The sequence below is a fragment of the Danio aesculapii genome, chromosome 8 (assembly GCF_903798145.1).
Source record: "Danio aesculapii chromosome 8, fDanAes4.1, whole genome shotgun sequence".
NCBI classification, from domain to species: Eukaryota; Metazoa; Chordata; class Actinopteri; order Cypriniformes; family Danionidae; genus Danio; species Danio aesculapii.
In genome coordinates this window covers 27766236-28032612 of record NC_079442.1, presented here as the reverse complement: position 1 = coordinate 28032612, position 266377 = coordinate 27766236, and the positions used below count along the sequence as shown (strand labels likewise).

Here is a 266377-nt window from a genome sequence, read left to right as displayed (position 1 = left end):
GCAAAGGTTAATATATCATACAATTTCTTATTAGCTGATGAAAAAATGTGTCCATTAAGTGAATCAATGAAACTGGGTCAAAATCCAGCTGCATGTTAAAGATCTTTTCCATTTCCCCCAGCACCAAAGACCAAAATCTTTGCAGTCTGTTACATGACCACATACAATGCGTTAAAGTACCTACATCGGTTTTACATTTTAAACACATAGGTGAATTAGAAGGGTTAAAAAGTTGTCTGCGGTTAGGAGAGATATTGAGTCTATGTTTTATTTTATTTTGTATTTCTCTTGTACGTGTACAAACAGATATTTTCTAAGCATTAGACCAAATATCATCCCATGTTTCCTCTTCAATATCAGTATCTAACTCTTCCTCCCATTCGGTTTTAATTCTCTTTATATCAGGAGATTGAATTGAACATACAGATCCATAAAACTCACAGATATATTTCAAACTGCGTATTTAAAATGAGTTGACACAACACAATTCTTACGTTTTTTTGGGGGGACAACTTAATTGTTTTATGTTCAGTCCTCTTAAGTTTGTAAAAGCTATTAAGTTCATCGATTTGTGTTCTGACATGAAGGAATTGTGTTGAACCCAGCATTTTTACAGTGTAAAGAAGCATTCTGGCTTCTGGAATACCCATCCATAGCATGTTAATGTTCATCATTGTGTGTTTATGTAAGGAATTGGGGTTTATAAAGATGTGTTACAGTTTTGAAGGCTGTTTAGATTGTAGTCACCATTGTGGTGATCAGTGTTCCCTGAGATTTATTCAGTGTCATTTTTTTATGTGAACTTTAATACATCAACAAATCTTTTGGTCGAGTCAAGCTAAGTTTATTTCTATAGCTCTACAGCAGGCATGTCCAAGCTCGGTCCTGGAGGGCCGGTGTCCTGCAAAGTTTAGTTCCAACCCCAATCAGACACACCTGGGCTAGCTAATCAAGCACTTACTAGGCTTTCTAGAAACATCCATGCAGGTGTGTTGAGGCAAGTTGGAGCTAAAATCTGCAGGACACCGGCCCTCCAAGACCGAGTTTGGACACCCCTGCTCTACAGTATATACTATACAATGTTTCTCAACCCTGTTCTTGAAGGCACACCAACAGTACACATTTTCAACCTCTTCCTATTCAAACACACCTGAATCAACTCATCAGAACATTAGAAGAGACTCTAAAACCTGAAATGAGTGGTTCAGATAAGGGAGACATCCAAAACATGTACTGTCAGTGTGCCTCCAGGAACAGGATTGGGAAACACTGCTGTACAATGTAGACTGTACAGTGCAAGGTGAACAATTTTTTGTGGAACATGTCGATGTATAATTTTGTGTGGGAGGTGTTGACAGGTCTGAGGTAATAAATAAAAATATTTTTCCAATTTTACATCATGACCTAACTTCGATTCAGCTTATGTTAAAGGAAAGATCTGCTTTGACTGTTAGTACTATGCATTTACAAAGTTAGAAAATTGCAAAATGTACAAAACCTGACTAAAGTCTTGTCGTTGATCCATGTTGTAAGAGCAACAAATAATAACTTGACTTCAAGGAAAAGTGGAAGAAGGTAGATTTTTCCGATGAATCATCTGTTGAACTGCATCCCAATCATCACAAATACTGCAGAAGACCTACTGGAACCCACATGGACCCAAGATTCTCACAGAAATCAGTCAAGTTTGGTAAAGGAAAAATCCTGATTTGGAGTTACATTCAATATGTGGGCGTGTGAGAGATCTGCAGAGTGGATGGCAACATCAACAGCCTGAGGTATCAAGACATTTGTGCTGCCCATTACAATACACACCACAGGAGAGGTGTTCTTCAGCAGGATGGCGCTCTTTCTCATACTTCAGCCTCCACATTTCACAAGTTCCAGACATGAACCAGACATTAACATTATTGAGCATGTCTGGGGTAAGATGAAGGATGGAGGCATTAAAGAATCCAAAGAATCTTGATGAACTCTGAGAGTCCCGCATGAACGCTTTCTTTGCCATTCCAGATTACTTTAAACATAATCTAGAGACTTTTGCCTTTCATATAAGCCCCTTCATAACATAACAAATGATCAACTAGAAATCAAGTTATTATTTGCTGTTCCTAAAACTTGGGATAGGCGGCAAGACTTTTGTCAGGTAGTTTATTAGAGCTATTTTCAAAATTTTGCCTGCTCAATGTTAAAGGCGATTTGACATAATGTTGTTAACTAATATGTAACCGACTCCGTATCACACATTGTACCATGGCGTCCGGTTAAGATATGTCAAACATAACTCTGTATCTCTCCCCAGGACTGTCAAGTGGGCTTAAACTTTGCAGATGTAAAAGAGGCTGAAAATTTCTTTGCTGTAGTGGAGGACAAGATCATGCAGAGAAATAATCGCTTTGGTATTTAAAAATTATAATCTACAATATTACATTTAAACTTCCTCATCATTTCAAACTACTTCAAAAACTAAAGGAAGATGATCTAATACGGTGTATCTGTAATTTCATCTTCAGCGGAGAAACAGCAGAGAAAAGGATCAGAAACAAGAGGTAAGACACTGTCAGTTCCTATAGTCACTTCAATAATAGTTATGTTTAAGAAAGCGCATTTTTAAAAGAGCGTTTATATTTATAGATCGTGGAGCATTGCCACCACTTCCTCCACCAAATGGTGAGACTTTTTTCCACTATTACTATGCTCGTCTAGTGAAATACTGAAAGTGTCTGTACTTTAAAGGTTGTGCAGACATTAACTTTGTCTTTAAAACCCAGGCACTCCAGTATGTTTCTGTTGTTTAAATTGTATTAATGTATGTGTATATATGGTTAATATTTTAAAAATTGCTAAATAAATAAACAACATCATGTCCAATAACATTCCACCATATCTGATGTTCAGTGATATAAAAGTGCAAGTATTAGCTGTCTCTCTTACCTCTTCTTCCATGCTTTTAGCGGTACCAAGTAATGTCCAGAACCAAATCATCCCAACCAAATCGAAGAAAGAAAAGAAAGAAAAAGAAAAGAAAAGTAAAAACAAAAAAGGATCCAAACTGTTAAAGGGGGATATTGGAGCACCAAGTGGGTTTACGTAAGTGGATCTGCTTTAACCAAGATAAAGTAAACGTATTCTTTAGAGGAAACTTTGGCAACTCTGGTACTGGAGGTCCACTGATCTTCAGAGTTTAGCTCCATCTCCAATCAAACATTTATTTATTTTTCATCAGCTTAGTCTCTATTTCAGAGGTCACCACAGCGGAATGAACCACCAAGTTATCCAGCATATGTTTTTATGTAGCAGATCCCTTTCCAGCCGCAACCCAGTACTGGGAAATACACTCATTCACACACACTCAAACACTCATACACTATGGACAATTGAGTTTATTCAGTTTACCTATAGCGGATGTTTTGGACCGTGGGGGAAACTGGAGCACCCAAAGGAAACCCACGCCAACAAGAGAACATTCAAACTCCACACAGAAATGCAAATTGGTCCAGCTGGGGCTTAAACCAGTGACCTTCTTGCTGTGAGGCCACAGTGCTAACTACTGAGCCACCGTGCCATCCCAATCAAACATACCTGCCTGAAATTCTGAAGACAAATTTTCAGGTGTGACTGATTAGGGATAAAGCTAAACTCTGCAGGACTGTGGCCATCAAGGACTGGAGTTTCCTCATTGCTGTTAAAGAGTTTTAATTAAGGAACTTACATTTCATTGTGTTATGACTTTAGGCATGTCAGTCATCTTGGCATGGCTGGCAACAGCTTAGACCCAGATGTGAAGAAACTTCTGTCCTGCGCTGGGATCAGTGAAGCAGCTATGGAAGATTCAGAAACCTCTCAACTCATCTATGACGTCATCGAGCGTTCAGGTGGAATGGAGGCTCTTAAAAAGGAAATGAGCCAGCAGGGTAAGTCACTGTAACCTGCAGTCATCTGACAAACTAACTTAAAATGTTATTTACCCAAGGTACCCAGTTCTGGTCCAGGAGACTGCACATTTTTATGAGTCATCGTGATATCGACTTAAAGTTATTTTTATTAGCAACACAACAGTTATCAACCTAAAACTCATTGCAGAATACAAAGACCATTGATGAGGTATCCAGGTCAACAGGCAGGTGTTGATAGACTCTGTCTCTGATCCTTCATTCTTTTGAACATTTTGAAACTCTTACGGATGAAGAAGTCAGTGAGAAATCTTTTAATACATATGTGTAACCTACCAGTCCTACTGCACCCAGTCCGATCTAAGCTGAGATCGAACTGGTGATTCTTTGCATGGCAGTCGGTTGCTCTAACAAGTAGTCTAAAAACCATGGCCTCTAGAGTCCGTCACTAGAGCACCTTTCAAGGTCAGACGAGTGAGGTTTATCCGCATAGTACTTCACTAGCTGGCCTCTGATACACTCATCCCCCTAAACCTCACTCTCCATCCTGTACGAGACCCCGCATGTAACCCACCAGTCCTACTGCACTCAACCTGGTCTGAGCTAGGATCGAATGGGTCATTCTTTGCATTGGAATCGGTTGCTCTAACAAGGAGTCTAAAGACCATGGCCTCTAGAGTCTGCCGCTAGAACACCTTTAAAGGTCAGAGGAGTGAGGTTTACCTGCATAGCACTTCACTAGCTGGCATCTGTTACATATGTGTTTTTGTTTGAAAGCTATATATTCATAGCAGAAAATATTATGAGGGCCATCAAATTTAGAAGAAATCATCAAAAATGCTGACGGTGACGAGAAGGGACATAAAAATGTCAGCGTATCTTATATCTGCAGAAATATAATATTGTGCAGTCTTAGCTTAACCCTGTAGTAGGATTGACACTATACTCTTCCAGAAGTTAGAACCCCAAGAACATGATTGGGTACCGATTGTCTGACTGTATTCTTTGATATCTGTCTAGAGGCTTCTCGCCCTCCTGTTCCAAGTGGACATCGAGGCTCCCTTCCTCAAGTGCCATCCGGGTCAGCACCACCACCTCTGCCACAAGGTAGAATGGGGCCTCTACCACCTGTCCCGGGTCAAGGCTCTGCTCCACCTTCCCATCGAGGCTCCCTTCCACCCACACCTCCAAGAGCAGTGGGATCAGCACCACCCCCTGGTGGACCTCTGCCAGCCCGCTCCGCATCATTAGGGCCCCTACCAAATGTTCCTCCCGGAGGACGTACTGGGCCTTTGCCTCAACCTCCAGGACCCCGAAGTGGACCCTTACCACCTCCACCTACGAATCGGAGTGGAGGTTTGCCACCACCACTCCCAGGAGAACGTAGGGAGTCTTTAACCCCGCTTCCAGGAAAGAGACCTGGGGCACAAGGGTCCGAAAGGCGAGGTAATTCCCTGCCGCCACAACCTGCTCAGACTCGACCACCACTACTTCCAGTAGCAAGGAGTTCCCCCTTACCTCCACCTCAGAGAGACAATAGTGAATTCTTACCACCTCCACCGGAATCTGAAATGCCTCCTCCACCTTCTGATTTCTTCCCTCCTCCACCCTGTGATTCATTTCTCCCACCTCCTCCTGATGACTTTATTAATTCTGTGCCTCCACCTCGTCCCTCTGAATCCAACTTTCCTTCCCCAAACATTTCCTCCGGCTACGCACCTCCACCCCCTCCAGTCTCTTCCAAACCTTGCGGGGGCGGTCCACCTGCACCACCTCCTCCTCCCGCAGCTCCTCCTCCACCGCCGGCTGCTCCTCCTCCAATGAACTTTGGAAGCAGTCCCTCTCCAGCAGCCGCTCCTCCAGCATCCAGCGGTGGGGAAGGAGGAAGAGGAGCATTACTAGCCCAGATCCAAACAGGGATGAAGCTCAAAAAGGTAATATACACACTGACATTTAAAAGATTGGGGGGGTCAGTTGGATGCTTATAAGAAGACATATATATTTATATGCATTCATCTAAATCTTGCAGGATGCTTTAAATTGATGAAATAGTATTGTAAAGACATTTTAAGTTTAATTTTTAACTTTTTATTCTACAGATATATCAGTGATGTTTGTTTTTTTCTTATACACCAAATCACCATATTAGAATATTTTCTAAAGGATCATGTGACTGAAGTAATGACTGATTAAATGTCAGTTTTACCACCACAGGAATAAGTGAAGTACTGTACTGTCTCTTTCCCAGGTTACTGCCAACCAAGAACCGCCTTCACCTGCTCAGGATTCAGGAGAGGGAATAGTAGGAGCGCTCATGATGGTGATGCAGAAAAGGAGTAAAGTGATCCATTCATCCGGTAACCTCACTTACTCAAGTTTTTTTTTTTTTTTTTTTGAGTATGAAAATGATTAAAGAAAATAATATATTATTATTTACACAATAAGTTTGATTTATTTTTTATTACTTTTTACTGTCTTTTAGAAGAGGACGATGAATTTGATGATGAAGACGATGATGACGAAGAGTGGGATTAATCGTGATGTAATTGAATTTTTCTATTATGCATGTCAGTAGGCTTGTTTTGGAAATAAACAACACTGATTCAATGCATTTTCTCTAGGGATAAAAATGGTAATTCAATGCATTTTTCTCTAGGCACGTTCACCGATATTTAACTTTAGGTTGATAAAGTACACACAAATTATACTATTATTTAAATAATAATATATAAACAAAAAGCAAACAAACAAACAAAAAGTGTTAGGGTCAGCTTGAAATGATTGTGATTTTAGCATATCACACCATTTTTCATTTGTATGAAAAAAGGGTTTTCATTTTAAAATTTGATAAACATTGCAATTTGTGGGAGCATATGATGACAGCAAAGAAATTCAAATATAATCTAAGATTAAAAACTAGAAAAATAGCCATCAAAATTACGTCTCCAATATTGGAAATATTGAAAATAATAATAATAATACACGTGCTGCCAAAATATAAAATGATGCTAACCTAGCATACTGTATAGAGCAGTGGTAGCCAACCCGTTGATTATGATCGACTGGATGATCTTTAACACTCCCCTGGTAGATCCTGAAAATGACAGAAAAATAAGTAGAAGAAATGCATCTCGGGTGATGCATCTGTCTTTATTTTGTTTGAGCCAACTCTTTATTTTCATTATGGTTAACTGCTGCAAACGTTGATATACAGCTCTTCATATAACATCCCAAACCCCGCAAGGTGTAAGGCCCTATATAATAAGGGGGCATTCACTTTTGTGTGCTCAAGTTCATTATTTCAAATGAAGATGTGGGGCTTGTATGCGTAAATATGGAGCAAAGAGCAAGCAGTGCAACACGCTTGCATTTTATATGTGCCTCTACAGCACAGTGAGTTAAAAACATCTCAACTTAAAAAAAAAACATCTCAACTGTGAAAACGCAAGGCAGATAAGCAGCACACAAAACTTTTACTGCTAATAAACAACTTAAAACGGCTCCTCTCACTTCAAACAACATGTTCGCATGTTAGCCTTTTTTATAACATTGTGAATTAATGCTGCAAAATATTGTACAAAACCGCAGTTACAATTGCTGAATTAAATTATAATGTTTCAGTGTATTTATTATTTTTGTAATAGTTGTTATTATTTCTTTTATGATTATTATTTGTAGAATTATATTACTCCTAAAATGCTACTGTAGTACCTGTAGAAAATCATTTTAGCAATCTTTTTTGTTGTAGTGGTTTTGTTTTTATGGCACTCAATGTAATCTGATTACTGCTAATATCACAATGCGTTGTCACCCATATTTCCACCCTTCCAAATGTCATCCAGGCTTTATCACAGGCTGTCTTGGTTGCATCAATTTAAAGTAATGTAAAGTAGGTTAAACTAGGGCTTTTTACATAGTTCAAAAATGCTACATTAAGAGTCTCAAGCTGTAAATGCAAACAAAAAAATGTAGCTTTATTTTTCTGTCAGTTTTTTGATGGGTAGATCTTCCTTTCAGCAAGGCTGAGGTTAGAGATCTAGGGTTGGTGACCACTGATTTAGAGTGATGACAAGGTATCAAAGTCTGTGAGTGAATTTATTGTGTTCTATACCAGTGGTTCCCAATTCCGGTCCTTGGGACCCCCAGCCCTGCACATTTTGTATGCCTCGCTTATTTGACTCACGGGAAGCAGTTCACGGATCTCTCTGTTAACAAGCTGATGATCAGAATCAGGTGTTTGAAGTAAGAAAGAAATACAGAATGTGCATGGTGGGGGGTCCCAATGACTGAAATGGACCCTTTTCCCATGATGTCATGCAGTGCTCGGTTTGACTCTATGCAGTGTATCTATACTTCCATGAACACAGAACTACCCATAAAAAATTCACCCAGTCACCTGTATATTTACTACAGATACATTTAGATGTTGTTTCCTGTTGTCAAGGCCAGACATCTGACATCTCAAACAAACTTACCGATCAGCCAGATTTCGGCTTGAACCGAGAAAATGGGACTTTAAACAGAGAGTTGTGTTGCTTTGTTTTGCTGTGTTTACCGTGTGATGCAAGTCGGTATGTACTTGTCAGCATTTGTCAAATAAAGATTTCAGAAGTTTACACAGGTGCTGCACATTTTTCAAAGTCAAATTTATGGATTTGAGAGCTTTTTGTCCTAAAGAGTAAGTAGATAATAAATAAAACGGTGGGGATGTCCAATATCAGTGTTTCCCTCTGGTTGTTAACAGAGGACAGCTGATTAAAAAACACATTCATGTTATTCACATTCTATTCACTTCTCAGTTCTCTAGCATCTATCTATCTAGACTAAGATAGAATAATAATATTGTGTGTGATTCTTACTAATCAAACCAAATCATTCAGTATTAAATTATTTAGAATCATTTAGTTTTGAATCATTCAGAATTGAATCATTCAGAATCGTTTAGTATTAAACCATTCAGAATCGTTCAGTATTGAACCATTCAGAATCGTTCAGTATTGAACCATTCAGAATCGTTCAGTATTAAATCAGTCAGAATCGTTCAGTATTGAATCATTCAGAATCATTCAGTATTGAATCATTTAGTATGTAATCATTCAGAATCGTTCAGTATTGAATCATTCAGAATCGTTCAGTATTGAACCATTCAGAACCATTCAGTATTGAATCATTTAGTATGTAATCATTCAAAATCATTCAGTATTGAACCATTCAGAATCGTTCAGTATTGAACCATTCAGAATCGTTCAGTATTAAATCAGTCAGAATCGTTCAGTATTGAATCATTCAGAACCGTTCAGTATTGAATCATTTAGTATGTAATCATTCAAAATCATTCAGTATTGAACCATTCAGAATCGTTCAGTATTGAACCATTCAGAATCGTTCAGTATTGAACCATTCAGAATCGTTCAGTATTGAACCATTGAGAATCGTTCAGTATTGAATTATTCAGAATCGTTCAGTACAGAAAGAGAGACAACTGGACACAAGCCCAATAATCTAGTGTCAACATGCAATGTTAGTATTTTCCATTAGTTGTGAATTTTCCTGAGAAGTATCTCATTCATTTAAAGGTAAAACGGAATTACCAATACAGTGAAAAGCAGAAGTGAAGTGAGTCATTGTGAAAAGGGTCTATTGGGAACCACTGTTCTATACAACAGGCTCATAAAACAATACAGAAAACTGCTGCAGTCAATGTGAAATGAAATGTTGATGGCTTTTTGAAGTGTGACCATGCAAAGTTTATGTTATGTAGGATGTTTTATGTGTTTTGTAGCATTTGATTCGGTTTTTTTTTTTTCAATAGTTAAATGTGAATCAGCACTGAATGTACTCACCATGTGTACTGTAAATACACTCAAATGTGAACTGAAAAGTGACTCTACGGCTCACAAATTATTGCCAGTTTATTTGAATGTTTTTTTCCTTACAAGACGACATCTAAGATCAAGACAGAACATTGTCATTTACATCCAGACTATTCTACCGTGACATGGACACACATATTGTGAAATCTCTCCAGTGTGAAATATGATATGACGATATGAACGATTCTTGCTAAACCAGACACCAAGCTGGAAACTAAATGCACAGCATACAAGTGTTACTTCCTAAACATTGAAATAAATATACAACTTATCTAATTTGTCAATCATGCAAAAAAAAAAAAAAACAATGCCCTCCACCCTTAGTCGGTAGATCATCCAATAAAAAAATATACAACTTCAAATAAATATATCTTACAAGTGGTGAGAAAACAGCCACAGACATGAAGACAAGCGTTCTTGATGTTTGGTAATGCCATTAATAACCCAGCTATTAGAGTCCATACATATATTACTATTAAACACACACACACATATAGTACTTTTACAATTTCATAATCCATGTGGAACGTTAGAAATTGCACAGACCCAATGATCGAAGATTTTTTAGGCAACTTTGATTTCAGACATCAAAATAGTGGAACGTTTTTAAAGCTGAGGTAAAACCCTCTTTAAAGGTGCGTCGTGGTTTATTAGTTGATTTTTATTTTGAATTAAAGCCAGTATGTATTGACTGTATCCTCAAGGTTATCCACAGCTATATACTGAATATAATACTGAATATGCTGTCAAATTCCTGTGGCAAATGGAAATGTTCGATCCTAAATCAACGGCAGCTACAATCTAAGTACAACAGACGAACAGCTACATACTTAAATGTTGGAACAGTGAATCAATGCATGATGAATGAAGGAATACAAACAGTGTCCTACAAAATTCATTTGGACTTTTCTGTGAATGTTATTTCAGTATAAATATTAGAACAGAATTTTTTTCTGTGCAATTGTTAATTATTTATTCATTCATTCATTTTCTTTTCGACTTAGTCCCTTTATCAATCAGGGGTCGCCACAGCGGAATGAATCGCCAACTTATCCAGCACGTTTTACGCAGCGGATGCCCTTTCAGCCACAACCCAACACTGGGAAACACCCATACACTCTTGCATTCACACACACATACACTACGGACAATTTAGCTAACCCAATTAACCTATAGCGCATGTCTTTGGACTGTGGGGGAAACCGGAGCACCCGGAGGAAACCCACGCAAATGCAGGGAGAACTTGCAAAGTCCACGCAGAAATGCCAACTGACCCAGCTGGGGCTTGAACCAGTGACCTTCTTGCTGTGAGGCGATCGTGCTACCCACTGCACCACCGTGATGCTCTGCAATTGTTAATTAGTTAATTAAATTAAAATATTTGAATCATTTTAAGCACTGTAAAATTGTTATAAAACTTCATTCTAAATTAATTCAAAATAAAAAAAATGGATCAATTTTCATAAATCAATCGATTTTGTTAACTTTACTGCAACCATTTATTTTTAAGTGTCCAAAAGTTTTTAAACATTTCTAAATATTTAGAACCACTATTTATATTCATTATTGCAGTTAGTTTGAATATTTTTTTATTTAATAAAATTTATTTTTAAGTGTTTTTTTTTATTTGTATTGTAAAAATGTATTGATTTTGAACAATATAAAACTGTATTAGTTTCTATGGGTCCAAACAATTAATTATGAACATTGTCAGGGGCGGATTTAACCAATAAGCAAGGTAAGTGGCCACTTAGGGCCTCAGGAAATCTGAGGGCCCGCAAATAAATACCTAGAAGTATAAATGATACTATAAATAATATATAATAGGGCTGGGCGATTTGGCCTAAAATCAAAATCTCGATTAATTTAACTCGATTACGATTAATGAACGATTATTTTATCTGCTTATGTATTTTTTTTTGTGCCCTCATAGTTCACTGAAAGGTTTTGTACAGTAAATATGCTCACATATTACAAGTGAGAGATTTCTGAATGAAGGATGCATTACTTGACTTTAAAATAATTAATAAATAATAATAAACTGATGACTGAAATTAATTGACGTAAACACACACTACCTATTATCTATGATATTTTATTGAACATCAACGCTGAACAACTGAAATGAAAACACACATTGAATAAAACGGTTCTCCGCACCGCCCACCTTTGTCACCGGAACCAAACCGACCAATCACAAAACTTGCGCTACGCATTGTTGTGATGTGTAGTTAAATTTTTTGAGAGATGCGTGGGCATGCAAAGGCTGCGCCAGACTGTATGTGTACGCCTGGGAGAAGTATAATATCAGAATAATAAAATAAGTATAAAACATAATACAATAAGTATAAATCAGCCAAAACAGAGTGGGTCACGTGACTCCACACACAGTAGGGAAAGTACTTGAAAAAATTTATCTGAATGTCGATTTCGATTTCTTTTCGAAAAATCACCCATCCCTAATATATAACATTGTTTTCTATCATATTTTGTTATTTTGATATTATTACACCAGCACAGATGTGTCTGTGGGCTTCAATCAGTCCAGCAGTCCAATCAGTATTTAGTTTTACAAACAAAATGGTTAATTTTTTATGTTTAGTTGTGAATTGATCTTAAGAAAGCTTAAGTAATCATTTAAAAAGTTTTACAAGGTGCTTTACATGTTGTTATTATTATTTTGCATTAAGATAAAATGTAGAAAAGGAGATCAAATGATATAAGAAAAAATTGGAATTGCTTAGGGCCCCAAAATCACTAAATCTGCCCCCGAACCATGCCAATCATTTTAATTGTTCAGAATCATCCAATTATGCATTTTTATTCAATTGGCTGATTTTGATCAGTGTAAAAATGATCCATTCATAAGTTACTAAGTATTTCATTTTGCATATTGTAAATATCAAATCATTTTTAATGGTCAGAAAATGTCCAAATAGTTTGTGGGGCCAATGTCAAATATTCCATCAAGTTATTCTGTATTTTCATTTTAAGTGTCCTAAATGCATTTGTAATCAGTTTGAATGCTACAAAAAGGGTCCAAATGGTCCAAAAGTGTCCAAATACTCTTTGATGTCACTGCACATGAACTAACCTATGACAGTCCAGGAGAGTCTGATGAACAGGAGACTCACTCCTCACTCTCCGCTGGCCTTCAGAGCGTCAGTGTGTCTGCGGTTTGTGCGTTTGGGCAGCTCAGCATGAGGGTTTCCTCCAGCCGTCAGCTGCTCCCAGTAGGACTGGCAGTATTGCTGGATCAGACGCATTTCTGGCTCCAGCAGGAGTGCAGGTGTTGGAGGAACAGGCTGGTGCTGGTGGCCTTTGTGACTGCTCCTCAACACCTCCTCCTCGTCTTCGTCAGGGGTGGTGAGGGCCACAGCGATGTCCCGGTCTAGGATGCGCAAGGAGACACGAGCCAGCGTGTGCTTGAAGTTATTCTCTGTGGCCAGGCAGTGGTACTGACCTGCGTCTGCTTTAGTGAGAGCTTTCAGAAGAACCCCTTGAGGAGTCCTGAGCACCTCCCCGTCCCGATTCAGCTGCCAACACAACCAGCAGATGAGCATGTGATATAAATATACAGTTCTGTTCAAAAGTTTAGCTATTTAAAAGCTATTTGCATAGCAACCATTTACAATACCTTAGCAACCACCCGAACACCTTAGCAATAACCATATCTGTCAACCCTGTCATTTTTCCCGGTATTCTACCGTATTTTACAATTCTATACCAATATCATCCCATAAATGTATTTTCCCATATTTCTCCTGTATTTATAATCTTTCTAGGAAGGCTGGCAATAAACAGTAAAGAGCCGATCCTCCCTATACGCAACTCATACTCCTGAACCACCAGGGGCCGCCCCTTGCTTTTATATGTGAATATTTTGGTGCCATCTTGGCTTTACCACTGGCTAACCTGTGTTATTGCACCTACTGTGTGGACCTTGTCATCCCCTTGTCTGTCTACTTGTGCTTAATTCCGTCAATAAACACCTTTGCATTGTTCATTGCTGCAACTGGGTCTGCTTTCTTACAACCAACCGTGACACACACACAGTAACCACCCAAGTACCACAGCAACCACCCAGAACTATCAACCGCATAGCAAAAACTCACAGTACATAAGTAACTGTTCAGTAACAAACCAAAACACCATTGCAAGCACCCAAGGGTCAGTTCTTTGTACGTGGATTACTCAGTTACCTGGATTTGGTTATGGATGACTTGACACAATCAAGGATCGTTTCGTTCTTCAAAACACATCTGAAAGTTGTCATAGCCATTGTTCTGGTAGCTTAAACCTGCTCAGGAGCAGCAGCTTATTTCATATAAACAGGATTAGATCAGGTCTTTTCAAGCAAAGGTAATACTGAAAGTAGCTTATTTACCGAATGCTGCTATTTTCTTACAGTAGTAGTTATATACACTTGGAAAAATAGTAAATAGTTTAAAAATATATATAAATATTAACAAAACATATGTAATCTGCACTCTGAAATAAAAGTACGAGGACTGTCACCGGGTGGTTCTCCTTAAGGGGATTAAAGAGAACATTTATTATATGTATAGACTTTTTGGACACAAACACGTACTAGTTTAACCTACCAGCTTTAGAACAATTTGTGTAATAAACTTGCACAATATTCAACAGTTTTTTTAAGGTATAATAAATTATGCAGTCATGCGCATGTTTTGACAGCTAATATGACGGTGATTTGATGCTTCGCAAAAGGTCAGTTTTTACCAATATCAAAATGGTTTCAGTTCTAGCCAGTTATTTCTTACGCCTATTAAGTAACGTGAATAGGCCTAGGTTACTATAATAAAGAACATCTTCTCTAAAAGTAAACTAAATAAATTGCTAAATACTCTTGACACATGAAAGTGTAACACCTGCAGCCCACAACAAAGGTGGAAATTTTGCTCACATGGATAATTGAATATTAATCAGATGATGTCATTACGCTGGTGTGACGTCAGCCAATCGTTGCATTGCTGATCATGATTTCGTGGATCAATAGCTCAGTCCTTCACAACACACAGCGATTCAGATCAGTTCATCCAGACATTTTAATCTGATTCGCATTCTTGTTTGAAGAACCAAATTAGCCAGAGATCAATTATCAAGTTTAAAAGATCCAGGATCTGTCAAATCATCTTAGATCATTTACAGGTATGAAGAAAGGACCCCTGAACACACTTTCAACCACATACAGTAGCAACACCCTACTAATGACATAACACAACTAACAACCGCCTCATCTAGTGAGAAAATAGAAATCTATAGTAAAAGTGTTTAACTCTCACCTTTAATCAATCTAACTCCTTACTAAGAACAAAAGATAAACAAAAATCTAAATCTTCTTCAATCCAAACTTTTGAGCAACACTCTGTATTTTAAAGGGATAGTTCACCCAAAATTTTACATTTCCTCACACTACAGTAGTTTTACTCCTTTATGAATGTCTTGAACAAGATATTTTATTCTACACACTACAGGAGTTAATGGCTGCTTTCCCCTGAATTCATCAGTATATCAATTGCATTCAACAAGAGATAGAAAATCAGGTTTAACACAAGTGAAGGATGTGTAGTATATGTGACAGTATGTTCATTTTGGTGTGAACTATCCCTTCAGCTGATAAAATGAAAATGTTCTTATATATTATTGAATTTGTCTGGTTGGTGATTTGACATTAGCATGTACTGTATATCATACCACTTTCCGTCGTCCCTCTTTCTGGTAGAGCCATTTGATGGTGGCCTGAGGAGATCTTGGCACACACTCCAGAAACGTGCTGCTGCCCTCCACACCAAACTGAACCTTCTCCTTCAGTCTCCTCTCCACTATCACACACAGCATAGGTTACAGTCATGCACACACCCACACATCACACTATTCACAGACAAACTCTGTGTTTTTGCTACCTTTGGCATTGTAGCCTCGGCATTGACGCAAAGGGTCGCCGTGTTTCACATCCTGCCTTCTGCTTCGCCTGAAAGAAGCAATGCAGCAACAAGCATATTAAAAAACTCCATGGCATTTAACTCAGTGGTTCCCAAAGTTGGGGTCACAAGACATTGCTAGAGAGGGGGTGGGGGGGGGGGGGGGGGGGGGGGGGGGGGGGGGGGGGGGGGTTGGTGAATTCCAAAAATATTATAAACAGTTGAAGTCAGAATTATTAGCCCCCCTTTGATTTTTTCTTCTTTTTTAAATATTTCCCAAATGATGTTTAACAGAGCAAGGACATTTTTACAGTATGTCTGATAATATTTTTTCTTCTGGAGAAAGACTTATTTGTTTTATTTTGGCTAGAATAATTTGGGGTCAAAATTATTAAGCCCCTTTAAACGACATTTTTATTTACAATAACTTGCCTAATTACTCTAACCTGCCTAGTTAACCTGATTAAGCCTTTAAATGTCACTTTAAGCTGTATAGAAGTGTCTTAAAAAATACCTAGTAAAATATTATTTACTGTCATCATGGCAAAAAGAAAATAACTCAGTTATTAGAAATGAGTTATTAAAACTATTGTTTAGAAATGTGTTAAAATATCTCTCCATTAAACAGAAATTGGGGAAAAAATAAACAGGAGGGCTAATAATTCTGACTTCAACTGTATGTTATTAAACTACTAGAATTACCATATTTATCCATAACCTACAGATGATAAAAAATACTATTTAATACAGGGATGCCCAAACTTTTTCTTAAGAAGGGCCAAAAACCAAACTTGACAAAGGCTAGTGGGGCCAAGGTAAATATAGTTGCCATTGATAATTTCCTTATTTATTTAATAATATTTTAAAATAACTAGAAACATTGCTTTACATTAACTAATAAAGTATTTTTTACATTACATTTTATAATGAAATTTATAACTTCTTTATAAGTTGAGGTCTTCTTCATAGTCCTCTATCCATCGAGTGACAGTATTTACATTTGAAAAACTCAGATTAATTCACAACATTTAATTTCAGTTTACTTTTTTGTAGCTCAGCAATAAAACAAACAAACAAAAAAAGGTTATGTCAAATTACAAATGACGATCTCTGTTATAGGCATTCTCCCCAACTCTCTCCATCATTCTCACTCTCTTCTCAGATGGGATGGTGGGCCAAATCAAAGGTTACAATGGGGCAACTTTGGCCCGCGGGCCCCACTTTGGGCATCTCTGATTTAATAGTTACATAAAATAACAACATCCAAATAAAAAGCCATCAGCCTTTCAATTCTTTTTCCATTGGATTGTGACCTCTGAGGTTATTATGATAAATGAATGATACAGCAATAGTGTTAGTTGCAGTAGATTGATTTTATGGCACAATGTTAAACTTTGAAACCTATACAGCACTCAAGTACATTAAGAGAGGACCTCCAAGTGGCAGACTCCAAAATAAACTAAGAATAGTCTTGTGCTGTAAACATTGTGCTCACAATTCTCATTAAGTGAGGTTAATAATAAATTAAACAAATTAATAATGACTATAAAAACTGTTGCAATTTTTTGTGTTGTCAGTAAGCTCATATATATAGTTCCTATTGATGTGTGTGTGCACTGTGGTGTGCAATGTTTGTATGTTTATAACCACCTCCAAGGATAGTGGGGGTCACGAGTGACTGGAATTATTATTTTGGGGGTTGCAAGATAAAAAATTTGGGAACCCCTGAACCGACTTGTGAGAAATGGGACTCAAATAAAATATTAAAATTTAATAAAAAGTGATAGGTGGAGATGGGAGATTAGTTCCTTTTTCGAGTCTTCTATCAGGTTTGAGTCATTCATTCATCACGAGAAAGACAGAAGCCAATCACATGCAGTCAGAGCCGGAAAAAGATTTGATCCGTTCATCTCTCGAGTCCTTGGTTTGAGTCGTTCGTTCATCACGTCAAAGACAGAAGCCAATCACATGGAGTCAGAGCTGTAAAAAGATTTGATTCGTTCATCTCTCGAGTCCTCGGTTTGAGTCATTTGTTCATCACGTGAAAGACAGAAGCCAATCACATGCATTTAGAGCTGGAAAAAGATTTGATCCATTTATCTCTCGAGTCCTCGGTTTGAGTCGTTTGTTCATCACGTGAAAGACAAAAGCCAATCACATGTAATCAAAGCCGGAAAAAGATTTGATCCCTTCATCTCTTGAGTCCTCGGCTTGAGTCATGTGTTCATCACTTGAAAGACAGAAGCCAACCACATGCAGTCAAAGCCGGAAAAAGATTTGATCCGTTCATCTCTTAAGTTCTTGGCTTGAGTCATGTGTTCATCACTTGAAAGACAGAAGCCAATCACATGCATTTAGAACCGAAAAAACGATTTGATCCGTTTATCTCTCGAGTCCTCGGTTTGAGTCGTTTGTTCATCACGTTAAAGACAAAAGCCAATCATATGCATTTAGAGCCGGAAAAAGATTTCATCCATTCATCTCTCTAGTCCTCTCGATGACATAATCATAGTAAAAAAAAACAGGTAAACAATAAATGATTATTTTCTCTTTCTTATAGCATTCTAGTTATGACTTGTTTGTAATGTGTTCAATGTTTGGGCTAGTTGTAGATGAGTTTGGAAGCAATTTTAATAATATTTTAGCAAATTGAACGAAATGACTTGAAAAAAGATTCGTTCATCTCAATGAACAAGGTTCAAAGGTCAGAGTCAGTAAAATGATCCGAACTTCCCATCACTAGTAATAATCTGCTCATCTCATATCAGCTATGAGGAAAAGGTTAAGTAAGGGCAATTTAAAAAAAATTCAGGCAGTCTGACCTTTTGGTGGCTTGTGTGAAGGCTGAGCAGTTGTCTCCATCCCAGGCGCAGTATGGGTCTCTGGCCAAACAACAGTCTGAACAAGCCTTTCCATACACACCGCATCGGTGCAAAGACATCTGGGTAAGACCCACCTCTGAAGATGCATACAGCTGTTGCTAAAAGGGGGAAAAGAAAAAAGTTATATGTAAATGTCCTTTGCAGTAATACGTTTTTAAAAATGACAGCGTTTTTTTGTCCTTCTTACCCTTTTGGCTGATATGTGCATTGTTTTGACAGGAGCAGGTGTCTGTAAAGAACAGACTAGCCTACATCAATATACATTACACACCAAATGAAAATTACAAAATTGACTTTAAAGAGATAGTTAGTTCAACCAAAAACGAAACTTTCATGTTCATTTACTCACCCACAGGTCATCCAGGATGTAGGTGACTTTTTTCTTCCGTAAAAGATTAAAGATTTTTAGCTGAATCTGTGGTTTTTGGTGATTTATATAATGGCAGCGAATGGTGATAGTTTTTAGATTAAAAATAAACACATACAAATGAGTCCAAATCAATAGCCATGGCTCCTGATGACACACTGAGGTCTTGTAAAGCAAAACAATCAGCCCATGTAAGAAATTGAACATTATTTACAATATTATAATCTTTAATCCACAGAGTGGTCAAAACCTTCTTGGTGAATGTGCAACTGTAGTCCTATTATAAAGCTCATAATGTTGTAAGAATGTTCAATTACTGGTACAAACTGGTACTGGTACGTTTTGCTTCACGAGACTTCAGTGTGTCTTCAGGAGCCATGGATATTGATTTGGATGCTCTACTGAAGAAAAAAAAAGTCACCCACATCTTGGATGATCTGTGGGTGAGTAAATTAAAAGGAAATTTTCATTTTTTTGTGTGATCTATCCCTTTTAATACTGAGGGTAAAACATTAACATATTCAAAATGTTTCAGTAATATAATTTACCCTGAAAACTTCTACTTCCTCCAAAGTGAGCTCTTCCATTGTTGTGGGATCCTTAGGTAGAACTATTACTTTCTGAACTGTGCCACGATCTGTAGGATGACAGAAAAGACAAACAGTTGAAATCTACACTGCATTTGTCCAGACGCCAGATGTTCAAGTGCACTTGAATGTCACAAACTGCAAGAACATTTCACTTGGACAATGACAAGGAAAAGAAAATGACTTTGTGGAATGAAAGTCATACATAAGTGATAAAACAATCAGTTGTTTTCACTTGAAGATCTAGTTTTGACATTCTGCTGGGTTCAGACTACACAGTCTTTGGTCTGTTATTATAGTCACCGAGTCACATTGTGTGATGTTGCACCGTGGACAAAAAAAGCCTTACTACACATTGCTTCCCAGCCAACTTGTTATCTTTAGCTTAAACGTGCACCACGTAATAAAGAAAGTGGAACTAGTGCCTGACTTGCGGAAATAAGCATGTAAACAAATAATGACTACAGAAGCAGACATTTCTGTACTGGCTGTCTTGTCATCAGAAAAGCCCAAAAATAAAAGGCATTGCATAATTCCACCATTACATCATCTCTTTTTCATTTGGTCACTTCTGAAAGATGAATATAGAAGAGTTTCTGTGCTTCTACTTGTCAACATCATGTATGCTAGAATAAAAAACACTCAAACATGCTAATCTTTCTGTCAGCACACATTATGATGAATCCAATTATGACACACTACATGAAATAAAATGACTGATTCTTGCATCTTGACACTAATTATTTGTCAATTGTCTACTATAGAAAATTTACAGCAAGCCTACACCACTCAGAACTGAACAGATACTTTAGAAATTAAAGTCTCACCTGTTCCCAGGAAAAGAACCTCATATCGTCCATCCACAGCATCCACCTGGTCCACCGCTATAGTAGTAAAGCGGTAGTCCACACCGGATCTGACCACCAGAGGGCGCTTGTGAATGGGATACACAGGGTGGAACATGAGAGGATGAGCACGGATGAAGTTCACCGCTTCATCTGAGAATTCTTTAGTGGACTGAAGACCTGGGGTGAATGTGCCTCCTGGACACTAATGTGAAAAACAGAGTCGTCATTGGTCAGATAAATGTACATGCTGTCTGGGTTTTAGAACTTACTGGAATATATTTACAGTATATATCATTGACAAAGACAAGCATAATAATTTTAATATTTCTAATAACTAAATTCTTTTGTATTTGCCGTGATAGAAAGTAATATTTTACTAGTTATATTGCAAGATATTAGTATTCAGCTTAAAGCACAATATAAAAAGTTTGTAATTATGTTAATTAGGTTAACTAGACAAGTTTGATTAATTAGGCAAGGCTTTTAACAACAGGGGTTTCGTCTGTAGTTAATAAAAAAACATCTATATATTTTTAAGGGGGCTAATAATATTGATCTATGCAATTGTTAAATTTTCACATGTTCAATTGTATTTTTTATTCCAGCCAAACTAAAAGAAACAAGACTTTCACCAGAAGGAAAATATATAAATAATGGGAAATAAAATATAGGAAATACTTTGAGAAATTTAAATATAATATATAAAAAATATTTAAATATAATATAAAGATAAAAAAATTAATAAAAATAAATAAATAAATAAATAAATATATATATATATATATATATATATATATATATATATATATATATATATATATATATATATATATATATATATATATATATATATATATATAAATAAATAATTTTAAAAAGTATTAAAATTTACAAGTTACATAAAATTATACATAAAATAATATATAAAATGTATGTATGTAAAATTACAGTTAATATAGCCGAACACGTATCTACATATATATAATTGAAAGTTGTAACTAATCAATACTGGATATTAATATATACAAATTAATATTGAAATATATATACAGTTAAAACCAGAAGTTTACATACACTCTAAAAAAAGGAACATAACCTTTTTTTTTTTAAATGTCTGATGGTAAATCATACTAAATGTTTACTATTTTAGGTCCATTAGGATTACCTAAATCATTTACATTTGCTAAATGCCAGAATAATGACAGAATTTTTTTTTGAGAATTGTTTTATTATTTTCTAGACAGTCAAAAGTTTACATACATTTCCTTGGTATTTTTTTAGCTTTTTAGGATGTAAACTTTTAGGATGTAAACTTGACTTTCAAGAAAAGTTATAACAATTTCTCAAAAAATATCTCTCTCATTATTCTGCTATTAAGCACAACAGAAACAAATTTGATAATAATAACTTACCTAAAAGAGAAAAAGTTTAGTCACATTAACATCTGACTTTTTTTAAAATGGTTATGTGCCTTTTTATACAGTGTATGTAAACTTCTGGGTTCAACTGTATGACATATTTGCTTAATATTTGTGAAATCCAATCATGAACATGTACATTTACATTTACATTTAGTCATTTAGCAGACGCTTTTATCCAAAGCGACTTACAAATGAGGACAAGGAAGCAATTCACACAACTATAAGAGCAGCAGTGAACAAGTGCTATAGACAAGTTTCAGGTGTGTAAAGTCTAAGAAGCAAAACATTAGTAAAAATTTTTTTTTTTTTTTTTTTTTTGAGAGAGAGAGAGAGAGAGAGAGAGGGCACAGTTAGTGGTATAGCCAGAGAGGCAGTTGCAGATTAGGAAGGAAAGTGGAGACTAAACAGTTGCGTTTTTAGTCGTTTCTTGAAGACAGCAAGTGACTCGGCTGTTCTGATGTAGTTAGGGAGTTCATTCCACCAACTGGGCAGATTGAATGTGAGAGTTCGGGAAAGTGATTTCTTCCCTCTTTGGGATGGAACAACGAGGCGACGTTCATTCACAGAACGCAAGTTTCTGGAGGGCACATATATCTGCAGAAGTGAGAGCAGATATGAAGGAGCCAAGCTAGAGGTCACTTTGTAAGCAAACATCAGAGCTTTGAATTTGATGCGGGCAGCAACTGGCAGCCAGTGCAAACGGGTGAGTAGCGGAGTGACATGTGCTCTTTTGGGTTCATCAAAGACCACTCGTGCTGCTGCGTTCTGAAGCAGCTGAAGAGGTTTCATGTATGTTAAATATGTGATTTGCATATAACCCATTTATCAGATGTCTATTTGGAAAGCACAAAAGCATATTTAGTAACAATAACAATCTCACCGTTCCAGGACGAGGATAGGGAATCTTTCCAGTGTATGTAGTCCACTGGTAGTTGTGTCCGTGTTTATGGGCAAAAGGGCCATTGAAGACATTCCGGATGTCAGCCATTGAGTAGACACACACGGCTGAGCCTTTAAACACAGAGCTGAGACAAAAACAAGAAAACATCACTGATCCAGAAACAATAATCAACAGGGATGTACTGTACCTATATTCACGCAGAATTGTTTCAACATGTAGCTGTTGGTTTTATACGCATATGTACTGACCAAATGCATTGGCTTTAACCAATGCATGTGCACAATGTACTTTGAAATATCATCTTAACTAATCAATATTAAATACTTCAGTCTTTAATCTAAGAGTTCACTGGATATTATATAACAAACCTCTAGTCCAATAATCACCAGTACCTTCTGTGTCTTATTACATTTGACAAGAAGTAAAGTTTAGCTTAGTTGTTCAGCAAATTGAAAATACAAAAGCTGTTCTGACACCCTTTGATTGAGTGCAAGATAACACGATCAAGAGCATTTCTCGAAATATTTACATCACAGTAGCCTTTTTATGCATTATTTGTTCCTCAAACTGTTAATAATGTTAATTATTTACTTTGAGAGTATATTCAAATAAATGTTATAATGTTTATTACAATATGACAACAAACATTTATTACACACTTTATTAATAATGTAAAAGTTGCCTTATTTGTAATGTACATGCTTAAATAAAAATGTATTGTATGGTTTGTTGTTAATTGTAACTGAAATTGTTTAGGTAGCAGGGCTCCTACAGTTTACAATTTTTTAAAGATACAACTACAAATTGTTCAGTAAACCACTGCTTAAAAAAGAAGGAAATTTAAGTTTAGATTTACACTATGCAATACTGAAAACATACCTTTAAATCTGAGGTATGTAACAAACCTTTATTTTAGAGTCCCATTACATCTAAATCCCAAACAGAAGTTACAGAAGAATATGAAGAACCACAAATGACTAAAATTTCACATCGTGTTGATTTTAAAAAAAAATGTATAAAGGAAAGTGTACCCAGAAGTTGAGAAGACGCCATATACAATAGGGTTTCGTTCATCCTGGCTGGGCTGGATAAACACATCCCCTAGAACAGAGGAGAAAAGCAATTCAGAATTGTGTCTGAACTGCAATACTAAAAATACCCTTGTTTTTTTTTACTTCCCTCTTACAATTTTCTCTCTTCTCTGATGATATATTTACTGACACAGTCGCAAACCAAAACCATTTTACAATGCAATAAATTCCCGAAGGGTAAATATATGGTTCTGCTCTAAACATTTTTACTGGCCTCAAGTATATGTTATAGAAAACAAAAAATGCATTTACTTTAAAGGTATAGTTCATCTAAAAAATGAAATTTCTGTCATCATTTGCTCATCCTTCACTTTTTTCTAAACCGGTTTGGCTTAAACACAAAAGAAGATATTTTGAAGAAAGCTGGAAACCTGTAACCAGTAACCATGGCTGCGTCCGAAACCGCATACTTCCATACTATACAGTACGCTAAAAATCAGAATGCGAGCCGAGTAGTATGTCCGAATTCATAGAATTCAAAAATCAGTATGCGAGAAGTATGTGAGATGACTTACTACTTCCGGCGAGATTCTGAAGTGCACGTCCCATGCATGCTGTGCTATCCCATGATGCCTTGCGAGCGAATTCATGAATGGGAGTGAAGTGACGCAACTGACGCAGGTAGGTCATGTGACCGTGACAAAATGGCGGATGTAGTACGTCCGAATTCCATTCATACTTTTCACATTCATACTGTATAGAACGTACTTTTCTAACTACCGAGTAGTACGTTTAAATTCAAATGCAGTACCTACTGAGTAGTAGGCGGTTTCGGATGCAGCCCAGGACTTCCATAGTATTTTCTTTTCTTACTATGGAAGTCAATGGTTACACTTTTCAGCTTTCTTCAAAATGTCTCTATTAGTGTTCAGCAGAAGAAAGAAACTCCAAAGGTTTGGAACCTCTTGGGGGTGAGTAAACAATGAGTAAATTATCATTTTTGAGTGAACTATCCCTTCAACATTCTCTAAACAACGAACAGTTTATGTAGTGTTGAATAGCAGTTGTGCCATCTAGTGGTGTTAATTTGTCATACTCTAAAGAATTCAGGGTTATTTCAGGCAAAATTTGGGCAAAATATGAATAATAACTGTTGTGTTAAAGTTTGGTAAAAAAGTTTCATTTAAAAATGTAACCCAGAGGTTGGCATTTTCTATGTTTTTCCTAAATATTATACCTATAATAATTTAGAGTATGACATAACACCACTAGATGGCACAATAATTTCACGACTGCTATGCAACGCTACATAAATTGAGAAGGAAAACAACCCTCACTCAGTTCATCAAAGAAGGTTTCCACCCCGTCATCTCCCATCACCGAGCACACCAGCCTGGCCTTCAGAAAAGTTGTCCACTTGTTCACAAGAGACTTCTGTCCGCCCTCATCATTCTGCCATAAAATACAAACAACAGTTTATTGACTGACTGAGCTGTGAACTGTTTCCTGTGCACCTGTGGTTTCTGGTTACATGAAGCCGGATGTTGCTCACCAGACACACTCGACCCACTCTGGCCAACACACTCGGGCTCGCTCCACCACCCGAATCCAGACTCTTTTCACGGAAGAAAAAATAAAGCTTGTCATCGTTCTTCTCCGAGCTGTCAGAGATCTGTTTCATTTGAACAAATACAGGTTCTAGGAAATAAACAAGAGTGTGCGTTCAAATGTTTGATGAAAATTAAAACGGCTGAACAAATATTTATTGTCAGTCTCATTAAAATTACATCTGGCAATCCAAATATGAACAACTGAGTTGTTTACCATTCAGCCATTTGGAGTCATACTGCTCTGATCTCACAGCGGGACGGCTTCCCATGGTCCTGAAGATGCCTGGATCAGTGCTCATAAAGTCCACCGCCACCCCAGCATACAGGTTTCCATCTGCAGGAAGATATGAATGAGTTCAAGAGCACAAACAGGTCAAAGCTAGATGAACTGCAGCAGACACATTAGATTAGGATACTGGCCCTTTAAAAAGCTTACTTAGTTACTGGTGATTCTTCATGCTTTTTTCAATACCAGACAGATCATTTTCAGTGACAATCAGCATTATGCTTTAAATATCTTCACTGTAAGGTTGAAATTAAGCATTACATTTTTTATTTATTGTTTTCAATTGTTTGATTATTTGCATTTGCACTGGCTAGATTCAATTTCAACAGGTCAATTTTGCATCAACACAATTAAAATGGAAAAATTCAAAAGCTTTTATCAGACTTATAAAAGTTATGACATAAATAATGTTAAAGAGACAATTTACGTGTCTTGACTAATAATATAATTTTGTTAGGATTGTTTTGTGGTGTTATTATTACGTTATGATTCAGTTAAATGTTGTTATTTTATGTTATGCTATGTTATGTTACGATTATGATTTGCATATTATGACAACTCGTTTAAGTGTTTAAATGTTATGTTATGTTATGTTATGTTATATGTTCATTCATTCATTTTCTTTTTGGCTTAATCCCTTTATTAATCTGGGGTCGCCACAGCGGAATGAATCGCAAATTTATCCAGAATATGTTTTACGCAGCGGATGCCCTTCCAGCTGCAACCCATCACTGGGAAACATCCATACACACTCATTCACACACATACACTACGGACAGTTTTAGCTTACCCAATTCACCTATACCACGTCTTTGTACTGGTGGGGGAAACCAGAGTACCTGGTGGAAATCCAGGTTAACACGGGGAGAACATGCAAACTCCATACAAAAATGCCAACTGACTCAGCCGAGGCTCAAACCAGCGACCTTCTTGCTGCGAGGCAATCGCGCTATCCATTGCGCCACCGTGATTTTATGTTATGTTACGTTATGTTACGTACCCTTTCAACCGTTCACTCTTATAAATTATGATCAGAGGCCTGAGAGAAACACGTTTTATAGCAATGTTTCATGACTAAATTAAATTCTGTAATAAATTCTGCAATTAAATTAAAACTCTTTGATGAATAGAAAGTTTAAAAATGTTCGCAACATAATAAATGTCTTTAATGACACATTTGTTTTGTCCATTCATTTTTGCTGATTAAAAGTATTGATTTCATTACATACTGATCCTGACAACAAACTTCTGAACAATAGTGCTTTACTTCTCACTGTAATGCTGGGTTCCCCAAAATCAATTTGTATAGGGACAACATGAAGGAATTAAAGTTAACTTACTAGTTTTTACAAATTTAAGTGGATTGACAAAAAACTATTACGTTGTCCCTCCAAAAAACTGAACAATTGTGTTGTTTCAGCTCATTTTAAATAAGTAGTTGGAATAAACAGTACACATCACTTTTTGAGTGCACCGTACAAATGCTGAGTTCCACACAATTGCTTTATGTTGTCCCAACACAAATCGATTAAGTTTAATTGTGATATGTGTTACAATTGTGTTAACTTATGATTCTGTTATGTTTTGTATTATTTGAAATGAAATTGGTGTTAGGAAACAGCTACTATAGTAAGATTGACTACTTCTGTGATAAGCAAAAAATGAATAACATAAAATATAAAACTAACATAAGCCTCCTCAATAATTGTTTCTTACTAATCAGGGATGCAACGTTCTCCTGGTTTGGATCGTAAGAGCATTTTCCCTTTCCAGAGTCCACATAACCAGGAACCAGTCTGAAGAGATAGTCCTGTGGACACCAGAACATAGACAGCATTCAGATGGGTTACTGCAAGCTATATGTATATTAGAATACAAAGTATATTCATTTATTTGTGTGTGTCTAGTAGTTATAACACTGTAGGGACCTGAGACACCTGAGGAAGGCACAACAACACCTCTTCTTCCTCAGGCATCTCAGGAGGTTTGGAATGAGCCCCCAAATCCTCCGCTCGTTCTACACCTGCACTGTGGAGAGCATCCTGACTGGCTGTATCACCACCTGGTATAGAAACAGCACCAGCAGCAATCGCAAAGGCCTACATAGGATCGTGAAAACTGCTGGATGCGTAGTAGGAGGTAAGCTTCCCTCCCTCCAGGACATCTACACCAGGCGGTGCATGAGGAAAGCCAAGAGAATCATCAGCAACTCCAGCCATGCTAACCATAGACTTTTCTCTCTGCTACCCTCAGGCAGACGGTTCCGCAGCATCCAGTCACGCACCAGCCGACGGAAAGTTACTGCACACCATCAATATGTAGCATGCACTACACTTTAACCAATTCATACTTAAAACAATACTGCCTACAACTACGTGTACACCTATTCCTTGTACATATCGCTGTCAACATTGTCAATTTTACATTGTCCTGGTTTTTTTTTGGGAGTATGTTGTTGCATGTTGTAGTATTTTGCACTGTCTGTATTTTGCACTGTCTGGAGCCAGCACCTAAGCTTTTCACTCATCATAGCACGCATGCTGCTGATGATGTGACAATAAAAGTGATTTGATTTGATTTGAAATATCACCACATATATGGTGGTTATACTAGTAATTTTAGACCTTCTGGGGACATTTTGTGGTCCCCATGAGGAAAACGGCCCATAAATCAGAGTCAGAACATCAGATCACAATCAGCGCAGTTGAAAAATCAATATGTCAGTGGGAACTGGGAAGTACCCATAAAACATGAAACCCCAACAAATTAGTGTGTGTGTGTACCTCAGCTCTCCAGCCTCTGTTAATGAAGGTGCAGATGGGTTTATAAGCTCCAGTGCCGCAGGTGTACAAATGAGTCCTGTTCCACGGCTCAATCAGGCGCACAAAGTTAGCACACTCTCCCTGAAAACACACACACACACACACGCACACAAACAAACAATCCACTGTTGAACTGAGACTGTTCAGATCAAGAGTCTGGCATTCTTTACTGATTCAGTAAGTACTAATTACAGTAAGCAACTGATGTAAACTCACATGCCTGCCTTTCCCAGTCAGCTGACACTCTCCTTTTCTCTGAGCCGGAGCCGGCCAGTGGATCTACAGACAGAAAACACCCACGGCATCATGAGAGCAATTCACTATCTGACACTTCAGTTGTTCTGGAGTGAATGCTTGGGTGGAAATTGCATGATTTAGTCAGGTGAATTGAATATACACTGTAAAAAGTGATAAGTTTCTTTGCTTAAAAAAAACTGAGTAAACCCATTGCTTTTAAAGTGACTAGTTGACTTTACTTAAAAAAGTGAGTAAACCAATTGCTTTAAAATTATTGAGTAAATGAATTATGCGCATAATTATAAGAATTAAGTGAACTTCATTGTTCTAAGTTGCAATGGATTTACTCACTTTTTTAAGTAAATTTAACTTTTTGCTTTTAAAGGGCACCTAGGTTACAACTTTTTCCAGATTTAATATAAGTATTTGGTGTCTCCAGAATTTGTCTGTAAAGTTTCAGCTCAAAACACCCATTAGATTCTTTACTATACCTTTTATAAGTTTCTATTTTATACCTCTGAGCAACAGGTAGCGTTTTTTTTGTACTGCGCCTTTAAGGTTAGTCCTTCACGCCCACCGTTCCTACGTGCCTGTCAGCATGGCTTAATCTCCTCCCTCGGCTGCTTTAGACAACCGACAGACATGATGGAAGAAGATCTCACGTTATGTTTGTGAGAAATACTACAGTAAGTACTTTACCAATGAGTATTTGATGCATTTGTTGTGGAGTTGCAACGATGAGTCACACAATGTCGTTTCAAAGTTCACGCACACACACAGATACACACACACACACAGTGCGGACTTTGCTTTGCACTCTTTTTGCACGCAAATGTGACAGGAGACAGGTTAATCTCCACTGCTGTATGGATATCTGTTATGTTAATGTAAAAAACAAACCTGATTTAACATCCACAAACCAGGATTGAAGCGTCTTCTTTTATAGTTATTCTGACACACGGCTGTGCTGATGAAGTAAAGCTAAAGTAAATCGCTGTACTTCATTACACACATGCACTGTTTTAAAACATTTTCAACTTGTAAAACTCACTCTTGATCACGTTTGATGATGATTGATGATCCTAGCAAACTGAACAGATCTTTGATTCCCGGTTGCTTTGCGCACGTCCTGTCTTGTTGATATGATTATTCGCGTTACTACGGAGACATGTTACTACGCAGCTGTCAATCAATTCGGTGGGTGGAGTAACCGCACTCCTACGTCAAGTTGCGGTCAGTTTGAAAACTGCTCCAATTAGTCCACTGTTTTTATGTTGTTAAATTGAAAAAAAGGACTGGGTGTGTTTCTATCACCCCAATATGACGGTCTAGACACTATACCTACACATATCTCTGATTTTTCACCATAGGTGCCATTTAAGGCAACAGGTTTACTGAATAGTAACTAGTCAGTAAAGTAACTAATCCATTTTACAGCGTGGTAAATTGGCTGTAGTGTATTGGTGTCTCCCATCACTGGGGGTACACGAGTCAGTGCTCTCTAAGAGCCTAGTTGTGACAGGAAGGGCATCCACCGGTAAAACATAAGCCAGAATAATTGCAGGTTAAGCCAAAGGAAAGTGAGTGAGTGAGTGAGTGAGTGAGTGAGTGAGTGAGTGAGTGAGTGAGTGAGTGAGTGAGTGAGTGAGTGAGTGAGTGAATATTCTCTTACAATGAGAGGCTCTTTGTTGATGTTCTGCATGTCCAGTGAGACGAGATATTCACGGCTGCCCAGGTACAACCGGCCTTGGTCTGGATCAACATGCAGGATCCGGTAGTCACTGGTGTTGAAGGAGAAACTGAACGGCCTCGCTGTCCGAGTGTCCATGAGCTCTGATGACAGACAAAATAGAAAATTATCATGACACACACACACACAAATTCCGGCCTTTTCTTTTGTTATTGTTTCTAAAAACATAGCTTTTGTATTTTATATTTAAAATTAATGTAATTAGTAGTTGACAGAGTTTAAAAAGAAAGAAAGAAAATGTTAATAACTGTTCCTAACCTTAATTAATTTCATTTTTTTATCACATGGTTCATTAGTTATTTTAGTTAATATAAGAAGTAATTAAAGTTGGTATAATTTAGAAGCTAGAATTCAGAAGTTAACAAGTAAACATATAAATATAAAAAAATTATTAAACATTTTTAAAATTTTTAAAATAATAAAAATTATTAACTATTACATAGTTTTCAGGGTGGCATGGTGGCACAGTGGGTAGCACTGTCGCCTCACAGCAAGAAGGTCACTGGTTCGAGCCTCGGCTGGGTCAGTTGACGTTTCTGTGTGGAGTTTGCATGTTCTCCCATGTTCGCGTGAGTTTCCTCCGGGTGCTCCAGTTTCCCCCACTAGTCCAAAAACATGCGGTACAGGTGAATTGGGTAGGCTAAATTGTCCGTAGTGTATGTATGTGAATGAGTGTGTATGGATGTTTCCCAGTGATGGGTTGCAGCTGGAAGGGCATCCGCTGCGCAAAACATATGCTGGATAAATGAATGAATGAATGAAACCCTCAACATGAGACAGAAAATATGGTAAACGTTTGTCCTATAGGGGGTGCTCTAAACTCTCTCTTGACACGTCTGCTCTCTGACTTAACCCACACACTCTCTGTAATGGGTTAAACAGGTCTGTGGGCATTTCCTATTCCAGATGAAATGGTTAAAATGAAAGTCTTGTAGTAGTGGTGTTCTGGGTTGCCTCTTCTCAGCAACCTCTTCTTCAAGGTGGAAGGAAGAGCTGAAAAGCATACGTTTGTGGCTCTTGGGAGCAGCCTGCACTTAACACATGTTTCAGGCACATTTCCTGAGTGCCGTCAAACTTCAACATTTTGGCCAATTCAGTCTCAAAGGCAAAGGTTAAAATGAAGTAATTGAGCAGAGTTAAAAATGGACCATTTATTCAGACATTTATGCAGGCTGTCACAGGACTTCAAAAGAGCGCCCGGCCCTGACGCAAGAATTGCAGTTATTATTGCTTGAATGTTTAAACGTGTAGACTTATGTCAGTTATGAATTATGATCAGAGGCCCAAGAGAAAGACAATTTAAAGGAATGTTTCACGACTAAATGAAATTCTGTAATAAATTTTGCAATTGGGATTCTTTGATGAACAAAGTTTGAAATTGTTCATAACATAATAAATTTCATTAATGTCACATTTCAGTCACCTTTGCTGAATAAATGTATTAAAGGGCACCTATGATGAAAATCAACTAATGTAAGCTGCTTGGACAGAACTCTGTGTAGGTCACAGTCCACAGTCATATGGGAGTGAAATAAACACAACACGTCTTTTTTTTTAAATTTTCTGATGTTAAAATAGGATCCAATTGCCAGTGATTTTGAGGCCCACCCCAACATGATGTAGGAGTGCGGTTTTCCCTGCCCACTGAATTGACTGACAGGTGCCATGTTTTTATTATAACATGTATACACATGTCCACAGAACTTTTTTGCAAAGAAACTGGGATTAAAATATTTGTTCCAACTCTCTGTGAGTTTTATAAGTTTTATAAGTTTAAAACTTTTTTACAGAGCCTGTTTGTAACAAAGACAGTAAAACTGCTATGTAAATCTTAACCTCTATAATCACCACAGCCGCATGTTTGTCAGTAAACATGCATGCATATATATATATATATATATATATATATATATATATATATATATATATATATATATATATATATATATATATATATATATATATATATATATATATATATATTTGTGTGTGTGTGTGTGTGTACTGCAAATGACATTTCTGTGAGACTCATCATCTCAGAAAGGCTTGAATAACTCCACCACAAATACATCTAATAAACTTACTTGGTATTTTTGACTAATGAGCTGTATTTCGCTTCATCCGAGTCTGTCTCCACCACTGTTTATCTGCTGTCACGCAGTAAAAGCAGACATGCAAGTGGGAACGGTGGGTGGGGAGAAGCAGTTTATTTGCATTTAAAGCCACAGGCTACAACAACATCTACACTGTACCAAATGGACAGATTCTGATGGCTATAATAAATAATATGATGGGTATATTAAGCTGAAACTTCACAGGCACATTCTGGAGACACCAAAGTCTTATCTTACATCTTGTAAAAGGGGTAAAATAGGTGCCCTTTAATTTATTTACTGATACTGACCACAAACTTTTGAACAATAGTGCTTTTCTCTCACTGTAAAAACATTGCTCGATTTCACACAATTTGTGTTGGAACAACATAAAGGATTAAGTTAATTTATTAGTTTTAAGAAGTTTAAGTGAATTGAACATAAAATTATTACGTTATCTTCCCTCAAAAACTCAAAAATTGTGTTGTTTCAGCTCATTTTTAAATAAGTAGTTTAAACAAACTGCAAACATAATTTGAGTGCACTGTAAATAATGCTAGGTTCCACACAATTGCTTCATGTTGTCCCAACACAAATCGATTAAGTTAACCTAATTGTTATGTAAATTTAAGTTGACTGAACATACAACACTTTGGTTCTTCAAAAGTAAAACAATAATTGTGTTTATTCAGTTTATTTTAAATATGTAGTTTTAACAAGTAGCAAAAATACATTTGAGTGTGCTGATACATGATGTTTTTGACTACAATATTATCTTTGTTTGGATGAAGATTACACCTTTGGGAACTTTACAGATTATGAAACTTATTGCCTAAAAAAACCACGACATGTGCATAAACATCCAGATTAATATCTTTGATTTAATAGTAAAATATTGATTCAAATAATTATTGATTTTTAATTCACAAGTTCAATATTTTAGTCAGTTTTTCAGCTGAAGCACTAATAAATCAAGAAATTTGTTTTATTGCTTTTGACAGGGACAAAATGAGCGCCTTAAATGGACTGTAAATCTATTCACAAAGCCTCTGCCGAATACATGAATGTCACTGTGCAATTTGCGAATTGAATATAGGAAAAATGGTGGATAATGGAGTGTGTACAAAAGTAAATAATATCACTTCCCTTCTTTTTAATTCATGGGTGGTAGAAGTAACAATAGCCACACCAGCATGAGAAGAGTGTTAAAGGAAGTCTTGCGTCTCGGTGCATTTTAGTCCTGTCAGAAAGCAGGCTTTGATCTCTTTCACTCTCCAACACATTTACAACAAACTCTTCTTTTGTATTCTTGCCCTGTGCAGGATCGGTATTACACAATGCCATGCTCTGCTTTGATGATGAAGTCCTGTTGCTCTTTCATAAGCTTCATTATAGATGACTAATTATACTCTGATCTGCCCTCTGTAAATGATTCTGACTGATTCATCCACATTATGTCCAGCAATGTCCTGAACTTCCGCTTATACTCAACTTTTAAGCAATAGACTAAGTATTAACTGTTCAACTCAAGAGATTTATTTATTTCCTTGTTTAATTAATTAATATTTTTTAAAGAAATTAATTTGAACTTTGTTAAGTAAAAATATAGATTTACTCAAAAGCGATATTAAAAAAAGATGGTTAAACATATTTCAGTTTAAATATTAATTTTCCATTTAACTAATACTGAAAAAATGCTTTCATTCTTAAAAACATTAAGCAGCACAACTGTTGATAATAATATTAATAAATGTTTCTCAAGCAGCAAACGATAAAATGTATTTCTTAAACATTTCAACTGTATTTTGATCAAATAAATGCAGCCTTGGTGAGAAACAAATACTAGCAAAACATTACAACATATATATATTTTATTCATTTTAATATTTTATTTTATACTCTTGTTAATAGACTGCCACTGTTCTACCAAGTTCAATAAGATTTAAAGTGAGTTATCAAGATTTATTTATTTATTATACTTTCAACATTCTGTATTAAATTAATGTTATGAATTAAATTACAAATATGCAGTTACAAAAACTTTTAGTTTCAAGTAAATCAACTATTTAAATATGGTTCAATAAAAATATTAAGCAGCACAACTGTTTGAAAACATCATATCAACACTAATAAATTTGCCTCGAACAGCAAATTATTAAATGTATTAGAATGATTTCTTGTGACATTAGGACTTAAGTAATGATGCTAAAAACTTATATTTTCATCCTAGGAATAAATTACATGTTTTCTGTCATGATAATCCTCTGAGACATTTATTATGGTAATAAATATGGATATGGCATGTTGATGTGTTTGGTCTTGGCGGCATATTCACTATGCTGCTGCTGCTTTGATTATTATGGAAGAGCAGGTACAGAGCCTTCCAGTATGTTCACAGGAATCTGAAAATATACCACACTGCTGCTGCAAACATAATATACATGTTGCATATACACAGCTGGGGCGAAGGAGAGTCTCTGAAAATGCGGTGCAACTTCAGTGTTCAGCTGTTACCTGTAGCGTAAAACAACACTGAGCCATTTAAAAAGTTGAAAAGCAAGTTCATTCGCTGCTAAGGCGGCAGCAACCAATCACTTACGCTGTATATTTGATGATGTAAGAAGAGATTAATCATGACCTATCAGCCAGCCAGAGTCACGACAGGACATTTTATAAAATATATATATATTAAAAAAAAAATGAATTTAACCATAAATAATTTTTTACATTATTATATGCTGTTTTTTTATATTTCATATAAATGCAGCATTAAATGCACTACAAGATCTTACAGAAAGATTAAAAAAGAAATGCATGTTATCATAGACCTTTACTCTTCTGAAGTTAAAACATTATTATTGTTTTTAAAAACATTGCAACATTTTCATTTATAAATTTGAAACCAGTATATGACAGAATAAAAAAGGAAACAATACTCAAACACATAAATATAAATTGTAAAGACAGAGAATATATATTAAATTGTAATCTAATCTTTCAGAGCACTTATAAAAGCAACATTCAGGCATTACTGTCTTTGTGTATTAGCAAACTCAAATGCAAGAGTGGGTAAAAAGCCACTAGTCATTTTCAGTGTGTCTGATGAGCTCTTAAGCATTGAATATTTCAAGCGTTGACCTACTGGATGCCTCTCTCAATGTTCTGCGCATTTAAATGAAGCTTAAAACAAACTCGCTGTAGCCTTTTACACTGGAAAAAAATGCCTGCTTTATGCCAAAACTGACCAAAACCTGAAATTACAACAGGAAGATTAATATTTGTAAATGTGCTTTGTCATCTTTCCCTACTAGATGATCCGTACACATGTTTACACACTGATGGAAATGTTTGGGTCCAGGAAATGTGGGCAAATTTTGATGCTGACTTTAATGTTCTGGCAGTATATTTATGTGTGTGTGTGTGTGTGTGTGTGTGTGTGTGTGTGTGTGTGTGTGTGTGTGTGTGTGTGTGTGTGTGTGTGTGTGTGTGTGTGTGTGTGTGTGTGTGTGTACAGGATGCTCTGAAGAGGGTGCTAAAATAACCGCTAATGATCGGATATCTGTTGGACACGGAACTGGGTGGGCAACAGGGAAAGGGTTTGTGTACAATCCTGTTCCTCCTCTCTTCCCTTTACCGTCAGGAAAGAACAGCGGACGCACCACCTTTGCCAAACCTGCGCTTGACCAAAGTGGATACAACACAGAGTTCACTACAATCACGGGTCAAAGGCGCTGGTACAAAGGTGAAGCACGTAATTCTGGTGATACAACATCCTGCAGGAAGTCTTTGTTGAGACGGAAATTCAACAGGCACTCAACATTCACACACACAAACACACAGCCTTGCGCACTTTCAAATAGACAATCTGTCTGCAAATAAAGCAAAAACAAAACAAGCCTTTAAATGAAATAGAAACAGCGGTTTAATTGTTTGCATTTTATGTAAAGAACATGAAAGCATACTTTTTACAATGATAAAAAATTTTCAAATGTATATTTAAAGGGTTATTTTAACATTAAAAATAAACGTCTGTCACTGATTAATTCCTTGTTGTTCCAAACTCATATGAAATTTCTTTTTTTGAGCGTACAAATAAAAATAGTGTTCATTAATTCTTTTTAATGATTAATTTAAGAGATTTTTGTGCTTCCATTGAAGGTTTGTTCTCTCAGAACTTGCATGTTTAAAAACAATTAATCCAGAATTGTACAATGTAATCAAAGGTGTTCTGAATGGCCATGATCCATCACGTTATATAATGAGCAGATGTCATTCAGGCTTTTACTCACATATAAACATTGATTATTCTTAAACATTGTCATAACTCTTTTAACAATTAACATCTATAACTCATTCATTCATTTTCTTTTTGGCTTAGTCCATTTATTAATCAGGGGTCGCCACAGCGTAATGAACCACCAACTTATCCAGCATGTGCTTCCAGCCACAACCCAGTACTGGGAAACACCCATACAATCACACCCACACATACACTATTCCGCATGTCTTTGGACTGTGGGGGAAACTGGAGCACCCGGAGAAAACGCGAACAAGGGGAGAACATGCAAACTCCACACAGAAAACTGATCCCCCACCCACTGCACCACCGTGTCACCCCCACATCTATAACTTAGTATAAATATTTTAAAAATATGTTTTTAATCATGACATTTTTAAAATGAATAGAATTTTGCCATTATTTCAACAAAACACACTTACTTGTACAGCGACCTTTATTTCTAGACTTGTGGGGACATTCTACATTGTCCCCACAGCATAAGGAATACAAGGCACATACAGTACCCACACACAAATATCACAGAATTGATCCAAAAAATTTAATTATGCTATAAAATACTTGTTTGCAGTCAGAAATGACTACATTAAAAACAGTTCAACACAATCTCATGCCAATTCTTAATTCTTAAGTGTCTAATTCATATTAATTTGTATGGTGTCATTTGTACATTTTAGAACAATTTGCTCATCCCCTGATGAAAGTTAGGTTTAGGGGCATGCCTTCTTTTTATAAAATTGTAAGTTTTTCAAGAGTTCACACTTAGCTGTTGATTGATAATAAAGCTTGTTTGGCATGCTGTCCTGGGAGAGAGCCCTGAATTTATGAGATCCTCGAGCCCTGGGCTCCCTCCCATTTGCAGGGAAAGAGGGGAGTTTGAGTTCCTCTGACTTATTTCTGGCCAATGACAGATATAGGATGGCTAAGGAGAGAAGTACACTTGCTAAGAGCTAGGCTATGGTATCAGTTTGGTATTTTCAATTTTCTTAGGTTGTGCGTTTTGGACTGTGGGAGGAAACCGAAGAACCCGGGGAAAACCCATGCGAGCACAGGGAGAACGAGCAAACTCCACACAGAAATGGCAACTGGTTCAGTAGGGACTTTCACCAGAGACATTCTTGCTGCGAGGCAGCAGTGCTAACCACTGGGCCACCATGTCGCCTATTTGGAAAGGAGGAAGAGTAGGGGTGGATTCGTCAAAACGAAGATACTGAGATAAGAAAACTCTGGTTATTTATAGTTAGTTAGGAATCATCTGATTGGTGAATCAATTGTGAGCACATGATTCTCTCGAAATTAGTTTCTAAATAAACTTCAATCATTCAAATCAAATCATTTGAATTCTTAAAAATTAGTCACTTTTCTAACAACACATTAAATATTTACATTTCCTCGTTAGATTGGGTTAAACATTTTTATATAATAGCACAATTATTTTGAATGTATAATAATTTTGAATTTCTAATTTCCAAGAACACTACTGCAACACAGGCTCCTTGGGAAAATGTTCTCTGGTGTACATTTTTGAGAACCGAGAAATATGTTCTCGCGGGTACATATGAATGGACGGATGGATGGCTTTTCCATTGTGAATGGTTTGCTTGGTAGGTCACCGAGAATGGCTCTAGGCTTGGGAGGTGGAGTGGACCAGGGTTTGAGTACGGCGAAGGACAGTTCCAGAAACCAGGTAAGACGAAGAGGTTGTAATAGAAGCACACAGCCACAGTGGCTTTTCTTTTCTAGTATGCTTTTGACTATTGGTTGGCTTTGGGGAAGGGGGTGGGTGGGTCAGTTGATATTAAGCCAGTATATATCAGTATATATTTTGCATGACGACAAGCAGAAAGGCTTCTCTCACGGACACGCATGAGAAGGACGTTAATATTCGCAGAAACCTACACAATGGCCTGTGGTGGATTTACCAGAAATAGCACGTATGAGAAAACCCCAGGAACATATTTGAGATTGTCAAAAATGTACACGGCACTCTCTGGTGGATTTGTGAAAAAATAAACTGCAAAAAGATGTAGTTCAGGGTAAATATTTGTCGGTTCTCAAAAATGTAGTCCTGGGCATTCATTTCCAGTGAGCCTGGGTTGCACAATTATTCAATCAGCATATCAAAATCAGAATAAATTATTAAACTGATTGGCAGCTATAGTCAAATGCATAATCACAACAGGCTAAGGTTACACATTGAATGCTCTCAGTCCATTGTAGAATATCACATTCCTCTTTCGCTCTTTCTGCCAATTTCTCATTCTGTTCTCCTAGTCTCTAGTTGGGTCCACTTTCTAGAGTTACACAAAGACCTTCCCTCATCTGTAGGCGCCTCCGAAACAAAGAGCATCCCGGTGGCAAACAATGAACAATCCATCTCAGATAACAGCAGAAAACAGACAGGCCAACGAGACAAGTGCATTTATCCGCTCAGCTATTCCTGAACTGAAGGAGAAGAAGGTGGGATTGAGGGTGAGAGGAGGGTTAATAGTAGATCTTTGGTGGAAGAAAAAAAAACAACATTGCAATTGAGGAAAATGGGAGAGCAGAAACAGCCTGGATCACAGCCAAAGAGGAATTACAGAGCCGGCTGATGAAAGACAAGACAAAGCTAACAATAACTAGTTGCATCCAAATTACTGAGGACGTATAATTTGGCCCAGTCATCTCTTCAATTAGGTTTTATCAGGGCACAAGCAGGAGGAATATGAGCCCGGGGCGATGGTAAATATGAAACATGAGGTGATTGATATTGGAAACAAAGCTTTCTCTGGCATGAATCCTGCTAACGTCATTATGAGTTTCCTTCGAGGCACATTTAACCCACATCTTGATTGGATTGTTTGTGACGAACAGGAGGGTCAATTCAATTTTGTGATCGTCATAAGGGTCACTGAGGATTGAGGCATTAAACACAGTTCACTGTGAAATTGATGTTTTATTATTATCTGTCATAAATAACTGTTGTCGGATCATTTCACAGCTCTCACCCTTAGTGATTCTTTCAACAAGCTGCTTTTATGGTGAAAAAGGAAGCAAAATGCTGGGTTGTTTTAACCAAATACTGGTAAAATATGGGACAAACCAATGGTTGAGTAAAATTTTTACTTCTAATTTTAAACCTAACCATTGGGTATTCCATATTTGACCAAAAACGCTTAAAACAGCCCAGCATACAGTTTCATTTAGTTTTAAAATAAAATTTAAAACTAAAACAAATCTAAAATTTCTGTGTGGATATTGCATGTTCTCCCTGTCTTCGTGCGGGTTTCCTTCGGGTGCTCCTTTGGGTGTGTGTGAATGTGGGAGTGTATGGGTGTTTCCCAGTAATGGGTTGTGGTTGAAAGGGCATCCGATGCATAAAACATATGCCCGAACAGTTGCCGGTTTATTCCTCTGTGGCGAACCCTGATAAATAAGGGACTAAGTCGAAGGAAAATGAATGAATGCATAATATAACATAATATATCATAAAAAGTATATAAACTTCTTCTAAAAAAGTTTTATCCCTGGTTGTTCCAGAGCATAGAGATCTGTAGTGTCTGCATGTGAGCAGCTCATGGCCTAGGTTAAAGGTATTTTGAATGATGTTACCTGCCTGTTTTCTCATTCTAGAGATGTAAAAGTCCTGACAGTTGGGCAGGTGCACACAAATAATCCTCTCAGGTGTCCTAACTGTACATTGCAGCCTACTTATGTCAGATTTGCTGTCTGACCCAAAGCAGACAATAACAGAGGAACACAGAACTGACTCAATAACAGCAGAGTAAAACTGTGTCAGAAGCTCCTGTGGCAGGTTGAATTTCCTCAGCTGACGAAGGAAGTATAACCTCTGCTGGGCCTTTTCACGTTGGAGACAATGGTTGTTTCTCAATACGTGTTCCTCAGCATTCTTGCGTCCTCTTGTAACGTCATCATCAGCTGTCACAGTTCAGTTCCATAACTAAAGACAGCAAGAACGGAGGACGCATGAAATTTACCAGATGTGTACTTGATATTGAGGATGCACCGATGCAGACTTGTGAGGAAAACTCCCTCTAGAAGTCCCAGAAGTCATTGCGGCTGAATAAATGAGGTGCAAGCATAGCATATTATATAGACTTATTAAAGTTCGGAGATATAACTTGTCTCAGGAGACAAATAAAAAAATCTTAATTGAGACATAAACACATTAAGGGCGTTCATTTACTGAAATTCGTATTAACATTAGATTTATTTATATTGTGCAGAGTGTATTTGTAAGGTTTTTATGCATAGTACATATTGTGAAAAGTGGAAAAACAATAAATCGTTGTATGAATGCGGTAATGTTTAATTAATTTTCCATTAAAATGTGTCAAGGTCATGTGACTATCAGGAAGAACCAGGGACGAGCGCAGCATCTCATTTCTCAGAGGACACGTTCTGTGTTCTTGCGGTCTCCCGAGTTCGTTCTTCTGAGGTTACTAGGCAAGACCGGTCTCCACAACAACGCAAGTCCGTTCTCTGCTTTCTTGGAATTGAGAAAGAGTCAACGTGAGTGTCCCACTTAAGGTCCTGAGAAATGATCGTACCCAGGAACCTGAATGACTCTACTGCTGCCACAGAACTGTCCATGATACTGAGTGGGGGGAAAGCAGTGGGTTTCTCCTGAAGTCTACAACCATCTCTACTATTTTCAGCTTGTTCAGCACCAGGTTGTTGTGACTGCATCAGACAGACAATCAATTTCCTGTCTATATGCAGACTCGTCACCGTCCTGAACGAGGTATATGACTGTGATGTTGTCTGCAAACTTCTGGAGATAGACAGAGGGACATTCAGACAGAGATGCCCTCTGTCAAGCTCCTGAAGTTTGCAGAATAAACTTCAGGAACATTGGTACAAATAACATTGGTACACCAATAATAACTTAAGTTGTGGCTGATAACCAACAAATAATTGACGTAATTTACTATACTTTAATTTACTAAATACTGATACACTAGGGAAGGGGATGAGGGCCAACCCATGTTTTTTGGTTAAGTGGATAGTTAGTGTAGTTTATGTAAGATGTCTTTGGACATTAAAGATTTATTTTTCATATTTTTTGTTTATTAGACTATAGAGAGGATTTGATATTAGTACGACTTTGCTTTAGCGCCACCCATAGCCAGTCTTTCTAATTTATGTTTTGTTTTGGATGTTGATTGTAAATATTGTACATAGCTCATTCATTGCTTCACTAATCACCACCTGTAATAAAATCACATTGTTTGTACTGCAATTCTTGTTTGTGGTTTTTAATTTGAGTTACTCAATTCTCTTTGAGTGTTTGTTTGAACCAGATCCTTGGTTAAGTGTGCAACTCCTCTCCCCTAGATTGCCCAGGGGTTGTAACACCAGGGTATATACAGAACTGTTGAATTGAATACTTTTTACTACCTTTTTAAATACCTTCAAAAAGAATTGAATACCAGCACGACTTAGAGCTGGAAGTGTAGTGGCGTAAATAAAATATCTTTCCAAATAGAATAACATATTGGAGATAACATATACATTTAAGTAAAGCAGAGGGATTAATCAAGATGTCACAATGGGCCTTTGTCCATAGTTTTTAATCAGTGTCATGATTGTCATCAATGTCAATCGTTGCTCTTCTAAGAACAGTTCGGTGCAGTTACAGTTGTTTCTACACTGAGCCTGGAACGGCGCAGCACGTTTACAAACCGTTCTCGGACCGGAATTCTCAGTGCTAACAGATTCTGTGTTGACGTTGTGGCTCTGTTGCCAAGCTATTGCCAGAAATAGCGGACTTTTTCCAGCCCAAAAGTTGTCCAAAACCCACCCAAACACACAAAAATGCCCAAAATATTAGATTAATATTTTATTTATATTTAATTGATTTAAATCCTACCTAGTAAATCCTACCTAACCTAGTTAATTTAACTGTCATAATTGTTAACCATACAGCAACCAACACCAGCAGTCACAGAAACATAACATAACTGAATCACATTGAAACACTGCCCCCCCCTCTCACCAACACACTGTACTACCTATTAGAGTATATTTTACTTTCGAAATGGGGTATGAATTCATCCCATTTGGCATTTTAAATTCTTTTGAACATAATTAGGTGCTGTTTGTCTATCAGACAACACTTCAATGTTTGTTCTTGCTGTCAATTGTGGGAAAAAACGATCGATAAAAATGTCATAATAAACCGCAGTGAGTTTAACTGCAGGCGCTGCGTGATGCGAGTGCAAGCGAGGTTATATTAATCGTCTTCTTGCAGAAGTGGCAATAAGCCTCGCGGCTGTTGCCAACTACAGGCCTAAGCCAGTCTTTAATCTCAAGTCCTCCAGCCAGAGTTTTGAAACCTTGCATTTGCCCATGTTTTAATTTAATAAACGAAAGCGAGCTCACCTATATGGTTGGCAGCAAGCCAGTGGGTACCCAGTTTGTTTCAGCTCGTGTGCAAACGAACACTACCTCACATGATATCGCTCAGGTCCTACTCTCAACATATCAATAAATCCACACACATTTTAGAATAAAGGCCTGCATTTAACATAAATTGAAAATTTATCTAAAAATATTGGGCTTAAAAATGTAATAACTCATCAGATGACGTTTATTACTTTTTAATGTCTTTAATTTTGGCTAATTTATTTTACTATCTTTTACAACCCCGCGGACACCCTGAACACATGTTATGAAATAAAATTATTTATGCTTTTTAAAATAAACAAAGTTAAGCTAAATATAACATTCTACTACATTTCATTTTTTTCCCCTACGGCTTAGTCCCAGATTTATCAGGGGTCGCCACAGCGGAATAAACCAACTACTCAGGTATATGTTTTACACAGTGGATGCCAACCACAACCCAGCACCATGCTGGGAAACAATTTAAAATGCCATTTATAATTTTCTATAGACTTTTTTATTTCTTTAAATGTATATATAATTATATAATTATGATATATAATGGTTCGGGATCTATAGAGCTGCGCATCGTTGGATTTGCTCTTCAGTGTTTGGACTCTCAGTAGTGATTATTAAACCACACTGAACTGAGCTAAACTGAACTGAACTTAAACACTACAAACTGAACTACACTGTTCCAATTTACTATGACCTTTTATGTGAAGCTGCATTGAAACAATCTACATTGTATAAGCGCTATACAAATAAAGGTGAATTGAATTGAATTGAATATAATTTAAAATATAATTACATAATCCTTACAATTGTGAATTGAGAAGTTTGAAAAAATTAGTTTGCAATTCCACAAGTTTCACAAGATTTTTCACAAGATTTTCTAATTTTATGTATCTTTAAACAGGTCTTGACACACTGCTCTTGTTCTTTATGTTTACATACAGAACGTTTTCCGAGGAAATTCATTCCTGCGACATCCTTTTCCAAACTGCCAAATGACCTAAAAATAACTTCTAAATATACTAAAATAACAAATGTGCCTGAATATCCAAAGAAAGTCCAACAATGGCAGCTTTGAGTGCTAACTCGAGTCAAGTCAAGTCAGCTTTTTTATGTAGGTCATAGTTATTGTAGCATAGCAAAGAATGAGGCCCTGCAGAAATAGCAAAGTAAAACACAGTGACTTGGGAGAAAATGCAGCTATTGGGAAGAAAAAAAAAGTTGTTTATAGTCCGGCTGGTGCAACACAAGCAAATCCAAAATGATGTTTACATGCTGGTGGGTTGTTGCATTTTGATGTTGACCGCTGTTTTTAATCTTTCCAAACAATATTGTGCAGGGTTATAATCCACATACATTAGAAAGAAGCCGGTGTGTTATCTTTGGCATAATTATGTGTCACAGTGATATTCAGATCTCCACCTTCAGATGAAACCTTATATGACAGGATTCCTCTTAAGTGATTCACACATTTAATTCCTGCTTACATCGAGTATGAGTTGAGGGGTGCATATTTCAACCTGCTTTAAAATTGTAATTAGAGGGGCTGTGCAACGAGTGTACACATGTGTATGTATTAGTTGCAATAACATGTGTGTATGCTGTGACTGTGTGGATGTGGATGTGTGGGTGACGGTTTGCTCGACAGCTGACAATGACTATAATTGTTCAAAATGACTTCATACATGCTTTGAAGATGCACAATTATCAGAGGAGGACTCTGGGAAAGAGTATGTGGGAATATCCCTAAACGTCTTCACAACAAGAGTTGGATTCCCCTTAAAGAACAAAAGAAACAGAAAAAAAGAGGAAGACAAACTCATGCTGAAGGAAAATAAGGAACTTTTTTTTCTCTATATAAATTAAGATTTAAATTTAAAACCTACAATTCTAAAACCATGCCCTTAAACCAGGGGTATCAAACTTAGTTCCTGGAGAACCTCAGCTCTGCACACTTCAGTTTCAATCCTGCTTCAATATATTTACCTAGAGGTTTAAAACAAGCCTGAAGGACTCAATTAAATTGATGAGGTGTGTTTAATTAGGGTTAAAGCTAAAGCAGACTATGGCTGCTTCTGAAATTCCTCCTACTCAGTAGGTACTGCATTTGAATTTAAACATACTACTCGGCCGTTAGAAAAGTACGTTCTACACAGTATGAATGCGAGTAGTACAAAACTCAAACGTACTACATCCGCCATTTTGTCATCCTCACTTGACCAACCATCGCTTCACTCCTATTCATGAGTTCTCTGACGGTGCATCATGGGATAGTGTAGCGTCCATCCATTATTCCAGGGCATCTAGGTACTTTTCATATACTTTTTTTTAAATTCTATAAATTCGGACATACTACTCGGCTGGCATCCTGATTTTAGCATACTATATAGTATGAAAGTATGTGATTTTGGATGCAGCTTGTAACTCAATAATTAAAGTGCTTTAAATTTATAATAAACTTCAAATTGAAATTTATATGTCATACACATGAAACTGAAACAAAGTTAAAACAAAAAACTAATTAATGTACTTTTATGTTTCAATATTTGCAGCTGTGCCACTACTTTAACCAATGCATTGATTTTTTTTCTGAAAGGTTTATAAAAATGATTAAATGACAAAAATAAAAACAAGTATTGCCATAATTATCTGACTGTGTTGACACTTAAATAAACTGAATCAAAAATTTGTGTGAAACCACTGCAGTCCCAAATTATGGTAGATTTAAAATACTCTCTCTAATTAATATTTGAATCCATATTACACATTATTTATGTATCTGCATAAATTATTTCAAATAATATTAAAGCAAATATTTTGGTTGAAATTGGGAGAAACCGAAGGTCGCACTAAGACTGAGTGGCTTTGAACATGCTGAACTTCTTAAGCCACTATTCTTGGTGCTTAAATTTTTAAGCGTGTTGTTCCTATTAGGATTTTCAAAGATCAACATTCTGTATTTATCATGATTAGGCAGAACAAACTGTAAATCACAAAGATTTTAAACACTGAGGGGTGGTAGTACCCACAAGACTGGTACAGCAAGAAAAAACTTAAAATGCCATTCATAATTCTAAACGACAAACTAGTGTCTTATTGGAATCTTTGGCTCAAGATATAAATGTGATTGCTCCAGTTGAAGAATTGTCAGATATTTAGATTTATTTGTGAAAAATACTTTTGCAAAACAGTCCTAGGTTTTTCACCAAACTGAAAGCAAACAACTGAAATATTAAAAGTTGTTGAAAGTTGTTTAACATGATCGGGTCATAGGTGGCTCTATAACTATTTTAAAAATTTAATACTAAATTTCTAAGGGAAATTATATGATATTGCTGATATTGTACACCATTGACTAACGTGGTTAAAGCTTGCTAAACAATACACAAGTGAAGTTTCACAAAATGATTTCGAGAGAGGCATATGACTTGATTGATCGAGGCTGGTCTCTTATCTGTAATCATTAGTAAACCAATCGGATTATTTCAAACTTATAAATAGCCCGTCTTGCCTTCTCCCTTATCTTTGTTTTTTAAAATTAATTGTGCCAAACCTGCTATTAATATCAAGCTATATCTAAGTGTGAACTCTTATAATATAAAAGCGTTAAAGCACTTGAACACTGCTAATTGGTGATTGCAACATTAGTTATATATATTTTAACTATACTTATTTTTTGTCTGCATGACTTGTAATCCCATTTGTTGTTGTGGCACAAAATTGCAGAAAGTTTCAATCTATTCAGAATTAGCAGAACCTCAATGTCACCATGTTCCTCAATCTGAAATCCAGGAAATTATTAATATTACTACGATCTCTCGTGTTTGAACAATAAACAATATACAGGATTCCGCAGTTCTCTAGAATACACTCCACTGAGGACACCCACCCTGATCCAGCACATGTACTCCACCTCAACCGTACTCACAACATCCACCATTTGTTTTCAGCCAAGAACTGCTTGGCACTGAAAAGGAAACTATGCAAGAGCACGCTCAAGTGTGTGTGTGTGTGTGTGTGTGTGTGTGTACACATAAGCTATAGTTGGTATACTATGATCTCAATGAGCTAAATCTGATATTGATATTACCTATATACAGTTGTGCAAAAACTGCTTTCTTTCGCACGCTCTGTGGTATTTTATAGTACATATATGGTAAATATTATGTTCATAATAAAAAACAACCAAGTTGTTGAGTGTGACACTTCGTACCCTTGAAGCAAGCTAAAAACAGTGTAGGCCTGCCTGCACTTGTAATTATCAACATCCACTTGATAAAACTGCATCTTAAAGCAGCACTATGTAACATTTCCGGTTGATGAGCACAATTATCTACAACCAGTGTTATGAATACTGTCACTCTATAAGCTTCCATGTGGGCAGCACAATTCATGTGAATTTGTTGACAACAAACTGATGGAATCGGCTAATACGTTAACTTTGTTCGAAAAACCATGTCCACAGACCACGTAAAGTGGTCTGTATAACACATAATGTCCTAATAGCCTATACATTTGTGCATTGTCCTAAAGCTGCTGTGATCTATCCATATAATAGACTGAGTCAATGCTGATAATAAGTCAGCATCAATATATTTAATTGACGTATCATTTTATAATATTTCATTTTCAAGCTTTGACTAAAAAAACAACCATTTTATCTACGCCACTAGCATGAGCACTGTGCATTGCATCATTGAATATTGCCTCTCTTTCGTCAGTGTGTTTTTAAGATTTCAAATATCAGACCACAAAATTGCATTTGATCTCTCACAAAGTCTCTCTCCATGTCCGACACGCTTCCAGTATCAGCCATGGCACTCCCCTATCTATTTGTGCACTCCCAGTGGAAACAGTGAATCATCTCTGGAAAAATTACATTCTGATTTCAGACAGAAGCAGACTTAAATGTCTGCAATATTATATATATATATATATATATATATATATATATATATATATATATATATATATATATATATATATATATATATATATATATATATATATATATATATATATATATATATATAATAAAAACTTTTTATTATTTAATAAAATTAAATAATAAAATATAATAATAATTTTTTATAATTTTTTTTATTATGAATAATTTGTTATGTGCTTTTATCAAGCTGAAAGTGCTATAAACAAAAATACAAAAAACAATTGGATACCAAAATGCAACAAATTGTTCAAAATGTCAGAAATAACTTAAATAAATTAAAAGCAATACTAAAAAGGTGAGTCTAAGGCAGTTTCTTAAAACAGTCCAAGGATCTGGCATTCCTGATTGTTGTAGGTAAAACATTCCATAATTTAGGCGTGCGGTGAGAGAATGTCCTACTTCCCATAGTGTTGAGTCTGCAACAAGGCTGAAACAGAGTGACCCCTGATGCAGAAGGTAAACAGCGAGATGAAGATGATACCGACACCAAATCGCAAATACAACCAGAAGCAAATCCATGAACCACTTTGTATGTTAAAATCTGAGTTTTAAAATCAACACATGACTTGACAGCTAGCCAGTGTTGCTGAAGTAATAGGGTAATGTGATAACATGGCGATGTGTATGTCAACAAGTGAGTGTGAATGTAACTACAAAAACACTCTACAAAGTATCTCAAGGCTGTGTGGTCTAAGTTAGCTCATCTCATCTGTCATCTTCTGAGCCCTCAGGTACTGTAGTTCACTGGTTACCCTGTTATATTAAAAGTATATTAAAGTTATGTGGGTTGTGCTGGTCCAATGACAGAAGAGACTAGTTCATCAGTCTCAGGTCCTTGCATTTCGAGTCTTTGTTCAGCAAGTTACTGCACCATTGATTGACAGTTGATGGTGAGGCCGTCTACACAAATGTATCCATTCCATACATTTCTCTACGTTTCGGGAAAGGATGGAATTGTATATTGCCCAGGCTTTCTGTGTACCAACAAATCCCATACAAGCTCATTTTCACAATTTTTCATGTTAATCACCAATGTTAGACTACTACAATACCTGTTGGACAAAATGTCGGACAGTTACCAACCCACAGAATATCGTCATTATAACTGGCTGGATAAGCAGTCACCGGCCGATTACCTTCACATGTTTCGGTCATAAACAATTGGTCTCCTCAAATGGAAACACGTGTCCCCTCCATCATCAGAACACTGGATTAAAGAGGCTCTACATTGCATCTATCTTAAGAAACTGAGACATTGTTTTAAAGGATCACTGAACTCCTTCAACAAAGAGCCCCATACTGTCTGTCTTAGAGAACCATAACATTTTAGGACCTGCTGACTAGAACTTCAAAAGGAAGAAAGAGAGACTTTTAGTGTTTACGTTACATTTTCTTCTTCTATTTCTACCCATATATTTATTATATTTTTATTAATTAATTAATTTATTAATCTATTTATAAATTTGTAAATTTGTTAATTAATTAATTCATTTATTATTTTTTCAGTTGGTTTATTATTTTTTTATCTGTGTCTTGATTCATCTTTGCGTACTTATTGGGGGCCTCAGAAAATAGGGAGGGGTGGGAGATGGGAGGGATGGTGCATAAAAGGGGGTAGAAAAGTGTAATTGATTTAAGAGTTTTAGGCTACAAATGGTTACTCAGGTAGCAGCGACAGTAAAATTTACACAGTTAAGAGTTGTTCTACCGTTGAAAAACTTTGGAGACGTAAATACCAAATGTAAACAGAGCATAGATGTCGTATCTTAGACAAAGGAGTGCATAATGCATAGTTTAAAGACATATTATACGGTACACCGTGTCATTTGGGTCATAAGTAAAATATTGCCTTCTAGCAGCAGGGTGTGGGTTATGGTTAGTCCATAGCATAATGTATACAGCTTGCTTTATATAACAACAATAGAAGTCTGGTATGTCCTCATTAAGGCATGTGGGTGTTTGTAAAAGAGAAAGAGAGAGGCTGAGTATGCAGAGATGTTTGCGCTCACCTTTAAAAGCCAGGTGCACTCTGGGAGCGGAGCGATGTGTGCAGGCCACTTCAAACACAAACAAAGCCCACAGCAACAGGAGGAGTCGCGTTTCCATAACTCTCATACTTCCAGCCATTCGCAGGCAACCTATACAAACCCACAGAAAAGAAAGAAAAATAAAACAAGGTAGACTTAAAAAGAATAGCACAGGCCATGCTAAAATTATCACTCCTTTTGACAATAGAAGAGGCTGAAATGACACAGGAAGAGCAGACGAAGGATGAGAGGTGGAAAAAATAGCTGGGAAACAAACAGATGAAGAGGAGGAAGAGAGATGGAGACAGTTCGATTTAGACAGACTGAACAGAAAGCAAACGTGACTACTGTACTTTACTACACGGTTGTATATTTAGCTTGGAGTATTAACAGCCAGACAAATCCCAGCCTGTCACACCTTCCCTGATTCAACTCCATGCAAAGACAGAGGTTTCAGGCCTGCATTAGAGGGTCAGCGTTTATGCTACATGGTGTCAGTTTTATTTTAGGGAAAACAGGTGGCGTTAATCATCTTTATCCACCCGGTGCAACTGCACAGACTGATTTGAGAGTTAGCAGATTATGAGCTGTGGTTTGTGACTGGTGTTCGAGGAGTGGGAGCAGGATTACAGTCACAGATAAAAAATCTTTTGAAAATGTTTTGACGTTTTCTTGTACATACAGCCTTGTCATATGGTTTTGACAGAATGCATTATATGCAGTGGTGGAAAGAGAAAGAGAAAAGTCAGACTTAAGTAAAAGTACCATTACTTGCCAAAATGTAGTGTGAGTAAAAGTATCTGTTGAAAAATATTACTCCAAGTATAAAGTAGTATAAAGAGTAAAAAGTAGACCTTTTAAAAGTACTTAAGAGTAGTGAGTAGTGAGCATCTAAGGACAAGGTTATTTTGATGTCCAATAATGACATTGATATTTGGTTGATTTTAGGTTGTGTTAGAAAGTGACCAAAGTTCAACATTGAGCCAACGTCTTAAACCAATGTCATATTGACATCAAATACTGACATTTATTCATCAGGTATGGCAACCAAAACCAACATTTAATAGACGTCATAGTGGTAACGTCCACACAACGTCAAGCTGTAACATCATTAGACGTTGATTTTAGGTTGGACACTGCCGCCATCACGATTTTCATTTCCAAACGAAATGCAACATACCCACAAAGTTGGGGTTTTAAATGTTGTACCTAGTTTTGGGCACAGCATTGGTTTCAAAGTCACAAATCTCTCTTTTCCAGTGACAGCACGAAATGACACATATTCATATTAACATAACACACAATAAAGCAAACAATTAACTAGCATTGAACTACTGGTTCGAGCCCCGGCTGGGTCAGTTGGCATTTCTGTGTGGAGTTTGCATGTTCTCCCCGTGTTGGCGTTGACAGTCTAAAAGCATGTGGTATAGGTGAATTGGGTAGGCTAAATTGTCCGTAGTGTATGTGTGTGAATAAGTGTGTATGAATGTTTCCCAGTGATGGGTTGCAGCTGGAAGGGCATCTGCTGCGTAAAAAATATGCTAGATAAGTTAGTGGTTCATTCCGCTGTGGCGACCCCAGATTAATAAAGGGACTAAGCCGAAAATAAAATGAATAAATGAATGAATGAATGAATATTTATCAGGTTCTTAAATCTGATTGGCTAATAGCCATGTGATATTCTGCAATAACAGCACTCCTTCAGCCTTTTTACCCTTGTTTATTACTCCGCCCACATAGAGTAACAGCAAATCAATAAACTCACTACAGTTTGACAAATATTGCAGCTGTTGGACAACATAATGTACTTTTGAGGCTTTTTTAGACGAGAAAGTAGTTATTTAGATTGCAACTGTGCAGCTTATTTATAATGATAGTGTCTATTTTAAATATTTATAATGTTGGAGATTCAGCTCGTCTGCGTGTCATACTGAGGAGAGCATACTGCCTTTCATACTGAGCAGAGCAAAGAATGTTGATGTTCCGCCACAAGATGGTGACAGAGACCGCATAATAAGTCCTTAGGGTAGAAAAACAGTGTCAATTTCAAACTACAGCTGATTAAATCATTATAAAACAGGTGACAGTCTAAGTCATTCTCTCTCTTTTGTATCTTGTAGTGCTGTATTTATACCATAGTAATCTGGTAGTGTTTGCTGTGCTTTGGCTTTTTGGGGTTAATTATTGTGATATCTCGATTGGAACAGAGAAATACTAGGAAGTCTCTGTATAGACTGATGACATTTCATGCTGTTTAGCCTTATAATCTAAATGTGAGCAAAATCACCCGTTTCGTCATCACTTCAGACATTACACTAGAGAATCATTCAAATACTAGCTCTAAAGTGACGTTGGTAAATTAGCAACGATTTTTGCTGTTCTGACCATCAGCAGCAGATGTGAATGAATGGTGGAAGATGTTTCTCATACAGAAGGATTTTTGAGACTCTGTGTTTGATTTTCTTATTTATATACACTATCATGTCGTTGAACTGTTATATAAACGCAATGTCACACTCGTAGCAGTGCAACATGGCACTGTATATCGTCACTGGTTGTAGGCTAAGGCACTCAGTTTGCTCATATATATACAGGGCTGCGCAATATATAATATCAGCATTGATATCGCATTGTGATCATTCACAATAGTCACATCGCAAGAATATAGAATGTTGAGTCTGGATTGTAATTTATCATTTGAATATGTTTTTGAGGCCTGTTGACTGTATTATGATTTTAAAAGCATAAGGTGTAAGAAACTGTACCATTTGCAACTTTAATAAGGATGAGTTCCATTGAATTATCTGTATTTTTACATATTAATTACTGCACCTGAATACTGTTAGACTGGAAAAATTATCATAATACTGTTTATAGCGATTGTATCGTTTACTTTATTGTATTTGTTCTATGCTTGTAGATTTATAAAGTTTATTAGATTTTATGCAAATGCACTTCTCTACAGAATCATCCCAATCAATCTAAAATTATAAACTCTTTCCAAATAGACATAAATGAGTCTTCTGGTGGAATTATATTCATATCGCAATATATAATCACAGGATAACAAAATATCGCAATGTTAGATTTTTCCAATATCACGCTACCCTAACCTAAATGATGACAGATTTCAGTTTTGGGTGAGCTATCCCTTTAATATTAAATCACGTCATATCAACTTTTTAATTGTATGCTCTCAGAGTTTATTTAAAAAAATATAAACAAAAAAAGTAACCCATTAGTGAATTCCAGTAATTTCCACGACTACATATTGACCGTTTCAAAAAAAATCATCATTGACCTAAAAATCTAGGCTTGTGAGAAACAGCTTATGCTGCCATGTGCCTAGGAAAAGCTGGAGGTGGCAAATCACTCCAAGCTGCTGCAAAGCCCCGTCACGCTGCTCATTGTTATAACTTGGAAGATCTCACTGGAGTCCAGGGCTGCGACTGCTGCCTCTTTTAGCTCAGTTTCCATCAGATACTGATCCTGGGCTCCTGTTTGTGACATCATCAGCTGGCCAGTGATGTATGTGGGTGATGTCAACACAGCAGGCCCTCGCATACTTAGGATTTGCATGTCCATACATTCTTTTCGAAGGAGATGAATGATTAAATCAGCTTAAACCCTGTGCCAACGTACATACTTTTTATTAGCACTTCTAAGTACTGCACCTGTGTGTGTGCCAGTTTCACTCTCGGCTGTTTGTGTGTTCGGTCCAAAAGTACGTGTGGAGGCAAAAGTTTTGACACTAGGCAACTCGCTTAATCCTTTTCCACAAACTCACAAACGCATCACACAAACACAAACACCAGTCCAGACTCTGCCAGCTGTCACTGGTTCAAATTCACATTCAAAGTGCATCTAGGGGCTTGTCAAGGAATGTACTACATGTCCAAACTGCAAGATGACACAGAGAGAGTGAGAGAGAGAAGCAGAGATTGCACAGAAGGCTAGGTAAATGAGAGCCGAGAGTCAAAAAAAAAAGCCCTTGAGATGGTTATCTCTCTGTATATTCATGTAGATGCGTATCACAATTCTGTAGACATCAGATTGGGATCATAGCGGCTTAGACAAGAGCCAAGAGCCAAGAATTAGTGGTCTGAAAGCGGCAAACGCACATTTGTGGTCTCGGGTGCGCTCGAGAAAGGCCTAAGAAAACCAACAAATAATTGATATCTTCTTTTCCAGCTCAAAGCGTCCTCCTCACTTTTGAACCTGATTTCAAAAAGCCTCTCTGATGTTGTACTGTGTTTCACTGGCTCTTGATGAAACTCACACTCTGAGCAAGATCAGATCTGTCTTGTGTCTCCTCTGCTTTATATATTCATCAGCATCAGTCGCTCAGGTGTTCTTACATGTTGGTTCTGGCACTGGTTTGAGGGGAAAGAGTAGGACGCACATTCATAAATGTGCACACACACAGAGATAACTAGACAGACAGACAGACAGACAAATAGATAGATAGACAGATAGATAGATAGATAGATAGATGGATGGATGGATGGATGGATGGATGGATGGATGGATGGATGGATGGATGGATGGATGGATGGATGGATGGATGGATGGATGGATGGATGGATGGATGGATGGATGGATGGATGGATGGATGGATGGATGGATGGATGGATGGATGGATGGATGGATGGATGGATGGATGGATGGATGGATGGATGGATGGATGGATGGATGGATGGATGGATGGATGGATGGATGGATGGATGGATGGATGGATGGATGGATGGATGGATGGATGGATGGATGGATGGATGGATAGATAGATAGATAGATAGATAGATAGATAGATAGATAGATAGATAGATAGATAGATAGATAGATATACAGACAGACAGACAGACAGACAGACAGATACCTGAATGCAACAATTTAACTATTTGCCATCTAATATACTGATTTATTATAATTTACTGTCTACTTTCTCAATCATATGCATACCTACATCTCTTAAGAAAACTGCTAAGTGGCATATTTGCTGTTTTAAATCTTAAGTGGAACTTCACAGGTGTAAACTGTTATACTTTCTTGTTAGCATGCATTATGTATCAGTCTTCCTCTGCTGGAATGGCCTGCATATGAATTATGGATGCTCAGGCGCAATCTATGACGTCCATTAAATCCAACTCCAGTGTGTCCATTTTACTCCTTTTTTGTGACTGACTAAATAAAATAAAAAACATTTAGGGTTATGTGGGATGTAGGGCAATTACTATTTAATATTTGCCACACAAGAATTTGACAATTATCATCAAGAAGCTTTTTTATAATCACAGGAAACTTTAAATATTCACAGAAAACTTTCATTACAAACCAATGATTTTTAAATAGACTCGTAAAAGTAATCAACTCATTTTGTGCTAAACCTTTTATTCAAGTTTATTTCCTTTAACTGCCCATATACTGTACTGGAATACTAAATGAATAAAGTTCAAAATTGAATAATTCATATTGCTGGAATGATGCATCCTTAAAAATGCTCATTCACACACAACCAAACACTCCTGTGAGTTATTATTTAAAACTAAGTTACAAAGGGAGATTATCAAAGCTGTGCCATATAGAAGAAACATCATTAGTTCCAAAAGAACCTGTTCTGTAAACGGTGCTTAAATATTATAACACTTTAAAAATCCAAACAACCCGCTCTTCCAAATGGTTGACCATTTTTTTACCGTTTTAAATAATGACTGTTAAAGTTATTTAAGGATGATTGTTTTAAATAATGGTTTACACTACATTGTTGGTTTACAAAAAAAAAAAAAAAAAAAAAAAAAAAAAAATCAAACAAACATAATCTTGTTGCACTACTACATTTGATTTTGGTTTTATTGTAAAAAAAAAAAAAGTTAAATGAGAATCGGAAATATTTTATGGCATAATTCAAAAAATAAAAGTGATTTAGTATTCAAAAATGTTTTATTTTCAAAATAAATTGGTCTTACATTTCAAATTTTTATATTTTCATAGTATTTCATATGTATTAATTTCGGTACTTTTACCATAAACCGACACATTTGGTAGAGGTTGATATTTTGAAATTATAGGATGTTGAAAAAAAAAAGTATTGAGTGTGTTAACTAGCAACATTAGCAATTAAGAAATGCAATCCAAACATTTTCTTTGTGTGGCAGTTAAAGAGATAAAGAACCTCTATAACATATATAATGTTATTTAATGGATATTAACGGTTGTTTGTGGAACCGCAAAAGCCAATACAATAACACATCTTGTCTAATATAACAATGCCACTGAATTTAGATGAGACCTGACAAAACACACAAAGAAACATCTGTAAAACATACATCCATGATATATTTTATTTGCGGTTTAGGGAATAGGCTATACGAAAAAGTAACGCAATTTACCTGAATTCACCCCAATCAGTGCATCCAAATATACAGAAGAACTCTTGCTGAATTACCTCATCTCATATTATTATATTGTTTTACTCTCTATGACAATAAATTAACTCATAAAAAGCTTTTAATCATTAAAAGTATTACACTAATGCATTCTGGCAACTCCAATGTTAAGTATACTGAAAGATCACCAGTATGGATGTGATGGAAATTCGCGCACAAATTTGCGACATTAACGGTCGACCCTTTAAAACTAGTTCCTCTAAAATGTCATTCTGGCCAGCGAATTACCTACCAGCTTTTAGCAGCTCTGACATTGTAGTGCAAGAGTCTTTTGTCTCTAAACTATAAGTAACGCTGAATATATTCACCTGATTCGCAGTGGCTCAGTCGGTCTGTTGCTCCTGTATTTGGTGTCTTGAGGCGCAGGTGAGATGTTATCGTTACATTCCTTACCGTCTCTGTGAGCACTCGTGCCTTCAACTCTGAAATCCGTCCAAAACCTCCTCATAAAAACATAAGAGCTGTTATAGCTCCAGCCTTTTGAATTGCCACTTTTGGGGCGTGTCAGTAAGCCCGAAAACGATGATAAAAGTTGCAGTTTGCGCACGCAATTCCTCGGGATACTTCTAAGCTCTTATCTGGACACTTGAGGAGATAAAGGCAACAAGAGACAAGATGTGTTTTGCTGTTTTCGTGACAATATCTCCAGCGTTTGCCACTTTGAATACAAAACAGAAGATGTGTTGGTCGTCTTCTCACGTAAGCTCCACGCTGCACGCCTCTGACCGTGTGCTGCAAGTCTGCGCGGCGGCAGGTGTTTGGTTTATTCCGCCGGTGGAGTGTCTGTGTCACGGTCAGTCCAGCCCCTCAGCACTGCTCCCGGCGAACCGCCTTTAACCATCGAGAGGCCAGGAAAACAGCAGCAGCATATCAATAGATCAATACACATATACAACACAATAAACTGCTCTTTGCATTTCATACATTTACAAGTTTATTAAAACTCACATATATGTGTATTGTGTAGATATATGATGCCATTTTCATGCTTTGCTGTTTTCTCTACTGTTTTGTGTTTAATGTTTTATAGCTTAAATATATTAACACATATCGAGTATATACAATTTTTTGTTTCTTTGTATTCTGGTAGTTTTTTACTGTGACAATTTAGACAATGGTGTTCTGGTTAACATCTTTTCAGTGAAATTTATACTTTTTTCCCCCTGAACAATAATATCAATATATTCTTAAAGTATTTATAAGCAATTCCAGCGTTATGGATGTGACATTTGCAGTAAAAACTCAAAACATAAATTCGGATAGAAAGCATATGTTAACATTATATTGAAACTTTTGTTTATATCTTCCAGAACAACTGACCACAAAGTTAAGAGACCAGAAAAGTATCAATCAGTAAACATGTTTTGTACTTTAAATGAGGAAAATAAACATGCATTTGGGATGTGACAAAAAAAGTCTGTGAGTTTACAGTACACTGCATACTTTGTGGTATGTGAATTAAACTGCACAACCCAACAGAAACAATGATAATAAAAAGGATATGAGTTGGCTCTATGAAACAAAAATGATTGGTTTTATTTCATTTAATATTTTTACATTTATGAGGAAAAAGTGTCATTATGGATGTGACATCTTTCCGCAATGGATGTGACAGATGTGAAATTGACACTTGTGTGACTTTGGTAAATCAAATAGAATAGTTTGAAAACATTGACAGATGCATTTTTGAGTATTTCTAAAGTACTATAAAATACTTGCTTACACAAAAAAACCCAGAAACAGTTTCCGTATTTTGGTGAAAACGTAATTTTTTCATGGCAAGGTTGACATTTGCACGGAACTGCTCATATATATATATATAATGTCAAGCAACTATGCACTAGCTATAGACCTCCACAACCTAAATTAGAAAAAATAATGCTTTACGAGATTCCTCAAATTATATTTCATTGTTTTATAGCAAATTGGTCAATGGCTCAAAAGAAACATCAGAGTCCAAGAAAGATTGTTGGTGTACAGAATTGCAACATGAGCTGGCAGATTTACAATTGAGCCAAATGGTGAAACTGAACGTACATAAATGTGATTTAGACAGTGTTTTAAGTGTTTTAAAAGCTCCGATCTGGATGTTAGATGAGCTACAATCTCTGCATAGCCACATGTAGATGTATAAGGCAAACTGTAATATAAAATAATATAATATAATATAATATAATATAATATAATATAATATAATATAATATAATATAATATAATATAACATAATATAATATAATATAATATAATATAACATAACATAATATAATATAATATAATATAATATAATATAACATAATATAATATAATATAATATAATATAACATAACATAATATAATATAATATAATATAATATAATATAATATAATATAATATAATATAATATAATATAATATAATATAATATAATAAAAAGAATACAACTTTGGAAATCAGAAATACTCATTATCAAGTTTTATCTGGGCCTTTCAAAACTTTAAATTTAACATCTGCCAATAAATAAGAACATGCAATGCAATTTGTAATTTTACTTGATAAGTTTAACACATAAATGAAGATACTCTTCCAAACTCCTACCTACATTTGGCAATTTAAAGAGCCCCTATTTTGCATTATAAAAGGTCATATTTTGGTTTTGGGGGTCTCCAACAACATGCTGATATGCATGCAAGGTCAAAAAACACTTTCACTGTCTTATAATATGCATTTTTTTTACCTAATTATCCCAGCGACTCCCCTATGAATCGTTCCCAATTCATTTGTTCCCAAACCACACCTTAGCACGAAGCTAATCTGCGCTGATTGGACTAATGACCCAATCTGTTGTGATTGGTCAACTGCGTTCAGCGCAAGACAGAAAAAAATGCCTACCACGGCTACAGTATGAAGAAGCAGAAAGTATGTGAGAGTCCAGTGCAGGAATGTAATAAAGCAATGCAGTTAAACACCAGCATATTACTCTACTCTTAAACCTAACCCCAAGTAATAACGACACACAATCAGCGTTAATCCACACAGTGGCACATTTTACCGAAAATGGAGCTACATATTTGGTGATGTTCAAACACACACCCAAAACCCAGTTTCCACTTGGGCTCCGCATCAAATCGCGTAAGCACAGAATCCGCTTGAGAAACAGTGATAGTGATTTATTTATCACTATGGAGCGCATCAGCTGACAGTCATGCATCGTTTCATGAACTGACTGTTTTAAGGATTGCATAGGGGCAATGGCGCCTGTAATGAAAAGGAAATGAATCGCGCCGTTTTTATGTTTATTTCAAAGTGTTTTCATGCCTAAATGAAATGAAAGCACAGAACAGATTCACATTTAAGAGCAAGGGGCGGACCCTGGTGGTTTGGCGGTATGGGTTGCATATAGGGAGGATCGGCTCTTCACAGAAAGATAAAAATATGGGAGAAATACGGGAAAATACCTTTGCGGGATGACAGCGGGATAGAAATGTAAAATACGGGAGAATCCTGAGAAAAACAGGAGGGTTGACAGGTATGATCAAATCGTGAAATTGTGAAATCGCCAGTTTGAATCCGCTTTCAAATGTTATCATGTGAGTAAATGCACCTTCCTTGTGCGCATGTGCAGATCTTACTCCACCTGCTGACCAAAGTGCGGTACTGCATGGCTCCAATCTTAAGTCAAACTTACTTGATAAACTTCTGTAAAGTTTATTAAAGTTCTTTAGTTTATCTACTGGATCAACATTAAAGTTTACTTTACACAGTAAAATCAAGTAAAGTCTACAAATTTGCCAAAATTTGTCAAGTTTACAATCATTTTTTAAGTAGATTCAGTGATTACTTTTTATAGTGTATGTGTTAAAGCCCAGAACTTGTTAATCAATACTAGATTTATATTATATCCAATACAACTGGGCAATGCGTACTTATATCACACCTGAAAAACTAAACAAGTTTAACCCAAACACCCCATATATACGTTTCAAATGCCTATATATATATATATATATATATATATATATATATATATATATATATATATATATATATATATATATATATATATATATATATATATTATCAGATATGATGATTGCTATAATTAGAAAACATTAATGTTGTTTTTTACTATTGTTTATCTGCTAGAACTGTAATTTTTTAATATGCTGTACACATATATATTTTTACTATATCTATTGACCTAACCTATATGATTTAGTTTGTTTTCTTTCCTTTTTTTGTTTTGAAAGACTCTAAGATATTCCAGTTGTTAAATGCCATCGGTTCAGCAGATTCTTCACGGTATGTATTCAATGTGGTGTGTCCTGTCTGTCTTTCTCGCCTCATTAGACGCACACATCACTAACTGCTGCAAACAGGGTGACAGACAGTTGTCAAGCTGTTGTGCAGGAGACCCATTGCACTGCATCTGTGACCGATCTGTTTGTCCCACCAGAAAAGTGTTTTTCAAATTCCCAAAGTTCTTCAGCGTCCGGCTGCGTGACTCACAACGACGGGACGAAACACATCAGAGGGGGTGTGAAGGGTGAAAGGACGCTCTCTTGCACAAAAAAACTCCCAACTCGGTATTTTCGACACACAAAAGGCCTTTGGTTTGTTCATTCTGTGGCCTCCGACACACACACATCAGGACACCGGTGCTTAGTCAGAATGTACAAATGTTGTATGTTGCCTTTATAATATATAATTCAAGAGTCAGTCAGTGGAAGGGCGTGTAAAAAGTTTTACCCTTGCCTTTTCAGCTGATTAAAAAAGACGCTCTGCTTTTCATGACATCACACAATGTGCCCTTTTCTTATACTGCTGCGGATGTGGAGGTGGTTTCTTGTCTTTCTTTCTCTTTGTGGGAGGCATCCTTTATTCTCCTCTGAGAGGAAGTGACTCAAGTCGACTTTAAGTTCAGGTTTCCGTGTGATTTTCACCCACAATGCACTAAAGCCCCACCAGCTCCACTATCTTCCATTCAGCCAAGCATTCTCCCACGTCAGAGACACTTTACACTGTCCGCAGCTTTACGACCACAGACTAAGACATTTAATTGCCTAATATATGAGGTTATTGGGTCTAAACGATGCAGTAAAGCCTGGCATCGGTGAGAAAATACTCACAAACAGTCATGATTAAGTGAATTGCGAAAAGTGAAAACTCTTATATTCACTTACACATTTGACCTTTGTATCTTGTCTGAACATGCTGTTCCTATGGCAACTCAAAAGTTGACGACCTAATGCTACAGCTATATTTTTCTCTTTGTTACAAACTTTGACAGACTCTTTAGGTGACCGGCTCATGTTTGTGAAGGCTCGGATTCATAAAAAAAACCTTTTGTGTGAAAGAGCACATGATTTATCCTCTTTTATAGCTTCCTTGATTTGATTTAATATGCATTGTAAGGACTGAAAAGGCTCTATTTGAATTGCGAAGCACTCAGATGTATGCAGAAAGTGTCATGTTTTCAGTAGTAAATTGATTTAGTAGATTATGTTCTCGGGCATGGTCAGCAAGCCAGTGGGTTTTTGTTTGCCTTTCTTTCATTTGAATGGATAAAAGGGGATTGCAAGTTCAAAACAAGAGTTACAGCAACAAATTTATGATCATGTGTATGTGGGACTCATTAATCCAGCCTGTGCTTCTATGAATGTCTGCAGGCTGTGTGTCAGGTCATGTTTGGGGAGGAACTAGCAAGTCAGTGACAAATAAGAGTCTGTACAATGTAGAAAAGCATTAATATTATGTTTCAATTATGTGCAGATATGCACTGTTTAAGCCCTGAATGGTTTACATGGTAATTAATTTAAAAATGATTATTGGCTCTGGTTGTTTGTGAAGTAAATGGGGTATATGCACACAGACTTTTAATTTCAGTCAGCCAGCTCCAGGGCTTCCCGTTTATTGTCATCCCATACAAAATCTCCACGTTTAAGAACTGATTTCTTATAAAAACAACGATTTTCACTGCCTGACTGAGATACGATATAAAGTGGGTATCAGACCAAACAGAAAGCACTGCATTAATTTATATTTTTCAGCACCATGTCTTTTAGAAAATGGAAATTAATTTTACCCCTGTATTTTCAATGGAATTTCTGCGCTAGCCTGTGGCTAATGACACTGCCTGCATATAAACGATCTTTTGGCTCTTTTTTTGCTTTAACAACCAAAGTGGATGCTTAAATCTATTTATTATTCATTCATTTTCCTTCAGCTTAGTCCATCTATTCATCAGGGGTGGCCACAGCGGAATGAACCACCAACTTATCCAGCATATGTTCTACACAGCGGATGCCCTTCCAGCTTTTAAGTCTATTTAACTGATTGTATTTGAATTACATTACAACATCGATGCTGTAAAAGGAACCTTATGAAATTAAAAATAGTCACTAAAATCTTTCACGTGAAGTTCATCACTGGCTGAAGAACACTGTGCATATAGCCCATTGCTCTGGTTTATACATTGTGTTACGAAAATGAGCTGCTCTGTCAGTGATATTTTATTTGTGTTTTGTCAAGTAGTTTCCAGTCTGATCAGCGGCTTACATTGCATTAGCTGACTGCTTAGCGAACTTGGCACTTATTGATTTTGGCACACAGTTTTGACAACTTTTGAGGGTCTGCAGGACCAAACGCACATGCAAGCTGAGACTGCATTCATGCTTATAATGCATACACCTACTCCTCAAAGTAACATCACTAGCTCTATTGAATGCATGTGTCTGAAACTGCATGTCTGAGCCTGCATGTGCAAGTCTGCAGCCAGATGCTATTGATCTGCAGAGGTTTTCTAATGCTGCCACTTCCTATTTAATAGTTTTCTGCATTTTAGATTGTTTCTTGAACATTTTTTTTTTTGCGTTTTAGATAGTTTTGAACAATCTTGAAAACGTTAGCTTTATGATTCAAAACACATTAAGATTAATTTTAGTTGATATTCTTTTACAGTCGCTCCCAAAGTGGGGTTCGGGGGACAATGAGGGGGGGGGGGGGTCGTGACTCGTGACACTTGATCATTTCCGAAAACTTAATTCATTTTATTAAACTATTAGAAATATCATATATTATCCATAACCTACTGAAGAACAAAATATTAGTTAACAGTTACATTAAAAAAACAACTTACAAATAAAAAGCCATCAGCCTTTCGATTTTTTTTTTGTGACCCTGGGGTGATTACGTCATATTAAAGACACAGCAATAGTGTCAGATGCAGTACATTTTATAGCACCAGGTTAAACTTTATGACACCTTTATGGCATTCATTAAAAATAAACACATGCCACAACTGAACATGGAGGATGTTCTCTGAGTGGTGTTCTCCAAAATTAAATAATAAATGGACTTGTCCACCGTTGTGCGCAAAGTTTATCGATTTATAACCATCTCAGGGGATATTGGGGGTCGTGAGTCACTAGAATTGTTATTTTGGGGGTCAAGGGATGAAAAGTTTGGGAACCCCTGTCCTATTAGAGGCGTACTCATATCATTATACTAATAAGCAGGACACTAGTATTATTTTAAGAATACATGTTTGTATTAGAATGACATTTATTATTTATGAAAGTACTGCTGTTCAATACTTGTGTGAGTTTAAGGGATGTTCCATGTCATAGTCACATAAGAATGTTGCAAAGAGGACATTTTGGATGTTAATATTACATTACCCACATGGTCTTCTGTTTGTCATATAATGTCATGACTTTAGGGGGTGTTGCATATTGGTTATTTTATGATCACATAAGAACAATACAATACAATATTAACCCTTTTGATGTTGGGCAGGTTTTTATCCACTCTATGGTGATTTTGAGTCTTAATTTGGCCACAACATTCTCTGTGCTTCTGCAAAGGAAATAATATTTTGGGAAATGCATTTTCAACAATACACTCTGGGAAAATTGACTACCCTATCGTTATGTTAGTGGCTGTTTTTGCCCCATTGACTTCCCTTATAACAACATTGTTGGATTGCGAAACCATGACTATGGAAGCATATGATTAGCAAAGTTCATTTCAAAATTAATTTTGCTACTAATATGCTTCCATACATGACTGCATATTATTATTTATTCCTGATTGTTGGTGGTTTTCCCTGTTGGGAAGAGGTTGAATTAGTCATTTTTGCTGTTGATCATCAGTTGCAGTGCAAAAAATTTTCTGGCTTTGGAGTTATATGGAGTACAGTGTGTGTGTGTATGAGAGAGACTTTTGCATACTTACCTTGATATGTTTAAAAAAACTAAAAACTCACCTCAGATCTCAGAACATAGTAAACAAGGTAAGTGTATTTATGCACACACACTATTAACTGCTGTTTTACTCCATAGAACTCCTTATAAAAGCCAGAAACTTTTTTGCACATGCTTTTCTAAAGGTTTTATAGTGGCAACTGATGATCAACAGTAAAAATTTCCCAAGAAGGAAAACCACCAACAATCAAGAATGCATGATTATATGGTATCAAGGTTTTGCAATCAAAAAAATAATTATAACTGAAATAAATTGGGCTAAAACAGCCACCAACATAATGAAAGGGGAGTCAATTTGAACAATACACAAGGGTTAATATAACATTACCACAAGATTCTCTGTTGGTCATAAAATAACATTCTTAATATGACTTAGGGGAATCTATATTGGTTATTTTATGGTCACATAAGGACATTACAAAAATTATATTAGGACATTAACTGAATGTTCCCACACAGTCCTCTGTTGGTCATATAATAACAAGTACAAGTCTGACAAAAAAGTCTGTATCATTATTCATTGGTGAATTTTATGTTGGACAATAAATATCCATTGGGTTGAATGAAGTCTGGTCTCACTTTTGAGTCACAAGAACAACCACAGTCCCACAGAGTCTGCTCTGCTCACGAGGCACAGTGTGGTTTATATATGCAAATCGGCAGAGACCACAAAACATATCAGACCCATTTGAAATAGTGCTATATTTCAAAGCAGACTCAACACTAGAACTAGTCCGGGGTTGTCATAAGCTGTCAAATGCAGCTTTACAAAGCTCAACAGCTACGACTGCTCAATATGTCCCGCCTTGTCTTCCTGTTTCATGGGAAATTATGTCAACACAATGAATAACGCTTCTAGTTTCAAGCATGAGCATCTTAAATGTCATGTCCTTGACCCTTGCACCATCTCACTCTATTAAACCAAAATGTGTAATTTCCTCCCAACAGCAGTCCTGGAGCAAATCTCCAATATGCAGAGAAAAGGAGAGGATCCAGGGAAAAGTTAAAAAGCTGGAGGGCTGTGGGAGTGTAAAGTACATCTGTCTTAGGAGATAAATCTGTCAGCACCTTAGCAGCGGCCCACGGGATGCCCAGGATGGATGAGCGTAGAAGCGCCCTTCTTCATCAAAGATGGATGCGGTGCCATGAGATTTCGAGTTGATAAAAGTCCCACTGTGAAGCCTTTTCCCTTTTTTTGCGGCGCACTTTGGTTTCATCTTGATTGCAAATGCAATCTCCCGAGGCATGATGTTCCTCCAAGAATGGGTAATGGGCAATTTATACACAAAAGCCCAGAAATGTGCACACACGCTTTGTTTACCATAGTTAAAAGGGATGCGTCTTTGATGAAAAAACAGAACGTTTTGCTCAAATGTGCATATTTACTTATGTGTTGCCACAGAGTGAGTCAAAACACATATTGGAGGGCAGATGGGTGGAAAGAGCGCGTGGGACAGCCTGAAGTCTGTGGCTGCTGCTGCTGCCTCTGGTGATCCTACAGATAAAAACCATTTATCTGCTCACCACGGCTGTCAGAGGCCCTGCTAATTAGCTTTACCATTCATCTCTCTCCTTCTTTCCTTCTGTCTATCTCACACTCTTTCCATTCCCTCGCTCCTACCCTCTCCATCACACTCCATCTCGGTCTCCTTCACTCGCTGACCTTCTTTCTTCTGCTTGGTGGGTTTCATTGACTATATTAGTGCACTTTTTTGACTCCAGTGTAGACTATAATATAGATGGGAGCCTGATTCTGCTACAGGACAAAAAGAATAGAAGTTTAAAAGTAATTATGGCTTTTTCTTTACAGTGCTGTCAACATTTTTTATGTAACCTGAGCTCAATTTAGAGCTTCACGGCAAAGGCTGTTAATACTTGTGTACATGTGATTTTTCAGATTTTTTATTTTTTTTGTATAAATTTGCAACAATTTCAAAAAATATTTTTTTCACATTGTCATTATGGGATATTGTGTGTAAATTTTTGAGGAAATAAATACATTTAATCTATTTTGGAATAAGGCTGTAACAAAAAAATGTGGAAAAAGTGAAGCTCTGAATACTTTCCGGATGCACTGTATACAGCTTACTTTCGCTTTACATATGTTTTTTTTTTTGTTACTTAAAAAAAAAAAAAAAAAAATTACATACAGTATGTTTATACTTACACTTATAGTATGTTTATGTTTGTATACAACAGTAATGTTTGGCCTAATAAATATTTAGTTTCTTCATGTCATTTGTTTTGACAGTGTACCTGTTACTCCTTTTTCACTGTATAACATTGTATTGAAATACAGATATAAGCCTATGAATGAGCTAAGAGCTTTAGATTTAGAACAACAGTAATTACATGGTGTACCCAAACATTTGCTATTATGAAAGAAGTGTTTGCCACTTGATGCAAATGCTTCAGTCTGACATGTTTATTGCATTTTGAATGCAGCGTTACATTTTGAAGAAATTGTGAGGCATTTTGCATTATGTGTGTGCAGTTTTGGCAATTAAGTGTAGAGTTTTGAAAAAAGGTGACACTGTTTTGAAAACGTGTGTAAACAGTTGGAAAAAAAAACTGTAATGATAGTTAATAAAAATACAATTGTCCATTGTTAGTTTGTTAAATCACATTGCATTAACTAACATTAAGAAGCATGAATTTTGGTGTTAATAATGCATTAGTAAATGCCGACCACTGATTAAAAAAATGCTGTACAAGTCTTGTTCATACTTTATATAATATACAAATACAGAAATTATTATCAAATTATTAACAACATTAACAAATAAAGCTATTCTGTATTACTGATCTTTTTTATTGATTAATTTGATTAATCTGGTATTAAGGATATTTTGCAGAATATACAGACTAATATTAGAATCCTTTTTACAATAGCGAAAGGAAACAAATGTTAAAACCAGGATTCCTGTTCCTCAATTATTCATCCTGACAAAAGAGCAACATGAGTTACAAAGAGTCTCAGAGCTCCCATGATCAACAACATGGAAATAATGCATATCATTAATTCATGAATTTAATGTAAAAGGGTTTGAGATTCACTGTATCTGCAGTTAACACACAAGAGGAGTATAAATGTGGAGGATAGTTGATCAAATACAGTCTTGTGTGGCTTATTGTTTAACTTAAACAAATAAAATATAATCAAACAATAAACAATAATAAAAAACAAAAATATAATCCTTACCTATCCAAATGAGAGCTCAATGTATTTAATTGAATACAGTACACACTATTCCATTCCCACTTGAGAGGGTTGAACAGTGATTTTTGCTTGATGAAGGTCACATATTTTCTTCAGTCTCTATAAAGTGTGATATCTCCTTGTGCTATAACAGCACTACAGCTCTATTCCCACTGGCTGCTTTGCATTTACAAACAGGGCAGGCCTTTGCTAGTGGAATATTTATAGCATTGCATTAAGCATGAAATCAAAGGTTTTAAGTGTACCATTGCAACATCGGCACTCCTCTGTTGAGGCCTGCCCAAAAATGCCTGCCCTTCGGCTGTTTGCAGAGCTGTGCTGTTTCCATTCGATTCTGAGCTTCATTACACATTGACCTCGCTTATGTCAAGACCTGAGCTACTGGTTAACATGCAGCCAGAGGTGACGAGGGCCAAGTAACATTTACCCCGTGGATCACACATTTCCATAATATAAGGAAATTCGTGCTCGGTTTTATTCATGTAGTGGAGGTGTTTGACCTCTGAAGGTTAAATCTCAGATAATGCTGCCTGTAAAGACTGTTGTATTGAAACATGGAAAGGATCAGCTCACGTGAGCAAGCACAACTGTCCAAGCACAGGCATCAGAATGGAGATAAGCATTTGACAATGACATCACTATGCTTTACAGCTTAGGAAAGCTTATCTCATCGCTTTTACAGTCCCTCAGACCCCCATAACCATGAGCTTGTGCTGTCTGGAGACGCATCATGTCCACAGATCAAAACAAACCCTGTACAGAAAAAAGGATGGAATCCCAATATTCTACATGAATGTTGTTGTTCCATTTGAGAAGGTAAAGAATGGTAGTCTTACATACTGAAATATTTCTTTGTTCTTTCATTATGCAAGCAGCTTAGAAGAACCAACTTCTGTTTAGTTATTGTCTTTGTTATACTGCCCTCTTGTGGTTAGACACGAAAAACTCCTGAAAGACCAATTTAAAAGGGTAAAAAATGAAATAAAGTTAATTTACTCACCCTTTGGTCATCCAAGATGTAGGTGGATTTTAGTTCTTCAGTGAGCAAGATTTTAGCTGAAACCGTTTTTAGCTGGTCCTTGTGCTTCCTATTTTGAAAAATAAATAGGCTAAATAAATAATGCTAATAAAAAGACGTTAAGTTACAAAATGCTTTCATTTGCAACTCCTCGTCAGGAGTCGTAGTTAGCTGCTTTTTAGTTTATATAGGCCATTTTGAGGGATGTAAACAAAATCAATGGTCCCGTAGGATCCTGCTTTACATTTTTAATTTCTACAGCTTACGAGAACCCATAAGAGCAACATATTGATAATGTTATAATAGTTGTTTTAACATTAAGATTGAATTACCTCTTGTTATAGTTATGAAACAGTTTGATAACAAGCAGGAAACGTTCATGGCAGTGATATAACCACATTGAAATGGTCTACTTTCACGCCTTTATGAAACGTGTTGGAAAGTCAGGCCTATTTTTAGACATTTCGCGGGCAAACCTTTCTGGTGACTGTTGTGTAGCCTATAGTTGGGGTGAATAAAGCTCGTACCAAATAAAACAACACTCAAAACATTTGTGGAACCATCATTATACCTCAAAACTTCATGGTTAAATAATTAGCAGCAATAGGCGCAAGTGCTAATTTCAATAAGCAGCCTAGCTCTGATTTCACCACAAAAACCTCATCATAGCACAAACAACAGTAAATCTCAATATAACAGAACATTAAATACTAAATTGCCGAGGAAACGGTGTTAACAACACATTGAACACAGTAACATTTCTCACAACATTATCTTTATGCCAATCATCAACAAGCATCATGGGAACAAGTTCAGCTTGATGACAATCAGATTTTGAGTTCATTGAACTTTTATATATATTAAATCTTCACTCATATTTGAATTAAATAAACTGATTTCATTTTAAATGTTGGAACCAAGGAAGCCCAGATTTATGTGAAAAGGAGTAAAATCTGACAATATCTTCAAAATTTCCAGTCATGGGTTAAATGCCAGATTTTAGCATATTCTGATAAATACATTCACACCTGAAAACATTACATCTGTTCATTTGATCAATATCTTGGAGAATAGGAGAGAGGAGACCCACGCACAACATTCTGAATGAAAAGACAAACCTTTATTTGACATGGAAAACCAAACAAAAAACCAAACACATATTTAAAAATTGTAGTTCGCTATAAAATTTAGCACACAAAATATAGCTTTTCTTTGATATTGTAGGTCAATTTCACTCTAATAGTTCAATAACAAATTATAAACCCTTTTTAAGGGAACAGATTATTTACATACCACTGGCCTTGCGGAAGAAGTACAACCCAACATACTTACAATGAGTTAACAGCATTTCATTTTTTAAACCAGATTTTTACAGGTCGAAACTCCAAACCAACGTAAACAAAATATGTCTTTAAAACGGTTTCCTTAATATGAACTCCAACAATAAACATTTATAATGATTTCCCTCTATAATGACTGACTGACCAAAGTTAAGGAAAATATATTATTGCAAGGGAGTAGAGAAACGACTATCAGAAATAAATGATATGAATAGAAAAGTCAATGAAACAAATGTTTACGGTCACTATTTTTACAATATTATCCATGCATTTAATTAAAAACAGGTGCACACATCATGAGAAACAACAACAAAATGGCCTTGCCACTATTTTGCTCATTTAAATAAGATTACAGCTGCACTTTGCAGTGAATAAACGCTAGCGTGCATGTGTTGACAGTGTGTAGATATCCAACTTAAATGACAAAAGTAGTTTCAGAAATTGTATGACACCAAACATCATAGCAAGAGGTATGAAGTGTCAGGATAATAGCTGCTTATGTAAACACGATGAAATAAACAAAGTTATTTAAAAGTCCATCAGCGCACAAACATTCCTGTGGTGTTATGTATTAAAGACAAAAATCGAATGAATGAAACTTTTGAAGGGAAACACAGCTGTAAGAGTAAACATCCCTGAGTTGCCTAGTTTTGGTTCAGAATGAAGTGCATTTCAGAACGTCTGCCTGTGTTCGTTATTACTAAAATGCGGTTGTAGAGTTTAAGAACAATAAGAAGGCAAGGAAACACGTTGCTTCATGATGTTAGAGTTCTGTAGACAAGAATAAAAAAGGGACACACAGTTAACAAAAATGAACATCAAAATATATGGCGTTTTTTTTTCAGCTGGTCATGATTATATTAATTCCTATGGTGAGAATACACTTGTAAGTGACAGACAATGCTACTTTATTTCATGAATGAAAAGAAAAGAATAAACTAGCAAAAGAAAAACTAATCGCAAACTTTAAACAGTCAGTTCAGAGATAAAAAGGGATGTTTTGGGTATCAGTAGCCCTCTCAGTGAAATTTATTAAAGTGTAAAATGTGATGAAACCTTAAGGAAACTACATGTTTTTTAGAGGAGTGCACGCTTCAAATATTCATGGTGATTTTTAAGTACCATCTATAATGAAGACATTAGTTAAACCCTGATCCTTAACCACACAGAGTCTTAGTTATCCAGAAAACTGTAAAATAGATCATAGAAAACTCTAATGATGCTATTCTGCATAAAATGGGAGACAACCACGTCCTAACTCTTCTCTTCATCCACATCGATATCTTCCTCTTCTTGCTCTCTGGCCTCGCAGCCACCAGAGTCATGTGACACTTCTACTTCCTCAACATCCACTTCCTCTTCATCTCTCTCTTCAAAGGAGGATTCCCCCTCATCTCTTTCATTCTCCTCTGAACCTGGAGGGGGAAAAGTTTAAAATACAATTCCTTCATGTAGTCCCAACACAAATCGAGTAAGTTAACTTAATGGTTTTTTCAAATTTGAGTGGACTGAACATAAAACAATTAAGTTGTCTGGAAAAAACCCAAGTGTCGTTTCAACTCATTTTAAATAAGTAGTTTGAACAAGCAGCAAAATAAAGAAACTAATAAAGAATTTGTGTCACTTGAGGGCGAGAAAGTAGTGAGTAAATTTTCATTTTTGGGTGAACTATCCCTTTAAATTTCAATTATAGGTGAAAACTGGTCAATTGTATTTTTTGGCACTTCATTGTCAACGACAGCCCACCCTTTCCTGATAGATGCTTCTGTTTGTGACATTTTAGCAACAGTAATTGTTTGTTTTTGCTTTGAATATTATGCAAGACAATAAATAATCTGCTTTACTGGTGCAACCGGTCAATTCAGCTGTTGACTGGTTTGCCAAAGCTGTATAAAAGCTAAAATAACAGCACTGGGAATGCACTGAAAATAGGCATAGGACGATAACCAGTTTCAAGGTTTATCGTGGTTTGGAAAAATCTTTTTTTTTTTTTTTGTACATATTACAAAATATTATAAATGTTTCCTAAAATAAAATATATTGTGTTCAATGGGGAAAAAAGTTTTAAAAATAACTTATTTCAACACTGTGATCACAACACTGTGATACGGTGGTATTATTTCTGAAACTTAAACCGGCCCATCCCTAACTGAAACAGCACTGAGAATGCAACAGTACATTCATTTTTTATTCTAATACAGAAAAAAATCTAAACAGTTGTGTATTTATTTGAGCATTCGATCACACCCTGTGATCATGTGTTAGGTGAGCTAACAAAACCATGTTAAAAAAAATTTAATTTAAATGTATTTATTTATTATTTTTGTGTGTAGCAGTGAACTGTAGGGGGCATTTTTAGAGGCTTTTTAAATAACTGAATCTGAATACACTGGGGGTGAGTGCATGTCCTATATATATATATATATATATATATATATATATATATATATATATATATATATATATATATATATATGTATATTCAGAAGTGACAACCACTTTTAAATATCAAAATGAATCCCCAACAATATTATCCTCTGTGTTTTTGGGATACAACTTGGCTCACAAAGTTATGATAGACACTGTGGTAACCATTGCAACATTTTAGATATCAACGTTTACTACCCTTTTTTCTGTACAAAGTACAGCATCAGATTTGTTTGTAGCACACTCTTCAAGCATTGCCATACCATCTAACAAGCATTTTTGGCCTTGTGGCTCAGAATAATTATGTATCTGGAGTTATGGAAGTGAACAAATGTGGGTCATGATATTTTGGTGATAGGCCTGTATTAATATGCTTTTTCAATGATCTAATAATGAGCGGTCAGCTAAGATTTCTGTTTTGAACTGGTATTAATGTGCATCTAATGACCATTTGTGTTCCCTCTATTTTATGATGCAGAACAGTACACAGTAGTGGCCAAACTGCATTTACAGAACAGGAATTATGTGTTCGTTCACCAAAAAAATTCAATTATGTTTGTAGCAAGTGGGGTGGGGCCAAGAGTCGTGTAAACGGGGTGATGCGGCGGTCACACTAGAGTTTGAGCATGCAAAATTCTGTCATACAGCACTGCGAAAAGAGTTTAAAAAACAAAGCGATTGGTCCTTATTTTACATTTCTGTACACTAAGGTCATGCTTTGATCTTCGATTGGTCTCTAGCAGTCATGTGAAGCAATTTCACAGGTCAGAGTTCAACAAGCTTGAACTCTGAAATGCAGTGAACTGCGAAACTTGTCGCACAAGCTTGCAATTACGGTCTGTTTATGGGGAAGCCTATGGGAAGAAAAGTGCACTTAAGGCTGGTGCTTGAGTGATAATGAGAAGCACCTATTCCCTCACCTGTTTGTTCATTTTCAGAACACTAAGATAATGTGGAGGAAATCGGAGAGCTCCCTCACCTCCCTAAGACAGCAATGGTCTCGACTCATTCAAAAGTCAAAAAAGAACAAGAAAAAACATCCTCAAAACAGTCCATGTGTCTTCAGTGGTTCAAGCGAAATATTATGAAGCTACGAGAATCTTTTGTGTGCAAATAAAACAACAACTTTTCCTTTTTTTCTCCTCAGTGTCAGTATAGGGCACGTTCATAAGTGTTGTGCACTGATATATAGAGTATACCCCAGATGCCTGTGCATGACTTCCTGTTTGAAACAACTTACAGGCATATGATCTGAGGTATAAGTCAGCAAGGTGACCAAGCATGACGCAAAAAGAGCACATCGCTCTCGTGAACATGCACTAAGGAGAAGAAACTGTTAAATAGTTGTTATTTACATTTTATTAGCACTCAAACTTCATCTCTGAGCTTGATCATATTTGACTGAACCACTGAGGGCACATGGTCCACTTTGAGAATGTTTTTTTTTTGAGAATGTTCCTTTCTGCACTTTAAAAATAGTCAGGACATTGCTGTCTAAGAAGGATGAGGGAGCTTTTGGACTTCATTCAAAATATGTGTTCTGAAGAAGAACGAATGACTCTGGGATAATTCATAGCCATTTAAACATTTTTGAGTGCACCTTTTAAGTATTAAAATATTAACTGACAACCACATTTAACCCCAGTGTGTACATGGCCCAAAGGAGATTATGAGAAGCAAACCTCACCTCCACCTTGGTCATCATCTTCATCATCCTCCTGTCCCAGGCTTTGGCTATTCTGCTCTTCGTCTTCATCTGAATCTGAGATGATCACACACTCATCTCTATTACTGCTGCCCTGAGGTTTAGGAGCACTGCTGGAGAACGGTATTTAGTGTACAAAAAAGAAAATCAGAAATGGATTTTTTGGATGAGGATTTTAGAAGCGTTTTAGGCTGAAATTACCTGCCATTCTCTCGTGGCTCCCAAAGTGGAGTTAAATAATACCTCAAAGGGTTTCTATACAGGTCTTCCCTCAAGATCTAGAACAAAATGAAACAAGTTAACGCTTTTTAATTCAATAATTAATGTGTGCACATAACAACTTTGACCTGCTCTCACTGATTCACTAGATTATACTGCTATTTTGTTCATTTTCTGTATGTAACCTCATGAGAGATGTACCTGTGCTATGTCATCCCGTCCTGGGTTGCTGTGGTCACTGAACCAATGGAAGAAGCTCTGATAAACTCCCTGCGATGTTCGACGTGGCTCTCCACTCCCAACCAGATTCTGCCCTCTGTGCCACAAAATTGGGTTTGAGAAGGACACTGGAGACCCTGAGTAATAAATACAGACGTCATCGCATTACTATTGTTGAGTGTATATTTATGAAAAGGGGTGAACTGTGATTATGTTTTGCTCACCTCCCATACCGAGATGAAGCTCTTTCACAATCATTTTGTTTTGAAAGAAAGGATTTCGCCGGAAATGGAAGCAGATGCGGTATCCAAGTTTGTTGTTCTTGAAAGACTCAATCTGTTTAATGAAGATCAAATTACAAATCTAGCAAATTTGCATGATTTAACACCAAGTTAAAGCAAGAAGTACATATTATGAAAAATGTTTTACCTCTAAGTTAGTCATGTAGCTCAGAGCGTCTTCATCAGTCTCATCGATATGTGCCGACAAATGTGGATGATTCAGAAGCTGATGAGCGTTAAGTTAAGTGCACAAACATCTGCAATTCAGAACTCTTTGGTGCAAACCTTTTTACGTATACACTACCTGACAAAAGTCTTGTTGCCTATCCAAGTTTTAGGAACAACAAATAATAACTTGCCTTCTAGTTTTTCATTTGGTATCAGAAGTGGCTTATATGAAAGGCAAAGGCCTCTAGGTTACGTTTATTTTACCAAAATAACATATGATAATGCCATAATTTTTTTTTGTATGACTCCTATGAGCTTGGAGGACTTCATCCATACATCTCTGCACTGACTCAAATAATTTATTAATAAAGTCATCTGGAATGGCAAAGAAAGCGTTCTTGCAGGACTCCCAGAGTTCATCAAGATTCTTTGGATTCATCTTCAATGCCTCCTCCATCTTACCCCAGACATGCTCAATAATGTTCATGTCTGGTGAATGGGCTGGCCAATCCTGGAGCACCTTGACCTTCTTGGCTTTCAGGAACTTTGATGTGGAGACTGAAGTATGAGAGAGCGCTATCGTGCTGAAGAACTGCAGATACTGAACGTAACCCCAAACCATGATTTTTCCTTCACCAAACTTGACTGATTTGTGTGAGAATCTTGGATCCATGCGGGTTTCAATAGGTCTTCTGCAGTATTTGTGATGATTGGGATGCAGTTCAACAGATGACTCACTGAAAAAAAAGTTCTTTCTGCCACTAGTTGATAAATAATCATCTAGAAGTCAAGTTATTTGCTCCTAAAACTGGGATCAAAGTTAAAATTTGTCAGGTAGTGAACATCTACATAAACATTACTACAAAGGTATGATCTTCCTTGAACATTTCATTTTGAACCAATGATGCATACCGCTCTCAAACAATTAAACTCTTATTGCACTTTGTGATACATTAGATTATATTATAGTACAATATTCAAAGAGAAAGTTCACCAAAAATGTTTAATTCTGCTATCATTTACTCGCCCTTCACTAAAACCTATTTGAGTTTCTTTTTTCTGTTTAACACAAAAGAAGATAGATAATGTTGCTACCCATTGGCTTCCATAGTACTTGCTTTTTCTACTACAGATGTCACCAGTTTTCAGCATTCTTCACAATATCTTATTTTGTATTCAACAGAAGAAACTTAAAAACTTAGAACTACTTGAGGGAGATCAAATGATAAGGGCCACTAGGCACAAAACAAAAAAACAAGTTATTTTTAATTTTTATACTTTGCCACTACCTTCAAAACACCAGGTTGTGCCTATTTGTCAAAAATGTTTAAATTAAATTAACAAAATCTTATACATTCACTAATTCTTAATATTTTAACAACCACATATCAGAGTAAGCATTACAATAAGCAAAGCATGTCTTTTAACACAAGTAAAGTAAGTAATTAACACGATTTCACCCATAATTTGTCGTTAGTAAACATTAAACATTGTGGCCATTTATCCACATGTGTGTGTGTGTTGGTTTGTTTTCTTTCTCACACAAGGTAACTGACAAATAAAGAATGATACTAGAAGCTAGATGATTACTGTTTCCAATAACTCAAAGATCCCAAGGCCACTACTACGAGCAGTGTTAAAAGATACAGCGGTGACCCAGAAGCCTGGGACAGCCTGTGTGATGGCGCTGCGCTGGTCCAGGTGAGGGCGTCTCTGACGGCTAAGCTTCATCTCCAGGCGCTGATGCAGACGCGCGCCTTTCTTCTCCAGCGCGTCCAGCCGCATCTGTACCTGTGCGAGCAGAGCCACCGACTGCCGCACCTCCGGGGCCATCTTCACGGACACTATGGCACACTCGCCATCCTCGTTATCCTCATTATCAGAAGCGACAGACGAACTTGCAGTGGAGGAAGAGCCGGGCAGAGAATCTTCATCCTCATCTTCCTCCTCCTCATCATCATCATCCACAAATGATGGATCTTCTTGGTCCTCGCAGAGCAGTAGGGATGAAGAGCTGTCTGCAGCGGCAGCCTCCGTCCTCCTATCGCTCTGAGAGCAACCGGGACGATTAGATCTATCCCTCGATTTCTCTCTGCTCGCTTTTTTAGACGAGCAGGGCATTTCTTTACAGTCATCGTCCGCGTCTCCGCCGGTCAAACTGGCGAGCGCTTCTGCAGCGGCGATGGCAGCGGAATCTGATGGCTGGCGCGCGCTCTCGCCTCCACTCACATTAGCCTGTCCAGCGCTCTCCTGAGCGCCTACTTCGTCCTCAATCTTCGCTTCTTTCTCCTCGGCTCCTTTAGAGGGCTCAGCTCCATCTTTTGGTTCACCATTCCCAACTTTCTCGGGCTCTGCGTCCTCTTGAGGCTCATTTTTCTGTTCCTCGTCACTTACTTTCGCCTGTTTGAGCTGCGTGGACTCACACTCTCCGCTCGGACTTGCACTTCTTTTCCTCGTGTTAGTTTCGGACGGCTGGCTGCTGTCCGAGTTCGTACTCATGATACTGACTAGTTGTAACTTTATCAGACGTATATGATTATTTTCTAACGCACAATTATTTCACTTGCGGGACTCTATCCTTAGCCCGCTCTCGCATTACAGCACTGCCAGTTTCCAAGTCTGCGCAAATGTCAGCAGGCCTAGCCAGCTATCTAACGCTGAATGATGCTAGTTCAGGTCCTCGCTGACTGTCGCATGTCGAAAAAAATCCGTTGTATTTGTGCACAGTATTAGTAACGTTGAGTTTATTCTTCCTTAAGAGTCACAATTCGTCTAAAAACGTCCAGTTCTGTTGTATTTGTTTACAGTTTGTCCTTCCGCTCGCCATTTATCCGAGGCTTTACATACGAGAGAGAAAACAATGCTCTGATTGGCTGAAATGCACCGCGCAAAAATCTAACGGCCAATCGTAGACGAGGTACTGCAGTAAGTGACTAGCCATCGAGTACGTCAGCGTAGCGTTGCATTGACGCATTGTGAAACATTTCTGAAACTAACTTGTATATTTCAGTTCACCAGAAGAACAACTTGATGTTGTATAATGTGTAATGCACTGATAAACAGTCCAACAATGCTGGATTGGATTGCTTTATTTGGACAATACAGGACAATTAGTAAAAATACGATTTAAAATAAAATGTTTAACAACATATCAGCATTTATCTTATTAAATGTATTTACAAACTTTACGATATCATTAGGCAATATAGATTTATTTGTGTAATTTAATCATTATATTTGAATGGAAGATTATGACAATTTCAAACTTCCACTTTGGTAAATAATATACATTCTTACTATATGTTTGTGACACCAAACATTCAAATTAAACAAAAACTGGTCTCATAGACTGCCAGCATTTAATGTAATGTATATTTAGACTGCACATTTATGTAAACAGTGTAATTTACATCGACCTTGTTTTCAATGTATTAGCTAATAACATTAGTTGTGTTGATGAAAGTTAATCAGAGGCCATTTGGGCCTCACATCTGACAAGTTTCACCTTGTGGAGTCAGAGGAAACAGCTGAAAGGGTGCTATCCAGTCCATATCATGATCCCTGAAGTAAAAAGTAGTGTAATTTGATTTGCTCATTAATATAATTATATAATCAGAACTGCTCCCAACACCTTCATCAATAAAAGCCACTTTATCAGATCCATTCAAACAGCTGAGATGTTTTTAATTTACAGTACTAATCAGCCATCTTTAACCATCGTGTATTTACACATACAACCAATTGATTAAATGAGTTTACCTGTGTAACTTTTGACCTTTTCTTCTAAGAAATTCTTCCTCATCCACAGTCCAAACCGAACCTTTCCTTCCTTCAACACGCACAAAACACTTATGAAGGCTGAGGTTATGTCGAACCGCATTCTACACACAGACAGAGAGAAGACAAACTACTTGTACATTGAAGCTACATCTTAGTCATCCACAACATTGTAATTTCATAGTTGGGTCATCAAGTCATTCTGTCATTGACATGCTTGCGCAGCTTTTGAAAGTTTTCAGGTGTATATATACAACAGAGGCTGTGGGTTTCGGGATTGCCTTGTTTGTGGCTAATGAGTCATGGAATGACAAAAGTGTACAGTACAAACATTACATCTCATACCTTCCATGTAGCAGTGTTGTGACGGAAGTAGAAAAACATGCTGATAAACCACTGATAAATTTCTTTCAGAGTAAGCTGCTTTTCTGGGGACTTCAGGATTGCCTGATATAACGTAACATTGTTAATGTGACTGACAGGAAATAAAAAGGTAATGTACAGGATGTTAATTTAGCAATACTTACCCATCGTATCATGGAGGCGTAGGTGAAAGGTGGCCTCATGTTTGTGAATTTATAATACTCAAAGCTGGGGATAATCCCTATGGGCAGAAATAGAAAACAATAACACACACTGTGTTATGTGTGTAGAGGTATGACTGATGTTATTGAATTAAGTTTCTAAATTGGTATATGATAGTATGATTTGAATGACCTGGTATAACTTGTGAGGTAGCGATCTGCCAGTATCCTTGTGTTAGCGCATCAGTTGCTGCTCTCTCATGGTCATAAAGATCATTTGATGATGCAGGTTGCAGAAGTCCTGGCAGATGTGCCGGCTTTTCCACAATGTTGCCACCCTAAGATCAGAGGGAGAAAATTACATCAACATATCATTTTGGACATTAAATATCACCTGGCCTTCATTTGGCCCTAAAATGTAGGTAAAAACTAACCACAAATGACAACCAGAACCTAAACAGATCCCACAGTCGCGATGGCATAATTTGATTAACGGCATTAGAGCATCTGTCACTCACACAGGCTTTTGACTTGGTTTCTATAACTCTCCCTGTATTAGTTTTGTAAATTAGCTTAGGATCATTGTTCTATGGATACAAGAATACACTAGTGTGAAAATTATGAATATTATAAATATCTATGAAAAAGCAAGATTATAATCCCTTTATCAGCATACATGACAGTTAGCTTATAAGAGACTACAATATTTATTACTGTACACACCCTCCAAGCCTAATGTACCATTTTTCCTAGCGTCCATACAAATGTCCAATGTCATACCAATGTCCATAGACATATGCTTACCTAGTAAGTAATCTTGATCCCTAATTTTAAACCTAACTTTATTTAAATGGTTTTAAACAGACAATAAACTGCTTGATAATGAATTTAGCAAGTGGAGCTTCACAGCCCTCCTTCCTTATTTGTTTTCATTAAATTAAAAATTAACAGCTGGGTGTCACTTTTTGTGCTCCAGCAATGCAAATTTTCATTCCCGGGACCTGGTTGTTAATTATTTTCTCATGCAGCACATTTATTATGGCTTTTATCCAGCTTGATTAATGTTTTTTTTCTTAGTTTGAAATGCAAACAGCTAAAGGCAAAATTATTACCAATCCTGTGATTTATTTATTTAATTTTTATTCTTTTCCAAATATTTCTCTAGTGATGTTTAACAGTATTTGCTATAATATTCTTTTCTTCAGGGATGTCTTATTTCTTTTATTTTGGGTGGAATCAGTTTTTACATTTTTTTAAACAATTCAGTATTATTAGGTCAGTATTATTAGTCAACTCAGATTTTTTTTCTGATTTTCTAGAGACCAAGTGTTGTCCAATAACTTTTATATAAATATACAGCATACACTCGCCGGCCACTTTATTAGGTACACCTGTCCAACTGCTCTTTAATACATATTTCTAATCAGTCACAGCCTACTGGAGTATTGTTGCTGACCATGTCCATCCCTTTATGACCACAGTGTACCCATCTTCTTATGGCTGCTTGCAGCAGGATAGCGCGCCATGTCATAAAGCATGAATCATCTCAGACTGGTTTCTTAAACATGACAATAAGTTCACTGTACTCATATGGCCTCCACAGTCACCAGATCTTAATCCAATAGAGGATTCACCTTTGGGATGTGAATGTGAATGTGGTGGTATGAGAGATTTGCATCATGGAAGTGCAGCTGACAAATCTGCAGCAATTACGTGATGCTATCATGTCAATATGAACCAAAATCTCCAATATTTCCAGTACCTCGTTGAATCTATGTCACGAAGGATTAAGGCAGTTCTGAAGGCAAAGTGGGGTCCAACACGGTACTAGAAATGTATACCTAATAAAGTGGCCAGTGAGTGTATTTTTCTAATATAATTTAATAAAAAGCTTACCTCAGAGGTAGATTTGACATCAAGCAAGTGTAGCTGCATGGCCTGCAGTTTTTGTCTTTCTGCAGTCAACTATGCTCATAAAGGAAATATAATGCAGGGTCATAAACAAGCATCCATTTATAATCCAAGTATTATTATTATAACCTCCTGTCCACCTTTTATTTTAGTCCCTGTGACATGAGAAGTAAAGATACCTGATTCTCCATGTGCTGTACTCTGTCTTTCTGCATCCTCAGCTGGCCTATACTTCTGTCTCCAGGAGCATGGTCAGTGGAAAGGTGTCTAAATTATGAAACAGACATACTGCTATTGGATATTGCTGGATTTATTTAGTTTGTTTTAGCTAACTTTGTGTCTCACCTTAAGAAATGTCCATATTCTGTGAACACGTCTTCGCTCTTTGAGCACCCTGGCCATCTGCATTGTCCTTTAACACAGAGATAGTCACCTGAAAGACTATATGGATGTCTGCGGATAATAATAATAATAAATGCTTGATTTAGCTCAAAACATATTGCATTATATCTTATTTGTTAAAGCATAATGGATATAGACACAAGAATGTTACAAAGTGGATGTCCACATTTGCATTTCAGCACAGAGTTTATCCTAATTTGTGTTTGTTTTCTCAAACTAGATACTCACTTCCCAGTATGCTCCGGGCTGCCAGGCTGAGGGCTTGATGCATAAGCATGGATTCTGCTTTCAGACTGGCCAGTGTAAAGAGGGATGGCATCTAATGGGTCACTGTCAGGTTCTGTCTTACACACAGTGTCCACAACCCAATCATGACCACTGCATGCTGTTGAGCGTTATGACAAATTCACTTTCAGAGATGCACTTGCGGGCCACTTTATTAGGTACACCCGTTCAATTGCCTTTTATAGTAACTCAATACATTCAGGCATGCAGACATGATCAAGAGGATTTGCTGAAGTTCATCAGAAAGGGAGAAAAGGTGATTTCAGTGACTTTGAATGTGGCATGTTTGTTTGTGTGTGATGGGTTTGTCTGATATTTCTGAAACTGAAGATCTACTTGGATTTTTATGCACAACCATATGTAGGGTTTACAGAAATTAGTCAGAAAAAATTAAATATTAAGTGAGCGGCTTTGTTTTGAAAAGCTTTGTTGATGACAGAAGTCAGAAGAGAATGATCAGACTGGTTTGAGAAACACAACAACACATCAAACCTTGAGGCAGATGTGCTGCAGCAGAAGAGCACAACAGTGGCACTCTTAACAGCAAAAAAACAGGAAACTCAGGCTATAATAAACAATAGCTCACCAACAGAAGAATATTAAACGGTTGCCTGGTTTGATGAGTTTCAATTTCTGGTGTGACATGATGAAAACAGAATTTGGTGTAAAAATATGAAAGCATTCAATATAAAGCGTAAAATGGTGCAGGTACAACAGGGTGTTCATCCCAGTACTAGAAAGTGTACCTAATAAAGTGGCTGTTGAAAGTAAATAGTTTCCTATATTGAATAATCTACAGAAGCAGTACCTTGTGGGAAAGGCTGGTTTCCTTTACGTAGCACTGATGGTCTGTGTTGTCTAAAATATTTGCTTGTACTTCCACTGGCACTCTAGGCAAAGGCAACAGAAACACATCAAGGTTCATGTTTTAGATCAAATTATGCTACATCTTACAGTTTTTAATTTGTTTTCCATTCTTTGTGATCATTTAGTGTTGATTTGAAAGTGAAACCTCTTACGACTGGACTGTACCTGCTTTTGTAGACTGGAATTCTGATTGCGAGACGAACCCAAGCCTCTGAGATCACCCTCCAAGGCAACAGATATCTTTGAAATCCCAAAAAACACAATTTTAAGCATTACAGCACTTGCATACACTTTTCATGATAATGTGCTACTTGAGTTGGGAAGTGTAAAAATTTGAGGAATACTTTTTGCAGCATTCTTACAGCTTTTCCAAAGTCAAATGTAAGCACTCCTCAAGAACTTTCCAGCTGCGTTTTCAAACTATTCCAGCACTTTGCAATTGTAGCAAACTACATTTTTTATGTAAATACATCACTTTATATCAAATACTATAGTATAGTATAGTATAGTATAGTATAGTATAGTATAGTACAGTATAGTATAGCATAGCATAGTATAGCATAGCATAGCATAGCATAGCATAGTAAGGAATTTTTTTGATGGCATGTTACCCCCAAGGCAAACATTAAATTACTATAATTAACTCTCTTAAATGTGTCATCATTCATTCATTCATTCATTCATTCATTCATTTTCTTTCAGCTTAGGTTATGATCGCTGCTGTGGGTTGCCACAGCGGAATGAGCTGTCAATTACTCTGGCATATGTTCTACGTAGTACTGGGATTAGACAAACTTGTGAACCCCCAGTACTGGGTAACACCCACGCACTTTCTCATTCACACACACACACACACACACACACTCATGCACTACGGCCAATTAAGTTTATTCAATTCACCTATACCACATGTCTTTGGACTGTGTAGGAAATCTTTCATCTTAAATTTGTATTTATTTTAGTGTCAGGCATTGTACACCCATAAAGTGGTAATCTCCATGCATTCAGTTTAAATAGTTTATGCAGAAGGAAAATGTGTATTTAATTTTATTAAAATAGTTCATTATTATTTCCTATTTAGTAAGATCAATTATTATGTAAGGAACACAATTCCATTCTCAAGAAGTTTCAACAAAGACTATTGACCTTATTCTGGAATGCGGAAGTGCGCTCATGTTTGCGATTGTTTTTAGAACTTTCGATTCAGTTGCCTATGGGAGAAATGACTAGGAATAATAAATGGCAGAAAACTGTCAAACTGCTTGCTCTACTAGCGTGTTCATGACTAAATGTAAAAAGTAGAATATTATAATATGAAAATGTCCGTTTTCAATATGAAACAGCATAACGAGCCATTTTAATTGTCTAAAAACCAATAGAATTGAATAAGAGCGGAAGTCTTGAGCCTAAAAGATTCCAATGGCTGTGCCCGCTCATGCGTGGAGAATAAGGTCAATAGAATACACAAGACGTGTCACTCGTAGAGTTTTGAATGGGGAAAAGTGTAACGGTCAATATAGCGAATGAAGCCCCGTCTTCTAGTACAGGAGCCAATCAGCGATTGCTATAGACTGACGAGTCTCTATTGGAGAGGAATAGTCTCTAGTGTGATTCAAATATTTTGAAATGAAACTAAAGAGAACGTTGTAGTTTAATTTATTGTTGATTCGTAATATGAAATTTAATCGTAAGCTTGGCTGTCAATTTTGGAGAAATTGATGTCTCCCCATTCAAACACAATGCCCAAGCATACTGCCTGAGAGGTGTTTCAAAGATGGCCGCAGAGTGAAATGACTTGCCTTAAAGGGACTTTGGTTTCAAGCACTTTATCCAAAACCGAATCACTTTGCCAAACATTGAAAGCACTAGATTAAAATTCAAACATTTTCAAGGACTTCCAGCACCCATATTTTAGTTGGAACATGGATGTGAAGTCAGGCGAGAAACAGAGAACTATTATTTATTCTGTTAAATAAGATTGTTTGTGCAGTAATACAAAAAAATGACAGTTTCTGCTTCATTACCTTGGTAGCCATTGGTTTTGGTGAGGTCAGAAGAGAATTGCTTATTCTGGACTTCATCTTTATGATGGAAAAGGTAGCACAGTCTTCATCTTGGAACAGATGTTGGTGACTACTCCTGTTATCACCACCTCTGTGTGTTCCAGCACCATTAAGAAGCATTCCTACCTACATAGATATAAGCAGGAAGGCACAAATGACTTTTATTAACCATACTACTAAGTTCTGAGTGAAATGAATCAACCTCCAAATACTAACACAAGGTATTTCCTGCTTAGATAGCTTCACCTTTTGCTTTGTTTCCAAAAATAGTATAATTATACATTAATAAATGAAATGGGGGTTGTTTTTCCTTTTCTTGTTTCACATTTGCAGGTGCTTTCTGAACATAAACCACATTTCACATTGAGCAGGGACCAAGAGGTCAGGAAAGCGGAGGTGGGCCCCACATATTTTTGCAAAAACATCATTTGCATATTCTGTGAAACAAACATTTTTTTTAGTTAAATACAGGATCTATATTTTAACACTTCATGAATGCACTGGAAATTAAATATGTTCATGCAAATAATAGAATTACATAATATTTGCATGTTTGAAATCCAGTTCGATTTGCGAGTGTTATAATAAATTGGTTATAAATAGAAATAAAAATGCAATTATACAGATTGCAACAGCACATTTAAGTAATTTGACCATTGTAGTACAAAAGTAATCATTTTAAGATTTTCTTTGTTGCTTTCTATAACCTTAATTTCACTTTTTACCTCCACAGTTCACAGAAATGCTAAAGTGGCTGTAGGTTTACTTTTTACAATATTTCTTAAACTTGTATTATTTTTTATTATATTTTTAAATGTAATTGTTGCAATTTGTTCTCATTATTACTATTCAAAATATTAAAAAGTTGTGATTTGCTTCAATTTGATGCTTAATTATACAAAATTGAGAAATTCCCCACAATTGGTCTGATTCTTAAAACCCAGGATGGACTTATAGCAAGGATGTTGCACACATAACTTCTGAGAAATATATATATTTTTTTTAAATCTTCATTTTTGGATTTTAGAGCACCATTTCATTGCGGTTTTCTGAAACTGTTTAAGAAGTCATGTGTTGCTTATTCTCTTTGACATTTCACATTAACCACATCAAATGTAGGATAAATGTCATTTTTTCACCTGGGGGGGGTTTCCAAGCAAGCATCTAGATGTGATCAGAAGGAGACTTAATAGGTGCTGAATAGTAAAAACATTTTATTTTTTATTGTTTTTAAATGATGCATATTGTATGTTAAAAATTATCAATTTTATGCATCACATTTCCAAAAGGAGTGTAATCACATTACTTTTAATATAGCTCTGAATTTAGACGAATTATCAGAGGTTTACACACACTGAAAAAAAGACATTTGCTGTTTGTTCAAACTACTTCTTTAAATTGAGCTGAAACAAAAAAATTCTTTAGGACAACTTAATTGTTTTATGTTTAATCCTCTTAAATTTGCAAAATTTAACTTAATTGATTTGTGTTGAGATGACATGAAGTAATTGTGTGGAACCCAGCATTTTGTACAGAGTACACACTGTAAAAAGTGATTAGTTACTTAAAGTGAGAAAATCAATTGCCTTAAAAGCAACAAGCTGACTTTACAAAAATACTGTAAGTAAACCCATTGTAACTTGGAACTGTTCAGTTGACTTAATTTTTGTAATTATGTTAATAAGTTAAGTTACTCACTTTTAAAAATAAAAGTAAACTAATCACTATTTCATTACACCTTTATTACAGTATATTTGTTTTTTTCCTAGCTTTTCTGTATCTGGCAAAATGACAGTGACTAAAATAAATCTGCTCTTCCAGATTCCAGTGTGTCTTCTAAATTCAGTACAGGCTAAAATTGCAGATTTTATAGACTTAATGATGCACCAGACATGTAATATTGTAATAACTACAGTAATTATTTGAAAACAAATGTGCTACAATAGTCTGACACTGTAAAAAGGGATTAGTTGACTAGATTAGTTGAAAAAAAAGTGAGTTACAATGGGTTTACTTACATTATCTTTGTAAAGTCAACTTGCTGCTTTTAAGGCAATTGGTTTTCTCGCTTTAAGTAACTAACCACTTTTTTACAGTGCACTCAGAAAATGACATTTTCTGTTTGAACAAACTACACTGAAAAAATTATTCAAAGATGATTCCTTGGATTTACTCAATTTTTTTACGTTAAGTGGTTGTAAACAATTTATTTGGGCTGAATTTAAACAAACAAATTAAGTTGAACATTGCTCAATTTAATTTGTTTGTTTAAATTCAACACAAATAAATTGTTTGCAACAGTTTTGCATGCAACACTTTTTTTTCAGTGTACTTATTTAAATTGAGCTAAAACAACACAATTCTTGACTTTTTTGGGGCAAAAACCTAATTGTTTTATGGTCAATCCACTTAAATTGACACAAACCGTTTGTGTAGAACCCACAATATTTTAGTGTAAGGGGTGTAATTTTTGGTTCTTTACATTTTAGTAGTTCTCAGTGTTGTTGTCATTGTAATTAGTGAATGCGCACCAATTATTTTTCCTCAGAGAGTTGATATTGATAAGACCGGGATTATTCAAGGCAATGAAACTCATTATTCATCTCTCAGTCTGAATACAGCCTTCTCTCAGTTCCATTCACCAAAATTAATCCATCAAGATATGACAACAGTCTGGACTGACAGTTTCAAGTTTCATTTTGAAATCGCAATACTTTAGAAACTCCTCTATTCAGTGAAGTCAGTTTTAACTTTCATGTTCTTCTGTGGAATTTATAGTCACAACGATAATTATTAGATCTGAGCTGTGAGTCACCTGACCTCAGCGTGTCGGTATGAATGCTAATGCTTTCAATCTACAGAGATGTGGAATTAAACCTGAAACCTGTAATTAATGATTAAAACAACAATTACAAATATGGAACACAAAGTGCATTCTGTCCTCAATGCTCTCCCACAAACATACAAATTTCATTCTGACTCACTTTTTTCCATTTCTCTGGGCTATACCCACTCATTTACGCTTACATTTCTCTGAACAAGCGATATGATAAAAATCAAAGACCAGGATATTTAGGGTATGTACTGTACTGTACTGTAAATTCGAGAGTAAAACGACAGTTTTGAATATCTGGGCAAACTTCGTCACCCAGTTTCGCCATCTTGGTTTATTACTGTTGATAATTATTGATTTTGGGTTTGATTTATTTACTGTTTATTTTAGGGAGTTCTAAATTAACTATCACATTAAGACATATTGCATTGTCTGCTGCAGTTGCTGAACATGTGCAAATTGAAGAAAATATAACATAATTAATAATTAAATGTCTTTTGGGGGGCATTATGGTATACAGTACGTGAAACAACCAGGTTAAGAGCTTGTCTCTTCATACAGTAATTGTGTTGCATTAGAATGCAAAAATAGCTATTCATCATTTTCTATTTAATTAAAAGGATAGTTCACCCAAATATGAAAATTCTGTCATCATTTACTCACCCTCCACTTGTTTCAAACCTCTTTGAGTTTCTTTCTCTGTTGAACACAATAGATGATCTGGTGAAAACTGGTAGATGTTAACTTAAATTGTATTTTTGTTTCCTGCTATGGATGTCAATGGCTACCAGTTTCTAACATTATTCAAAATATCTTTTGTGTTGAACAAATCAAAGTAATGAATGTAGATTTGGAACCATTGTGGGTAATAAACGATGAGTACATTTTCATTTTTGGGTGAACAAATTCACACTGCATGTGAGATGCTGACCAAAGTGAACATCAGATTACAATGCATGAGTTCTCGGGCATTCTGTGATGCAACAAACTCAGAATACATATGTTCAACTGCTGAAAATTAGTACAAAATGGCAGTGTTGATACATTTATGCAACAAAACCCAATGAAGTTTGTTCCTTTTGTTGAAGACTGTCAGTTTAGCGCCAATCACTGTCCTTTATAAAAAAAAAACTGTATAGAATATATCCAATATCTGCCAATCAAGTTATCAACAATATTTTGAATATAATAATAATTACCAGCTTATTGTATGAATCAGAAGAGTAATATCAAGGTGTCTATACACTTAAAAACAAAGGTTCTGAAATTGGATTCTTAGCAATGATCCTGTAGAAGAACCATTTTGGTTCCCCCCCAAAAACTGAACAGCTTTACAAGTATAACAGTTTCTGGGTTTTAAAAAATGCACAGTACGTTTTACGGAGCGTTTGCCTGCTCTAAAGAAATGGAAAATGTCTTTGAATTTTAAAGGTTCTGTATGGAACCATCAATGCCAATAATGAAAACAAATTTTACACATGTTAAAACAACATATTTAAAATGTTAAACATAAAATTAGGTGATCCAGTCCCTAAGTGATACGGTTTATTTCACAATTACACCTAACTAAAGCTATTAAACTCAAAACTGCAAAATCTTAGCGATTTCCTTTTAGTACTGTTTGTTCGCAAGTTGTTTTGAAGACCATGGGGCACCGATACTTTTAGGAATGCCTGAAATGAACTGTTTCATTTGATAAAAATCATAGTGCAAGATCAAGAACTGTTAAAAAAGTAAATAAATAAAAATACATTTAGAACAACTAAAAAATTTACTCAAGCCAAAAAAATCGTTCCTGATATGTAGTAGATGTTTGTTTTCACAAAAATAAATTGCAATAGAATTTTTAAAAACAACATTTAGAGAGCCATTACTTATATTAGCAACTTGATTTGTTGGTAACAAACTTGAGGCGTCGACCTTCTTTTTTTGTTTAGTTTTTTTTCTCTCGAAAATGTCGCACCTACTCATTTTCTCCCCAATTCTCAGATACACAAGAAGTGTATTTTTAGTTTTGTAACTTACCCTTTACATCGGTCTGTGAGATGATCCTCCTATAGTATGGAACATTGATTTCATAGGTAGTAGTTTAGCTAACACATGATGGAATTGCTATCATAACTACAGGATCTCTGTAGAAGAAAGGATGTTTTACCTCCCACACCTTTCTTTGTCTGTCGCCCTTTTCCTTGAGACTGTCACTCTATATGTTCTTTAGCTTTTCTTCCCTCAGCAACGGGGTTTGTGGTGCATCTGAGCAGGAAAGAAAGACCAAACACTGAGTCTGACTTTGTGCACAGACCTCATTTTGCATCTACACTTTAGGAAAAAACACAGTTTGGTTGCTAGTTTGCTTTATGCTAAACTTGTTGTCACGAAAAGAAAAAAAAAACTAGGGCAAAAAATTATGTGACAAGAACGTTTTATTTAAATAGATTTTAGAACTTTTAATTTTGTTAGTTATACAAAGTTTAACCTAGTAATTTAGTCAGTTTGAGATGTTGAGATAACTAAAAATTAAGTTAATAACTAAAAATAGTTTTTACAGTTACGTAAGTGTTGTACATCAATCTAAATTTCCAAAGCTATTTTGTGTGTAATAAAAGGCAATATAAAAATATATATGAGATTATTTTAATCAGTCAAAATATTGACATTTAAAATCTGTTTAATCACTGTTTGAATTGTTTAATCTTGCTTCAAATCATCCATTGATTAATAAATGATTATTAAATAACTATGTAAAAGTAAAAGCAGGATGTTTTCTGAGTGTCGGAAATTGACAAAAAATTGTGCACATTTGATGATGCAATGCTGTGAGTCAATCGTAATCATAACTTAATACCAGATTTAACAAATTAACCATTTCATATCCAAACACTGCTGTCAATTATCTAGAAAATGCAAAATATTAAGAAACAAATAGCAAAAGTATTTATAATATATTGTATATTAAGCATTTAAATGATGAAATTTTAAATCTTATTTCTTTTATGCAATCAGGTTAAAGGGAAGTAAAAAAAAAAAAAGACTCACCTGCTGGGCAAGTGTCGGATGCATGCGATGAATGAGCAATTAGAGTGATCTGGAAAATGTTCAGGTCACCCCTTTTATAATGTTTAGCTTGACATTCAGCGGAAAATAGACACAGTTTCCCTACTGGGTGTTGGTGTGTGTGTTTTCAGATTGTATGTGTGTATTTATAACTGCTAGTCAGACTGTCTTCACACTTCTTCAGAAATTATGTGGCATTTTGCTATTTCTGTTTCCTATTTTAGAAACTTATTGCAGCAGAATACCTTTTTATTTTCCTGAGTGATTTCTGATGGGATTTTACGCTTACATTTTTCAGCAATATTTGGCTTTTCTATTGCTTTGAATCTGATCATGTTTTTTGCATTGCTTAAAAGTGCTTTACAATCTAAACAATTTTTACAAACTATCCCTTGGATGTTGAGGTGTTAAATCCCAAAACCATCCTAATTATTGCAGAGAGTTTGCATGTTTTGTTTGCAATATATAGTTCCAATATGTATTTCATATATTTTAAAACATACTATTTATAACTAAAAAAGTTATTTTGATGGACCAAATCTTCCATTTCTGATTAAATAACAGATTAAATTACAAAAATATAAATTATTAAATAGCACTTAACATTATTTATGTAAGTTTAAGGCACATGATGCCTATTTCACATCAAAATCTGGTAAAGTCCATTCCGGAAGACCGGAAAATGAGATTACAAAGAAAATAACCTATTACGTGTTCGGAAAGTCCGTTTTCTGGGTGTGTGTGTGACGTTGTATTCGGATTCTGGGGGGAGACTGAACATATGTACATGTCGATAGCATGTGTGTCGATTAGAATAACGCAGAAAAAAACATCCTCATCCTGTGGTTGAAAAGGTTATTTGAGTGTTTTTGAACAAATTGTTCTACAATAATGACACTCCCAAGCGCATGTACAGTAATGCAGACTTGCAAACCTTTTTTTTTAAACCAGCTAATACAATAAAATAAAAAAATAACATTTAAAACCATTTATGAAGATGAAAAGCGAATAGATTGTTTAAGCATGCGTTTATTAATGGGCAGATCAAATACAAAAAAACAAACAAAAAAAACTGTGATATTTAGGGTCATATTTTATTAAGTCTGAAAAAATTAGGAACTTTACATAATATGAAATATATATGGTTTACATTTTTATTGTTTATAAACATGCATAGACAAACATTTCTGCTTATACCTTGAAACTATGTTTCTAAACCATTTATATTCATATTTCAAACCCATATGAATTATTAAAGGATTGATTTTGAAAAGAAAAAGAAAACTGGAAAAATAAACTAAATTGTTGTCTATAAAATATTTCAAATGAAACATTTCCTCTCTGTAAACTAAAATGTAATCCTAATATTTCCACACATTGAATACATTATACCTTCATATACAACATTGTTGTATGCTTGTCAGTTTAAACATCTTATAAAATTATATAAGCCATGAATAGACAAATAATGAAACAAAACTACTTAGTTTGAACATTTTCTTTATTATTTGTCTTCATGTGACTTTATATAACTATGTATATCTTTATATAACATCACATTGTATTTCATAAAGGGTATTTGCTACTTTTTTACTCCAGGTTTGAATATAGCAATAAAAACAATAGCTGGTCTATTTGAAAGATTTTTGCCATATATTTGAGTTGTAAACGCTGTTAAACCCACATTCTCACTTTGTTTTATTATGTCTGAACATTTTTAAGCCAAAGAGCTTGTTTGTAAATTTTCAACCAGTTCTGAGCAAAAATACATCCTTCTTCCTTTTAATTGTTATTATATAGCTAGTATTTCCTGATAAACATAAGGATGCTTTCAAATCATGATTAATCTCTAACACAATACCTGACAACAATGGGAAGAGCTTTACTGATTGCAATCTCCATCATAGACTCCTTTTTTCGATCTTCTTGATTTTTCAGCAAACCTAAACAGTGGGAGGAAAAAGACAAGTTAGAATACAATCTAACTGAAGCTGTCAGTCAAGTCAACATTCAGTGTAAAGAGTCTGAAAGTTTTACAGCAGCTTAAGTCATCTTGAGTATGTACCTGCGCTAATGATTTAGACAAATATAGATGTAGTAGATCCAGAAAATAAGATTAAATATCAAAGCAAACTGTAATGTGTTGTCATTTTTTTAATTAATGTTTTCTGTCATATTGTTAATGTAGCAATATATAATAAGCTGTAGGTTATAGCAAAAGAATTTTTTGTATGTTCTGAAATATGATGGAATTGCCTCTTATTACGGTTATGAAATAGTTTGACAACAAGCAGGAAATGTTCATGGCCAATGACATCCCCACACTGAAACGGTCTATTCAACATCATTCTTAAAGTCTGTTTTATGAACTGTGAGTTTATTTTAAAATACCGTCAGCTTTTTTGTGTTTAAGGACTAAATGTTATTCATGGCTAGACATAAAGGGTTATGAATGCATTCCTGGTTTCTCACTATACGCAGCAAGTCCAATCCCTGATGCAGCACTTGTTGCATATATTGATTTCACTATATTAAGCAGGATTGATTGCTCTGTCTAAGGGTAAAAATAGCTTAGTAATCGATAACTTTAAACACTATCGGTCTGTAATCGAGCGCTTTCTTTCTTGCCGTTTGATCTTGTTCTAACAATAACAAGCTATAGCTGACCTAATAAAAGCAGTTGCATCTCAAAAACCACTGATTGAATTACGCAATAAGAAATGTATTTTAAGGGACATCATTTGTCTGTGAAAATCTTGTTTGGAAAAATTGTTGGTCTAAAATAATATTGAACATTATATGTGCCTGTTTCCCCAAAGGGGCTTAAATTGGGGATTGTTCACCCATTTTTTTCATTATTTATTCATTTTACTCATCCTTCACTTATTCCAAACCTGTTTAATACCAAAGAAGATATTTTGAAGAATGTTGGGTAAAAAACAGCCATTGACTTTCATCGTATTTTTGTACCTACTATGGAAGTCATGTGGAAAATAATTGTCTACTATGGAAAATAATATGATTACCACTTGAGTGTGAGTAAATAGTGTGGAAATCTTCATTGAAATGCTATAACTGTTTGGTTAAAACTTTGACTTTGAAAAACACTAATATAATTATTAGTATTTCCTAAAAAGAAGTGTTTGTATAAAATGCATTTTAAAATAGTGTAAAAATGGCTGGAAACTTCTTTGAATAGTTCTAATAATGCCAGAGAGCACAATATGATTTAGCAAAAATGCACTGTGTTGTATAAATTTGCCTGTATATGTCTTTTCCCATGAGCAGCTCATAATAAGTGTTTTCAATGTCTCATCACGACTCAAACTGCAGTAAATGCTGAACTCAATCTTTACATGTGTTGAGATTTTAATCATTTATAACTTTCATTGCAGCACTCTGGTTTAATGTGACACCAAAGAAAGAATAAACTAATATCCATTGTTACAGTGTTGTGCGAAATAAACCCTCTTCTGTGAAAATGTAAATAATTATGACAAAATATGAGTGATTATAATGCATCCCTTAATACATCAGGTTTCCATGGAGCATCAGTGAGGTTTTGAACCTTTTTAATAGTGTAATAGAGTCCCTCGATTGTCCTCGATATGAAAAAATGGATCTCAAAATCACACAGGCGTTGCTAGAAAGGGTTCAAATATGCAAAATATGCTGGAAGACTGAAGAATCTGCAGGACAAGGAGGATTTTTCTGAAGAACGGAAGCAGTTTAACTGTTCAGAACAAACAAGGCACTCATTAATGACCATTAAAAAAAACCTAACAGTATTAAAAGCCAAGGGTTCACAAACTGTAGCAGGGGGTTATTTGAATTATTTCAGCTATTTTTCCTTCCTTGTGGACTATATGTAATCATGTTTTCTGTAAAATGCTTTACTCAGGAAAGAGCTAAAAAAAAAAAAAACATTGTTTGATCGCTCTTATTTTGTCAAATATTTTCACATTTTTACAGATTCTGCAAGGGGTTCCCAAACTTTTGTATAACACTGTATAAAAAACAATTAGCTGTTTTATAATATCTAATGCATATTTATTATAATATAAATATACACTTATTGTAATATAAAGTCAATAATATTTATTATAATAATAATCATATCATGTTTATCTTCGTAAATGTGTTATGTTTAAATAAACATATAATGAAATATTAATTTTAATGGACAATGAAACTAGTTAAAAAAAACATGTTAAGCATGTAAATTATTATTTTAATTAACAACACAGACAACAATTTAAGAGAACTTATTTGTTTTAGACCTACTAGAAAGATTATAACATTAATACATAATACATGATTGTAAAAAGAAAATAGGCCAAATAATTAGTTACTGAGGAGATGATAAAAAATTATTATTAATATTGAAGTACCATTAGGTGATGAAGTGTTTTTGTTTTGTTTTACTTTTGCATTTATTATGATAAAGAATGATTATTCTCACAACGAACCCCAAGAGCGTGTCTTTAAACTTTAAATAGCCGAGGGGGGCGTGTGCGGTTTGGAGCGACCAACGGGAGCTCGGTGGGAGGGATAATCCAGCAGAACCCGTCTTCCTACTGACCTCTGGAAAACCATGGACGATCTTCCTACTAAATTTAGACATTTATTCGCGTGTGTGCAGTATGAGATTCAAACCGCGGTTCTCGTTTGTGTCAATGGTTCAGGCCTAGATCGGTCGATGCGAGGACGGTTACGGACCCTAGCGGGTCTCTAGTGGCACTATGTACAGCAGCGCAATCTGACAGCAGCAGAAACAGACGCAATGGCGCAGGGAAATAACAACAATTTCCTAACTATTCCCTCACAACAGGGTCTTTTCAAGACGGTTAGAGTCGACCGTTCTGAAGACAACAGTAACGATGAAGATGAAGAAGAAACAGAGGAAGACGTCCGGCTTATACCGAGGTCTTCCCCCGTTCCCAGGAAGCGAGGTTCGTCCATCGCGGATGAAACCGCCGAGTACATGCGAATTCGTCTCGCGTTAACAGACAGAAGAGTCTCGTTTGTAGACAGTACGGGAGGCGAGCTGGCTGATGTCAGAATGTTTGTCCCGTTTGATTCAGACGAAGAGGACAATTCAAGATGGGAAGAAGAGGAGGCGAAATACCGTAAAGCCTACAGCGAGCCCACTTACCGTCTGTGGCCGGAGTTCCAAGCGCTCACCGGCCCGGAGCTCTTGCTCGCGGTCCACACCAACAAGCTGGAGGTAGACAGCGTGACACCTGTACCAGATGAGCCTCTCTCATTCGACGTGGTCATTCGTGTGCTTAACATTTCTTTTCACAAATCAGTGTATGTCCGGTCGACTATGGACGGTTGGATCAATCACTTTGATTACCCAGCCGAGTACGTCTTGGACTCAAACGACGGCGAAACGGACAAGTTCTCCGCGAAGCTGTCTTTTGCTCCACCGTACCTGTTCAACGGAGCACGTATTGATTTTGTTGTGCGCTATGAGACGTCAGATGGAGAGTTTTGGGCGAACAACTCTGGAAGGAATTATTCTGTAACTCTCCTGCAGTCTTATGAAGAAGACTCGGTCCAGACTTGCACGGCGGAGAAGCCAGAGCTGAGAGGAATTCTGAAACCTCCCCGGTATCGGTAAGTGGGCGTCAATAGACTTATTACAGAGGTCAAACCCTATTAAACCTATGTTTAGCCAGCTTTCAGGATTATTCTTTCTAACAACAAAGGGTTTATCCGTTTACTAAGTATAAAAACAAATATTTGAGCTATGAGAATATTTAAGATTTTTTATTTATTTTCTAAATATCACAACAATTTTTAAAAAGCGAAAACATATCCAGATTTGTCGTTATTTTTTGTCGGCCAACGATTTGCAATGGAAAAACTTCAAACCTTCAGATTTGAATATCGCCTAGTAAAGCTGGAGTGGAATACCGTATGCGGAGACGATCACGAGCATTTGTGAACGCTCCACCTGAACTCCACTCCGGCATTTGCATTTCCCACGAGAGGAGCGTAACTGGAGTGAGTGTGAGTGCTCTAAATGGCATTTAAAATGTTATACTTTATTAATACTTAAATATGACTTTGCTTGTCTGAAACGGTTATCTCTAATAATGAAATGCACTATATTGCAACTTCTAATATTGTAATTGTCAGATAGTTCATCTAAATTTTAGATTTGCAGAATTCATTCAGTGTTCACGTTTGCGTTTTTGAATTACGCATTCTTCCTTAAATCGAACCCTCAACCTTGGCGTTGCTGGCACCACACTTTACTGTTTCTACAATCTCCTTTTACAGTTTCTACATTTGTTTTCATAATTTAAAGTCTGCATATGCAGAATTTCAGTAAAATGACATACTTCCAACTGAAACGAAATAAAGATATTTTGTGTGTATCATTCCCTTGTAGCAAACTAACGGTAAGAGAGGCATGGTTAAGAATATTGTGGCTGAAGCCATCAAACTGACCTCAAGAGAGGATATCGCCACTCCATATGTGGACATAAATTAAAAATTACCAAAACAAAAATTTCAGTGGATAAACATGCACAAATTCATTGTTCACCTAAAGCAGCGGTTCCCAACAGGGGGGTCCCAGCCCACAAGGGGGCCTCAGCGAGCTCTGTGGGGGGGTCTTGTCATATTTTTTAAAAAAAATGTATGCAGTGGACAGTTAGGAGAACGATCATGTTGCCTTAGTTCCAGTGTTGCCAGATTGGGCGGTTTTGAATTTATTTTTGCAGGTAAAAAAAGACAGACGGGTAGTGAAAATTTGGGCCGTTTTGCAACGGCGTGCCCGCAAGCCCCAGTCTGCCCTCATACACCTGTTTTGATCTCCCAAAGATGCCACAGCCCCCGTTCTTCGCATACATATGCTTAGAACAGTGTAGAAACGCTTGTAATCTCCCACCCCGACACGACATCTTACTTCAGACCGAATATTCAAAGTGTCGTGGTAAACAATATAGGGAGTGTGTCACAAGTTGTCACTGAATGAATGTGTGAATATAAAACCAACTTTACCTTAATAACTTACACTTTCACGTTTCATTCTGAGCATTCAGTGTCCGCAGTTTAACCATATGTAACTGTTTTTGCTGAAATTATTTCTGCAATCAAAAACGAGTAATGTGTATGATTCAGCATAGCGTGAACCATCTGATAAAACATGAGAACTGCAGAGTCCAGCATTTATAATTACGTCGTTACTTCATTCAGCTCCCTTTTAGCCAAAGACGTCTGCAGTTAGCACTAAAGCAGTGTAGTGTATGGTAAAAGTTAAGTTTTCTATTTTTGGACTTTAGAATTTGGCATCCTACCGCACAACACAACATCTTTACTATCGCAGCCTGTGTTTTTTTGCAACCGGGGACCCGTGTGACGTCATGTGTGACGTAGGTTGGTAATTGGTCTATTGATTGTTGGGCGGCGCTTTTTGCTTTTCAGCAGTTTTTCGACAGCTTTTGAACTGGAAACAGTCAGCAACATCTGGCAACACTGCTTAGTTCATTTTATCCCCTGGCTGACCTAAAAAAATTGACAAATTTGTAATTTGTCCTCCACAAGAAAGTCTAATGCTAATGACCCAAGCATACTGGACCCAGGTGAGGAAGCTCCAAACATCTTGGGTCGCAGCGCTAGCAATACTGGAAACACGAAATGCAGGAAATACCAAGATAGTCACCTAAACTATGATTTTATTCCATTTTCTCGAAGCAAAGAGTCCCTGACCCAGCCACAGTGTATTATCTGCACCAAACTTCTTGCTAACAAATGCACGAGGCTGTCTAAATTAATCAGACATTTGCAGACGACTCATTCTCAATACAACGACAAGCCCAGTGCATTTTTTGAGCGCAAGGCAAAAGAATTGACACACACCCAAAATGAGATGAGGGACATCACAGCTACTGATAAGAAACTTTTTTAACAATTGGCAACTATATAGAGCCAATTTAAAGACCAAAGGCGTACATTTTTCAGTTACAAATGGCCTACTGATGTTTTGCTTTTATATTTTACATTAGGCCATTATTTGTGCATAAACATATCTACTGTAGATATAGTAGTAAACATACCGTTTGTTTGAAAAAAATTTTTTGTCATCCTTGCTGCAAATTTATATGATTGATAGTATTATTAAATGTTGACGAGGGCCTTACAATATTTTCCAGAGGAAAAAGGAGTTTCAGGCAAAAATGCTGTGAACCACTGACCTAAAGAACAACGGTGTTTCCTAAGGCTGCATGATATTGGAATAAACTGACATTGCAATATTTTCATTAACTGTGACCTACGTTTGAAGTCAGACCCCCCCCCCCCCCCTTGAATTATTATTATTATTATTTTTTTTTTGTTTTTTGTTTTTTTATATTTCCCAAAATATGTTTAACAGAGCAAGGAAATTATCACAGTATGTCTGATAATATTTTTTCTTAAGGAGTAAGTCTTATTTGTTGTATTTCATTTTTCAATTTTTTAAAAAACATTTTAAGGTCAAAATCATTAGCCCCTTTAAGCTATATTTTTTCAATAGTCAACAGAACAAACCATCATTATACAATAACTTGCCTAATTACCCTATCCTGCCTATGTTAACCTAATTAACCTGGTTAAGCCTTTAAACGTCATTTTAAGCAGTATAAAAGTGTCTTGAAAAATAGCTAGTAAAATATTATTTACTGTCCTCATGGCAAAGAGAAAATAAATCAGAAATGAGTTAATAAAACTATTATATTTAGAAATGTGTTGAAATCTTCTCTCTGTTAAACAGAAAATGGGGAATAATAATTCAGGGGGGCTAATTATTCTGGCCTTAACTGTATATTGGGATAGAAATGCAATTTCACCAGATGACTCGAAGAGCCTGTAAAGAATTCATAATTTTAGATCGGTTGGAATGATAGGGCAGCATATTTGCATAAAATATCATTTTAAAAATTCATAGAAACGCATGCAAATAAACTTTCACTTGAAGGTTAAAAAGTGAAATTACTCTACTATGTTGTTAACTGTAATGTCTGGTTAACTCTAATCCCAACTACAATGCAGATCCCTGTGATGTTACTATTGTTGGATCGCACATTGCGATTTCAATGCTGAAATAATATATTGTGCAGCCCTAGTATCTGCTACCAAAGTTTTGATTTCACACAGAGTTTATTAATAAATCACCATTGATACTTTTCTGCAGCATTTCCTTGATTCACCTTAAAGTCAGCATGCGCTGAAAGTTAAGATTGTCTTTTCGCCCCATATCGTGGTGTACATCCAATTGAACAATTGAAATAAGAAAAAAAAGTTGGGCGGTGTGTTATTTTGTCTTTTGGAAATCGATTGGATTGTTGGAAGATGGTTGTTGCCAACAAAATGGACAAAAGCAGGGCAGAAACAAGACAGGCGCTGATTGCCCTCCCTAAAGGCATTCCGTGTGACCAGAAATGAAGAAAAGTCATTTTGAGTGGGGAGGGAAGGTTATGTTATTTGATTAAAAATGAGGGCAACATTACAATTTTTAAAAATAATAAAGTGCACTGATACAGGAGAAACAAATACTATGGAAGTCAACTACAAGTTTGAACACAAGATGAAATTGTTGCAATGATTGACTGTAGCATTAGTAAAATTGTGTTGAATTTTACAGGCCCCATTTAAAGTATAGTTGACCTGAAATGAAAGATTACTCACCCTGTTCGGTTTCTTGTGGAACACAACTGATGTTTTAAAGAATAGTAGTAACTGTAGTATTCTTTGATCGGAAAGTAGGAAAAAGTCAATGGCAGCCAGTTTCCAACAGTCTTCAAAACCATCTTTTCTGCTAAACAAAACAAACTCTGTAAGGTTTGGAACAGGTTGAGGGTAAATTAATGATGAGAGAATTTTCATTTTTGGTTGAATATCTCTTTAAGCATACTAACTTAGACATCCATGACAATCTGCACACTGTCTGTGAGATGTAATTTTCATCATCAAGATTGCCCATGGATGTTACAGCTAAAGCAGTAAGCAAATGATGATGTAGACCGAGTCAACTAGGAACTAGTGCACATGTGTCTCATCCATCCATGTTCATTCATGCTGGATTACGCTGTGCAGACATGGCTCTGTGTGTGAGATGAAATTAAAAAATTGGACAAACACCGAAAAAAGTATACCAAGGACTTTATATCACATCTGTATATTGTTTGAGTTTTGGGGTTCCACAGTTTCCCCACCCCCTCACTCCCTTATAAGAATGGCAGCCATTCAAGGGTGTGCGAGGAGGATGAAAATAGGACAAGGCAGGTGTCACTTTCAGCTCTAGCGTATCGAGACCTTACCTCTGACCTTTCTGTTGGGGTTGCACGGTAGAGACACAACAAACCAACAAAAGAAGACACAAACCTACGCCGTTTCCATTCTTTCCACTTTCCATATTCGGTCTGGGATATACAGAAGAACAAAGAAAACAGAATAAGCTTGCTAAAGATGCCACACACAAAATTGTGATGGAGATAAAAATCAGAAGGTAGTTTCGATCCACAGAGTCTCGCAACCTTTCCTCAAATGTCAACCCTTGTTTCTATTACTTTGCTCAAACATGCTACGACTATAAGGTCATAAAAAGGATGTCAGTTAAAGTGCTTCACACTCACAAAATACTCAATATGTAGAAATGAGACTATTTAAAGACATGGAAAAGGTTGTTTAAATATTACGCTGGATTTCTTGGCAATATTTGGACTGGTCCTATTTCATCATTGGATTAGTCATGTGGTTTAAGCGTGAGTGAGGGCGAGACGGTCTTTACCTACAGATGTGAAAAAGCATCTCAAACTCTGGAGGGGGTCAGATGTTCCACAAAGGTCACAGTTATTTTCCATTTAGTTAGTAAAGCAATCTTGTGGCAGTCTGCCCAGTGGATGAGGGGTTTACTTTTAAAGGCGTAGCTTACCCAAAGATCACCCTCATGTCATTATAAACATAATTTTTAATTGTGGAATACTCAACAAAATGTATTTATAAATATTGGTCACCATACAGCTTTAGTTACAGTTCACCCCCACTGTATAATTCTCAAAGATTTATCAAGATTGTTTTCTTTTCCAAAAAAGAAAGTCATTCAGGTTTGGAATGTAATGCCTCCTGGCCCCGTTGGGACTTGAACCAGTGACTACCTGAGGCGACAGTGCTAACCACTGAGCCACCATGCCACCACTTATTTGGTCCTTTATTTTCCTAATTTGGCAGCTGTTCAATGTCGCCTGGGAAACAGTTGGAATTTCTATTTGGGGAAAAAATGTAGGGCTCTAATTTAACGATCTAGGCATAAAGTCTAAAGCGCATGGCGTAAAAGCTTTAAGGGTGTATATGAATCCACTTTTGCTATTTTAAGAAGGGGAAATATACGCTTTGCACCCTGGCACATGGTGTAAAAGGGTCATGCTTCTTTGTAAAAGGGTGTAAAAGAGTCTCATCTCACATTCTCTTTAAGAGTCAGTTGCGTCGCGCTATGGCACATTTGCTATTGACATGGTGAACTTTGTAAGAGTAAAAACTGAATGCTTCACAGTCAAACAGTTAAACAGACCATCTGCAGTGTGAGGATAAAGAAGGAGCCTCCTCCATTCGGCCTCTTTACTTTCTCTTTACTTTCACTCTTTACTTGAGTGAACAACGAAACGGGGTTGTACGCACTCTGCTGAAGACATCCATTAGCCTACATATTTAATTTAGTTTAAGCGTTTGTTACCTCCAAAACCCAACAGTGGACAAATGTAAACTTATTTTTATTAAAACAAATATAAATATGCATAAAATAAATCATACGGCTAATAATAATAACATTATACAAATGCAGATTGTCAGGAATAAACTTTAAAAAATCCCCCCGAGATGAAGAAGCCATGGAGTGGTTTTTATATTTATGTAGAAAATAATAATTTTGTAATATTTTAATCCTTTATTTTTTTCATATGTAAAGATGTTTGTGTGTTGCTGCACATCCTGTGTGTATTAAGCAATGTGTAAAGGTTTTGTACCTGCATAGGCGCATAACTAACTCTAAAGTCTAGCTCTGCGCTCGACTTTAGAGCAGGTTTTACTTGGCCAATAGTGGTCATTGGTCAAATGGTCTATTTCAGTTTTTCAAAATGGCAGTGCACCAACAATGCACACCTCCTTCATAGACCTGCACACTCATGAGGCCACAAAGTGACGCTAATGGATTTGCTATTTAAACAACATGGTGCAAAACGTGAAAATTAGGGTTGCGCTGGTCTGAAAAGAGTAACAAATCACACATCTTGCGCCTTATTGCACCGGGTGTAAGATAGGACCCTTAGTGTTGCATTTGGGACATACACGGTTGACTGTGTAGTGTAAGTGCAAAGTACAGGGGTCGCATTTACAGTGAGACTTCTCACAGCCCACCTTGTAATTCACAAACTGAAATGTAATAATATTCCAATATTTACATCTACTGTGGCTGCATAGTATTGAAATCAAATTGTCATTCATCTGCTTTTGGCTACTGTTTTTTTGAAGACCATGTATTAGGATAGACTTCATAGGTAAAAGATAAAAAGGTTTTTAAGCATCGCAATAATAAATGTAATACAGCATTATTTGTGTTCTGTTTGATCAGTCATTCATTTTTGCTCAGAAAAATGAATGATCATATATTTTTACTTCATTTTTACTTCATAGATCATAGATTTATCTTCCAAAAAAGGGCATATTTGATTACATTTAAAGTACTAATTACTTTTTATTTTAAATCTTTAATTAATCAAATTAATATTTGCCACAACTAACGTTCAAATAATTGTTCATTGAATTCTTTATATATTCTATTAATTTCAATTCAGTATAAGGATGTAGCTTTACTATGAAGATTGAACATTACTTTACCCATATTTTGATCTTATACATAATAGTAGACACTTTACTTGCATTAAATATGTTTTTTATATATAAAATCATGTAAATTTAGTTTTATGTTATGCCAAAATATGATGCTTTGTCTTTGGAGCCACACAATTTTTTTGCTTACTGTAGGAAAGTATTCTATTTCAAATGCAGATCAGGTCTTTTATTATTAATGATGGATAATAATACTAATAATTCAAATGATGTGGATTTTAATACTGTAGTACTGAATGTTTACTGACATGTGCTGAAAAATGATTGTTTGGGTGTGTATGTGTGTTTTCCTTTTAGAACTGCCAGTGGTTATGATGACTCTGATGACAGAGAAGATGGTACGTGTTAATTGCCGTAATGTCATCCGACAATTTATTTATCTCATGATAAAGCTAATGTAGATCATTTTATACTTTGTATATCTCAGATTTTAAAAAACAAACTGTTATTAATTTTTTTAATAGCTTATCTAAGCAATGACGAGTGTGAAGCCCCGGAAAATCAAGACTCTTTTGCACAGCCGGCTATAGTTCAGCCAGAGATCGACATTGAGGTGAGTGAGATTTGCTTTATATCACTAGTTCTGAAAGCGAATGAAAAACGCAAACTTACATAAAAAGTTTAAACATAAGTTTGTTTTCCCCACCTGACTTTAACCTTTACCAGATTTCCATGATGGTTTTCATGTGCGGTATAGCACCAAATTTTTTTTGTAATTGCGGTATCGGAAAACTCTCTGTGCTGTCTAGACACCCCTACAGTGATTCATTGTATGTTGCGGTATACAGTTATTTATCTTATGAGTGCTGTTTTTGTGTTATCTATTCTTACACATAGGATTCTTGTCTGTCACTATTGCAACAAATGCGGGGCTCTAGTGTTTTTCAGAGCAACCCAGGCTAAAGATAACTCAAGGATCTCAATTACATTCAACTTTTAACTCATTGATTGCCTATTGTCTTTTAATGCTAGCTAAAATACTGATTACGGGTTTCATCATGCATACTCACACAGTCCAGTACGCTTGTTAAAATTACAACCAACATTTCACTGTTCCAATAACCACTTGCTTGTCTATTTGCAGTGTTGATTTGTAGCTATATGTAAGAATTTATGTGCATTAAATCATTTTTTGTATCACTTTTAAATAAAACAATAAAATACTTGTATAATATTTCAGTATATCCAGAATATCCAGAATATTTCAAATATCCAGAATTAGTGATTATGTTCACCAAGATCAGTTTGTCACAGAAAGAAGATGGTTAATTAAAACGATTGTCCTATATAGCCTGATTTATATAGTCTATAATACTAAATATACTTAAAAAAACACCTATAATAACATGGTAATTTTAATTCATATCGCTATGATCTGATGCTTTCTTAACTGAGGTTTTCTCCCTTCTGTCATGTTTCTTTACTGTGAGTTTATTTTAGGAAATGGGGTATATGAGCTACATTTAATTAAATAACAAGGACGTTTAATTTTCAAGTAGCCAGCTCAAGTGTTTCCGGTGAACTGTCATACCATTACAAATTTAATTAAAATAAGCATTTAAATTCTGATTTCAATAAAAGTCAATGGTCTTCAAAGTCTGATTGATTTATAATATGAAGTGGGTATTAGACCAAACAAGAAGCATTGAATTAAATTCAGTTGTTCTGCACCATATCTTTAAAATAAGGAAATCGATTTTACCGCAGTATTTTCAATGATGGTCTGCTACTGCTGACGGGGCTTACAGTAAAACACTTTCATCTTGTTTTACAGCTAAAAATAATCAAATTAACCATTTACTGGGATTTTATCGGGGACTTTTAAACACTTGCTGTGCATATTAGGTCTATCAAATCGTGTAGTTTCTCGTATGCAAAAATGTGATGGCTGCAGTTCACTTAATGGCCACTGGTGTCGCTAAATAGTTTCTCGTCTGTCGTCAACCGTTTAAAAATAAAAAGACACTAGAAGCCTTAAAGTCCTAATGAACCGGAAGCTGCAATTGTTATTCTTTTTGTAGTTTGAAGCAGTTTCTAGAGAAACTGAATTTAAAATGAGCAGTGGGCGTGGCTTGTTTTTTTCTACCGCGAGCTGAATGGACGTAGTTAAGTAGGCATTTCATTCAGAAAGATCAACAAAGGGGTTTTAGAAGGGTTATTACAACCTAACAGACACTTACCTCCTGCTCACTATTTCTGTTTGTTGTCAAAACTGACAGCTGGAGCAGCGTTAGCCACGCCCATTACCTCAAAATCACGTAATCTGATGAATGAACTGAAAACAAACCGGAAGTGCATTTTCTGGTTTCAGTAAAAAATTAGAAGGGCAAACAATTTTTTTTCTTAATGACATGCACAGATAAATTGTTCACCACAAAACTGGCAATGTGAGCTAACAAAATCATATGGTTAGTTTTGATTTCTTTGGGACTTCAACTCAAAAATGACAGTTCTAACCTGTGTTCTAAACCTAAATGACTTTTATATGAAACCATAGACCAAAATAATACATTATTAAAATAGTTGATAACCAAACACTTTTGTTTACTTAAAAAGAAAGAAAAGAAAAGACGTAGAAGTAGAAGAATATAATACAGTTTTGACACAACATGAGGATAAATGTTTTGTTTGGTTAAAATGTCTTTTTAATTATGGACTGGTAAGCCTTGAATAATTAGATAAACGTGATTTTCAAATATATTTTTAAATGTAGTGTTTGTTTTAGTTTATAATGTTGACAAAACTAGTCCACTGGTCAAACAAAACCTCGTCTCCAGTCTATATTAAATAACAAAAACAAAGATATGTATTTGTTGATATTGTTATTCTTTTCATCTGTCTACCTGAACAGCTCATTGAAGCTTCGGCATCAACTTAGGTAATGTGCATGTGACTTGTCGACTTAACGCCTTGCTACTGTCACCCATTCATCGTGTTGCATGTAACGTGCATCCTGTATCATGTCCCATAATACATAATGTCTAGATCAACAAAGTAAACACTGTTTATGTCTTTAGTTTTTAAAAAGTAAACTTTGTCTACAGTGTATTGTGTTTTGTGTATTATATAGGCAAGTTAGTCAGGTAGTAAAAAAAGGTCCTCTTTGCAGCTCTAAAGTTTCCCACATAGGACAAAAGCTGCTGTAAAAGTGGCAATATCTTGTTTTTAGCTAAATGTTGGTCTGTTTTATTGGGCTCCTGGGCTGCTTTCCCATAGAGTGTTTTGGCAAGTAGTCAGTTGGAGGAAAAACACCCCGTTGTAACTGAAGTAAAGACTAAACTTTCAAAGTTAAAAAATTGTACAAAACAAGCAGCAGAACTTGTATTGCATTCATTTGATTTCTGTGTATGCAAGTATTGTCAGTATAACAGCATGTTTACCCTACATTTACCCTGCATAACTTTAAACAGGCTACATTATAAGCATCACAGTTTAAACAGGCAGAATGGTAAGCATCAACTTTTTAATCTTTTATTTTTTTTTTAAACCTGTGTAATTTTGTCACAAATGTTCATAACTATCTTTTGAATATTTAGTTTTTCGTTAAAGTAATCTCTTCTCACTGGCTTAGGCTACTGGGAAAGGGCCAGTGGGAACTGGCACAAACTTCCTTCTAACACAATTTACATCTCCATTTGCTCTTGACATTTTAGGTTGTTTATCTCGTGCTTTTTATTAATTGATTCATGTAAACATTAATGATAAAGTTTTTTTTATACTAATAGATTTCTTTTTTTTATTATTATATTTGGTTCTATTTTTTGCATACATTTGTTACTGATTATTATTAATAATGGAAGAAATAACATTTATAAATTGACATGGTCTGAAACAACAGCATGAATAAAATGCCAACAGAAAACTCTTCATACTAATATCAGTAGTTAAATTGTGCAAATTAGTGCTGGTTTCAACAATAATAAATATTATTAACATTAATATGCGTTAGCAAAGCCATTCATTCTTGATTCTCCTAAGGGTTGCAATCAAGAATTGATTACTGTAATGCATTTTGAATTTAGTGTTTGTGCCATTCATCTTACACTTTTTGTAAATCGGTAGCGATTCAAATTCATATATGCAAAATAAAGGCTCAGTTTCCACCTGGTTTTAAGATAAATTGTCAGTGATCTGATCACAAGTGGTCATTTAATTTAAGATGCATTACTGTTTTTACCTGCTACCAAATTTAGTCAGTTTTATAAAAATGTTATATAAAATGTCTTGACTATTAGTATTTAGTTTTGGTGCAATTTCTCACAGCACTTCACATAGAGATCACATTAGATGAGTAGGTGGTCACTTGTGGCTCTTAGAATGCATTGCAAAATGAGAATTTACATTATGAAAGCAATCCAAATGCATTATCAACTACCTCTGGAAGTGGTCAGAAATGGACAATCTAGTGATCAGGTTTACAAAAATGAGGTGTAAAACCAGGTGTAAACTGTGTCAGTGTTTACAGCCTATATTACATTCTTGATTAAACGTTCTTAAATTGTTTGGAATGCAAGTTTTGTTACTTTTGCTTTCTGTTGCAGACTGCCAAAAATGTGTCCAGTTCCCCAGAGTCCACCAAGACTTCCTCCATGGCAGGATGTTCTCTGTCCACTTCAGATACTCCCTACGGTGAACCACTTCCACTAGAGTCAGAGTCGTCCATAAATTTACCAAAAATAGAAGAGTCTGGCCTTCGTCCATCGATTTTATCCATCCCCCAATCACAGTCAACCCAGGAGTCCTCAGAGGCACAAGATCCAGTCTATAATGTTCTCCCTTCTATGTCTTTTTCAGTTCCTGTAGTTCTTGTCCACTCCTATGATAGACAAGAGACTAACAATAATGGATTTGAGGATTCCAATAACCCCAACCAACTGTCTCATCCACAGAATGGGATGTTAGCGCAAGTGCCTTTCGAGTTGGGCCAGCCTTCACTGGCTGCGTTTCCAAACACGACACATACCGAGGAAGAAAGTCTGAAGGAATTTCAGGAGAAGAAGGATGTTGTGGAAATGTATGACAAACTGTCAGACATTAAAGAGGAACCCAGTCAGAATGTAGAAGGAGATAAAACATGCATTTACAGGTCGGAAGATCCCACACAGGCTTCTTCCTCAAAAAAGTTAAAAGTTGTAACTGAAGATGTAGAGGAGCTGATTTGGTCAGAGGGTTTAGAGAATCCACTGAATGAAGAAGGTCTAAAGGCTTTTCAGGAAAAGGAAGATGTTGTGGAAGTAGATGACAGATTGGCAGACATTCAAGAAGAATCAAGTGAGAATAAAGAAGAAGAAAAAACTTACATTCACCGGTCAGAATTTCCCAAACAGCTTCCTTCCTCAACACCGTTAAACCTTGTAAATGTAGATTTAGAAAAGGTCAATTTGTCAGAGTTTTTAGAGAACCGTCTGGATGAAGAACCCAAGCAGCCGCCTTCCTCAATACAGGTAAATGTTGCAACTGAAGATGTTGAGAAGCTCAGTTTGTCAGATGGGTTAGAAAATCCTCTGGTGGACAGTCTGAAGGATCTGCAGGAAAATGAAGATGTTGTGGAAATGGTTGACAGCTTGGCCGATATTCAAGAAGAACCAAGTCAGAATATAGAAGAAGATAAAACTTACATTTACAAATTAGAATTTCCCAAACAGCCTTCTTCCTCAATCCAGGTAAATGTTGCAACGGAAGATCAGGAGAAGCTCAGTTTTTCAGATGGGTTAGATCATCCTCTGGAAGGACTGAAGAACTTTCAAGAAAAAGATGTTGTGGAAATGGTTGACAGCTTGGCAGATATTCTAGAAGAACCAGGTCAGAATACAGAAGAAGATAAAACATACAGTCACAAATCGGAAGATCCCAAGTCACTTCCTTCCTCAAAAGAGGTAAACATTGCTACCAAAGACACAGAGAAACACAATTTGTCAGAAGAAAGAGTGAATCCACTGAATGAAAAGGGTCTAAAGGATTTTCAGGAAAAGGAAGATGTTGTGAAAATTGATGTCAGCTTGGCAGATATTCTAGAAAAACCAAGTCAGAATACAGAAGAAGATGAAACGTTCAGACACAGGTTGGAAGATCCCAAGTTGCTTCCCTCAAAAGAGGTACACATTGCAACTGAAGATGTTGAGAAGCTGATTCTGTCAGAAGACTTAAAGAATCCACTGGATGAAAAATGTCTTAAAGACTTTCAGGAAAAGGAAGACGCTGTGGAAATTGACGAAATATTGGCAGATATTCTAGAAGAGCCGAGTCAGGATCTAGAAAAAGATACAACTTGCATTCAGCTGTTTGAAGGACCCAAGCTGCCTCCTTCCTCTAAGGAGGTAAACATTGCAACTGAAGATGCAGAGAAGCTGTCAGATAGCTCGGAGCATCCTCTGGACGAAGGAGTTCAAGAACAGGAGGTAGACCTTGTCTCTTTAATTGGAATTAAAACCACCAAGGTGTTCGAAGTGGAAAGCACCAAAACCGGGGATGAGGAACCTGATGCTTTGGTGGTTTCCTATTTAGAGACCACTTTACAGGAAAGAGTAACCCAAAGTTTACTAATCCATCCAACCAGCCAAGAAGCACTCTTAGATCCAAGAACCCTGGCCTCAATCCTGCCTGAGGACCCAGAAGTTGATAACCAAACTGTTTCCATGTGTACTTCAGAGCATCCAGCAAGCCAACCAGAAAAGCCAGCACTGGTCAGTGGTTCTGAAACATCACCAAGAGCCTTCGATCATCAGCCTTCAACTGTTCAAACCTCAGCAGAAGATTATTTAAGGTCTGAGGCTGATGAACTTTCCCAAGAGGCATGTAAAGACCTTGAACCTCAGCACACACTGCCAGGAGTCGACAGTGAACTATCTCAAATATCAAAGGATCAGGCTGAGGTCTCTCTGAGCACGTGTCTCATGGTCTCCGTAACCTTCTTCACTGCTGTTATCTGCCTGGCTGTAGGGATTCAAGAGCCCAGCGCTTTTCTGTGTGTGGGATTATTCCTGTTGTCCCTTTGGTTCTAATTTAAATACTGGCTTTCTTTCCCCTTCCATCCACTTCTCCTAAAAGCCTTAAGACTTGACCTTCTTCCTTTCTCCCCAGTGCCTTGAGAAATTCCTAATAAGAACATTTTCATGCAAGCAAATCATATTTGTGTTCGTACGTGGTTGTAAACAGCGTGAGAGTCAGTGTTTTCAAATTTAGGAGGTGAGCTTAAGCTTGGTATGTTGTTTATCATTCAGACCTCCAGTATTAAATCTGCTGTGGATTATATATTACTAAAATAATCATTTGAGCAACCAGTATGTTATTCAGCTGAATGACATCACTGTGTACTTCATACATAATTGGTCAGTGCAACTGTTACTCGGCTTAATGATTCATCCTCAATTGCACAGCTGCTCGTCCTAAAAAATGAATCTAATATAGAAACTTGTAAGTGGGATGACTTGGTGGAGAGTGAATGTGGTTATATGTGTGACAAGAAATGAGGTGGACTGGACTAACGGTGCAGGTCAATTCAAAGCAGGAATTTAGGAAAGTTTTAGGTTGTGTAGATATATCTGTGGTTTTTCTTATATCACAGTGTGATGTAAGTGAGGAATTAGTCTATTTGTCTACAGTCTATTTGTCAACCAATTAAGAAGAGCATTAACTAGGTATCAAATATTTAAAGGCACTACATTTTGTCACTTAAACACTGTGAAAGGGTATTTGATGTTATGTCTGATCATTTTGTAACTGGGATTACTCACATGCTGTGTATAAACTTAAAAATGAGTGAATATGATTAAAGTGTTAGTTCTGTCATAACTTTCTCTGCTTTGTTGTTCCAAAGCTGTAAGGAATCTCTAATCTACAGAGCACAAATCAAGATCCTTCTAATAGAAATCAGTTATCCATTTTCCATTGAAAGTCTGTTCACCCAAAACAATCATATACTGTAAAGCAATCAGTTGACTTTACTTAAAAAAAGAGAGTAAACTCATTGCCTTATAAAGTAAACAAACTGTGCATAATTATAAAAGTTGACTTGTTTTAAGATAAATCAACTTGTTGCTTTTAAGTCAATGGGATTACTCACTTTTTCAAAGTAACTAATGGCTTTTATAGTGTAAGTGTAATGAGTCAATTAGTTAGTTTTTTATAATACAGTATTCAAATTTAGTCATGGAAGCTCTATCAAAGTTAATGCGAATTAACCGATGATGCTCATTTCTGCATCTTATTGCACATTTCAGCTTCTGCATGATCCAGTGAGGCTTGTTCCTGCGCATATAAGTGGGATGGCTGAGATTATATTCACTGATCTGTTTGAATAAATGGCGAAATTAATCTGTTCATCGTATAAAGTTTGGTGAAATTGCTTGATTCATATGGATTGATCGTTTGATGAAGTGTTTTGGAGCATCAAAAACAACAGACTTTAAATGGAGTGACAAACGGATCAGATTTATTTTCAAATATACACATTTTTGTTGAGATGAACAGATCAGTCTTGTGGATTTAGAACAGGAAAGCGAGTAAACAATGGCAGAATTTGTATTTTGGGGTGAACTTGAACATGCAACAGTTTTGCACCTATCTACTTTGGAAACACAAAGTCCCCAAATTGTCGTCTTGTCAGTTTGTAGGCAAGCATATGGCCTTTTGCAGTGCTCTTTTAAAGCGTGCCCCAAGCCTCTGATATCACCCCAAAAGGTCACGCATTGCACTGAAGTCACGGCGTCAGGTTACCGGGTGACTACACTCCATTGTAAACAGAGAGGATTGAAGAAATCTTTCACCCTTGGATATCCCCTCTTCCAAAACTTGACCCTCCAAGTATTCAGTCACTAATTTATTGCTTTGTCGTCTCACTGAATTAATGTGTAAACAGGGTTGTGAACACGTTCTGTGGTCATTATCAGGTGTTTTATCATGTTAGTATGGAAATAAAAGTCTATGATTGATAAAAGCGGATTCGTTTATTTGCTAAGTGTACAACCTATGCTGTCATTATCAACATGGTGCAAAATGATCCAAATTTTGTGCAAGTATAAACGTGAGCTCTGACAAAACAACTTGATTTTTTTTTTAATACAAAGCCGATAAAAAAAACAAATTGTAGTCCTACAATATATACATATTTTGAGATATTTTGAACAGATTTTGAGGATGGCAGTTTTATTATTGTGTGACTTTTAAAATGTTTCTGAGTATGTGAGCTTGCAGAATTGATATACAATTTCAAAGGAATCAACAAAACACACTCCAGCTTCACGGTCTAGTTCTGAACAGTTTCCCAAAAGCAACATAAACATGTGAGGTTTTATTGGTCAATGCCAACAATAGGATCAATGTGCTTTTGGGAAATGCAGCCCCTGGATACTAACCAGATCTGTAAAACGATAATTAAACTTAAGCACTTGAACTCATTTATGCATCCAGTCCAGTTCTCAAAGACAGACTCTAAAATATGGGTTTGATAGTATGAATACATTTTGTAATTTGTTAGACTTTGTACACATAATGAGAACATTTATCATGTGTAAGAGGCAGCCGGTGTTGGTCCACCCTCTTCAGTCTAACAAACATCCCTTTCTGTGCATTAATAGTTATATTTTGCCCCCTGGTGGAAAGTGAAAAATCAAGGAGATTGTAGATTTTACAAATGTTACACTGGTCTAAAATATTTACTAAAAAATTACAAACAAAAGTAAAAACAATCCATCCCATTTGAGCAAATAAAGCATATTAAAAAGCTTTTCTGTAAGAATTTTAAGCTGATATGATTTTATAAAAATTGCTTTTTTTTTTTTTAAACCTTCACTAACATCTTTTTTTAAATGTCTAAAGTGAAATTAATGCCACATTTGATCCTTTTCTTAAACATAGATGAAACCATTTTTGTGGTAAAAGTTGAGGTTATTCTTGAATAAAAAAACTTAAATATTTACTTAAAATTCTAAATTTGGAAACTGCAGATGCTTTCAGCACAATCAAATTGAACATGATCTTCCATCAGTCTCTCTTTAGCATGCACTTGCTCTAAAACAGGTACTTTCGACAAGTCGCCACCCCACATTTGCACTCCACACGCATGCGCTTCTTAGGGGAGCCTGGGAGTCCCATCACACCGAAATTAGTATCCATCTTTGTGCTCTCGGCATCTACTGGATCAACTATGAGGGGGAAAACAAAACAAAACAGATTACACAAATACATCATTTACTCTTTCAAGAAAGAATTTACATCAGAGGCAGACTCATCCTTCATTATTTTGATGGGGTCATTTAAATAAGACATTTAATAGCTTTCATTTAGTAAACAATACACTGGTTTCTATTACACATCTGCACAAAAACTGCGATATCACCAAGTGTCAACTTTGTAATGATGACATTGTATTAACTGATTTGAAATCCATTTTTTGTTTTTATCTTTTCTCATTGCAATAAATAATTCTAAAAATGAATGTGATGAATGTTGGTAGGATTACATGTATCACAGCCACATATTTAATCAAAGGAGCATATAGGCATGTTATACAAGCACTAATGGGATGGAAATTATCTTAATTTTGAGAGAAAAGACATATGCGGTGTTTCTGGTAGGTTACAGAATTATGGATTCAGAGTATTCACGTCATCAAGTCTAAAGGTGAAAGTTTCTAGAAATAAATACATATTATCTTTAAAGAATGGCTATGCGACTTTAATGAACACAAATTACCTGAAAATTGCCATTTTGAGGAACATTGCTTTGCAAAATTGCCTGAAAAACCACTTCATGCAAGTATAAAAACTTTACAGCAACTTTTTATTATTATTTGTATTTTAATATATATATTAAAAAAAATACAACAATCTTGTGATGGCAAGACCATTTGATTTATCAATAGGTCTATATTGTCACATGATGCTCCTCCAGAAATCCTTCAGATATGTTTAATTTGTGCTTCAGAAACATAAAGTTTTATACAACAGAACATGGGGTGAATCGACTTGCAGCAACTTTGCCCCCCGCTGCTGGAATCAGCTTCCAGAAATTATGAGATGTGCTCCAACATTAGGCACATTTAAATCAAGACTGAAAACAAATCTGTTTAGCTGTGCCTTTACTGAATGAGCACTGTGCTATGTACGGTAGATCGCACTATTGTTTTTCTCTTCTTTTTCATTCTTTTATTTCCTGTTTGAACACATTTTTATCTGTTTTTTTTATCATTTTTATTATTGTTTTTATTTTCTTATACTTGTCTCTTATTTCTGTTTATGTAAAGCACTTTGAAGTGCCACTGTGTATGAAATGTGCTATATAAATTAACTTGCCTTGCCTATAATTAATGTAAGAAACAATATAAACGCCACTTTTAGATCAAATATAGTTGCTTTGTATGTTCAGTTGCATTACTATCATTAGCATTACTAATGAATCAACTGATCCCCCTTGTCTTCTATCCAGTCTCATACATACTCTTCATGTTGTAGTCAAAGGTGAGCTCCTCTCCAGCCTTTATTCCACGCGTGGCGAAGAACGCGATCCGCGGCAGCCGCTCATCCAGGTTATCAATAAACACATTATACACCTGGAGGTTGGGGTCACACTGGGGATGCAAAACAACGTCATTCATAAGAGATCAAGTAAAGTATGTTGTAATGCACTGGTTAATTTGTCAAAAATCAATATGTATGAAATTCACAATGAAGTTTTTGGCTTCAAGCTTCTAGAGTAATTAGTTACTGTAATTAAATCACTTATCTATTGTTTGTTGTATTTAAGTTCTATTGGTTATAATTACCCCCACACAGAATCTGTGTGCACAGAAATCCACACATTTCCACAAATTTTTGAGCCCATCAAATGTGTGTAAATATACATTTATTCAGTTTTTATATTCACTTCAGTGATGTTAGTAATATGAAAACTACAATACAATTTGTAAAGTAACATTTACTGTCTTTCAGTAGATGTATTATGAGAGACTTGCTTTGTTTACTAGTTTTGCCTGAGCTTTTAGTTACTATACTCTCAAAATCATTCTACATAAATCCACAGATTCTGTACACAATTCTGTGCAGAAATAGCAAAAAAAGTCTGCAGCTTCTGTCTGGCCCTGGTTATAGTACACATGCCTTAAATATTGTAAACAAAGTCAACATTTCTGAATAAATTTAGAGAAGCAGCGTAAATTAAATTTTTCTTGTTTTACACACACTTGAGTAACAATCAAGTCAGTAATAATTGACAGTACATGGCATGTTTGAATTACAGTGTATTGCGTTAAAAAAACTTCAATGTTTTAATGAATTTATTGTAGAAGACTTCATTTTTGCAGATAGGGCTGCACAATATATTCAGCATCAATATCGCAATGTGCGAATCTGCAAGCCACATCGCAGGATCTGCAATGTCAAATAGGGATTATAATTAATGTCAGTTTTTTTCCAAGATCATGCAGCCCTATTTGCAGAGTAATTCTATTTGTTAACTAAAAATTATGTTTGCTATTAAAATGCTTAAGTTTTAATATCTAATAAAGCTAAAAGTATGACTTTAAAGAAAAGAGTTTAACTGCTATTATAAATACATTGTGATTTATAGAGAGTTATGTTTAGTAAAGCAATTCGATTACTTTTCAAATGAATTAGAACATTAATCTTAAATACAAGTTTAATGATGTAATTAGTAATTCATTGCTTTTTTAAAAAGTAACAAACCCAACCAACACTGGACATTAGCACACTGAGTATTTATAATTGTTTTTTTGTCATCTGACGTTAGATATCATTTGACATCTGATAGAGCGTTTGGACCCAGAAACTTCAGACTTAACAGTGACATTTAAAAGAAATTGAAGATTCAGTTCATTAGGGCTACACAATATATCGTTTCAGCATCGATAACGCAATGTGTGCATCCGCAATAGTCACATCACAATGATATGCAACATTGAGTTGATTTGCAGTGTAATTTTTACATTTACATATACAAAACCATAAAGCATGCACTGTTTATTTCACTTTTATCTTTGCTTTGTTGCATTTATCTATGCTTGTAGTTTGTTTATTACAAGTTATGCATGATTCACTTCTCTACAGAATTATCCCAGTCAATCACAATTAATACATTCGGTAACACTTTAGGAACCAATTCTCACTATTAACTAGTTGCTTATTAGCATGTATATTAATGAGATACTGCTTATTAATGAATACTGCTTATTAGTACTTATAAAGCACATGTTCTGTATGATCTTATTCTACATCCCTAATCCTACCCAATACCTAAACTACCTTAATAACTATTAATAAGGAGCAAATTAGGTGTTTATTAAAGCAAAAGTCAAAAAGGTTTGCTAAGAAGAAGAACTGAACTTTAAAATTACGTGTGACCCAAAATTCTTTCCAAATAAGTAAAAACTTAATATTGCATTGTCAGATTTTTCCAATATTAAGCAGCCCTACAACTCATGCAGATTAAACTAAATGAAACCACAACATTTATTTTAAGATGATCAACTCACGCTGTGGTTGACGAAGTGGGAAATGTTTCCATAATGAGCAGCATCTACGGTATACTCATCGTCCACATAATCCAGGTCAAACAGGTAAGTGGCGCCCTCTTTATCGTATACATGACCTCTGCGTTCTGCTTCTTCTGTTGTGATGATCTAAAGCAAAACAGGGAAAGGAAGATTTAACAACTACGAAACCCGCTTTTTTGATAGACAGACAGACACAGCCACAGTTATCACAAGGAAACTGAAAACATTTGATAGCTGCTTGACAATGCCATTATCTACTAGTGAAGAGGAACGTGTTCTGGTGATAACAGGGCAGCAACGACAATGTTCAACTGAAGCACAGTTCAAATACAGAAATTAGATACAATAAAATTCTATAAAGCAAATAACCACAAAATTCATTGACAAATTATTGATTGACTGAGGGCTGTGTATGGAAAACATCAGCCAGCTTTAATAACATTATTAATAATGAATTAAAACATTATAAATAACTGCTTTAATACTGTTGAGTCAAAGAAATAACCGCTGAATAACACTTCATTTGGCATTTAACATTTAAAAATGTATTAAAATAACAGCATTATAGTTATTATATAATTACATAATTAGATCAGTGTTTCTGCAGATTTCACCAAGTAAAATTTAAGACATTTTAAGACCATTATGAATGAAATTTTTAAGTTGTACAGGGCTAAATGCTAAGGATTTTTTTCGAATATCCCAGTTAGAAAAGATTTTTATTTGCAGTAACAAAAAATGACAATTCAATACATTTAATAATTATTTAGTTAGAATTTTATTTTTTAAATACATTCATTCACTAACCCTATAACCCTTATCAAGAATAGCTGTCAATTACTTCAGTCTACAATAATAATAATAATAATAATAAATAAATAAATAAATATAGTATCACCAGCAGTAAATAAATGGAGAACTTTTAAGCAAATGTTAGTGTAAGGAATGTTACTAAATGCTATTTTTAAATAAAAAGTTAAAAGTTTGATTGGGATTGTATGGGTGTTAATGGCCAGATTGGGTAGCTGTATATGAACAAAGAAAACTTAGGACCTGTTAAAAAAAAACATTTAAGACCTACAACACAATATTTCAGTAGATTTAAAACTTTGTAAAGCCTAAAACTGAGCTTTTGAGATTTAAGACCCTGCAGAAACCCTGTAAATGAATTAGAATGATATATTTATATACAAGTATAATTATTTTGTTGAAATTAAGAACTTTTAAACCGATCAACAAATTATTAGACTAAATAATCAGAAGTAAAAATATTTAACTGATAAACAACTGATTGGTAAAATCGATGATGAAATTTCACTGTACAAATATTCATGTTCAAATCCAAAAAACTCTATAATGAATCGAAGAAATAAATCAACACATTTATGGATTATCAAATAATCGTTGGCTACAGCCCTTTAAATGCATCTACTCCAGACTAGAACTAATAAGTCCCTCTCACCTCGCCAACATACTCCATGACGAAAGTGTTCTTGCGTATACGCTCCATGGTCCGCACCCCCCATCCCCTGCCATTGTCTGTCCTGAAAATGCAGAGGGAATACTGGATGCCCCTCTGCACCACTCTGTTGGAACACTCGGGCCCACAGCGGCATCTCTTGTTGCATTCATAAATGGGCAACCCGGGTCGAATGCGCACCTGACCTAACTCATTGTATGCAAACTTATGTTGGGACGCTCCGGCACAGCAACCCTCCACAGGGCTGGCCAAACAGTCTGTGCACTCACAGCCCACGGACACTTCATTCAGCAGGATCCCATCTCCAACTTTATAGTCATTAATGTAGGTGAAGCTCTTGGGTGGACCCTCCAGATCCACCAGGTTGCGAACAGAGATGTAGCCCTTATGGGTGCCCAGGCTGTTGAGGTGAGTCTCCCACTGTTTGAGGGTCTGCCGGAGTTTTGCCCGCTGAGTGAGGTGTGTTACAGTGGCGGGGTCTAGACGTCGAGGGGCGGAACGTTTATTCTGTCTTCGCATCTCTGCATTTAGATCCTCCCAGAACTGCGAGAGCAGGTTGACGCACCTCAGGTTCCTCCGTGGTTCCCATGTGTTTCTGGATTCAGGGTAGCCTTTCCATTTCACCAGGTATAACTCCTGGGAAAGAGAGGGGAAAACATGGAAGAGAAAGTAGGATAGTTTTGTTTAAAGCAATTTTACTGTTTAAAGGGCACCTATTTTACCCCCTTTTCAAGATATAACAGTTGTCTTTTGTCTCCAGAATGTGTCTGTAAGGTTTCAGCTCAAAACACCCATCACATTATTTATTATAGCTTTCAGAATAGTGGAGTTTTAATGCTAGTTCTCTCCGCCCACTGTTCCCATGTGCCTGTCAAGAGTGTGCCTTGTTCAGGTGTGTTTGATTAGGGTTGGAACTAAAATCTGCAGGACACCGGCCCTTCGGTAACAGGTTTTGTGACCCCTGGTCTAGTGGCTAATCTTCATTGATTGCACATTCCACCAGTAAGTACATAGTGTGAATGTTTAATTAGAAGAGTAATAGCACAGTTTGCATCAAATAATGCAATGGATACAACATTATGGGTGGCAAATCAGAGTTCAAAAGAGGACTAATTGTTAGTGTGCTGTGTACATCTGTGACCAAGACAGCAAGCCTTTGTGATATATCAAGAGCCACGGTACCTGGATAATGTCAGCATACCACCAAGAAAGATGAACCACATCCCACAGGAATAACTGTGGACGCAAGAGGAAGCTGTCGGAAAGGAATGTCTGGGTGCAACTCGCTGCAGAATTAAATGTACACCTCAACTGTCCAGTTTCCACCAAAACTGTTGGTCGGTAGCTCCACAGGGTCAATATACATGGAAGAGTTGCTGTAGCTAAACCTTTGGTCACTCATGCCAATGCCAAACGATGGTTTCAATAGTGCCAGGCCAGCAGTGAAAAACAGCAGCAGGGCTGTGTAGTGGACAATGTGAAACGTATTGTTCTCTGATGAGTCTACCTTCACTGTCTTTCCCATGTCCAGAAGAGTTATGGTGTGGAGAAGCCCCAAAAAAACATACCACCCAGACTGTTGCATACCCAGAGTGAAGTATGCAAGAAGAATGGCTCAAAATCCCTCTGGCCACTGTGCAGGATTTGTACCTGTCGTTCCCAATATGAATTGATGCTGTATTGGCCGCAAAAGGAGGCCCTATACCGTACTAATGAATTATTGTTGTCTAAAACCAGGCATTTCAATTTATTGTCCAATCCCTGCATATACTAGTTAACATATGAAGAGTAACAAAATCTCATCAAAGATGTCCTCAAATTATTGAACACTTATTCTTATTTTTTGATCCACTTCAACTCTTGACTACTGTATACCAATTCGTATATGCACTTATATACTTCTTTTATAAGTGCAGTTACACATAGTTCAAAATTGAGGAGAAAACAAAAGATAATTCAAGTTGATATCTCTGGCAAGTGCATGTTATAAATCTAATACAGCGAGGTAAAATATACAGTATTGAGTTTGTCACAGAATTGTAATAGGGCCCAAGCATTACCTTCAGTCAAACAACAAATAATTTAAATGTTATTTTATTTTACAGGCGTCATGTCCTTACAGTGGTTATCCTTGCATTTCTTTGCATGTTGTTTGCTTATGCAGATCAGGTACAGTTTTCCTCTTACACATATATAATATTTCTGTTCCTGTTTTTCCTCTTGTTACCCGTTTTGTATTTTGAGATATTTTTATTCAGTGGCACAGAAAAGCTTCCTGTACAGAATAAAAGCTTGTTCAAATAAACCCCAAGTGCTGTGAGTTTTAAACTTTTAAAACGTGTATATAATGAGAAGGTTTTATAAAAAAAGTATATATAAATGAAGATCAGCCTTTCAATAGCACTTTCATGTGGTTTTCCATCAAAGTAAAAGTTCTATAATTTGAAAGTTTGCTGTTGTTAAATACAACAATAATTACTATCATTACAAAATCATCTAGTTTAACAGTATTAAAAGTGTTAAGAATAATTATAGTGACATTTGTTTTATGAATAGTTTATTAATGTCGCGAAATATTAGTTTTAAGCCCTTTTTTATTATGAAAAGTTTGTATATAATAAAAGTATATTTGAAAAATTTACATTTGTTATTACTACTATGTTATTACTACTATATGAATAGCAGTTCCGAATAGGAATGGGTTGATAAACAATAATTTATTGAATCGTGATAAAATTTATGTCAATAACGATGATAAGCTCTGGACTTTCTTTTACTTTATATTGATTCAAGAGCCAATCACACAGCAGAAATGTGCAACAATAGGAATCTAGAACTGTGTTGATATTAGAGATGCACCGAATTTTTGGCCACCGACAATTTAGTTTTGTTAGTTATGTTATGCCATTTAATGTACCCTCTAATTTTTGCGGCTTCAGTCATTGTTGGGGTATTCTTAAATCTGGAAGCATTAACACTTACATAGAGATGAATATCGTTATTGTTCAATATGGAAAACAATTATCGAGATTGCATATTTGCCATATCGTCCAGCCCTAGTGCCGAATGCCAGTTCCTCCTATTGTAAATCCAAAATCCTTTCTCAATTGTTATGTAGGATTAAAAAAAAATGTTTTTTCTTGTATTTCAAATGAAATCAGATGTTTTACAGATTTGTTTTCTGCTCACCTGTACTGTTTGCGTCTTCCCATCTGTGATAACTTTTCTTTTGTAGTCACACAAATATTCCACTTCATAATCACACAGGTTGTTCCTGCTGATGCCGAGCTCTTCGCACACCACTCTCTCATCTCGACAGACTACCTCCAGCTGCTCTGTCGTAGCAATGCATGCTACCCTGCAAACTTGAGCTACAAAACATGATTACATGTTAATTTCAGAAAAAGAGAGGAAAAATGTGGGTAAAGTCTAGATAGGATACATCTGCAGACACGCACATCAATATAGCTTCATTTCTGTGACACTGTATAACAATAATTTATATTTTTATAGTACTGCGAGGGGTGGGTTTAGGTTTGGGGTAGACGTTAAAAGATACAATTTATTGGGTAATTTAATAAATTACATATATAATACTTGGTACAACTACTGTTTTTAGAGTACTGTGACTGTTGGGTTTGGGGTTAGGGTGGGGATAGACATTAATAGGATACAATTTATTGGGTAATTTAATAAATGACATATAATACGCAGAACAACTACTGTTTTTACATTACAGTGATGGTTGAGTTTAGGGTTGGGGTAGACAAAAAAAAAAAAAAAAAAAAAAAAAAAATATATATATATATACAATTAATGGAAATTTATTAATGTAAATAATTCTTGTTAACTTCCAGCCAAAAATGTATCTGATCTTGCAACAACCTAGCAACAAAACACTGCTTAGCTGTTGCTAATACACATGTAAACTAGAACTTTGCAGAAAGAAAAATGTCAAAATAAAGCGTGTGAAAATATTATTGCTTTTTAAAAATGTATACATATAGATGTATATATACACACACACACACAAAATATGATGGACGAATTGTTTGAAAACTTACATTTTTTTTAATAATATTATGTAGCTAATTACATAAACTACAAATATTTTCAAGATATAATTTGATCATAACTCTTTAATTAAACAACAAACCAAAGCCAATTAAATGAACTAACAATATTGTCATGTTATGTTTTCAAGTAATGGCAACATTAAAAATTCTTATCAATATATTTTGTGAGAATGGGCTAACTAACAAGATGGTGATCATAGTCCTTCATATAACTTTAAAAAATATATACATCAACAAAAACACTACAGAAAATCGTAATGTGCAGATCTGCTTCCCTTAAGGTTATTCGGGATAACGTTAACGTTACGTTAGTAAGTTAATCCTTACAGGGCTCGTCGCGAGTATCTTTGCTAACCAATGGGCCATTTAAACACCATAACAAAGCTAAACTGCGTGTATTCACGGGCTGAATTGATATTTTAGCGTCTTCGTTTGCGTTTAAATATGATTCATTTTGCAAAGGAAAATGAAAAAGTTAGCTAAACACCGAAATGATGCTAATACTGCGCATTAGCGTGATATGTTACGTTAAACAACTTCAGAATTTTTTACAAAATAATCTGAACGGAGTGAAGAGACGGCTCTCGAGGAGTTTGTTAAACGTGTTTCAGGAGCGCGCGCTGGCCATAACACCGACTGAATTTGTTTCAACAACTTGCAGCAACGAATCTTTCAAAACTGAGAACTTATTTCCGGGAACGCGTATCGTTTAACCAACTCGGGCTATAGATCAGTCTTGTATTGGATAAACTGTTGTTTGTGAACGATTAACACGGTATATTCTTACCTTTCAAATTTTCCGCCATCGTCTGCCCGCCGCCAAAATTATGGAATGAAAGGCTGCTCAGTGATTGGATGCGGCCTCGTCTGAGTGACGGGTTAAGCAACCAATGGTGGCAGAGCATTTAAATCGGGAAAATTATTTATGAGAAGTTTGAACAAATTGTGGAGTTTATGCAAGATGACACACTCGTTTAATGTGTAAACTTTGAGGACTTAATTTGACAAATTTTGCAGGCAATTATGAACAGTATTTTTTTAAATCACCAGTTATTTGTAATACGTTTTGTCTTGCTTTCCATTTGCCTATTTAATTCCTGTAGAATGGTTAATTATTGGTGTCCATGCGGGACAAAAAGTCTATACGATATTATTATCTTTTTAACCTAAGGCTCTATTTTTATAGTCTGACATCTAGGAAACAAAACAGCTGTTTTACGCCACTTCAATAAAAATGGAGACGTGTTGTGAAGTCTTTTATTTTGCTTTTAGCCGGTAATGAAGGCGGGACTTGTAGCGTGTCATTATCACGTGACAGCGTGACGTAAACATTACTGAACTTCCGGGAAAAGTCAACAAATGGTAAAAAAAAAGCTATAGCAGTTAAAGAGGGATTGGTAGCAATTTATTTTGATTTGGAAAAAGCATATGATATGCTCTGGAAGCAGGGATTACTAATTAAAATGAAGAAAATTGGTATTGAAGGAAGAATGTTTAATTGGGTATTGAGTTTTTTATTTGATATAACAATTCAAGTCCAAGTGGGTAGTGAAGTTTCACAAATTATGAATATAGAAAACGGAACTCCACAGGGAAGTGTGATTAGTCCTATACTTTTAAACATTATGATTAATGATATTTTTAAAAATGTTGCTCCTGGAAGTAATACAGCATTGTATGCAGATGATGGAATAATGTGGAAAAGAGGAAGGAATATTGCATTTAATATGGATAAAATTCAAGAAGCCATAGATATAGTAGAGAAATGGTCATTAGAATGGGGTTTCAAATTTTCAACAGCAAAAACATGTTATCAAATTTTTACAAAGAAGAAAATAACAGGGAATAAACAGCTTAGATTATATGGGTCATGTTTAGAGAAAGTAGACAATTTTAAGTATCTAGGATTATGGTTTGATCAAAAGTTAACCTGGAAGAATCGTATAGATTATATTTTAAAGAAATGTGGAAAAATTTTAAATTTAATGAGAGCAGTGTCAGGACAAGACTGGGGTGCTCACAAACAGTCGTTAAAAGGAATTTATGATGGACTTATGCGATCTAGTATTGATATGGATGCATTGTATATGAATCAGCATCGTCAACATTATTAAAGAAACTAGACATTATGCAAAATAAGGCATTAAGAATTATTTTAGGGGCAGTGAAAACAACACCTATAGCTGCTCTTCAAATAGAAACATCAGAAACGCCACTCTATATAAGAAGACAAAAATTGGCTCTGGCTTATTGGGTAAATCTACAGGGACAAAGAGAGAATCATCCTGTAAGAAATGTTTGAGTGATTGTTGGGAAATTATAAATACACAAGGGAAGGGATTTGCCTGGAAAATAAAAGAATGGGTAAATGAGAATGGTCTTGATATATTATCATTTGCATCAATAAATATAATGTCACCAATTTCACCTTGGTTATTAGATCAACTAAAAGTAGATTTAAAATGACATGAAAACAAAAGAGAGATGGAAGGAGCTGTTAACATAATCACATATGTCAAGAACTACATTAATAATGCATATCACTCATATCTACAAATATATACAGATGGTTCAAAGAGTTTGGAATCAGGAAGGACAGGAGTAGCACTCTATATCCCAGAACTTGAAGTGAGGAAGGCTGGAAGGATATCAGATGGAACTTCTGTATACACAGCTGAGATGGTTGCAATTTTGATAGCAATCGAGTGGACATATGAAACCAGACCTGCTAAAGCTCTAATATGTTCTGATTCAATGGCTGTCTTGATGAGTTTAAAATCAATGGAATCAAAAAGAAGTGACATCCTAACAGAAATCATGATCAAATTTAATAGTCTAACACAGATGGGAGTAATAACTCATCTAATGTGGGTACCAGCGCATGTTGGAATTCAGGGCAATGAGGAGGCGGATAAAATAGCTAAAGAATCTTTACTACAAAATGAACCAATTATTCACATTTCACTAAGCAGAGCAGAAGGGAAAACCTTAATCCTAGAAGCATGTAATAGGAAATGGCAGAAAGTTTGGGAGTCCAATAACACAGGTAGACATTATTATAAGATCCAAAAAACAATAAAGAAAAGCAAAATATCACATAATCTTAGTCGAAGAGAACAAGTTATTTTAACACGTTTAAGAACAGGACATACACATTTAAATAAAACATTATACATAATGGGGAAACATGAGACGGGTTTATGTGACGAATGTCTAACAGAGAAGACAGTGGAACATGTTTTAAAAAGGTGCAAAGCATATAAAAATGAAAGAAGAAATCTTAAAGAGGAATTGCGTAGTTTAGGATACAAGGATTTCACAATAAAAGGTTTATTAAAAGATGGTTTAGATTCAGGGAGACAAATAAAGGCAGTTATAAGATTCATTAATTAAAAATAGTGGATTATACAATAGAATTAGGGAAACCAGTTCAATCTCTTCACACTCCATCACAGTAGGTGGCGATATGCACCTCTAAAGTTGGTTCGCAACTCGCCATAAAACCAAGAAGAAGAAGAAGTCAACAAATGCGTTGATATAAATACTGTCTGTACGATTGCGCGTTAAATTTAGCGTTTGCTCTTGTGTGTGTAATATTTTATCTAGTTTTACTTCCTAATGTAATTTTATTTCTTCCAAAATACACAATTTAGACAGGAGAAGGCCTAATCTGCGAAACTGGTTGTCTGTCAATCTCTTAATAATGCGGCATAAGCCATTTAGTAACTGATTATAAGCACGTTGTTTATGGTACAAACATTACCTTTAATGTCAAACGACGAATAATCTAAATGCTATTTTATTTTACAGGCGTCATGTCCTTCAACATTGCACAAAGTCTCCGGAGACCAGTTATTTTCCTGGCGTTTCTTGTTCTCATAGAAGTGGTGTCGTTTGCTAATGCAGATAAGGTACAGTTTTACTGGCTCATTTTCACCTGTATCCTTATTTTTTTAAATCTGTATATGTTAATGAATGTGGAAAAAAGACAACATTTCTAATGTTACCAGGTTGTGACATGTTGTTACTGCATTTAGCGTTTTCTATTAATAAAAAATAGAAAACTAAATCTTTGAAATATTAACTTTTACAAACTACTCCAGAAAAGAAACTTAAATAGTTAATAAGTTTACATTTGTATGTTATTCAGCAAAATTTTGTAAGAAGTGAATGAGATATGGATAAAAGACTTTTATTTTACTGAGGTTTAAAAAATAAATAAACGAGCAAAACCCTAACATGAATTGTGTATCATTAAAAAAAAGTTACGTTTTCTTGCTAAATACTGTGACTTTTTTCATTTTAAGGAAATTACTGGTCTCTTTCTAACAATATTATGTTGCTTTCACAGAGTTTTGAAGATATGCGTTGCAAGTGCATCTGTCCACCTTACAGAAACATCACTGGTCATATATACAAAAAGAATGTGACCCAGAAAGACTGGTAAGACCTAGATCAGGGGTGCCCAAACTTTTTTTTATGAAAGGACAAAAACCAAACTTGATTGGGTTTGGTGGACCGAAGCTAAATAAACTGAATTGTATTACATTATGGTAACTTGGTAATTTAATAATATTTAAAAAATATATTAAAAAAATGTATTTAATCATATCAATAGTTTTATAATATATAATATAATATAAAGAATCGAGTTCAATGTTTTTTTTTCAGTAGTGAAATATGTATCATAACAGTGGTTTTAGCAATGTGCCACACACACACACATCTATATCTGTCAACATCTAAAAATAAATGTGTTAACATTTAATTGAAAAATGTAATTACATTTTTTGTAGCAATTAAATAACCAAAAGGTTATGTAAAATTAGAAATGACCATCTGTTTAACGGATTCACCCCAACCTTCCCCATCATTTGTCCATCTTTTTTCTTATTGGTTGGGGGGCCAAATCAAAGGTTACCATGGGCCAACTTTGGCCCTCTTATGGATTTTTGGATCTCTGCTCTAGACAGACTGGTACTGTCTGTAAAAGATATATTATCAGATATATCTGATAGTTTTCAATTTATATAATAATGAATGTATTGCCTTATAGTAACTGTCTGCATGTGGTGGAGCCCATGCCAGTGCCTGGTCATGATGTGGAGGCCTACTGTCTGCTCTGTGAGTGCAAGTATGAAGAACGAAGCAGCAACACCATCAAGGTAGGAAGCAACTTGTTCTTTTATTATCTAATGCATTTAAAGAAATTTGAGAAGTATTAATATTCTGATATATTTCCAAGGTGACCATTATCATCTACTTGTCAGTGGTCGGAGCTCTTTTACTGTACATGCTGTTCCTGCTTCTGATTGATCCTCTGATTCGCAAACATGATCCGTACACCATGCCACTGCAGAATGAAGAGGATTCTGAGGTATGTGGAAACTGTTTGAGAAGAGTTACAAGAGTCAACATGGAAATAAAATTCTTATTGGGCCTCAAAATTACAGGTTTTAGCAAAACATTTTTGTCCAAAAAGTCCTCCACAAACCCTCTGCCAGAAAAATTCAGCCAGAACAAAAAATACAAGCTTTTCTTTTTTCAAGATCTACAATTTCTGTATTAGTCAATAACAAAATATCTAATTAGCCAATCACATGGCAGCCCTTAATGCATTTATGCATGTAGATGTGGTTGGTCAATATGATCTACTGAAGTTCAAAGTGAGCATCAGAATTATGGATGAAAGAAGATTTAAATCACTTTGAACATGGCATAGTTCTTGGTTTGAGTATTTCAGAAAAGTATTATCTACAATGATTTTCACAAGCCACATAGGAATATCAAAAGCATCAACTTTGGTACCAGTCAGTATTGTAGTTGTAAAAACATTTGAGCACTGTTGAGCAGGTCCTTAAACACTACTGATTGTTTTTTGTGCTCATGTGCTCAACAGATATAACTGTGATTGGCTTCAGTGATCATTGACTCAATGTATATCAGTGCAAGTGGTCGGCGAAGAGGGTCAAGCAATGATCTTTGGAGCCAATCACATTCACGTTGGTTAAACAATTAGTGGCCAATCAGTGATCTTCACTCAAAATGCAAGTAGGCAATGCTGATATCACAATATTTAATTTCATTACTGATTGGTTCCATAGTCAGTACTTTTTTACGACCAAAACACAACCATCTCTTCGGCTGACAAAGAATGGTCTAAAAAATGAAAAATATCCAGTAAGTATAATTTCTATAGGAAAAAAACAATTCCTGTTAATGTCAGAAGGAACAGCCTGACTAAACTGATATAAAGACCAGGGAAACTCAATTAAACAGTCATTATGTTTGGGGTCTGCAGTAGCAACATTGTCCAACGTGACCAACATTGAAGCAGATGAGCTAGCAGCAGAAGACAACAGTTACCTCTGCTGAATATTTGAGTATTAATTGTGGTCTGTGTCTCCTCCAGGATGTTAGGCCACGTGTAGACGGTGCTCGTGGAAATACAGTGCTGGAGAGGGTGGAAGGAGCTCAGCAGCGCTGGAAGAAACAGGTCCAGGAGCAGCGCAAGACTGTGTTCGATCGCCACAAGTTACTCAGCTAAGCCCTCAGACAAAGAAAACAACTAAATGGCTGCACTGTCTGAGAATATTTGCATGGTGGTCTTTCAGTTTCAGCTTTTATGACAATATGATTATCAGTGAACCTTCTGCTTGTACAATATTATTAGAATTATTATAGTCTTACCAAGGCTGACTTGGTTGTGTGAAATTCCTAAACTGAATCTGTGAAAGCATAAAGCTGGTAAAAGAACAGTTTATCCAAAAAATAATGTGATTTATTTATTTATTTATTTATTTTTAACTAATTATAGAATACTAATAGACATACTCAATGCAAAAGTCCTCAAGTGTTACTGGGGTGCTGTATTGTAATCTTTGGCAATGAAGTTACAATAATATTAATTTTTTTGCCTGATAAAGGGTTAATTATGACCAGGCAATGCGTATGACTTCCATTCTTCAGCCAAAGAGTTTTGTAGATATTTTTTTCTCCATCTATTGCAACGTATATCATTTCTGATGGTCCAAAATCTATATAGACAGCTTTGGTTTAATCCACCTGCCCACTTTGACAAATAAGGGGTACACACTTTAGAAATTAATCCTTTCTTTTCTTGGATTTGTGGAAATCTGCAAGGTTTTTTTTTCGCGGGGTGAGATATTTCTTTAACGTATAAATGAAGAAAATCTGCTCTTATTTGCATCATTCCAATGATAACCTTTATATTTTTCACACTAAAACTTGAATATATATGTGTTGTTGTTACATTGGAAATACATTGCAATGAATCAGATTAAATGTAAATTTGGGAGCACTGATGTTGAACTGTACGTAGTCTAATATAAATATGTTTAGAATGTGATTCAAGCTGTTTTAGTTTCATTCTGTGTTACCAAATAATGTGATAATTCACTCCCATTATTTATTATTATTATTTATTTATTTTTCATTGTTTGCCAGTTGATTATATCTTTGAGGCATACATCAAAAGTATATATTTGTAGTAACCTAATTTAAAAGTCAAAATAGTGAAGGAAATAAGGCTTTAATTAGTTGGTTCTGTTAAACCGGGTATCATATACTTTCTTTTGAAATTACTGATAATTTTGTTGGACACGTTAATTCATAGAAATTCAAACATACTGTTTTGTTCACCTCAAAATGTGAAGGATTGGCTTGGTTTTATTTGCTGCTGTAATAACTGGTTTTCCAGTATGCATCCAGAACACTTGCCGCTGTTTTACAGCTAAAACATTCTTGCTTCTGTAAAAAATGCACTGAAATATTAAAAATACAGAACATTGCCAACTTTCTTCGTACAGCCTGCCTTTTTGTGTTCAAATTTACCAAAAATATGAATGTATTTTTAGAGACACTGATTATTGTTACTAATTGTGAGTTATGAGTTAAAAGTTTGATGATAAAATTCAATGGTGAGTTTTAGATTTACATTTAATAATTTGGTAGATTAAAGGGTCTAAGCTGAAAAGAAATTGAATGAATATATTTGGCAGATTATTGCAACCAAATCAACTTAACAAAAGAGTAACAATATAGTATCACAGTCATTCAGACATAAAAATATTGTATTTACATGTTGATTTTGGCAGTTGGCTAGGGTTTTGTTGTGACAGGAAAACTATTTATCTATTTATCTTTCTAATGTAAAAGTAATGATATTGTGTTGTCTAAAGTTGAATATAATTGTCTGAATATATTGCAATTTAGTTGTTATTTTTGACCAATTGTCATCTTATTCATAGGAAACATCATTTGAAGTTTACAGAACAAAACAAAATTAAAAACTTGTGTAAACTATAAAGAATCTGAGAAATTCCTAGTTATAACAATTCAATTTTTTACAGTACTGTGATAGTTATAATAAATTACATATATAATACTCAGTACAACTACAGTTTTTACATTACTATAATGGTTGGGTTTAGGGTTAGAGTAGGGGTAGATGTTAAAAAAATACAATTAATGGGAAATTTAATAAATAATGTAAATAATTCTCGTTAACTTCCAGCCACAAATGTATGTCTAGCAACAACCTAGCAACAAAACACTGCTTAGCTGTTGCTAATATACATGTAAACTAGAACTTTGCAGACAGAAAAATGTCAAAATAAATAGTGTGTGAAAATAATATTATTGTTTTTGTATATATATATATATATATATATATATATATATATATATATATATATATATACATACATACACCTACACGACAAAATATGAATTTCTTTATGAGGATGAATTGTATGAAAACAATCTTAATACATACATATTTTGTACATATTTTTTTTTTACCTAAACTATTCAGTTGTTTTGAGATTATGTTATATTTAATTATTTAAAAGTTACTAAAAAATCTTAAAAACATTATGTAGCTAATTACATAAACTACAAATATTTTTGAGATTATATTTGATCAGAAATCTCTTTCATTTACCAACAAACCAAAGCCATCTAAGTCAACTAACAATATTGCCATGCTATCAAGGTAATGGCAACATTAAAACTTATCAATACTTATTGTGAGAATGGGAAAATATTGGAAGTTTACAGAACAAAACAAAACTTAAAACTAGTATAAATTGTAAACAATCTGAGAAATTCCTAGTTGCTTAATTTTTCCAATAGCTGTATAGTGTATAAAGTTTAAATGCTAATGGGATTTTAAATTTAGTTAGAAGTCATCAACCCTGGATCATCTTCTTATCTGCTCCTTAATACAGCAAAACTGCGTAGTAAATAAACCAGTCACAACTTTAACATGTATTCCCTCTTATCCCCATATTCCCTCTTCTTCAGTCTCCAAACTGTGAAGATATAAAAGTAGTTGAATTTCTCTTTCATTTTCTATCTTCTGCTGCACCCCAAGTCCACCCCTCCCCTCCTCCACCTGCTTCCATACCCCAAGAATGGACACTGACTGCCCGTCTATATTTAACCCTCAGAAGGGGCCAGCTGCGTCTAAATGCTCCCTGTCCCTCCAATGCCTCCTTGTCTGGTGTAGGTTTGCACAGGGGCCAAGAAGTTTGACTGTGCCTTCCTTGGAGAGGGTGAGATGAGGGTGGATGAAGCTTAGGACCAGACTGAAGATCTGACCTGGATTTAAGGAGGCCAAGGATTTGCTGAACACACTTTTGGGCCAAAAAAGAGAGCAAGCTTTCAGTTCATTTTCACTGGAATTTGGAAGAATACATTTGGGAGATTGAGAATGGAGTCAGGCGGTGGTGGTGGTGGAGGTCCTGGGGGTGGCGGAGTGGCAGGTTTGGCCTCATTCATCATGAATGAAGAAGAACTGAAAAGAAAACAAAGGGAGAAGCTGAAGAAACTGCTGGCCACTGGAGGAAACCCAAGACCTCCACGTACCTTGTTCTTCTTCAAGCTCAGAAACCCTTTCCGGAAGACTTGCATCAACATTGTGGAATGGAAGTATCCTTCGAAATTACACTCGTTCTAGTTTTCCCAGCAGCTTTGGAGTGTGTTTTGGTGTTCATTGGTTAGGGTATTGAATGGTATGCTGAGATGGGCATGTTTTAGAAAGGTATCCGAGAGCTGTTTTCGCATGCCAGAAAAAGCACACAAGCACGGCTCTTATTCGTTCACCATAACCATGATTGATTTGTAAAGTGAGGAAAATGAAATAGCCACGTTTCTTTTGTAATCCCCAGGTTAAGTGTCTCTCAAGGTGCTGAAATTTGTCTCAGTTGTGAACCTAAGGTGTTAAGCTTTTGTTATGCATAACACTCGCCATGGTCAATTGCAAGCTGTTATATCAGGTCTTTAGGTGACTATTCACAGCTGGTCAGCAAATAAGACTGGTGTTAATTGGCACTTTTCATTGTTTTAACATGGCTTTAAACGTTTTATAGCTTTTAAATTGGCAGTTTTGTCTATGCAAATATAATTAAATACACAAAAGGTATTTGTTTAAATGCTTTAAATAGCTAGTTTACCCAAAAATGAAACGTTATTCTCTATTTACTCACCCTCAAGTGGTTACAACCTCAATTCAATTTCTTTTTACATGTTCAAACGACTTCATTAAAATGAGCTGAAGCAACACAATTCTTGAGATTTCATTGGGACAACGTAAATTTTTTTGTTAAATCCACATAAGTTTGTTAAAAGTGTTAACTTAATCGATTTGTGTTGGGACAACATGAATAAATTGTGTGAAACCTGCTTTTTTTACAGTGCTTTATGAGAATGTTAAGAAATGTTAAGAAATGTTAAGAAAACTGAAGTCCATAGTAGGAAAAACAAATACTACGGAAGTCAATGGTTCCCCAGTTTCTTCAAAAAATCTTTATTTTTGAGAAGAAAGAAAATCAAACCGGTTTTAACAAGTAAAGGGTGCTTAAATAATAATAGAATTCCCATTTTTGGGATAACTACCCATTTAAGTTACAGTTCAGAAAAAGTTGGAAGCAGCTTTTTAACTTCCTCTTTGATGCCACCCTTTGATACCAACTGAATACTCAGTAAATATTTGCAACTTTCAGATCCTGTTTAGTTCAAAAAGTAAGAGGAGTTTAAATGGAAGTCTGAATTAGAGAATATCATTTAAGGGTTTGAGATTTAATTCTGAAGCTCTTTTTTGCACATAGCTGTATTTATACAGTATAATAATATTCTGTCTGTGTACAGCTGTTATGTGAGATCATTAGCGGACATGACGTTGAGATGGCAGAGAAGTTCTCATTCACTCTCTAGTGACAGAAATGGGGTTACAAATAGTTACAGATGACAAGTCAAGGGAACTGAGAATATTTTTTAAATATTTCCAACCGTATCATATATTACTTATACACTACCGGTCAAAAGTTTAGGGTCAGTAGGATTTTTAAATGTTTTAAATTAAGTTTATCCTGCTCACCAAGGCTGCATTTATTTACTCAGAAATACAGTGCAAATGGTAAAATTGTGAAATGGTATTGCACTATAAAATAATTTAATTTAATCATTCATTACAGTGATTTTAATGATGAATTTTCAGAATCAGAATCAGAATCAGTTTTATTGCCAAGTGTGCTTCACACACACAAGGAATTTTTTTTGGCTACAGAAGCTTCCAGTGTACATAAAGTGACAACACAAAATAAATATATAAAAAAAAAAAGATAAACATTAAACAGATGCGGTTTTTCATTTTCAGCTTCATTACCCCAGTTTGCAGAGTCACATGATCCTTTAGAAATCACTCTAATATGAATTATTATAGCCATTATTATTATTATTATTTTATTATTATTAATGGTAATAGTAATAAAGGCAATAATTACTGGAGTAATTTATTTGAGACTACATTTAATAAGTAATAAATACATATTTAATAAATATTTAACAATTTTACTTCTTTTTTTTTACATTTAATAAATGCCGCCTTGATGAACTAAATAATTTGATTAAAATTATTTAATAAAATGAATAACTAAAAATAAAAAATTGACTCTAAACATTTGACCGGCAGTGTATATTTTGAGTAGATGCTTATGCTGGAGATGTTTTTCATTGATATCAAATGTACTGAGCAAACAGCCATCAAATATATATTTCCAGTGACGGCTTTTATCATTTTGTACAGTGTTTTCCTGAGCAGACTCTATCAGACCTTTTGAGATCATCATCCTGCTAACCATCTTCGCTAACTGTGTAGCTCTTGCTGTGTTTCTGCCCATGCCTGAAGAGGACACCAACAACACCAACTTAACATTGGTGAGACGCTGTGAAATTATATTTATTGAATGATAACGTGGATTAAAGGGTCAGCTCTTCATTTATCTCTCTCATGTTGTTCCAAACCCTCAAGACTTTCATCCATCTTCTGGTGAAACATAAAGTTATTTTTAATGAAATCTGAGATATTTTTGTCCCATCAATTGAAAATCTGTTCACCCAAAACTTTGACACTTCTAAAAGTTGATGTAATCTAAAATAGATAAAACTTTGACACTTCAAAAAGTTGATGTAATCCAAAATAATAGCATTATGTGAAGAACAGATTTGACTCATTGAAACATTAATGAGTGCATCTATGAGCAGAGGCTCAACCATATATCCTTGGTACGCAAGAACACATCTCATTGGGTTCTTACATCAAACGAGTTTCTGTGACCAAATGAATATACTTGATTAAATATATTTGAATAAAGTCCTGAATGAAATATGTACATTTTATAAAATGTTCAGAGAAAAATTTCTCATGGGTTTGGAATGACATGTAGATGAGTAAATGGTGATGGAATTTTCACTTTGGCGAGGACTAACTTTAAAGGATGAATCTCTGATTACTTTATAGGTCATTTGTGGTAATATGTCACCAGTTTTGTGACAAACTGGTATTGCAAGTGCAAGGATGAACTGGAATAAAGTGATGGTAGATACACGCCTCAAGTTGTGTTACCAGAGAATCTAAAATGCTTGAAACTCATCCAAGATAAAGTGTTGTCCAGACTTTTGCCTACTCTGATCTCTGGCCATTGCGTTATGAGGAGGAGAACGTATGTGTTTTGAAACTGATACATGTGCGCTATCATTTTCGCCCAGTTGGCGTTTGCACCAGACTTCATTGGATATTTACGTAAATAAGAACTTAAATGAAATAAATTGACGAGATTATATACTTTGAATGCCATAGGATGTTTCACAGACTTAAAATACACCATGCTAGCAGGTGCTGTGTTGTGTCGTGGGATTTATATTTAGCATATGGTTGGTTTAAAATGTGCGTATCCAAAGGTGTGACTTTAAAAATACACTCAAATCTTGGAAGGGGATTTTCATGACGCATCTACAGGAAATTAATTTAGATTGTATGAAGTGAACATGACTGTTCTGTCTCTCATTAGAGATGAGGGTCTATTATATCATTTACCCTAACAGAACTTAGCTACTGACTTTAAGTCTCTGATCTCCCATTTGACACTTTTGAATATATAATCACTTAAAAATAAAGCCAACACCTCTTTACGCAAGCTTATATCATGACTCAAGCTTCATTGGCGGTATTTAGGTCACACGCTCTTTCCACTAGCGTATGTAGTCATATTCTCCTGTCTCAGAACATAGGCCGTTATTACATTTCACATGGCACAAATCTGAGCTCCACTCACTTATTGACCGCCCTGGGTTTACAGTGAATTGCGCTGGTGGGTCGTCCATTCCTCGGATTCTAAGCCATGAAACAGGAGCTGAGTGCAGATCTCAGGAGGCATACGCAGAATTAGGTTGATATGGCCTGTTAGAATAGAAAGAGAGCCTGTGGGCTGAGTAAACACACAGATTGGTTCAGGATCAGTAAATTATCCAAATAATGTAGTTGACAGTAAGGTAAAGCTGCTAAACCTCTCTTTGAGAGTCTTTTAGGCTGTGGAAACTGCAAAACGTCCTTGAACTTTGCTCAGAAAATAAAGAAAAATATTTAAAGTTGTTTTAAATTAATAGTGTTTTAAAATTACAGCAGTTAAATTTGATTCTGAGACATTCATTCAATGTCAGAACACAAAAAAGAACCCTTATTTTGTATTATAAAAGGTCATATTTTGTTTTTTGCTGATATGCATACCAGGTCAAAAAACTCTTTCTTTGTCTTATAATATGCATTTATATTTACCTAATTATCCAAGCGACTCCCATATGAATCGTTCAGCGATTCATTTGTTCCCAAACCACTCCTTTGTGTGAGTCTAATCTGTGCTGATTGGTCTGATGACCCAGTCTGTTGTGATTGGTCGACTGGGTTCAGCTTGAGACAGAGAGAAACGCCTACCAAGACTATAAAGTAGCACACAGAGTATGTGTGAGCCCAATACAGAAATGCAACAAAGCAATGCAGTTAAACACTAGCATACTCTACTCTTAAACCTAACCGCATGTAATAACAATGGCACACATTCAGTATTAATCCGCACAGTGGCAAAAACTGAACTATTTTAAAAATTGACTGCTTGTGAGGAACAGCTGATGGTGGCCACAACAAAGACAAGTAGCAGAGGATCACGAGTTCAGAAACGCATTTAAATCGTTAAAGGAAGAAGCACAAGTCACGTTTTCAACGTGGTTTTGGACACAATATGTGAATAGCCCAATAAAGATTTAACCTGAAAGATACATTACAAGCACAGATCAATAATAGATGTGTGATTACAAGCCGCAAAGAGCAATTACAGGTTACAACACAATTAAATACATATTTTGCAAACTACACAAAAAGTGTAAATCTTACACAAAAAAAAATCTTAATTTGTGTTCCGAAGATGAAGGGTAATTGGGATTGCAATGAAAAAATGGCGAATAATTAATAACAGAATGGTAATTTTTGGTTGAACTAACACTTTAAAATGCATAATATGCAGTTTTATTTGATTTCTTCTTTGACATTAGTCTTAAAGCTTTGATAGCAGGTACTTTATTGTCCAAACCCAAGGTGTCACATCACAATTACCGCTTGGAGTTGTAGTGATTATGAACAAAACTTCAAAATACCACTTTATAGTCATGTTTTCCATAAATCCCCTTCAATATTGTGCTTTCTTTGCAGGAGAGTCTGGAGTATATCTTCCTGGTCATTTTCACTCTGGAGTGCTTTTTAAAGATAATAGCATATGGCCTCTTATTCCACGAAGGAGCCTATTTACGAAATTGTTGGAATATATTGGACTTTGTCATTGTTTTCATGGGGTAAGATGACATTCACTGCTTCCAAAAAGTCTAAAAAATGCACTGCTGTCCACTGAAATAATTGCTAAATCAGTCCTTAAAAACAATTCATTGTAGAATTGTGGTGGTATGAATGGAATTGCTTACACAAACAAGAAAATGAACTCACTTATTTTGTGTGTCTTTCTTGTGTTTTGTGTTTGGGAAAGAAGAATGTGATACATATTTGCTCTTATCATTGTTTAAGTTGTCTGAATGCTCATTATTAGTTTATTGCCACTAAAGTATTTTATGAGTGTTCATGAGTATTCTGTTATAAGCCTCATTAACTTGCTTTCAATCCTGTCAAAGATTAAAACATGGCTCTTTATAAATGAGCTGTATAAAGCATGCAATGAAATATGTCATTTCTTATTAACTGTATTTGATATTTTTCCAGTAATCCTTTTTTTAAACGATTTCCAGGCTCTTCACACTTGTTGTAGACACCATCGATACAATAACAGGAGTTCAGAAAGAGAAAGGCGGAGGCTTCGACATGAAGGCTCTCAGAGCGTTTCGAGTCTTGAGACCTCTGCGCCTTGTCTCTGGAGTTCCCAGTAAGACTTCTGAAAAAACTATTGACAAAATCCAAAAATCTCTGTATAATCTTAAAAATAAAGCTTTCAATATTCACCAGTCCTCAAAGAAACATTCAGAGATCAGTTTTTAAATGAAGAATTTACATTTTTTGTTAATAATTAGTAATAATAAGTGTGACTACAATTTTAATAATCTCAAGAAACCATTATTTAAACCATTTAATGGCTTTTGTACAATGGAAAGTTTCTATGTTAAAGGTCCTACACGGAACCACTAATGACAAAAAATATATTTCTTATATTTAAAACTAAAATTTAAGTTAGATCCTAAACATACTCACAAGATATAAGTGTATTCTCAAATAATATTTCTAATACACTGAGCCAAAGTTTTACTAATACATGCCATTTAAGATAACACTATAATTAGTGTGCGAATTATACATTAATGAATGGGGGCTTAACTTTTTTGGTAATGCTGGCAGCTAGCTTTCTGCAACTCTTACATAGTTGCCCACTGAAGCTAAGCAGGTCTGCACCTGCCACATGGGAAAGCTAGGTTGCTGCCGGAAGTGGTGTTAGTGAGGCCAGCAGAGAGCACTCAAACTGCGGTCTGTGTGGGTCCTAACGCCCCAGTATAGTGAAGGGGTCTCTATAATGCTTAGTGAGCGCCGTCTTTTGGATGAGATGCTAAACCAAGGTCCTGACTCTCTGTGGTAATGAAAAATCCAAGAATGTCCTTTGAAAAAGAGTAGGGGTTTACCCAGGCATCCTGGCCAAATTTGCCCACTGGCCTCTGTCCACCATGGCCTCCTAACCATCCCCATATCATAATTGGCTTCATTGGTCTCCTCTCCACCAATCAGCTGGTGTGTGGTGTGCGGTCTGGTGCAATATGGCTGCCATTGTGTCATCCAGGTAGATGCTACACAATGGTGGTGGATGAGGAGATTCCCCCAATGTGTAAATTTGAGTGTCTAGAAAAGCGCTAAATAAATGTAAGGAATTATTATTATTATTATTATTATTATGTTAGTGTAATACATGCTTCAGTGAATCAAATGTATGTGTTTATTTAAATTACATCTAATTTAATAATAAAATGTATATCGGTTTTCAGTGTTTTGTGGGATAAGCTAGGTTATTCTGTGTATTCTTACTTGATTAGCTAATTCGACTTACTTTAGGACAAAATATGCAAACAAACAATGTCTCCAATTTGACGTTACCTTTAGGCAATATGTAGAAACAAACACCAATTTTATGAGAAAACATAACGTTTTCTCCATGTCTTATGAACTCGGTGTCTATCAGTGCTCTAAATCTGCCGGTTTCAGACTGTGGAATGACTTTTTTCTCACATGGACTGACTGGCGCGATTATGCATTCACAATGGTATGAACCGTTATAGGGGTGGTCAAATGGATGTCTTATTATTAACATTATTATTTATATATATATATATATATATATATATATATATATATATATATATATATATATATATATATATATATAGTTTCAAAGGGCTGAACGCCCCTCCCCCCGCCCTCCCCAAACACTCACACATCTTGTTTAGACGTCCTTAAGTGGAGATCAAGCCTTAATTAGGAGGGTTAACTGCCCCCCGCCCCAACCCCCCTGTAATTCGCACCCTGACAATATTAATGTTTTTGCAAGATGTAAATGAAATTCTCATCAAAAGAGTGCTGTTTTAGAACATTTTTTTTTTGTCCTCCAGGCCTGCAGGTGGTGATGAGCTCTGTTCTGAAGTCCATGTTGCCCCTTTTCCACATTTTATTGCTGGTCTTTTTCATGGTCACCATTTATGCCATTATGGGTTTGGAGCTTTTCAAGTGTAAAATGCACAAGACTTGCTACTACCAGGGCACCAGTGAGTGTTTTTTACAGTCTGCAAGCATATAATAACATGAATCTCATAAGTTTTGAATGACAAATCAATGCCAGTAGTCTGTATAGGAGTAAAGATCAATGTTTTAAACTTCTGCTTCAGATATTATTGCCCTCAGGGAGAATGAGAAGCCTTCACCCTGCGCTCAGGCTGGACACGGGCGCCGCTGCACCATCAATGGCACTGAATGCCGAGACGGATGGCCTGGTCCCAATTTTGGCATCACCCACTTTGACAACTTTGGCTTTGCTATGCTTACAGTCTTTCAGTGCATCACAACGGAGAGCTGGACAGATGTGCTCTACTGGGTAATTACTTCTGTTCATGATAGTCCTCCTGCTCCGTAATATCTGGTAGAAATATAACATTACACTGCCAAAAATAATAATCTAAAAACAAGAGATAAATCAATGACTTAAGAAGATACAGATAAGAAAGTAAAACTATCTGCCAGTGCAATAATTCAATATTCATTCTTTGTAAGATTTTTTAACATAAGACAACTTACAAAAGCTGCAGGTATGCAAAAACAGGAAAATTCCTGCCTGGAACAAAGTTTTTGATTATTTACAATTGAATATATATTAATTATGTTTTATAAATGGCCAAAACCAAGTATAGGATGTGTAGATGATTTGATTTTTCAGATTAATGATGCCATGGGGAATGATTGGCCCTGGATCTACTTCTTGTCTCTGATAATGCTGGGCTCCTTCTTCATCCTCAACCTCGTCCTTGGAGTACTGAGCGGGTATTAGTTCTATTTTTTATATATCAACCAAATAATCCTTCATTTGTCAGAATGATTTTTGGGCCACAGACCTGTCATTGGAGACGCAGTGGTGCAATGGAGTAGCACATTCGCCTCACAGCAAGAAGGTCGCTGGTTCAAGCCTCGGCTGGGTCAGTTGGCATTTCTGTGTGGAGTTTGCATGTTCTCCCCGTGTTTGTGTGGGTTTCCTCCGGGTTCTCCGGTTTCCCCCACAGTCCAAAGAAATATTTTCACGGTATAGGTGAATTGGCTATGCTAAAATTGACCGTAGTGTATGAGTGTGTGTGGATGTTTCCCAGTGATGGGTTGCAGCTGGAAGGGTATCTGCTGTGTAAAACATAGGCTGAAAGGTTGTTAATAAAGGGACTAAGCCGAAAAGAAAATGAGGGAATGAGACCTGTCATCTTAAAATGGCTCCTCTAAACAACTTGAGCGAAATTGAAGAGCAAGAACACCACATGACAATGCAGATATTTCAGGTCTGTGGCCTCATCTTTGAATTGTCAGTAAGAGTTTTTCTCTTCTGCAGGGAGTTTACTAAAGAGAGGGAAAAGTCACGGTCACGAGGGGAATGGCAAGTACTACGAGAACGACAACAAATGGATGAAGATCTTAAGGGTTACATGGAATGGATCACTCATGCTGAAGTTATGGATGGAGACTCTGATGGTAACATCTGTCTGTCCGTCTCTCTCTCTCTCTGTCTGTTCTTGACTTCTTTCTTACTGTGTCTATCATGTCTGTCTGTCTGTGTCTGTCTGTCTACTTTATCATTGTCTATCTATCTATCTATCTATCTATCTATCTATCTATCTATCTATCTATCTATCTATCTATCTATCTATCTATCTATCTATCTATCTATCTATCTATCTATCTATCTATCTATCTATCTATCTATCTATCTATCTATCTGTCTATCTGTCTGTCTGTCTGTCTACCTTATCATTGTCTATCTATCTATCTATCTATCTATCTATCTATCTATCTATCTATCTATCTATCTATCTATCTATCTATCTATCTATCTATCTATCTATCTATCTATCTATCTGTCTATCTGTCTATCTGTCTACCTTATCATTGTCTATCTATCTATCTATCTATCTATCTATCTATCTATCTATCTATCTATCTATCTATCTATCTATCTATATCTATCTATCTATCTATCTATCTATCTATCTATCTATCTATCTATCTATCTATCTATCTATCTATCTATCTATCTATCTGTCTGTCTGTCTGTCTGTCTGTCTGTCTGTCTGTCTGTCTGTCTGTCTGTCTTTCGGTCAATTTTCAAGTGGTAATTTCAATGCATCAAAAAGCACAAGAACAGCACCACCTAAGTTTCTCATCACTCTGATTTCTTCTCCAGCTATGCTGCTTCTTAGAAAGGACACTGACTCAGAGACAGACAGTTTATATAAGATGGAGGGGATCAACAAGGTGGTCTATTTCTAGTGAGTATTGCAATCAAAAAGTAAAGTATGGATTCTTCTTCTGAAGACTAACCGAACCTGCATTTCCTCATGACATAATTCACAGCCGTCTGGCGCGCCGCTGGAACATTGTTATACGGAGAAAATGTCATGGCTGGGTGAAATCAAAGTTCTTCAACTGGTGGGTTCTGCTCGTGGTGTTGCTGAACACTCTGGTCATTGCCACGGAGCATCATAACCAGACAGAGGGCTTAACGAACTTTCAAGGTCTGTTTTAAGGAATACACAGATTCCCAACTTCCATTTAGTGTTTAAATATTTCTTGGTTCTTGGAATTTTTTTGTCTATTTAAGTTGAGAAGGTTGATGTGTCCTTTTTGCAGACACCGCCAATGTAATCCTGCTCGCCTGTTTCACAATTGAGATGATTATGAAGATGTATGCATTCGGTCCGAGAGGCTACTTTATGTCTATCTTTAACCGGTTTGACTGTTTCGTGGTCACCATCGGAATACTGGAGATCATCCTGGTCGGGTCAGGCATTATGACACCACTGGGAATCTCTGTGATGAGATGCATACGACTCCTGCGCTTATTCAAGCTCACAAAGTATGTTCACTTAAACTAAAGTAACAGAATTATGCATTTGTTTTTTAATCAGGACCAAATAAATAATTTTCTTATTTGGACCAGACTCAACAAGCGAAAAAAAAGAAGTGTGAATACCCTTAAACTTTTTATATGTTTATCTATTTCTAATGTCCCAGCAATTATATTTATTACATTTAACATTACATTACATTTACATTACTGTCTGTCTCAAACTCTGTATTGTCTAGTCAAAAAAATCTAATGTAAACTTCTGTTATGCACAAGAAAAAAATATTATTAATGTATAATAATATATGTCCGCTTATTTCCACCTTCGAAATATAAATGGTTTATGTCCTTCCCTCACACCTTATTCAACTGCCATTCTTGTTCATAGTTTAGTCACATCCCGTTTAGACTACTGTAATTCCCTTCTGTTTGGCCTCCCTAATAAAACCCTTCCTAAATTACAACTGGTACAAAACGCTACAGCCCGTATCATCACAAACACCCCCTCTAACTGTCACATCACACGCATTCTACAACAGCTTCATTGGCTTCCAATCTTTTTCAAAATTAATGATAACATACTTCTTCTCACTTTTAAAGCCATTCATAATCTTGCTCATCCATACCTGACTAGTCTTGTTCATATAGCCACACCTTCTCAAACACTTATGTCTTCTTTTTTTCCATTCACCTCACTGTTCCCTGTGTCCGCCCTGTCACCATAGGGAGCAGAGCCTTCAGCCACTCTGCTACTAAACTTTGGAATTCACTTACTCCTGATCTCCGTAATCTAAACTCATTCATTCATTTTCTTTTTGGCTTAGTCCCTTTATTAATCTGGGGTCGGCACAGCAGAATGAACCGCCAACTTATCCAGCATATGTTTTATGCAGCAGATGCCTTTCCAGCCACAACCCAACTGTGAGAAACACCCGTACACTCTTGCATTCACACATACACTACGGCCAATTTAGCTAACCCAAATCACCTACTGTATACCATGTCTTTGATGCATGTTTTTGAACTTATGGGGGAAACCGGAGCACCCGAAGGAAACCCACACACACATGGGGAGAACATGCAAACTCCACATAGAAATGCCAACTTACCCAGCTGGGGCTCGAACCAGCACCTTCTTGCTGTAAGGCGATCGTGCTACCCACTGTGTCACTGTGCCGCCATAATTTAAACCCTCTTTTTACAATTTAAATCTAAACTCAAAACACATCTGTTTAGAACGGCCTACTCTCTTTAACTCTTTTTAAATTGTATTGTATTCTATTAACTTGTATATTGTGTTTTTATTTAAAATGACTGTCCTTGCTGTCTTGTACGGCGACCTTGAGTGTCAAAAAAGACGACTTTAAATAAAATGCATTATTATTATTATTATTATTATAATATTAATGGTATATAAAATATATAACATTATAAATATACATTGCCTTATTAAATATCACTCACTCATTCATTCGTTCATTTTATTTTCAGCTTAGTCCCTTTGTTAATCTGGGGTTGCCACAGCGGAATGAACCGCCAACTTGTCCAGCATATGTTTTATGCAGTGGATGCACTTCCAGCTGCAACCAATCACTGGGAAACATCCATACACTCCCATTCACTTAAATACACTAGGGATAATTTAGCTTACCCAATTCACCTATACTGCATGTCTTTGGACTTGTGGGGGAAACCGGAGCACCCGGAGGAAACCCACACGAACACTGGGAGAACATGCAAACTCCACACAGCTACGCCAACTGACCCAGCCGAGGCTCGAACCAGCGACCTTCTTGCTGTGAGGCGATTGTGCTACCCACTCCGCCACCGCGTCGCCCTTATTAAATATCATTCAAATGATTATAATTTTTTATATAATTACATGCATTTTAACCTAATTTAAACCACACTGAACTGAACTCTGAAATCTAGACTTTACTGGAACTTCTATATTAAGTGACTTTGACACAATCTTCATTGTAAAAGTGCTATATAAATATTCTTGAATGGAAATTTCACTAATGCTACTAGGGCTGGGCGATTAATCGAAAAGTAATCATAATCATCACTCAGAACCTACAATCAGTCTAAATTTTCCAGGACGATTTTTTCAATTACTTTCCCTACTGCGTGTGGAGTCACGTGACCCCGCTCTGTTAAAGGCTGAGGCTGATTTATACTTTTGTGGCCACTTAGCAGCCACATCTGATCTCTGGTCAAGTAGGACAATGGACCCATTCTTGAGCCTTACTTTGTTTAGAATATTAATTACAGGATATACAAGAGTTATTTTATTTAGAAGAGATGCTGCTTATTTTCTCCTTTTAATATGAAAAACATTGAAAATAATTATTTTGTTTCAGAAAGGACAAGTTATTTATTTTCACCTTTTTATAAGGAAAAAAGTAAGTGACTGTTGGCTTTAGGCAATGTGTGTTTTAATTTCAGTTGTTCAACATTGATGTTCAATAAATAATCATAGATAATAGATACTGTGTGTTTCTTTCAATTAGTTAAAATCAAGTAATGCACCCTTTATTCAGAAATCTCTCACTTGTAATATGTTAGCATATATTACTGTACAAAACCTGTCAGTGAACTATGAGTGCAAATAAATAAAATAATCATTCATTAATAATAATCGAGTTAAAATGTTCAATTAATCGAGATTTCGATTTTAGACCAAATCGTTTATCCATAAATGATATAATGTATTTTATCATTGTTTATAATTTTGATTCATCTAAAAAATGTGCTTATTATTATTTTCTCTCTCTAATAAATGACTTCCCATACATAAAGCACCAGCTATTTCATCTCATTGCTTTCCAGGTACTGGACATCACTTAATAACTTAGTAGCATCTCTACTAAACTCAGTGAAATCCATCGCCTCCCTGCTCCTGCTCCTTTTCCTCTTCATCGTCATCTTCGCTCTGCTGGGGATGCAGGTGTTTGGTGGCAAATTTAACTTTCCTGACAGAGCGATTCAGCGCAGCAACTTTGACAACTTCCCACAGGCCCTCATCAGTGTCTTCCAGGTACACCAACCGCTATTTCAAACCGCAATCTCATTTATCACTGAGTAATCAGATAATGTGAAGCTTCACCTTTGTTTTCAGGTCTTGACCGGAGAGGAATGGGACACGATCATGTATAATGGCATAATGGCTCATGGTGGACCCAAATCTCCAGGAATCCTCGTCAGCATTTACTTCGTAATACTATATGTCTGTGGAAACTGTATCCTTTTGAATGACATGCTTTTGTGTATTTGTTAAGCATTTGTCAGAACTCTAAAAGCAAAACATCGAATATAATATGATAGTGGTCAATGTGTGTGTGAATGAGAGAGTGTATGAGTGTTTCCCAGTACTGGGTTGCAGCTGGAAGGGCATCTGCTGCATGAAACATATTGCTGGTTCATTTCGCTGATAAATCAGGGACTAAGCCGAAGGAAAATGAATGAATGAATGGAAGTTTGTTGCTGTGAGAACATTATTAGGCTTTTTCCTTAGCAATTTATATGTCAGTCGTTCTCTTGAATGTGTTTTTGGCCATCGCTGTGGACAATCTAGCCGAGGCTGAGAGTCTGGCAGCAGCACAGAAAGAGAGAGCAGAGGAAAGAGCCAGAAAGAAGCTCATGAAGTAAGGCTTTTGTCACACTAAACATGTCACAAAAACCTTGGACACTGAGATTGATTAATATGAATGAACAATCATCAATCATTCAATAAGTTACAGCAATCATCTGTTTTTATATTCCACTTTGTATTCAGCACTCAAATCCAAACACAGGCTTATTGGAAATATGTGCTTACATTATTGTGAAACCGCAAGCACCCGTTTTACCTCTTTTGCAAGATGTAAGATGATGTCTTTGGTGTTTCCAGAATGTGTCTGTAAAGTTTCAGCTCAAAACACCCATAAGATTATTTATTTATAATAGCCTCCAAAATATGCCTATTTTGGTGTCTGAGTACAGTGTAGCTGTTTTTGTAGAATGTGGCTTTAAATGCAAATGAGCTGCTTCTCCCCGCCCACCGTTCCCACATGCGTGTCTGCTTCTCCTGCATTACGTCAGATAAACAGCAGTCAGTGATAGAGACAGACACGGATGAAGCTGAAATACAGCTCATTAGTCAAAAATACCAAGTAAGTTTATTTCATGTATTTGTGGTGAGGTATATTCAAGCCTTTCTGAAATGATGAGTCACACACAAATGCAGTTTGCAGTACACACCCACAAACACACATATTAGCGTTTACTGACACCATGCGGCCGTGGTGATTATCGCCGTTAGGAATTACAGCGATTTTACGCCGATTTTACGTTTTACGTCTTTATTACAAACATGCTCTGTTTTATAAATGTCTTAAACTTATAAAAATCAGAGTTGTAACAAATATTTTAATCCCAGTTTATTTGCAAAAAAATGTTCTGTGGACATGTGTATACATATTACAGAACAATGGCGTCTGTCAATCAATTTGGTGGGCGGCGAAAACCTAGCGTCACGTTGCGATGGGCCTCAAAATCACTGGGATTTGGATCCTATTTTAACGTCAGGAAATAAAAAAAAAGAGACTTGTTGTGTTTATATCACTCCAATATGGCAGTGGACAAACTATACCTACACATAGTTCTGTCTAAAGAGCTTACAAAAGTTTTTAAATTTTCATCTTTAAACATTTACTGCAGTTTCTAGGTAACATGAATGCTACGGAGCAGCATGTTGGTAACAACCTTTGTTCCTTTTCATACTAATGATACTTATAGGGACATATTATTAAACAACAAGGCAGTATTTTAAACAATTTCTTTGCACAACACCGAAACATTTGTGGTGTGGATGAAGTTCTCGCTTTGCACTCATGCTGTATTACTTGTCTTCGAAACTGGTGAAGCACCGTTCCACAAAAAAGATGAATCTAATGTAAATCAAGGTAAAACTATGTGGTCGCAGTGCACATGTCTCTTACATTTGCTTTTGAAAAAACAATTGGTTTAGATCAGTCTTTGACAAAGTGATCTGTACGAAAAGTCCTGCCTATAAGAGGGATATGTATCTGAAACGTACAACAAAACATGCCCTAAGTATCGTATTTTACATCCGCAAAAAATGTAGACAGTGCCCTTTGGTGAATTTGACATCTGAAACGCGAAACGAAATGTAACTGGAGAGGATTATTTTACATGTAAAAATGTAGGCTGAAACGTATTTCCAGTGAGCCTGGGTTGATCAAAACAGATGCTATTTAGATATTGTCGTTCACTTGTATGGTGACTCTGAATTGTCAAAACACCTCTTAAAATGGTTATTATTGTTATTAGCATTTGAACTATTATTACTATTAGTAGTAATAGTAGTAGTATTAATAAATCATTTACAGTTCAGTATTGTTATACTGGTTTTTCTTTTTTAATTTACTTTATGTATAATTTGATTAATAATAATAATGACAACAACAACAACAATAATATTAATAATAATAATAATAAACTAAATATTAAAATAACAAATATTTGATTGAATTAGAAAATGTTGTTAAAACTATTTATGGTTATTGCATTTTATCAAGTCAATAGTCACCGACAAGTGATCAATATGTTAATTTCAGGCCCTGTATATATTATTAAACAATGTTTTCATTTTTTATAAGACCATTGCCAGAGAAAACTGAGGAGGAGAAAGCCCTGATGGCCAAGAGACTGATGGAGTCCAGGCAAAAAACTGAAGGAATGCCCACCACAGCGAAGGTATGACTGATATCTCCCTTTTTAGATCCACTGGTCATCCTTTTAGCAAGTACTATTACGATTATCCAAGATATTGTGTCCTCAAATTCAAGACACTGATGCTAGCTTACTGTCTGCTTAATGAACAAAGTATATTTTTGTCTCCAGCTCAAGATTGACGAGTTTGAATCAAACGTGAATGAAGTGAAGGACCCCTTTCCCCCAGCTGACTTTCCAGGTAAGACTGAAAGCCTCCAACACAAGGGCTTAAATATCAGTGGAGGGCTCTGCACTTCACAAAAATGCTGGCTCAGACCTCACGGTACAACACTAAACATGTAAAGGATGAAAGTTCAAAGATAGCTGAACTATTATAAGTCCAATTTATTATTAGCTCCAGGCTCCAAGCTCATTTATGGAGCACATTTTAAAACCACACTGCTGGGAATTTCCACATGGTTATAAAAGAAATGAGCTTTACAGTATAAACTCTTCATGATCAATGCTAATCCAAATAAATCACAATAAGGCCTCATTTTTGACCTCTTAAAGTCAAGTGCCATTTTGGGGTTTTCATCTAGATTTGCTTACCCAAATTCAAATGCTTCACAAATCCACATGCAGAGGTGTAAATACAAATGTTTTAGTATAACTTTAAAGAAAACCCTTTGAATTTTCATAAACACTGTTAAAAGTGATTAAAGTAATTGTATATGTGTCTGTGTTATAATAAACTCCTCCAAAAAGAGGCACTTGTTTTTTTTTTTGTAAACTCAAATTTGAAAGTGTACCTTTTAGGTTCTGTGTGGTCTAGGTCAGTGGTTCTCAAACTTTTAAGCCAGCGACCCCCAATGTAAGATCATCAAGAACTCGCGACCCCCCGACTACCAAAGCATATACAAACAATAAAAATAACTTCTTTTAAGCTGTTCACAATATTTTAATTATATTTACTATACATTACAGGGCTCGAAATTAACATTTTTGCTTGGTAGCACTGGTGCTCCTGACTTTAAAAATGTAGGCGCAGCAGCCAAAATTTAGTCGCAGCCACCAATTATGAGCACCGTTACTACAAGTTTTATAAACATATTTATTCCATTTGAAATCAACACTAGTCAAAACTAACAAGCAAAAAATATATATGCATGCTGTGAGGACAATATGTCTTAACGAATCCCGTTATCAGAAAAAAACATTTTTATAACATAATTGAGTAACCAAAAGATACACGGACCGCTCACCGGCCCTGCATGCACTGCTTGACATAAATGAATACAATCTGTGATATTGCACAGACACTTTTGACATATACCTTATTATTTGCATTCGTCATTTTAATAGCAATACCGGTCTTTCATGGAGCTGCAATATTAGTTTAATCTTAGTCAGTGCAAGCCCTTTTGCGATGGTGTACATGGTGTTAACTTTTACATATAGCTGCATGAAGGATTAAACAGAACCTCTTGTGCTTAAAATGTGTAGATGTGGCAAACAGTTACCTGAAAATTCCGTCCCACAGACTTTACAGTGAATGCTTTAGTTATTTTCATAGCGAACTTGAAGCCACTGGAAGTCTTTTATCCACTCTTCGAAAAGTGTAGATGGTGGATTAACATTCACAACATGATCAGTAATCAGATGTGCCATTATTTGTAGCTTTAGGTGGTTTCTAAAACTAAATCTGTCAGTGTTGTTTTCATTCACATCTTCAGCGCTTTACATTTTCACGGTTTGCAGCTCCTGTCATCTGAAGGCAGAAGGCATTGACTGAGTGATTGACAGCTGATTTTAACCAATTCATTGCGTTCAGTTCTAGAGCAGTGAGCCAATAAAAATAGTGTAAAGGTGGGCAAGCGTTGCAGGCTTTGTTTACAGCAGCAAGTTGACATGTCAACTGTTTTAAACTGTTCCTGAGCGCTGCGTTTCAAGTGCAAAGATGCATTCTGCCTGAATGTGTCTTAAATACTTTATGAATTCATCCTGATATTTCTGACGTTTCCTACTTTTGTCTGATGGGGTTTTGCTCTTATGCTTAGTCAAAATAGATGGTTCCGGTTTTCACATCCAGATGCGTGCTGTATTGATAACTTGCAAGATATTCGCTGCACAGTTATGATGTTGCATTTACTTTTTTAAAATACTAATTAGTAATATCTTTAAAAAAATCTGAAAATATTAGCTTTTCACTTTTGGTGGTTACTGCACATTAGTAATCAGAAAAAAAATGAAAAATGTCTCTATCATGATCTATGCAAAAGTTAATCTGTTCCAACTGATGAGAGAACGGAACTACATATGTGGGTATTTGGCCGGTATGGACCTTTAAAATTTAAAGAATTCAGAGATAAATGATGTCACAGACCCATATACTGGGTACGCAGAGCTTAGGAGGTTAAAGAATTTAATTAGTAGAAACTTTGCATTTAAAGACATATTAATATCAGTAAATGTTACAAATGACTATGATTAATAAATGCAGTAGTATTATTAGTTCATGTTAAGTAATGTACTGTTAAATATTCTTGACAAAAGAAAACTCATTATAAATTGTTAGCATTACACCTTATTAACTTAAACAAATAGAGCACAAAAATAAAGACAGATCTATTCTGACTTTATTACTGGCAAGTCTGAGCTTATATTTTACAGTTCTGCCTGTCTTCTTTGAATTCACAGAAACCAGTCAGAATGAAAACAGTGAGCTTATGTAGAATCATGTAAACTAGTAGTTCCAAGAAGGTAAATTGACAAAAAAGATAAAATCTTGAATTCTGGTTTTACACAAACGAAAAATTCTGAGGAGGAAAAAGATACAAATTCATCTCTGAGAAAAAGAATCAGATTTCTGAGAGGAAAAAATCTTAATTGCAAGATTTAAACAAGAAAGTAACAAGGAAGTAACAAGTAAACAATAAAAATAAGTAATATTTATTATTATTATTATTATTATTATTATTAGTAGTAGTAGTAGTATTAAAGAAATTTACAGTTCAGTTTTGTTATACTGGTATTTCTCTATTGATTAATTTTATGTATAATTTGATCAATAATAATAATAATAAGATAAAAAAAGATAAAATCTTAAATTCTGGTTTTATACAAACTAAGAATTCTGAGGAAAAAAGACGCAATTCAAAGAAAAATGTGATACAAATGCACATCTCTGAAAAAAAAAAAGATTTCTGAGAGTAACAAACCTTAATTGCAAGATGTAAACATTGCGAGATGAAAATTTAATTCCATAAAAAATGTTTTATAAGAATTATTTCTAAGAGTTTTTATCTCTCACAATATTGACTTTTTTTCAGAATTGTGAGATAATATGTTATGCTCCTGAAAAAAATAAAAAATAATTATGAAATGTTAACTCACGTTGAGTTGAACTAAATCTGTGTATGCCAAAATCCTTTGACCAAGCTGTAATCCTTCTCTTCCGCTCAGGTGATGATGAAGAAGAGGAACCAGAGATCCCGATCAGCCCCAGACCCAGACCCATGGCTGACCTGCAGCTCAAAGAGACAGTGGTGCCCATGCCTGAAGCCAGCTCCTTCTTCATCTTCGGCCCTCAGAACAAGTCAGTTTCTACAACACAACATTGACCACAGAAAAAAAAAAAACAGAATTAGGACTAAATTCAAACTCGGATAGTAACTCATGATGTTTGTTGAAAGGTTCCGGAAGCTTTGCCACAGGATCATCAACCACACCACCTTCACCAACATCATCCTCCTCTTCATCCTCCTCAGCAGTATCTCCCTTGCTGCTGAAGACCCCATCGACCCCCACTCATTTAGAAACAAGGTCACACATTTTGATTACTGTATGTGACCCTGAGGCACAATTTTAGGAAGAATCAATAATAATATTTTCATTGATTTATGGTTTGGATTGGACAATATTTGGCTGCGATACAACTAATTGAATGTCTGAGGGTGCAAAAAAAAAAAAAAACTAAATATTGAGAAAATCACCTTTAAAGTTATTCAAATTCTTAGCAAAGCACATTACTAATCAAAAAAATAAGTTTCGATATATTTACAGAAGGACATTTACAAAATATCTATATAAAGATGATCTTCACTTCATATTTTAATGATTTTATGCATAAAACAAATCCATAATTTTGACTCACAGTGTATTTTATAACATAACACCGGGTTTGTGGTCTAGGGTCACATATACAGTATTACCTTGACTAAACTTTTGACTAAATTTAAATGTTCATAAATGTCTGCTTTGATTCATTGATTTCAGGTCTTGGCTTACGCAGACATTGTCTTCACAACAGTCTTCACCATTGAGATTGTGCTCAAGGTAATGCACTTGTCAGCTTTATTTAACTTTCAGATTTGTGATTTGGCTGACATTTACTTGAGCGCTGACTCGTGTATTTTTAGATGACGGTGTATGGAGCGTTCCTGCATCCCGGCTCCTTCTGCCGAAACTCCTTCAACATTCTAGATCTCATTGTTGTAGCTGTTTCTCTCCTTTCTATGGGAATGGAGTAAGTTCTGTCATATGTTATGTTGTTTCAGTGTTTCCCTCCCACTCATTCTGGTATTGCTTTGACAAATACATTTCTAGAATAACTTCTAACAACTGCTGCTATTAGCAAACATTCTTTAAGTTATTCATTTATTCATTTTCCTTTGGCTTAGTCTCTGATCTATCAGAGGTTGCCACAGAGGAATGAACTATTCCAGCATATGTTTTACACAGCGGATGCCCTTCCAGCAGCAACCCAGTACTGGAAAACACCCTTACACTTATTCACACACATACTACGGCCAATTTAGTTTATAAAATTTACCTATACCGCATGTTTGGACTGTGGGGAAAACCGGAGCACCCAGAGAAAACCCACGCAAACAAAGGGAAAACATGCAAACTCCACACAGAAATGCCAACCAGCCCAGCTGGGATATGAACCAGCGACTTTCCTGTTGTGAGGTGACAGTGCTAACCACTGAGCCACCATGGTGCCCTATTACCAAACAAAATCCTATAAATCCAAACAATTGCTGAACAAATGATTCTTGTTAGATAAACTCTTGTTTAATGAATCAAAAACACACAGCTCAGCAATCTGTTTGGTCCACTTTGAAAATGTATATTTTTTTGTGCCTGTTCCTTTCATTGACTCAAACAAGCAGTGTGACTGAACTAGTTAAAAAGATTCTTGAATAAACAACACTAAGGAGCTAGTTCTTTTCAGCTAAACAAATACACAAAGTGCAACCAATTTAGCCCAAAATGATTCTCTAATGAATTACTTTTATCGGTCGGCTCTTGTGGCACCTGTGTAGACCAATTTCTAAATTAACCTCCATGTCCTAACTACACATGTCCTGCCCTAACTTTTTTTTTACATTCATTGACATACTGAAAGCAGCAGCAGATAGTTTATCATAATTTATCTGAGATTATGAAAATAAAATAACTAGCAAATTTAAGATTAAATAAGAATGTTAGAGCGGTGCAAACCAGCAACATCAGACCTGTCCATTTTATTGGGAATCCAGTGCATTATTCTGTGCTTCTGAATAACTGTCATATCACGTCTTGTGTGGACAACCAAATTGCTTGTCGCCAAATTCTTGTATAGTATTCCCTCATCTGTAAAGGGTTAAATCGTTGGGGAAGGGGTTGTTCTGGGGGAAAAAAAGTTTAAAAATAATAAATAGTAAAAAAATAAATAAATGCTTGTGTAAAAAAAGTGCGACCAGTTTACTTTGGTGATTCTTGTATGATCAAGCCTTATGAGGTAGTTTCTTTCAAGTTAAACAAAAAAAAAAAAAAAACAATGTGCGACCAATATTGTCTTAGCCATCCTCAAATAACTCAATTATGCTTATAAGTAATTTTTTCGTAAAATATATATTGTGAAATATTGGAATGTTTAAGATAGTTGTAGAAGGTTGGATGTTGGCAAGTAACCGGATTGTATTATTGTATTTCAGGTCTAGTACCATCTCAGTAGTGAAGATTCTCAGGGTGTTGAGGGTACTCAGACCTCTAAGAGCTATCAACAGAGCCAAAGGGTTGAAGGTGTGTATATATTCAGCATCCCAACTAAAGCTGCATTGATGATATGTGCTGTGGCTTTTATATCTGTTTATTTTTGAATAACTGTCCCTAAAATTATATTAGGCCTTGTGTTCTACCAAAGCATTTTTTCCTGATTTCAGCATTGCTTTAATGGAGTGCTGAATTGTTTAAATGTTAAATATAGAATGAAGTGCTGAGTATTTCACACTAAACACAATTTTTTTCCACAATAGAGTTCAACTTTGATTAAAATGCATTGCTCAACACTGTCAGTGTTTAATCAGACTCTGGATTATCCCAATTGAAATGCCACTTGAGACCTTAGGGACTTCCAGTAAATCATGTCACATCCACAAGTTGACCATATGATGTTGTCAGCATGACTCAATTGTGAATTGAAAGCTTTCATTTTTCATTGTCATACGGAATGTACTTAATATGTTGTGGCAAATACATTGAATTCAATGACTGATATGTTGAACTGCATATAAAAAGGTCTAAGGGAAATAAATGTATATCGCATTTAGTGACTGCATTTCGACTTTGTCATTTGTGGCAAAAAAAAATCATTTTTAGAGTAACATAAAATGCTGCCTCTGCATTAACCAAAAGGCGACATTAAAGTATCGATTTATAAACTTAACATCTAATGTTAACATTTAACCTTATGTGATTCTTGCTTAGGACAGGGTAGATCAATTGTTTTGGTCTGATTTATCTGTAGTTTTCTACTTTTCCATGTGTGATATAATTTGTTACTTTTCTCATGACAAACATAACTTAGAATTTAAAGGCAATTTATTTACTTTAATGGGTAAATATTATATTACAAATGTAAATTTTCTTCATCATTGCCTAATTTGCAGAATTTTCTTTGTGATTTAAATTGTTAATTACTACATTACAAAACTTTTATGGTAAATAAGTGTAAAAACTGTGAAATTGCATAAGGACTTTGTAAATATTGTTTAATTTGATCATTTTGCCTCTGCACCATGTTTTTTATTATTTTTTTATTTTAGTATTATTTATTTTCTTTTATTTACAATTTTTTTCCTTGTTTATTATTGCACTTGAAATCATCCATTGTTATGGTTATTAATATGATTGTATTGTTAAAACTCAATAAAAAAGGGTAGATCAATTAGCCCACAGGACAAAACTCTAATTTTGAGTGGCATTCCAGACGTTATTTCCATGTAAGAGATGAAAAAATAACAAATTCGGTCCTTATAAATCTAGAATGCAGCGAAATACTTTAATTACCACCTGTATTAACATTCTAGTTATAATATTAAACACATGTTATATTCCCAACCAGAGATACTGTATCTGAAACTGTCATCAGTATGAACCAGTCATGTTAAACATGTCAGTTTGACTTTGTGAAAGAGCTGTATATTTCCAATTTAGAAGATCCTAGCCATCTATTTTGTATCTACTATCAGGGATGTTAATGTAAGAAAAGCTAAGAAAAGTGGGGGGAGGATGTAGCGTAAAGTGTATAGTATAGTATTTGCTGTATAAAAAAACATTCTGGTAATAAATTGCACAATACTGCAGAATCTGACAGCGAGTGACAACACGTCAACTCTTCCAATATGGTGGAGATGTGGCATGTAGAATCTGTATATACATATCTATGGCTAAAAATGCTTTATTGGACACACAGCTTTAAGAACACTTTGAATGCTGATGTTATATGGTTGCACTCTTTAGTAATATTACTCACTAAATATACTTGCATTTTCTTCTCCAGCACGTGGTCCAGTGTATGTTTGTGGCCATAAAGACTATTGGCAATATTGTCTTGGTCACCATGCTCTTGGACTTCATGTTCTCCTGCATAGGAGTGCAGCTCTTCAAGGTTAGACACACTACTGAATCAAACCACTGGGTTACGAACTTCAGAAATTGAATATATTTGATTTGAAGTTAATATATTCTGTCATTGTGTTTCTTTTATTTAGGGTACATTGTTCTACTGCACAGACCCCCTGCAGAAAACAGCAGAGCAGTGTCAGTGAGTATTTTTGATCTCATTTAATTGAATTTTGTGTTTCTATTTCCTTTTTGTGTATTCATAATATTGCCTTTGCTTTTTTGTTTATTTTCAGGGGAACATTTTTAAAGCCTGTGCAAAATTCTCTTCACGACATGGAGATCCATCAGCGCAGATGGGTCAACAGCGACTTCAACTTTGACAATGTGCTAAATGGGATGCTGGCACTCTTCACTATCTCCACATTTGAAGGATGGCCAGAGTAAGTGTGCGAACATCTTGTCTTCTATGTTCATGTGACTTAATTTGTTACACTCAAGTGACTTTGATTCATCTGCCACAGGATCCTATATAAGGCCATAGACTCGTATGATGTGGACACAGGCCCTCTGTACAATAACCGTGTGGGAATCTCCATATTCTTCATCATCTACATCATCATCATCGCCTTCTTTATGATGAATATTTTTGTGGGCTTCGTCATTATCACTTTCCAAAGACAAGGAGAGCAGGAGTACAAGAACTGTGAGCTGGATAAGAACCAGGTAACTATCATAAGACTGTTCATCTCTGATATTTGTATGTAATTAGCCAGCTTGTGAGAGCAGTGCAAGTAAACCTTACTACTTTAATGTCCTTGTTAATGCAAACAGCTTTAAGACAGAGAAGGGCATTTAAATCTAATTTGGTTTAGTGCAAGTAAAACCAGAAGAATTAAACTGGTGCCGTGACCCAGATGACAGTGGGGTTTAAGGCCCTGATATAATTCGAATAGTTTGGTTGTAAAAAGAAGTTTGAAAAGGCTAAGCCACAGTAAATTGCTTAGGAACATTCCAACACCCCTGCACTGCTGAATGCAGATGCTGAAATAGCATACTTCCGTACTATTTAAATAGTATGTGAAAAACAGCATGTGAGCCGAGAAGTATGTCCAAATTCATAGTGACGAGAAATACCCAGATGACGAACTACTTCTGGCAAGATTCTGTAGTGCGCATCCAATGTACGATACACTATCCCATGATGCCATGTGAGAGAATTTCTGAATAGGAATGTGATAATGACAAATAGCGGATGTAGTATGTCTGAATTCCATTCATACTACTCACATTCATACTATATAAAACATACTTTTTAAAGTCATGTAGTAAATTACTTTCAAATATAGTTCCCCTTCACAAGCAGCATGCAGGAGTAGAGTATTGTGTCACGTTGTTCGTGCATATACCTAAACACAACAACCATAGAGGCTAAAAGCTCACATCAAAGAAAGTGGAGTTCCAGAATCACCACAGACCAATGAAGAAATTTACTGGAAACCAGAATGTTTGCATTGAGGAACTGTTTTAAACTGATAAAACAAAAATCCGAAATTTGAAATTACATCGTATCAGTTCTTTCTTCAATTTAGTTTAAAGTATATTGGGGCCTTTAGGGAGGTGAGTGTAACAGAGGTCAGCTAGTAGGAGTGGTGCAAGTAAACTTCCCTTGGCCTAAAGTAGTGCACTGCTAACTGAGGCTGAAGTCTTCATAACCATCTTCTCTTGTTTTCTCTCTTACCAGCGTCAGTGTGTGCAATATGCACTGAAAGCACGACCCCTCAAATGCTACATCCCGGAAAACCCGCATCAGTACCGCGTGTGGTACTTTGTGACCTCCTGCTACTTTGAGTATCTCATGTTCTTTCTCATCATGCTCAATACACTGAGTCTTGGAATGCAGGTTCGCAATAAAATGGCTGCTTCATTAATTTTCAAAAAAAATTTACAGTAAATTTTCATTACATTAATAATTTCCACCAAATATGCATTAAATTGATTGCAAAGTCATATATAATGTTACAAAAGATTTGTTGTTTTTACCAAAATATTCAGTAGCACAACTGTTTTCAATGCTGATAATAATACTAAAAATAAAAACAACAACAAAGGAACTAAAGAATGATTTCATAAAGTTATTTGACATATTGAAGTTATCATTATCAGCATTTTTTTAGCTCATCTGTAAGACATTTAGATGTTTTACATTATTTGTTTTACAGTATATTTTCCATACTAATAGAAAAATAAAATCTTGTTGTCACATAGAATTTAAATATTTGATCAATTTAATTTTCGGCATGTTTAAGGAGTATTTGTTTTAATTTCAAATTACCTTTTCAAATAGATACATTTTCAAAAGATTCTCACTTACAAGTACACTTACAAGTAGATAATTTGATTGCACATACAATATATAAAAACATAATTTAAAAAAGCATTTTAAAAAGATAATTTAAAATATTATAACCACAAACAAGAAAGAAAAGTTTAATCCTATTCTGTGAGTACGTTGATCAGTGCAGTGTTTCATACAGTTTCATACATTACAGTCCAGAGACACTTCAAAATGGCTGCATTTGTTAATTAATCTGTTGTTTCTCTTTTGCCTGCATAACAGTACTGTAACCAGTCTTATTATATAACCAAACTCTCTGGCAATCTGAACCTCATCTTTACGGTTCTGTTCACTGGTGAGATGCTCGTCAAACTCATCGCGTTCAAAGCAAAGGTACTCAAGTTTCCAAAATATCAAACTCTCTATATAATCTATTTTATGATGACATTGTTCATGTTCTGTGTGTTACAAAACAGGGCTACTTTGGAGACCCTTGGAATGTGTTTGATTTCGTCATTGTGATCGGCAGTATCGTTGATGTGGTCCTGAGTGAGGTTGATGTGAGTACGACGACAGTTTGACTTAAAAAATATTGCCAGTGTGATTTCTGTTTTGTAAATGCCTCTACAAAGGCTAAAGCATTTACAAATGCCCACCAACAATGGCTTGTATTTTAAACCTGTATTTAGCAATACATGAAGCACAGACCGCAGCAAGCAGTCAATATCAGCATTAGTGCACAGGAGGTACCAATTTCATCAGCTCGAGCTCAGTTTTCCTCTCATCCAACCAACCAACTTCACTCATCAGTGGCCATTGATGGGCTCACTTTCATGATTCATTTCACTTGTGTTACTGAACCACTCTCTTTCCATCTCTCACAGCTGCTTAAAGCCCTAAGTATACTTCGGTTTATGCACATGTTACAGTTGGTGTACAGTTTTGTCATCAGGACTGTACACGTGTTGGCCAATTTCCTTCCACATTCTCTTTGAACTTTTTAGGCACTGAATATTTAATTAATGTTTACTCTGTTGGTAAAGAGACAAAGAAGATTGGACGAAAAACAAACTGCTGAAGATGGCAAAACCAATAAATACCCACCTTTACAAATGCTTGTCTTTTCAAAATATAAGGACATTATTACAATTTGTAACTATTACCTAAAAACGCTTTTAGCTAAACTAGTGATTTTTAATGATTTATCATTACTAATCACATGCAAAATAAAAGTTTGTATTTACATAATATGTATTATATTATATATCTAATATGTACACTACCTGACAAAAGTCTTGTCGCCTATCCAAGTTTTAGTAACAACAAATAATAACTTGACTTCTAGTTGACCATTTGGTATCAGAAGTGCTAATATGAAAGGCAAAGGCCCCTAAATTATGCTTATTTTCATTTGACCAAAATGAAATATAATCATGCCTTTATTTTTTATGATTTAATTAGGACAGTAAGGTCTGGCTTTGCTGAGACAAAAGTCTTGTCAATTAACAGAAATAATATACAGTATAGAATATAAAGTCGTGGTGCAGTGGAAACAGAATTAATATTGTAAATGACTCCCATAAACTTGGAGGACTGCATCCATACATCTCTGCAATGACTCAAATAATTTATTAATAAAGTCATCTGGAATGGCAAAGAAAGCGTTCTTGCAGGATTTCCAGAAGTGATCAGGATTCTTTGGATTCATCTTCAATGACTTTTCCTTCATCTTACCCCAGACATTCTCAATAATGTTCATGTCTGGTGACTGGGCTGGCCAATTCTGGAGCACCATGACCTTCTTTGCTTTTAGGAATTTTTTCTTTTTCTTTTTTTTGATGGGGAGGTTGAAGTATGAGAAGGAGCGCTATCCTGCTGAAGAATTTACCTTTACCTTCTCTGTGGCTTGTAATGTAATGGGCAGCACAGATGTCTTGATACCTCATGCTGTTGATGTTGCCATCCACTCTGCAGATCTTTCGCCCCACTACTAATTGTAACCCCAAACCATGATTTTTCCTTCACCTAAATTCACTGATTTCTCTGAGAATATTGGGTCCACGTGGGTTCTAATAGGTCTTCTTCAGAATTTGTGATGATTGGGATGCAGTTTAACAGATGATTCATATGAAAAATCTATTTCTATTTTCTGCCACTTTTCCAAATGATAAACTAGAAGTCAAGTTATTATTTGTTGCTCCTACAGGTGGGATCGACGACAAGACGAGTATATATATATATATATATATATATATATATATATATATATATATATATATATATATATATATATATATATATATATATATATATATATATATATATATATATATATATATAAGCATTTACATACATAGATAGACATTTACATTTGTATATGCATGGATGTGTATTTATTCAACCATAATAAATATACACAGTACACACCAAAATATTATGTAAATGTGAACTTTAATTTTGTGTATGATTAGTTTTATTGAATCGTTCAACATCACTAAACTAATCCATTTTAAATCTTTTAGGTGTGCAATGTTTTAAGCGACTATGCATCTGTTGAAAAAACAGAAGTATACTCTGGGCTTAATACACAAGGCTGCACATCTCCAAGAGTGATGTGATGCACTTTTTATTGTCTATAACCACTTTAGGAAGTGTGATCCATAATTTTGCTGTTTGCCTCTGATCCTCAAGGTTGCCTTTTAGCTTATTATTACGCTGTACTGACACTTATTATACCTCATTTTGACTTCTCATCTCTCTGTTCTCATCAGGCTGCACTGGAGGCCAGTGGAGGACTGTGGTGTCTACATGGTTGTAGTGTAAATATCACTCTGCGCTGCATGGGACTGCTGTGAAAACACACACTACACACTTTAGATAAGATAAAAAGTAGACAGTTATTAATAATGTTGAATTTAGTGTCAGCATTTATTTTACTTTTATCTCAGTTTGATTTAGGTAACTCAGAATTGTCACAATTGTTTTTTTTTATAATTTAATAACTGAAACAAGCTTCCATACCCTTTTGACAGTTTTTCAATTTCTTTTTTAAATATACATTATACATGCTACCACATTATGGTGTTTTGATCTATTCTATTCTATTCTATTCTATTCTATTCTATTTTTTAAGGAGGTGAATCCAATGCAGGCAATTGCGGTAAGTATCTTTGCCTGGTTTTTTAATCTCTTTTTAAACATCTTTTTAAATGTTTACTATTTAATGTGTTTGTTAGGTGGGACTAAATGTGTCCCGTACAATTTTGCTCAATTATAGGAGGCAGAAAATGTTAAATTGTCCATCACATTCTTCCGTCTGTTCCGTGTGCTGCGTCTCATTAAACTGCTCAATCGCTCTGAGGGCATCAGGAACCTGCTGTGGACCTTCATTAAGTCCTTCCAGGTCAGAGCCATTTATTAAAACAAAGAAGAAATCAGTAACTTTTTGTTTTTAAAGAAATGTTTACTTTTATCACATGAGCATATATTAAACATTTAAAGGTGCTGTAGGTGATCTGCCTAAATGCGAACCGGATAGCATAATATGTTTGAAACACAGTCCCTCCCCTGCCGTCCAAAGCCACGCCTCCTGAAATCACATTAAAGATGAGCCTATGTTGTGTGAATGAGTTGGCAGAGTACACAATACACATGTAATTACAAACTTTTATCCTGTGTGCAATTACTGTCGTTACATTGTAATTACTATGTCATGACATTGTTGTTACATTGTAATTACTTCCAAGATAATATATTTAAACATATGTTTCTTTGTTTATTTCAAGTACAGTATTTGGGTGTTTGCATGTAACTATACACAGTACATATGTAATTACAAACTTTTAATTTGGATGTAATTACTATGTCCTTGCATTACAATTACTATGAAATAAAATGTTAAAACAATGTTGTAATAACATTGTTTTAACATTTTAATTACTATGTAATAACATAGTAATTACATTTTTACAAAAATGTAATTACATTGTTACAACAATGTAATTACATTGTTACAACAATGTAATTACATTGTTTTAACATTGTAATTACATCTGATAGTATTGTAAATGTGATTTTGTGTATTTCATGTACAGTATTTGTGTTATAGTTACGTATATACATATACACAGTACAGGTAATATGTAATTACAAAGTTTTAACTCGGCTGTAATTATGTCGTTACATTGTAATTATATTGCAATTACATCCAAGATTTACAAACGTGTTTGTATATTTCATGTACAGTGTGTATTTATACTTAAATATACACAGTACATATGTATGTAATATGTAATTACAAACTTTAATCTTGATTTATAAACATGTTTGTACGTGTGCGCAATTACTGTTGTTACATTGTAATTACATGTCATTATATTGTAATTACATTGTAAATATATTGTAGTTACATCCAAGATACTGTGTCGTTACATGGTAATTACTATGTCATTATATTGTAGTTACATTGTAGTTACATCCAAGATATTATTTATAGATGTAAATTTTTCCTTGTATATTGTATGTACAGTATTTTGTTATTTATAGTTGTATACATAAATATATACAGTACATATGTAATTATAGACTTAATTACTACGTCATTACATTGTATTTACATCCAAGGTAATATTTATGAACTTAAATGTTTCTTTGTACATTTCATGTACAGTATTTGTGTATTTATAGGTAAATATACGCAGTACATATGTAATAACAAACTTTTAGTTTGGTTGTAATTACTATGTCATTACATAATAACATACTTATATCTTCAAGACAACACTTTCTGTATGAAATTTGTATAAAATCTATACTAAAATCAAAGAGAAACACAAGTTACATTTTTTATGCTTAGTAGAGGTGAATGAGTTGGCAGAGTAGCTGACCTAAACTTGCTCAGGGAAATGCTGTTGCTGTCAAACATCGTTTACTTCACTAAGTGAGTTTAATGGTAAAGGGATTGATCCAATAGGCCTATTGATAGAAGGTTTACAAAGAAATTTCATGCTCTTATGTAAAAGTATTTTGTAGTATTTTCAAAAATACAAAAATACAGTATTTTATTTGATACATTTGTGGCTGCTGTATTTTGTAGTTTATTTTAACACACTTAAAATTGAGGTATTTGGTATTTTATTTTAAAAAACATTTTAAATGTATTTTTACCCATCCCTGCGTTTACCTATGTTTGTTTGTCACATATTTTGAACAGAATTACTGTATAAAATGTTGTGTTTGCTCCATCAGGCTCTGCCTCATGTGGGTCTCCTCATAGTCATGCTTTTCTTCATCTATGCTGTCATAGGGATGCAGGTGAGGAAATGTGCCGTAGTTTCCCTCGTTCTTGTTATATTAGTTTTTCCAATTTTTCGTCCTCTCTTCTTTCTATAGATGTTTGGTAAAGTTGCCCTGGTTGATGGTACAGAAATCAACCGCAACAACAACTTCCAAACCTTCCCTCAAGCTGTTTTGCTATTGTTCCGGTGAGGGAAAACATCTGTTTTTGTGTGTTCTTAATACAAGTCACTCTTTACAATAATTTTTGCAATGGTTTTCCTGTTGTTGCAACTCTATTTTTAGTTGAATTATCAGTGAACAGATCATTCTTTGTGTGCGCAGGGTTGCCACTGGAGAGCAGTGGCCTAAAATCATGCTGGCCTCAATGTACGGAAAGCTCTGTGATCCTAAATCAGACTACGGCCCTGGAGAGGAGTATACCTGCGGCTCCAGCATCGCTGTCTGTTACTTCCTCAGCTTTTACATGCTGTGTGCATTTTTGGTAAGCAAATGAGAGATTCTTAAAATATAATATGATTGTATTGATGTTCATCAGAGATTCATGTACAGTATACTGGAGTGTTAGGTATACATTATCATACTGGAATTTTGTACGAAACTTAATTCAAATCTTGTAGTTTCATATAACTTCTATTTTAAAATCCTAAAATCTAACTTTTATTCTATACTGTTTCAGTTAATATGTGAATAAAAATTTACTAGACATTATATAGCTCAACTCCAACTCTATAGAAGAGCATTTATCTACCTTATTTTTGTCTGTTTTCACCATTATATCAGTTTATAACTAGTTATTATGTACAAAGAGCCTCATGCAATTTATGTGCTTTTTGAGTGTTGATTATTAGAAGTGATATAAAGTTTAAATACATTTATAAAATCATTCAGTCACTGTCTTCCTGGTAGGTGATCAACTTGTTTGTGGCTATCATAATGGACAATTTTGACTATCTCACTCACGATTGGTCAATCCTCGGGCCGCATCACCTGGATGAATTCAAGAAGATCTGGGGAGAGTATGACCCTGAAGCGACGTGAGTTAAATCATATGAGGATCCAATGCAAATCTCATCTTATTCTGTTATTGTGCACCTTTTCCCAAAGACACACTTGTTTATATTGTCTTCTGGTCTTGCAAAGGGGACGAATCAAACATTTGGATGTTGTCACTCTTCTGCGGAGGATTCAGCCACCATTGGGTTTTGGTAAATTCTGTCCACATCGTTCAGCTTGTAAGGTAAGACAACATTATTGTGTGGGTTTATGTTGAGGCTATATTGTTAAAAAGTGGACGGTTGGTAATCATATTTTTATGTCTACATACAGTTCAAGTGAGAATTATTAAACCTTCTGAATTATTAGCCCCTGTTTAATTTTTTCCCTAATTTCTGTTTAACGGAGAGAAGATTTTTTCAACACATTCCTAAACATGATAGTTTTAATAACTCATTTCTAATAACTGATTTATTTAATCTTTGCCATAATGACAGTAAATTATATTTGACTAGATATTTATCAGGACACTTCTATACAGCTTAAAGTGACATTTAAAGGCTTAACTAGGTTAATTAGGTTAACTAGGCAGGTTAGGGTAATTAGGCAAGTTATTATATAACGATGATTTGTTCTGTAGACCAGTGTTTCCCAACCCTGTTCCTGGAGGCACACCAACAGTACATATTTTGAATGTCTCCCTTATCTGACCCATTAACTTCAGGTTTTGGAGTCTCTTCTAATCTTCTGATGAGTTGATTCAGGTGTGTTTGATTAGGGAGAGGTTGAAAATGTGTACTGTTGGTGTGCCTTCAGGAACAGGGTTGGGAAACACTGCTGTAGACTATCAAAAAATATTTAGCTTAAAGGGGCTAATAATTTTTACCTTAAAATGTTTTTTTTTGAAAAATTAAAAACTGTGTTTATTCTAGCCGAAATAAAACAAGTAAGACTTTCTCCGAAAGAAAAGATATTATCAGACATACTGTGAAAATTTCCTTACTCTGTTAAACATCATTTGGGATTTGGGTTTAATAATTCGGACTTCAACTGTATTGTGAAAGGTTATTAGATTGTATTGGTTATTAAAAAAAAATCGCAAACAAGTTGCTTCTTCTGTGTTCGTTAATTTCCACACTGTCACTAGAATCACCCACTTCTGCACTTTTATGGAAATTATGTTTTTATGGGGTCTTGCCCTGTTTAGTGAACCTGGCTTTAAATCTATATGTTGTCCTGGAGTTGACTTTAAATCAGTATTTTTGAACTTCCACCTCAGCGACTGATTTCCATGAACATGCCACTAAACAGCGACGGCACAGTGACCTTCAATGCCACACTCTTTGCTCTGGTCAGAACAGCGTTAAAAATCAAGACTGAAGGTGTGTAATGAAAATCTAATTTAGATGTTTGTTTTGGAGCACATAAAATAATTGACATTTCTTTCTGTTAGGAAACTTTGAGCAGGCTAATGAGGAGCTGAGAGCCATCATCAAGTCGATTTGGAAACGGACCAGTATGAAGTTGTTGGACCAGGTCATTCCACCAATTGGAGGTGAGACAGCTATGATGATAATAAAATGCTGTTGCATTTGTAGAAACGATAATGCTTGTAGTTTGATCTAAGATTAATTTCATTTATTTTATACAGTGAAGACTATGCAGCGTTATTTTACATTGGATTATTTAATGTCTATACCTGAATACTGTTGGACTGCTCCTATTAATAGACATAAATCACTATTTGATTTGTATCTTTGTATTGTATTTGTCTATGCTCTAAAATATGCTTATCATTTTTTATGAACATGCACTTCTCTACAGTATCACCCCATTAATTATAAAATAATCAGTTCTTCAAGACAGATCTATTCAAGTCATATGGTGGAATTGTTTTCATTCATTCTTTAATTTTCTTTTCGGCTTAGTCCCTTTATTAATCAGAGGTCGCCACAGTGAAATGAACCGCCAACTTATCCAGCATATGTTTTACGCAGCGGATGCTCTTTCATCTGCAACCCATCACTGGAAAACACCCATACACTCTTATTCACACACATACACTACGGACAATTTAGTTTACCCAATTCACCTATAGCGCATGCCTTTGGAGCACCTGGAGGAAACCCATGTGAACATGCGGGGAGAACATGCAACCTCCACACAGAAATGCCAACTGACCCAGCCGAGGCTCGAACCAGTGATCTTCTTGCTGTGAGGCGACAGCGCTACTCAATGCACCACCGTGCCACCCGAATTGTTCTCATATCAACATATGAATTTTAAATATATACTTTTTTAATGGTCAAAATATAAATATTGCACATTTCTGACTGTGATGTGATTCTATTGGCTGCAGAGGATGAAGTCACCGTTGGAAAATTCTACGCTACCTTCCTGATTCAGGAACATTTCCGCAAGTTTATGCAGCGACAGGAGGAATTATATGGTTACAGGCCCACCAAGAAGAACGCTGATGAGATTAAGGTGCACTATATGATAAACGCCTACCATAAAACAACATTTTAGGATCAAAATACTTGACTAAAAAAAAGTTTGCTGGGTTACATATAATAAAACAAAACATATTTTATTCCATTCTCACCTTGTTATGTAGGCCGGTCTGCGCAGCATCGAGGAGGAAGCGGCACCAGAGCTGCACAGGGCTATATCAGGTGACCTGATAGCAGAGGATGAGATGGAGCGAGCCATGGAGAGCGGAGAGGAGGGCATCTACAGGGTACTCGGAGGCCTATCCTCTTTAGCAAGTAAGTAGATATGAACATCTATACTTACAGCCTCTGTTTCTCCACCCATGCAGCGGACAGGAGGTCTGTTTGGACTCAACGCGGACCCCTTCTCCTCTGAGCCCAGCAGCCCTCTGTCCACACAGGTCACCAGCCAGAGGCCCCTGCAGTTTGCGGAGAATCGGCCAGAGGATGCAGGGTCTCCTCCAGACTCTGTCTTCCTCCCAAACACAGAGTTCTTCCCTGATAACATGCCAACAACAAGCAACACCAATAACAATGCCAACTTCATTGAAGAGTGAGCAGATAATGATAATGAAAATTACACATATTTATGTATCTGTAACGGTCATGATGCTCATATGATGCTGGGGTTTTTTTTTTGTCATCCAGGTTTACATTTGAGAGCGAGTCACAGTCAGCAAGCAGAAACTATTCATATGAAGACATAAGTAAGTGAAAAGAGTGGGCGATAGAAGAAAAAAGGACAAAATGAATGGGACTAACAAAATAATTTTGAATTAAGAAAATGTAATGTACTTTTATGAATCTATACAATTTATATGAATTTTTTAATTCTATACCTTAATGTTTTTTAACTATACTGTTTTATGTATTAAATGTTATTAATGTTCAAATTATTTCCAAGATAGTGTAACAAACACCACCATAAAATATTTTTTATAACAAACATTTTATTCTCCAAGAGTGTATTAAATTAATCATAAATTACATTATTAAAAGATATTTATGTTGCTAAAGATTTTCCAATTGTAAATAATCACATTAATTTAATAATTTATTTATTTATTCATTTTCTTTTCGGCCTTTATTAATCTGGGGTCGCCACAGCGGAATAAACCGCCAACTTATCCAGCACGTTTTTCGCAGCGGATGCCCTTTCAGCTGCAACCCATCTCTGGGAAACATCCATGCACACTCATTCATACATATACACTATGGACAGATTAGCCTACCCAATTCACCTATACAGCATGTCTTTGGACTGTGGGGGAAACCGGAGCACCCGGAGGAAACCCACGCGAATGCAGGGAGAACATGCAAACTCTACACAGAAACACCAACTGACCCAGCCGAGGCTCGAACCAGCGACCTTCTTGCTGTGAGACGACAGCGCTACTGCATTACCTAATTTATTAATACATTTAAATTTATTCAATTTAAAATGTATTGAATTAATTTGTAAAATATTTGTAATGTTACAAAATATATTTGAGGTGGGGGGGTAATTATAATCCACATATTTACAGTAATCTACAGCAGTGGTTGCCAAAGTAGTGGTCGGGACCCCCTAGGGTAGTATTTAATAGTTACATAAAAAAACAACATACAAATAAAAAGCCATCAGCCTTTCAACTCTTTTCCCACTAGATTGCGACCCCTGGGGTTATTACGCTAGATTAACGGCAAAGCAATAGGGTAAATTGCAGCAGATTGATTTTACGGCACAATGTTAAACTTTGACACCTTTATTGCACTCACGCACTTTAAAAATAAAGGCCACGACTGAACATAGAGGACGATCTCCAAGTGGCGGTCTCCAAAATTAAACTAAGAATAGTTGTTTGCTGCAAACATTCATTCATTCATTTTCTGTTCGGCTTAGTCCCTTTATTAAATCTAGGGTCGCCACAGCGGAATGAACTGCCAACTTATTTAGCAAATGTTTTACACAGCGGATGCCCTTCCAGCTGCAACCCATTACTGGGAAACATCCATACACGCTCATTCACACACATACACACTATAGACGATTTAGCCTACCCAATTCACCTATACCGCATGTCTTTGGACTGGGGGGAAACCGGAGCACCCGGAGGAAACCCACGCGAACACGTGGAGAACATGCAAACTCCCACAGAAACACCAACTGACCTAGCCGGGGTTCGAACCAGCGACCTTCTTGCTGTGAGGAAATTGTGCTACCCACTGTGCCACCTTGCTGCTGCTGTAAACATTGTGCCCAACATTCTCATTAAGTGAGGTTAATAATAAATTAAACAAATTAATAATGAGTATAAAAACTGTTGCACTTTTTTGTGTTGTCAGTAAGCTCGTTTATATAGTTCCTATTGGTGTGTGTGCACCGTTGTGTGCAATGTTTGTATGTATATAACCACCTTCGACGATAGTGGGGGTTGCGAGTCACTGGAAATGTTATTTTGGGGATCGCGAGCTGAAAAGTTTGGTAACCCCTGATCTACAGTATTCTTTAAATGACATTATTTTCTTGTGCATTTAATAGGAGACTCCAGCATGTATGTGGGCAGAGCCTCAAGTGTTAATGACAGGCGGATGTCAGATTTCACAGTAAAGACCGATTCCACACAGGTTTGAACACAATAACACATAATTTTAATGAGCTCAGCAACTGATATTCATTTCTGACTCTTTTTGTGTGCGCCTGTACCTCTCAGTTCCCCTATAATGCCTCATGTGGAGAATCAAAGAACCAGAAAGCAGCAGCAGAAGCCTCACCAGCCACCGACAAACTCATTCAGCAGGTAAACAACATGCATGTCCTGTTTAAGTTCCTTCAAGACCTTCTTTTAAACTACGATTAAACTGCATTTTGTGATGAATTCTCAGGCACTGAGAGATGGTGGTCTGGAGTCGTTGGCTGAAGACCCACAGTTTGTATCTGTGACCAGGAAGGAGCTGGCAGAAGCTGTTAATATTGGCATGGAGGATATGGAGAGCGTGGCTCAGGGTATTGTCAATGGGCAGAGCGGCAAGGTCACCAAACGCAAGCGACGTCCCATCCCTGTTCCTCCCAGCAAAGCCAAGGAAGCCACAAGTGCAGTGTAAACACATACTGAGAGACATTCAACAAAATCATCAGACACCATCTGCCTGATGCTTCTGCCATTGTTTAAATTCACAGACGTAACAGTTTATGACAGGTAGTGTTTGAGAGGTGCTGTTTTTAAAGATGTAATTATGGTTTAGAGAAATAACATTTCCAAAGGACACGTACCTTAATGCTGTTTTACTGAGGTCTAGTGATTTTTATTTATGATGGCTACTCTGATTCAGGTTTGTTTTTGGTGAGCGATTTTACCAAACATCCTCAATAAAGTGTTCACACTTCTGTTCTGTGAACATTTATAATTGACTGAGTGACAATACAGACAATCATCTGAAACGTTGTATTCTGTGGACATGTCTGAAAGGCAAGTCTTTTCTTTACTTTGAATGATTTACCACCGCAGTTACAATTTTTTCTTATTGAATTGGGGGGGGTGAGGGAGGACGTTAACCTTAATATCATGTTTACAGGAAAATATTCAGCTATGGTAAATAAAGTTAAAGGAAATGTATGGTACACATAAAGCCTTTTTAGGAGTTTTCAGCTATAAACCCTAGCGTTTTGGCCATTCATTTACATGACAGCAGCTTTTTGGGGTCCTGAAAATGCAGGAGTAAAGTAAAATTGGTTACTGTGTGGAGGTTTGTGAAAATAATACTATTATTTCAGTCTGTGTAAACTAAAAAATGCAATTTTGCGAAAATACTTACATCATACATAAGCAGTATATCTTTGAGCGAGTTAAATAAACAACAATGGCGGACAAGAGGACTTTTGTTAATACCGTTGTGCTACAATGCCAACTATTGGCCTGGTATGCACAATACAGAATTTTCAGGCATAGTTTCGAAAATGCTGTCGTTTAAATGTGAAACGCTTCAAAAAACACAAAGATTTTTTTTCGTTTCTTCATGTAAACAGGCCCGTTCTGATTTAGTGTTTTTTATTATTTAAATAGTTTTTTTGTGCTTGTGCTCTTCACCTAAAGCACCTAATTTGTTTGAGCATTTATTTTATTTATTTACAAAATTACTTATAGATGAGACAAGAAGGTGTATAGGATCTTACTATGTCTAATTAAAAGCATATTTAAATTTTTATTTCACATAAGACTTTTTATATTTCAAAAGAATCTTTCTCGCAGCTTATAATGGGACTGAAAATAATAAGTCAGCTAAAATTTTATTAATATATTTTAGTAGCTTGTACAGTATGTGTATAGTGCAGGTGAGATGGATATAGGACATTGCAGGGGAAAAAAAATTAATGGGATCAGTACGTGACGCAGGTCGGATTTGAACTGTCCCTGTCAGAAAAAACGTTTTTTTTTTGTTTTTTTTGTGCACTACCTCCTGGCACTGACATCTTTTTCTTAAAAAATGTTTTTACTAGGCTAGAGGAATTTCCAGGGACATCGGGTATACATTGACATGTGTTTTTTTTTTAACTGTATGAAAATAATAGTGAAATAATCATTACTGAAAACACAATGTTGCTTTAGAAGTTTATCATCTCAGTTCAATTCATTTTGCTCATGATGACTTCACTTTTGCAGTGCTGCACCGTTTAGATGTATAGTTGAACTTTAAAAACAAAACAATGTATTGATGCCACTGACTGAAGTCTTAAAGCTGTTTACTCTTAATATGTTTCCCTGTATTTTCTCTTAAACAACATTTGACTTTGTGCAGCACACTAGTATATTTCATATAATATATGAAATAAGGTTCAATATTTAATAAATAGGAGAAAGATTGCTAACATTTTTAACCTTTAGCGATTCAGATTATCACATTTTTCATCGCATCTTGTAAAATTTGCTAATCATTCGAGAGCAACTATAACATATAAATCCACTGTTTCTCAAATATACCTTACTGCTTTTGATGCTTCACCTGAACAAAAGTATGGAGTATATTATGTCGTTTCTGCGCTACTAGTGCCTCCTAGTGGGATTACAAAAAATAAAATATATACAACCCTTGCAAATGCTCCTTACATTTTGTCTTATTACTATCGTATACTGACACTGTTTAGCCATTTTAAATGGGGTTTGGCGGTAAAGTGGCAACATGTACGTCATAAAAGAGTTTAGCTTACCTGTCAAAGTCTCAATTGAAACACAAATAGTTAAAATTCTTCCGTCTTGTAAAGGCACTGCCAATATTCATGTATTAATGTCTACCTCTGCGTATTTTGGCAAGTATTATATTTTATATCGCACTTTTAACTTCTTTTGCCAGATAACGCCTCAGACTCCGAGTAGCTTAATCATCCTCATGCACACCTGCTGCTGTAGCCACGCCCCAAACTTTCGCTATTTGTCTAGCTGAACAGTGAGTCGGACCTAAGTGAACAGTTTTATTAGATATACCCACATATGACTAACTTATAGTCACTGAACAATAAACCGGGATAAATAATTTTGTAACAACTTAAAAAATCTAACATACTTCAATCTTATGAACTCCCATCACCCTTTTAGTGACCTCCATTGAATTTGCCTGAGAGCACATACAGCAACTGCAAAAAGCAAAGTCAAGTTGAACTCTATTCTAATAATACTCTTTTATTTTTATATAATGTTCTTCTGAAGACATGGTGATTGGTCTCAGCTGTATTAGACTGTAGAGGGAAACTTGAGCAGGTCCTCCAGGTGCTATTAATACTGCACCATGTTACAGTTCCAGCTTCTTATGGCATGAAACTAAACCCATAAAGCAAAGATGAGAAGATCATATATGTAGTGTGTGAACTAACGTCACGAGCCTTACAGTGGTTAATTTAAGACTTCTTTTTACAGTAATTGATTGATTTACAGTGATTGGTGACAAAAACAGGAAGTGTATTGTAATGAATTTATTTATACAAGATTTTTACTGGCATCAACTCAAGTCATGTGGCATAATTTAACTGAACCAGGCTTAACTAAAATACAAAAAAGCTGTTAAATCCCTAAAAGTAAGTGGGCCGATGTTTCTCATCTTGACAATTAGCACATTTCCAGCAGTCCATTAGAATGAAGCACAAGCCCTCAGATGAAATAATGAGGCTTTTTAACATTTATGCCGTACTCTGCCAAAGCCGGTGTCAGATCTTCCATTGTCAGAGTGTACTTCTTGTCCTGGGAAGTGAGAGAATGATAATATGTGAGATTTATAGATCAGGTTTTTCATATTGAACATATGACCAGCAATCATTCTAAAATGCATTGTGCTCACAAACCTTGGCCTTGTTTCGGGAGCTTCCAGAGGCCGTGCCCTTCATTTTGCAGTGTTGTAGCGCATCGTTTGCAATATCAGAGATGAACTTCTGAGATGCCAGAGATATGAGACGGATTCTGACAAAGAGACAATGTAAAGGTAGATTCATCAGGGGTTTATGAAGATATAAAAGCATGTTTTTATGGTTAAATAGTTAATACCAGACTTTTATATTAAGATAGCATTTTTAATATTAGCTTAATGTTACAAACTATTAAAAATCCAATACTTTTCATTAGACAAGTGTAATATTTAATGCCTATTCATACCAAGAATAATAACCATTTATTCATTCATTCATTTTCTTTTTGGCTTAGTCCCTTTATTATTCAGGGTCGCCACAGCGGAATGAACCGCCAACTTATCCAGCTTATGTTTTACACAGCCGATACCCTTCCAGCTGCAACCCATCACTGGGAAACATCCATACACACTCATTCACACACATACGCTATGGATAATTTTGCTTTCCCAATTCACCTATAGCACATGTTTTTGGACTTGTGGGGGAAACCGGAGCATAATTACCATTTAAAGGTTGACAAATTGTATTATGATGATGATGATGATGATGATGATGAAAAAAAAACTTTCATTTGTCACATACACTTTTACATGCAGTAAAATTGGACATTATTACATACAAGTTTACATTATTTTGTGAAATGATTTCCTTTTTAATGGAAATATATATTACAAACCCGATTAATGAAACCATTTAACAGAAAACAGCATGTTTTACTATAGATTTTAGACCTAGGGCGCCACCATCTTGGAATATCGCTGTGTCTGACGCCACAGTGTTTTTTCCGTTCCCTCAGCTGAACAGATACAGTGAAAGTAAAAGACTAAACACAGAGACTGCAAAGCCTAATTTAACCCAATGGGTGACGTTGTGGACGTGGAGCTGCTGCAAATACAAGCATCAGATGCGTTTAATATAAATATATATTCTATTTTTCTTTTTAATTACAGATCATTTGAAGCGCTTTGATTCACTCTCTGTATTATGCTGCCTGCCTACCTGCCTGTATAGGTTTCAACAAGGTCCGATACTGACATAATGGGGCGGGTGCTTTCACTTTTCACTACTACAGCCGCTCACCTCTTTTCATGTTTAAACCAAACTAAGATCAGTGCGTTTTTTCACATGGCAGGTTTTTACGTCCTTCAAACATGTTAAGAGATTGAGCTGATCAACTTGAAAAGGGAATATGTCTTGACATAACCCTAACGTGACTTAGTAAAGTGAAGTCATGTATCATATATTGCATTAATCTGAATGTAAATCCCCTCGTCAGGCAGCGCTGGAGCAGCGTGAGAGAGTGGACCACAGCGCATCAAACAAAAGGTATTAACAAAAGAAAAATACACAACTTAAGACACTTAAATGCTTGTATTTGTACCAGCTCTGTGATGCACGTCCACAACTTCATGCATTGGGTTAAACTAGGCGGTCCAGTCTCTGTGTTCAGTCCGTTACTACCATGGTTGAAACCCAGACAGGCAGTCAGGCAGCGTAATACAGAGAGTGGACCAAAGCGCATCAAATGATCAGTAATTAAAAGTGAAAAAAATAAAAATAGAATAAATTTATATATATTTATATTAAACACATCTGATGTTGGTTTTTGCAGCAGCTACACATCCACAACTTCACCCATTGGGTTAAATTAGGCTTTGCAGTCTCCGTGTTACCGTCTCCTTTACTTCCACTGTATCTGTTCAGCTGAGGGAACAGAACCAACCCGTACCGTCAGACACAGCAATATTCCAAGATGGAGGCATCCTAGGTCTAAAAGCTAGAGTAAAACATGACCTTTTCTTCTGAATGGTTACTATAATCGAGTTTCATTAAAGTGGAATCCAATGCTCAAAATATCATAAACTTGACTGAGTGCTTCATTTCCCCTTTAACTTACACTTTTAGCTCAAACTACTAATTAGCTGCTTATTAATAGTTAGTAAAGTAGAAGTTGGGTTTAGGTATTGGGTAGGATTAGGGATGTAGAATAAGATCATACTTTAGAAGTACTAATAAACTGCCAATATCCTAATAACAAGCAGCTAATAAGCCAGAAGTAAATAGTAGGAATTGGTACATAAACTAAAGTGTTACGTTTTTTTCGTTTAACTTTCATACATTTAAAAGTGCTTTGATCATATTTGTCCTAACAGCATTCTGAAAGAAACTTATTCTGAACTCACATCCTTGGATCTGATGCTTCAAATCCAGCTCTGTTGAGGTAGTATCCTGTAACTGCATCTGGAATCTGAAGCACAGACAGTTTGTTATCAGAATAACACATAAAATATCACTAATAACCACAGATTAAACTACAAATCACAAGAGGGGGCTCACTGTAGGAGTGTAATCCTCCAGCTGCATGAGGAAATCTGCCAGTGGTGTAGTTGAGATCACAGGCTTCACGTCTCCATTGGCGATCTCTGTGGGCACATACACGCCGTTTGATACAGTGGAGTCAGAGGATGGGGTTGCCATGGAAGCCGAAGTGGACACTGTGAGGGTGGAAAGTAAGTATAAGACTTTAAAAAATAAAACAACAACTAACATTACAGGCAACATTCAAAAGGCAGCTAAAACTTATATCTTCAGTGAGCACTAAACTACAACCTAACATATAAATTATTCTGCTTCTCATTCTTTCCTTAACCCCTCCCTACTTTATCTTGTATTTCTCTAACGTCAGAAGCTTTGTAATAGTAGAACTTAAAGTCTGCATGAAATAAAATTTCCATTGATAATTTTGCTAGTCTTTAAGTGAATGATTCATATGTGAAAGTTAATCTACTTAAAAAAAACAGTTTAATCTAAATATGACCATCTGCTTCTGCTCTGATAAGCCAGTTCTTCTCTGATGACGTCAGTTTGACAGATTGGAGCAAAATATGCTCAGCCACACCTCTTCAAACATTAGTTTCCCACAAGTGAAAGATGAGTGGAAGAGCACAAAAATAAAACCCGCCCGCTACTCAATATTTCATTTCAGTTGAAAATACAACATCACACCAATATAAAAGTTTGCAACAACTTCTGCTTAACACTGGCATTAAAATGGGCATTGGCTCTTTATGATAATTCACAATAACCTTTCTCATTTGTAAGTTGCTTTGGACAAAAGTTGGACAACTAAGTGTAAATGAAGGAACTCAGAGTTAAATGTTTATAGGTAAATGCTAAGCTCTCTGATTAAGGCTGGGTAAAAACTAGGCCCACATGGAATCTGTGCGTGCAGAAATCCACAGATTTCCACAGGTTTTTTGCCAATCATTCAGTCTACTTATTTACTTGTGGAAATTTAGATGTTTTGTTTTATATATATATATATATATATATATATATATATATATATATATATATATATATATATATATAATATATATATCTCAGCAATATTATTGACCAATATGAAAATGTTCATATGATTTATTTACAATACAGTTTGTAAAGTATTATTTTATGTCTTTAAGTAGATATATTTTATGAAAGGCTTGCTTTATTTACCAAATAAGTGAATCTAATTGAGTTTGCATTGTAAACATTAAATAATTAAGTTATTTAATTCAATAATTGAAGTTAAAAACATATGATTTTTATTCAATATATTAAGTTTTTAGTTAAGTTACTCCCAAAATCATTCTGCATAAATCCACAGATTGTTTACAAAATTCTGCGCAGAAATAGCAAAAATACTAATAGTTTTTTAATAATATGAAAGAGCTTAAAGTGGCTTTGTGAATAGGGTAAAAATACATTAAAACATAAATTTTGTGAATTAGTTGCTTTTCATTTTCTTTAAGCACAGAGTCTGTCCCGTGAGTTTGTGTTGACTTTAAAATTAGGTATACAGGGGGATTCAAAAAGAATACCACAATATTCGGGTTGATGTCACTCGAGTGTCTGGAGGGGTCATATTGAGCATCTATGAACTTGTTTTCTACTTAAAAAAAACTTTAAGTACTCTTCACATGGATTAATTGCCTAATGTTCCATCACATTTTGTTGATTAAGTACAGATTTTCAAAGTTGTGGTTTTCTTTTTGAATCACCCTGTATTATGAATTTACTGACTGTTTTAAAAAGCAGTGTAAAGTGTAAATGGGTAGTGGACGTAAACTAATTTTACTCATTTTGAAATAGAAACGTCTCACTACCTTTGTACCTTAAAAGAAACAAATTGGGGGAGAAAATGACATTATTTTACATCCTTAAATCTAAATCTATTTTTGGAATAAATTGTCACTATTTGCACCTTGATTTGGAAAATCTGATTGGCTTGTTTTTTGCATATTGTCTATATCAGGGGTGCCCAAACTTTTTCATGTAAAGGGCCAAAAACCAAATACCATTGAGAGCCATGGGCCGAAGGTAAATTCACCAAACTATATTACATTAAAGTTGCCATAATTTATTAGAAAACATTACTTTAAAATCATACTAAATGCAATAAAAGTGTAAAAATAAATAAATAAAAATAAAATAATAAATTAAAAAAAAAAAAAAAAAAAAAAAAAAAAAAAAAAAAAAAATCGCATTTATAACAGTGGAGTTCAATGCTGAATACACTAATCATGCAGAATCTGCCTTTGCCTTGATTTGTCCTAAATCTGAATAATTCACACCACTTAAAGGTGCAGTAGATGATTGTCTTCAGAAACATTTTTGTTGTGCTGGTTGAAAGTCTCTTCACAGTCCAATAGTACTGATTAAAGTAAATGATCTACATGTATTTATTTGTATTTTTATATTCTGGGTAAACCATAAAACTAAAAAATGTTCATCCAATTAAATAGTGTCGGGCCGACATTTCGCATAATTCTCATAAGTAGCTCAAACTGTCTGTCAGCAAATTCAGATTCGAACTATTGCACAGCTGTTTACGCAGATCCGCCGTTTGTGCGTACACATGCTACGGGTTCAAGTGCACAAGAGAGAGAGAGCACGAGCAGTAAAAACATGCTGAATCAATACTTTTTAAAATCCTGAATCAATATTGGACTTACTTTTGCACACTGGACGAAGGACGACACCATGACTGAAGGATTGATTTGTTTCATTTAGTTAGAGTGTAGTATTTACCACGGTATGCGTTTTTTCAGTCATTTTAAACGCCTCTTTATTTTCACTTTGTGCCAGTCAATCAATGTATCAGTGGGACAAGGCGCGTATGTGTCAAACATTTTGGTGAATTACATTTCTTTAGGTTGGTTATATGTTTGAAAAAAGGAAGAAACTGTTGACTTTAGCGATGGCGAGGCTCCATTAAACCACACAAAGATGCAGTCTGACGGTAAGGGTAAATGACTCGCAGCAGTTGTTTTCCATCCTATTAGATCACATTTAAAATAATCAGTCCAGGAGGTGGCACTGATTGATAACAGTATTAGTTCAAAGACATTAAAAGCAAGTAAAATAGAGTAAAACTATCATTTCAAAGCTGTCCGAATGTGACTGTTTACAGGCATCAGCTGTCGACCGGAAGTTCTTAGCATTCTCCTTGTGCGGTAAAGTCTAGATCGGATATGCGGCCGGCCGGAAGTGCGATATGCACATTGATAAAGCAGCATTTTTTTATGACACTGTATAACAATTATTAATATTTTTATAGTACTGTTACGGTTGGGTTTAGGGTTGGTGGAAGTAGGCATTAAAAAAATACTATTTTTTGGGTAATTCCATAGATAACATAAATAATACTCAGTACAACTACTGTTTTTACGTTACTGTGATGGTTGGGTTTAGGGTTGAGGTGGGAGTAGACCTTAAAATACAATAAATGTGAAATTTAATAAATAACAGAAATAATTCTCATTAACGACTGCAAACGTATCCGATCTAGCAACAACCTCGTTGCGCGTACACGCAAAGCATAATGGGTAATTTTGTGTTCTAAGAAAAAGGCCTATTGTAAAGCACTTTGTGACTCAATGTCTGGGAAAGGTGCTATATAAATAAACTTTTACTTACTTACTTACTAAATGACAATATCTCGACCATCCCCATCATTATTCCCACTGTCTTCTCAGATGGGATGGCAGGCCAAATCAAAGGTTACCATGGGCCCTAGTTTGGGCATCTCTGGTCTATTCTATTGCTACAATCGTTTTATGTTAATTCCCTTGAAAATTCACTGTTGTAAAAATTGCAATAAAAAAAGAAAAGAATAGAAAGAGCACCCCATGAAGACTTAAACCTTGTAATATTTACCTGCAGTGAGGAAATTTCATGTAGGCAAGTGTTTCTAAACCACATTCCTGGAGGATCACCAGCACTGCATGTTTGTGGATGTCTTTCAGTCTCTGCTAATGAGCTGATGATATGAATCAGGTGTTTTTGGTTGGTGAGACAAGGAAAACGAGCTGCTGCTCCTCCAGGAACATGGTTGAGAAATACTGCTTTAGACTACTGTTTAGTTTCTTACAATCAGTATTTAGAAGCTAAAACATCGACAATGTTGCTGGTTGTGAGGTCTTAAAATGTGTGAAAAGAGTCTTAAAGGGGGCCTATTTTGCAAAAGTCACTTTTAGAGGGGGTTTAAACACAGTCGTGTGCCAGCAGTGTGTGAATATAACCAGCTTCTAACGATAAGCATTGACTAATTACATATTTTTATAAACAGACTTGATAAAAACAGTCTGCAGAAACACTTTGATTGACATTCTCTCTTTGTAGGTGTCATCAGAGGGGGAAACCCGCCCACTAGTGACCATCTCTCTCGCATTAGCTTAAACATCCCTGAGTGAGAAGCAGCCGTCCGCCATTAAAGTTTTGATTCTGCCACTATACTGACACACAGGCATTTATAGCTCCGCCCTCTTTTGAAAAGCTGACGATCTGAATCAGGTGTGTTTGGTTAAAGAGACAAGGGAAATGTGCGGAGTTGGTGGGCCTTCAGGAACGTGGTGGAGAAACACTGACGTAGGCAACATTTCACAGCACATTTAAATTCACTTGGACTCCTGTGAGCAACTCATTCTTTCACAAATGTTTGCAGAAGCATTTGCATGCATAGATGCTTGATTTTATTACACCTGAATTCAATGGAGGGGTGTCCCAAAAACGTTGGCAACATGCGGTAACGTTACCTCGGATTTGTGAAATGTTCATCTGTTTGACATGCGTTTGACAGGTTTTACAATAGACAAGAAGTTTAAACGATCACTTATCTCTCTGGTTTGTACTACTACCAACATTCAGGAGAAAAAAATCGTCCTTAAAACATGAAATAAAGTTGCGACTTTTTCATGATTATTATCGATATCAACTGATATGAATTAACGATAAACTGTTATTATTTTCTAGTCACATCGCCCAGTTCAATTTCTGGTCATTGAAGTTGTGAAAAAAACACAGAGACACACACCATTGCTGCTGGCGAGCGCAGGGATGCTGCTGGCGTTTGCGGAGCTGCTGTTCGGGACGCAGTTGCTGCTGCTGGACGTCGCTGCTGCTGCTCCGGTCTGCGTAAGATCCACGTTCATTTCTCCGCTTAGTTTATGTATTACAAACTGTAGACTATAATAGGAAAACACACGCAGTTTAAACTATTACTGGATTGAGTGGAGCGCTCATTTATGCCGTTTAAACGGCGAAGTATCGGTCGCTCGCTCTGATGATAAAAATATTTACGCTGCAACTGCGTCAGGTGATCAACACTTCCGTGTGCAACCACTATGAAATCCTGCTTGGTGTTGGAAATCGTCAATGGTTCCGGATAAATCTCATTTTAGCTCACATTTATTATATGTAGAATTAAATTTAAAGCGCAAACTTTGTAATACGTATTTCGCATTCAATAAATAATTTGTAGTTCAAGCTAATTGAGAAAAAATAAACATCTTGCGTGTGTAGACCTAGACCGAGGACTTTTCGCAATAGCTCCATCTAGTGATGGCAGTTCAGTGGGTTATTTGACACACAATGACAAAAGAATGTCAGAAAAACGCTTTTAAATATAGTTATAGTGTTCGAATGGCACTTTTAGGTCTCTGTGACTGCAACTAATATATTTAATCCCCACAATGTGTTCAAAATTTAGACACTAATCCGATCAACAACTTGTAAGCGTGTCAATCTTACATGTAGTCACATTTACTCCTAATAATATAATATATTAATTATATTGTATATAATAATAGTACTGTATTATATGTATTATGATAATACTGATGAGAATTTTCAATTTAGTGTTAAATCTTTTGGAATTATTCATTCATTTTCCTTCGGCTTAGTCCCTTTATTCATCAGGGGTCGCCACAGCGAAATCAACTTTTCCAGCATGTTTTACAACGCGGATGCCCTTCCAGCTTTAACCCAGTACTAAGAAACATCCATACACATTCACACTCATAGGGCCAATTTAGTTTATTCAATTCAACTATAGCACATGTCTTAGGACTGTGGGTGAAACCAGAGCTCTTTTGGAATTTATAAATTTTAAATTTTAAAGTCCAAAATAATAAAAATTATTCTGAAAACTTTCTAGAACAAACTTAAGTGTGTTAGATCTTCATTAAGTGTTAGATCTAAATTAAGTAAATATATATTGTTTGGGTATACCAAAGCTTTTGTTCCAGTATGTTTAAACGCTTCACATCACAAGTTGAACATAAAACTACAAAAATATTTCCATTCATTCAAAACTAAAGATTATATTGTTATTAATGTATTCATCATTTTTTTAAATACAACTTATATTGCTTTACTTACGGTATTTACATGCATGTGACCATTTATTTTATAATCACAATAATGTTTCTAAATCTGCATCTTCAATTGAGATATATGGGTGGCATCAGGGGCGGACTGGCCGTCTGTCAATTCTGCCAAATGCCAGAAGGGCCGGAGCAGTTTTAAAATGTGGGCCGGTCAGGTTCTTTTTTTTTTTTTTTTTTTTTTTTTATGTATTGTTTTTGCATGCTGGCAGCTTTTATCTCTTGCAAGATGTGAATATAATGCTGCTGTTGATGACAATAATAATAATAATGATGATGATTGATAATTATAATAATGATACATGTTAAGCATTTGGGCCAATCGGCGACGGCCGGCCGGTCTCGAGATGGGCCGACCCAATCAGAGGCTGTGGATTACGCTGATGTAATCAAAATCTGGCAAGATGGTCAAACAGTAAATGCAACACAACACAAGCTAACGTTAATGTCAAAATATGGACCGTAAAAAAAGGAAAGGCGGTGCTGAAAAGGTCAGAGAGAGCAAGAAAAGGGCTCTGAAATCAGATCCTGCCAAATGCATAAAATTAACCGAAATATTCGCGAGAGGAGGTGTAAATGCATCGGAGGAGTAGCGCGGTAGAGGAGGTAAGAAGGGAACAGAAAATAAAGCAGGTCACACATCGGATGCGCCGCATCCGGACTGACCCCCTTAATTATACTAAAATATAAATAATAATTAATTTTAATGTCATTCACACTACTTCTGACAGTTTTTAACAGCAACCTACACTGTGTTTAACAGTTAACTCAGCGTGGAACTCCCATACATTTTAAAATATCATTATAAGCAGATAACGTGGAATTTAGGGTATACACAGAACAGCTATAGTACTGTAGGAATTTGTAGTCAACTCTAAATACATAGCTAGTCTTTAAAGTAAAACATTAAATACATGCATATGTCACAGTATGTAGGTGGAACATAGACTTCTTTTACAGGCAATATTGTAGTATATCTATGCAATAGTCAGACATTGGCTTGCTTATGTTCTTCCTTTCCTGACTCCTGTGTTCATCTATTCAAACTAGAATGTTTCTGGACCCAGTGGCAGTGCAGATAGCCTGACTGCTGCAGCAGAGTCAAGTGTCATGGATGTAGGAATACAGCCGTAAGAGAAACACACCCAGACACAAATGCTGACAGTTTCTTAATACTGTGTACAGAAAACTGATATAGAAACCACAAACCAGTTAGGGGTTGTCAGTGGGGGCTAGTTCACCACAGATGTCTGGTCAGTCAGAGGCAACGAGCTGCAATCAATCCAGAATTCTTTATTCTTTTTCCACAAAGTTTCCAACAAGTACTGAGCATGCAAGTGCTAAACATCACTTCGGAGTATCCATGTAGGTTGGTGTGTGTGTGTGGTCCCGAAACAAATAAGAATAAACTGGCTGATTGCCAGAAACACTTCACAATAAAAGCTCATGTAAGCCTTTTTAGACTGTGGCTAATTAATGATAAATTACCCCTATGATAGGAGTAGCCTGTGAATGTGTGTCACACACACACAAATGGAGATGCAGCACTAGCAACAACTTCAGCATACTTTATATCAAAAAAGCTATATATCATGAAGGATAAAATGTACAAATCTGCTAGTACCCACAAATATTTCCGAGTGTTGCTAGTGCTGCATGTCCATTTGTGTGTAAAGCTCTCTGTGTGTGTGTGTGTGTGGTGTGCGTGCGTGAGACACTTCAAAGGTTACTTCTATCATATAATAGCAGACAAACATTTTTTATTAAGTTTTTACTGTATGTATAAATTTTTTATAAAGAGGTTGTTTTGTTCCAGTCACATACATTTAAATGTTTAATATCTATTACATTTGGCACTGCGTATATTATTTCACCATCTGTACACTAATATAATGTGTGGGTGTGCGTGTCCATGGGTGGGGCTGTGTCAGTGTGGTAATGTGGGCTGGTGTGGCTACAGTGCCAGGGCTGAATTTTTGTCCCAGTCCGCCCCTGGGTGGCATACTTAGCAGCACATCAATGACCAACATAAAATGTTTCCAAATTAAAAGATTTTGTTTTATTGTCACAAGAATCATACACTTTAGTAAGAAAATCAAAAATAAATGTGCATATAGAAGCCACATATCAATATGTATAAGCCTACGTGAGTATGATACCATAACCACCAGATTCGACTGACACAGACACTGACAGTAAGGTACAGATATGGTCAGGATGGTTCAAGGCCTTCTCAACCATTGTCAAATCGCTGGAATGACGAACAATAAGATAAAAACATGCCATCAGATGAAATCATTACACTACAACACTCATTTCTCATCCTCCTGGCATTACATTTCACAGAAAAATGATAAAATACAAAAAAATAAAAAAATACATTGTGCTGTTTGTGGAATCTGCTTTACAAGGTGCAGATTTTCACAGAAATCCATTAAAGTCAATACTGCCAAAGCTCAGCTGTAGTTATGCATATGTGCAAATATTAATTCTAAAACCAAAACTCCAAATAGGGTTTTAATTCATTAAAAGCTTAATGTCAACAATTTTATTACATTTTAAAAAGCAAAACAGTTTAGATCAATGATATTTAGTCTAAACTCAACTAAAATCAGTGGAATGTCATACTAAAAAACAGAACAGAAGTGTGAAATCATTTGGCACGACAAGAACAGATCGACTAAAAAAGAAATCTTAAGAGAAATGACAGAACTATTTATGGCTTCTAAAGGAATGCAATAACTGATTGGTGTCAAGTCGACTCTTGTTTGACCAAACATTAACAAACACACTACTATATTTACCCTTTATATTCAAAATACTTTCAGTTTAAACAGCAGATAACCATAAAAGAAAACGTGGATGGCTGTGAAGACTGGAAGATCGAAATATTTATACACCTTTTGTTTGACTTCCCACAGAACGAGTACATTTACCAGTGACTCGGAACACAGAGACAAGGAACAACATTAAGCATAGCAAACGCCAACAATATTGCCTCCGATTTATAGGAGTTTTATTTCCAAGATTGTGGCTGATGGAGAGCAGAAGGGAGACAAGACTGTAAGCGGCGAAATTTATATTGAGAAAATAAGAATGTTTCTTTCACAAGACACCCTTTCCATACAAAACTAAAATTATTTTTCATTTTCATCACATGAAAATATATAGATTTGTCTTTATACATAGGATCTCAGTTACGTTTGCCACAGTGTACTGCATGTCACATGACCATAAAACTTTCAATTCATTACGATTCACTGTAAACGGTCACAGGATGATTTGTCAAAGTACATTTTTCCCCAGCTAAATATTTAATATGTTCGTCATTTTGATGTGGGAATACATACAACACCCAGCAAGAATCTTTTGTTAAAAAAAAAAAAAAGTCTAATAGATGTCGAAACATAGCCGTCTTGGCTAAAACGTGGCTAAATTTGGGCTGTCAGTGAAAATATAATAGACGTCTAAGAATAGGCCCAAACTAGACTAGACATCAAATAAGCAGAAATGAATGACTACACAAATAAAGTCCGTCTAATCTGTCTATTTGACGACTAGTCTAGTTTTGGGCTATTCTTCCCTGCTGAAAAATCCAGCTTAAACCAGCCTAGGCTGGTTGGCTGGTTTTAGCTGGTTGACCAGCCTGGTTTTAGAGGGGTTTTGGTTTCCAGCCATTTCCAGCCTGGTTTAAGCTGGACATAGCTGGTTTTGGCTGGGCTTCCAGCCTGGCAAGTTGGTCAAGCTGGTTTTAGCTGGTCATTTTCCAGCCTGACCAGCTAAGACCAGGCTGGAAATGGCTGGATACCAGCCTGAAAGTGGCCAAAACCCCTCTAAGACCAGGCTGGTCAACCAGCTAAAACCAGCCAACCAGCCTAGGCTGGTTTAAGCTGTTTTTTTCAGTAGGGTTAGATGTCTATTAGATTTTCACTGACAGACAAAGCCTTTAGTACAGCTGTCTTAGATGTCTATTAGACGTCTATTAAACATAAATTGTTTGATGGGCTGTCATGCAATTTTCATAAAGCCGTTGAAGACATTAATATTTAAAGATATAGTTCACCCCCTCAAAAATAAACAATATTAAAAAAAAACATTCACCCTCATGTCACTTAAACCTACAGAATTTTTATGGTTTCTTATGTGGAATACAAAATATATAATTAAAAAAAAAGAAAAAATTTATTCTGTATCCATTAACTTTCTAACACACAGACAAAAACAAAAGTCTGGAATTAAAAAACAAAAGTTTGGTTACCAACACTTTAAAAAAGCCTGTATTCTGCACAAAAAAAAGTCAGATAGGCTTGGAATGACATGAAGGTGAATAAATGGTCTTCGGTTGAACTATTAATTCAAATCAAATGTGATTTCACTCCATTTGATGCATCTGACCAACCTCATATCACAGTTACTTGATCAGCACACATGGAAGCACAAAGTACAGGGATTCAGAGGTTAGACTTCGCCCTAACGAAACACCTCCCTCAACAAGAACCACGCAAAGTCAAAAGATTACGTTGCAATTGCTTACATTTTGTAAGCTATTTTAAATTTAAAGCTATGTCTCATTGCGATTTGTATATCAGTTTTAGGTTAGCGTGTGCCACATTTAACACTGGACACCTAAAGTGTACCATATAGCGAAAACGACACCACAGTGACCATGCAAAATAAACAAACACCATTACAACCATCACCACACATGCACATACACCCCTAAACCAGATCTCCATCTCTCTACTCAGGAAAAATACTGACCACTTAATGCTCCTAATGCTCTTATTCATTTGCCCTCTCAAGTTAAAATGGCCAGCAATGAAAGTTTCATTAGTCATGGTACAGTGGAAAGCATTTCCTGCTTGTGTTTGCGCTTGTGCAATTACCACTGATATGAATACAGGGATTGGAAACGGCATACTGAGAACGCTAAAAGATTTTCAAGAAAAAACTATTTAAAACTACTTAAGCGTTAGATTTAGACACTTTAATGAGGACAAGAGGCAAATGTTGTCCAAACTAATAAAAAAAAACGATACTGATGGTGAAAACAGACATACATACACATGCAAATGAAAGAAAACTAATCCAATCCAGTGTACTGAGATCAGTGTCTGGCTTCACATTCGAAATCAGCCTGAGCGAGCAAGAGAAAGAGGCAAGGATAAAACACAGATCTCTCAGGAAGATGAATCTCTGAGCCTTGCATAGTATCTCTGATAGCAGGGACTCTGGTGACGAACAGACGGACACAGGTGGAGGAGTAAAAGGAGGAGGTGGATGCGGTTATTTGAAGGCTGACTTCAGCTCTTTGAATGCGGCTTGTCTTTGTTTCTTCTCCTCTGCCTGCTTCTTCTTCTCCTCCTGCTCCAGACGGATTTCGGCCTCAAACCGGTTGGATTCGTTAATAGCCTGTACCTGTCAGAGGAAAAGATAAAATTTTATGTACCATGTTTTTACAATAACCAAGCTGTCAACTTTAGCTAAACAAGCTAAAATATCGTAATTGTATGCTATGACAATGGGAGACATTATTTAACATCACTCACTTTGAAAAAAAACAAACAAACAAACAACATATCTCTAGACAAAACATTGTGCATTTCTGAAGTGTGCTTCACACTGGTGAGTGGGCTTGACAAACCACCTGTAGAAACACTCTTCTCTCCATATGCACCACACACAAACTCCATCTTACAAGGACTCAATAGGGAAAACAATGTTTACATATAAAGCCGCCTTTCCACTGCACACTACATACGACAAGCAACAGACCGGAAGTCATTCATTTCCAATAGAGATTAGTCCATCTCCGTATGTAGTAGTAGATCATCTCCGTATGCAGAAAATTCGGATCCAAGTTAAGCGTTTTTGATGCATTCAAATATATGAACTCCTGCGACTAGACCGTGTGTGACCGGCCAACCGGATGTAATGTGTTCCAGTGTGGTCTAAGTAGGTCTGTGCACACGAGATGAGAAATAGTGGTTTTCGTTATTTTTTTGATCAGAAAAAAAAGTCTAAATCAGAAAAAACTATTTCTATTCACAAACAAGTAATCAAAAATATAATTTTTTATGTCGTCTTCACATTCCCTCCAAAATATTTAGCGGTCTATGAGTTTCTAGGATTCATTCATTTATTTAACCATGGTGAATGCACGGAGAATAAAAGGCTCTTTTTGCACTCCTTTATTTCAGACACCGCGAGAATCAGCTTCTCTCCCATGGTGCACGACAAAACTGAAAATTCTGTGCGACTGCCACAAGGGGGGCGTATTCCAACAGTCGTATCCGAATGTCATGTGCAGTGGAAAGGCGGTTTAAGTAGGCTTGACAAGCCACCTGTGGAACATTCTTCTCTCCATATACACCGGACACTTTACTTAAACTCCATCCTACAAGGACTCAATGATGTTTACTTGGGAATGTACCACCAATCATGTTTGCGCTTTGCTTTTTTTACTGAACCTTAAAATACCTCTCTTGCATAATAAAATTCTGTCTTATGTAAAATTACTTGTATATTTTAAGTATTTATAGTATATGTATAGGTAGTAGTTAGTATAGTTAGATTACCGCTCTGGTATGTTAGTTACATATAGGCTTAAAATAGCCCTTACGTTGTGTTGTGTTCATATTTTTGATTATTACATCATTACATTTCAATTACATTTTTGTCTGAGCTAAAATGAACATAATAAAGCAAAATATATAAATTAATACAATTTAAAATGGTGACGTTGATATCTAGGAGGTGTTTTTGAACTTTGTGAATAATGGAGTTAACAAAGAAGCTTTAGAAGTGTGTGAGGTGGTATGTGTGAAGTGGTGTTTGATTATGTTTTTTTTTTAAAGATTATTATAATTTCCCCCCTAAACCTTTCTGGGGTACGTTTTGGGTAATGGGGTTTGATTTACAGTAAAACCTTGAAAAAACTTTTAAATACATGTTACACAAAACTGACATTTCTTCCAAAATAAATACAATAATCCAAAATAAAAATGTTCATACCAGTGGAATTAAAAGCAGCCTATCAAGGCAGGAAATTAAAGCCATTATTAAAACACAGAGCTGGCATGCCCTAAGAAGGATATTAAAATATTCAGCTAATGACTAAAACTACAGACATATGTCACCGAGGAGTGGAAACCCCCCCCCCCCACCCCCACCCCCCCCAAATGTCACAATTTTTACCTTAGCCTCAAAGAATGACTTGGCTCCCTTCACTCCCTCAGTCGACACGTCTATCTCTGACAAACGTGCCAGGACATGAAGGCCGCTGTCCTCCGCCAGCTCTCCTGCTGCTGCCTTTCTGAAGATAAGAAGAAACTGCAGAAAGAGCCAATGATGAAGCGGATTAATGCAGGGAATATTAACTGTATATTAGCAGCTCTTCATTTACATTTTTATTTAGAGAGAGTATAAAAATTTTAATTTTTTATTTTTTATAGAGAGAGAGAGAGAGAGAGAGAGAGATATTATTTCAAATATCAAATATTTTCAGATTCATAATAAAGGATTCATTTACTTCTCTGAAACTAAGTTTGCCGTCCAGGTCTTCGTCCACCTCTTTGATCATGTTCTTCAGGCCCAGGTGAGTCTGAGGAGCTCCCAGTTTTTCCATCATCAGCTTCAGCTCCATCAGGTCAATGTAGTTATCCTTCTCTGAATCATACCTGCACAAACACACACAAGAAACACAACTTTAAAAAGCAGAAAAATCATGGAAGGAGATTTAAAAATCATTTTTAAATGCATAATTTGTTCATGAAAACTATTTAGCCTAGATAGATTATATTAAACCAGTATCCCCAGATTTTTATTGAATTGTAACTTATATATGCATTTTCTTACTATAAAAAATCATAATAATAAAATAAAACTGAAAGAAAAGTGTCTGGCAGGGTCATCATGATTTTGTTGTGATGTTTAATGTGACCAACAGAGGGCAGTGCTGAAGAAATACCCTAATAAAATAATTTCGCATCCTCCACTCAAGATATCTGATCTTCAGTTTCATCTGATTAGTCTTGAGATAAATGGCAATAAAAAAGCCAAAATGTATAAAGAACAATACATTTACAACAAATAGTATGCCATGTAGATGTCAAACTGTAAAAAAAAAAAATCTGGATTCCACACAATTCCATCATGTTGTGCCAAAACAAATCAATTAAGTTAACTCAATCATTTTTACAAATTTAAGTGGATTGAACAAACCAATTAAATTGTCCCCAAAAAAGAAATGTGTTGTTCCAGCTCATTTAAAATAAATAAATAAATAAGTTTAAACAAGCAGCAAACGGGGACTGCAGACTGCATATGAATGAAAATTAGACTGATGCAGTCAGTTTCAATCCTTCAAAACATTAGGTTTTCCTATTTGTCTGCAATTTGTTTTATTAAACACAAAAGAAAAGATAACACAGAATAGCTTAGAGGTTATGGATAAACAATCAATCAACACTAGATTATGCCTCATCCAGTTCAAGGTCCTACATAGGCTACATTTCTCCAAAAAGAAATTACATAGGATTTTCCCTAATATATCTCCTATTTGTGATAAGTGCAAATCAGAAGAAGCTGATTTCGCTCATAGTTTTGTATTCGGTCATAAAACACAGGGATTCTGGAATGAGGTTTTTAAAGTGCTTTTAGACGTCCTTGATCTACACATAGATCCTGACCCAGTGCTTATTATATAAGGACATTCTGATTACACAAATTCATTGAGCAGTGCACAACAGAAATTCCTAACATGTAGTTTGATGACAGCCAAAAAGCTGCAATTATTGTACTGGACAAATGTTATTCCTTCAACTGCTGAACTATGGCTTGAGGAATTGATATCTACTCTGCGCTTGGAAAGAACCAGATATCTTTATAAAGGCAACATTGGACAATTTTAGAAGATTTGGGGCTCTTTCTTCTGTCTCTTCATGGGAATTCTTTTCCCAAAGCAATGTATTGTAACTAAAAAGTTGTTTTGATTTTCACTGTATTGTATACTGACAGGCTGGGGTTGGGGTGTTTTGTGTTTATGTAAGTTTATGCATATCAGAAAATTAATCCTGGAATTTGTGATTGAAGTCTATTCAATGACCAAATAAAACTTATCAGACAAAAAAAGATAACAAAATGTAGTATCATTTATTCATTTTGTATTTTAATAAGTTTGGTTCAGAATCAGTCAGACCCTCTAAGATTTTGCGAGTCTGATGGTTGTTGAGATCCAAAAAAAAAAAAAAAAAAAAAAAATTTAAATGACAACATTAAGTAGTTTCATAAAAAACAAAATATGCCATAAGTTGAAAAAAGCCAGTACAAAATCAGTCATTTTAGGTTGCAAATATTTTAAAGAAATGTCTCCTGATGCTAATAAGTAGACATGAATATATCTGTTACATTGAATGACAGTACACCATTATTTAACCCATATTTTGCCCTTTTATTTTAATAACTTACTTAATCTTATTCCAAGGGCCGTTTATATCGAAGTTGATATTTAGCCGCCCCATGTTGCGGTTTCGTAAGTTCTAATTCTTACAAGGTAACGATCAAGCCCTAACCTGGAGGACCAGAACATACACTACGGACAATTTAGCCTACCCAGTTCACCTATAGCGCATGTCTTTGGGCTTGTGGATGAAATCAGAGCACCTGGAGGAAACCCACACGAACATAGGACATGCAAACTCCACACAGAAATGTCAACTGACCCAGCCAGGACTCGAACCAGCGACCTTCTTGCTGTGAAGTGATAGTGCTAACCACTCCGCCATGCTTTTATTTTAGCAAAGTCTATTTAAAAGAGTAGCATTTGTTATGTTTTCTATGCAAATAAAACAGCACTTGAAAAATGTTAATTTTATGCACAAAACAAAACAGAACATCCCGTCTTTTGAGTTATTCCCAGTTTGTAATAAACGAAAAACTTTTCATCATTAAGATTTGGAACTACATTAATTCATCTGAAAACAGGAAATGAAACATGCAGGAATGCATTAAAGCCGAGCTGCCTTCACGACTGCGCTCATCAGACAGAGCAGAAATGTTCATTAGCGGTCATTCATTTATTATATCTGCCGCTGAGATCATCTTAATGTTCATCTCTCCTGCATTTTTAATAAACACCTCATGAGCTGTTGGTAATTTATTGAGCTAATAGCAGCCCAAGACAACAGTGTATACATCTGGCAGCATAAATATGTATGAACTTTAAACACAAAATCTGCAGACTAAATATAATGTCTGATGTTATATAAATGTTACAGCACTTCAGTCGTTATCTCAAACACAGGGGTGAAAAAAAAGTGGACACTGATCTTGCATCTCTCTCTCACACACACACACACACACACTTCCTGTGGTACAGCACAGAAGCGTCAATCACTTATACTTCAGAACAAGTGACATTCACACAGACAAGACTGATTATATCTGCCTCCTCTTCTATTGCATCTATAATGAGGCTGAAGTCAGTGGGCCTGCCTAGTCACTTCCTGTTCTCACAGTCATTTACGGTTGAAGACAAAATTATTAGCCATCCAGTAAAATTTTATTAATTATATATATATATATATATATATATATATATATATATATATATATATATATATATATATATATATATATATATATATATATATATATATATATATATATATATATATATATATATATATATATATATATATATATTCCCAAGTGCTGTTTGTCATAGTGTAATTGAATTGTAACTGTCATGGTCCGTTTGTTGAATTTAAGTTACATATAATCTAATGAGAATTAGTTGTCATGTAGATGACGAAGATAAAGTAGATGATAAAGTAGATGATAAAGTAGACGGTTAGGGTTGGGGTTAGTGTAAGTTGACGTACTTGCAAAGCGTCAGTTGAAGAAGCAGTATCAACACATTTTAAGCAGACAGTCTAATACTCAAATGGACCATCAAAATAAAGTGTTACCTTATTTTCAATATTATTTAAATGATGTTTACAAATAATGTTGAAAACGATATTTTCTCTATTAAACACTTGGGAGATATTTGAAAAAGATTTACATTGTCACAGGAGGGCTGATCATTTTGTCCAACTATACCTATGAAAATAAAATAGAGATTTAAATAATAATGAGAACTTCAAATAAAATTAGACGTTAGAAAATTAGAGTGGGGGTGACACAGTGGCTCAGTTGTTAGCAAGAAGGTCGCTGATTCGAGTCCCGGCTGGGTCAGTTGGCATTTCTGTGTGGAGTTTGCATGTTCTCTCTGTGTTGGTGTGGGTTTTCTCCGGGTGCTCCGGTTTTCCCCACAGTCCAAAGACATAGCGTGTAGGTAAATTGAATAAACGAAATTGGCCGTAGTGTATGTGTGTGAACGAGTGTGTATGGATGTTTCCCAGTACTTGGTTGCAGCTGAAAGGGCATCCGCTGTGTAAAAAATATGCTGGATAAATTGTCGATTCATTCCGCTGTGGCGACCCCTGATGAATAAAGGGATTAAGCCGAAGGAAAATGAATGAATGAATAAAAATTAGAGTGATGCAAATCAACAGATTAGAAATTAAACAAAATGGTTCGTATAAAATAAGGAATATTAAAGTAAAATAAAATTTATATTGCTTTAAGATTCAAATAAAAAGAAATAGTAAAAATATACTAAAATAAGACACTGTGGTAAAACTCAACAAGAGAAAAAAGGAAATATAAAAACATCGGATATTAAACTAAAACAGTATCGGCATTAAAGATCACTAATTAGGGCTGTGCGATTTGGGGAAAATATCCAATTGCGTTTTTTTTTTTTGACAGACATTGCGATTTTGATTTGATTTGCGATTTAACTTTGTTGTCAAGCTTCAGCTCAATAATCTGTATTGTAGCTTCTTACTGCTTAAATGCAGTGAGTGTTAGTTATCAACTTATATTAGCAAACAACTCTAAAATTGTACTTTGCTTGCTACTAGGTTGAGTGTCACTGGCAATACTTTTTAGCAAGACACTCCTCATATAGCAGCCTGTGGTGCTTTTTTAGGTGCTGGTTGTTGTATTTCCTCGTGCGGTGGCAACAATTCTGCGACAGCTTCTACAAAATACATGGTTTAGTTTGGTGCCTGTGACTTTAAAACCAAGATATTCCCATATAACTGATGTTCTGTTTTTCTTTGATATTAATTTGTCTATTAATGCTTCTGAAGTGGCAGATGCCATCATACCACTAGTTCACGCTTTCCTGTTTGTAAATTTTTTCTTTATTGTGGCCGTTCCACATAGTTCGGTTGAGTAATTTTGATTGGGCAGAACGAAAGTGTGCTCACTCGATTGACTAGTAAGACTGTCACACACAGACAGCAGTCACGCATTTGCTCTGGGTGGGGGAAGTTAAATAATATACGTTTCATAATCGCTGCCTCTTGCGATTATCTAATTGCAATGTTTCAAATCACGATTGCGATTCGATTTCGATTAAATCGCACAGCCCTAATACCACTGCTTAACTTTTCAATAGGATAATACAGGGGTGTCCAAACTTAGTCCTGGAGGGCCGGTGTCCTGAAGAGTTTAGCTGCAACCTTAAGCACCTGAAACAGCTAATCAAGCTCTTACTAGATATACAAAAAAACTTCCTGGCAGGTGTGTTGAAGCAAGTTGGAGCTAAACTCAGCAGGACACCGGCCCTCCAGGACAGAGTTTGGACACCCCTGGGATAATATATTTAAAAATGCATCAATAATATGGTTGTGCATATACATTAGTTTAGTCAGTACCAAAGCTAAAACTGAAAAATAAAAACACTTAAGATCACAGTACACAAATTAGTACAGCCAAATTCATATGTTGGGGGAAAATATTAATAAACAGAAAAAAAAATAAGAAAAATAAATAAATAAATAAATAAAAAAAAAAAATCATGAGAAATGTATAAAACTCCCAATTTAGTTTTAGTTTTTTTTCCAAAAACTCTTGTGAATTTAAATGCATTATCTTTCTATTCCTAAAAATGTTGGGTGACTAAACTCCTATTTTAACAGATATGACTGTTTAACAAAATAGTTTTGTTTAAATAATGTGGCAGAAATTATTGGCTATATTAAATTGCGTAAAAATATGGAATATATAAAATTTTAATTAAAGTATTCATTTTCAAAGGGGGTGTAGTTATTTATGCTGGGCTCCATATATAAGATTAATATTCAGGCCCAGCAGTGCTATATTTTGCACTTTATCTGCTTTATTGCCTCCTGTTCATGAATATGAAGTGTACTGTGTGTCCATCTGCCTCAAACACTCCAGTACTCTGACATACAACACACTCTGCTAATTCCAGTCTCTCTCTCTCTCTCTCTCATTAACACTGTCTCACAGACTCACTGACATCCTTTCATCATTCAGTCTAAAATGAGTGTGTCCATGTACAGGGGCACCAAATCCTCTATAAATGACCCCTTAAACTGAGCATTGTGTTTCAGTGTAGTGGGTTTGGTTGTGGGTTACAGTACAGCAGCAGTTAAACACTAATGTGATTTCAAGGCAAGCAAGATTGAGTTGGTGGTTTATTTTTGAAAGGCAAAATCAGATCACCTGTGAATCCAGGCAACCGGTGTTTCTAAGTGGCCTCAAATCAATAATTTACGTCTGCATACGGTTAACCTGTTTAACAACGGAAAGGTCAAGCATGGCCAGTGCAATTAAAGGTCAGTTGTAATTGAAATCCACCATGTTTAATTAAGCAACGGCTGTTACGTACAGTGCGCTTGCTTCTGAAAGACTCCTCATGCTTTACAATGACTCATGCTTGACTTTTCATTGTGCAGTAAAGTGATGTCACTTCCTAACAATTAAGCAAGTTTCTTTGGTGCCTAATCTGGATGAATTACATGTGGATTATATATTTAAAACGCAATTAGAATTGCGCAATTCAGTTATAAAATGTTATTTATTGCTTAAAATGGAGAAATCACGGAACATAGGATGAATAAACTATATATCATAATACGAAGGGCTGCACAATATATCGTTTGAGCATAGATATCGCAATGTGTGCTTCCGAAATATTCATGCAATGTTGAGTTAGTATTATACATGACCAGAAACCACAGGTCAAAACACACGAGATTTGTGGAGACTGCAGAATCGAACCATAATAGACTGAAGGTTTATAATCTGCATGTGTTTTAGGGCTTGTGACTGTATGAGCATTTGAAGAGAGTTTCAAGCATTTTACTAGTGCATAAAGAAGTTTTATAAAGATTAATTTTATTAAATTATTTATATGGTGAAGACTATACAGTGCTATTTTACTTTTGATTATTCAATATCTGTACCTGAATACTGTTGCTCTCACCAAAAAACCATGAAGCATGGTTACTTTCACTTTATTTGCTCAATTGTATTTATTTATGACTGTAGTTTGTTTATAATAAATGCATGTATTATACCTAAAAATATATTTATATTTTACACCCCAATACAAAATCATCCCAAGTAATGACTTTGCAAATACAGCTTAAGTCTTCTGGTGAAATTATATCGCAATTTATATTGCAGAGAGAGAGAGAAAAAAATAAATAAATTAAAAAATAAATAAATAAATAAAAAATAAAAATCGCAATGTAAAATTTCTCCAATATCATGCAACACTAATAATATGATATCATAATTTCCAATAAACACAATTTACAATGGTGACAGATATAATGTTAATATTGTACAGTTACTAAACAGTTTAACTTTTCCAGCTGCCTTATTTAATTCAAATCTTTCAATTAAAGATGACTTGTGACAGAAAAGATATTTTTGAAGTTACAAAATAGTTCTAGGGTGTCACGGTAGCGCAGTGGGTAGCACAATTGCCTCACAGCAAGAAGGCCGCTGGTTTGAGCCCCAGCTGGGTCAGTTGGCATTTCTGTGAAGTTTGCATGTTCACCCCATGTTCATGTGGGTTTCCTCCGGGTGCTCCGGTTTACCCCACATATCCAAAGACATTTGATAGGTGAATAGAATAAGCTAAATTGGCCGTAGTGTACGTGTGTGAATGCAAGAGTGTATGGGTGTTTTCCAGTGTTGGGTTGCGGCTGGAAGGTCCATCCGCTGCGTGAAACATCAGCTGGGTGGGCTGGCGGTTCATTCCGCTGTGGCAACCCCTGATTAATGAAGGGACTAAACCGAAAAGAAAATGAATGAATGAATGAAATGTTCTAGTTCAAATCAATGCTCTTAACTATCAGTTTCACCACTGATGGCATTACAAAATGGTCAAGCACTGGTTATCATTAAATATGATGTAAATATTTAAAGTAGACAAACATTTTATTATAGAACATTCATTATATAAACATAAAATGTTTGGACTACAATTGTACACAGAGGTTGAGGTCTAGAAAGGTGTAAAAGAACAGTGCTTTTGACACAATTTATTAGAATTAGTGAGTGGTTAGTCAGAAAATTATAAATTGCTCTTACTATCTATCAGCTACTCTAACACTTCAGGGAGGTTTGAGGTATTTCGCAGATGCTAAAATCTCCAGATAAAAAGCAACAACACTTCAGCTGCTTGCACAAATCTGGGACCAGTCAGCCATATTCTTGCCAAACTCTGCTGACATCATCTTTTACATCTACATGGAAATGCCGAGCAGATGCTGCCCAAGAAGTTGAAATAAAGAACTTTTCCTCTTTTTTGTAACCATTGAGGAAGATAGATCAAATGTTTTGCCCAAATAAGTCCACACACACACTACAGATGATTGAGGAAGCAAATGCAATCAGTACTTCCTCATAACAACCAGAAAAGAAGTGCATAAGCAGGTTTCCTTGTGCCTTCACAAAACGCTTTGACTCATTTGATAGGCTTTGCTGATAACAGCATTTGAACCCTGACTGGTTTCACTAGCTCTTGTTAGACAAAAAAATAATTTGGTTGAGTAATTATTAAGGGCGTCAAAAGAATAAGGAAGTTAGCATGTAACTAGCACTCGGTGTGTTGAAAAAGTCCTCTTGCTATGTCTCTTTCAAGACACTTCATCATGCAAGTCTGAACTTGAAAGAGATTTGAGGAATTTTTTTCTTGCTCTGTAAAAGGTTTAAACATGCAACATGATAACAAGCATGTTAGCAAAGGGACTTCAGCTAATGAGGGGTTAGATGTGGTCCTTACTGTGCAGCCCAAAGTAAAATTTGGCTTTCTATATAGTGTCCTTGTGACACAATTATGTGCATCATGACTGTGCACAGTCATCGGTCCACACAAACAGTGTGTGTTCAAGAGTGCAGACACAAGGGTTAAAAGAGAATAGAGAGTAGACAATCTCTAGATTCCTCTAGATAATATATTAGGTGTGAACCTGCACTGTTCTCACAGTTCAGTTTGATGAGATTTATCATGTCATCAATGCACGTGTACAATTTTGTAATTAAAATACAAAGGTGAGAAAAATAAACCGTTTATTTAAATTTACCTCCTCAAAGAAAACAAGCTTTGATGACGACATATTCAGCATTGTGTTTCACTGCAATTTGAATGATCCTGGCTTCTATAAACCTTCAGTGTTACTGAAAGATGGTCTCAACAAACTCACAAGCAGCAAATCACGAGGAGTAATCAATTGGATTGGGTAAAGCTACAGCTCAGGTGTGCGCTTTTTGATATCACCATCCATATCCTGCTTAAAGGGCGCTCAGATACTCTTTGACCGAACCAGGTGTTGGACTAAACATTTCTGGCCTACTAGTCACTGTGGGCATAAAATAAACTTTTTGTGATGTGACTCTTGGCTTCCCTCTCCTTTCTTGTTGTTTCCATCTAAAGGGAGTAACAAATTGGGGGCTCGTCCGGGATAGCGTATTTTGCTTCAATCGTTTAGCATATTTTGGCCATTTATTTTTTTGATTTCGACTTATTTGGAAAGTGCCTTGTTTTGCACTTTAATTAAAGAAGAGAAAGAAGTATTATAAAACTGTTTTTGGTCTCGGTCCTGTGAAACATACTGAATTATCCTCATCTATACCACAATGCACTATATAAACGATTAACTTTGACACTCCTACTAGATAATATGATGCATGTGTCCAATTCAACCATCCGTGTAGAGTATACTTACAACATTTGTGAGATGAAAGTTTACCCAAGCTTTAGACAGGAAAAAAAAGTGCTGAATAAATGTACTTTTTGTACACTGTGAAAAAAAAAAAAAACTTGTTGCCTTACTTTTTTTTAGTTCACTCAAATTAACTTTCCTAGTCATTTCAACTCAAACTGACTGAAAATATTAAGTTAGATTTTGTAGAACTTAAATTTAGTGGATAAACCTGATTAACTTATTAAAATAAGTTAAAGAAACCTAAAAATATTTGTTGTCTTAACTTTTTGTTATTACACTTTTTACAGTGCAGAAGCCTTAAATGCCTCTATAAAGGAGAGAGGAACAGTAAATGCACAAATAGTCTTGATTGCTACCTCGGCGCACACCCCAGGAAAACTCACTTGTTGCACTTCTACATTTCTTCTTACAATGAACTTGACATTTTGCATTCTGAACAAATACATTGATTTACATTAATACTAACCTGCAGTTATTCTGAGGTGAATGCTTTACAACTACCAGCATAGTTTACTCCCTGGTTTCACTGGACATGATATTAAAATTATTTGTATAATTCAGGCTAAAACCATGACAATTTGCCAACATTGTTTATTTAAATGTGGTCACTGATGTTTATAGTGCAACAATTGATTAAATAGATATATACTATAGGGAAAAAATAAAAGTATTTTTTATTTATTTACAGTATTATTAGAACAATATTGAAAATGAGGAGAAATATTCTCTGCACTGCAGCAAAATATAATGTGGCTATCATAAATAAAGCTGTTTTGGTGTAACTGCTAGACATGACTGTTATTTGTATCTTGTTTATTTTTACCCCTGCATAAATTGATTCTATTGGTGATCACTGTACTATCGACATAATAGTGTGAGCACATTCAGACATGTTTGCTTCTTAATGTGACATTCAAAAGTTTTCTGTTGTCGAAAATGCATTGTGAGGGTTTCAAATTCCAAGGGTAGCTTGATGTGCATTTAGACACAGATGATATGTTCCGATATTGAATATGCACCTGATTTGAAACCACTTTTAGTAGGATTTAAAGACAGAAGCATTTTTACGTTTACATATGTGCAACGAAATCCGATCGGTGTGAGATGTTAGTAAATTTGTAAAAATTCTGCCAATGTTAATTTAGACATTTCTTTTGAAATGAACAAGCTGAAGGACACTTCAAACTATTGATATTAGGATCAAAGAATGAGGCTTCCTTCTGAACTCCATGATGGTGTATACCTATGGGTTACAGTCTTGTTCTTGAGGTATACTACAAAGTCAAATTCATGGTATACTACAAAGTCAAAAGATCAAGGCAAAATTTGATTTCTCAAGTCACAACACCTTTAAGAACTGCTGATTGGAAAGCTCTGAGAAACCCAGAAGGATTCAAGTGACATTTCTGTGAAAAGCCCCTTTTGTAGTTTTAGTTTTTAAATCACATAAGATGGGATTGGTTAAAACATTATTTTAGTTTTGGCAACACTTAAATTTCTCAAGTGTCATTTTTTACTTCAGCAACTCAACGCTAATGCATGTGTACTAAAATACCACTATTTAAATTCATGCAGACTGTACTTAAACCAACCATTGGCGCTTAATGTATTGTGCCATGGGCTGAAGCCCCCCTATATTTCTACTCAGCCCCCCTAAAACTTTTACGATTAGCTCATAAACTGTACACCTAATTATCGTCTCAGTCACCCTTTAAATTGAACTTGAAAACAGCGGAAAAATTCAGCTCCTCTCATCTTCTGTTTTTCATTTGAAAACTGACATAGAAACATCATGTGTTGTCTTGTATTAAAAAAATCTTATTTATTATTGTAATTCAGATCATGAAATATGTGAATTAGCCTGTAGGTTTAAAAATATATGTTTTGTTTAATTAGAAAAGTGCCAGTTTTATTATTTAATACATGGAAACAAAAATGTTCTTAAATATGGAAAGTGTCGTTTACTACCATAAACAGTTTTACCATATTAAACATTTGAACTTTTATTAATTTCTTACTATTAACTTACTACTTATAAATGTAATTTTAAGCTTATCTATCTATCTATCTATCTATCTATCTATCTATCTATCTATCTATCTATCTATCTATCTATCTATCTATCTATCTATCTATCTATCTATCTATCTTTTTTACCTCAGGAGCTGAGCCCCCCCTAAAATGAAAATCCTAAAATCGCCACTGGATTGTGCATTGTGAACTTTGAAAGCAACTGTTTGTCAGAATGTGAGGCATGTAACAGGATTTGAGATTAAGCAATTGCCTAAATTTACTGAAATGCTGCCTGACGCTAGCCTAAATACTCATGCCTGTCTGAACAGTCACGCTGTAATGCAGGACTATAGCTACTGCTGATTTAATTATGAAAAATACAGATTTAATTTAAGTGGAATGACGCCTTGGAGCTAAAAAAAAACCCCTCAAGGTTGTCTGAAAGGCAGTAATGTGTGAACTTGTACATTATATCATAGACAAAAATCATGAAAACATCTAAAGTGTGGCCAGCCAACTCTTTTCCCTCCTCCAGTCACTCATTTGCCTATCTTCCTTCTCACCAATCTCCTAAATCCCATGTTGCCAAGCAACAGCTAATGGGAAAAGTCATGGGAAATCCCTCACAAATACAAACACATGATCAACTCTAAACACAATGTTCATGACAGCCCAGTCTAACAGGCATAAACATCAGTCACGACCACACAAAACAAAACATTTTTACATCCACAAAACATCTGTGGACGAAACATCTTAAATGGACTTTTCTGAGATAAGATAGGAATGATCTGGAAAGAGACACACAATAGCAACATAACTTAAGAACACAAATAAAAGGTCAGTTACATTAAAGGCACAATATGTACGACTTTTTTCAATGTTTCAATCCACTTATTTTATGTGCAATTTGGATGTGCATAAAAAATGGCTGATGGAAACACCAAAATGCACATATATTTTTTAAATGCCCATAAAAAAATAAAACATGTGCATAACAGTAGAATAAGCATTTATTCGAAAAGAAAAAAAATGCGCTTAAATTCTGTTTTTACTTTTGATATTTGGCGCCAGTTAATCAGGAAGTGGTGATTTTGTTCTCTTTGATGGACGCTTTATTAGCACATCTTTTATACGACATTTCAGTTTTATGCATAAATTTAATTAGCATCTTTGGATGAAAACATAGCTACTGTTATATATTTTGCTGACTTGTGTACTTGCATTATCCCAAATGTTACAAAGAGTATTCATATGCAAATAAATGAGCAATTTTAACTTATGACATGGACCATGTCACCATGCTAATAACATCACCTCCCTCAATTTTCATTTGATTTTATAGAAAACAGGGAAACACCAAAGGTGCACAGAGCAGCAGCATTACAACAGAACCTTAAAACGTATGAAATGATAACAGTGTTGCTTCTTCCTCTACATGATCACGGCCAGAACTGGAAGCGGTCGACTGTAACATAATAAATGCTCAGCAGCTTTCTTGCCATGTCACTCTCATCTCACACTAGCAATTACTTCAGCTGTCCCATTTCAGACTTACTCTGCTTCATACTACCATGACAATAAGTGCTGAATACTTTAGCTCATCTATGAACATGACTTATGTAGAAGTCTTTTAGGATGCAATGTGAACGACATCATCAAACTGCTTTGTTTGTTGTGAATACACACCCTCCAGTGGCGAAAATTACATACGATGCATTAAACACATTATTTGAGAATTCAAAAAGTTTCTTTTATTGTTAAACACAAAACTTAATTTGCATATTCAAGACACAAAACAACAACAATTCAATTCTAATGGACATTAATGTGTGAAAGAGAAGCAAAATGTTTTTGAAAAGTGATTAGGCAATTCAGCAACACAAAACCACATGAAATGTTTCCGCTTTTTCTTGTTTTGCAAAACTGACTGTACTCATAACACAAAGATCACGGTTAGAGAATAAATGCTGCATTTCTGCTTTCATGTACAGCCGTTTTGACTATGACAACTTCCTGTTCCTAGTGGTTTGAGTCGATCCAAACAACTAACACAATTCATCCTCATTATTGAACCTAAATCAATAGCATTCAAGGCTCTTCACACACTTGAGTTTTCCTCTAATGTTTCGTTACAACTATACACTCAAGAATACTGTACATTTCAGCTTCTCTACTTCAAAACGAGACTGCAAATTTCATTACAAAATGATCCAGACTTCTCAATACAGATGCTAAGTCGTATAAAGATGACATCCCAAATGGATAAAGGCTTTACATAACTGTTGAGATGCATCCATCATTATCCACCCACGCTATGGATGACTACGAACAAAAAGATGAAGCGCCTCAAAAAGAGAAGAGTCACTGAATGCAGTACTGCTTACTGTACAGAGCTGTGATCCTCAACCAAGGAGCCACAGAACGACGTAAGTCTTATTTAATATAAAAGTATATCATGTAATAAAAGTAATAAAATATATTTTAAAATATTCTAATATTAAACTTCATAACATTCAATTTTACAATGTCATTTGTGTGTAAATATTACAAAACAGTCTTGCCATGTAAAAGCATTCATACTAAAACAAAGACAACACTGTAAAACAAGTTTCTTTTCACCTCCCCAGTTATTTGACATTTACAACATGAATGCTTTAGTGACTATAAACAGCTCATGAATATTTAACGAGGCAAGCATTAATGTAATAGTTCATGCAAGACTGCATGTAATGTATATAATGCAGCAAAGCTCCACATTCTCCGCCGCTGTAGTTAATGATCACAGCCAGAACTAACCTCGATCTGCTGGGATTACAGACCAGGTGACTAACCATTAGTCCTTAAGCAGAAGCCTTCATGGATCAGCCAATGGCCGCACAATCCCAGAGGATATTTATAGTTAGCGGAGAGTGCAAACCATGAACAGACAAAAATTTAACATGAAGAAAGAAAAGGGAGGAACAGGAGGCCTGGCGCTTCGAGAACTAGAAGAGGAGAACTTCCTGAAAGAGTGCTGAGGTTACATATGGCCATTCTGGAAACAAAACAACCAATCTAATGGACTTCCCTCTGCCCAAATGAGTCATTATAGGCATGTGATACCAATGTGAATGCCAAATAAGGGTGTGCGTCTAAATAAACCTCACACCTACATGATAACTGGCAGCATTTGAAGAAAAGACACCCCTTGTGCTTAAGATATTCATATTTATTCTCAATATCACTATTAAAACTCTCTTTCAAAGAAAAGAAAACTTCAAAAACATCAACCCAATGGGAAACCTAATTAAAAACTTCTAATTTAAAGCTTTTATAGGCTTTAATGTTCATCTCACATAAATTAAGTAACCAATCTTTAGAGACGGCATGCATTAACTTGGTCTTATCCTCTTAGGTCACTGTGTCAGTTAGATTTGGCAGTGTGTCAGAGCTTTTGTGGACAAATTCCTCAGCTGTATTTACTTTCGTTGCATCTATATTATATTAAAAGCACAACCAACATCCTGTTACTGAAGCTGAACTCTGCTACAGGGCTGTTAAAACATGCAGGAGTTTCAGAAATGAGGAAATAGGGTGATTTGGAAAATAATCGCATCATTCTGCTCTCTGTGGGGAGAAACGCATTACCATTTAAGGAGTAGGCAAAATATGAGTTAGAGAAAGAGAGAAGTGCTTATTACATTCTGCTGTGATGTATATTTTACTACAATGAGGGTTGCCCAAAAGAAACGAGCAATCATTATTCTACTGACACTGGCCTGCGGATATGTTCATGTTTGCGAGATTGCATCGAAACATTCCTGACTGTGTCTAATGTTATCTTTGCTAGGAAATATGGCCTGGAGAAAAAGTGTACGAGGAAAAAGAGGGCAGGCAGAAAGAGGAAGAGCGCGGAGCTTATCTTCTGTTTTTATCATTACTAGAGGCGACGCTGCAGGATCACTGCTCACGGGACTAAAGCCTCTCGCTCATATGTAGGCACAGCATGGGACCTGCACGCATAATCACTCAGCCAATTAGGCCATCCCGCCATTCACATTATCAGAAACTGTACCAGAGCATTAGCGTGATGGGAGGGGGGAGGGGGGGTAAGAGGGGTTTCCAAGTACATCTGCTTTAAGAATCCAAGATAGCTGACCACTGAAAAGAACGCATGTAGAAGTAGGAAGGATTGACGTTTACAGGTTATTTTTAATGACGCAAATCTGATGCCAATATTATTTTTAACTCAAGACATACAGTTGAAGTCTAAACAATTAGCCCTCCTGTGATTATTATTATTTTTTCAAATATTATTATTAAAAGGGGGTGGAGCGGGGGGTCTATACTATCCCTTTGATTGCTATGAGAATCAATAGTAGTTAGTATAGTAAAACCTTAATAAGTCATTATATAGTATAAAAATATTGTTAAAAAATAGCAAATGGAACAATACCGGACAATAAATTAAAAGGGAAATGTATACAAATACAAGTGAATCCAAAATATTAATAGATACTATAAAAGTCATAATAATATTAAAATCTGTAAAAATCAATAAATAAGAAAAATTGAAAACGATCCGCGCCCACAATATCGTTTCACCCAGCAATTCTGAACAACTCTCCGTCTACACTACACCACTGACCACACACACACACACTCTGGCGTGCACTGCAGCGTGCTTTGAGCACATCTACCCATATGAGAGCTGTGCATGTTGGACTGTTTATCAAGGACCTACCGCTGGATCTAATCTCACTATATTTGTTAAACGTGATATTTAATTCATCTTGTTGTCTATATCTAACGACATATTCCCCGACTTTGGTCTTTTGAATCTATTACTTGTTCTCAGGTAACGTGTATTGGCTGAGCACAAAGAGAAGTTAATATATTAATGTAACCGCGGACACTGATTCTGCATATTGACTAATTGCTCACCTTTATTTCCTATATTGTATAACTTTTTATAACAGACACTATTGATTATTAAAACTGATATTTAGTAAAACAGACAAGGTATGTTTCGTATATTTTATGAAAATGTAAGGAGGCAATAGGCTCCATTTTGTTATAAATATGCATGAAGATGACGGTCATAAATATGTAGCTACACGATTTCTTGACATTTTTAATTGTCTGTTAAGTTGCTAATATCAAAATGAAAATAGGCAGTTCTTTATATCATGTTTTCACTTTATTGTCAGGAAAGTGAAACAACAAAGCCAGGGTGATGTAAATGAGGTTATAAAGTACACTGTTCCCTTTGAAGATTTACCCGACATGTCCTCTGTAAGTCTGAACTTACAAGGAGAGGACGCAAGACTGAACTTTGTGTAGGCTACTTAATATTGAGGAAAAAGCCCCAATCAGTCTGCAGCCACGCCTCCATTTTCAGATGTCTCCGTTTTCCCCATCCACACTAACATGAAGCAGCAGCGTCTTAAAATAAAAATGGCCTCTTCAGCGTTTTCAAAAAGCTTCGTTTTCTGTGCTCGAAAACTCCGGCATAGTGTGGACATATGGCGTAACCTCAGCAAAACTTATGCGTTTTAAAACTAAAATGTATTAGTGTAAATGGGGCCTAAGTGGCTCTGCAGAGAGCAGCGTTTCATTAATTCTGACTTCAACTGTATAACTGTTTAATATATTAATGCTAAAATGTAATGTAATATTGTCTTAAAGTATTTTAAATCAACTAAAACAATTGTTCCAAATGTTAAAAGAGAAAGGAGCACCACAATGGGTTTTAAAAGGGAAAATTATTCATGAAGAATTTTTGCATAAGTGCTACATTGCACATGTGTGTGGGTGGGTGGGTGCACTGGCAATAAACTTTAACTACTTTAAATGAACTTGGTGTATAATTTACCATTGTTTTTGACTGCCATTCGCAGAGCTTCATAGGATTTTTTCCTTCCCTCATCACAGCCATTAAGCAAACACTAAACAGTATCTTGGTCTTTTTGTTCAATTTTCTTATATGCTTCAAAATTAAGTTTGTAATGTGATCTGCCTCTTAGTTAGTTAGTGCAGGAGAACAAGTGGAATGCACTCTTTTTTGGCCAACAACTGCTGCAGTACTATTCAGTTCAATTCAATTCATTTATAGCGCTTTTTAGAATGTAGATTGTGTCAAAGCAGCTTAACACGGATGCAGAAAATAAAAAGCCATAATTATATTTCAGATTGTGGAACATTGTAGAAAATAGTGGTGGTGGTAGAATGCTGGTGTAGTTCTAGTTAAATTAAAACGGATTCAGTTTGGTTTATCAAATATGTTGGAGTTCAGTTCAGATTAATTCAGATCAGTGTAATGCAAATGTCACTACTGAAGGCAAATCCATGGAGTAATTAATTGATGATGCGTTTTGCCAGAGGAAAACAGGTTGCCCCAGCTGAGCCTGGTTTCTCCAAAGGCTTGTTCTCCATTTCCACCAATTGTTTAGTTCCTTACCACTATTGCCTATGGCTTGCTTGGTAGGGGCTTATAGAGCTGTTCTTCAGTGGATCGGCCTTCATTAATTATATTTGTATTGAACTAAACTGAATTAAACTAAACTTCAACAGTGACATTTGTATTAAACTAAACTGAATCACTTTTACTTTAACTAGAACTACACCCGCATTTTACCATATTATTATTAATGTTATTATTATTATTATTATTATTATATGGATCAGCTATTAATTACGCTTTCCGCTGGGGTGAATGAACAATGGTTACATGGTAATTTCACATATCTCACATGGAATTTTCAAAAGACATGTCTTAACGTGATAGAATTGCTCAAAAATAATCTTCTAAATGATCTAAAAGTTAAACCTGCTGCTCAAAATCAATCTTACTGTAACTCCAGGCTAAGACAGTGTTGTGTTCGTCTTTGAACAATGTAGGTGTTGACTACAAAAGTTTCGATTTCTTTGAACAAAGCAAGTGTGCAGGACTGCTCCTATGAGAACTTAATTAAGGAGAAACAACATATTTACATGCTTTACTATCAATTACCACAGTTATGCAAAACATCTGGGCAGGGATCTTTTATTCCGATAAAAATAGAAAACATGCAAATCACTAATTGTAATAAACATACCATGAAAGAACTACATAAAGTTAGCAGTTTTACATTAAATCGATAGTTTACCCAAAAATTGCCCACAGTTTGCTTCTCGCCTTTCACTTGTTCTACAACCCGTTTGAGTTTCTTCCTTCTGTTGAAAACAAAGGAAGTTATTCTGAAGAATGTTGGGAGAAAAAAAACAGCCATTGACTTCAACAGTATTTTTGTTCCTATTGAACTTCAATAGCTGCTTTTTCCAACATTCTTCAGTAGATCTTGTTGTGTTCAACAAAAGAAAGAATTCATAAAAGTTTAGAACCACTTGAGTGAGTAAACAGTGAGGAAATTTTCTTGTATTAAAATTATCCCTTTAAAAAACAGTAATGATGGTGTTGAATGCTGGTCATAAACTAAAAATTGTGAATCCCTCTGAAAAGTGGCCTGAGGGTAAGGCAAAGCCTGCATTCCTCTTATCAGCTGGACTCTGGCCAGTCTGTGGCTGTTACACAGTTTTTCTTTCTCCCTGCTTTTTCTGCCTCCCTCTGCACAAAAGCAGTTAAGAGTGCAACATTGACTGCAACTGAAGTACTGAATGTGCTGAATGAACTGCTCAAAGAAAATCAGCATTCATTTAAAAGGTGAACCAATCAATGATTTTTCTTACGATTGCATAACTCCATCCAAGAACATACAAGTGTTCCCAACCTACCTCCTCGACGGCCATGTTTCATCGTATCCTTATCTATATTCAAGGCTTCAGGCAATGGCACAAACAGCCAACATAGAGCTGGAAAGTAATAAATCAATTGAAGCGGTTCACATTTCTTTGTTTCTGTAAACATGCATAAAACTAACATGGAACAACATGGAAAAGCAACTAGACAGCATTATTGACTTACAATCTCCTTATCACCAAAATTCTTAACAGGGAATTGACCATGAAAAACCCTAGCTAATGTTTAACCTGTGAAGTAACCGCAGAGGCTTTGTTTTCTATGAGACAAAAGGGAACTATTCTGCACGACTCACACTCTCCTAAAGATAAAACCACCACACCTGTCTCATTTAGCATATATAATGCCAAAGGCTCACTCTATGAAGGAGACTAAATGAAACCAGTCTTGTATCTCACTCTGGGTGATCTCTATAGCTGCAAAATAGATGTGAAACCAGTCTATGGCAATTTTTGTCACCTCTAAATGAACACATTACCACAAGCTGATTGAATTAGCATTTGACTTCACACAAAAAACTAATTTATAGATGAATAGGTAGCACCCAGAAACAATAGTGTTTAAAAAAGTGCAATAATTCAGCAGAAGACAAAGTACAATTAATTATAATTCATAAAGTAATTAGATAATAGTTTTGTAAAGCAATAGTTTAAAGTAGGGCTGCATGATACTGGGAAAATCTGATGATATATATTGAAATATACATAAAATTTTACCAGATGACTTGAATACCTCTGTTTTGAAAACAATTTATTTATTAATTTTCTATTGATTGGCATGATTCTGCAGGGGAACAAATCATGCACGAAATGTAATAAACAAATTAAGCAAGTATACTTTTTATGTAATTTAAATGTACATAATGATGTAAATTAAAATGTAAAGTATAGCTAAATGTAATAGGAGCAAACATAAGTGAAATGAACAGTGCTTTATGGTTTTTAGGCTAGTCAAATTGTATTCAGGTACAAAAAAAAATCTAATATAAAATAACACTCTGCAAAGACTTTACCATTTAAATAGTTCAAAAAAATCATTCTCTATAAAATTTGCTGAAATTGTCTGAATGCTTTAAACTTTATAGGGCTTAAAATTGTGCAAATGATAAACTTTTGCTCCGCTATGGTTAAACTATGCAGTAACTCAACAAATCTCATGCATTTTAAACTTTGTGACTATATAATCCCAACATAATATATTAGGGATGTGCAATTAATCGAAAACTCGGTTTCAATTTCGATTTTGGCTTCTAACGATTATGAAACAGCATTAATCGAGATAAACGATTATTGCATCATATACTGCCCCCTTTCTAGTTGTACACATTTGTTGCTCTGCAAACCTCAGTTTCACGTGAAAATTACTAAAAGCATGTATTGTAATGTAACTTTTGCAGCACGGGATGCGTATCATTCACTGATGTACATTCGAATCAGTCATGTTTTTAAAAGCGCGAAAAAGGCGCATGCTGTTGTGTGTGTGCAAGCGCTCAGCCTCGGAGAAGAGCAGAGCACACACATCTATGCGAGCGCTTTAATAGTCAAATACATGCACATTTTTGTCAGAGCGTGGTTTTTATTATACATATTAACCCTCATTTGTGTAATAAAAAAACAAGTTGAGAATCAAAAGACATATGAAAGAGAAACCATATCTGAACCGCACTGCTCTTAAAGTGACAGCGCGCAATATTCCTGCTGCTGGCTGTTTTTATTATTAATCAAACAACAAAAGGAGAAAAATCACTCACTGCTCTTGACTGAAATACTTTTGTTTTGCCCAATTTCTGTTTAATGGAAAGAAGATTTATTTTCAACCCATTTCTAAACATAATAGCTTTAATAACTCATTTCTAATAACTGATTTCTTTTATCTTTGCTATGATGACAGCACAATATTTTACTAGATATTTTTCAAGATACTAGTATTCCAATTCAATTCCAATTCAAAGGCCTATTTAGTGTAATTAGGCAAGTCATTGTATAACAGTGCTTCTTCTACAGACAATCAAAAATATATATTGCTTAAGGGGGCTAATAACATGGAGCTATTAAAATAGGTTTCAAAATATTTACACCTGCATTTATTCTAGCCGAAATAAAACAAATGAGCCTTTCTCCAGAAGAAAAAATATTGTAGGGAATACTGTGAAAAATTGCTCTGTTAAACATAATTTGGGAAACATTTATAAAAAATAAACTCACAGGAGGGCGAATAATTGTGACTTCAACTGATAATCGTTTTGAATAATCGTCATTACAATTATGACCAAAATAATCGTGATTATGATTTTTCCCATAATCGAGCAGCCCTACTATATATATATATATATATATATATATATATATATATATATATATATATATATATATATATATATATATATAAAATCCTAAACTATCTAATCCCAATTTAACAATGCAGATTCTGCGACGCGACTATTGCGGAAGTACACATTGTGATATCGATGCTCAAAAGATATATTGTGAAGTGTAAAGTAATTATATAATAGTTTTGTGATCAATTAAAAATGACAAGCGGCCAACAACACTACAGTAAGTAAATGACAGTGGGAGTGGGGTAGGCGGGTCTGAACCATCCCGTTAATTACTATGAAAAGCCAAACTAAACTATATGAAACTAAAAGAAGTCATTATATTGTATAAAAATATAACAAAAAAATAGCAGAAATAACAACAGCAGAAACTAAAATTAAATGGAAAATGTATACAAATACAAGTAAATCCAAAAAATTTATAGATACTTTAAAAGTCATAATGATATTCAAATCTGCAAAAAAAAAAAATAATAATAAAATAAATAAATAAATAAATAAATAAATATTTCACTTTTCTAAAAAAAAGTCGTTTAAAGTCGTTTATGGCATTACGAAAACTGCTACCCAGGGCAGCTCATCTAGATGCAAAGGCCTCCTCACACAGATTTGGAGCAGCCGGTTTTGGCCAATTCACAACAATGGTAGCTTTGTTTGGTAGCAGAAATGGTGAGAGGAACCCATCACTTCCTCTTCACGCAAGATCCTCAACCAGCCCCCTTTCCCACATCGCTTGGGTCTGTGTGAAACCGACCCTGCAGTCACCGCCCCGAACCGACCGCTCCACCACAGAGAGCACAGAGAACACATTCCTGCAGTCAATCTCACGAAGATTCAACTCCCTGTAGCTTCCAACATTCAGCTGTAAGGATTTTATTAGGCCAACTTGAAAGGCTCTGACAACCCTTTTTGTAGCAAACCAGCATTTACAAAGGCTCTGAGAACTGTTTTTGGATACCAGTTTAATGTGGAGTAAATGCGTAAGCTGTCTTTCATTCATTGACTGTAGAGCAGTCGAAACCAGTCATGGTGACAACAGAACTGTGTCATATTGGGCAGCTAGACTGCACAACATGTATCTGTGGGTTAAACTTAAGGTAAAGTTGGTTTTATATTAACACATTCAGACTTTCTCCTTATTAATATAATTTCAGAAAAGTATTCTTTGCTATTTCCTAATAGTCAAAACATTAGGCAGCCAATGACTATCAAAGTACAACATTGTTCATAGTAAAAATAAATAGTGCTAATGTTGTTTATGAAGCCATACTTACATTTGATTTCAGACCAAATATTCAATGTATCATGGTAAACACTATAGGGAACATGTCACAAGTTGTCGTTGAATGAATATGCCAATATAAAACAAACTTTACCTCTATTGGGTAAAATGCTAAATGAAACCTGTACATGACCTTATGGGAATTTCTCAAGCCACAGTTCAAAGTCCTGCATATATCTCTGTGTGAATGTATGTGAAATAAAGGATACCGACTTGGGTGGGGCTGAGGTTAAGGCCACTTGTTAGATGTGTGAAAAAGGTTCAGGCAAAACATTACATTAGGCTGCATGACGGAGTAAACAGACGGTGTCATAAATTATATCACAAAGACAGTGTGTTCCTGATTAAACATTCAATTCTGTTTTATTATAACAATAATATGTATATATAAAACTTAAGAGAGTACTAAATAAATGATGCTGAATTATAAAATTAATTTTAAGGTATTTTAAGCTAAAACTTAAAGGATACAGGATAAAAAGGTGGATGCAAACAGATAGATGGACTAACAGATAGACAAAAACAGACAAATTAATAGACAGACAGACAGACAGACAGACAGGCAGAGTAGAGGAGGAGGATAAATGGACAAATAATAGAGAGAAACATGAATGGACAGTCAGATGTTTCAGTTGGTCATGGTGTCTCAGGGGGCTGATATGACCTGCACATGTCTCACAACTGCGGCTGCACAGCAGTGAGGATGACAGCTGTTGTGAGGTACTTACTGTTTGAACATCTTCTCCATGTCTTTGATCTGCTTCCTCGAGAACTCCTTGAACTCGGTGTAGGGGTTGAACACCTTCATGCTGGGCTGCTGGTGTTCACCGACGCCCTCGTTCAGCTCCCCGCGCCGCTGCAGTTTGGCTCCGAGCTCGGAGTCCGCGCTGCTCGTGGCCGGTTTATCGTGCGCTCCGTTCTCGTGAGCCTCGTCCAGGGCCGCCACCGGCTCGTGCGAGCCATCCTCGATCTTCAGCCGACGGTTCAGCTTCGATGACAGCTCGTCCGTAGCCATTTCGTATTAATCCGCAATCTAACTACTGGTTAACGCACCAGGGAAACACGCAGAATTCCCTATAGCGCTCAGTCCATTTAAAGATTCAGTGCGTTAAATCCAAATTCAGATAAGCATGTGGTTAAATAGGTTTTAAAATGCAAATCATCCGACTCTTACTGTAGCTGTGTGGAGCGATACTCGACTGTACAGTCTGTGATTCAAACGGACAGCGCTCGTGCGTGTGATGATGACGCCTCCGTGCTCGCTGACGGTGAAATAAGCTCGTGCGTGTGCAGTAAAACTGCTTTACGCCACGCCTTTTAAAGAGACGCACCGGACACAAAAGACCACTTTTAACATAAAACTCTTATCATGCAGCCTGGACCGATATTACACAACAACAAGTCTATAATTTGACCGCTGGAGTAGTTCTATCCATCGTTTCTGGTTAATATAATAGGATAACCAAGTCATTTTATGAAATGATGTCATTTTAACTCAATAGACTGTAAACATGAGTGAACTTCTTTTGTTAACAGTACTAATATTGCAGGCCTGTAGCCAGCCCGGTGTAGGGAGTGGTTATTTTTTTCTCAAAAGTTGACCTGGCAGTTATATGCCTCATTTTCTATTTAATTTTGAGGTTTAAAAACTGCATTTTACTGACATTTTAAGCACTATTTTTTGCTGGATTAGCTTTGATGGTCATCATAAACACACGTTTTGATGTACCAAAAACATTTCCTAAAGATTTAGAATAACGAAATATGAAAACAATACTTATTTTTAAATGCAAAATGATCACATTATGTATCAGTAGGAAAAAAATAGGAATCTGTTAAACTGTAGCCTATTGTCAATTATTAGGCTAAAAACAAACTGGCCAGCACACTCAACTTTCCTCAGTCAGAATTTGGGATGCTGGAAATCACACAGGATTCCACTTGGTTTTAAAGCCTTCCTCGATGGGTTATTTTTTACAATTTATTATAGCATAGCGGTCAATATAAGACAAATAATTTTACGTATGTGGCAAAATCTGGACTTTTGTCAGTGAGAGGTGGGTCTGTCGAACCACCCAAACCCCAACAGTCCTGTATTGAGTTATCATTGAATTGAATTGTAGGTATATGCTCCCAGACATTACAGGTCAGCCTAGATTGCTTCTTGTATTTTATTTTATTTTTATTTGATTAATGGGCATAATTTGCGTTATTTCAATAGGTGCTTTTATCTAAAGAGAAAAACAACAAACAATTAATCAATAAAGAGCCAATCAATAAGTAGTAAGTTTCAGACACCCATCAAAAAATGCAGCTTGTCAGAAATGTTTTTGTAGGCTATCATCATTTAATTGACCAACCAAGAGAATAAAAGAGTTTCAAAATAAATAATTTTGTTTGTTAAACTTACACAGTTACACAGTTAAATTTCCAACATCAAATGGTTTTATAGATCAAGGTCCTAACATACAATCTGAAAGCGTAATCTAAATCTTAAACTAAATCCATAAATCATAGAGGGACAGTTCCTGTTAAAACCACATTTACACCAGTTAATGTTAATTATATATGTAGGCTATGTGTGTGTTTAAAATGAATTGCCTTATTAACTACCTTGTTCTCACAGACTTAAACGGAAGTTATGCTTGGTGAATACTTTCTAGAGAATAGGTTGAATTTCTGCAAGCACTTGTCAGTCAAGTTGTACTTTTTCCATCACAACTTGCATGCACAGATGATTAATTTGAGCATTATTTTTAATATTCAGTTATTGCTTTCACTAATCTTTTTTTAAACAATTCCATGTAATTTGGCTGATCATTTCTGAGTGCTTGTACAAACATAACACTTAGTTTATTTTAAACAAGTGTGTAGGTATATGCTGCCAGATCAGTAGGTCTCAGTATGTGTGATATCAGCATTAGACTTGAAGACATCAGATGACTAAAGACTGATTCATGAAACAGGAAGCCACACACACACACACAAACACACACACACACACACACACACACACACACACACACACACACACACACACACACACACACACGCACACACGCACACACACACACACACACACACACACACACACACACACTGACTCCATCTGAGACATCCCTTCTTCTTATAGAGGAGGGGCTTCACTCACTACCTGCATTCTCTCCTTATATGGAGAAAGACAGAATGAAAGGAGTGTATGAAAGAGAATGAAGGAGTGTTTAGTCCATCACACCTCTCTGAAGAGCTTAATGCGATCTGGCATGCTGTAACTACTACACACCGAATTTATCTCCTTTGTGTGGTGGGTGGTGACAAAAGTAGTCTGCAATAAATGGGCCAGTACTCATGATCCAGATGTCTGCTTTATAAACACAATCTTTTTTTTCCAGAGAGGATTCGGATACAATTATGAGAGTCATAATTCACTGGGGACTCCTACTCACTGGGATGGCCTTTTGCCTGAAGGAAATGTGAACAGTAATTATTCTTGCTTTCTGTACATTTGCGGGATCTGGGTCAGGCAACATAAGCAAGCTGAAGAGAGAGCAACAAAAACACACACAAAGGAGTCCCCCCTTGTTTCCTACCTTACATTAAGTATCTCTTTTCATCTAAACGAATATAAATGTAATAAGATGAACAAAAAAGGAGATTAATAAAAGAATGAAGTGCAATGATTTGGATGTAATGCAAATCCCAAATCCTTTTGGACCAAAAATCCCAAAACGTAGCTTTTGTTAGTTTAAGTGACGGTCATTTCTGTAGAAGTGTTGACTCAGTAGAAAGTGATGTTTTTTTGGCACTGACCTAGAAAAACAAGACATATAAGCTGCTGAGGAATTGTGTGTGTGTATGTGTGTATCAGACAGCTTGTGCAGCCCTCAGCTATGCAGAGCTAGCAGTAAATGAGCATCATGCTAGTCCGTGTGAGCTGTTTGAATGTGGTCTTTGGACAGACTCCCAATCTCATCACAATGCTCTTTCATTGTTAGAGAATAGAAACAGGAAACCCCAAAAACAGAAAGTTGACTTTGAATAAAAAGGGAAACAGACAAGTGTCCAACATTAATATGTGCTCTGTAGATATCATATACAGTGCTCAGCATAATTGAGTTCACCCCATTTTGAGAATCAATATTTTTATCTATTTCTCAGTGAATAGGCAATGTATTTTGGTGCATTTAAACAAAACAGATTTATTAAACAAATATCTTTATTAAAATAATATTTTAGTCACCAAACATATTTACAGTTTGAAATATAATACAATAAAATTCAAGCAAAATATTGAAAAAAAGACTACAACCTACAAAATTTCAACTAAATTTTTTCACATTTTTTTGTCTCTCTTGAATTTTGCTCTTTTTTTTTCATTTGTATTTAATATTTTTCTATAACATAAATTTGTGTGTACTAGTTTTTGGACCGTTATCGTAAGTTATTTTGTTAGATAAGCTCCAGATTTACTAATCTAATGTATATGCACAAATATTATATTGTATAGCTTTCTATTAAAAATATGAGTTTAAAAGATGCTGAGGACTGTATCATGTTTGCCTCCGCCCTCCAAAATTTAATGTAAGGCCTTATTCATGTATATTCTGTGTTCCAAAATGTGCCAGAATGCAATAAAGGCTAATGTTTAAGTAAATGTAATTTACTTTAACAATAATTAAATTTAACAAAACTGCCTGATATCTGTTTTTATTCTGTTTTGTAAATATGCCTACTTCTGTATTACAGTAAAGCAATATCAGTATGCGAGTCAAGTATGCCCAAATTTATAGTATTCTTAAAACTGTATGAAATATATAAGAATACCTAGTAAAATTCTGCAGTGCCAATTCAATGGCCATTTACTATCTTATGAGGCTCAAGAAGGGCATTTGCAAATATAAGTAGGAGTTTTATTCGTACTAGAAAAATGGATACTATATAGAAACCTTAAATACACACTGTGGTTTTGAGTGCCTCTTGAAACTTGAAATTTTCATTTAGGTAATTGGGCGGGGGGAAAGTATTTAAATGAAATGTATGCAAATTTGAAAATGGTTCTTGAGTATCCTGCAGACTTTGTTCATGTTGTGGTACCAGTTTCTGTAGAATGTTATAAAGTAAGCGTCTGTGGTGCCAGTTTCTGTAGAATATTATAAAGTAAACGTCTGATGCTTGCATACGTATGCCATTATGATGTTCCTAGTGAATACAAATATCTCTGATGTTTGTATTGCATGAAATATATTTAGTATGGAAACTACAATTCCATTGGCTGGTGTACTTTATTGACACAGTGTAAAACCTAATAGTCGAATTTACCAAGTGATATATATTAAGTAATAAGCAAATGATATAAATAAGTGTAGACAACTCAAATCTTACTAGAAGTTAATTCTAATCATTTGAAAAGACTTTTGAGTTTATGTAAATTCTCTTAATTGATTAGGTTTTACTGTGCTCAAATTGTTTCATGTACTCAAATGGATTAGGTTCACGGTACTCATTAGGATTAGTTGTTAAACTTAAATGGTTTGTTGCAATCGGTTTCTTCAAATAGTTTAAGTTTCTTAGACTTATTTTACAGTGGCCTTTGTGAAAGGTCTTTGTTCCAATCCATATCAATTGTGTAAATTTTCTTCTCAAGTCAATTGTTTTCAAGTAGATCCTGATTTTGATGTGCATAGATAAATAATTGATAATAATCACTGAATTATTTCAGTCTTGATTACATGCTTACTTTACATGAACAATTTGCAACTGAGACTTAAAATTGCATATCTATGAAATATTAAAGTTATAAAACAATAAGGACATTTTGGCTGATAACTCTCTATATTTGGAAGCCAATTACTGATATATACACCAGGGTTTAACGCTAAGTATTTTTTCAACTTGCCCAATTGGGCCAGTGGTTAAGATTTTTACTTGCTCTGCCAACATTTTACTGGACCCTACAAGAAAAAAAAGTTAATAGCTATTTTGTAGCCACAGATTTTAAATAATGTGTCAAAAATAATGTCTATAAAATAAAGTAAAATAATATGTTAAAAATGTTAATAAATGTATAGTGAGCAAAATTCAAAGTGTTATGCAAACAAAAAGAGCAGTATGGAAAATGTGCAGGTGTTTTATTGCAGTTCTAAATTATTTAACAAAAGGTGGCTGACTTGCCAAACTGATGGCTAACTGTGTAAAACATCACTTCATTTTTTCGTTGTGTTGTACCCACTTCTGTTTCCAAGACATTAGCATCTTTGACTCAATCGACCCCATTCCCAAGCTTGATTCACTGTGCTATAGCATGGTGATGATGGATGGTAAGAGTGAACCGTGTTTGTAGTCTGTGAGCTTCAGTGAGCTGGGAGCTCTCCAGCATTAGAGACAGACTGCTCAACTCAAGCCAATTTTACAGTTCTCTTGCTCTTTCTTTTCAGGCTGTTTCTTCAAAGCCTCCAGCTCTCGCTCTCTCCTGCCAGGTCTTTGTTTGCCTCGCTGAAGCCATTAGAAGCACACCCGGACACACCCACCCAGAAGGCAGTAGGAAATTCAGATTTAAAGTCTATAATAAAAACAACTTGAAGGCAACATGAAGAGAACTTCAGCCTCCATTTATACAGCAGGGAGTTTATGAGTCTTAAAAAACACATTAGGCCAAATCATGTATTAGAGGGTGCAGCTGTGGTTGTAAAATCTATTAATGACACAGTGTGGTGTTTGGCTATAAACCTCCTGCCAGTCTGTGTGTGTTAGTTCTTGACTGTAGTTTCTACGTCTGTCCTGGAGTCAAACGCATACATACACATACAAACAAAGAGGATAATGGCAGAACTGGTCCCAAAGGAGAACACACTGATAGATCAGTGAGTACAGTACAATGAGGATCAGCTGTTTTATGAAATATTAATGAACGCAAGCCCAGTGAGACTATTGATTCAAGTTGCTGCTGGTGAAGTGAGAAAATAGGCAGCTTTCTGGTGAAACTCACCGGACTCATTCAGAAACAATAGTATGAACAGACCTGGTCTGACAGCTGTCTGTGTGAGTACATTCAAAGGGAAAAGCCTATTAACCCACTACTTACATAATTAAGCCTAAAAGCAACAATATTTAAGCTATATTTAGCATGTCTCTATGCTTAATAAATGAGAAACGCTTCAGGAGTTTCAACATCATCATGTAATGGTTGAATTTGACAGGAGGAGATGTGTGTCACGTTTATTTATGGCCTGCCTGGAAACAAAAGCATAATGACTTTCACCCCTCAGAGAAAAAAACAGGGATAATGATCTTTTTCTTATATTTAGAAAGTTTGGTAGGGGTGTCCTGCTTCTGGAGGACCAACGCCCTGCAGCTCTGACACACTTGCCTAGTCTGAAGACCTGATTACTTGCTGTTACATTAGGGTTTGAGCTAAACCAGAGATGGTCTGAATTTGGGAGACAGAAATGTCCACAGCTCAATCACTTGAGTAATAACCTACTGGTAAACTGTATGCTTTCAACAGATTTTGTGTTGTGTTATGAATACGCCTACTACAGTTATATTGTGTCATTCTTTTAACATTTACCAACCTCTCGCACATCTAAAATCTGACTTTTTTAAACATTGTTACCCACTGTTAAGGTTGAAACATAGATAGCAGAGCTTCATTGAATTAACATTGAATCAACGTTCAAAAGGTTGAAGCTTCAACACTGAATTTTCATCAGCTTTGCACCCTCAAACATTTTCCAATGATATAAACAGATTCAAAAACACAGATTGAAGAGCATAGTGAGTGCTTCCTGGGGGCTAGGTGAGGGCTACCCATAAGGGGCCAGCTCTAAGGGACCAACATTTTCCATTGAGCGAACTCTCAATGGCCCTGCACTAGGCATGGGATGATAACTGATTTCAAGGTTTACCGTGGTTTGGAAAAGTCAAGGTTTTGAAACCGCCAAAATTTTCTGCTATAACGTTCTAAGGTATAGGTAAGATTTTTTTTCAGGTTTTTTTTAGGACAACAGTACCTCGAGCAGAAAAGATATCCAAAGATGCCATTTTAAATGGGTGTCATGGGTGTGATCTAAGTAAAGCCTGTCTATTTCTTTTATTTCTTCATTTTTATAAATTAACATAAATAAACTTTCACATTACTTTTCAACTTAAGATTGTAATATATTTCTTTTAACTGTAACTTTACCCAACACTGTTCATTAATTCAATAGACTGAGCGATACAAATACTTGAATGACCTGAATTACAAGAACACCCAACTATCTTCCATCTGGAACCAATACCTTGCTAAAGCTGGATGATACTTCACAAGTCAAGGACAGATGCTGGGTGGACCATGACTGCAACTCTTCAGTGTGAGCTAAAGCAGAAGAAAGAAAGAGAGAAGGCACTCAAGAAACATTTGCTCAGCCAAATTCAAGTGAAAGTGACCTCACTGTTTATCTGAATCTAGCTTTGAGTTTGTTTTGATTCTCCCCATAGCTTTGTGTTGTCCCACCCTTACTGCATCCAAAAATATAAATTCTGTCATTCACTAAAATAGTTTAAGGGAAAGAGGATGTGATAATCTTAACCATGGACACAAATGCACTGAGACATAATTAGAACTGATGAGCTCTTGTGATGTTCCTTCACAAGCATATCTAATTTATCCTAGATTATCTAAAGCCTAATCTAATACTGTGTTAGAAGACCCAGACATGCTGTAAATCGTCTTAAGATGCATTGTGTATTGATATCTTTAGGTCTCACTGATTTTATGTACAGAGGGACATAAAAGTCATACATGAACACAGAGAGAGCCCCACAAATAATGTAAACAAGTTGTAAACTAGATCAAAAATAAAAGTAAACTGGATAATGCACCATCAGCTTTTTAATTCCATACAAACACCCACAATTGTCCTGTAAATTAACTGTAGATACAAATACTTGAGTGAACTCATTTCATTTGCAAATAAAAAAAAAACCCAGTCTCTCCTATTGTCCAACTGCTAGCATCATAAAATATTTTTCCCATTCAAATTTTTTACACAAAGTTGTCAAATATATCTCTTTCTCTCCACAGATAGAAAAGGCTGTTGAATTATAAAGTGTTTTTAAGATATTAACTCTCACCTCCTCCATGTACAAGTGCTGGGTTGAGCCCAGGACAGTTCTGTAAACCTAGCATGATTTTATCTGCTGGATTTTAGCAGAGTCCTGATGAGAGAGATAATTGAGAATAGGGTTAACAGAGTGAAAGGAGCTTAGTTTAGCCTGGCTCATAGCAATTTTCGAAACAAAACAGATTTTTTTCCCTTACTTTGCATATAACGTTGTCATTTCTCTCATGAACAAGTTTGTCATGGGTGTGATCTATGTAAAGCCTGTCTATTTCTTTTAGCTTTTTTCTTCTTATTTCTCAATTTTATTTAATTTATTTACTTTTTAATATCAAATGACTCAAGATCGGAGGTATCCTGCAGGGCGGCAGGGCCACTGACCTGAACAGTTTAGTTCCAACTCCAATCAAACACACCTGAGCAAGGTAATAGTCATAGTAGAAGCTTTCAGGTAGGAGTGTTTATAGGCAAGTTGGAGCTAAACTCTACAGGACAGCAGACCTCCATGGCCGAATTTGGACACCCCTGCTCTAGGCCGCCTCTTTGTTTTGAAGGTGTAATGACCCCTACAGGTGTAACTTGCTCAATACATGCTCATGAAGGTAGTTGACAACTTTCCTGGTAGCTAGAACATTAAAGAAGGATTTTAGATAAAACGGTAGTCCTTGATTCATAAAAAGCAAGCCAACAGTTCTGGAACTTTGAGAGTAAATACAAAAACACACAGGAAAGACATTAGTGGCTCATAACATTGCATCGAGCTCTAATGAAGGGGAAAACCCGTCTGTGGAAGAAGCGGAACATTATTTATATTAGCCCACATTCCAGACCATGTTCAGCTAAAATCAGGTCTATCCATGGATGGGAGAGTGAGTAAATTCGTTTTTGGATTACCTCTTTAAGTTACAGTAAATTCCTTTGGTTTAACACCAAACTTAGGGCCACATCAGCATCAGCATCCACTGGCATTTTAGCTTCGCTTCATTCAGAATAATCGATGTTGGGGAAACATGCCATTCAGCTAAATGGGAACAAACAATCTGCAAATTTTGGAAGTTTGTTTCACAATTACACTTAGAGAGATAGCCTAATACAGTATGGTGTGAATACAACTTAAAAAAAAATAGTGTGCATGTTCATCCAGCAGATGGTGTCTTTGTTCAGTCTAATAAACTGATGCTGCCTGTATGATGCTGAACCGCAGATGATGTAAACAGCTGGTAAATTGATGTGATTTATTCACAAATTTTATTCACAACATAATAACACATAAGATATTTAGACGTTTTTCTTTATCCTCTTTCAAACAAACAAAACAAAAAACTAAAAATTCTGCAGTTTGGCAGAAAATGAAATCAAAGTTTCTTAATTTGCCTTAAGAAAAATGCATTCTACATTTGGATTTGGTTCATTAAGCATTTGAGAAATTTCAGGAATTTTTAAAGGACCGGTGAGAATCCAGTGACAACATTTTCCATATTTCGGTGTCCTCTGTCCTTCTGTTTGGCCATTTAAGGTCAGATGTGTTTTTAACACATTACATCATTCCTTGCCTTTCTTACATTTCAGGCATTCTTCTATCTCCAGTTTCTCTCACAGGAGGTCATTTTGCATTTTGTCTGTCAGTTGTCTCACTGGTATTTCACTTTGGATAGTTCCTTCCAGAACACGTGCAGTTATTTGGCGACTTATTTGCTGATAATATGGCCCAGCTTCTGCATAGACATGACATGCCCCGTAACTCTCTGCCTGGCCGCTGGAAAAGGGTGTTGAGATGCTGCCATCTTTATTGTTGCACTGTTGAGAGCTCTGGCGCTGCTGGTCTTTCATTCCTGGAGAAGGACTGGCCTTGCTATGGCTCAAACAAATCCTGTGGCGGAACATTTGAGTGTCCTGACTCAGTGATTTGCGAAAGTTGGGTTTGAAGAGAAGGTACACCATAGGGTTGTAAATGGTGGAAGATTTGGCCATGATAGCCGCCAGTGCAAAGGCAGTGGGTGGGACTTGCTCATTGGCGCTGAACGCAGCCCACATGGCAACAATGGCATACGGGCTCCAAGCCGTGAGGAAGCCAATACATACAGCAACTGAGAGCTAGAAAGAAAAACACAAGATGTATACTTGTAATTAAATAGAATAATTACTTTTAAGGAGCTTCATTTATGCTATTTTATAGGTTTCTAATATTAAGTTTGCTCATGTTTAATCACTTCTCAATATACATTTCATATAGCAAGTTTTTGTTTGAAGTTTTATTCTACCTAAAATCCTCTCCAGATGCTTCCTCAGTCCTCAGCTATTGAACAAACTATAGGACAGTAACAGTGTTGTCAAGTATACTGTATAAATTTGAGTCCACATCCAATGATAAAACATTGAAAAAACTACAGTGTAAAAAGTAAAAGTCATTCAAATACCCTGTTAAGTACACAACTTCAAAATGTATTTTAAGTGCCTCAAAGCTCTTTCTCTTAAAAAGGGGCTCCTCGAGGAAACACTGACAGTATTGCAGGACTATTTTGCAGTAATTGGGATCCTTCAAGCACTTTTTGTCAATACTGAGGTTCTGGAGTCACTGTTTCCTTACACTAAGACCTCTGAAAACTTCGACAGTAATTAGAGGAACTCAAATTCCAAAAAAAGAGATACTGTAAGATCTGTAAACTTATATGATGGTTTCTGGTGGTTCTCTCTTCTAAAAGCTAGCACTCAAAGGAATCAATAGTTTTTTGACAATTAAATAGGACAATTGTAGAGACCAGAAAATGAGATGCCTGTTCATTTACTTAATATTTACTTTTAGAATATGAAATTTGGAGTGTTTCTCTCTCTCCTTTTTGTGGCACTCACTGTGAATACAGAAGACTATCATTGATTAGAGTCTAAATGTTGACTTGCAGTTAGGACACTGACTGGGAAATTGTGGGAAAAAAAATATGAAAACGTAAAAGTAATTTCGGAGGGTAAAATACAAAAGAGGAAAAAAGAGACAAAAGGCATGTACAATTATGAAAATGATAATTATTATCAGGGACTAATTAAATTTCCTGTTACTTGACCTCATTAGACCCTTGAGTTTTGACGTTTAAAACAATAATAATAACAACAACAACTGCTGCAATAATAATAATTCATTCATTCAATTATTTTCTTTTTGGCTTAGTCCCTTTATTAATTTTTGATCGCCACAGTGAAATGAACCGCTAACTTATCCAGCACATGTTTTACACAGCGGATGCCCATCCTGCTGCAACCCATCACTGCGAAACACCCATACACTCTCATTCACACACATACTCTATGGACAATTTAGCCTACCCAATTCACCTATATACATGTCTTTGAACTTGTGGAGTAAACCGGAGCACCCGGAGAAAACCTGCGTGAACACAGGGAGAACATGCAAACTCCACACAGAAATGCCAACTGACCCAGCTGAGGCTTGAACCAGCAACCTTCTTGCTGTGAGTCGATTGTGCTACCCACTCTGCCACCGTGATGCCATTAATAATAATAATAATAATAATAATAATAATAATAATAATAATAATAATAATAATAATAATAATAATAATAATAATAATAAGCTATTGTTATTATTGTCATTATAATTATTATTATTAAAATTGAATTAATAACACAGTCCTCCAAAATCCACTCATGAAAAATATTTAACATATTACTAAACGTAAATATATAGGCTATGGGCTCTGGTTTATTAATAAAAAAGTATTCCTCCAGTTTGTGTTGATAAACCAACAAGGGTAACTTGCTAATGAATGCAGCATTTGTACATTTTCAATGTTTCTTCATCTGTTTCTTGGATTAATGGAATAGAATTAATTGTGTTGTCAAAAAAATATATTAACAGGGAATAATAACTATAGTTGAGCAACTCATACCTAAATAATTGAGAACTTTTTCCACAAAATTATTAAGCAGCACAGACAAAGCATTGCTTATAAATAATGTTTCCAGAACACCAATTTATGAAGGATTGTGTGATACTAGACTGGAATAATGATTCAGAAAGTCTTGACACCACAGGGATGAATTACATTTAATAATATATTGAAATACAAAACACCTCTTTAAAGCTGTAATATTATATTGCCTTGTTATTTTTGTCTCTGTATGTCTTAAACCTTTTGAATGCATTTTGAACACAACACCCTTTCATGTACCTTATAATTCATCTTCCTTCCTAATATTATGTTTGTCTGTTGACCAACATAATATGACAAATATGCAACGTGCACATATGTTTTGAGGGGATATTGTGGGCCTTGATATTCAACATTCAGCGCCAGATTATTCAACAGTGCAGCCCCCACTGCCAACAGCAAAGTAACATGCGGGTACAGTATATTCATGAAAAAACAGAAAAGGCTTGGTCAGCCAAAGGTACAGGCAGCCCTTGTCCAGAGGACAGAGGATGGCTAATGAGCATTACTTTTTGAGGGACATTAAGTACACACTCAGCAATAGTATCACGTTCCTGCTGTCTACTCCGCAGAGCAATAAAATAAGGTATATTTCCAGAGTGACGCAGTGTGGACAGCACACATGGTTTTGTGCACTTTTATTGCAGATTTTTATTAAAACTGAAAGATTCCTTGTTATACAAAGGTCACTGTGAGCACGACAACAAACAAACTCTTCTGACCTGCCAGCCTTATTCTTACCTTGACAATAAGAGTGTGTGCGTTGGTCACTTTGGTTTGTGGTGATACGTGCTGCTGAACGGCTTGCTGAGACCCTCTGACTGTGACCAGGATGAAGGTGTAAGAGAGGATGATGATGGTACAGGGGACGACGTAACAAAAGATAAACAGACTGATGATATATGACATGGCAAGGGCATCGTGGGATGGCGTGTACCTTGGAACATACAACATGGAAAGGTCATCACTGCAGAATCTACACGTTTGCACATATTAATGCACTGAAGAACATTGCTTGTCTCACATTTAGACCACATGCACATTTTTTGCAGTTTAATTAAAAGACCACTTGAAAATTCTGAGTTTTTCTGGTTTTGTGATTTATAGTTTCTTAGTTTTTTTTTTCTAAACCAGTGTTTCCCAACCCTGTTCCTGAAGGCACACCAACAGTACACATTTTCAACCTCTCCCTAATCAAACACACCTGAATCAACTCATCAGAAGATTAGAAGAGACTCCAAAACCTGTAGTTAATGGGTCAGATAAGGGAGACATTCAAAATATGTACTGTTGGTGTGCCTCCAGGAACAGGGTTGGGAAACACTGCTCTAAACAACACACATTGACATTTCTTCCAAACTTTTTGACACAAAAGAGATGGGTTGCAGCTGGAAGGGCATCCGCCACGTAAAACATGTGTTGGATAAGTTGGCGGTTCATTCCGCTGTGGCGACCCCAGATTAATAAAGAGACTAAGCCGAAAAGAAAAAAAATGTTTGCAGATATTTAAGAAACATGCTAAGTGAACATTCTTGTTTATCTGAAAAACAATGCTGAAGTCAGATATTCTGCTTTGAAAATGTGCCTTCCATGCAGAACGCTGTCTTTGTTTTGTTTTTTAAGCCACCCAATGCCAGTTTAGCCAATTATATTTAAGCCTTGGTGGATAACTGCATGTTTTATTCATTCATTCAGAAAGGCTCTTAAAGTATAGGACTGTGACCGAAATGCGATCTCCAGTGGACAGTAGCAGACTCTGAAATAAGACGCAGATTCAGAGTTCCACGTGAGTTTATTAATAAGCCAATAAAATAAAAATTCCGAACGTAAACATTAGGTGAGCAGGTTACATTGTAACCCTGTGTCCTAACAACATGCTACGTTTGTTAGGAGATATGCAGTGATAAGCAATTTGGCTGTTTGCACTAGTGGAAACATCACAGAAATTTAAATACAGCCATTCAGAAGCACAGAATATGCACTCACTCATGAAACTAAGGTTTATAATCTAATTAATACATATTAAACCTCTTTAACTCTATTAAATGTAGATGCTGAATCACTAATATGTGTTGTTTTGCATTATTTTACAGTTTTGAAGTTCAAAAACAGTTTATTTTATTTTCAAGATCTGAGGTGAACTATCTGCTGCTGCTTTCAGTAGTAGGGCAATAAACGTCATGTAAAATGGCATTTAAACTCACATTGTTAACATTTAACACTGAATAAAGCACATGAGGTGTACCTGAGGTGATCATGTAATCAAGTTTTCTGTTGTTCAGCTGCAAAAATAGAAGCCGTTTCTAATATATGAATTCAAGGTGTTGGTTAGGACAAAAACCCCTTTTAATATGAAAAATATTCCTTCTATCCTGTGCCGTTGCTTTTTATTTAAAGTACGGTTTAAATCAGCCTTAAATCAGTGTTTGGGCTCCATTGCTCGCTCCTGTTTGTCCTCAATTTGGCAACCTGCGCTTGCATGTGTTTTGATCTAGGAGTGCAATACCTAGAAACACCGGTACACTGCGTGTCAAACTTACATACTGCACCTTTAAAATGACAAAATATGTGTTTATTCAGTTTTAGACAACACAACTTTAACTTCAGAAGAGTTAACTAGTCAATTATTGGTTAAACATAATCTTAAACTCCAATCACAACAAATGAAAACATCTGAGATTCTGACCAATTTTCTGGGGGGGAAAGGCCCTAAATGTCAACATTTGGAAGAAATGATATCAGATTCAAACCCATATACACTGCTAATGATTTTTGTAAATTACACAGTATTTGCTCTGTATTATGAACTGTATTTTACTGTAAGACAGTAGCTATGTTTCCATTCAAAGATGTGATTTATATTGATGTGCAAAACTGGAATATCGCATATAAGACATGCAAATAAAGCATCATTACCTTCCAAGTAGTCAAACAGAATGAAATCGTCACTTCCTGATTAACTGGCGCCAAATATCAAAAGTAAAAATGGAATTTGCTGAGGTAGGAGAAGCTGTGTCAATCTTTTCCTTATACAATAAGTGACTTGCGCCCCAGAAGACAATGCCGACACTCAATGAACGCATGTTGGCGTTTGAAGGCATCAGACGCAGAGCACAGATGTTCTTGATTATTCTGAAGGCAATTAATAATATAATAACACTACTACTGAAATAGTTAAGGCATTTTAGAATGACCAAAACAACATTTCAGATGTTTTACAGTATGCTCAGCCTGATGGTTTCTCCATTCACACACATTTTTATCATCACATGATCTCTTAAAACAAAATCACATGACTTTTTTTAATGTGCATACTGGAATTTGTTCGGTAAAAGTGTTTCCATCGAAGTTTATTCGCATCTTTTCATATTGAATAAAAAGTTTATCCTACTCAGTTTTGCGCATACATTTTTGTGGATTTTTAAAATCTATGCGCATCTTGGTGTTTCCATCAACCATTTTTTATGCACATAGGTGGATGGAATTGTAGCTAGTTATGCAGTATGTTACTGTATTTTAAAGTTGCATTGTGAAAATTACTGCATATTTTACAGTAAATGTATACATGCAATACTGTAAATACATTCAGCGAGATAAACAGTGCTGTAAATGTAAATACTGTATTTTTGCTGTACTTTTCATTTACAGTAAGTTATTGGTGAACTGCTGACAGTAAGGTATTGTAGATTCTGCAGAAAATTGTTAACAGTGTTCCTAATAAATCACATAAAACCAGAACATTTTTGAGTGGTCTCTTTATTCCATAGCTGCATTTTTTCCCGCTAGCTAGAGTCTTCAAATTGGGGTTGAATTTAGTGTGGAATAATTAGGAATTACTTTGTAGGCTCAACACATCAAGCGCAAACTTATTTTGATCACAATGGAATGCAACAAAACCCTTTTTTGTAGTCGCATATTAATGCTAAAATGATTGTGGATGTACCAGTTGATGCAGCAGGCGGTTCCATACGGTTCTGGTCCAAAACTTCCCCAGTGAGCCAAAGGTCCCACAGCAAAAACGGAGGCGTAGCACCAAACCCCAATCACCATCACACAAGCATGACCGGATGAGAACTTGTTACCTGAGGAAGATGACGACCGCATGATTACACATTTTTACAAAAAATGGTGTGACTGCTCAAGGTGACTACTAGGGCAAGCTGAATGATTCTCATAACGCAGGCTTAAACAGTAGGAATGATTTTAATTTCATATCCCACAGAGAAAGAATGAAGAAATGAATTGGTGTTTCAAGCTCCAGTAAACCCATAAATACGTGCTCATTATCTGCTCTTCTTCATTTACATTGCTTCATTTAATATATTGCTTTGTGTCTCCTAGTTTTTTCCTACGTTTTCAGTTTTTTTTTTCAGCATGTCCTCTCTTTTACATCTTTCTTCATTTCTGTGTCTCTTTCCATTTGTTTTAAACTCTCATTCTTCTTGCTTATTTAAGCCAGAGGGCCTTTTTATTTCATACTGAAGTGAAAGTGACAGTTTTCAGAATCTTCAGACAGAACGCGGCGCTAACAATCCAAAACACTCAGACCTGATTCTGCTGTGTGAGATTAGATGTGATCTTAAATAAGCCTCACATTTCAAGAGTACAATTCCACCATTTTGTCACTTGTTAAAGGGGTAGGATACCCAAGAATAATAATAATAATCAATGAGTCAATCGAATGCTAAAAAACACAAGATATTAATATTAATCTAATATTGAATCTTTTTTCTTTTGAAGAGATTCAATCACTTCTTTTTATTAACACATTTAAATTGTATGTTTTAATGTTAACCTAAAATTTACTGATTTTGGAACATTATATAAATAATGAGAGACTTTTCAGTTTTTGGATGATCTTCCCATTGCATTGGACAACTTGTTTCAGTAATAGTTTAATTTATGTTACATATATAACTCTTATTAAATGTGGAACTGCTAGACAACTCAGATTTCTAATGTTTATTCTTCACCTGTTTTGTTTTAAAACACAATTCTGTGTAGGATTAAGATGAGCGAGAGTTGTTTTTATGGTCTGTGCTGAAAGCATATTTACAGTGTTACCCATTCATTTATTTTATTATTATGGGAAGGGTTTTTTGAGTGTGAGACTACAAAAAATAGGATTATTATGCTTTTGCTATTGATTTCTGTTAAAGATTGTAGAAACAGAAATGTTTAGTTTGCTATAAGAAGCCAATCAGTCTTAACTGTTGTTCTAAGGAGACAGGCTATGTATTTGTTGCACTGCTGTTAAATAAAAGTCTCAAAGCCTTTTCAATTTGACATTATGGTTTATTAATGTTATTCAAATTTTAATGTTTTACCTTATCTTTTAAAGTTATCTTATGTATACTGTAAACTGAAGAACATTTCTCCTGTATTTTTAACAGTAGATTTCTGGCAACCACAGCTGCCAGTTTTCCACAGTTTTTTACAGTTCTCTTAATTATACAGTAAACTGAAAAACACATATACCGTATTTTTAACGGTAGATTTCTGGCAACCACAGCTGCCAGTTTTCCACTGTTTTTTACAGTTCTCTTAATTATACAGTAAACTGAAAAACACATATACCGTATTTTTAACGGTAGATATCTGGCAACCACAGCAGTCAGGGTTTTTTACTGTGAATTTTACAGTTCTCTTAATTATACAGTAAACTGAAAAACATATATACCGTATTTTTAACGTAGATTTCTGACAACCACAGCTGCCAGTTTTTTTACTGTCAATTTTACAGTTCTCTTAATTATACAGTAAACTGAAAAACATGTATACCGTATTTTTAACGGTATATTTCTGGCAACCCACAGCGCAGTTTTTCAGTTTACAGTGACAATAACTATAAAATTATTTTTTTTTTCATGTAAATTTTCCGGTTTATTCTACCATAAACTGAAAAACATTCTACTGTATTTTTTACAGTAAATTTCTGGCAATCACAGATGCCAGTTTTCCATGTGAATTTTACAGTTCTCTTAAGTATACCATAGACTGAAAAACATATCTACCGTATTTTAGATTTCTGGCAAATACAGGTGCCAGTGTTTTTACCATAAACTTTACAGGATTTTTTTACAGTGGACTGCATGTGCAATTGACCAAAAACACTACAGAAAATGTGTGTGCAAGTGACTGGATTTTACTGTTGCTTCAGCATATTTTATAATGTCTGAGCAGGACACTTCAGATTAGAGAATATTTGATTAGACAGAATATCTGACATGAATTTGATGTGAGATTTGTACTGTTGGAAAGATAGTATGTTTTGAATGCTGGTGTCTTTTAAAGGGAATTTCATCATTGTTTTGGAGCACACTTATAGATAACCTCAGACCTTAACTAAATCATAAATGCCTGAGTAAAAAATTTACTTTAACAAAAAAAAACTCTGCACTTACTTTTCAGTTGTCTGGTAACTTCAATATTATTAAAATGTATAAAAATTAAAAACACTCTAGAAACAAATATAGCAAAGCTAGTCATAACAGATTTTGTCCTAACTGGAAAATAAATTCTGGGATGTCTTTTTTGGTCTTTTGAAAATTATTTAGTTACACATTTCTTTTTTTAACAATTAAAAACACTGCTTGGGTAAGCAATAGCACTTCATAATGGTTTATATCAAATAATATTTTGACAGGAAGACAAAAGAGCTGAATACCGTAATTTGGGAAGCAGACTTTGAGGCAGCATACTGACGACAAAGCAGTCAAGTTTGTTAGGCTGCATAAGCCAAATAAAACTCCGCACACAGCATAGCACAGACATGTTATCTCCCCAAACAACCACCTAAAGAGAAAGGAGAGAGATCGTTTTACTGTTTTCGCTGAACTCTGAAGTACCACAAAACACACATCAAATAGTATCAAACATTTACAAAGATAAGTGAGAAATGAGCAAACTGTGAAGCTTTGAAACTGTAGCTTACCCAGTTCAAGATCATGATCTATGTACAAAATTGTAATAAAATAATAAAGTGCTAGAAGCTACTAATGAGCTAGAGGACTATTCATCAAACTAGGATAACAAAATGTTTTTGTGTGACTATATTTTGAATTACACTTGGAGTTGGAGCATATATTGTATTGGCATTTGGCTACTAGGCAGTACGGTATATAACTGTGGCTTCACTGCATTGAGGAAGAGTGTTGGTAGGAAGCACACAGTTTTTGACCATACGTATAAAGAGTAGCGTGCAATACAGATGATTGAATCCTGTTGTTTTAAAAAACAAATAAAGACATTTTATTTACATCTATTTTACCTACGGACACTAACTCTTGTGCTTACAAAACTTGCTCATTCTACCAATGATAGCGGCAATTGGAAAGCTGCTACAATACTATTTCAGAATTTATCTGGCACCAAACAAACAAACAAACAAAAATCTATTACAAATAAGTACAAATGAAACATTTGTAATGTTGTGATTCTTTTCATTTTGGTTTCCTATTGCTCAGTCTCATGAGTAACAGTTTGTGCCATGCCATAATCATTCATTAATTTTCCTTCGGCTTTGTCCCTTATTTATCATGGGTCACCACAGCGGAATGAACCGCCAACTATTCCATCATATGTTTTATGCAGCGGATGCCCTTCCAGCCACAACCCAGCACTGGGAAACACCCATACACTCTCACATTCCACACGCACTCATACACTACGGTCAATTTAATTCATCTAATTGACCTAGAGCGCATGTCTTTGGACTGTGGGGAAAACCCACACGAACACGGGGAGAACATGCAAACTCCACACAGAAATGCCAACTGGCCCAGCTTGGACTCGAACCAGCAACCTTCTTGCTAAAAGGCAGCAATGTGCCACTGAGCCACTGTGCCGCCCTTAAAAAAATTATATATATATATATATATATATATATATATATATATATATATATATATAAACAATATATATATATAAACAATAATATAAAGTATGTGCACACTCATTTTATAAAAAAACTAATGCTAAAATTGTCTATACAAATAAAAATAGTCAGGTTTATTAGATGATGAGAAAAAACACATACTGGATCAAACAAGTCAGTAAATATATTTATTTTTTTATTCTGTCATATTTATTAATAAGCCTTGCAAACGAGCTGATTATAACTCCCCTGCTATAAGTAACAAATATGAAATATTACTGACTAGAGCTCGTCTATAGTGCCAATTTGGTTTGTCCAATTCACCTATGTCGCATGTCTTTAGACTCATGCAAGCATGGAGAGAACACAGAAATGTTGGCTATTTGATAAGAACTTGAACTAGTGATGTTCTTGCTGCGAGGCAACACCATGCCGCCCTGTCTGGGAAGGAACAGGAGTAGGGGTGGAAGGAGGGATTCTTCAAGACGAGGATTCTGAGGTAAAAAATTCTGGTTATTTATAGTGAGTTAGGAATTGACTGATTGGTGGATTGAGTAATAGCTAATGGTGGACCAGCTGTGTTCAATCATAAGCACGCGCTCCTCTCAAAATTAGTTTATAAATAAACCACACTTTGGTCTCTACACTGTAAAAAAAATGTAGAGTTCCACACAATTTATTCATGTTGTCTCAACACAAATCCATTAAGTTAACTTAACAAATTGAAGAGAACTGAACATAAAACAAGCAGCAAAACAGATAATTTTATGACTGTATATTACAGCAAAGAAAAAACATGAGATCACCTGTGTGCCAGAGCAGATGGGATGGCCAGAGGAAACAGAGACAGGGTCATCCCGAGATCACTCACAGACAGGTTCACCACGAAAAACTCTGCCGGCTTTAGAGACGACCTCTTACGGTAGGCCACAAACAACAGCATGCCATTTCCCAGGAGCGACAGCACGCCTGCAAGAGGAAGAGATCCACCCATCCACTCATATCCATTCATCTTCTCATCAAAGCAACTCATGAGTTTGTAAAGCTGTAATGAAAATGTGCCCCTGACAGTGTGACATCTCTATCCCACCACTGACAATCCTGCCACATGAAGACACTGTTTGATCCCGGAGCTTAGAAATGTTAAGCAAACCCTGCTAGGTCTTTCTCAAGAAGTCTAGAATAACAATTAGGTCCTTGTTTATTTTAACAGACCGAAGTTGGATCAATTCCTTAGATAATTTCAGGCAATTTATCAGCTGCACCAGGGGTATAATTAAAGTTCCTGCCTTAACGAAACTTAATTTCTGTGCACAGCAGAGAGCTATTGCACATGCACATCCATGAGCATCCAGGAGTTCAAAGTGTTTTAAAAGAAAATGCTTCCTGACTTTAGTTCATTCTGACTCTTTATTCTTAGACATAGCAATTATCTTAATTACATTTCATTATTCTATGAGGGCTGCTGAATACTTGATTGGGATTGGCTGATTATTTTCATGGAAGCACACGACTAAAATAATTTCAGGCAGCTTTTGTCTGCATTAGTTTTATATCACTGCACTGAATGATTAGTTATTTCACATAGTGTCAAAAATCCGGCCCGATTTCATAAGGACACGTAACTATTTTATGTATTTTTAGAAAAGTGGCTAATTTGTTCGGATTCTTCTGATTACGTTTATACAAGAAAATGTGGTTTTGAAAAGAAGGTGAAACCCCACCTCTAAACCCAACCATAATTGGGTAAATGAGCAAATCATTCTAAAATATATGGAGGAAATCATACAATTAAATGCATTAGCCACTTAATTAAAATGTTGTGAACTGTTATTGAGTTTATTGCATTTAATATTGCATTTCCTTACTTAAAACATATTGGCCATTATTTTGAAGTAAAGAAATCAACACCTGGGTAGTGAATCATTTAAGTCAGTTAGAAAATAGTTAGAATATCCATACTAAGTGGTGGAAAAAGCACTGAAAAATCATACTTGAAGTACTGTTACTTGCCTAAAAATGTAGTGCGGGTACAGTAAAATTATCTGTTGTAAATATTACAAAAGTACTCAAGAGTAGTGAGTATTACGCTGTAAAAAGCGGATGGATTTACATTTGTGGATGTGTGTAAACGTAACATTCTGTTGTGCATTTAGTTATTGCTCAGCAGGCACACAACATCATATAGGTCAGATTTAGGTTGTGACATCAGGTGACCAAAATTCAACATTCAGCCAGTGTCTAAGGACAACGTTATTTTGGTGTCCAATAATGACATCAAATGACATTGATTTTTGGTTGATTTTAGGTTGTGCTAGAAAGTGACCAAAATCCAACGTCATATTGATGTCAAATACGGACATTTATTCATCAGGTATGGCAACCAAAATCTAACAACTGATAGACATTATATAGACATCATAGTGGTAACGTCCACACAACGTCAAGCTGTAAACGTTGATATTTGGTTGATTTTAGGTTGAACATTGGCGTCAGCCTGACGTTGGGTTCTGTTGTCAACCTAATTTTCATTCCCAAACAAAATGCAACGTCCCCATTACGTTGGGGTATAACATCAATCTGACGTAATGTTGACATCCTGTGCCTGCTGGGTGTTTAAGGCCATTTCGGTCATCAGTAAATATCCGTCATCTTCTCATCAGTAACATGCATGTAAACAGTGTCTTGGTCAATGTGTGTAAAGATTTTGGACATTTTCTTGGACACTTTCAATGCTTCCAAACAGTTATAAATCACCCATGTCTTGAGGTAGTTCATCATGATGTGATTTATTTTCTATGTGCGATTTGATTGCACAGGAATCACAGGACTGGTTTTTCTAATCCCCATAGACAAGAAAAAATAAAGTAGTGACTGCAGGTTGAAGGAAAGTAACCTGCAGTCAACCTAGAGTAAAAGTACTGAACTAAATATGTACTCAAGGGAAAGTAAAAGTACACATTTTTAAAACACTTTACAATTTCTGAGAAAAACTACTCAATTACAGTAGTTTGAGTATTTGTAATTTGTTACTTTACATCACTGTCCATACTTGCATATTCATTATGGCTTTCTGATGCATACATTTAAACTTTTTCTTTACAAGTCGACCATATTTGAGATTGTAGGAGGCACTTTTGGTTTGGTAAAGTTGCACTCAAAAAGACACTGATGAAACAAATCATAATGAAGCTCTACAAATCCTAGTTTGATCAAATGAATTGTACAGTGAGTTTTAAATACTACGAGAATTATTAGATAAACATACTTTATATATATTTTTTGTATATTACTATTGTATAATAGTACAATTACTGTTGTACTATAAACTCTTAATATTTTTACAATTTTATCGTTTAATGTTAAAATCTATAGTTCACCCCCCCAAAAAAAACATTTACTCCAACCCAACACCTGCTTCGAATGTTATCACTTGATTGAATAGCCATTATCAGTAGTTATCAGCTGATAAATATGTTCCAGTAGGGGCCTCCTGTGACTACTGGTAGGCTCAAAGGCTGCTATTATCCATCCACATGATTAATCAGCTATACTAACAGTTAGGTTTAGAGTTGGGGTAGGGGCACACGTTAATAAAATACAATTAATGGGAAATGTATTAAATATTATAAATAATTCTCGTGGTTACTCAGCTATACTAACAGAGAACACTCCAGATCCAGATCTGTTTTTACATTACCGTGATGGTTGGGTTTAGGGTTGGGGAAGGCGTTACTACAATACAATTAATGATAAATTTAATAAATAATACAAATAATTCTCGTTAACTTCCGGCCGCAGCCGTATGTGATCTATAGCCGATAATCACCGATAACACCCATTCAATCAAGTGATAACATTCGAATTGGCTGAACCCAAGTGGTTTTATGAATTTATTTCTTATTTCAAACACAAAATAAGATATTCATTGACATCCATGCTAGGAACACAACAAATTATGGAAGTCAATGGCTAATTTTTTCCAACATTCTTCAGAACATTTTGCTGAAGAAAGTGTGGAATCATGTCACCTCATACAGTTTCTGAAAAGATGCATTATTTTTTTCATTGAGCAAAATTTCAACAGAAATTGCTCCTGTAATTCCTGCAAATATGAAAGAAATCTGTGATAATTCTCGACTCAAGAGTTGCCCTTGTTTGTTAAATGCTTGATGTTGGTCAATAATTTATTGTAACCCTAATCTTTAGCTCTACTTAAACTCTAATAATCAAGTTGGCAGATTTAATACAACCAACATATAACAAAACAAACTAAACAGCTGCTTTGGCGTCTTTTTTTAACTTGTGCGATACATCATTTTCCCAATTGTGTGTTTTGTTACTTGTGCCACACCCCATCATTTGTTATCAAGATTTGTGATTGTCCATTCCCCCTTGTTATCCTGTAAGCTCCTGTAAATGCCTCTTTGTTCCAGTTTGTCCTTTCTCATTTCTAGCATTTTCAAGTGGTTTATTGATCTGCATCTAGACTTGCCTTGTGATGTTTTTGTTTATTTAAATATTATTCTTATTGTTTATCTTCTAATTGCATTTGGATCTGCCTCTCTTCTTTCACATTTCTAATGCATTCAAATAGCAGTTTGTAACTTTTTGATTTAGTGGCTAATTTGTATTGTACAATCTCATTTATACATTTTATTGTGATTTATTTATCCCCCAATGGGGTGTAGGGTTAGGGGTGGGGTTTGTGTCATGTATCCTTTTAAAAATCGTATGAATATAAATAATAATATAAATATAAAATATAAATAATTTTCGTATAAATTAAATCACATGAATTCATGCAAATGATTACTTTTCTGACAATACGTAAAATTGTTTTAGATTTCTTGTTAAATTCGGCTGTTTTATCATTGAATCATAAATAAAGATAATCATGTGATCAGCTGCTATTATTTTCACAAACTAATTACATCTGTGGGAAAACTGATTTTACTTTTTTTTTCTCATCCTCAGGTTAAAAAAAGTAGATGCAAGATAGGCAGCAGATGGAGGTTAATGACTAAACCAGTTCAACCATGAGAGTTATTTTTAAGTAATAAAGGTAAGCAAAGTCATCTGGAAGTTCCAGATGCAGAACATATTGATAGTTGTGGACTCACAAAACACTGAATAAAGGGATCCCATAAGGATGTCGTGCTGTCTGGAGATGGTGGACATGAACAGGGCTGTTTTTGACACATTGCCCATCTGTGGGGAAGAAAAACAGAGAGAAAAAGCTAAGAAAACAAAACTTCAAACACACCTCTGTTTTCAGATCCATTGGCTTTAGATTATGATCTTGTATGAGTTTATTTCTTTCACAGAACATCAAAGGAGAAATTTATTAGTAAAAACACTGTAAATATTAATAAACGTTGGAGAACCAAAAAAAGATGTTTGTTGAACTAATATTCTTGTTTGGGCTTAGTCAAAATGAAATTATAATAGGTCTCGAATATTGTACTTTAAAGCTTTACATAAAGAGTTATTTTGAAATCCAGTCAAAATAAAACAAATCTAGACAATATTAACATTTTTAAGTTGGAGTCATGTTTAAGCCAACTAAAAAAATGTAAAAATCAAGCAATATTATTAAATTGTTAAAACTGAGCATAAAAAATGTAACTAGTTACAAAAAAAAGTTTTCGTAAACAATCTAGGTCTGATTTTCAAACTTCTTTTAGATTTTTTTTCACTCATTTTCATGTTGTATGGGTACACAGAAAAAAATGTAAGCATAATAAATAGTTACTAGTTGTTTCACCAGTTTAGTTGCCATTAAAGGTTGACTAGATTTGAAAATAACACGTCATTTACAATTTAAAAAATATACATTTGTCCACACTTATAAATTATCTGTCTTTCTTTAGAAAATCATAGGCAAGAATATTGTCAGTACAACTCTTGTTGTACTTTCGAAGCATGTTTCAGATGTTAATTCCACAAAATGTTGCTGTTATGGTACATTTTGCTGTATGTTCCAAATACACATCTTCGAGAAGGCTTGTTTTACAGATCCCCTAGATCAGCAAACCACTGATCTAAACCCAACCAACAGTGTTTTCAAAAGCAAATCGCATAGTTTTACCTTGATTTTACATAGTTGTATCTCTTTTGTGAAACTGTGGTTCTGGAGAGCTCTCAGAATCACAAGTATGACACTGTACAAGGTGAGCTACCGAGCAAACTGACCACACAAGAAAAGTTGATAGATAGGTGAGCCAAACTTATTCAATTACAAATATATACCGTTAAGTTGTTTTTTATTATATGAGCAAAAGTTGCTGGCATCATACTGCCCTACACTGTTCATTTTACCTAGAAAATTTAGTTAAAATATTTTGTACGTTTTTGCAGTTTCACAAAAATGTGTCATGAAACACATATTTCCAATGACTCTGCAACGCTGTAGTCCGCCATTGTTGTTTTGGTTGTCAAGTATTTGTGCAAGTTTATAGATTGAAAACATAATGAAATTGCACATGAAGTCAGCATTTTTACAAAATTGAGTGTTTACACAAAAAGAATAACGAGACAACCTGCAATTTGAAACTTACAATTGAGGTACTAAAAAATGTACTAAATATATTCCATTTTTAGCTGAAAATGGAAAATATTTAGATTACAACAAATGCTTTTATGTTACTTTAATTAAATAAACTAGATATTAAAGTTTGAGGACAAACTTTATGGTGGCTTGAAAAGCCGTCTGAATTAGCATGTTACTAGCATGAATTAGCAAGTAACTGGCATGATTCTAACATAAATTAGCATGTAACTAGCATGATTCTAGCATGAATTAGCATGTTACTAGCATGTTTCTAGCATGAATTAGCATGTTACTAGCATGATTCTAGCATGAATTAGCATGTTAGTAGCATGTTTCTAGCATGAATTAGCATGTTACTAGCATGTTATTAGCATGATTCTAGCATGAATTAGCATGTTTCTAGCATGAATTAGCATGTTATTAGCATGATTCTAGCATGAATTAGCATGTTACTAGCATGGTTCTAGCATGAATTAGCATGTTACTAGCATGATTCTAGCATGAATTAGCATGTTACTAGCATGTTTCTAGCACGAATTGGCATGTTACTAGCATGTTTCTAGCATGATTTAGCATGTTATTAGCATGATTCTAGCATGAATTCGCATGTTTCTAGCATGAATTAGCATGTTATTAGCATGATTCTAGCATGAATTAGCATGTTACTAGCATGATTCTAGCATGAATTAGCATGTTTCTAGCATGAATTAGCATGTTACTAGCATGATTCTAGCATGAATTAGCATGTTACTAGCATGATTCTAGTATGAATTAGCATGTTACTAGCATGATTCTAGCATGAATTAGCATGTTACTAGCATGATTCTAGCATGAATTAGCATGTTACTAGCATGACTCTAGCATGGATTAGCATGTACCTAGCATGATTCTAGCATGAATTAGCATGTTACTAGCATGTTTCTAGCATGAATTAGCATGTTATTAGCATGATTCTAGCATGAATTAGCATGTTACTAGCATGATTCTAGCATGAATTAGCATGATTCTAGCATGTTTCTAGCATGAATTAGCATGTTACTAGCATGATTCTGGCATGAATTAGCATGTTACTAGCATGTTTCTAGCATTAACTAGCATGTTACTAGCATGTTTCTAGCATGAATTAGCATGTTATTAGCATGATTCTAGCATGAATTAGCATGTTACTAGCATGATTCTAGCATGAATTAGCATGTTACTAGCATGTTTCTAGCATGAATTAGCATGTTACTAGCATGATTCTAGCATGAATTAGCATGTTACTAGCATGATTCTATCATGAATTAGCATTTTACTAGCATGACTCTAGCATGAATTAGCATGTTACTAGCATGATTCTAGCATGGATTAGCATGTTACTAGCATGTTTCTAGCATGAATTAGCATGTTACTAGCATGTTTCTAGCATGAATTAGCATGTTACTAGCATGATTCTAGCATGAATTATCATGTTACTAGCATGTTTCTAGCATTAATTAGCATGTTACTAGCATGTTTCTAGCATGAATTAGCATGTTATTAGCATGATTCTAGCATGAATTAGCATGTTTCTAGTATGAATTAGCATGTTATTAGCATGATTCTAGCATGAATTAGCATGTTACTAGCATGATTCTAGCATGAATTAGCATGTTACTAGCATGTTTCTAGCATGAATTAGCATGTTACTAGCATGATTCTAGCATGAATTAGCATGTTACTATTATGATTCTAGCATGAATTAGCATTTTACTAGCATGATTCTAGCATGAATTAGCATGTTACTAGCATGATTCTAGCATGAATTAGCATGTTACTAGCATGTTTCTAGCATGAATTAGCATGTTACTAGCATGATTCTAGCATGAATTAGCATGTTACTAGCATGTTTCTAGCATGAATTAGCATGTTACTAGCATGATTCTAGCATGAATTAGCATGTTACTAGCATGATTCTAGCATGAATTAGCATGTTATTAGCGTGATTCTAGCATGAATTAGCATGTTACTAGCATGATTCTAGCATGTTACTAGCATGTTTCTAGCATGATTTAGCATGTTATTAGCATGTTTCTAGCATGAATTAGCATGTTGTTAGCATGATTCTAGCATGAATTAGCATGTTTCTAGCATGAATTAGCATGTAACTAGCATGATTCTAGCATTAATTAGCATGTAACTAGCATGTTACTAGCATGATTCTAGCATGAGTCAGCTTGTTTCTAGCATGAATTAGCATGTTGTTAGCATGATTCTAGCATGAATTAGCATGTTACTAGCATGACTAGCATGTCACTATCGTGTTGCTAGCACCTTTCTAGCAAGATTAGCATGTCAGTAGGATGTTAAAACTGTTAGCGTGTGTTAGAATAGCTAGTCACAGTCTCTGGGACAGTTGCTAGGGTGCTGAAATTGGTTGCTAGGGAGTGGCTAGTAAGTTTAAAGGTAATCAGTGATTGGCTGCTGGCTAGACTGAGTTGAATGAGGCCAGACTCTAGTCTGTAGGACAGTCTGATGCAGAGTTATGAGCTCACAAAGGTTGATCCAATGTTAAGTAAATGGGAGTCTTTTACAATGGAAGTCTATGGGACAGTTGCTAGGGTGCTGTAAGTGGTTGCTAGGGAGTGGCTAGTAAGTTAAAAAGTCATCAGTTATTGGCTGCTGGCTAGACTGAGTTAAATGAGTCCAGTTAGAAGTCTGTAGGACAGTCTGATGCAGAGTTATGAGCTCACAAAGTTTGACCCAATGTTAAGTCAATGGGACTTTTGGGTTTTTTCTGGGTCGTTTTTCGGAAAACCCAAGGTCGGATCAGTTAGAAAAGATATAGCAACCCGAGTCAGACCAGTTTGAAGGTTTGACGAAAGTTTGAAGTACGTAGCTTGAAAGGCCTAGGAGGAGATACACTTAGAAATTAGTCTCAGAAGAAGAAGAAGAAGAAGAAGAAGAAGAAGAAGAAGAAGAAGAAGAAGAAGAAGAAGAAGAACTAGATATTAAAGTTTGAGGACAAACTTTATGGTGGCTTGAAAAGCCGAGTCTGATTTAGCATGTTACTAGCCTGAATTAGCAAGTAACTAGCATGATTCTAACATAAATTAGCATGTAACTAGCATGATTCTAGCATGAATTAGCATGTTACTAGCATGTTTCTAGCATGAATTAGCATGATTCTAGCATGAATTAGCATGTTACTAGCATGTTTCTAGCATGAGTTAGCATGTTACTAGCATGTTTCTAGCATGAATTAGCATGTTACTAGCATGATTCTAGCATGAATTAGCATGTTACTAGCATGTTTCTAGCATGAATTAGCATGTTACTAGCATGTTTCTAGCATGATTTAGCATGTTATTAGCATGCTTCTAGCATGAATTAGCATGTTTCTAGCATGAATTAGCATGTTATTAGCATGATTCTAGCATGAATTAGCATGTTACTAGCATGATTCTAGCATGAATTAGCATGTTACTAGCATGATTCTAGCATGAATTAGCATGAATTAGCATGTTACTAGCATGATTCTAGCATGAATTAGCATGTTATTAGCATGATTCTAGCATGTTACTAGCATGATTCTAGCATGAATTAGCATGTTACTAGCATGATTCTAGCATGAATTAGCATGTTACTAGCATGATTCTAGCATGGATTAGCATGTAACTAGCATGATTCTAGCATGAATTAGCATGTTACTAGCATGTTTCTAGCATGAATTAGCATGTTACTAGCATGATTCTAGCATGAATTAGCATATTACTAGCATGATTCTAGCATGAATTAGCATGTTACTAGCATGTTTCTAGCATGAATTAGCATGTTGTTAGCATGATTCTAGCATGAATTAGCATGTTTTTAGCATCATTCTAGCATGAATTAGCATGTTACTAGCATGTTTCTAGCATGATCTAGCATGTTACTAGCATGATTCTAGCATGAATTCGCATGTTACTAGCATGTTTCTAGCATGAATTAGCATGTTACTAGCATGATTCTAGCATGAATTAGCATGTTATTAGCATGATTCTAGCATGAATTAGCATGTTACTAGCATGATTCTAGCATGAATTAGCATGTTACTAGCATGATTCTAGCATGAATTAGCATGTTACTAGCATGATTCTAGCATGGATTAGCATGTAACTAGCATGATTCTAGCATGAATTAGCATGTTACTAGCATGTTTCTAGCATGAATTAGCATGTTACTAGCATGATTCTAGCATGAATTAGCATGTAACTAGCATGTTTCTAGTATGAATTAGCATGTTACTAGCATGTTTCTAGCATGAATTAGCATGTTGTTAGCATGATTCTAGCATGAATTAGCATGTTTTTAGCATCATTCTAGCATGAATTAGCATGTTACTAGCATGATTCTAGCATGGATTAGCATGTTACTACCATGATTCTAGCATGAATTAGCATGTTACTAGCATGATTCTAGCATGGATTAGCATGTTACTAGCATGATTCTAGCATGAATTAGCATGTTACTAGCATGTTTCTAGCATGAATTAGCATGTAACTAGCATGATTCTAGCATTAATTAGCATGTAACTAGCATGTTACTAGCATGATTCTAGCATGAATCAGCTTGTTTCTAGCATGAATTAGCATGTTGTTAGCATGATTCTAGCATGAATTAGCATGTTACTAGCATGACTAGCATGTCACTATCGTGTTGCTAGCACCTTTCTAGCAAGATTAGCATGTCAGTAGGAAGTTTAAACTGTTAGCATGTGTTAGAAAAGCTAGTCACAGTCTCTGGGACAGTTGCTAGGGTGCTGAAATTGGTTGCTAGGGAGTGGCTAGTAAGTTTAAAGGTAATCAGTGATTGGCTGCTGGCTAGACTGAGTTGAATGAGGCCAGACTCTAGTCTGTAGGACAGTCTGATGCAGAGTTATGAGCTCACAAAGGTTGATCCAATGTTAAGTAAATGGGAGTCTTTTACAATGGAAGTCTATGGGACAGTTGCTAGGGTGCTGTAAGTGGTTGCTAGGGAGTGGCTAGTAAGTTAAAAAGTCATCCGTTATTGGCTGCTGGCTAGACTGAGTTAAATGAGTCCAGTTAGAAGTCTGTAGGACAGTCTGATGCAGAGTTATGAGCTCACAAAGTTTGACCCAATGTTAGGTCAATGGGACTTTTGGGATTTTTCTGGGTCGTTTTTCGGAAAACCCAAGGTCGGATCAGTTAGAAAAGATATAGCAACCCGAGTCAGACCAGTTCGAAGGTTTGACGAAAGTTTGAAGTATGTAGCTTGAAAGGCCTAGGAGGAGATACACTTAGAAATTAGTCTCAGAAGAAGAAGAAGAAGAAGAATAATAATAAGTTTAAGATAGATAACAGTATGCTGGCTTTTCAAGCCACCATAATAAGGTTTCAATGAAAAAGTTTCATGTACTATTTTTTGTCAGTTTGACTGATTTAAGTTGAGACGACTAAATGCGTTTATTTTATTCAACTACAAAATGAAGGCAGGAAGATTTTTTTCCAGTGTGAAAAAGTTGGTTGTGATTCATCTTTTTTTCCTCCTGTTTCACACTGTCTTTTTGACATACCTGCCAATTTTCTAATTGTAATTCCAGGTCTGTCAAACATGTTTAACACTTCATATGGCGTGAACCAATTAACATTTGGCTATAATTAGACTATAATTCGAGTCAATAATTGTGGTTGCACAGTTTGCAAATCAGATGTGTGTTTATTCATATACTGTCTATGGTCAACAAGACAATAATTGAGCAGACTGGTAAACCTGGTAAACAAAAGTTGATTTGGGTGGATGATTTCTTTTAATTTCTTTTAGCAGGTGACTTTTAAACACTCTACGAAACATATGATAATTGGATAACACTTTATTTTAAAGTGCAATTCTCACTAATAACAAACTTTTAACTTTAACATTTAGCTTGTGTTTTCAGCCAATGATAAACTTCCAGTGAAAGCTTAATGTGACTATCTTCAATTTCATAAGGTTCCTTACAGCATCGATGTTGTAATGCAATTACAATACATTCAGTTAAATAAAATTAAGCATTCATTTAGTTGTTCAAGCGTAATACGAGATGAAAGACCTTGAAAAACCGACAGGGTGGAGGAAAATGTAATTGAATTAACATAGGCTCATTCTGAAAACGCAATTTATGTCGCAAATTATGTAGCCAGAAATAAGTATGGCTGCATTTCGTATTTAAAATGAACGCTATGAGGCGGTATGATGTCATTCCTTTTCATGCTTACCAGCCAACCACTTATCTCCATATAGACAGCTATCCCAATGTTTGTCCTGTTAGCTCATTACGTACATCGGTGGACTTGAGACGTAGAGAGAAGATGAATATGACGATGGATTTTGAGTCCGGTGAAGAACGGTTCCAGAAAGCAGGTAAGACAAAAACATAATCCAAAAAATAAAATAAACGAGTAAATAACAGGGTGAAAATGTGGTAAATATCAGACGAGGGCTTTTCTTTTTCTCGATTGCTTTTTAAATCTGTTGATTGGGTTTAGGGAAGTGGGTGGGCGGGTCAGTCTGGCGAGAATGGCACTTGCGAAAGAAATTTGAGATCTCAAAAATTATACTCAGTGACCTCTGGTGGATTCGCAAAAACAAAAATTGCAAAAGAATGTAGCTCTTAGGTCGTACTTAGCGCTCTCCAGAAATTTATACAGAGGTACATTTTTATAATGAGCCTGGGTTGAAATGTCCAGTCTGAGACCCACTTTACTTTGTATATCTATCAGGCAGTGAAGACCTCAAATTTGGCAATTTTATAATGGAAAGACAGTTCATCAGAAGTGCTGAGGCCGTGTGCATACACCATACGTAAATAATAGCCAGGTAATGAGCTACTAGCTATAGTGAGAATTGGTACTTAAACTAAAGTGTTACTGATAAATGTATACAAGATTAATTTGGTTGTAAATTGAAAAGGGTCTGGCTGCAGACCGGCTGCTCATGCAATGTTTTTAATGGTACACCTAAACCCGTCCCTAACAGTGACATCACTAGGTGTATTGAGTTCATGTCTAAGACTGTATGTCTGATACTGTTAGGTAAATTTGTTAAAAGGATAGTTTACCCAATGAATTTTACATATCTGGAAACTTGGACTTCAGACTGTTGTGAAAAAGCAGTGGCTGCAGATTAAACATAATAATGGTGTAAACTGTGTTGAAAATCTTGCACAGACTGGTCATTTTGCTACAGAAGAATTCAATCTATTGTGGGAAGCCATTTATTTTGATTTGCCTGAAAATATTTTTAAGTCTCAAAGAGCTGCTAACAGTTCCAGCTAAAATCTGTGATTTGCATCTTGGATGAGCTAAGGATGAGTAAATTAACAGGAAATGTTCATATGTTACAGTATTATTCATGTGATTTCTATTAATGATGATGGTGATGGTGTTGTTTGATTTTTCACATGCTGTTGCTGCAAATGCTTCAAATAAGCCTCAAAATATGAATAGTTTTTCTGATTTTCTTTCTAATCTGATTGTTTTCATATCTTTGGTGCAAAGCTCCAGACAACAGGTCATTTCAGTTTGGATCTGTTTGACCTAGGAAAGCCTCTAGACTAAAAGCCCAGCTAGATTTTCCTTTTACCCATTTTTTGTCTCATCATTTTCACACTATACATTTTCTTTTTCGCTGGCCAGGATCCATGATGTATTAAAGCAGACAAATTTTTTTGAATTAACCTGCCGGCTGCTTTTCAAAACCCTCACACTTTTAGATTCTATTCCTCTAAAAGTCCAATCTTGTCATGTCATTTATTAATTCAAAGGCGGACTGCTCGGGCGGAATACTCTTCCAGATTTTTCTTGATAAATTGTCATTATTTTTTCATGTCCTCACTTAACCTTCCCATGACCTTTTCTGTTCGATATCAGTTTAACAAAATGACTTTTTTGGAGGTGATGTGAGGTCTTTTGAGGTGATGCAGAGTGTCTCTTGCAGGGTCTGCTCTGTCAATAATCTGTGTTTTTACTTTTTGCTTCTGTTTGCCCTGCCACTATGCCCTCATTTCTGTCATTATCCCTAATTTCCTCTTGTTTTCTTTTTTCAGAGATTTAGTTTTGTATTGTAGTGTGGAATTTAAATTTTTGGTTTATTTTGTAATTCAGGATTTCTTACAGATTTATACATTTACTTAATATTTATGCTTTCGTTTGACAAACACATTTTCCCAAAGTGCTACGAAATAAGGAAAATTAAACAAGCTATTATTCTTTTAATTTTATTTTCCTTTTTTGATAATTATTTAGTGTTGTTTGTTTAATGTTTCATCATAAGGAGCTTAATATGCACCAAAATACTGAATATAATATTTCTCTTTTTTTAAATATATTTAATTTTATTAAAATTTTTACATCCTTTATCATAACATTTACATTACAGTATTGTTTTATTCTAACACTATTTGGCTCATATTAGTAATATTAATATAAACATTTTTAACAATATTTTACAAATTAATTGTTTAATTTATTTTGCCCAGAGAGTGATGGTTTGTTTTTAAAAACATAATAAGTAAGTGGTTACATAAGTAATTAAAAACAGCTAGATTTAGCTAGATGTCAGTATGTCAGTTTATCTGGTATCTAATCCACAATCTTTATATTCATTCATGTATCTTCCTAAATACGTTTGTGGTGCTTCTTAAAACTTTTTAGATTCCACAAAATGTGTTAAAAGGCTTTTTAAATGTTAAAAAAAAATTGTAACATTAAGAATTTTCTAGAACTGTTCAGTAAAATGTTATTTATGGAAAAGGAAACAAAACTATTTCTTTATTTAATTGCCATGAAAACACGCTTTGGCAATCTTTCTTTTCAATGTGCATGAATTATCAAAATGAACATATATGGTTTTCAGAAATCCTTCACAGATTGAAGCCTTAAACTAACACAGCAAAAGTGAAATAAGGTGACAGTTTTTCTATCTGGACTAAAGAGAGCAAACAACATTAAAAAAAAGTGTTTGTTTTTTTTGCATTGAAATTGTAGGACCATTTTTGGTTCCCCAAAGAACCTTTTACTTTTACAGTTTTCGAAATGATCTTCAGCAATCTTCAAATATCAGTATGAATAAAATCTATAAATTAAAGCCTCTTTTCCAAAACAAGAACCTTTTGTTGAATCCAGTGACATCAGCAAAGAATACTAAAGTAAACCACACTAACAACATATACTTAAAACACAAACATGCTCCTGCACACACACACACACGCACACACACACACACACACACACACACACACACAGACATATTACTATTACAACACCGTAAAAATACTCCTCATTCTCATAATCTTTCATTCTTGCCACAGAATAACGGTGAACCAAGCTGAACACCCCAAACAGAGCTTACCTTCCAGGAGAGAGAGTATGCTTCACTGTCCACATGGAGTCCAGGTAGAATAAATACAAAGTACAGCAAAAATCACACACACAAACAGAACGATGGGAAGATTCTGACAGAGTGACACTGAATAGAACCTATAAAGGAGGTGTATCTCCAAAGTGGAGGATCTACACTGGAGGATCGATGATGGTCAGCAACTCTTGAAGCGATCCTTGATGTGGAGGACTGATAAAATTCAAGCAGATGGAGTAAGACAGACACACTACTGATGGCTGATGATGTCTCTCTGAAGACACACACTCTCTGCTGGTCCTCTCGCTTTTCCTCTCCATCTCTCTCTCTCTCTCTCTCTCTCTCTCTCTCTCTCTCTCTCTCTCTCTCTCTCTGCGCTTCTTCTCTATTATCCCTGTCCCCTTGTTTTGACCCTCCTCTCCACTCCCATTTTATGGCTAGACACTTTCTCTCGTTGTCGCTCTCTTTCTCTGTCTGTGTTTCTTTACTTCTCTAAAATAGACACATTTTCCTCACATACACACTTTTCAGAAAAAAAAGATGATTCCATTGAAAATCTTTATCATTTACAGAGTTCTTTTGTTTCAGATTCCTAATAGAGAAAAAGGCTGTTTCAATTTATTTATCTTTTTTTTACATTACCCAATATGATATTTTTTCCATGATTGTCCATTTTCACTTATACACACTTCAAGTGATTATCTGAAATCAGTGTGTGTGTGTGTGTGTGTGTGTGTGTGTGTGTGCGTGCGTGCGTGCGTGCGTGTGTGTGTGTTCACAAACATCAACAGATAAGAATCTTTAAAAAATGATCACAACAATAGCCAACAAGCATTTTTGTTTTTAAAAGATGTCTAATAGATGTCTGATAGACGTCTAAGAATAGGACAAAACTAATCATCAAATAAACTATATGAATGACTACACATATAAAGTCTGTCTAGTCTATTTGATTACTAGTGTAGTTTTGGGCTATTCTTAAATGTCTATTAGATTTTCACTGACAGCCCAAGTTTATCCTTGCTTTAGCCAAGCTGTCTACGTTTAAATGTCAATTAGATGTCTATTAAACACAAAACTGTTTCCTGGGTAGTGATAGAATCAGAATCAGGAACTGGAATCAGTTCCAAAAAATGTTGGATGTTACTAGGAACTACCGAATTGTTAGATCGGTTGTGTTTGCACAGAAGGCACTACACTGTCATAAATACTCAAAAATGGGTTTTTACAGTTAAAATTGTAGTCAGTAATGTAATCTAGATTGCATATTTTAGATAATGTTTTTTGACTTTTGACAAAAGTATAAAATCAATTTATACACTGTAAAACACAAAAACACAAAAACACAAGAACATACAATAAGGACAACATAAGTATGACATTCATTCATTTTCTTTTCGGCTTAGTCCATTTATTAATCTGGGGTTGCCACAGCAGAATGAACCGCCAACTTATCCAGCACATGTTTTACGCAGCGGATGCCCTTCCAGCTATAACCTCTGGGAAACATCCATACACACTCATACATACACACACATACACTATGGACAATTAAGCCTACCCAATTCACCTGTACCGCATGTCTTTGGACTGTGGGAGAACCCGGAGCACCCGGATGAAACCCACACAAACGCAGGGAGAACATGCAAACTCCACACAGAAACGCCAATGGACCCAGCCGAGGCTGCGTCACGCATAAGCTTGAACCAATAAGCAAATACGCTGACGAGTATTTTGACAAAAAACAAAACACCATCATTTAATTTGTTTGTTTTGTTAATTCCTTCTCTTGCTTTTCATGTATGAACATCATTTTTGTTCAAGACACCAAAGCTTCTCAGAATTCTTCTTCTTCATCAACCTACAGCTCAATAACAGCAAGCCAAACTGATAGTCGGATTCTGTCAGTTGTCAGTCCCATGTTAAAAACAAATATAGTTTTTTTTCTCTCATCATGTAAGAAAATCTTGTAAGTTTCTTTTTAGGGAGTAAATAAGCTTCAACAAACGGTTTAATAACCTCACCCTAAATGAAAAAGTATTTGAACCACCAGAGAGACATCCACCCCGCTGCTTGCGAAAGCTTTAATGATGCGATTAGCTTCTGGAGGAGAAAAAAACATAACATTGTTCATCAAGACAATCCAAAAAGTGTTCTGGGGTTCTTTTGATCCGACATCCAAGTCATGCTTCAAAGCAATCCATCTCAGTGCATCCCATGCATTTTTAATAGAATCTGAAATGCGGTGGAGATTACAGCAAGAAACAGCCACCTACAATGAGGTGCTCAAAGATTTCACACTCAAAGATGATGCATATTATATTACAAGTTTATAATCCTTCATAAACGTGCATATAGATGAGCAAAATGTTTATGGATTAGACCTGGATTGGGCCAAGTATATTTTAGGAAACACTATCAAAGCATTTTGGTTTTCATTTCAGACTAATACTCTTGAAAATAAAATCTTGGCATTGATGGTTCCATGAAGAAGCTTTAATGTCCATGGTAACACTCATTTCATTCTATGAAAAGTTTCTTTACAGTGGTACAATTCTATTTAGGTTTAGAAATGTTCCTCACATTAAAAATGAATTGAAAGATGTGGAACACAAAATGGTTCCTCTTTGGCATCACTGCAAATGCACCTTTTTGAAACATAGATTTTAAAAGTGTATTTTCCACTATATATCTATTAAATAGCTGAGTGAAGGATTTTTCTTTTGGTAAAAGATCTGATGGTCTAAACTTTAAACTTTAATGGACCTCATCTGACATCCAAACATCAAACATGCAAAAACAACTGAGATATTCAGGTTCCTCACTCATCGGATCTGATGGACTTTTCTATTTATATCCCACAGGACTGTTGGCATCACTTGTTTGTGTCATGTTGACGACAGGTGACTCAAAGCAATCTGTTTAAACACAACGATTCATTCAGGAAAGAGGCAGGTGATGCTTTTTTATCATTTTTTTCCATTTTCTTTTAAATGCTTTTATTAACATTATATACTGTACATACCCACTTTATTAGGTACACCTTACTAGTACCAGATTTGAGTACAATGAACTCATTGTCAGGTTCAACAAACCAGTCTGAGATGATTCGCGCTTTATGACATGAAGCGTTGTCCTGCTGGAAGTAGCCATCAGAAGATGGGTACACTGTGATCATAAAGGGATGGACATGGTCAGCAACAATATTCAGGCAGGCTGTGACGTTGACACCATGCTCAATTGGTACTAATGGGCCCAAAGTGTACCAAGAAAATATCCCTCATACCATTACACCTTTACCACCAGTCTGAACCATTGATATAAGTCAAGATGGATCCCTGCTTTTATGTTGTTGATGCCAAATTCTGACACTACCGTCCAAATATTTGAGCAGAAATTGAGACTCATCAGACAAGGCAATGTTTATCTATCTATCTATCTATCTATCTATCTATCTATCTATCTATCTATCTATCTATCTATCTATCTATCTATCTATCTATCTATCTATCTATCTATCTATCTATCTATCCATCCATCCATCCATCCATCCATCCATCCATCCATCCATCCATCCATCCATCCATCCATCCATCCATATCCATATATATATATATATATAATTTTTTTACCAAATGCAAACATCAGCGTGAGTAAGTCAGGCAAAGACATGCCAAACAGAATTGTCACATTTATTGTTAGGATTCGATTTAACGCAACATACCTGAGCTCTGCATGACTGGAACTGAAAGTTTCTGCGACTTTGAGATCAGCTGCGTCTGTGGCCTCTGCGAATGTGTGTGCGCTTTCCTGCTCCTGCACCGTTTAAATTTCTCCTCAAAATCAGTAGGTGAAAATAAGGTTTCCTACTGTAACTGCAGGGTAACCAGAGTGACTGCATGAAGCCGAGAATAACAGGGTAAAGCAAGGATGGGCAGATGGATTGAGGGAGGGAGGGCTGGAGGATGAGATGATATGGCAAACAGTGTTGCTTCAGGGTGATGAAGCAAAGTTTATGCATCTGAGACAGCAGCAGGCAGTACTGAGAAGCACACAGGATGCACAGACACACTGAAAGCTAAAAGATAATATAAAAGTATATTAATATACTAACTATATTAATTAAACATTATTAATACTTGGTAAATGCCAATTTATAAATAATATGTGATTTTATATTCATACAAACACTATAAATGAAATACTATTAAGAGTTAAATGGTTAAACTTGTATTTTCATTCATTATTCATTTTCTTTTCGGCTTAGTCCCTTTTTTAATCCAGGGTCACCACAGCGGAATGAACCGCCAACTTATCCAGCATGTTTTTACGCAGCAGATGCCCTTCCAGCCAACACCCATCTCTGGGAAACATCCATACATACTCATATACGGACAATTTAGCTTACCCAATTCAACTGTACTGCATGTCTTTGGACTGTGGGGGAAACCGGAGCACCCAGAGGAAACCCACGCGAACCCAGGGAGAACATGCAAACTCCACACAGAAATGCCAACTGACCCAGCTGTATTTTATATAATCCAATTTATTTAAATAATAAAATGTATAAATCACAATTTTTTACTGATATTTTATTGAAAAACTGTACATCTTAGACAACAGCCAAAAGCACTGTTATATATAGCCAAATAAAGATATAACCAGAAAAGAAAGAAGGAAACAGCTTGAATTATTGTCACTAATTATCAGCTCATCAATCTTCTCACTTATACCACACGCAGGGTAAAATAATTCGTTGGTAGGTTTTTACGTCCATGCATATCTGCTTGAATGTTACAATGTGTTTCCTTCCACTACAGCAGGAACATTTAGAGAAAATGAATTGAGGCTTCGCTTACAGTCCCATTACCTGATCAGCAAGAACAGAATAGCAATTTCCTCCATTCAAAACTACTGGAAATAAATAGACTAAATTAATAAAAAATATATATTTATTTTGGCAAATTGTTAAACCAGCTGGTCAGCACAGGCACTATACCACCACAGGAACAAAGATGGATGTTGTTTACACAGAAAAAGAAAATTGCATATTTCTCCAGTGCCTTCCTCCTCATCTATTAATTTCATCCGGCAACTGTTATGAGCACATGCAGGAGATCATCATCTCCACATGAGGTTTTGAAATAGCAGAAGTCCAGTACTCTCCAGGTTTGAACTCAGCTGACAGGATTGAATGGGATTCTAGAAGCAGAACGGTATTAGTTTAAAATGAGGATTCGCCTCTGGCTTCTTCTGGAGCAGCTTCCTTAAATGAACCACGGAGAGCCAGGAGATGGAGTTCATACTCGGCCACAGATTCTAATTCAGTGACTGAATGACTGGTGATCAGTGTTTGCCCTGAACCAAATGGATAACATGTAATGCAAAAGCTTCTAAACAAAATTGTAAAATAAATGAAATAATAAATGCATAGGTGCCAGTTAAGCTGTGTGTAAACCTAAAGTTAGCCAATGACAATGCAGCATCTCAGTTTAGATATATGGACATAGTAAAGATAATCTGATGTGCATCAGAATGAGGGAGAAAGGTGATTTAACCCAGCAGGCACACAATCTCATAAGACATTAATATTACACTGTAAAACCCCAAACGTTAAGGTAACTCAAACCATTTGTAAAAAAACACTAATCTATATGAGTACTGTGAACTTACTCCATTTAAGTTGAAGTAATGAGGTATTTAATTAACTCATTACCTGCAACACACAGTTCAAAACTCTTTTCAAATGAGTAGAATTAACTTTCAGTAAATTTTGAGTTAACTACACTCATTTCATTTCATAAAGTTGACTTTCGGGTTTTACAGTGTAGGATAGATACAGGTTGTGATGTCAGGTGACCAAAATTCAATGTCTAGGCAGCATCTAATGACAGTGTTATTTTGGTTTCCAATTGACGACGTCAAATAACACTAATATTAGGTTGATTTTAGGTTGTGTTGCAAAGTTACTAAAATGCTAATTCAGATAGAAATTCATTTCCAAACAAAATGCAAGGTCCTCACGATGCTGGGGTACAACGTTAATCTGACGTCATATTGACGTCATGTGCCTGCTGGGAAGTGACTGTGATTTCAAAATGGACATTAACTACAAAATCTGAATTATTTCGATGTTTTGTAATTCAAGAGATCGTTGTACAATAAAAGCATTCTGTGATTTACAGAACTTACAGAGCCAGTCTGCAGAAACAACAGCTTGTAGAATGTGCCACTTTATTATGTAATAGTGTGTCTAAATTTTAGCTTAATCCACTGATTGCCATGCAGTCTGTAAATAATGAGAAATTAGATAGAATTAGATAGGAATTAAATATAAGGCTGCTTGGAAGACAACAAGATGCTGTGTAGTACTGACTTCATGACCTTGAAAAAGATAGGATGAACTTTATTTATAAATAATTTGTTCACTTCCCGACCTGTGAATTCATTTACAACCAAGGCATAAACTGACCCTGGATATTCTGAAAGATTGAAACCAATGAATGATTTTTGCAGACTATTTAGAACAGAACCATGCATGAATAACTGCTTTTATTACATGATCAATATTGCTTTTGAACCAGTTTAACCAAAACTAGAGCTTATAGTCAATAAAGTCTGTCAATACATGCAGAATAGCGATATTTGGTAAGCAGTTTTAGAATTGACTAATCAAATGTAATCCCAATAAACCAAATTTGCACAAATATCTCATTGTATAAGATCCCATAGAAAGTGTTTGCTTAAAAATTTGATGTTTTTTCTAAACGGTTAGGGTCTAAAATAAATTTCTAAAATGAGCATTTTTCAATGTCTCCTTGGTGTAGATTCAGTTATTTCACTTTTATGGTGATAAATAGTTTTCAGTGTCTTTAAAATGAAATAAGCATAAACATAGGAGCCTCAAAAATTAGCATTTTGCAGTTTTGCATATGTCGAGCCTCTGCTTGGTCAGTTGCCATCTTATGTGGAGTTTGCATGATCTCCCTATGTTTGCATGGGTTGCCTCTGGGTGCTTCGATTTCAGTCCAAAAAACATGGTATAGGTGAATTGGGTAAGCTAAATTATCCATACTGCATGAGTGTGAATGAGTGTGTATGGATGTTTCGCAGTGATGGGTTGCAGCTGGAAGGGCATGCGCTGTGTAAAACGTGCTGGATAAGTTGGTGTTTTGTTCCGCAGTGATGACCCCAGATTAATAAAGTGACTAAGCCAAGAAGAGAATGAATGAATGACTTTTGCATCTGAAAATATTTCTTTTACTTTCATTTTTTCATTTTTCATTACTTTCATATACTCACCGGCCACTTTATTAGGTACACCTTACTAGTACCGGGCTGGACCCCATATTGCCTTCAGAACTTAATCCTACGTAACACATAGATTTAACAAGGTACTTAAAATATTCCTCAGAGATTTTGGTTCATATTGACATGATAGCATCACGCAGTTACAGCAGATTTGTCAGCTGCATGATGCAGATCTCCCGTTCCACCACATCCCAAAGGTGCTCTATTGGATTGAACTCTGGTGACTGTGGAGGCCATTTGAGTACAGTGAACTCATTCTCATGTTCAAGAAACCAGTCTGAGCTGATTCGTGCTTTATGTCATGGCGCATTATCCTGCCGGAAGTAGCCATCAGAAGATGGGTACACTGTGATCATAAAGGGATGGACATGGTCAGCAACAATACTCAGGTAGGCTGTGACGTTGACACCATGCTCAATTGGTACTAATGGGCCCAAAGTGTGCCAAGAAAATATCCCCCACATTATTACACCACCACCATAAGCCTAAACCATTTGTATAAGGCAGGATGGATTCCTGCTTTCATGTTGTTGATGCCAAATTCTGACCCTACCATCCGAATGTCGCAGTAGAAATTGAGACTCATCAGACCAGGCAACGTTTATCCAATCTTCTATTGTCCAATTTTGGTGAGCCTGTGTGAATTGTAGCCTCAGTTTCCTGTTTTTAGCGGACAGGAGTGGCACCTGGTGTGGTCTTCTGCTGCTGTAGCCTATCTGCCTCAAGGTTCAATGTGTTGTGTGTTCAGAGATGCACTTCTGCATACCTGGGTTGTAACGAGTGCTTATTTGAGTTACTGTTGCCTATCTATCAGCTGGAGCCAGTCTGGCCATTCTCCTCTGACCTCTTGCATCAACAAGGCATTATATATATACTGCACATAACAAAATGGAAGTGAATGTTATAAGTAAATCTTTAAGAGATTTATTCGGAAATCATTGGAGATTTCCAAAGAAATGTTCTTTTATTGTGTCATCTTGATATAGAACAAAGAACAGAGTACGAAGAGACAATGTGTGTGTGGTTGTGTGCGCAAGGTCATGCTAGAAAGCTAGCAATAAATTAATTTAACGACAGCCGCAAACCATTACTCTGTCAGTGCTGTTTTCTCTTCCTGCCAAATGTAACATTGCATGTATGCTTTCAGTTCATTGTTTCCTCCTGTAATGAACTATATCAAATCTTCACTTTAGCACCTTGAGGAGCATCTTCTCCAAAACATTCCAAGAACAGAAAAATGCACCTCAAAAATGTTCTGAGAATTGAAACATGTTTCGACAATCTTTTGATCAAATGCTCTGACTGAACTTCAGTTGCATTTTATTCCTTGAAAGGATTTTTCTTTGTGTCCGTCAGTAATTTGTTCTTCAAAGTGTCAAGATGAATTTTATTGACAAGAGTTTCTCTGTTGAATGAAAGCAGATAGAGTGAGTGTCTGTGATGTGTTTTCTGCAGAGAGCTGGTCTTGATTGTCTGCTGTTATCACCACAACTGTCTCAGAAAGAACAAATGCCGGATGTTGGAAGTGCTTTCGACTGCTGGATTTTTCTGATGATTTAGTTTTGTGAAGTAATGCTTTGAAAGTATTGAAAGAAATCGATGAATAAAATGCAATCAGGAGGTTTGTTATGCTTGATGTTTTTATGCAAGAAAAGTTTTTTTTTTATTATTATTTTACTATACAACTTCTTGCTTACACACTCATGACATTAACTGGACTAATCCTTGAAGACACAATTATATGTGAAGCTCCCAATCAGGTTCAACAGGTTTTGTTAGATGAGTCAGTATTATCTGCATCTATTGCATCACCTGAAATATGACATCAGACATGTTCAGAAGATATGCTAATGAATGTGAGATCAATAAAGTTCTTTCCAAAGACGATTGATGTGATAAACTGTCTGTGAATAAAAAACAACCATACAAATGCAATTGCAAGATGTATTTGTGAGCGTCTCATTAAAGCTCATGCTCATCTCCGGATCTTTTGTTGGACAAAAAAACGCTATCTACATTGAGCTTACACCACTGTTTCAAGAGCACTACTCTCTTTGTAAATAAGCAGTTTTGACTAAAATAAAATACTATTAATAATAATTATGACATTTGAAACTATGATAAATATGTGCAGAGAAAAATGAGAAAATTGTAATATGAGGCACAAAAGAAGGTGCTAAATGTGTGGTGAATTTTGGACACACTTTAAGCTTTAGTTTTACTATCACTTGGCCTGCTGTTTAATGTACCACTCTGAAATAAAAGCTGAATTGATTTCATTACATTTATGAGATATTGATGGTGATTTGCTGGAATGAGAGAGGGACAACAGCAAGACCAACAGCTAGCCACATTGATCGCAGTGGGCAAAAACAAGCTCATGCCCTACATTTTATAATGTTTGATAATTAGTTTGCTTTGTATATTTCAGAAGGTACATCTAATCTTAATAGCCAAATAGTGAGCATATTTTGGCATGCTGTCTTAGGTGAGGGCTTTGAGCTCAGAATATGACCCAAAACCAGGGATAAAAGAGAAGGGTGATGAGATTTGGGGTGGAGAAGGGATATCAGAAAGCTTTCCTAAGGTAGGGGTGAGTGGGCTGGTCCTGGATATTAATACACTTGATGTGCTGGTTAATGTGAGCAGCTGAATGGTTTGCACTTGTGCCAGATTGAATAATTATCTGCTCGTGCTCCTACCGGACTTTGTTAGTAAACATTATATGTTACAAAACAGAAAGAGAAATGATCAGAAAGATTGCAAAGAAAGTTTTTCTTTTTTGTGTTTTTGAAAAACATACAGATGAATCTTTTTCAATTGAACAAAACATCTAGAAAACCTTTCATTTGCAAGTTTCCAGCAGACACACAACACCTTAAGATGTTAATTTTAGGTTAGATTTAGGTCACCAGCCTCTAAAGACAATGTTATTTTGATGTCCAATAATTACATGAAATGACGTTGATATTTTGTTGATTTTAGGTTGGAAAGTGACCAAAATACAACATCGAGCCAACATCTTAAACCAATGTCATATTGATGTCAAGTATTGACATTTATTCATCAGTAATGGCAACCAAAAGCCAACGTGATAGATGCAGGGGTGGTAAGAGTACTGAAAAATCATACTCAAGTAAAGTACCATTACTTGCCTAAAAATGTAGTGCAAGTAGAGTAAAAGTATCTCAATATTATTGAAAGTATGAGTAAAAAGTAGCTCTTACACAAGTACTCAAGAGTAGTGAGTATTACACTGTAAAGAGCTGATGCATTTACACGTAATTTGAGTATGTGTGTAAACGTAACATTCTGTAGTGCATTTAGTTATTGCTCAGCAGGCACACAGCGTCATAAGATGTTAATATTAGGTTAGATTAAGGTTGTGACATCAGGTGGCCAAAACTCAATATCTAGTCAGCGTATGAGGACAACATTATTTTGATATTCAATAACGACGTCAAATGATGTTGATATTTGGTTGATTTTAGGTTGTGTAAGAAAGTGATCAAAATCCAATGCTGAGCCAACATCTTAAACCAGCGTCATATTGACGTCAAATACTGACATTTATTAATCAGATATGGTAACTAAAATCTAACATCTGATAGACGTCATAGTGGTAACATCCACACAACGTCAAACTGTAACATCCTTAGACGTTGATATTTGGTTGATTTTAGGTTGGATGTTAGACATTGACGTCAGCCTGATGTTAAGTTCTGACATCAACCTGATTTTCTTTCCAAACAAAATGCAACGTTCCCACGACATTTGGGTACAACGTCGATCTAACGTCATGTTGATGTCTTGTGCCTGCTGGGTGTTTAAGGCCATTTCAGTCATCATACAGTAAACATTCTTCCGTTCAACACACAACAAATTAAATTTTACACAATGCTGGAAAGCAGCAGTTATTGATCTCCATAGTATTTTTTGCTCCTATGGATGTGAACGGCTGCAGGTTTTAAACATTCTTCAAAATTTCATTTGAACTTGAATTTAATTTGAATTTGAATCACATCAGAATGAGTAAATTATCTTGAATTATCAGATGGCAGCATGTTTTTCTCTGCTTGTTTTATGGTAAGGTTGTGCCTGCTCTCTCTTTCTCACAGTCTCTGTATAATTGCTGATCACATTCCATGAAGAGTGACTGTGAATAAGTATGGCAGCAAACCACGGGCTTTAATTGGGAGTGCCCGGTCTTGTCTGGCCGAGTGCCATCAAAAGGCTATGACACAAGCCTACAGTGCTGTTCACATCACATGATATCAGTGACACAGATTTAATTTCCCCCTGAAGATAAGAAGCCATTAAAGGAGTGCTTTACTCCAAAATTAACATTTACTCAGCCTCTTGTGACTTTCAATTTTCCAGTGAGGATTTTTGAAGAATGACCTTAGTGTTTTTGACAGAAATGGTTAAAGAAAACAGAGCAAAGAGGACAACAGATGAGTAGATGAAAGATGGAAAATGAAAGTCATGTGATCTGGAAAAGCGGGATGACAGACTGATGGAATTGGAGACGACAGATGAGTGTGTTTCCCTGTAAGTGTGTTTGCATGTGAGTGTATATTTAAAGTCTCGGACAGACGGCAATTTTCAGCGACATTGATCTTACAGCCTTCCCCATTATCTCTGTCTATTTTTCCCTCCTTGCTTCATTCTTTCTTCCACATTGAAATGCAGCGCACGCATTTGTGTCTCCTAACCAAATGCTTTCAGCAGGTGTTGATTCGCCACGCTGAGGTGTGTGGGGTAAATGTGGCATTGGAGGCAGAGCTCCATCATAATGCAATGAAAATTAAAGAGCACTGTCAGTGGATCACAACCTGCATTTTTCCCTGAAATATGGCATATCGAGTTCGGAAAAGGGCTTGATTGGTATTCAGCGAGTGTGTTTGAGGGGGATGGGATGAAGTCAGTGGGGTCCATAAGTAAAATGGCTTTATGAAGACAATAAATAAATAAAAAATGAAATCTAAATGCAGGTTTATATTAGGGCCAGCTTGTAATCAGGTTTGGCATAGACCATGTGGTTAAGATGATGCTAATAATGAAACCAGTTGGGTTCCCACTCTTAATCAAATGTCAAATTTCCTGAATTTCATTGAATAAAAGCTGAATTGACATAACTTGATGGATAAAAACTGGCAGCTGTTGTGTACCTCCAGAATTTTACAAATCTGCGAGCAAATGGTACACAATTTTTTTTAATGGGCACAGATATCTCTTGGCCAGCAAGGACACTGTTCAAATTCCTTCCACACTATCTGCATTGTTAATATTAATTTTCACATATAGAAAGTGTTCATAAAGTGTGTGATACCCAAAGCTGTCCGAAACAACACAGCAGTGTAAGTCTAGCTTTAGACATATCATGTGACATTATCACTAGGCAAATTCAGCCAACGTCTATTTGAACAAGGCAACCTTTGTTGTATCTCTCACTAAATATTCATTCATTCATTCATTTTCTTTTCGGCTTAGTCCCTTTATTAATCCGGGGTTGCCACAGCGGAATGAACCACCAACTTTTCCAGCATTTGTTTTACGCAGCAGATGCCCTTCCAGCCGCAACCCATCACTGGGAAATACATACACACATTCACACACACATACACTACGGACAATTTAGCTTACTCAATTCACCTGTACCGCATGTCTTTGGACTGTTGGGGAAATCGGAGCACCCGGAGGAAACCCACTGTACGCAGGGAGAACATGCAAACTCCACACAGAAACGCCAACTGAGCCGAGGCTCGAACCAGCGACCCAGAGACCTTCTTGCTGTGAGGCGACAGCGCCACTGCTTCGCCCCTCACTAAATATATATATTTTAAATGTTTTTTCTAATGCTTTAGTTGAAGATTTTAACAGTTATTTATTTTCATCATTCACGGTCTTGTATCAAATATGATGGAGTCTTTATATGGTTAAGAGATAACCACTTTCTTTGTTTCTCTCAGTGTTTACTTTGTAAATTAAGATTTGAGATGTGTAAATTTGTGTGTATTTGTACATATTAATGAATAAATGGAAATTCTGATAAACGGGAGGTGAAATTTAAAAAATCCCTAATATTACATAACTTGGACAAAAACATATAAAATTTCAGAAATTCAATACTGTGGGAATCCTGTTTAATGAAGAAAGCTGACATAAAAATCCTGAAAGATTTAATGAGGGACTTGCTGTAACTCAGTAGAAAGCCTAAAGTCTGAAAAACGAATGCAATGGAAAGTCATAGACCTTTTAAAATAATTTAAAGGTGCAGTAGGGGATCTGCCTAAATGCTAACGGTTAGCATAATATCTTTCAAATGCAATCCCTCCACTTCTGCTGTCCAAAGCCATGTCTCCTGAAATCGCTAACGCGCATCGATGACTCGCCAATTATACTTTATAATACTACAATTTCCGAAGAAAAACGATTATGTCTTGCACATTTTCAGTTATGTAGTTAGCAAGCAAAACTTGTCATAATGTGCAATATTTCATGCATGCAAGGATCGCTGGTCTCACTCTCTTATGTGTTTTGCCCTAAAGCAACTACTGTATGCTTAGTGGTTGGCAGTCTTTGGCAGAGTGCAGGAATAACACTTATTACTAAGCCATACTTACTTGCTATTTCAGACTGAATATTTAAAGTAGCATGGTAAACAATATAGGGAGTGTTACAGGTTGTCATTATTCAAAAATGAACCAAAGTGAATATAAAATTAACTTCAGCTCAGTAAAACAGGCTAGGCAAAATAACGCTATTTACTTATGTTTTGTTGTTAAACTAAAAAAAAAAATCTACATGATCGATGCTGTAAAAGGAACCTTATGAAATTGAAAATAGTCAACGGCGGATCTGTGTGAACAGAGGGCCGCAGTTGTACAAATCTACATTTGCTAATCAGAATTATGGGAATTATCGGTCTGACAATATTTAATTGGATGAACATTTGTTTTGTCTTATACCTTACCCAGATTGTAAAAATACATATAAATTAATTTACATTACATTACCTTTAATTAGACTCAAATATGATGTTATTTTAACAGAAAACAAAACAAAAAAAGTTTACTTAATTTTCTTCAGTGTAGATAAATGTGCATATATTCTGAAATGAACACCATACTGAATTTCTCAAAGAGCTAAATCTTTGTGACAGAGTGTGAGAACATTTTATCCTTGCTAGTATAAATTTTGAGGGCATGCTCTGTAAAGCAGGTAACACCTGTCAGCTTCCCAGCAGGTTCACAGGCCCCAGATGCACAGGTAAGAGAAGGTGAAGGAGCAGCTCAGGGTGTTTTGAACATGGTGTTGAACACCGCTGAGGTCACAGCCTCCGTAAAGCAGCACAACTTCAAACCCTCACGGAATGCGAGATGTTTGGGATTTGTTTTGTCTGCCATCTAGTGGACCACATAAGACAATGCATTTAAAAAAACTATAATCCTTTTATACAATATTTGATATAGAAAATATTCCTATTTGTATTAAAAAAATCCACTGTGGCGACCCCAGATTAATAAAGGGACTAACCTGAAAATAAATGAATGAATGAATGAATCGCATTCCAACTTCTTCTCCTTCACGTACGCTGGATGTCCCAGGTGCTGTAGGCCAATAGCTACATTGTTAAATAAAAATTAGATGGTAATTTTGTTCTTCAAATATACTATGACATGATGGTCTACCATGGATTATGCTTTTCTCACGTGAGAGAACTGCCCCTCCAGTATATCAACCCTTTGACATTTGAGTGCATGAAGGGTCAAGATGTCCATTCCACATTTCATTTGCAAATTAATGCGCTACTTTCTCTAGGATCTTGCTAAAAGCAATACTTTTGGCAACACTGTATCGCATGAATTAGCCTACTGTGAATTCAGACATACTTCTTTTGTCATACTATTTTGTCTACCCCCTGTTTTCTTAGAAGAAAGGGATTTCAGACATGATATATAAAAAAGAAAATCAAACATGAGCGTATATATGAAGAGTTCAGATGCAAAAGCCTCTAAATGCCATCTGAAATTTTCTTCTAGAATTAGCATTTTTACCAGGCTTCTGTGTGTAGGTTCAGTAATATCACTTTTATGCCAAAGGAAAAGTCTTTTTATGGTCTTTAAAGTGAAATAACCCAACATAAATATAATATATATAATATATATATTACATTGTAATTAAAATTAATGTATACCTTAATGGTGCATAAATAGTTGCAAGTTTGCAATTTTGTTAC

The 266377-nt window shown here is 35.7% G+C and overlaps 11 protein-coding genes across 19 annotated transcripts in view; 4 read left to right on the top strand and 7 right to left on the bottom strand.

The window, feature by feature from the left end:
- The window catches only part of wasa (WASP actin nucleation promoting factor a), a 19555-nt gene extending 9774 nt beyond the window's left edge, over window positions 1–9781 (top strand). Inside the window, exons 4-11 of the mRNA XM_056463573.1 lie at window positions 2303–2399; window positions 2514–2549; window positions 2635–2670; window positions 2955–3090; window positions 3736–3914; window positions 4914–5827; window positions 6142–6250; window positions 6376–9781. Of these exons, the coding sequence (XP_056319548.1) occupies window positions 2303–2399; window positions 2514–2549; window positions 2635–2670; window positions 2955–3090; window positions 3736–3914; window positions 4914–5827; window positions 6142–6250; window positions 6376–6428 (1560 nt within the window). The 3' untranslated portion in view covers window positions 6429–9781. The remainder of the gene's footprint in view (window positions 1–2302; window positions 2400–2513; window positions 2550–2634; window positions 2671–2954; window positions 3091–3735; window positions 3915–4913; window positions 5828–6141; window positions 6251–6375) is intronic.
- Window positions 9782–9787: 6 nt separating this feature from the next.
- On the bottom strand, window positions 9788–57428 carry sema3ga (sema domain, immunoglobulin domain (Ig), short basic domain, secreted, (semaphorin) 3Ga). Of its 2 annotated transcripts, XR_008838212.1 has the most exons (19): window positions 56975–57428; window positions 50206–50334; window positions 30376–30536; window positions 28683–28745; window positions 28428–28547; window positions 27361–27454; window positions 25573–25692; window positions 25301–25446; window positions 25086–25200; window positions 23749–23818; window positions 22697–22841; window positions 20375–20597; window positions 19509–19597; window positions 18781–18822; window positions 18534–18691; window positions 15694–15761; window positions 15485–15612; window positions 10857–13302; window positions 9788–10814 (listed from the first exon to the last, which is right to left on the bottom strand). XR_008838212.1 is itself a non-coding variant. In XM_056463572.1 (18 exons), exons 2-18 carry the CDS (start codon window positions 50321–50323, stop codon window positions 12904–12906), a joined length of 2259 nt encoding a protein of 752 aa, XP_056319547.1. In that variant the 5' UTR covers window positions 50324–50334; window positions 56975–57428; the 3' UTR covers window positions 9788–12903. The 2 variants fall into 2 exon arrangements, 1 of the variants encoding a protein (XP_056319547.1); XM_056463572.1 differs by having other exon boundaries at window positions 9788–13302.
- A 12814-nt stretch (window positions 57429–70242) lies between these two features.
- On the bottom strand, window positions 70243–78343 carry tspy (testis specific protein Y-linked). 2 transcript variants are annotated; one of them, XM_056463565.1, is made up of 7 exons: window positions 77151–78343; window positions 75484–75561; window positions 75279–75390; window positions 75037–75191; window positions 74818–74894; window positions 74599–74726; window positions 70243–71899 (listed from the first exon to the last, which is right to left on the bottom strand). In XM_056463565.1, exons 1-7 carry the CDS (start codon window positions 78000–78002, stop codon window positions 71739–71741), a joined length of 1563 nt encoding a protein of 520 aa, XP_056319540.1. In that variant the 5' UTR covers window positions 78003–78343; the 3' UTR covers window positions 70243–71738. The 2 variants fall into 2 exon arrangements, with proteins under 2 accessions (XP_056319540.1, XP_056319539.1); XM_056463564.1 differs by having other exon boundaries at window positions 74599–74729; window positions 77151–78342.
- A 269-nt stretch (window positions 78344–78612) lies between these two features.
- On the bottom strand, window positions 78613–93163 carry foxp3a (forkhead box P3a). 5 transcript variants are annotated; one of them, XM_056463566.1, is made up of 14 exons: window positions 93081–93163; window positions 90321–90418; window positions 85294–85458; window positions 83435–83509; window positions 83211–83292; window positions 82346–82502; window positions 82061–82168; window positions 81895–81982; window positions 81701–81769; window positions 79998–80142; window positions 79808–79884; window positions 79626–79727; window positions 79263–79384; window positions 78613–79064 (listed from the first exon to the last, which is right to left on the bottom strand). In XM_056463566.1, exons 3-14 carry the CDS (start codon window positions 85450–85452, stop codon window positions 78989–78991), a joined length of 1260 nt encoding a protein of 419 aa, XP_056319541.1. In that variant the 5' UTR covers window positions 85453–85458; window positions 90321–90418; window positions 93081–93163; the 3' UTR covers window positions 78613–78988. The 5 variants fall into 5 exon arrangements, with proteins under 5 accessions (XP_056319541.1, XP_056319546.1, XP_056319542.1 ...); XM_056463571.1 differs by having other exon boundaries at window positions 82346–82457; XM_056463567.1 differs by having other exon boundaries at window positions 85294–85454.
- Window positions 93164–95788: 2625 nt separating this feature from the next.
- On the top strand, window positions 95789–113051 carry si:ch211-167b20.8 (uncharacterized). Its single transcript, XM_056463562.1, has 4 exons — window positions 95789–96841; window positions 104414–104454; window positions 104581–104669; window positions 108658–113051. Exons 1-4 carry the CDS (start codon window positions 96003–96005, stop codon window positions 111115–111117), a joined length of 3429 nt encoding a protein of 1142 aa, XP_056319537.1. The 5' UTR covers window positions 95789–96002; the 3' UTR covers window positions 111118–113051.
- On the bottom strand, window positions 113043–124034 carry suv39h1b (SUV39H1 histone lysine methyltransferase b). Its single transcript, XM_056463563.1, has 6 exons — window positions 123967–124034; window positions 122293–122474; window positions 119086–119739; window positions 117603–117749; window positions 115553–115682; window positions 113043–114258 (listed from the first exon to the last, which is right to left on the bottom strand). Exons 1-6 carry the CDS (start codon window positions 123983–123985, stop codon window positions 114125–114127), a joined length of 1266 nt encoding a protein of 421 aa, XP_056319538.1. The 5' UTR covers window positions 123986–124034; the 3' UTR covers window positions 113043–114124.
- Window positions 124035–126653: 2619 nt separating this feature from the next.
- tmem9 (transmembrane protein 9) lies at window positions 126654–130994 on the top strand. Of its 3 annotated transcripts, none has more exons than XM_056463559.1 (6): window positions 126654–126729; window positions 126990–127090; window positions 127531–127622; window positions 128236–128344; window positions 128425–128556; window positions 129592–130994. In XM_056463559.1, the coding sequence occupies exons 2-6, from the start codon at window positions 126995–126997 to the stop codon at window positions 129724–129726; spliced, it is 564 nt and encodes a 187-aa protein (XP_056319534.1). In that variant the 5' UTR covers window positions 126654–126729; window positions 126990–126994; the 3' UTR covers window positions 129727–130994. The 3 variants fall into 3 exon arrangements, with proteins under 3 accessions (XP_056319534.1, XP_056319535.1, XP_056319533.1); XM_056463560.1 differs by having other exon boundaries at window positions 126682–126765; XM_056463558.1 differs by having other exon boundaries at window positions 126685–127090.
- Window positions 130995–132679: 1685 nt separating this feature from the next.
- cacna1sb (calcium channel, voltage-dependent, L type, alpha 1S subunit, b) lies at window positions 132680–171821 on the top strand. The gene is made up of 45 exons (XM_056463555.1): window positions 132680–133133; window positions 135314–135419; window positions 138244–138383; window positions 138828–138961; window positions 140685–140837; window positions 140958–141163; window positions 141503–141606; window positions 142157–142296; window positions 143006–143090; window positions 143176–143336; window positions 143452–143677; window positions 146501–146708; window positions 146790–146910; window positions 147201–147315; window positions 149332–149428; window positions 149576–149645; window positions 152852–152984; window positions 153082–153211; window positions 153665–153724; window positions 153808–153914; window positions 155371–155458; window positions 157218–157325; window positions 157429–157481; window positions 157576–157722; window positions 157804–158005; window positions 159024–159182; window positions 159900–160010; window positions 160094–160177; window positions 162389–162436; window positions 162751–162777; window positions 162895–163020; window positions 164865–164930; window positions 165009–165100; window positions 165237–165396; window positions 165822–165949; window positions 166056–166152; window positions 167188–167290; window positions 167362–167463; window positions 168268–168395; window positions 168526–168648; window positions 168730–168953; window positions 169049–169107; window positions 170922–171007; window positions 171094–171180; window positions 171266–171821. Exons 1-45 carry the CDS (start codon window positions 132916–132918, stop codon window positions 171482–171484), a joined length of 5541 nt encoding a protein of 1846 aa, XP_056319530.1. The 5' UTR covers window positions 132680–132915; the 3' UTR covers window positions 171485–171821.
- A 2508-nt stretch (window positions 171822–174329) lies between these two features.
- On the bottom strand, window positions 174330–182427 carry taf10 (TAF10 RNA polymerase II, TATA box binding protein (TBP)-associated factor). The gene is made up of 5 exons (XM_056463557.1): window positions 182134–182427; window positions 177111–177268; window positions 176957–177021; window positions 174711–174825; window positions 174330–174609 (listed from the first exon to the last, which is right to left on the bottom strand). Exons 1-5 carry the CDS (start codon window positions 182249–182251, stop codon window positions 174520–174522), a joined length of 546 nt encoding a protein of 181 aa, XP_056319532.1. The 5' UTR covers window positions 182252–182427; the 3' UTR covers window positions 174330–174519.
- Window positions 182428–185520: 3093 nt separating this feature from the next.
- On the bottom strand, window positions 185521–215254 carry efhd2 (EF-hand domain family, member D2). The gene is made up of 4 exons (XM_056463554.1): window positions 214725–215254; window positions 191016–191163; window positions 190682–190816; window positions 185521–188902 (listed from the first exon to the last, which is right to left on the bottom strand). The coding sequence occupies exons 1-4, from the start codon at window positions 215009–215011 to the stop codon at window positions 188771–188773; spliced, it is 702 nt and encodes a 233-aa protein (XP_056319529.1). The 5' UTR covers window positions 215012–215254; the 3' UTR covers window positions 185521–188770.
- A 9201-nt stretch (window positions 215255–224455) lies between these two features.
- On the bottom strand, window positions 224456–251100 carry opn7c (opsin 7, group member c). The gene is made up of 7 exons (XM_056464444.1): window positions 250819–251100; window positions 240041–240128; window positions 235724–235886; window positions 233709–233836; window positions 230985–231123; window positions 227783–227978; window positions 224456–225191 (listed from the first exon to the last, which is right to left on the bottom strand). Exons 2-7 carry the CDS (start codon window positions 240126–240128, stop codon window positions 224691–224693), a joined length of 1215 nt encoding a protein of 404 aa, XP_056320419.1. The 5' UTR covers window positions 250819–251100; the 3' UTR covers window positions 224456–224690.
- Between the last annotated feature and the right edge of the window lie 15277 nt (window positions 251101–266377).

What these genes read in the sequence shown, in the direction of transcription:
- taf10 (XM_056463557.1), bottom strand. Translation starts at nt 182,251, where the DNA reads ATGAACGTGGATCTTACGCAGACCGGAGCAGCAGCAGCGACGTCCAGC. An exon ending in TGCGCTCGCCAGCAGCAATG is followed by an intron (nt 177,269 to 182,133) that starts GTGTGTGTCTCT and finishes CCACCCTCACAG; the next exon opens with TGTCCACTTCGGCTTCCATG. An exon ending in GCTCCCGAAACAAGGCCAAG is followed by an intron (nt 174,610 to 174,710) that starts GTTTGTGAGCAC and finishes CTCACTTCCCAG; the next exon opens with GACAAGAAGTACACTCTGAC.
- efhd2 (XM_056463554.1), bottom strand. Translation starts at nt 215,011, where the DNA reads ATGGCTACGGACGAGCTGTCATCGAAGCTGAACCGTCGGCTGAAGATC. An exon ending in ATGGAGAAGATGTTCAAACA is followed by an intron (nt 191,164 to 214,724) that starts GTAAGTACCTCA and finishes GTGTTTGTGCAG; the next exon opens with GTATGATTCAGAGAAGGATA. An exon ending in GCAAACTTAGTTTCAGAGAA is followed by an intron (nt 190,817 to 191,015) that starts GTAAATGAATCC and finishes CTCTTTCTGCAG; the next exon opens with TTTCTTCTTATCTTCAGAAA.
- suv39h1b (XM_056463563.1), bottom strand. An exon ending in GGAAGACGCAAACAGTACAG is followed by an intron (nt 119,740 to 122,292) that starts GTGAGCAGAAAA and finishes TCTCTTTCCCAG; the next exon opens with GAGTTATACCTGGTGAAATG. An exon ending in CTTTGACTACAACATGAAGA is followed by an intron (nt 114,259 to 115,552) that starts GTATGTATGAGA and finishes TCCCCCTCATAG; the next exon opens with TTGATCCAGTAGATGCCGAG.
- tmem9 (XM_056463558.1), top strand. Translation starts at nt 126,971, where the DNA reads ATGCTATTTTATTTTACAGGCGTCATGTCCTTCAACATTGCACAAAGT. An exon ending in CGTTTGCTAATGCAGATAAG is followed by an intron (nt 127,091 to 127,530) that starts GTACAGTTTTAC and finishes TTGCTTTCACAG; the next exon opens with AGTTTTGAAGATATGCGTTG. An exon ending in AATGTGACCCAGAAAGACTG is followed by an intron (nt 127,623 to 128,235) that starts GTAAGACCTAGA and finishes ATTGCCTTATAG; the next exon opens with TAACTGTCTGCATGTGGTGG.
- cacna1sb (XM_056463555.1), top strand. Translation starts at nt 132,916, where the DNA reads ATGGAGTCAGGCGGTGGTGGTGGTGGAGGTCCTGGGGGTGGCGGAGTG. An exon ending in TCATCGCGTTCAAAGCAAAG is followed by an intron (nt 160,011 to 160,093) that starts GTACTCAAGTTT and finishes GTTACAAAACAG; the next exon opens with GGCTACTTTGGAGACCCTTG. An exon ending in CCGACAAACTCATTCAGCAG is followed by an intron (nt 171,181 to 171,265) that starts GTAAACAACATG and finishes ATGAATTCTCAG; the next exon opens with GCACTGAGAGATGGTGGTCT.
- sema3ga (XM_056463572.1), bottom strand. Translation starts at nt 50,323, where the DNA reads ATGGCTGGAAGTATGAGAGTTATGGAAACGCGACTCCTCCTGTTGCTG. An exon ending in GAGTGGGTCGAGTGTGTCTG is followed by an intron (nt 25,201 to 25,300) that starts GTGAGCAACATC and finishes ATTTTATGGCAG; the next exon opens with AATGATGAGGGCGGACAGAA. An exon ending in TGCACATATCAGCCAAAAGG is followed by an intron (nt 18,692 to 18,780) that starts GTAAGAAGGACA and finishes TCCCCCTTTTAG; the next exon opens with CAACAGCTGTATGCATCTTC.
- opn7c (XM_056464444.1), bottom strand. Translation starts at nt 240,128, where the DNA reads ATGGGCAATGTGTCAAAAACAGCCCTGTTCATGTCCACCATCTCCAGA. An exon ending in CCATCTGCTCTGGCACACAG is followed by an intron (nt 233,837 to 235,723) that starts GTGATCTCATGT and finishes CTTTCTCTTTAG; the next exon opens with GTGGTTGTTTGGGGAGATAA. An exon ending in CACACACTCTTATTGTCAAG is followed by an intron (nt 225,192 to 227,782) that starts GTAAGAATAAGG and finishes TTTTCTTTCTAG; the next exon opens with CTCTCAGTTGCTGTATGTAT.
- foxp3a (XM_056463566.1), bottom strand. Translation starts at nt 85,452, where the DNA reads ATGCTTCTTAATGGTGCTGGAACACACAGAGGTGGTGATAACAGGAGT. An exon ending in TACCTCACAAGTTATACCAG is followed by an intron (nt 79,885 to 79,997) that starts GTCATTCAAATC and finishes TTCTGCCCATAG; the next exon opens with GGATTATCCCCAGCTTTGAG. An exon ending in AAAGGTCAAAAGTTACACAG is followed by an intron (nt 79,065 to 79,262) that starts GTAAACTCATTT and finishes TTTTTACTTCAG; the next exon opens with GGATCATGATATGGACTGGA.
- tspy (XM_056463564.1), bottom strand. Translation starts at nt 78,002, where the DNA reads ATGAGTACGAACTCGGACAGCAGCCAGCCGTCCGAAACTAACACGAGG. An exon ending in CAGGCTTCTGGGTCACCGCT is followed by an intron (nt 75,562 to 77,150) that starts GTATCTTTTAAC and finishes AACGCTCATCAG; the next exon opens with CTTCTGAATCATCCACATTT. An exon ending in GAGCCACGAGAGAATGGCAG is followed by an intron (nt 74,730 to 74,817) that starts GTAATTTCAGCC and finishes ACCGTTCTCCAG; the next exon opens with CAGTGCTCCTAAACCTCAGG.
- si:ch211-167b20.8 (XM_056463562.1), top strand. Translation starts at nt 96,003, where the DNA reads ATGGCGCAGGGAAATAACAACAATTTCCTAACTATTCCCTCACAACAG. An exon ending in CTCTGATGACAGAGAAGATG is followed by an intron (nt 104,455 to 104,580) that starts GTACGTGTTAAT and finishes TTTTTTTAATAG; the next exon opens with CTTATCTAAGCAATGACGAG. An exon ending in AGCCAGAGATCGACATTGAG is followed by an intron (nt 104,670 to 108,657) that starts GTGAGTGAGATT and finishes TTTCTGTTGCAG; the next exon opens with ACTGCCAAAAATGTGTCCAG.